Below are 288,358 nucleotides of genomic sequence, written 5' to 3'. Positions count from 1 at the left end.
GCAATAAATACCCCCTTTTCCCTCTCTGTTTCATTTTCTGTCAATGGCCTTTTTAAGGTCATGAAGGAAGTTGGTCTGAGAACAAGGCTGATGCCCTCAAGGAAGGCAGCTTGAGAGCCTCTCAGGGAAACGTAGCCAGAGTCTTGACTGCATGTTCTTAGAAGCCGCCCAACCTCTGAACACCCCACTATAGGAGCAAATAAAATTCTATATTGTTCAAGCCATTTAGCTGAAATTATCTTAGCTGATCTAGGGGTATAGACTCTTAGCACAGAAGTCTTCTCCTATGGCTCAGACAGTAAAGAATCTGCCTGAAATGCCGGAGACCTGGGTTCGATACCTGGGTAAGGAGGGTCCGCTGGAGAAGGGAATGGATACCCACTCCAGTATTCTTGCCTGGAGAATTTCATGTACAGAGGAGCCTGGCAGGCTACAGCCCATGGGACAGCAAAGAGTTGAACATGGCTGAGTGACTAATACTTAGAATGCTCCCAGGGGAAGAGAACACAGGAATCTGAGGCTCTAGCCTGGAGTCTGGGGCTACTGCGTACTAATAATGGGCCTGGGAGCAAGATGGGTCAAACTTCCATGTTTGATTCCCATGTTAAAGGAAGGTGATCATCTTTGCAACAATGTCACAAGGTCACGTGTGGGTCAGATAAGTCAGAGCTTTAAACATACAGTGTCAAATGTTATTACCACCCTTTGGCAGTTCAACTCTATCATTCCATCATAATGAAAATCACAGTGGCTAATTTCACTGAGAGGTGATAAAGTGTCAGTCCCTGTGCTAATTGCCTTAATGACTGAGCTCATTTAATCCTATTGCAACCCTATAAAGTGTGTTATTATGTACCCATTTAACAGATGAAGGAAAAGTATTAGAAAAATTAATACTTTTTTCAATATTATTCATCTGATATGTGGGGTACCTTCCTAGTATTTGAGGATAATGATACTTGCTAAGAATGTGTCAAAAACTATGACCAACCATGACAGCGTATTAAAAAGCAAAGACATTACTTTGCCAACAAATGTCTGTCTAGTCAAAGCTATGATTTTTCCAGTAGTCATGTATGGATGTGAGAGTTGGACCTTAAAGAAAGCTGAGTGCTGAAGAACTGATGCTTTTGAACTGTGGTATTGGAGAAGACTCTTGAGAGTTCCTTGGACTGCAAGGAGATCCAAGCAATCAATCCTAAAGGAAACCAGTCCTGAATATTCGTTGGAAGGACAGATGCTGAAGCTGAAACCCCAATACTTTGGCTACCTAATGTGAAGAACTGACTCATTTGAAAAGACCCTGATGCTGGGAAGGATTGAAGGCAGGAGGAGAAGGGGACGACAGAAGATGAGATGGTTGGATGACATCACTGACTCACTGGATATGAGTTTGAGCAAGCTCTGGGAGTTAGTGATAGACAGGGAAGCCTGGCATGCTGCAGTCCATGGGTTCACAAAGAGTCGGACATGACTGAGCGACTGAACTGAAGCATGTGTTGAAGAAATTGTCAATTGCACAAAAATTGCTACCAATTCTCCATTCTGTATTAATCTTGCTCCCATTTTCTGTGTTTTGCCATTGATGCTGTCACATCTAGCTTCCTGCACCGGTCCTCAATTTCTGTGCTCAGTCACTAAATTGTGTTCGACTCTTCATGATCCCATGGACTATGGCCCACCAGGCTCCTCTGTGTATGGGATTTCCTAGGCAAGAATACTGGAGTGGGTTGCCATTTCCCACTTCCCAACTCCTTAAGTTAATACAAATTTCCCTTTCATGATAACTACTCTACTTATTTACCTCACTTGTAAAATGAATAGTTTCGTGCTGATGGTGTTTTCATCACCCCTCTGTGTGTGTGTGTGTGTGTGTTGGAGTATTAATGGAAATAATGGGTCCTTCCAATATTTTGAGACTGTTAAAATAAGTGCACCTATCAAGGTGTCTGAAATAGTGGTTTACTGATCACAAATTGTATCTATAAGTGGTCAAATATCGTGCTTGAAATCTTGAAGGTGGGTATAGATTCCGTGTAATAAGGGCAGGGGCTTCCTTACTGTCAAGACCAGCGGTTTGCAAGTGAGGACAGTTTTGCACCTGTCACTCCCTCAGGACACTGTCGGCCACGTATGGAGACATTTTGAGCATCAAAACCAGAAGGTGATGATATGCTATTGACATCTAGTGGGTAGATACCAGGGATGCTTTCAAACATCCTCCAGTGGCACATGACAGCCCCCACAACAGAGAATCATCTAGCCACATTTGGCAATCGTGTTGAGGTGGCCCGACCCTGGTCTAGACTTCCCCAAGGTCCAACGCTAACCTCTTCTTTCCATTCCATTCCTGTTGGGTTAGGAGTCTGGCAACTCATCCTGTTCTGAGAATCTGTATGAAAGGAATACTCACAATTTGATATCCACATTCAGGCTCAGCAAAATCCTAGAGCCTGGTCAAGGAGCCTTCTACTGGAGTATCCACAAGATTTTTGCACAAAACTGATGATGAAAGGATCTTGCCCCAGAGTTGAGGTCAGCACCTTTTAAACAAAGAGGGATGATTTTCGGGCTTTCAGTTCCTACAGCCCCCCTTCACCCTGCCCTGGGCACTGAGCTTCCTACGATGCTTGACTGTCTCTTCATAGGCTCCTTCCCCTCCTCCTTGTGCCCTCAGGCTCACTTCTATTGACACGTTCCAAGGTCCTGACCTCAGCATCTTTGCTCCTCTATTGCCAACCCAGGTTCCCATCATCAAATCTCTTTACAGCAAAGTATATGATCACTTTCCTTTCCTTCTGATTTATACACATCATGATAATACACATGATTTCCCATTTCACTCAGGACCTTCCCTTTTCATTCATAGGAGTTGAAGTTAGAACTTTAAAAAGAACAGGCTATAAGAATGTCTTCTTTTAATCTTATGCTGAGGTTGAAATTTTTCTTACAGCCTGTAAATTCCTCTAAATAGCAATGAGGGAGTCAGGACACACAACAAAGAAAGAAAGAAAAAAAATGAAAACGATGAAAATGTCGAGATCTTATTTCACTGCATTCGAGATTTCATAACGTTTTTCTGCTCCCCGCACTTTGGAATTATGAAGGAGCTAGTGGTGTAGAAGATAGTTTTATGGGTTTAGCCAGATGTTATGGACATCTGGTGACTAGATGTTTGTTTTTGAAGCATTTCTGAATGTTATGCTCAGAGGATGAGAACTGGGAGTTGAACGGTGGCTGCCTTGACCAGTTTAATCAACAATATTTGCTTTGAGAGCAGAGATTAAGGAGAACAGAGATTAGGGGCAGAAGTAAGGAGAAGTGGTTCAGGCTAGGCAGAAGCAAATTTTTGCTCCCTGTGCTTCCATTTGTTAATTTGAAGGTGAGACTGCCTGATACAATAGCCATAGCTATAATTCACAGAGTGTTTAGTGTGAGACAGGCACTATGCTAGCCCCTTTGCTTATGTTTTCTTATTTACATTTAGCTCTCATAATGTTCATCTGTGATTCTCCATAAGGATGTCTTGTAACGCTTCTAGAATTCACATTATTCTTTTTCTCCATTATTTGGATCCGTGCCATTCTTTAGACTTAAACATGTGGTTCTCACATTTAGGAATTTTACTACTAGCAATCCTAATATTTTTTGTTTGTTTGTTTCCCATGTGGTGTTGATGGGTTGTCTTAAGTTGTCCGTGTTCATTGGTCCAATTTGCTTAGGTGTGAAAGTCTTCATGGGAAATGAAATTCTCCACCCCAAAGTCAAACATTGGACTTCTGTTTCATAAATTCTAGGGTGCAACTAGTGAGTCAATTGATATCTTTGAGGAAAGCTAGATTTTTCTGGAGGAGTAGCTCTTGAACTTGAGCTTTTTGGAGGAATATCTCTTGGACTTGAGTTTTTTGGAGGACTATCTCTGGGACTTGAGTCTTCTTTCTATCAGAGAGAGGCTGAGGAAATAGAAGATTGCATTTGGTGCTAAAATTCATATTTCAGAAAAGGAAAGGCTGCTATAAGGATACACTTGGTGAGTGGATTTGAAGGCTAATAGAGAAGACTGTGAACAGAATTCTACCTCTACCCAAACACCATGACTGACAACTGTGACTGTCATCCCAATGAATTAAGTTGTCTCCTGATGGGAGATTTTCTAGAGTTGGACCAAGGTTGTCAGTGGCCTTAACGAGAAGGTTCTAAGGTAAGTATTTAAAAAAAAAAAAAAAGGGGGTAAAGACAGACAACATATGCTGAATGGAACAAATGATCCAAAGAGTCTTTCAAGGAAAAGAGCAGGGTGTTGAGATCAAGAATTCAGGAGGTGGGCAGAAACGATCTTGATGTGGGAGCCAGAGGCTAGTAGTCTAGTTAGAGTCCAGAAGAAGCTGGGAGATGCAGACCCAGTTAACCCTTGGTGAGGGGTCCAGAGCTGGCCTCCCAGACCCCACACCCCAGTCCCAACTATAGCAGTGGAACAACCCTGGAAGGGTTCAGAACAGCATCTGCCATGGTCAGTGGTAAAGGTCTGGGGAACTGGTGATACAAATGAGCAAGCCTGTACCCTGACCTAGAGGCTTCAAGAACACCTGTCCATTATTTGAAGACTAGAGACGCCTCCAGCTTAGAGGACTCACAAGGGATTTGCCTGTTGCCTTGGAGTGAGCAGGCTCGGTGTGCTCAGATGAGGCCATGGCATCTGTTTCACTGAGTTGGTGGAAGGATTTCATTTATCAGGAAAGTCCTCAGCTTCAGAGAGTGAGGAGGGACACAGAGTGGGGTGAGTAGGAATAAGTCATGCACTGGAAGGCAGAATGTGTTATAGAAGTGTCTCCAAAGGTGGTATCCTCATACCTCCTCTAATTTTAGGAGAGGAGACAGATTTTAAACAGGCAAAACTAGTGTAGAGAGTTTTCAAAAAGCTTATAAAGCAACTCTGAAGACCATAGAGCCCCCAAATAGTTCACATCTTACTTCATTTTTTCTACAACTTTTGCTTTCAGGATGGAGCAGTCAATGATATCAAGATGGGGCTGGGAACCAGGACTCTTCTCTGTCACATTCTGTTAGTTAAGTGCAAAAATAATTGCAACTTTACATTATTGAACTTGGTCATTTGATATTTGAATACATTATTAAATAAAGGTGGTTATGTTATATATCTTTTTAATGAACATTTCTCACTTTATGTTTTTTTTTCCTAAGGACATTACTTTCATTAGTTTTAATACCTTAAAATAAAACATATTTTTATTTTAGACTATAGAAATGATATTAGACAAAAAGCAAATTCAAGTGATTTTTTAATCCAAACTCAAAATGGGGTGTAAAGCCACAGAGACAACTAGCAACACCAGCAACATATTTGGCCCAGGAGTTGCTAATGAACGTACAGTGCAGTGGTGATTTAAGTTTTGCAAAGGAAACAAGAGCCTTGAAGTTGAGGAGCGAAGTGGCCGGCCACTGGAAGTTGACAACAACCAACTGAGAGCCGTCATCGGAACTGATCCTCTTACAACTAGTGAGAAGTTGCTGAACAACTCAATGTCAATCATTCCATGGTCATTCAGCATTTGAAGCAAATTGGAAAGGTGAAAAAGCTCGCTGAGTGGGTGTCTCTTGAGCTGACCAGAAATTTTAAAAAATTGTTTAGGAGTGTCATCTTCTCTTATTCTACAAAACAGTGAACCATTTCTCTATCAGATTGTGATGTGCAATGAAAAATGGACTGCATATGACAACCAGCAATGATTAGCTCAGTGGTTGGACCAAGAAGAAGTTGCAAAGCACTTCCCAAAGCCAAACTTGCACCAAAAAAGGGGTCATGGTCACTGTTTGGTGGTCTGCTGCCCATCTGATCCACTATAGCTTTCTGAATCTTGGCAAAACCATTACATCTGAGAAGTATGTTCAGAAAATCAGTGACATGTACCAAAAACTGCAACACCTGTAACCGGCATTGGTCAACAGAAAGGGCCCGATTCTTCCCCATGACAATGCTCGACTGCATGTCACACAACTAATGCTTTAGAAGTTGAACAAATTGCGCTACGAGGTTCTGCCTCATCTGCCGTATTCACTAACCCCTTGCCAATTGACTAACTCATCTTTAAGCATTTCAGCAACTTTTTGCAGGGAAGACACTTCCACAACCAGTAGGAGGCAGAAAATGCTTTCCAAGGGTTCATTGAACACCAAAGCACGGATTTTTACTGTACAGGAATAAAGCAACTTATTTCTTGTTGGCAAAAATATGTTGATTGTCATAGTTATAATGATTTAAAATTCATGGTCCGAAACTGCAATTACTTTTGTACCAACCTAAATGCAAAGAAGAAAGCTTTTTAAAAATTTGGAAATCTTCAAAATAGAAAGAATAGTTTGTGAATGGATCATCTCAATAAACAAAAAGAAAGTTTACCTTCTATGATATCAAATTTCATGTACAGTTTAAGTATCTTTACCATACAGGACCAACCAAATACTTTTAACTCTATAAAGTTTCCATTATTTCATTTTGCCAGAGAAATCTTCCAGCAAATAATTTGCTCAGCTTGGAAAAATTTTAACTAGCCCTTTCTATATTGATCAAGTTCAGGGACAATGTATTTCATGTATCGGCACTCCATAAAATTTAGTCTTAGAAATGTGGATTATATTTTTAATATTTATTAAAATTTTTCCTTTGTGGGCTGACTTATTTTAGGTCCACAGGCATGCACTTTTATTGCATTTATTGTAGGCTTAATTCATGTGATCAGGCAACTCTAGCATCTTTCTGTTCATGAAGATCATTTAAGATGAAAGGCATTAAAATAAGGTAGACTCTGGATAGCAAAGCATCTGTTTAATACAACCCTTCTTTATATTACTTATTTCTGGTGCTGGGCATCAAAGAAAAAAAATGAAAAGTCGGCAATGTTCTCTTAAAAATACGTCAAGGCCCCAACTCTTTAACAACACAGGAAATGTCAAATATTATATGGATATAAATAACTCAGTAAAACAGGGTTACAAGAACATCTGGCTTTGCACAGTTCCACGCACTCGGCTGGCGCAGAGATATTTCAGTAATACTATCCAGTCGCTGGATTGTGTGAGACTGTGGGGCACAGAAGGGAATTTGAGTGTCGAGTGAAAAATGTGCTTGTAAAAGGGTCTGAATTGTTATCTGTCTAATCCATCCTAATCTGTTCAGTCATTTGTTCCGGGGGCTCCAAAGAGGGAATACTGACCCCCTCTGGAAGCTACCCTCTTAGATGGACACTCCCAGAGGCCAGTGTGCGGGGTGGAGGGTGGAAGGTTAATGATCCTTAAGACACACACTGCTCCGTTGATAACTGGAGAGATCATTTTTAAAAGGGACATCTCAATTTTCAGGGGAAATTGCAGCTTTACTTCAGCTCTAACATTGGGAAATCGTCGGCAGGGAAGGATGGGGACACATGTTTCCTTTGTTGGGGTCAGTTTTGCCTCTGACCCCATAGGGCTCTGCTCCGTGTGTTCCCCACTCTCTCTACTGCTTCTTGGGACCCAGTGAAGGCTTCCCTGGGGTCGGATGGGCTGGGGGAAAGGCAGCTTGTCCAGTCTAAATCCTTGGGGATTCACTTCACTATGCGCACTTGAAAAAGAAAGCGAAATCCTCACCTCAAATACACAGAAAGCCTTCACACGAGGCACTTAAGGTATATGGTTGACCTCTCAGTTACGATGTTCAGCATTATAAAGAATAAGAAAGGGCAATACCATCCACCTCACTGGAGGGCAAAGACAAATACAAATGACCGGTACGTCTTAGATTTTTTCGGGCTTGTTCCCAAATAGCTTTCACTTGTTTATTCTGCAAATATTGAGTAACTACCATGCACCAAGTTCTGTGGTAGGTAAAAAACTCAAAATCCTTCTTTTGCCTTCAAGGAGCTTGCATTCTTAAGGGGGAGGCAACACTTGAACGCTAACAGTTTCAATCAGATCCAACCCAATCCAGTCCAATCCAGTTCATTCCGGTCCAATACAGTGTATTCTAAAATAAAGTAAACCGTTGAAAGAAATTAATTACCAGGTGAAGAACTTGCTTAAATAATTCCTACCAAACTTTTGAAAATCTAGTTATACTGATATCTTTCTACATTTCCAAGAGTCTTTTAGGAAATGAGTCCTTCATCTGTTAAAGTCAAGTCTGTTCTGGAGAAGCACAGGTGATTTAACTGAGCGGCAGTACTGACCAATACTGGGACAAGAAGCATAGGGAAAGCTGATTTCCAGCTGAAGAAATTGTCCTGAGGTGGAGTATGGTTGGTAAGTGTGCCAGACAATCTGGCTTGTTCAGTAGTTTCTGGAGCCCCCAAATGTGTGTATGCTCAGTCGTGTCCAATTCTTTGCAGCCCCACGGACTGTAGCCCGCCAGGCTCCTCTGTCCATGAGATTCTCCGGTGCCACGAGCTTCCCAGGTGGTGACAATGGCTTAAAAAAAATCCGCCTGACAATGCAGGAGGCAGAAGAGATGTGGAGACCCCAAAGTGCTAACCTTATGGCATATTTTTTGTTCTTTCTCAAATGTGTGTGTGTGTTAGTCGCTTAGTCATGTCTGACTCTTTGTGACCCCATAGACTGTAGCCCACCAGGCTCCTCTGTCCATGGGATTCTCCAGGCAAGAATACTGGAGTGGGTTGCCATTTCCTTCTCTACCTTTCTCAAATAACTTTATTCTTTTCACCAATTAATTGGTTAATTCAACCAATGTGTTTCTATGGAGCATCTTCTAGGAGTGAAGGTCTGTGAGAGATGCTAATTCGTTGCTTTCAATGAGCTCAGTCGGGTGGAAGATCCGTGTAAATGGATATGAGCAACCTCATCCGCCTTGGGGAAAGAAACTTCTGGTTAGAAGGTAAAACCGCAAGGAGGATGGGTTGGAAATCATTGAATGGGTCAGAATAATTCTCACACTAAATATTCAGAGGTTAAATTGAATTTTTCATTCCATATTATCCTGATTGGCTGTATAACTTGTTTGCATTAACTGGATAATTTCCCAGAAACCTTTTACTGTGTTCTCTATAGACTTGACTTGAAAGGGAATGGTCAGTCACCTGAATTACAGGCTTTGCATAGACTGGGAGTTTGGTTCTTTAGAATGTCGAGAGGGTGCCCCCTTAGGTTTATTTGTTGGCGGGGTCCCAGCCTCCACACACCAGCCAGCCCTAGATGAGCCCTGCTGAGCATCACTTGCCAACTTGCCCTCCTGCTGTTTTCATGCAAGAAGAAACTGCCTCCATACACCACTGAGATTGTGACAGGGGCCAGTACATTTCAGGAAATTCAAGTTGACAGAAACTCCTGCCTTCTGCTCTTGCCCAAGTGGCGTGGTGTAGCAAGACGCCAGCTTAGAGCCATGGGCTGCCACCGAAGGTTCTTGACCCTCTCTGCAGAGATGGAAATGCCTGGGGGGCTGAAAGCTTTGGCAGAGTTGAGATAAACACTCAGGTTACGGCATTTTTCATCTGTTTAACCAGATCTCATTATGTTGTCAAACAAGACCGTGGAGCTTGCAAGAAACAGCGACAGTATTCTTGTTGAGAGTTGGGACGAGATGTAAGAATTTATTTTTTTCCATGGAGGTTAATTTCCCTAATACTGGGATGCAGGCAAAGTTTTCACTGGGATGGAGGTGGGGGTGGTGGTGGAGAGGGTAAAGTAGAGTCTTTGAAGAAAGTCTGTTGGCACTTCATAGAGCCCCCCACCTTGCTTGGTGGAGAAATGAAGATTTTAGTGATCGTCTTGCTTGAATCCTCTGCAGAGGACTTTCTCAAGGCTCCCTACAGAACCTTCCCCTAATCACATACTCCCCTACTGTGGCTTCCCTCACACACCCCTTCTGTTGTTTCCAGGAAAATGCCACTTTATTTGTATTTAAAGTAACTTCTCTGTCTTTTCCAGGTGGAGTTAACTTACTCCAACTAATAAAAATAAATGAAAAAAAAAAAAAACCCAACAAAACAATTGCTTAGTCCTGATGGTGCTCAAAAGCTAGGTAAATTACCGTGCCACGTAGACATTTGTCTGGTTTGTATAGGAGTCATATGATCCATGTGAAACTCCTTATCCATAGTCCTATAAATGGACTCACTGAAACAGAACATCTGCATTTTAGAAAATCCAGAGCAAACGTCCGGTAAGTGAATCCTTTCATTCACCACTGACTTCTAGCATGATGCTCTCTATATTTGTGCCATGTATTTCACATACTAAGCTCATTTTTGTTTTAATCATAAAACTCTATGATATAGCTTAACCTTTCAAAGTTAATTCTCCCTTTATTTAGAAAGTATATGAGTCGCTGGTTTGTGAAGGTGATCTTTTGATGTTCCTCTCCCACATTTGCATGACTATTTTAAAACTTCTCCGATGGAGAATGGATACATGTGTATGTAAGGCTGAGTCCCTTTGCTGTCCACCTGAAACTCTCAACATTGCTGATCAGTTATATTCCAATATAAAATAAAAAGCTAAAAATAAAAACTAAAAAAAAAAAACCATAAAAAATCTTTGTATACTTAAAATGGACAAGTTTTGGTGGTGTGGTGGATTTAGTCACGAAGTCATGTCCGACTCTATTGCAGCCCCATGGACTGTAACCCGCCAGGTTCCTCTGTCTATGGGAATTCCCAGGCAAGAATACTGGAGTGGGTTGCTGTTGCCTTCTCCAGGGGATCTTCCCAACGCAGGGATTGAATCAGCATCTCCGGTATTAGCAGGTGGATTCTTTACCACTGAGCCACCAGGGAAGCCTTGGGCAAATTTTAGAATATGGACATTATGACTCAATTAAGCTGTTTTCCAAAACCTGAAAAATTGCAGTTTCAGTTATATATTTCTTACTAATAAATGAAAGCAATATGTGTTCAAGGAATTTAACCTTTTGGTTTTCAGATTCATTCAACAGTTAATGAGGAAAGTGGGTCCAGAAACATTCAATAAGTGTACTTGTCCAAAGAATAAAACATTTCCCACTTTGTAGTTTCGGGAAAAAACGAAACTTCTCGACTCCCCTACACCTCTAGTGCTCTCGCTTCACCTCCTGCCCTATGGAGGTGGTTCTGCTTCACTGGGAAACAGGAAACCATCAAATGGGAATCCCTTTAACTTCCTGCCACCAGATCTGCATCTTATATCTGCCTCCGTATTTCCCTTCTTCCTTCCTATGGCAGTGGTCTCTTAGGTAGATGTTTTACAAAGCAGGAAACATACAGCATGACCAGAAGAGCTGTCTAAAATCTTGTACCCAGCAAAGAGCAACAACAGAATTTGAACTCAGGTCTCCAGACGCTTTGGTCTTACTGCCCTTTGTTTTTTTCTTTTTTCATTTTTAATAGACTTTATTCTTTTAGAGCAGTTTTAGGTTTCCAACAAAGTTGAGAGGTAGTTATAATTTTCCATAGAACACATTCCCTGCTCCCACAAATGCATAGCCTTTCTTAAGAGCAACATCACTCACCAGAATGGTACAATTTTTTTTAAACCAAGGATGAATCTACATTGACACATCATAATTACTGAAAGTCTGTAGTTTATCTAGGGCTTCCCTGGTGGCTCAGTGGTAAAGAAGCTGCCTGCCCACGCAGAAGACACAGGTTCAATTCCTGGGTTGGGAAGATCCTCTGGAGAAGAGAATGGCAACCCACTCCAATATTCTTGCCTGGAAAATACCGTGGACAGAGGAGACTGGCGGGCTACCATCCATGGGTTTCCAAAGAAGCGGACACAGCTTAGCGACTGAACAACAGCAACAGATAGTTTACCTAAAGGTTCATTCTGGATATTGTATGTTCAGTGCTTTTAGACAAATGTATAATGACATGTATTCATCATTATAGCACCACGGAGAGTATTTTCTCTGCCCCAACATTCCTCTGAGCTCTGTCTGTCCACATCACCACTGCCTCGCCCTGCTATCTGCCTGCTGTCTGGCCACTGCTGATCCCCCTCAGTTTCGCCTTTTCCAGATGTCATACCATTGGAATCATACGGTATGTAGCCTTCTCGGATTGGCTTCTTTCACTTAGAAATAGGTATTTAAGCTTCGTCATGGCTTGACAGCTCAATTTTTTTTAGTACTAAATGATATTCCATTCATATTCTGGATGGACCACCATGTATTTTTATTTGTTTATTTTTATATGTATATCTATGGCTGATTCATGTTTGATATATGGCAGAAACCATCACAATATTGTAAAGTAAGTATGCTCCAATTAACAATAAAATAAAATTAAAAAATAAAAATCATTTGTTTTAAAAAAGAACATACAAAAGAAGATAGCAAGTGAAAGCCCATTGATGAGCATATAGTTCTTTTATTTCAATACTCTCCATAAATACTCGGCCAATCTTAATTTCTCTTTCCCTGTATGTTACATGGTATCTTACCTGTATATTTGTAGGGTGTTTTCCTGTTATCCTTATGTTTACAATAAATTTCTGTATCAAAGGGTCATAAGATATACTTGCATTTTTGAAGCAGTAGAATAATTTTTCTCCTGTAATATGGAGATTAAATTGATACTATTTACTTTTTTCATATATTACAAAAATGGAGATTTCAGCCTAAAGCTGGAATGAATAGAAACATTTGAATAGTGGAAAAGACCTGAGTTAATGGCAGGTTTCTGTAGCACTTTATGTCCACAGAGCCTTTTTGCTTGTATATTGCCAAGGATACTATTTTGAGTATTCAAGATGGTTGGGAATGAAAAACTTAGTTTACAAGCTTTTTGTAGCAGCTCGGACTCTGTTTAACATGAGGGGTTCCTGTCAAGATCTCCAGCACATTGCGACTTGCTCATCTTCCTGTCTCCTGTTCTGGAATAGTTGATACAGAGCAAATTTTTGCTGAATTGGAAGATCCTAAAAGTTACAAGCAACAGCGCTGTGGAACTCCGTGAGCATCAGTTCTGGAGCCAGACAGTCTTGGGTCCCAAGCCTGCCTGCGTAATTACCTGGGTGATTTTGGGCAAGAATTCCATCATTTCATGCCTTATTTTTCCCTCAAGGAGAATACTCGTATGCCTCAGAAGGTTACTGTAAAGATTAAATGAGTTAAAACAGTCAAGTGCACCAACCAGCTGGCCTTGAGAAGTATTTGGTGTTATCATTACACAGGGCCAATATTTGACTCAGATATTAATTGAATATCTGTCCTGTGACAGGTTGACCAAGGGCAGATGTATCTCTGTCATGTGCCAGGCGATGTTCTCAGCTGTGGACAAAAGTATAAATAGGATCCAGTTTCTACCTTATTTATACAGTAAAGGGTTCAACCAAGTAAGCAGGTGATTGATTATGTGTGCATGGGTGCTCAGTAGCTCAGTTGTGTCCGACTCTTTGCAACCCCACGGGCTGTAGTCTGCCAGGCTCCTCTGTCCATGGAATTTCCCAGGGAGTGGGTTGCTGTTTCCTACTCCAGAAGATCTTCCTGACCCAGGGATTGAACCTGTGTATCTTGTGTCTCCTACACTGGCAGGCGAATTCTTTACCACTGAGCCACCTGGGAAGCCCAATCAGGTGATTACAACAGTGATTTTACATATATATCTATATCATATATATGATACATATATATATAGAGAGATATAATATATATGATACATATATGTGATATATATATATGTTATTTTATATATAAAATAACAATAGTAGTTATTTTATAACTTGGTCCTGGGAGCTTTGGGAGCACATAGCAAGGGGTCCCTTCCCCAGTCTTGGCAAGGATTTCCTGAAAAAGTGGAGTGGAAGCTAACCAAGACCGTTCACACCTATGGAAGGAAGTGAGGACTCAAGATCCATTCAGCTCATCGCTGCCTTGGATTTCCTGGACTCTTAGTGATTTAAGGACAAAGCTATTAGCAGATGTGCTTATTCATTTAAATAATCGTCTCAGCGTCCTTCCCTGGGCAACAGCAGTGACTGCTACAAGGCCTCAGCCTCTGGGGGCTATACGTGGCATTTCAGGGATTATTTGGTCTCCTGTTTATCTTACCCTGTGCCAAACTGGGCACCATGTCTGGGTCCACAGCGTGTTGGTTTATCTTCTGACACACTTCTTCCTCTTCTGGACACTTCCCCATAAGTTTCCTGTTTCCATCAGAATTGACGTATCCTTAGAGACAGTGGGCTCATGGACGAAGCACATGCCCCAGAAGAGTCAAACTGCCCTGAGCACTCTACAGAGCAGCTCTTTTTTCTTCCTTTTCTTTCCCTTGGTTCCTTCCTTCTTTCCACTTATCTCTCCACTCCATTCCCCACTTGCCCCAAATCCTCTGACTTCCTCTGTTGATTCCAAAGGAGGATTTCAGACACCTTGTGATCCAGGGCCTCTATTAGGGGCAGGGAGCCTCTTGAGTCTACTTCAGCTTTGGACAAAACAACTATCTTGGTGCAAGCAGATGAACAGAATAAAATCTGCAGGTCATTGAAAACCTCCAAAATCTCCCTTCTGCTTTACAAAGCTAGCAGAGCATTAATTGCCCTAGCAGAGCATTAATTACCCTTACTCACTGAGGTTAAGGCAATAAAGCCTGTTGAGATTTCAGGTACTAACTAAAAGAAGATAAATATTGGTCACTGATCCCACAGTACGAATTAGTCCTCAGTTACCCTGCCCTAGTCCTGAAGGCATAAAACCCCAAACACAGGATTTTGTTTGTTTTTGTTTTAATTTTTATCTTATATTGGAGCATGGTTGATGAACAAGCCTGTGTTAGTTTCAAGTGGACAGCAACGTGATTCAGCTACACATATGTAGGTATCCATTCTTTTTCAAATTCTTTCCCCATTAACATGATTGCAGAATATCGAGCAAAGTTCTCTGTGCTCTACAGTAGGTCCTTGTTGGCTGTCTATTTCAAATATAGTACTGTGTGTATGTCTATCCCAAGTTCCCAATGCATCCCTCACCCCCACCCTTCCCCCATAAATTCATTCTCTAAGCTTGTGAGTCTGTGTCTACCCAAACATGTGGTTTTTATAGGAACTAAAAAATCTGGAGAATGGGGGCTCTTACCTGAAGGACAGAGGTTTTGCCACAGCAGAGGCCCTGTTGGCATGGGCTTTGAGAATCTGGACATAAGGGTGCCCAGTTTTCCCCTTCCTTCTTCCTTCCTTCCCTTTCTCTCTCCCCTCATCCACCTAGTCAATGAACACCTATCTGTGAATGCCCCTTGCAGGCAGGTGATGCTCTGATTGCCTTCAGGGAATGTGAGGATAGACAGCTGAGTGCAGCAGGATGACAGAGGAAACAAATGATGAGCCTGCCCAATAAAAAGTGTTACGAGAGCTAGAGGCACTCCGTACCTGTTCTCATGGGATCAGAGACATTTTCTTGGGGCATTTAAGCAGGAACTTGAAGATGAAATAAAAATTTTCCACCTGGACTTGGTGGGGGAAGGGCTGGAAGTCCGTTGGACAGCAAGGAGATCAAATCAATCCATCTTAATGGAAATCAATCCTGAACATTCACTGGAAGGACTGATGCTAAAGCTGAAGCGCCAATATTTTGGCAACATAATGCAAAGAACTGACTCACTGGAAAAGACCTTGATGCTAGGAAAGATTCAAGGTGGGAGGAGAAGGGGCTGACAGAGGATGAGATGGTTGGATGGATCACCGACTCAATGGACATGAGTTTGAGTAAACTCCAGGAGTTGGTGATGGACAGGGAAGCCTGGTGTGCTGCAGTCCATGGGGTCACGGAAAAGTCAGACATGACTGGGCAACTGAACTGTTGCAAACAGACAGCTCATTGAAAAAGTTCCTGATGCTGGGAAAGACTGAGGGCAGAAGGAGGAGAGGGCATCAGAGGATGAGATGGCTGGACTGCATCACCGATGCAATGAACATGAACTTGGGTAAACTCCAGGAGATGGTGAGGAAGAGGGAGGCCCATGCTGCAGTCCATGGACTCACGAAAGAGTCGGACATGACTGGGTGACTAAATAACAACAACTCTGGATGAAGCAGATCGAGAGCCTGAGGTGGCCTGGGAGGAGCGCAGCCCCCTGAGTCTGGGGATGGGGATATGGGCGGAGTTGGGGGAAAGTGGGAGACAGGGTGACTGTGGGAGGTGGGGGGGGATGAGGCTTGAGAAGGGCTTTGTGGACTTCTCTACGCTCAGGCGCTGAGGGAGCTGGTTAAAGCAGAAAGCACTGGGTGACCGCTTAGCACGCATCTCCATTGTGTGGAAATGCACTCAATGGTCCTCATAAATGGTCCTTTTCTAATAAATCCGTGTTTCACAAAGGAAGACCGAGTGCTCTGAGCGAGGAGAGCGCTGGAGACGGAGGAGGCCAGTCTGCTGGGAGCTGTGGGTTTTCCTTGGAGCCAGTTTTTGAGGGAATAGGAAGCAGAGAGGACCTCTCCCTCCAGCCCAAGGCTGCGTCAACACAGTCATCAAACACAGTGAAAATATGACCAATGGGGAACTCATCATCAACGCGCTAATTAAAACCAAAATCCATTTGATTTTTCTTAGATTTTCCTGTTTGGCTTTGCACAGTGAAGTATAATTTGCTGGAGTCTCCCTTCTCTCCAGGAGTCTGGTACCAATCTTGGCTGCCTTGAGATTCATCTGTTTGTAGGAGAGAAGCAAGGGGAGAGGAGAGATTCAAGGCACAGGAGCTTCTCTGGTGGCTCAGTGGTAAAGAATCTGCCTGCAAATACAGGTGATGCAGGTTCGATTCCTGGTCTGGAAAGATTCCACATGTTGTTTTGTGAAGCAACTAAGCTCATGCCCCACAGCTACTGAGCCTATGTTCTAGAGCTACTGAAGCCCACAGGCCCTGAGCCTCAACTAGAGAAAAGGCCCTTGCAGCAATGAAGACCCAGCACAATCTAAATAAATAAATAAAATTATTTTTTAAAAGATTCAAGGCACAGAGGACAGACAGTGGACAGAGGTGCTTGTGCGGGCGGCCGGCCTTATCTACTCCACTTCTCTTGAGACACCGGAGACTTTTTAGGAGAGGACCCCGTGAATTTTGTGGGTCTCCTACAAGTAAAGCCCTGTGGAGCCTGGAGGTAGGGGGAATAATCCAGTGGGAGGGATGGGAGACGCAAACGTGTGTCTGATTAGCACCTCCCATTTGTTGCTTTTGGTCCCCAGGAGTGAGACTCCTAGCTGCCTGTGGGTCTCCGGAGTCAGGAGGAACCTGAGGCCAGAGTGGGGGGCTCCCTTCTTTTCCTCCAGGACAGAGTCTATAGTAAGAGATAGAACAACAGCAAATGGGAGGATATTGCCTGAGGGACAGAGGCAGCCTTGCAGACCTTGTGTTTACCTGAGGCAGGACCTAATTCTGGCTCGAATCCTAGGTCAGTTTTATCTCCAAAATCATTGTGGACCAAAGCTTAGGTATTTGAGGTCAGCTGTGGGCAGCCATGCTGCTCATCCCTACGACACAGTCATGACTGGCAGGGCCCTCCCCGCCGCTCGGCCAGTTTGCTTTCTCTCTCGGACACGTGGGGCCCTGCTGCGGCTCGTGCCTCCTTCTGTCCCCTCCCTGACCCTTGCCAGTGTGGCCTCAGGAACCCTCAGTCCAACTTTTCATCATCCTCTACCACTTTTAAAGGGCATTTAAAAAATACAGGTAGAACTTTTCAATCCAAAGTCGTGGTCTCCTAACTCAGCTGAACTCAGAGCTTTCCATCAACTCTGTCACCGGTTTGGGGTCATCTGTCTTCATGACCTTCTCCGCCTGCTTCTCCCCACTCTCTTCAGGCTCCCTTTAAATATTCCACTCCCTGATTTTCATGGCTGTCCTTCCCATTTCACAGAAAGGAAAAGAGAGAGAGAACGGAACAGCAATATACTTCCCCCCCACGCCACTGGCTGCTTACACACGTCTCTGCAACTTTCCATATGGCGTTGCCTCCTTCCGCTCAGCTCCAAGCAGAAGGGATTAGACTGCTGCAGTGCGGGGCTTGTCCATCCAATACCTCTTAGACCCCTGTCCATCTGACTCTTTCTGTGTTTTCCAGGAATCACAGCTTTCTCTTCCTATGTCTTAGCATCTCTCTCTGTGTTGCTTATCCCCCTTGGCTTATAAAGGTGCCAAACTCCTCCCCACCTTTCACTGCCTCTTTCAAGGACACGCCCCTCCCCACGGCCATCCAAGTTCTCTTGCTCTTTGTGCCCACTGTCCCTGGAGCAGTTTTCCCTGGCGTCTCCATCCCCTCTCCTGACCTATACTTCAGATCCACTCCAAACCCTGTCTTGTCCAAGGGATGTCAGCTCATCCAGGAGCACCAAAGGGAAACTTATTTTACAGATGAGAGCTGAGGCTCAAGACAGTCACCAACTAATAAATGGCAAAGCTAGAATTCAGAGGTAGGTTTTATTTATTCTAACATCTGTGCTTTCTCCTGATGCGATGCTGATGGGAGGAGCCGACTGTCAGTACCTAGATGCTTCTCTGGATGTATTCTAAAAAGCAGATGGTGTTGCAGGTAGGTGGAAGGGAATTTTAGAAGTCAGATGCAAGGAAACTAGTCAAAACAGCTTTCTAGTTATGGCGAATCCTACTTATCCCCCTCCAATGCTCAACCTCCTCTCTCAAGCACACAGTCACACACCTACAAAGACCCACATGTGGCATGGTTAGCAGAACACGTCATAAACACCCAGTGATTATTTGCCAAGTGAATGAAAGCCCAGGCAGGAAAAGAGGCAAATGTCCTAGATATTTGATCCTCGAGTGTGAGTCGGGAGGAAGCCCTGTGCTGTCTCATTGCTCCTTTGGCCTGGAAGGAGGCCATTCTCCAGATCGCTCCAGCAATGCCTGAGACCCCTGGTGCACTGGGCAAGGAGGCCGTGTCTCTGAGCGGCAGCACACCTGTGTGCAGGCGGAGGTGGGTCTGGCCTCCTCTGCAGTCATACAGCCACTTCCTACCGGGAAAGGGGGATACAGAAGTGTTTACTTCACGGGGTTGCTGGGGGATTTCAGCAAGCTTTTGCAGCATGGCATCTAGGACACGGGGACTGTGAGAGCTTAGATGCTGCTGGAGTTTAGTGATGAGGATGCTGAAGGTGGTGAAGAAGATGTCTTACCCCTGCTGTCAACTTAGTGTACCCGGCGAGCCGTGCTTGAGCACCTAATGCATACTGAGAACCGTGCCGGGTGGGGCGAGTGTGGGGATGAACTAGACCCTGGATGGGAGGAGACTCGGGGCTCACTGTGACAATCCCTGGACTCTGGGCCTTGAGTGGGCGGCCTTCTTAACAAGCGAACACTTCTGGTCTGGCAAGAGCCTTTGAGGAGGGACTCCTCCGGGATCTCAGGGCCCCCATTTCCTGCTCCTTCTCAGAAAGAGGGCTGTCTTTTGAGCCTGAGTGCCCTGGGGCAGCCAGGGTTATGAGAAAGCCATGGGGTGGGGACCTGGACAGGATCATGTTACCTGCCTGGAAGCCCCTGCTTGGTAACAGGAGCTCCTGAGAGCCGGAGAGGCTCCAGGCTTTGAGGAACCCCCTGGGCTTGGCGAGGTGCAGCACTCTATGAGTTTTAGGTAAATGGTGCTCTTTGTAAATGAATGGTGCTGGGGCAGTCTCTCTATTCGGTCCTTTTTGCCAAATGGACTTTGTCCTTCTTCTCCCTTCCCAGGATGGTGAGACAGAAGGGAGTGCCCAGAGCCCAGGGCATCAAAAACAAGCAGCCTCTCTGAGTATCTGCTGAGTGAGCCACCTGAGGCCAGGGTCTGCTTGAGTTGGGATCGAAGCTTCTTATTCCTGCTCAGCTATTCCATTTGGGTCTCATAGGGACCACTCTTCATGGGCATTAAAAAAGAAAAAACTACAGAGATGCTAAAGGTCTGGGCCTTTGGGGACACAAGTCATTTCTTTTCTGGCTCAACTGTCACCTCTTCTTTCACAAAGGTCACTCGGTGTTGCTGGGTGGATGTGATTTTTCTTTCTTAAAAACAGTGCATGTTTTAGAGGTTAATTTAATAGTGTTTTTCTTTCTTAATTTTTTTTTTGTCCCTTTCCCTCTATTTAGTTGCAAGTCCCCTCCTAGTTGGATTCTGGTTGTCCCAGAATCGCATGGTGGGAGGGGCTTTTCTTTGGTGATTATGTGCTTTAGATCAGGAGTTGACTGGGGCTCCTTGGCTAGCTCCTTCGTCATCAGTGCAGCATGCTGTGCCCAGGAACGAGGTGATAAATGGCTTTTAAACAGAAACTCAGGCTAAGAGAAGATGTTGCTGACTCCTTGGGAGGTCACTGCCCTGTCACTTTGTCCCCGTGTCATTCCAGCCCCAGGCCAGGCAGGCCTCCAAGCAGAGGCTCAGGTTTCTGTTATAAATCTGCAGCATCTTCTAAAAAACCAAAGAGGCTAGGACAAATTGTAAACCCTCGGCGTGAGTTCCCACCACATCCTTCTCATCCTGCCTTTTCCATCGTGTGTTCCCTCCTCCCCCATGCTGAGTCCCTCCTCCCAGTTCTCCAAGGCTCTCCTTTGACCAACCGCTCTTCTCCCTGGTGTATTTAGCTGATGGTCCTTCCCAGGAGCTCAAGTGGTTCCTCTTCTGATAAGGTTCTGTGTGTGCCTCCAACAGCGTGGTCACTGGCCTGCTGGCCAGGACCCTCCACGTCCACCACAGCATTGTCACGCATGCCAGCTCTTGCCTGCCACAGGCCCTGAGCATCTCAGGGAAAGGGTCCTCTCGTCCACCCACCCGTGGGGGTGGGAGTGCCCAGAGTGGGAGCCTGGCTGAGCTTGCTGGATGATGCGTGGTCCACGGTGGACACAGAAAGGGCATCGCGGTGCCTGACGCACCAGGGACCAGAGGGGCTGCCCGGCCGCTAGTTTGGGCCTCACCGGTTTTTCAGCATCTGCTGTGAGACCTCAGCCTCTCCTGCGTTGCACCACCGGCGTTTGAGCAGAAGGGGTCTCTCCAGGCGCAGAACACAGGTTCCCTGCGCTAGAGCCTGGGAAGCTGCTGAGAGGAGCCTTGTATAGCGAGGAGCAAGAACCAGGCTTCCTGGACAATCCTGGCTTCACTACTATACAGAGAGGAACTCTGTGCCTCTCCTGTCTCCAAAGAAAGGCTCCTAAATTTGGCCTCCAGCTGGAAAGCGTGCTTGCAAGACTCTTCCCCATGGAAGACAGCCTCTCATCTCCCTCCGAGCCCTAAACTCAAATGTCCTTTTTGTGAAAATAAAGTACACAGGGAAGGAGTTTCTCTCTTTATTTTTTCCTACATTTTAATTATTTTAATTTAAATAGTTTATTTTAATATTTATTAAATAAATTAATTACTTAAATTATTTTAATTTATTTTATGGTGGCATTTATCATGTACTGTAATCCCCAAATGGGGTAAGGTAAAACATAAATTAGACTACATGATTTATTTTAATTGAAGAAATACTTGACTTGCAATGTTAATTTCTGCAGCACTTTCTGCAGCAAAGTGATTCAATTATATATACATATATATAAATATGCACATTCTTTTTTAAAATATTCTTTTCCATTATGGTTTATCATAGGATACTGAATATAGTTCCCTGTGCTATGCAGTAGGACCTTGTTGTTTATCCATCTTATATATAATAGCTTACCTCTATTAAGAAGTTTCTCTTTATAACAACATTTATATGTGTGTGTAACATGTATCATTGGGAATTTCTTCCTGAACTGAATTATTCTCCTATTGTCACAAGCTAATATCAACAGTTAGAATACTAAGAATTTATAGTAAGAGTTAATTATATTTTTTTGAATCATAACATAATTTATCTGGATATGATATGCCAATTGACCAAACACCGTCTACCTGTTTATTTTCTGGTTAATTTGACACATCATTCTCATACTCTATTTTCCCACACTAAGAAACCATCTCACATCTGTCAGAATGGCTGGTATCAAAAAAACAAAAAGACAAAAAGTGCTGGTGAGATGTGGAGAAATTGGCAGCCTTGTGTACTGTTGGGGGGAATGCAAAATGGTACAGCTACTATGGAAAACAGTATGGAAGTACCTCAAAAATTAAAAATAGAACTAACATATGATCTAATACTACTACTTCTGGACATTTGTCCAAAAGAATTGAAATCAGGATCTTGAAGAAATATCTGCAGTCCCACGTTCATTGCAGCACTTGTCACAGTATGCAAGATATGCAAACCCCTAAAAATCCACTGGGCTTCCCTAGTGGCTCAGCAGGTAAAGAATTCACCTGCAATGTGGGAGACCTGGGTTTAATCCCTGGGTTGGGAAGATCCCCTGAAGAAGGGAATGGCTAGTATTCTGGCCCACACCAGTATTCTGGCCTGGAGAATTCCATGGACTTATAGGGGTCGATGGGGTTGCAAAGAGTCGGACACGACTGAGTGAGTTTCACTTTCACTTTAAAGGTCCATTGACAGCTAAGTGGATAAGGACAATGTGGTATGTCTGTGTATACAATAGAATACTATTCAGCCTGAAAAAGATGCCATTTGACACCATGGATGAACATGGAGGACAGTGTGCTATGTAAAATAAACTGGTCACGCAGGAGTTGGAAATAAAAATCGTAATTGTTCAGTCATGTCTGACACTTTGTGACCCCATGGACCGTAGTCTGCCAGATGCTTCTGTCCGTGGGATTTCCCAGGAAAGAATACTGGTGTGGGTTGCCATTTCTTCTCCAGGGAGTCTTTCCGACCCAGGGATCGAACTCGTGTCTCCTGCATTGGCAGGTGGATTATTTACCACAGAGTCCCCAGGGAAGCCCAAGCATCTTCTTATTTACCCTTTTTTACCAGTTCTCTGCATGACTGGTAGTTGTTACTGCTGAGTATTAACTCATTTTGGGTTCTGCCTCCCACTTAAGAGTGGCAAGGGGAGCATGGTCCAGCTAACGAGACTGTAGCCCGAGTTCTTCCCCTGATGCCACAGCCTGTTGAGGCGAGGGTGGTAGAGGGCTTTGACTCTGTTACAGGATGGACCCGTGTGCCCAGGGGGTCAGGATGCCAGTGATCCCCTGCACCACCCTCTCTCCAGGCCTGCGTCCTTATCACGTCGTGAGGACTCCCAACCAGCCTTCCTGTTAAAAACGGTCCAAGAACCCTGAGCAAGGGCAGAGCTGAGGGGAGAACCCATGGGTCTTGGCTTTCATGTCTGTAGACGTGATGCATTGTGTCACTCTCTAGAGTCGACAGAAACAGCTTAGATGTCACTGAACCTGTGGCATTCTTTTTTCTTTTTTTTAAAGAAGTCAGGATTTATTAACTATCTTAATGAGCTAATGAAACTATGAGACCTTATAATAACCTCTGCCAGTTATATTGACAGGTGTTTACAAGGTGAAATATTATGATACCTGTAATAGGAAAGATGAAAATTGTCATTTTATATATCTGGAAGAACAGTCACCTCTGATGTGCCTATTTGGGTTTCAGGATGATGCTGGCCTCTGTTCTTCTAAGACTTGGGCTTGTAAGAATCCAGATATGAACCCTCCTAGGTGAGTAACCATCTCCTTAATGCCATCCATCTCTTCTTCTTTTCTTTTTTTTTTTTTTTAAATTTGGAAAATTTTATATAACCTTTATTTTTTAAATTAATTAATTTATTTTAACTGGAGGATAATTTCTTTACAATATTGTGGTGGTTTTTGCCTTACATCAACGTGAATTACCTAAGGGTGAACCCGAGGCATTCTTAAGGACCACTCATCACTTCTTTTCATTGATCAGGAGATACCCTGAGAGGTGACATAATTTTGTCCTGTAGATTCTATGAGAATTCTCCAGATGAAGAAATTGAGTTGACTAAATATAGGAACCTAATAGGAACCTGTTATATAGTGGAAAATTCTGAGAGATGGGAATACCAGACCACCTGACCTGCCTCTTGAGAAACCTGTATGCAGGTCAGGAAGCAACAGTTAGAACTGGACATGGAACAACAGACTGGTTCCAAATAGGAAAAGGAGTACATCAAGGCTGTATATTGTCACCCTGCTTATTTAACTTATATGCAGAGTACATCATGAGAAACACTGGGCTGGAAGAAGCACAAGCTGGAATCAAGATTGCCGGGAGAAATATCAATAACCTCAGATATGCAGATGACACCATCCTTATGGTAGAGAGTGAAGAGGAACTAAAAAGCCTCTTGATGAAAATGAAAGAGGAGAGTGGAAAAGTTGGCTTAAAGCTTAACATTCAGAAAACTAAGATCATGGCATCTGGTCCCATCACCTCATGGGAAATAGATGGGGAGACAGTGGAAACAGTGTCAGACTTCGTTTTTTGGGGCTCCAAAATCACTGCGGATGGTGACTGCAGCCATGAAATTATAAGACGCTTACTCCTTGGAAGGAAGGTTATGACCAACCTAGATAGCATATTAAAAAGCAGAAACATTACTTTGCCAACAAAGGTACGTCTGGTCAAGGCTATGGTTTTTCCAGTGGTCATGTATGGATGTGAGAGTTGGACTGTGAAGAAAGCTGAGTGCCGAAAAATTGATGCTTTTGAACTGTGGTGTTGGAGAAGACTCTTGAGAGTCCCTTGTACTGCAAGGAGATCCAACCAGTCCATCCTAAAGGAGATCAGTCCTGGGTGTTCATTGGAAGGACTGATGCTGAAGCTGAAACTCCGGTACTTTGGCCACCTCATGCAAAGAGTTGACACATTGGAAAAAACCCTGATGCTGGGAGGGATTGGGGGCAGGAGGAGAAGGGGACAACAGAGGATGAGATGGCTGGATGGCATCACCGACTCGATGGGCATGAGTTTGAGTAAACTCTGGGAGTTGGTGATGGACAGCGAGGCCTGGCATGCTGCGATTCATGGGGTCGCAAAGAGTCGGACACGACTGAGTGACTGAACTGAACTGACTGAATAATTATTAAACCTCTCTCCTGTTTATTGAGCATTTACCCTGTGCCAGGCACAGCATGCAGCAGTTGTCATTTCTTTTCCCAGTGTTCCAAGGGCCCTGCCTGGAAGTTTGCAGGGCCGTGGAATGAGTCTAGGCTCCCAACCACACCACCCAGCTTCCAACCTGGTTCTGCCAATTACCAACTGTGAAGGTTTCTAACTCACTCTGGGCCTCAGTTTTCTCATTGGTATGAAGTGGATAATAAAAGCGCAGAAATCAAAGGGTTTGGGGGAGTATGAAATGGGCTAACACATACCAAACACTTCCAGTCTGCTGCACAGTAAGCCATCCAAAAATGTTATTTGCATCCTTGTTATGCGGAAAGGAAAGTAGAGTCAGAGAGGTGAAGCAACTGATCTTTGCTGGAATTTCATCCAAGCCTGTTTTATGCAAAGCCCAGCTCTTTCTGACCTGATACCCAGCTGGGTGACCGCAGAGCTGAGGAGGAAAGAAGCGACTTGGGAAGGAGCGTCTTTACTGATTCCACCTTCCTGCAGAGACCCTGTCTTTCCAGGCTGGTTCCTGCAGCTTCCTCACTCTTGCTGCACTCCCTCCTATTGGCCTTCAGAGGGCACCATTGAGCTGTATTCACCCAGTTTAGGCCAAGGGACCTCAGAAATTACACAGGAGGAAAGGAAGAGGAAACTCAGGCTGAAATCCCAACTGCTAAGACTTTTGTCTTTGTGACAAGCAGCGCTTACAAAAACAAAATTGCCCCCTTGCAGGAAGAAGGGGACTTTTCAGAAGTGAAGGTTATTACAACGTGTGGTGTTTTCTTTGCTCCAGTACTTTAAAAAGGATAAAGCTACCTTAATACACAGACACACACACACACACACACCCCTCTGGAAACAGTGTCAGATTCGGCAGCCTTAACCTTGTCAAGGACGGAGTCTTAGCCTGGCTGACCATGGAGAGAAAAGACAAATGTTTGTCTCTGGTTAATGCTAACAGGAATCTAACCCGTCAGAGAGCATGGGAGTCCTGCAAATAATTGAGAGCAATTTACCCTTTGCTTATTTGCCAAACCTGAAGTGCTGAACTGGGTGGCTTCCCTGGAAGCTTTCAACAAGAAAGGCCAAGTGTCCGGATGCTCCAAGAACCAACTGTGCTCACCTGGGGCATTAACATGCCCACCCTCCCGCTCCCTGGACTGATCCCTGATGCTGGCCCCTGCCAGCAGCCTCCTGGAGACTTGTCACAGTCCCCATGATTACCCTTTTATCCCATAAATGGTGCATGCTCGTGTGGTCAATATTTCTCTCTCCTCCCAGGCATAGGCTGAGTGTGGAAGAGCTCCTGGCTCCAGAGAAAATAGTTCCAATTGCACTGCTCCTGGACGTGATTGACAAGCATTTTCTGCCCAGCTCTGAATGGAGGCACCTTCAAATGCATTACACCAGGGGTCCCCAACCTCCAGGCCCCAGACTGGTACCTCCTGTCAGATCAGCAGCAGCATTAGATTAGAAATAAAGTGCACAGTGAATGTGGTGCTCTTGAATCATCCCTAAACCATCACTGCTCCCCCCCATCCCCAGCCACCATCCACGGAAAAACTGTTTTCCACAAACAGTCCCTGGTGCCTAAAAGGTTTGGGACCTCTACATTAGGCCATTTTGTCTCTGCCAACAATCTCTGTGACCATCTCTGTACCCTGTAAGTAATCTCTGTACCCTGTTAAATGGTACAGAGGGATAAGGTGGCCAGAATGCCACTCAGCTACAAGGGTTTTGGGAGGTTCTAGGTCCTCTGATATAAGTCCAGGAGTCTTTAATGGCCAGATCTTAGCTGAGGATGGATCACTCAGCTTCACTGACTCTCTCTCCTCTCTTCTTGCAGGGTTTTCCAGGGTCGTGGTGCTAAGATCTCTTCCCTCGTGGTCTCCCCCTGCCGCATCCCCCAACTCATGCCTCCTCTCACCCTCCAAAGTTCACCTTTATCCAAAGGTCCTCCCTTTGGGCAGAGCCATTGGGGCCCACCTGGCAGAGTCTATGGTGCACACAGAGGCCTCTGCAGGTCCCCCCGGGACCCTGATTCTGGCCTCGGCCTTCCTGACTTCGTGTTCACGTCCATCTCATGCAGCCCTAGCATGACTTCCGCTCTGTAAAATGCAAACGCCTCCATAAGGGATGAATGGCTTCATCCCTAACATCTTTGTGTGATTCTGGTTTATAGCTCCTTTGCTGACAAAAATTAGGATTGGGAAGTGGAAGGAGGAGGAGCAGGGACCAAGGCACAGAAGGGAGTAGAGCCTGATCCTGAGGATGGGTCCCCAGCCGACCTCGGTGATTTGAGCTGTGCTCCAATCCAGGCCATCTACATTGTTTCAAAACACGCCCCCCTCCCCTCACCTACCCAAGTCAGCAGAGAAGGGTAGAGACAGACCTGAATATTAGTGGTTCGCCCCCTAAGCCCTTTGAAGGCATCGGTGAAGCCTGACAGTACATTCTGTTTTCCGCCGTGCAGCGTGGGTGACTATGAAACACTCCTCGGGGACACAGAAAATCAGATTTGACTCTCGAAACCACTTAATTCTGTTCCTGGAAGGGTCAGTTGTAAAACTGGAGCTTTCCTTCCAGAGGAATTTAGAGTAAAAAAAGAAATTAGAGACACAGTTAATCTTTTACAGGCTTCTGTGGGTTTTTTTTTTCCTCTTTCATTTGTTTATGAAATGTTTCTGCTCCTCACCTTTGGGAAGAAATTTCACGCCCCCTCTGAATTTGCCATTACTTGAAGCACTGGGCTAAACCTTGTCCTCAATTCAGCTCAAGAAAACCCTTGGAGGAGCTCTCCAAGTCCATCTTTTGGACTTCAATCCTGGAGGATCTTCAAAGGTCTGTACCTCACTGCTCCATCAGTAACCCCAACCCAGAAAGAGCACCCTCTGGAGACCGTTGAGGTATGATCCTCTGGGAACCATCTGAGCAACGTCCAGGTCACTGGGCAACCCCAAACACGCATAGCCAGGCTCCACGTGGCTGGTGTCTTTTCCCCCCAGGCAGGAGGCAGCTGGACTCTAACTTCCTACTAGCAGCTTATAGTCGGTGATCAGGAGCACAGACATGCCCTGTCCTCACCCAGGCCCTTTCCTCCCTTAGTGTTCGGCCAGGGTGGTCCTGAAAGGCTCCCTGCTGCCACAGCCTGTGTGCGGTGTGGCCCCTGAGGTCATGGGGTGCAGGCCCTGGGGAGGAGGAAGGAAGGCAGCAGCCCCTGATGATATCGGGCAGCCTCCCCATGGTCCTGCGCTCTCTCTGTCCCTCTTTCTTTCCCACTCTTCCCACCTGGTGACTTTTGTCGTGAATCTCCTTCCTCATAGATGATAGAGTCCCTGATCCCCACTCTCCCAATATTTCTGGAAGGTTGGAGGAAGACAGGCAGACTCCCCATGGGCGTCATTCTTTGCAGGACACCAGCGAAGACTGCTCCTCAAATGAGCGAGAAGAGAGCCATTGTCTTTTTGATCTCTGCAATGAGCCTGGCCAGGCTCAGAGATTCCATGGGGTCCCAGGCACCTGCAGCCCCCAGAACGTCTTACTGTGGGGGACGGCAGCGCCAGTTTGGGTAGGGAGGGGGGCTTGGCAAACCCAAAGACCTCCTCCCTGCATTTATTCTGTCACATCTGCTGAATTCGAGCCTTGGAACCGACCCCACCCACTTCCCAACAATCCGCGGCATCTAATTGCTCCTTCCTTTTCATTTTATTTAGTAACTGGGTTCAGCCCAGGAAACCCTGGCTTCCAATCTTTGAGTGTTTTGACTCAGGGACCGTAAACTGTCTGATTTCTTGGACAAACACAATCTTGAGGAATTTTTTCTCTTTACACAATGGCCTGGCTGTGTGAATGTCATGGTTCCCCATTCAGGCCTTGGTAGGTTTTTATTTTTTTTCCCTTCCTACAGACGTCAATCTACTTAAAATAAATATTCCCTTTGGTTTTGGGGGCCCTTTCCTTTGGATTACTCACGTTTATCTCTGGGATTAGAAAGCAGCTGGGAAGCAGAGATAGGAGGGCAGGAGAAACTGGCCACACCAAGAAACCCAAGTCATATTGGAGATTTTTAGCCAGTCTGGAGCTCACCTTTGGCTTTGTGGATTATACTTATTGACTGTATGGGGCCATCAGCCTGTGTGGTTTCCTTTTAGGAAAGGCTGCTAACTCCCTCTGCCCCTACTTCCCCTCCCCTGAGATTCCTCCCTCACCTGCACATCCCCCCCCACCGAACCGAGTAGGAAGCAAATCTGGTCCTGTTTGCCCCATTGATGTTGTTTAATCGCTAAGTCTTTCCAACTCTGCAACTCACAGGCTATAGCCCTCCAGGCTCCCTTTGTCCAAGGCATTTTCAGACAAGAATACTGGAGTGAATTGCCACTGTCTCCCCCATTTTCCCCCCGGAAGTCTCTGAAGACTTGAATTAAAGTCCCATTGCTCAGGCAAGGTGGGCCCATCACAGTGTGGCCATGACGATGCTCTTCTGTTTCTTGTGGCTTTCCCTCCATAGACCACGATACAGGCCACCCGAGACCAGGGATCCTGCCTTGGTGTTTGGCATGTGTGATCCCTCCTGCCTGAAATACATTTTCTTTTTCCTGTTGGATTCCTCCTCATCCATAAAGACCTACTTCAGTTTTCACTGTGTGACAGCCTTGTAGCCTTGCTTGTGGCTACCAATTTTCACCTTGCCCAAGGCTGCTGGCTGACTACTGTTCTTATTATTTCAACCCAGATACCCTGGTCAGTGCTCTTTTCTTCTTCCCTTTCTCCCTCTTTGTCTTCCTCTTCATGTCTTCCCTTTCTTGGTAGCTTATAAAATTATCTTTGAAATCTCCACCGGGACCCCTATGGTACCTGGCATTCTACCAAAAAAGAAAAAAAAAGAAAGAAAGAAAGAAAGAAAGATTGCCTTGCTGACTTTTGCATTATCAAATATCTTCCATGCCTTGACACCGACCCGGCACCTTCTGTTTGCTATCTCACTGAAATATCACACCCACCCGGGGAGCTAGATCTTATTTTCTTGTTTTCACACGAGATTGACTGAGGTTTAGTGAGTTTAATTCCTTTTCAAGGTCACACTGTTAGCAAAGGTGGAGTTCAGACTCAGGTCTCTCTGAGCCCAAAGTCTGAGTATTTTTCTGCTGCCCTTTGGCACCAGCACAGGGACTCCAGGCCTGAGAGGACCTGGGCCCCAGGTTGGGTCTCACGTGAGCCCTTGACATTCCAGTCCTGAGAATGACATGGAAGTGTTAGCGTCCAGTGCTCAGGATGGTTGCTAAGTGCCAAACAGTTTCATCAGAAAATGATCACCATGGTTCAGCATCAGAAGACAGTAAGATCCAGAGGACTTTTACCCCCTTCCCACTCTCAGTTCCTATCGCAGCCCAAATGTATCATACTTTCTGCTCAAAGAAGCTCATTCCTGGGGAAAGGGGTGCAGTGAGCCTGGATTGCTGGTAAAAAATCAGGCTTTTGTGTCTTTAGATGTTGATCAGGCAGGAGTGCCTTCATAGATTGTGGTTGTTGATATCCAGTTAGAACTGGACATTGAACAACAGACTGGCTCCAAATTGGGAAAGGAGTACATCAAGGCTGTATATTGTCACCCATGCTTATTTAACTTATATGCAGAGTACATCATGCGAAATGTTGGACTGCATGAAGCACAAGCTGGAATCAAGATTCCCAGGAGAAATATCAATAACCTCAGATATGCAGATGACACCACCTTTATGGCAGAAAGCAAAGAAGAGCTAAAAAGCATCTTGATGAAAGTGAAAGAGGAGAGTGAAAAAGTTGGCTTAAAACTCAACATTCAGAAAACTTAAGATCATGGCATCTGGTCCCATCATTTCATGGCAAACAGATGGAGAAACAATGGAAACAGTGACAGACTTTATTTTGGGGGGCTCCAAAATCACTGAAGATGGTGACTGCAGCCATGAAATTAAAAGACGCTTGCTCCTTGGAAGAAAAGCTATGACCAACATAGACAGCATATTAAAAAACAGAGACATTGCTTTGCCAACAAAGGTCTGTCTAGCCAAAGCTATGGTTTTTCCAGTACTCATGTATGGATATGAGAGTTGGACCATAAAGAAAGCTGAGCACCGAAGAATTGATGCTTTTGAACCGTGGTGTTGGAGAAGGCTCTTGAGAGTCCCTTGAACTGCAAGGAGATCCAGCCAGTCCATCCTAAAGGAAATCAACCCTGAATATTCATTGGAAGGACTGATGCTGAAGCTGAGACTCCAATACTTTGGCCACCTGATGTGAAGAAGACTCATTGGAAAAAACACTGATGATGGGAAAGATTGAAGGTGGGAGGATAAGGGGACGACAGAAGATGAGATGATTGGATGGCATCCCCAACTCAATGGACATGAGTTTGAGTAAGCTCTGGGAGTTGGTGATTGATAAGGAAGTCTGGCATGCTGCAGGCCATGGGGTCGCAAAGAGTCGGACACAACTGAGTGACTGAACTGAAGTGAACTGATGTTCAGGTACTCTGTGGAGACCAGGTAATGCTGAGTGAAGGGTGGAAACACTTATGTAAATGGAGTGTTGCAGGAAGGGGATTGGAAGTTGGTGGGGGAGAGGAACACACAGCCTCAGTTGCTGTAAGCTAGGGTCAGGCTGGCCTTTGGTATAGAGCTGTTGAGTGACGGATTTGAAGGTGGGTGCATTCTTGGAAGGATTCAGCATGATTCCCGCCTGCCTGGCTCCTATTCTTTACTCCTCTCCCTTCTTTCAGGGCTAGAATTCACTAGGATCAGCCTGTGTCTGCTTATTAGAGCACCTACTGTATACAAGGCACTAGGAGGTACACAGTTGTAAGCTGCAGGCCCCATTCTTAAGCTTAGGCTGGGGAGGGATAAGGTAGCGCTAGTGGTAAAGAAGCTGCCTACCATTGTAGGAGACACAAGAGACGCAGGTTCGATCCCTGGGCCGGGAAGATCCCCTCGAGAAGGGAATGACTACCCACTCCAGTATTCTTGCCTGGAGAATCCCATGGACAGAGGAGCCTGGTGGGCTACAGTCCATGGGGTTGCAAAGAGTCAGACACAGCTGAAGTGACTTATCACGCACGCACACGGACTTACTCCTTTAACCGCTATTGAGCGAACGCCTTACTATCTTCAGGGATGAGGTGGGGGGCAGACCCACACGGCATCACTTCGGGTGGTGACAGTGGCTGGTGTGTGCGAGGAGTGTGGAGGGCAGGGAGCGTGTGTGGAGCTCACACCGTTCTCCAAGGAGCCACTGGGAAGCCTCACGGAGTGGGGCATCCCTGACCCACAGCCAGGTCCGAGCTGACCACCAGTGCAGCCCCTGAGCATGGCGCTTCCCTCTGCTATGGCAGAAGGACCTGGGGTCTGCCAGTTGATTCTGCAAATGGACCATTCAGACAGCAAATTGAAACTGGCTCTTTTCCGGGAAATCCAGTAGATCTGTCGTCCTGCGGATCTGATGGTGCGCTTTAGCCCCAAGGCCCCTGCTCAGGTATCCTTATCCTCCCTTAGATCTTTTCCTGTGATTAGTGAGACAGCAGCTCCCAGCGTGACTGCATGTCTCTGACCTGTCACCCTCTTACAGCACTGCTTCCTTTGTTCCCCAGCTGTCAGCCGGGAGTTCAAGGGAGGCCCAAGGCCTGACCCTGTCTTGGCCTCCTCCCATCTCAAAGAGAGCCCATGGCCACCTGGCTTTAGAAACCTCTTGTCTGGGGCTAACGGCATCTCACCAACAGTATCAGCTCCAGTGATACTGACGTTGGTGGTTAACAGTGGTGTCAAAGTTGCCTGATGCCCAGATCACAGCCCTGAGTGTCTATCTACCTCGGTTCTTCAAAAACAGGAAGTCACCCCAGGCTGGTGTAAGTCAGCCCCAAACCCAGAAGCTTAGATCTCATTAGCGCTCAGAAAGTTGCTGTAAAACTTGGCAAGTTTGATGTGTTTTTACCTCTTCCAGATGCCTGGGTGTTTCTTCCTGTCCTCACTCTCAGCTTCCGAGTCAGACCCTAGCTTCTTGGTGGAGACCTGGAGGAAGAGACAGTGGCAGGGAGGCTGAGCGCCCCCAGGGGTTTAAAGACTTCTCGCTCTGCCCACAGATGGAGGATAAGGTCTCAGATCCTAGAACCTAGGGGTGCTTGTGTGTTATTTGGTCCAAACAGCAGGCTTAGAACCAAAGTGATACATCCACGTATTTCACCATCAGGAGTAAAAATACCCTAAAAATACCAGTCGTGCTTCTTAGGAGGAATGCTTTTCACTTTGTCCTAAGCTGCTATTTTGGGGGTAGATCAAGATACAGATACGGTGACTCAGGCTGCTGCTGATCAGGGCAGGAAGAAAAGAACAAGACCAGGGGGTCACGCCTGTAGTCTGTGTTCACGTCAGGACAAGAGCATCCTGCGTCAGACACGCAGGCTGAGCCTGGATCATCTCCCCCAGATCAGGTGACAGGGTGCAGCCCACACTTTTAACCAGCATAAGCCTTCTCCCCCTGGTCTGCTGCAGGCACACATGCCCTCTGCCTTCCTTCTCTTCTAACCTCCGTCCACTCTGGTCTCTCCGCCTCTTCTGAATCAGAAGTCCTTTTTGTGGAAATGAGTGGCCTAGAGGTCTGAGAGAAGGAACATATTGCAAATAAATGTGTTACCTTGCTGGTTGTCGCTGAGATGTGGCTGCCACCTCCCTTGCATTTGATGATCAGCTGCAGAAGGCTTCCCAGGTGGCTCAGCAGTAAAGAATCTGCCTGCCAAAGTAGGAGATGTGGGTTCGATCCCTGGGTTGGGAAAATCTCTTGGAGAAAGAATGGCAACCCACTCTGGTATTCTTGCCTGGAGAGTTCCATGGGCAGCAGACTCTGCAGGCTACAATCTACAAGGTGGCGAAGAGCTGGACACAACTGAGCGACTAAGGAGCAGCAAAAATGTCATAACCTGGAAAGGGCTTCACAGGTGAAGCTGGTTTCTGGGGAGAGAAGGGGGGATTTGAAACCAAGATCCAAGAAATAAATCCAAGAAAGGGATGTTGTGGGAAGGATTCATGCTGGATAATCTCTGAGGACCGCTTCCTGCTGGGGGAGAAGACTTGCTTCCCCCAGCTCTGTCTGCCCCTCATGTGCCCCAGGGCCATCCCCAGGCTCCCCGTGTGCCATCTTGGAAACAAGCATGCAGCAAGGACTCCAGGCTCCTCCAGGCTCTGCTGTGCTTTGGGGCCCAGAGGAGAGTGACTGAATGGGAGAGAAGTTGAAAAACTTTACGGATTTGTCTGGGGACATTTTCGAAGTCATGTTTTAAGAGACAGATCACATCCGATGCAACACGAACCCATGGCCAAGCCGTGAGATGCATATGTTCTCAGGCTCTGGAACCCTATGGGAAATTTTCTATAGGCCCCCACAGCCTGGGAAACTGGCCTGGAGGTTTTATAGAGTGACTAATATCCTACAGGGATCCTCCGAGTCCTAGGACTCACACTGAGGTCAGTAAATCAGCCCCTCTTAGAGCAAAACCCCTGGGACCGTCCGTGTCCATCTGGAAGAAACTAGTCACAGAAGAACGGATTCTGGACTTAAAATTCTCTTTCCCACCTCTCACCCAGCCATGTGTTTACACATCATTTTATATCTTCTGTTGGGCAATCCCAAAGCATCTAAAAGGCAAACAGAGATTCTCAAGCTGCAGGCAAAGGTACAAAAATACTGGATGAAGGAAAGGGAGTGGTGCTGAAGAAAAAGAGAGAGAGAGAAACAGAGATAAACAACACAGAAAAAAGTGAAATGGCCAGGCAGAGGCTGAGTTTCCTCTCAGCATTATAATGCTGTAATATTATAACGAATGGTCCAGTCAATCCTAAAGGAAATCAACTCTGAATGGTCATTGGAAGGACTGATGCTGAAGCTGAAACTTCAATATTTTGGCCACCTGATGTGAACAGCTGACTCATTGGAAAAGACCCTGATACTGGGAAAGATTGAAGGTGGGAGGAGAGCGGGAAGCAGAGGATGAGGCGTTAGATAGCATCACCTTGAGTTTGAGCAAACTCCGGGAGATGGTGAAGGACAGAGGATCCTGGCATGCTGCAGGCCTTGGGGTCGCATAGAGGAGGACACGACTTAGCAACAGAACAATAATTCTGTCACATTTGACACTACCTGGTACCATTGTAGATGTTTAAGTTGTAGGATTGAGTGAAACATTGTCACAGCAACATGATTTATTTCTCCCCCATTTGGGGATATTGACCAGCAGGGGATATGATGTGTTTACTTGTTTAGCTGGTTGTCACTAACCTGGGGGCTCATCCCCACTCCCAGACAAACATGGCCATCTGCTCCGTTATTGTCCAGAGGTGAAGGGTCTCCCACTCCCTCATCACCATGAGATGCTGACACCCTGACTTCACACTGCCAGCCTGAGTCCCCGGCAAGTGGACACCTTTGTGACTCAGTGTGATTCTTCTGTCTCAGCACAGGTAAAGCTTGAAGATGGGAGAAGTCCGGGGAGGCAGAGGGGAGACAGAGGCCTGAAAATGCCTGAGATTTGGTTGACACAACAGGGCTTCCCTGGTGGCACTAGTGGTAAAGAAGCCACCTGCCAATGCAGGAGACGTAAGAGATGGGGTTCCATCCGTGTGTTGGGAAGATCTCCTGGCGGAGGGCATGGTAACCCAGTCCATGGAGTCATAAAGAGTCAGACAGTACTGAAGTGACTTAGCACAGACACACGGTGATTCTAAGTCCTAATTTGCTGCTTTATGGTTCTGTTAACTCTTTGAGTTGGAGTTTCTCCCTGTGAATAATGTCAGAGCATCTCTGAGGATCTCGTATGTTGCATGTGCATGCTTAGTTGCTCAATTGTGTCCAACTTCTTGTGACCCCATGGACTGTAGCCCACCAGGCTCCTCTGTCTAGGAGATTCTCCAGGCAAGAATACTGGAGTGGGTAGCTATTTCCTTCTCCACGGGATCTTCCTGACTCAGGGCTCAAACCTGGGTCTCCTGCATTGTCGGCAGATTCTTTTACCAGTAAGCCACCTGGGAAGCCACATGTTTGCATAAGGAAATCAATCAATAACAGCTCTTCTTAGAATCTAGTATAATTGTCTCCTTCACCCAGATGAAACTAGAATCCACACTGGCGATTTGCACAGGGGGTAGATTCTGTAAATACTTGTTCATTAACATTGACAAACTATTCAGGACCCTAAAATCCACATGTCCAGACTCCAATCCAAGGCTCTTTAGAATCAGTGTCACCTTGTCCCTCTCTAAACAAGGCTTTTTCTCTGCTTTCAATCCCACAGACAACAGCAACTCCTGAAAGGTCCTTTTCTCTGGAACTGACTGACTTGGAGAATGCGATCTGGACCTGGTGAGTTTAGCTCAAGTTTATTCTGGGGATACTGCTTCTTGGACAGACTAAGAGGCTGAACTGGGGGCTCCAACCAGAAGAGGAACTGGCAGATTACACTCTCGCCCCTACTGGTCTGGCTAGAGGTTGATAAGCGATCTTCAGAGAAGTGGGGGGAGCTGTCTGTCCCTGCTTCCTTGCAAAACCATGACTCAGGAATACGGTTCACATCCTCAGGATGGCAGAGGAGCTAAAAATAAACCGTGACCAAAAAGACCCCGGCAAGGGGCCGGGGTGGGGACGGGAGAGGGCGGGGTGGCAGCGGAGATGGGGGAAGGAGGGAAAGAGGAGAAGCGGGGAGGAGGAGGGGAGAGGAGACCACACAGGGAGCGGGAGGGGTGGAGTCAGAGCCTGGACTCAGAGCAGGGACGGGGGAGGAAGAGTCCTGGAGAGACTTGTCTACTGCGCGGACGTGAGATGTAGCTTTGAAATGGTGACACAGGCTGGACGCTTGGCTGAGGGTCATCTCTGCTCTCTTTCTCCCTAAATGGCAATGTCCCACGCTCAGCATTGGACTCCATCTCCCTCAGTGACCTCCTAAACGTCTTCAGTCACCAGTCCTGTGCTGGGAACCCCAAGTCTTCATCTCTGACTCTAATTTCAACCAAGTCTGAGCAGTCTGTTCAACTACCCCCAGCAGTGGGTCCCAACACTCCTCTGAGGGCTCCTTGGGCTCTGAGGTGTGGGGAGGGCGGGGTGTGGAGGGGCTAATGACTGGGGGCCCGCCTAGTTCAGTCCAGCACATCTCCCTTTGATCTATAGGGTTGGCCAAAAAATTCCTCTGGGTTTGTTCAGAAGACGTTAAAGGAAAAACAGAGTGAACTTTTGGGCCAAACTCATATTTTATGTATTAAGTTTCCTCCTAAGATTTTTTTTTGCCCACTTAAAAAAATAAAATAAAAATTTGCCAACCTTTGACTTTGAGTTGAAACTGTCTTTGCTGAAATTTAAAATATCCCTAGTTAAAGTGCCCCACCCTTATCTGCTCCCCACTACCCCTCCTCCTTTCCTTCAGTGTTTCAGCCGTCCTCCCAGTGTGCAGACCCAGATCGAAGAGCATGGGAGGAGCATGGTTCCTGCCGACACCAGATCCCGCCTGCATGCATGTGGCCTCCTCAGCCGCTCAGCCGCTCAGCTGTGTCCGACTCTGCGATGCCGTGGACTGTGACCCACCAGGCTCTTCTGTCTGTGGGGGATTTCCCAGGCAAGAATACTGGAGTGGGTTGCCATTCCTTCTCCAGAGGATCTTCCCGACCCAGAGAGCAAACCCATGCCTCCTGCATCTCCTGCATTGGTAAGCAGGTTCTTTACCAATGAGCCACCTGGGAAGCCCATGGATCCTGCCTGTTGCCGTGGAAATGCTTCTGGGCACTTTCTTGCCCACCTGCTGTGGTCCAGGACCCTTGCCCCTTGCCCCCTAACCCTCCCCCCCCCACACACACATACCTATTAGGAGCTAGATGGCTGTGGCATCTAACTAGCCTCTCTCGCCTCTCCTGCTCTGATTATGTCACTGTCTGACAAAACCTCTTTCACCTACACTTATGCTGGTCCCCACCTTTTGAAACCCCCAGTGCTCCCGTGGCCCCTCATGGAAATCTTCTGACCTGAAGTCCAAAGGCCGTGGGTGGGTGCCCCAGTGGTTTGACCCATCACTCTATCTGTTCCTCCCCTTTTGCGATATAGACCTCCTTCATTTCTCCCCCCAACCCAGGAATGTCCCCCATTCTTTAGAACTTGCCCAGTTTTGCCCATCTTTTGCTTTTAAAGTCTAACATTCTCCATGTCCTTCTCCAAGATGCCACTATTTATTTCAGCCTAAGGATTTTTGCAAATCCTTGCAGTCTCTCTGGTCTGCCTCGTATAGCTTAGTATTTGTTTACACACAGCTTATCCCCAAGCCTGGCCCAGGCCCTAATGCCACACAAGCAGCTCCCAGCCCCTAACTGGGAGGCCCTCCAGCCTCTGGCTCTGTGGAGCTGACCCTCTCTCCTGCCCCCACGCCTCACCAAGGCACAGTGGGCCACTTAGGCCCACTAGACTTGTTTCTGAGCCACAGCCTCCCTGGGTGGGGTGGGAGGTGGTGGCAGTCAGGCCTCGGCTTGACATAACTGCAACATCTATTGCTGCTTTGGATTAGTTCCAGCATCCTCCACCTTGATGTCACTAGCAGGAGTATCATCATGGCCCCAGCCTTTTTTTTTTTTTTTTTCCACTTTTTTGGCTGCACTGGGTCTTTATTGCTGTGCTGGGCTTTCTCTAGTTGTGGTTCCCAGGCTTCTCGTTGTGGTGGCTTCTCTTGTTGTGGCTCCCGGGCTATAAAGTGCGGGCTCAGTAGTTGTAGCGCACAGGTTTAGTTGCTCTGCAGCATGTGGGATCTTCTTGGACCAGGGATCGAACCCCAGACTCCCTGCCTGCATTGGCAGGCAGATTCTTTAGCACTGCACCACCAGGGAAGTCGTTCAGCCTTTCTATTTTCCTTCCTCAGTGGAGCCCCCTGGGCACGTTCTTATTCACTGCACTGGAACCACTCCAGCCTCTTCATCTCTTGGAGGACCAGGCTGCCTCTGCTCCACCTCCCTTCCTGCTGTACTGGGCTGGGTCACTCCTACTCACCCTCCATATCCCTGGGGGACGCTAGAAGTCACTTCGTGGGGAGCACTTACCCTACTGGGTCAGATCCCACTGATACTTGCTCTCAGAGCATCCTGTGCTTTTCTTTCACAGCACTTTGCACATGTGCAACCATGAGCTTAGTTCCTTGTTTACACACTTTCCCCCAGTGGCCCTATGCACCATTTGGATGAGGTCCTAGCTGGTATTATTTTCTGCTTTGTCCCTAGCGCTGAGAACATACAGTGTCAGGCCCAGGGCAGAAGCTCTTGATTGAAATCTACACAAGATGTGCTGTGGACGTGACTTGGAAGTCAGAGGCCAATTGGTCCAAGACCCAAGGGTATGGCCTTCCAAACACACTGTGAGCTTGTTTGCCTTTTGCCTTGTGTTGAGCCAAGAGTCAGCTTGGAGGTGATGTTCTTGCCCTCTTGTGTTTTTCTCTCAGTCTTTGTAACAGAAAGTCTGGTTTTGGCTCAAATTTTCCACTCTTCTAAATACCTATGGCAATGTTCCCCTCCCCATCTCCCGATCTCCCCCAGTCCTGGCACAGGCTGGAAGCTGGCAGATGAACGGACACAGAAGACAAAGTTTCTGCCAGCCCTCCCCTCAAATCTCTGGGCCAGTTCCCTTCCTGTCTTCTGGATCTGCAGGAGACTCCTCACACCAAGTACTGGGAGAGGCAGAGCTGGAAATCAGGAAGGGGTGAGAAGCAGTCGTCTGAACAGGAGCACAGTCCTGGGAAAGACAGCTCGGGGTCAAGGTTGGTGTCAAGGTTGGTGTCTGAGATGTAGCTGCAGAGCATCAGAGCAGCATCCTGTTGGGCAAAACAGCTCCATTGTGTGTTCATTTACCCATCCATCCATCCCTCCATGCATCCTTCCAACTCGTGTTTACTGAGTGCCCACCGTCCCTTATGTTCTCACGGAGCTCACAGTCTATTGGGGATGTCAGAGCCCCGAACAAGTCACCAGATCATGAGTTACAGATCGATCTTAGGGCCTGAAAGAAACAACAGGGTTCAGGGTGGGGAAATGTGTGGCCTCTGCTTTGAACTTTGAAGGTCAGTATGAGATACGTCTAAGGTGACCAGGTTCATCTTGCTTCCCTTCTTCCACCCCACCCAAGGATCATTCTGTCTTTCAACAACTTTTCTTTCTTTTCTCATCTCTGATCTACTCTCATATATTTACATCCCAATTTTCTGCCACGTTTTCTCTCTGCTAGTCCTTGGTCTTTTTATGTCTTTGGTTCCTATTTATCAAGAAGCTTGAATACCTTGAAGCTTTCCTTTTCTTTATCATTTGGCTTACTCCAGTGAAAGCCCTGGAGTCCCACGTTCAGGGTCATCCCCACAAGCCACTAGGTCTCACACACTTGGAAAGTTGGACGTGAGCTTAAAGGTAAATGTACCCAGTCCTTTGATCTTCATCTTTATCCCCCTCCCCCAGCCTTTCCGTCTCTCTGTCTTTCCTCTTTCTCCACCACTCCATTCCTTTGCTCTTTCTCACCTCGTGGTGTTTCTGTCCTGTCTGTCTTGCGGGATGACAAGTGGTCACAAGATATGAAGGAGAGCCTTTCTGCTTGAGCAATTTGGTTTTTTTCCAGGCACGTGGAGAGACCTTGTTTCAATTATCGCCTTTTTGATATGGGTCAAGTTGATTTGCCACAGTTCTGTGCCTCTCACTTCATCATTGCCGGTTTTTGTCCTGTTGTCTTTGTTCTGTGAAACTCGTGGGAGAAGGAACTGGGTAATTTATTTTTCTTATGCTGGAGAAGAGAGGACGCAGAGATGGGAGGATCCAGGAACATCTGGACTGTGCTTTTTGGTAAGTAGTACCTAGCTTTGTTAAATCCTCTCTCCCTTTCTTTCTTGATGCAAAATACTTGAAAAGTAGAAAAATGACATGTAATATCTGAGTGGTCCTTTCCCCCTGAATATCAAGGGATCTGGCTAAGGTAGCCAGCCTGGGGGTACCATGGAAATAGCAGGAACCACAGTGTGGCCATTAATTAGCTGGGCAACCTTGGGAAAGTTACCTCATCCTTCTGAGCCCCATTTTCTCCTTGGTCAAATGAAAACAGACTAGTAATGACTTCCTAGGTTGTGTGTGAGGATGGACTCTCTGAAGGTATCTAGAACACCCATCCAGGTGCCAGACGTGCTCCCCTCATTCCAGTTATCAAGCATATACATAACCCATCACATTTGATTCTGCAAATTGTACAGAGCCTGGGCCATGCGTTTGGGGGTGCAGCGAAGAAGGAGCCAGGACTGGGGGGACCAGGTTGCAGACACGGTCCCTTCCTCTGCCTAAGGGGCTGGCTCTGAGCTGGGGGGTCAGGGCCCCTCTCCCCAGGAGCTGTCATAGCTCAGGAACTGGCCCCTGTGCCAGCATCTGGATCTTCTTAGATTTAGGTCTGGACTCCTTCTGCTTGTCTTGCAGAATCACTTCGCAGCAGCGAGCAGGCAGGGCTTTGACTTTCTTCTCTGTGGTCCAGCCCGCCGACTTCCTACCCATGAACAGCCTGGAGTGGGGCAGGAAAATTACTCCCGGGGCTGTGTGTTCCCTCTGCGCCTTCCTGACCTCAGGTGCTGCCTACCTGATGCTAACGCAGGGCTTCCTCTAGTTTTCCTTCCTTCTTCCTCCCCTTAGCTGAGAAGTGCTTAGGCATTGCATGGAAGTTTCAAAATTGTTTGAAAGAGTGAGTGTGGAGGGCTGTCTCCACTCTCCATCCCTTTGCTATTGAGATGCTCCTGCCAGCCACCCCCTTCCCTCAGGCTTCTTTTGACTTCTTTGCAATCCTTCTCTTACATTTGTGAACTCGTGAGTACACGGGCAAAAGCTGGTTGCAGTTTTGGAAACTGACCTTCCCATTAGTGGTGCCCTGGAGATAGCACCCATTTTTGTTCTGTGCTGGGGGTCTTCTGTGCTGCAGATCTCAGGTGAGGATGGGGAGGGTACCCCCAGGAACAGGCAACTATTTGGGGGAAGAGGTTTGGAGGCTTTCAGGTGACTCTGGAAAAAGAATGCCTTCATTTTTGTTTTCCGCTTGAAATGGCAACCCACTCCAGTATTCTTGCCTGGAAAATCGCACATACAGAGAAAACTGGCGAGCTACCATCCATGTGGCCACAGAGAGTTGGACATGACTGAGCATGCACGCACATACCCTAAGTGCCATGGGACACCGTCCTTCCCTCCCTTCCTCCTTGCTGTGCTTTCTTCCCTGGACTGCGGGGACGCTCTTCCTCTGGGCCTCTTGTCTCACTGGCCTGCATTCAGCCCCTTCTGAGCTTCCTCTTGATGTTGGAGGATCCCCAGCTCTCCTTTTAACCCTCTTCTCCTTGGTTGAACCCAACCAGGCTCACACTTTTGGGAGCATCTAGAGCCGGCAACCTCACACTGATAGTCCCTCTGACTCCAGACACACGTGGACCTCCCAACATGAACATCTCAGGATTCCTGTGGCCTCAACTGGGTGCTGGGTCTTCCAACTCAGCTTCTCCTGGCTTCCAGGTCTGAGGCTGAGATCCTCGGAGTCTTGCTTAACACTTCTGTTTCTCCCGACCCACATTCAGCTGTTGGTCAGCAAGTCCTGCTGCCTCTGCTCTTAAGCTCTATCTGGGGCCCCCACTGCTCTGAGTCCCCTGCTTGGCCACCCCTGGGCTGAGCACCTCCTGCCTAGAGTCTCCTCCCACCTCCCTATTCAGGCCCCGATGTTGGCATTATAGAAGCTGGATTGAACAGACCTGGGTGCCCATCCTCCCTCACCTTCCTCCAGTCTTCGCCCAAATGTCCCCTCCACGATACAGCTGCCCTGACCTTTCTATGGAAACTGGCGTCACTCCCTTCCCCCGGCTTCCAGCTCACTCATCTCTATCACCTGCTCTATTTTGTTCCCAGGGTGCTTAGGTCATTATTATATTTTTAAGAAAATTTTACTTTATTTTTCTTTTCAATCAAATTGTCTTTTTTTTAAATTGAAGTATAGTTGATTTAAAATGTTAACATTTGCTTTACAGCAAAGGGATTTGGTTATACATCCATATATATTCTTTTTAAAATATTCTTCTCCATTAGAAGTTATCCTAGGATAATGACTGTAGTTCTCTGTGCTGTACCATAGGACCTTGCTATTCATCCATTCTATATAAAAAGCTTATCTCTGCTAACCCCAGCCTCCCACTCCACCCGTCCCCCAGTGCCGCCTTGGCAACCCCCGGTCTGTCCTCTGTGTCTGTGAGTCTGTCCTCTATGTCTGTGAGTCTGTTCCTGACTCAGGTTCATGCATGTCATATTTTAGATTTCACCTCTAAGTGATAGTCTGTGGAATTTGTCTTTCTCTGTCTGACTTACTTCACCAGTGTGATCCTTTCTAGTTGCATCCAGGCTGCTGCCAAGGGCCTTCCCCACCTCTCTCCTTCCCCACGTGGGGCGGCACCTTTGTCTCCTAGCCCCTAGAACTTAGCGAGGCATCCCGGGAGCTCTGCCGTGGGTGGATCTCTGCTGTTTGGGAGGCTGGCCCCCTCTCACCTGCAGATCTGACCTGAACCCCACTCCCCGAGGCAGCGCCCCTGACCGGCCCTGCCTCCCCACCCCGCCCTCCGCGCCGTCCGCCCAGCCTCTCCTTCAGGCCCTTTGTCACAACTTGAGGTTCACACTCGCCTGGCTGCTCCCGTGTTTGCTGTCCGTCTCCCCAGCTGTGACCCCGTTCCGGCGTGTCGGCTTTGTTCTCTGCGGTGCTCACAGCCCTGGCAGAGGCCTGCGGAGAGTGGACTCTTGATCCGTTACGGGTGAATACTGTGAATACACATTCTGTGTATATCTTACTTGATATAAGGCTCAGAGAGGCTGTGCATTTGGCCCACAGATAGAGAACCAGGTGGCGGAGCCAAGCCTGAACGTGGGTCTGCCTGACGTGTGTGTGTGTATGTCTGTATGTCTGTGTGTGTGTCTGTGTATATTTGTGTCTGCGTGTCTGTGAGTGTGTGCGTGTATGTCTATGAGTGTCTATGTCTCTCTGTGTGTGTCTGTATGTGTGTCGCTGTATGTCTGTGTGCGTGTCCATGTATTTGTCTGTCTATGTGTGTATGTCTATGAGTGTGTGCCTGTGTATCTCTGTCCGTGTGTGTGTGTGTCTATGTCTCTCTGTGTGTGTCTGTATGTGTGTCTGTGTATGTCTGTGTGTGTGTCCGTGTATATTTGTCTGTGTCTGTGTGTGTCTATGTGTTTGTGTGTCTATGTGTTTGTATATCTATGAGTGCGTGTCTGTGTGTCTCAGCGTGTTTCTACGTCTCTGTGTGTGTGTCTGTGTATGTCTGTGTGTGTTTGTGTATATTTGTCTGTGTCTGTGAGTGTCTGTGTGCGTGTATGTCTATGAGTGTGTCTGTGTATCTCTATGTGTGTCTATATGTGTGTCTGTGTATGTCTGTGTGTGCATGTCCGTGTATATTTGTCTGTCTGTGTGTGTCTGTGTGCGTGTATGTCTATGAGTGTGTGGATGTGTATCTCGGTCCGTGTGTGTGTCTGTCTGTGTGTCTCAGTGTGTGTCTATGTCTCTGTGTGTGTGTGTGTCCGTGTATAATTGTCTGTGTCTGTGTGTGTCTGCGTGCGTGTATGTCTATGAGTGTGTCTGTGTATCTCTGTGTGTGTGTTTGTATGTGTGTGTATGTCTGTATGTCTCAGCATGTGTCTATGTCTCTCTGTGCGTGTCTGTATGTGTATATGTGTATGTCTGTGTGTGTGTGTCCGTGTATATTTGTCTGTGTCTGTGTGTATCTGCGTGCGTGTGTGTCTCTGAGTGTGTGCCTGTCTATCTTGGTCCGTGTGTGTGTGTCTGTGTGTCTCAGTGTGTGTCTGTGTCTCTGTGTGTGTATCTGCGTGCGTGTGTGTCTCTGAGTGTGTGCCTGTGTATCTCGGTCCGTGTGTGTGTGTGTGTCTGTGTGTCTCAGTGTGTGTCTATGTCTCTGTGTGTGTGTGTGTGCGTGCATGTATGTCTCTGAGTGTGTGCCTGTGTATCTCGGTCCGTGTGTGTCTGTGTGTCTGTGTGTCTCAGTGTGTGTCTATGTCTCTGTGTGTGTGTGTGTGCATGCGTGTGTGTCTCTGAGTGTGTGCCTGTGTATCTCGGTCCGTGTGTGTGTCTGTGTGTCTCAGTGTGTGTCTATGTCTGTGTGTGTGTGTGTGCGTGCATGTATGTCTCTGAGTGTGTGCCTGTGTATCTCGGTCCGTGTGTGTGTGTGTGTCTGTGTGTCTCAGTGTGTGTCTATGTCTCTGTGTGTGTGTGTGCGTGCACGTACATGAGTGTCTGTGTGTGTGTGTGTGCGTGCATGTATGTCTCTGAGTGTGTGCCTGTGTATCTCGGTCCGTGTGTGTGTGTGTCTGTGTGTCTCAGCGTGTGTCTATGTCTGTGTGTGTGTGTGTGCGTGCATGTATGTCTCTGAGTGTGTGCCTGTGTATCTCGGTCCGTGTGTGTGTGTGTGTCTGTGTGTCTCAGTGTGTCTCAGTCTCTGTGTGTGTGTGTGTGTGCATGTGTGTCTCTGAGTGTGTGCCTGTGTATCTCGGTCCGTGTGTGTGTGTGTCTGTGTGTCTCAGTGTGTGTCTATGTCTCTGTGTGTGTGTGTGTGTCTCTGAGTGTGTGCCTGTGTATCTCGGTCCGTGTGTGTGTGTGTCTGTGTGTCTCAGTGTGTGTCTATGTCTCTGTGTGTGTGTGTGCGTGTGTGTGTGTCTCTGAGTGTGTGCCTGTCTATCTTGGTCCGTGTGTGTGTGTGTCTGTGTGTCTCAGTGTGTGTCTATGTCTGTGTGTGTGTGTGTGCGTGTGTGTCTCTGAGTGTGTGCCTGTGTATCTCGGTCCGTGTGTGTGTGTGTCTGTGTGTCTCAGCGTGTGTCTATGTCTCTGTGTGTGTGTGTGCGCGTGCGTGTGTGTCTCTGAGTGTGTGCCTGTGTATCTCGGTCCGTGTGTGTGTGTGTCTGTGTGTCTCAGTGTGTGTCTATGTCTCTGTGTGTGTGTGTGCGTGTGTGTGTGTCTCTGAGTGTGTGCCTGTCTATCTTGGTCCGTGTGTGTGTGTGTCTGTGTGTCTCAGTGTGTGTCTATGTCTGTGTGTGTGTGTGTGCGTGTGTGTCTCTGAGTGTGTGCCTGTGTATCTCGGTCCGTGTGTGTGTGTGTGTCTGTGTGTCTGTGTGTCTCAGTCTCTGTGTGTGTGTGTGTGCGTGCATGTGTGTCTCTGAGTGTGTGCCTGTGTATCTTGGTCCGTGTGTGTGTGTGTCTGTGTGTCTCAGCGTGTGTCTATGTCTCTGTGTGTGTGTGTGTGTGCGTGTGTGTCTCTGAGTGTGTGCCTGTGTATCTCGGTCCGTGTGTGTGTGTGTCTGTGTGTCTCAGTGTGTCTATGTCTCTGTGTGTGTGTGCGTGCATGTATGTCTCTGAGTGTGTGCCTGTGTATCTCGGTCCGTGTGTGTGTGTGTGTCTGTGTGTCTCAGCGTGTGTCTATGTCTCTGTGTGTGTGTGTGTGTGCGTGTGTGTCTCTGAGTGTGTGCCTGTGTATCTCGGTCCGTGTGTGTGTCTGTCTGTGTGTCTCAGCGTGTGTCTATGTCTCTGTGTGTGTGTGTGTGTGCGTGTGTGTCTCTGAGTGTGTGCCTGTGTATCTCGGTCCGTGTGTGTGTGTGTCTGTGTGTCTCAGCGTGTGTCTATGTCTCTGTGTGTGTGTGTGTGTGCGTGTGTGTCTCTGAGTGTGTGCCTGTGTATCTCGGTCCGTGTGTGTGTTTGTCTGTGTGTCTCAGCGTGTGTCTATGTCTCTGTGTGTGTGTGTGTGTGCGTGTGTGTCTCTGAGTGTGTGCCTGTGTATCTCGGTCCGTGTGTGTGTGTGTGTCTGTGTGTCTCAGTGTGTGTCTATGTCTGTGTGTGTGTGTGTGTGCGCGTGTGTGTCTCTGAGTGTGTGCCTGTGTATCTCGGTCCGTGTGTGTGTGTGTGTCTGTGTGTCTCAGTGTGTGTCTATGTCTGTGTGTGTGTGTGTGTGCGCGTGTGTGTCTCTGAGTGTGTGCCTGTGTATCTCGGTCCGTGTGTGTGTGTGTCTGTGTGTCTCAGTGTGTGTCTATGTCTGTGTGTGTGTGCGTGCGTGTGTGTCTCTGAGTGTGTGCCTGTGTATCTCGGTTCGTGTGTGTGTGCGTGTGTCTGTGTGTCTCAGTGTGTGTCTATGTCTCTGTGTGTGTGTGTGTGCATGCGTGTGTGTCTCTGAGTGTGTGCCTGTGTATCTTGGTCCGTGTGTGTGTGTGTGTGTCTCTGAGTGTGTGCCTGTGTATCTCGGTCCGTGTGTGTGTGTGTGTGTCTCTGAGTGTGTGCCTGTGTATCTCGGTCCGTGTGTGTGTGTGTGTGTCTCTGAGTGTGTGCCTGTGTATCTCGGTCCGTGTGTGTGTGTGTGTCTGTGTGTCTCAGTGTGTGTCTATGTCTGTGTGTGTGTGTGTGTGCGCGTGTGTGTCTCTGAGTGTGTGCCTGTGTATCTCGGTCCGTGTGTGTGTGTCTGTGTGTCTCAGTGTGTGTCTATGTCTCTGTGTGTGTGTGTGTGTGCGTGCACGTACACGAGTGTCTGTGTGTGTGTCCCCAGTGCCACACCGCGCGAGCAGCTGCATCCCGTGCGGTGGTCCGTCCACAGCTGGCTTCTCCACTGACCCCAGCACAGCAAATGCTGGCGGGAGAGACTCCCGCCCTCCTCCTTAGGGTTCTTTCTCAAGAAGCCTACTCTGGAGGCCCGGGTGCCCGGCCCCGTGAGGCGCCATGACGACCTGGGCCCTCTCAGCTCCACCAAGCCCGGGGCCTCCCAGGGACGGAGGACCAGAAGAGCCGCGTCCGTGGACGCAGAGCACGGGGCCAGCCCGAGGGCTGGGGGCCTGCGGGGCACGGGCGGTCACCCGAGCCCCCTCCCACCGCAGCGTCCTTCTGTCCAGACCCCGCAGCCGAGCCGCAGCAGCTGCCCCCGCCCCGTGGGCGAGCCCTCGGGGGCACAGCTGAGGGCGCCCAACGGCCCCGAGCCTCCCGCCGCAGCAGGTGTCAGGCCCGCAGCTGCGTCCCACACGGACCCGCGGCTCTTCTCTGCAGGAAGGGCGGGGTGAGGAGGATGCCCTGCAGGCGCGCGGAGGGCCGGGCTGCCCTCGCTGGCCAAGGCAGGGTGTCCTGACCCGTGACCCCGAGAGCCTGGGGGGCGTGCCCCGCCCCGGGGCCCACGACCTGGCCCCCATAAAGACTTGGGGGATCAAGTCTTAATCGATGTCATTTTTATGAAACTCTTCTCAGAATGCTGATTGCAACTGACATCTACTGAGAGGGGGAGAGAGAAGGCAGGAAGGCGGGTGGGAGAGAGGAAGTAGGAGAGGGGAAACAAACAGAAAGAAGGAAAGAAAGAAGACAGGAAGAAAAGGATCTCGGCATCGCTTTGGCTCTGCTCTGTGCTCAGGGCAAGCCCACAAACCATGAGGAGGGCACACAGCTCCAGCTCCTGGTTTTGCTTCCAAGACCCCAGACCCAGCACCCACCAGCTGTGCCCACAGACAAGACAGGCCAGCTTTCCTGGTCTTCCGAGCCAGTCAGAAGATGGTGAATGTAGCACGTGGAATCCAGGGTCCACTCAAACCTGCTAGGGCTGTTCTGGGAGAAAGGGGAGATGGCACACAGACCCACAGGGAGCTGGATCCTGAAGGCGGGGGCGGCCACAGCCCAACACCCCCAATGCCACCCCCATCAGCCTGGCACACCGGGCTCCGCCCAGGCCCACCATCCACACCTGTGCCTGCAGCTGGGTCCCCGGGCCATCTCCGCCCCGAGCTGTCTTACAGTGACACGGTATCGCCTGTTTAAGACAGTATTACTCTTGAAGCCAGAAGCATGCGCTAAGGGAGGTCAGCGGACACCTCACAGGTGAATCCTCTGTGCTCTGGAACCTCACGGTCACATGTCCTCTCACCTGTTGTCCCGACTGCTCCTCGACACCAGGAGGCTGACTTGAAACTTTTTTGCCTGATCCTCGACTCAGCCACAGAGCCTGCAGGCCCATCCTAGAGAGAAGAGTTTTCTCCCCTCCATCGCCCCCTCTCCCCCACCCACTTCCACCTTCTCTTCCCCAGGGAGCCGGATCCAGCTCTCTGTGTCCCCAGCCCCAACTGGATCTTGTACAGGAACTCCGACGTCCCAGCACCCAGGACAAGCCGGCAATGTCGGCTCAGCGGCCCTCCGGGGCTGAGCTGCACTTGAGCCTGACCTCCCAACTGCTGGACCGGGCCAGTCTGGTCCTAGGCGGCTTCCCAGACCACATCACCGCAGGCCTTCTCCTTTTCCTCCTCCTCCATCTGCTGCAGTTGCCAGTCCCAGAAACTTTCATGTCAATTCTTGTTCATGTTAGGGTGGCCCACACCTCAGAGAGGAGAAATGTCTTGCCCGGGACCCTGGGCTAGTTGGAGCATCGTCTGGACAGTACCTACTGTGTCTTTAGACCTTCTGTCTGTGAGCTTCCCCCAGTTTTCCCCTGGACCAGCAGACCCCCACATCTGTGCAACACGAACTGGTGGGCACCCCGCAACTACTGAGAACCCAGAGCCAAGTCCAACCCCACAGTCAGACGCCACCCTTGGCTCCCCAAGTGGCTGTTCCTGCCAACCCAGCACCAAACGTTTGCCATCTCTGCTCCTGCAGGTGGCAATTTGCATGGCGGGGTGTACCCTCTCCCATGAGGTTTTGCCTATCTGAGTTTCTTTTCTGCTCTTGGGAGGTGAACAGCTTCTTTAAAAAGAAAGAAAAAACAAGACCCCAGTAACTCTGCTAGGTCGCCGGCCTTAAGGTGTTTCAAAGCCTCCGTGGCTATTTCTGGCTCCATTGTCCTCGGGTCTGAGAGGAAGGCCTCATGGCAGTTCTCTGCTTTCAAGGCAGAAACAGGACATTGTTTCTCCCAGCTTTGATTTAATGGCCAAAAACAGTTATAGGAAACTGTTCAGCAGATGTTTTATGAAACTCAGAAAAAATTGGGTCTTTGAGAGGGTTTATTTTTAGACTAATGCTTCCTACCCCCTAATGGGGGTTTGGTGCTCACAAAAGGAACAGAAAACGGGAGAGAGAGAGAGAGGTGGAGAGAGCTTTGAACGTTTAGACCATCACATTTTATTTTTTCTGCCATTTTCACTATGAATTAAATGTACGTGGGAATCCATGGAGGACAGGATACAGAGGAGGTTCCAGGGAGGAGTTGTGCATTTTGCAGTTTCCTTTCTAAAATGAAAGCTTACTGAGTGCAAGGAAAATCTCTATTTTTCATCTTTCCCCACCTGCTTGATGCTACATAGAGATGTTTTTTTCCTTGCTGCTTTGTTTTCTTGTCTCTCTTTGCCTGAAGTAATCTTTCCTTCTCTCATCCCATCCCTGCTTCCTTTTCTCTTCTGTTTCTTTTACCTATTTCAGTCTAAGGCATCATTTATACTCAGGTCAGGAGCTTCTTCCTTCAGGAAGTCTTCCCTGAACTCTCCAGGGTGGATTACTGGACCTTCTCTGAGATACACAGACCATATTTCAAACACTGCATGTACTGCCTTGCTTTACAATTTATTTATGTATCTGGCTCCTTTCTCAGGCTGTCAGCTCGATGAAGTTGGGGACTCTGTTTTAATTATCCTTGTGTCCTCAGCATTTAGCACTGTTTAGTTCAACAACAGTCACAGAATAAATGTTTCCTGAGAGAAGGGACTGATGAAGAATAAAGGGATTGAGCAAGTTAGGGAGTTTCATCCAGTTGGAAAGGTTTTCTTTAAACTACCGAAGCAGAAATGAAGTTTGCTTGGGTTTTTTTTTTTTTTTTTTTTGGTCTTTGCTATTCAAATCAAACCAAAATCTGTTACTACTATAACGTAATCAAGTAATTATTATACTTTGAGGTGGTTATTACGATTTCCAGGAAACAGGCTTTGGGACAATAAACAAAAGAGCTGACGTGAGAGCACTCAGCTTCAGATATTTAATTAAAGCCTTTTGTTTTCTCCACTCTATGGAGAGAGTCATATTTAAGACAGCCTTGGATGCCTGGGTCCAGGTAGGATCTCTTGAAAGGGTACAGAAAAGGGAGGTGGGGAAACTAAAGCAGACTTTTCCTCCTGCTTTTCTGGGGCCACTTCCAGCTGGAACAGGAGGACAAGTAGAGCCCCAGATGAGGAACAAATGACCTTTTACGTTCTCACTTGTCCCGAGGCCTCTGGCCAGTGTTTCAAAGTCAGGTGAACAAAACAAAGGCTAACGGCTTCTAACTTTCTGGAACTCAGCCCGGGGAAAATGAGGTTCTCCCTTGATTTAACCCCATCAATCATTATGGTCTCCCTCATTTCTGAAGACCTTATCGAGCACTTCCCAGCTTTTCGCTGGTGGAGGTGGAGGTAGGATCTGCTATCTGGAAAAAGCATCATCATTGCCTGTGAGTGGGCCAAAGGCCACATCAGTGAGCTCTGGGCAAGAGTGTTCGAGTTTCCTGGAAGCCGGGCTTGGGCAGAGCTCCTTGTCATGTTCCAGGGCCCTGGGTGAATATTTCCATATCCTTTTATTTCCTTAGACCTTTTTTTTTTTTTTGAATGCTAACTATGCTGTAGTTAGTTACTATGCTAAGTGCCCTAGAAAATGATGTCATTTATCTTTAAGACTTTTAAAAAATCACATGTTTTTTTCCTCATTACTAAGGAACATTACTTTCTTACATCTTCAGTAATCTTAAGAACTGAATTCTATTCTTACCCCCATTTTCCAGATGAGAAAACCTGAGTGGATAGAGAGCTTGAAGAAACTTGCCCAGAGTCACCCAGGGGATGAATGAAATGCTGGAACTCGAGGTCAGGTTGGGCTGACACCATCGAGTTCAGTGTCCCAGTGGGTTCTGACTGAGGCCCTGGTGGGTTCTGACTGAGGCCCCGGTGGGTTCTGACTGAGGCCCCGGCAAGCTCTCTGGTGGAACCTTCTTGCCTTTTCAGTCTTCGCACACTCCCTCAGACAGTCTCTCTATTTCTAACTCTCCCCAGAGTTCTCTGCCTTCTTCTAGGACAACTTATGGCATTTCTTTACTCTGACTTTTAAATTCTGCAGGCAAAGACAGAGACCCTTCCTGATAAAGAAAATAGCCTCAAAGCGAAAAACATGCGGAAAAATATGAAATGCCGGCGGCTTTGAGAGGCTCTTTTCTAGAAAGAGAACAAGACTGTATTAGACAGACCTAGCAAAATCTTTTCCAGCGGCGGTAGCTTCCCCCAAGGTGTTGCCAACCTAATTGATTCACCTCCTACTTAAATCAGCTCCAGTCCAGCAGTTGGTATAGAGCTCAGGGAACACTTGTGGAGCTCTTCTGTACCAGCTGGGCCAGGCTAGGTGACGTGGTGGCGGCAAGTGCCAAACCTCAGCGCCTCAAGCTCCCCTTGCTACGCGGGCTGCCTGAGCACGGCAGGTTGGCAGGGCCTTGTGCCATGGCATCTGAGTCACTCAGGGCCGCGGGTCACTCGGCGGCTGTCACCCGACACATGCCCAAGAGAATAGGAGAATGGCTGAGACTCCACGGGTGCTCCAAGTTTCTGCCAGGAGAGCTCCAATTTCACCACTGGAAACAAGTCCTAAGGCCACTCCCAACGTCCAGGGCGCAGGGAAGTGAGGTTCTACCACATGCTACACTGAGGAGGAAAAGCCAGCTTTATTTGGTGAATAAACTGGAGGTGCTGCTGACAAGTGTAGCACAGATAGCTAACGGGAAGCGGCTGTCTGACGCAGGGAGCTCAGTCCGGAGCTCTGTGATGACCGAGAAGCAGAGTGGTGGGGAGGATGGGAGGTCCAAGAGGGAGGGTGTGTATGCATACGTATGGCTGGTTCCCTTCGTTTACCGCAGAAACTAACACAGCACTGTCAAGCAACTTCCAAAAAAAAAAAACAATTGGACATGCTTAATTTCAGGAACTGACTGAACTGAATTTCAGGTTAGGTATTGAACAAATTCCCAGTCCTGCCTTCAGAAGCTTTATATGGAGTTGAGAAACTAGGACTTACCATACATCAAATAGTTAAAGGACATTATGAGTTGGTGTATTAATAAAATAATATATCCTGCCAAACTACAAGGTTGGGGGGAATAGTAGGGTTTTAGATACAGTGTTTCAGACCCCTAGGAAAAAAATAAGAATAAAAATTCTCCTGATCTATTAAATGTATTATCACATTTTATATTATAAAATATTTTCTATTTTATTTTTATCCACTATGTCTATTATTTATTGAATTTATCTACTATAATTTATTAAGTTATATCATAATTCATCTATTTAATTATATTATAATCTATTAAAAATGCCCTAGATAATAAGATGTTCAAATAAAAAAAGTAATTATACAAAATTTGAAAATGAAAGCATCCTCCAAGAAGATTAGATTTAGCATCCCTAATTCTTCTCTCCTCTAACTCCATACAAGCCTCCAGTAGCCATTTAGATCATCTTCTCACTCATCCCCTGATAAATGTCAAGCTCTAAGAACAGATCTGACTTTATCTTTCATTTTCAGTTCTTACAAAACATCTGGAGCCCAGTTGTTGTTCGGTTGAGTAAATCCTGCTGAGCCCATGGTGTCACAGGTTTCTTATAAGGAAGAGTTGAGGACCACCCACAGAGAGTCATGGGCATCGTCAGCTGGGCTGCAAGGAGTCTTTCTTAGGAGAAGTGTCTCTGCATTTCTGTCCTTTGTCCAGCAGACCAGCTCTCTCACATCAGCCCCACAGCACACCTTCTGTTCCTTGGGCATCTTCTTACCTCCACCTCTCACCTAGCTACTCCAGGAAGAAAACATCTTCCTTTTCTATTGCTTCTGCAATAGCGATTATTCAGAACAAACCTTCTTCCTCTGCTCATCAGAGTCAGCATGGCCAGAGGTCTTTAAAATGCTGAGATTTTAAAGCTGAGAGGGCTCTGGAGGGACCCACCAGCCCACCACTGTTGTTTTCTTTGCAGAAACTGAGGTTGAGTGAGCTTAAAAGACCCTCTCAAGCCTTCCCAGCATTCACTGGGAAATCTAGGCTCGAATCCAGATCTTTTGAACCACATTTCACTGCTTTTCATACTCTATGTTTATAGACGCATATTTCTGTTTGGACTTTTGATTAACTTTACATTGATACCTGAGACGTTGTATTTCCCCCTTTATATCAAGATAATGTTTAAAGCAATGCAGAAATGGCTAAAGGAAATGAAAAAAACATTGTTTACATGCAAGGAAAAGAATAATCCTGTGCCCAACATAAACACGAGAATCTCACAGAAACCTCTTCACCAGCTCGAATGACACCAGTGCTACAGGGAGTGAATCTTGAAGTCCACCAGAGGAAGTGGACCATTGCATCAGGATGGCGTCAGTGGGCAGGCACTGATTCTCCTTAAAGGTTCTCGTAGTTTTGTAGAGAACCAACGAGATCTGGAACCAGATTTGACTCAAATGCCAACTGTAGGGACTTCCCTGGTGGTTAACATTTGATCTTCCAATGCAGAGGGTGCCTGTTCGTTCCTTGGTCGGGAAGTTAAAATCCCATGTGCCTCACAGTCAAGAAACCAAAACATAAAACAGAAGCAAGATTGTAACAAATTCAATGAAACCATTAAAATGGTCCACACCAAAAAAAAAAAAAAAAAAAAAATCCCAACTGTATCTTATTTTTGAGCTTCAGTTTTTTTATCTGTAAAATAGGTTAATAATCCCACCTTGGAGTAGGAAATGGCAACCTGCTCCAGTATTCTTGTCTCGACAATCCCACGGACGGTCAGCCTTGCAAGCTACAGTCCATGGGGTCGCAAAGAGTTGGACACGATCCTGCCTAGCTTAATTTAAATGATTGTGCTTTCCATCCAACAAGACGGTAAGAATGAAGTGAACACAAAAATTGAGTTAAACTCTGATTCACAAAATTAGTGTCCAGAGGATTATTTCTTCTCTTGAGTTTGAGGCAGGGATGGAAAGAAAGTGATTTATCAAGGTCACTGATCATGGCCATGCTTCTAGCTCACCCATCATTTAGGGTTTTGATAGAAAAGAGGCTAAAAAAGAGAGAGTAGAGCAATGAAAGTCACGGTGAGTGTCAGATGAGGACCAAGACTGGGGGAAAGGAAGACAGGTACCTCTCAGAAGTGAGGGCCGAGTTAAAATTACCTGATGGATAACAACAATGATACTACCTCTCACTTCTCTTCTCTGAAAGCACCGCTTCTCCAAAAATAAACCAGAAGCAGAAAGGCAGTACCATATTGTGGTCAATAATACGGGCTTAAGAGTCAGACTAACTTGAATTTGAATTCACATTTGCTTTGATGTGACTTTAAGCAAATTATTGAACCTCTTGGAGCCTCATAGTTTTACTTTCAGCAAAATGAGAATAATAATACCCCTTCCCTGAAGGACTGTTAAAAGAGATAATACAGGTCAAATGTTTAGCTCAGGGGCCTTCCCTGTTACAGCAATGGCTAAGACTCTGTGTTCCAAATGCAGGGAGCCGGGGTTCCATCCCCGGTCAGGGAACTAGATCCCACAGGCTGCAACTAAGAGTTTGTTTGCTGAAACTAAGACCTGATACAGCCAAAAAGTAAATAAGTATTTTTTAAAATGCTTAGCTTAGGACAGAACAAGTAGGAAGTATGCAGAGTGTTAGCAGTTACTAATATCAACCAGGTAGTTATTAGGAGGAGAAATTCTTTTTTAATTTGGGCTCTTACTCACCTAGACACTCCCCAGATGAACGAACCCAGAATCTTTGTGTCCTTTTCCCCTTCCTCTCCTCTCGGATAAATGTGTGCTCCTTTTCATCTAGTCTTAATTGAGTTGAGTATTTTAAGTTTTGGTAACAATCAAAGGCAAATGAGACAAGGGACTTGCCCATAAGCAGTTCTGTGAATTAGGACTAATTTAGGAACTTCACTAGCTGATACAATTTTCTTTATTTCTGACCAGGCACCCATCTGACGGGATGTGAAAGTAGGAATACGCAATACTCCCAAGATCCTACGAGGATGGTCAGAGATGCAACTTCAGGTCCCTGACAGCCAATGAGGTTAAGAGCCTTGCTCGAGAGTGCAGGCTTGGCTTCTATAGAGCCTCCTCTGCATTGTTATAACTGGTGTCATAATTAGCTGAGGTGAGGTCTTGTTTCCTGTTTTTTTGAAGCCACGTTTGCTGTAACCTCGGATAAATACCCTCCTAAGCAGTCATTAGACCAGGAAGCATTTTTTAGGGCCTATATCCTGTTCTGGCAGAGAGATGGGATCAGATGAGCTAATGGGTCTTTCCATGACTAAATGCTGTGACAACTGCCATGTTAGCAGTGGCGGGAGCAACAAAACAGAGAGCTGTCCAGTGTGAGAAAGGTTGAGTTTTTTAATTTCCATCAGCATAGGAAAATAAGGAATCAAGGCCACCAGGTTTATTGTTAGTGTGGAAATAAAAGTTAGAATGGAAGCTCTTGGACCCCATCTGTTATAGGATGTGTCGTTGACTCACAACCAGAAGAGATAAGTAGCAACAAATAATAGTAATAATAGCAACAATAATAGTAATATAAAAATAATCCCCTTGAGATTATATTTCAGGTCTTCAGGGAAAACATGTAGTCCATACCTCCCCTGTTTTGGTGGTGGGGCTTCAGAGAAGTAGAAGATTTGAATGGTGCTGAGGCCATTCATTCATTGAGTATTTGTAAAAAAAAAAAAAAAAAGGATGCACTCATAGTGATGGGAGCTGATATGAGGTCTAGTCCCCCAACTCTGTGTGGGGAAGATGGGGCTCAAGTCTCTCCCTTCTAGCGAACATCCTCCCCAAACTTTAGCTTCCAGCCAAGTGGTTGGAATTTCTATTGTCAAGCATTTGTCTGCTGGTCGGATAATGACATCTACTGGTAACGTGGCCTTGGGAAAAGACCAGAAAACAAGTCGGCCAAGACACAGAGTGAATCCTGTCTGGGCAAGTCTGCTATGATCTGAATCAAATCTGAGCTTTGATGTCATTATTTATTAAATGGAGAAAATACGGTCTTGCCTTTGAAATTTACCTGGAGGACAAATGAATTAAAAGTGTAAGCACTTTGATAGTTTCAGGTGAATAGTGAAGGGACTCAGCTATACATAGACATGTATCCATTCTCCCCCAAGCCCCGCTCCCATCCAGGCTGCCACATAACATTGAGCAGAATTCCACATGCTATACAATAGATTTTTGTTGGAGTCCCTTCACTGTCCACCTGAAACTATCACATTTTTAATTGGCTATACTCTGGTACAAAATATTTTTGGTGTTAAAAATTAAAAAAAAAATAAATCAAGTCATAAAAAAGGTGTAAGCCTTTTGAAACTGGAAAAGAATCAGTGATTCTCCTCCCTCTCTTCCAACCCCGAGGTCTTGTTTCTTTTGTTTGTCTGAATTGTGGAATGTTCCAGGTGGCTGCTTCAGCTCCATTTGGCTGCAGGGTGACTGGGGATGGCTGGTTTGACCTCAGAGACAGTATCCAGCCTGCGGATGTGGGTGACACATGATGAGCCAGAAAACTGCTCCTGTTGGCTGCCTTCCTCCGTTCCCAGGTCCCTCCAGGGACCATTTTCTCACCTCCTTCCCAATTTGGGAGGAATGCATAGACACTGCATAGAGGTTGCTCCTTTCATAAGCCTTACCAAAGGGGATCCAGCCGTGGGGTCACCTTCTCTTACTCTTTCTGGTCTGATGGGAGGAGAATGGGTGTCAGGCACATTTAAAAGCCATTTTCTGTAAAATCAGTGCTGCAAGTCAATGAGAAGCCTGCACTCAGCATTCCAGGCAGGGTTTGCCAAGGAACAAAGATCTGATTCATACTAACTCTTTTGACTGCCTTATTTGTAATTTCCCCCTTAATATTATAAATGCAGTCGACTGGGAATGTAGGCTTCTGAGATGAGGACTGGCAGAAATCATTTTTGTTTTCTATTTTCTGTATATTTCTTGTCCACCCGCAGCCCAGCCCAGCCCAACATACCCCGGTGGAATGGCCATCACTCCAGCGAGGGGAACCGGAGAGTCTTTTGTTTAGAAGAGTGGGGGAGGTCCTAAAGGGCACCTATACTGTCTTTTAGAGCCCAGGGCACTAGAATGAGTCCTTAAGAAAGGAGAGTCTTTAACAAAGTCTTTAAGAAAGACTACCGAGAGTCTCAGTATAAAAATAATATATTCATGTGATACTGAAAAGTCCAACTTAACAAAATATTGTGAAATACAATGTGAAAGTCCATAGACTCATCCTACAGCCAGTTACACTCCATAGAGGTAACAACTGTTCATATTTTCACTTTTTTGCTAGCTAATTCCATATTATATGGAATACTCTTCTACTGCTATTTCTTGGCTTAATCACTTTAAAAATACTAGTTGACCATCAATATAAAACAAAATATGTCACTCAGTTACACTACACCCAACCCCATCAGTTTCCCAATACTTAAATGTTTAAGATTTTTATTTTCTTTCAGTTATCACTATAACTGAATAATACACCTCAATTTTTAATACCTTGATTCATCATCTTCAGACAACGTCTATGACCTTATGCCATATGAAGGAAGGAAATTAGCACTCCTATGTTTCTTTCTACCTTTTTACAATTTTAAACAATTCATTTATTCACTCACTGATCATTTACTTGTCTAGTAAATGTTTGTTGAACCTTTGGTATGTGCCAGGCATTCTTCTAGGGGGTAGAACAATGAACAAAACTTGCAAAGTATCTTCTCTTTTGATGAGAGTGGAGGCAAAGAAGAAAGAAATAAAAAGTAGATACACAGTACCTTAGATAGACATTACTATGGAAAAAAATGAAAGCAGATGAAGGTAGATAGAAAGTACTGAGTTGGAATGGATGGTTTTATTTTATAGAAGAGTCAAGCAAGAACTCCACTGAAGAGCCAATATCTTCATGTGATATGTGTGAAGCAAGGGAGGGAACTTCATGGAACTGCAGCCAAAAGAGCAAGGGCAAATGCCCTGCAGTAGACATTCCTTGCTCTCTAATCCCTTTCTATCTTAGCCAAGAAAGGCATTTGGGGGATTCATAAACATATCTTAAAGTTTGTACTCATGTTTTGTTGCATTGAAGGTTGTCAGAGGATTTGCAACTAACTTTCTAGGCTCTAAAGTAAATGAAAAGCCTATGCATGTTTTCAACCAAATGAAGGTATACTGAGACGCTCCTAAGGGCCAGGCACTAAGGGAGATGCTGGAGATACAAAGATAAATGAGCCCTAAGTGTAAACAACCAACCAATATATAAGGGGCTTCCCTGGTGGCTCAGATGATAAAGAACCTGCCTGCAATGTGAGAGACCAGGGTTCAGTCCCTGTGAAGATCCTCTGGAGAAGGGAATGGCTACCCACTCCAGTATTTTTGCCAGGGAAATCCCATGGACAGAGGAGCCTGGTGGCTGTGACAATGTCACAGTCCATGAGGTCACAAAGAGTCCAACATGACTGAGTGATAACACAAGGCAGCACATACTTATTGGATTTATGGACAAGGTAAATGGCAATGTGAATACCTGATCCTGTAGTGATGTTACTGGTGAAAGGGTAGATCTGTCAGGGGAGATCCAGAGAGGAGAGGAGATGAAGACCGAAGATTTTGCTAAGGGGAAGGCAGAGGAGAGCATTCTGAATGGCAGCAACCATATGTGATACCCAACAACAAATACAGCATTCCCATCAAGAATTTTTATTCAATTCAATTTAATTTCTATAGATCTAAGAGGAACACAAGCTAATTACTTTTATTTTTCCCAGAAAAAGAAAGCCTAAGAAAAGGAGTTATAAGGTAGCAGGACCAGAAGAGGACTCTAAGCAAATGGTCACTACACATGGCTTTCTTCTGATTTTTAAAATACAGTGTGTGTGGCCTTGGATTGGAGGAGACATGTGAGACAGAAAAACCGGAGTTGGATTAAACATCAGAAGTTTGTGGTCTAACATTGGTAGGGTAGCTGTTGTTGCTGGTCTTGTTCAGTTGTCAGTCATGTCTGACTCTTTGCCACCCCATGGACTACAGCACGCCAGGCTTCCCTGTCCTTCACCATCTCCCGGAGCTTGCTCAAACCCATGTCCATAGTCGGTGATGCCATCCAACCATCTCATCCTCTGTCGCCCCCTTCTCCTCCTGCCTTCAATCTTTCCCAACATCAGAGTCTCTTCCAACAAGTTGGATCTTCACATCTACTTGACTTAGAAACAATCAATTGTGTAGCATATCCAAATGTTTGAATGTTGTTCCTCTGCTGTGTGAAAGTTCATCTTCCTATAAATTCTATCAACAGGGCCTGGTTTGATGCATTTGAAATGAACTATTTCCTCTTTTACATGACAGTCCTTTATATATTTAAAAATAGCACTAGAGCTCATCAAAAATAGAGGAATTACAGATTCTTAGAGCTGGATGGAACCCTGGTTGTCATCTAATCCTGTGGAAGAAACGTCTCTACAGCTTCCCTGCTGGCTGGCCCTCCAAATCCAAAGCTTTTCCAGGCTCTCATTTCTCATTTGAATGGCTCCACATCTTTAAAAGCTCTCCAAGCACTCAAAAGCACTCCATCATTTTGATCTGAAATATGCTTCCCTGTAATATTTATCTACTGATCCAAGTTTTGTGACACTTGTCTATTATGAGGCAATTTCAATTCCCACAATGAAATATTATGACAGTCTGCTGCAGGGAGACAAGGCAGGATTCATCGGAGCTATCATAAACAAAATCTCCAGTCCCTTTCATATGCAAAGCATTTCACTTTCAAAGCATTTTCTCTATTACCTCATTTTATTTTTCAACATCTCAATGAGAAAAGACCTGCTAGGAGCATAGGCAACAGCAAGGAGAGATCTCTGGTTCCATGAAGATTATTGATACATTTAGTATCAAGGAGGAAGATGGGAGAGGAATCAAAAAGGAAACATCTCAGAGGGTGCTCAGTGATCTGATGCCACCACGCTTTGTAATCCTGCTTGCTGCTATGCAGGAATACCAGTGCCTCCTGAGATATCCAATGCACCAGGGCTATTCCTTGCTCTGCTCCTATTTCATACCAGAATCTCAAGTCTCTGGGATCAATGGCATTCAAGATAAAAGCAAAACATCAGAAGCTCTGTCATATCTTCTCTAGATGTGCTGCAAAGGCTCTCTGATGAGATGCTTGGCTCTTCTTGAGATACCCAAATTGACAGGCTCCAGAAAACAGGCAGAGATAAAACTCAAGTCTGTATTCCATCTCTTGATCTTTGTAGGTCTTGGGCCAGCTCCAAGAGCAGCTTGGCTAGACCCGAAGGGTAGGGAAGTGAAGAGGGATGTCCTTTCTTTCAGGCCACGGGCATGAGAAACACCTTAAGAACTCAGTAGTGCAGGATCGTATGTGCAACTCAGGAAACCTGGCACAACTGTGAACTACTGTTATCAGACCTCAGGGATTCCTTTGAATTCCAAATTACTGGTGAATCAGGTCCCCCATCCATCTTCATCGTCTGGAGTGGAAAATGCTGTCTCTTCCTTGCTTCCTTTGGAAGTGAAATACAGAATCTTTACTGGCCTCTTTAAAAGAGGAAGATATTTATGTTTCTGTTTCTGGTCCAAAGAAAATGAATGTGTCTTTAACATATTCTCATAGTCTCTCTCCGGCTGGAGTCTTCAAGAAACAGAGTCTTCAAGTTCTGGGAGTCAGTTTCTACCCCAGGGGTTCAGAGCTCAGATGATCTCCCAGTATACACATGGAAGTACCTGCCTTAAGCTTGGGGCTCAAAACAGACCTTGTACTTCACAGCAGGAGACTGGTGCTGAGTTTGCAGAAGCAAGGAAGAGGCCAGTCACCCATCTTCTGGTGAGCAGATCAAAGGCATCACATTTCATTGTTTCAGGGGAAAGGAAATGGAAAAATAAAGAGAAAGCAAATCACAGAATGAAGGGAAAGGGGAAACCCCTCTCATATGGAGTGTCCATAATAGGCAATGAGGAGCAGTTAAACAGTCCATTTTATGACTTATGTATCAGAAGTCCTCTTCTGGGACTTTCTAGAAATTTATATAATCTTATCTCATGGATAATAAAACCAATGCCTAGAGAACTTTCCTCCAAACACACAGCTACTTAGTGGAACTAGGAATTGAATCCATGTCTTATGATTCTTTTCATTGCTTAAAGAGTCAGTATAAAATGAAGGCTCAATCTTATACTAAATTTCTAGATGTTATTAGGAATACATGTGAGCATACCACATAAAATACTGTAAGGACAGCCATTTAATGGCATGAAAAGTAGGTTTAGGATTTATAATTAAGAAAAAATAAGCTAAAATACCGTATGTAATATTTATTATTTTTTATTTTGTGTAAAATAAAAAATAAAAATGCCTATCTACATAGAAAGACTAGAAAGAAGTTATCCATGGAAATGTTATTACTGACTATCTCTGGATGGGGGGATTATTATAGATAAATTTAATCTGTTTTTATTTTTTCCATATTTCTCAATTTTTAAACAACAAACATGGATTACTTTTGGATTAAAAAGGATAATAAGTACTTGGAAAAAGAGATGGAAGAAAGAATTCTTCTTGGAGTCAAGGTTAAAGTCCTTGAATGTGAATCTTGGAGCATGATTTAAGAGTAAGAGTATAATTTCAATATAAATTCTTTTAGCTTCTTTGGATTTTGCAAGACTAGAGAGCTGACCTCTACAGTCTGGACAAGCACCAGCCTTTCTGTACCTCTGACCCATCACAGGACTTTGCCCTACTTTAAGTTAGAAGTAAAATGCCTTTTTCGCTTTTATTTATTTTTTGTTTCTTTTGGACCTCTTTGGAAGTATCTGTTATCTGAACACCCAGAATTTCTAAAAACTCACTTTTGAAATGCCACAAAAACAAGATAAAGAGTGGTGGACTATATCCTGCTATACTCCGGCCAAGGATGAACTGTGAAGCACGTTGCAAGAAATAGCGCTAACTGGGAGTTCAATTTCATTAGATAATGAGTCTGATTCTCTCTGGTCACAATCTTCTCTCTCCCTGGGAGCAAGGTCAGCATCTTTGCTATTCCACCCTCTGGATGGTGCAAAGGCTGAGTTTAAGCTTTTGTGATTTCCTTCATTGCCTCTTTGAAAAAACAAATGGTGCTGTAAGTAACTCATTTGTGTGCTTATTGGGGATTTAGAATACTGGATTGTCAACCAACATGTTTCTTTCCATTCTTCATGCTGGCCCCATTCCAAATTTGAATTGCGATCCCATTTCTACACACCTCTATGCTGTGAGGAGTTTTCTGTGGCCAATAGCCATGGATAAGAATGAGTAAGATATTTCAGGAATTTTTCAGACCTGTAACTCTTAGAAAACAAACTAGGAGTGAAAAAAAAAAAAATCCAAACTCTAGATTCTCAGTCCAGCAATCACAAGTCAATTGCTTCCATTTTGCTTATCCTTAAGGAAAAATAAGATGAAAGATGCATTGTGGCAACTACTCAAGTGGTAAGGGAAAAACACACCAGCTGTAGACTGAATTACCCAGATAACAGACAAAAAGAAATCTGGTGCAAAGTGGTGACTCATTCTCTCTGTTTACACAGCCTGAATCTTCTGGTTAATTGTCAGTTTTTCACTTTGTGCTATGTAAATGATAAATTATTCTTCTGACATGCTTATTTTTGTGTTGATTGAAAAAAAAAAGTTCATGTTGGAACAGTGGTGTGATGTGTACTCTAAAGAGAGAGTTGGGTGCCAGAATTTGATATCATGTTATGTGACAACAGTAGGAGCAATGGGAGAAAGATTTAAGGTCAAAGAACCGAATTAAGAAACTATGAGTTAATCAGATAATATAAAGCCAACATTTAAATGTCCATCTATCCATCTGTTCATCCATCCATCCATCCGGTCATTCATTCATCCACTTGTTACTCCTTCTGTTCATCCACTCATTCATCCACCCATCTATCCACTCATTCATCACCCCCATCAGATACTCATACAGTCTTCAGTTTTCTGGAACAATGATAACAGTTACAGGGACAATGGTGAATGAGGTTGATCCATTTCTTGCCCCTATGATTATACAATTAAAAAAAAAAGGAGATGGACATTACACAAATAATTGCAGCATAATTTATGCTACAATATAGAAAGTCATGTACTGTTAAAACTAATGAGATGACATAGTCCAGTGAGAGAAGAGACAGGGGTGTTCAGATAAAGTCTCTTTGCAGAGGTAGAATTCAGGTCGAAACCAGATGTAGATGAATGTCTGGGACATCTGGGTCTTCCTATCTTGTCTCTTTGGTCCCTAAGTTCAGGGACCATCTTGGCTATGTTGAGGAAGAGAGGGAAGTATCCAGGGTAAAGATGTCAGCAGCAACCCTGGCATTTGATTGAAATTATATTCCAAAAAAGCTCAAAAACAAACGAGTCTACTGCTAATCATTCATGAGCACCTGGCCAAAATAAAGAGTACATTACCCACTGATGATGTTGCTTTCCATAAATCTCTCAATGACTTTATGGCTGTGGCTGACTGTGGTTATTGGATTTTTGGTCCTAAGTATGTTTTGAAATAGCAAAATTCATGATGATCTTTTGTGGTATCTGGATCACTTTTTCCCCTTCCTGGCTTACCGGGGACTGAGCTATCAACTGAATCCCCAGGCACTTGATGTGAAAATGAGAGAATTAATCCATGAACAGTTCAATTAATCTGAATTTTGCTCCTTCAGTCCTGGTCCCTCTAGCTGAAAAAACACAGACTTCAACTCACCCAAGATACTTCATACACAACTGACAATGGTTCCTACAGACAGGCTAATCATTTAGCTTTGAAGCTGTGTGGTAAATTTACCTATTAACATTCTCTTAACCAAGACGTTGATCTCTCTGATTCTGTCTGCTTATCTAAAAAGGCAATGAAGCTGCAAAATCCCTAAAGACTCTTCCCAGCTCATGATCTTATAGTTTCTAGAATAGTAGATCATGATGGTCTGGTTCAAGGAAGTGTATCTTGTTTGAGCAATTGATACTGGGTTAGGTTGCTTCCATGTCTTGATAACTGTAAATAATGCTGCTATGAATGGGTTCATGTATCTTTTCAAATTAGCGTGTTAGTGTTATTATGGGATTATATGAAATCATGTGTGTGAAACTTTTGAAAATTGTAAAATACTATAGAATTCAAAGAATCCTTCAATTAAAAAAGAAAGAAAGAAAGAAAGAAATTGATTTGCCTTCTAAATCAAGACTAGAAAATGTGATTGGAAGCTTCAAAGGATAGCCTTGCTATCCTTTGGGAGGTAAGTCTGATTCCAAGACTGGCCTCCATCTGTAATCAGTGCAGTTTCAAAGGGACATTAACGCACTCAGTGTTACTTGGTGTGACTCGCCAAGCTGCAGCTGCTGCTGCTACAAACTCAGGAGGACTCCTCCTCTCTCAGCAGGCATCTTGTTGCACTACTGGTGGCTGCATCAGTCTCTTTCTTCCCAATCGGCAGGCAGCACTTGCAGCCAGGAGGGACGATCAGGCCCTGGGCTCTCCTCTTAGGGTTCATGGAGTGTAGGGAGGATGGTGCTGGGCTGGGAAATGGTAGCCGCGGGTCTAGCTCTGGCCATGCTGCTGATATTGATGGGTAATATTTGTTGAGTACCATAAAGAAGGCTGAGCACCAAAGAATTGTTTCTTGTGAATTGTGGTGCTGGAGAAGACTCTTGAGAGACCCTTGGACAGCAAGGAGATCAAACCAGTCAATTCTAAGGGAAAGCAACCCTGAAAAGTCACTGAAAGGACTGAAGCTGAAGCTCCAATATTTTGGCCCTTGATGCAAAGAGCTGACTCACTGGAAAAGACCCCGATGCTGGGAAATATTGAAGGCAGGAGGAGAAGGGGATGATAGAGGATGAGATGGTTAAATAACATCACTGACTCAGTGGAGATGAGTTTGAGTAAACTCAAGGAGATAGCGAAGGACGGGGAATCCTGGTGTGCTGCAGTTGATGGGATCACAAAGAGTCGGACTGAACAATAACACCACAATGCAACATTTTAAAGCAATTATCCTCCAATTAAAAATAAATAAACATGTAAAAAATATTGAGTACAGGGCTTCCCTGGTGGCTCAGTAATGAAGAATCCATTTGCCAATGCTGGAGACACAGGTTCAAACCCTGGTCCCAAAAGAACCCACATGCCACTACGGAGCAACTGAGCCTGTGTACCCACTGAAGCCTGTGCTCTAGCGCCCAAAGTCACAACTACTGAGCCCACAGCAACTCCTGAAGCTTGCATGCCCCGGAGCCTGAGTTCCACTACAAGAGACAGCACCACAATGAGAATCCCGGGCACTGCCACCAGAGAGTAGCCCCTGCTCTCTGCAACCAGAGAAAAGTCCATGCAGCAGCAAGACCCAGCACAGCAATAAAGAAACAAATACAATTATTTAATAAAATATTTATTGAGTACAAACAATACTGAGCACTCATTACCCTGAGATGCACACATCATTGTCCTCACTTTCCATATGAGGAAAACAAAGATCAGAAATTTTTCATGAAATGCCCAGGGTAACACAGAAGGAAGCAGGGCTGGGATTCAACCTCAGAGTCTTCAAGAAATGGGAATACCAGACCATCTCACTTGCCTCCTGAAAAATCTGTATGTAGGTCAAGAAGCAACAGTTAGAACCGGACAGGCAACAACAGACTGATTCCAAATTGGGAAAGGAGTACGTCAAGGCTGTATATTGTCACCCTGCTTATTTAACTTATATGCAGAGTACATCCTGAGCAATGCTGGGCTTGAGGAAGCACAAGCTGGAATCAAGATTGCCCGGAGAAATATCAATCACCTTAGATGTGCAGATGGCACCACCCTTATGGCATAAAGCGAAGAACTAAAGAGCCTCTTGATGAAAGTGAAAGAGGAGAGTGAAAATGTTGGCTTAAAACTCAACATTCAGAAAACTAAGATCATGGCATCCGGTCCCATCACTTCATGGCAAATAGATGGGGAAACAATGGAAACAGTGAGAGACTTTATTTTTGGGGGCTCCAAAATCACTGAAGATGGTGACTGCAACCATGAAATTAAAAGATGCTTGCTTCTTGGAAGAAAAGCTATGACCAACATAGACAGCATATTAAAAAGCAGAGACATTAGTTTGTCCACAGAGGTCTGTCTAGTCAAAGCTGCAGTTTTTTCAGTAGTCATGTATGGATGGGAGAGTTGTACTATAAAGAAAACTGAACACCAAAGAATTGATGCTTTTGAACTGTGGTGTTGGAGAAGACACTTGAGAGTCCGTTGGATTGCAAGGAGATCCAAAGAGCCAACCAGTCCATCCTAAAAGAGATCAGTCCTGAATATTCATTGGAAGGACTAATGCTGAAGCTGAAACTCCAATACTTTGGCCACCCGATGGGAAGAACTGACTCATTGGAAAAGATCCTGATGCTGGGAAAGATTGAAAACAGGAGGAGAAGGGGGTAACAGAGGATGAGATGGTTGGATGGCATCACCAACTCAATGCACATGAGTTTGAGTAAACTCAGGGAGCTGGTGACGGACAGGGAAGTCTGGTATGCTGTAGTCCATGCGGTCGCAAAGAGTCAGACACAACTGAGCGACTGAACTGAACTGAACTGAACCTGAGTCTGTGCTATTCAGTCTGTGCTCTCCTGTCATCTTAGGCCAATAAAGTCACATATTTAAAAATTAAATGCCCTTCTTTCCTTCACCTGAATGGAAGAGGACATTGTATAAGAATCAGAAAACACAGACATATAACATGAATAAAATTTTTCAAAAAAAGTCTCCCATGCCACCAGAAAAGACTACTTAATACTTAGGTGATCTGTGCATTTAGATCTCAAAAAAAAAAAAAAACAAAAAAAAAACAGATGTCGTCTTGCACATACTATATTTTGACCTGTGAAGCCGTAACTCTGTACACTCATCCAGTCCACATGAACGTGCATTATGTTGAGAGAGTATGCTGAAGAGGCCCTTTACATGATGTGATAATGGTTGTCCTCCCAGAATCACATTCTAGTTTAGGAGATAAGCAGGAGGACCTAAGAGGGAGAGATAAGCGCATCCATAGCACCTTGTGACAACATATGAGCAAGATGATGCCTTTGTGGAAAAGAGGAGGAAGAGAAGCCTGGGGCGTCCAGGAGACACAGAGGAAAAAGCACTCGAGTTGGAACTGATGAAATACGATGAAGGGTCAGGACTCGCTGAAATGAATGCGGTCACTCAGATGGGGCCAACACAGAAAGCTGACCCTAGTAAATACACTGCCAAGTGCTTGACAGCAGGCTGAGGGAAGATACCTATAATAAAATCCTACGGAAAAGATGTCGGAAACAGTTCTAGAGGGCTGCACATCACACTGTGCACAGTAGTTAACTTTCGAGTTTGGGTGGAAGGGGGCAGGACTTTTAGGTGAATTTCAGGTTCTAATTCATCCTCTCCTGTAATGTGTGAACAAGTTAGGGCCACATACCAATTTTGTGATTAAAAGCAGACTTTAAAATGACCTGGTAGGAGTTCAATTGGCAGAGGGAAAAAGTAAAGGTATTTTGAGGGAGAAGGGAATGGGGGCCGAGTGACAAAATTACAGAGCAAGGAATAGAGTCAAAGAAGGAGGTGGTTAGAGATGGGTTTTCAGCGGGCTCTAGGGTATGCTGCAACCACCCATGCTGGCTCTTTGTGAATTCAGAATCTAAAGGAGGCTTGGTGGGTCCAAAGGGACCAGAAGAGAAGCATGTTCAACAGCTTTAAGCCACTTTGCAGGGTGTCCCTCTGGGGCTCCTCTCCCACCCCTAAAATGTCAAGTACTTTGTCGAGAGCTAGGCAAGAACAGAAGGCTGGTTCAAGCCCTAACAGAGCGGCCCGCCCTAATGTTACTCTGCCAAGAGCTCCAGCCTCTCCGCAGGCGCCCGGCCCACAGAAGGCTCTGCACCTGGGCGCCAGATGTGCGCGCAAACGTCCGTACTGGGCCGCTGCTGATCTGTCTGGCGCGAGACAAAGGCTTGGCGTCTGATCCTGGAAAGGAGATCGCTTCATTACAGAGAGCAGGATAAGGAGTCCCAGAGCTGGGGTGCCAACAGACAAGGGTTCTCTGCTCTTCGCGTCCCTTTCATCTTAGAGTCTGCGGCCTCCTCCGTCTTTGGTTGTACAGGTCTCTGGGTTTGACGCCGCCTCCGTTTTCGTAATTCATTTAGATACCGCTTCCCTGCGTATACGGAGCCTTCAGAAGCAGAAGTTTTTGCAAGAGAGCTGGAAGGAAAGAAGAGATAACATGTGAAGGCAATAAAGGGCGATTTCATTTTGTTTCTCATTAAACTGAACCCCGTTGATCAGTTCGGAACTTACTCCTTTTGATGCGCTGATAGTGATATAAAGAATCACGTACATGGCAAGCTGGGGGCTCTGTGTGTAGGGTGAGCTGTTTTCCTGCTGTGAACCCAGACCCTCTTCTTTTGAGAGTCACTTACCTTTGCCCTGTACCATCCCTGTGGCGGGGAACACCTTTTCTCTGTGGAGGCCTTCTTAACCCTAATGCTATGCATTTTTCCTTCAGGATAGTATATATGTTAATATATTTTTCTTTGGTTAAATATGAATAATTTAAAATGTACCACTTTAAGTGTACAGTTTGGCAGCCTGAAGTAACGATCCTCGTCTTCCAGATCCAGATTCATCATCCTGATCTGAAACTCGGTCTCCGTTAAACTCTTAACTCCCCAGTCCCCCTTTCCCTCAGACTCTGGTAACCTCTATTCTACTTTTTGCCTTTATGAATTTGATTATTTTAGATATCTCTTATAAGTGGAATCATACCATGTTTCTGCTTTTGTGTCTGTCTTATTTCATTTAGTATGCTAGCCTCAAGGTTCATCCATGTTCTGCAGGTTGAAGAATTTTATTCCTTTTCAAGGCTAAATAATATTCCATTGTTTGGGTAGATCACATTTTGTTTATCCATTCATCTGTCAAAGGACATTTGGGTTGCTTCTACGTTTTGGCTATTCTGAATAATCCTGCTATGCATATCAGTGTACAAATATCTGTTTGAGTCCCTGCTTTCAATTCTTTTGAGTATATACCTAGAGTTAGAATTCTAGATCCGATGGCAATTCTGTGTTTCATTTCATAAGGAACCACGATACTGTTTTCCATAGTGGCTGCACTATTTTACATTCTCATCAGCAATGAACAAACCTTTCAATTTCTCTACTTTGTCACCAACACTTGTCATTTATTTTATTGTTTTTTTTTTCTGATACAGGTGTGAAATATATCAAATTTCACATCCTTATAGGTGTGAAATGGTATCTCATTGTGGTTCTGATTTGCATTTCCTTAGTGATTAGTGATGTTAACTATCTCTTCAAGTGTTTATTGGCCATTTGTATATCTTTGGAAAAATACCTATTCAAGTCTTCTGCTCACTTTATAATGGAGTTATTTCTTGCTGTCATTGTGTTACAAGTGTGCCTTATATATTCTGTAACCCAAATTGTAAGGGACTCGAAATTTTTTTCTCTTTCTGTGGGTTGCCTTTTCACTTTGTTAATGGTGTTCTTTTATGTACCAATACCAACGTTTTTCATTTTGATGAAGTCCAACTTGTCTATTGTTTCTTTTTTTTTTGTCTGTGCTTTTGGTGTGATTCTAATAAATCATTACCAAACCCAATGTCATGACGTTTCCGTCTGTGTTTCCCTTTAACAGTTTTATAGTTTTAGCTTTTATTAGGTCTTTGATCGACTTTGAGTTAATTTTTACATAGGGGGTAAGGTAAGGGTCTCCCTTCACTCTTTTGCATGCGTATATTCATCCGATGCTATAGCATCAGTTTATAACACTTATTTGGTAACACTTGTTGCTCTCCTAGGTGTTCTTCAGGCCATCTTCAGCAGGTGTGTGTCTTATTTTCCGCTCTTTAGATTTTTAGCTTATGCTCTTGGCCACCCTGATACACAGGGGCAGAGGATGGCCCTAAGGTTCTGAAGGTCTATGTGAACTCCATGTAGACAATGCCAGACTCCAGAGCTCTTCAAAAATTACACTGTACACCCATGTAAGGCAAGAATTCAGTTCTTCTCTACATTATTTTCTCTTTTAAAACTCTCTTGCAATTATAGTGGATACTATTATAATTGGTTGTGACTGGTTCAGTTGGCCATGGGCTTTTGATACGGGTCAGTGTGCTGGAGCTGACAGAGCTTGAGGGCGCAGGCTGAAGCTTCTGCAGCTCTCTTCACAGATGCTCTCCTAGCATGTGTTACACTTGATTGAGATGATCAATTTATGTGATCGTCTTCCCACTCCAGTGTGAACCTGACATTTTCCCCCATGCCTATCACAGTGCCTAGCACAGATATTTATTAAAACTGAACCAGTACCACTATCTCCTTTTTCCTCTAAGCCACTGAATGTACAAAGGCAAAAGATAAGCAGTAAAATCTTGTTTTCATGACAATACCATCTTCATTGCACTGCTGCCTTTGTACAACAAAGGATAAAGATGATGTTGCCCTAGGAAGAACATTTACTAGAATTTCATAGTTTTTCAAACTTGAACATTTGTGTCTTCCTTAGAAAGGGTAAGGAGTCAACCATGGCACATTTTAACTCTCATCCATTCCTCAAAGTAAATGGAAATTTTTAGGATAAAAGCCTTAAACTATGCAGTCAAATACTGACTTTTCAAAAAAAATATCTCTATTGAAATAATCCTATTCAGAGGAATGATGTTACACTGTAATATTTTTCTGAATCTGTATGTTTTCACCTAGAACCAGAGTTTCTCACTGTTTAGATTTTCTCTAAATGAGGAATATATCAATATTTCTGCCCTTTTATTCCTGAACCATGGACTAGGAGTCAGAGTCACTGCAACTAATCTATTTTAGAGATCATCTAAAACCAGACTTACGTAGAGAGGGTAACTTAACTTAGTTTCAGAATTCCCAATTCTCAATATGGTCTGCTCGCTTCCATAGAGTTATTTTCATTTCCTTAGGAAACTTCGAATTTCACATCAGGTTACTAGAGATAAAGCCTGGTTCCTAGAGATAAGCTCAGCTGGTGATGGGGTGGTAGACAGTCAGCTCTCTGCCAGTCTGCCCTGACCCTTACAACTCTCTCCTGACCCCTGGTCTAGGTTAAATGGGGTCTCCATTGAGAAAGTCAAGAAATGTGAGTCATGAATATTCACATGTTCAGTAGAGACTAAATCTAAAGCTAGAGCAAACGCTGAAAGTTATCCCATTGAAGGAGTTCTCTTTAGCTCTCATCTCTCCAGGCTACTCTCCATGGCTGAATTACATTTAATTGAAGGGCAATTCCAATGATATGAGTTAAGGTGTGATCTGGTGTTATCTCAATAAGTAATATGATTTGCTTTTCCTTCTAGACTGCAGAGCCTATCCTAGTGGCTGCCTTTGTGGAGTCAGGGGCCCGTGGAACACTGCCTTTTTTCCAGCTTTTCTGGGCTTGACCACACCCCCCAATTTAAGGAGGCCGCTCTATTAGGAACATTATGGTGCCTGCATCCTCTTTAGCCTCCGAGCAGAGGATTCCCGCAGGTAGTTGGGAACAGACCGTAGACTTTGAGGGAGCTCACTCTGGACCCATTCTTCACCCAGTCTCTCCGGCAAAGTAGTAAGTGAGTGGGGAGTGAGTTTCTGGCTAAAACTTTGCGGTCCATTTTCCTTTTTTTTTTCCTTTTTGTTCATTTGGTGGAATTAACTGGTAAATTGATGGGGACTTTCAGGATACAAGCGGCTTTCTCTTTCTCTTTTCACATTTTTCTATATTTTTCATTCAACTGCTTAAGAACCATTTTCAAAAATACTTCCTAACCTTGTTAGAATAGTCTGAAATCAAGACTGTCTCCCCTTTTCTCCTGTTTCATAAAAGCAAAATCACACACATTTTAGACACTCGCCGATTACTTGTCAGAAACTGAATTTTCTTCACATTTTGGAGTGCTTCCAGAGAAATAAATCTGTCGTGAAATGTAGACATTTCTTTCCTTTTTTCTCTTTCACTCCTAGCGAGCCATTGTTTTACTTCTGAAATTTTTGAAAAATTTTCTTTTAAGCTCAGCAGCTTCATGAATTGCGTATATTGTGAGAAAACCATTACAGGTTTGAGTCTTGCAAATCAGGCTAGGCTTTTCAGTGTTTTTTACCTGTTTTGTGACTCAGTTTTCCAAGGGACTGTACTTCTTTTGGACTATACCTGAGGCAGGAGGAGTTTGAAAGTCAAGGTGGGTATTTCGTGGAGCCTGAATCCCTGGGCACCTCTGCACACAAGCAGGGGGTGTGGTGTGGACGGCCACCCGCTTCCACTGGTGATTTCTATATCTGGCAATCTCATTTTGTTTGGGGCTTTTCATCTATTATGAAAACATCTCTGTCACCCCCTTTTAAAGTTGCGTTTCATGTGGGTGAACTGTTCAAAAGATGCTGGGTTACCGAGATCAAGGCATTTGATTGCAGGTTTTCCTAATCACCTTTTCGGGTAAGATTTTTTTTTTTTTTAAATCACAAGGCCATTTTCCCTCCTACTTCATACCATTCCTGTGCAACTGAAAAGAGAGATATTTGTTAAACAACGGGAAATCCAGGTTCTGAAATGGCAACTCAGGCAGCTCCATTTGATTTGTAAAATGCCTGGCACTCTGACTCTTTCGACAGCTGTTAAGTCTGGATGGCAACACCTTCTTTTTATCTAAAGAGAAACCTCTTTGCTTCTGCAGGCGTGGGCCGGGCAGGGGCGGGGGCTCTGGAGATTCTTCCTTACCTGTTGTTTCTGAGTGGAGGGGAGAGCTAATGAGTTAATGTCTGCAAAGTGCTTTGAAGATGAAAAGGCCTTTTCATGTGTTCAGCATCGTCGTTATTAATATTAATATTTGAAGAAGCATGCTGCTGCTAATTGTAAATCAACAACTCCCATCCTTGCCAACTCAGGAGTGAAAAAACAAACAGCGAAGGCAGCCAGGCCGTCTCTTCCGTCCTGGTTCCGCCGCTGAGGATGTGGGAAGCCTGATTCCAGAGAGAGCTGCTTATACGGAGGCGCTGCTTATTAGAGGTGCAGGCAGGTCCCGGAACACAGCCTGGGGGAGGGTGGGGAGCAGGGTGTAACCCTTCAACATGGGGTCACCTGTGACCTTGGAGGACGGGTTGAAAGCATGGATCTGGACCAACTGCCTGCCTCAGATGATAATGGAGTTCAAAGGTGATGAACTGGCACTAGTGCGGGCTTTGGTCTGTTAGAGATTGGCTTTGGAACTGAGAACAAGTAATTTGATGTAACTGCGCTTTCTTTTCTTCCTCTCTAAAATGGGAATACTGGGAAAAAAAAAGTGACTAATGATTTGTGCTCTACCTACTTCATGAGAATAAAAGTAAACAGCCTAGAACTTTGAAGAATGAAAAGAGTGCCAGTAAGGTTGAGGGAGAGTCTGAAGTAATCTTGTAACAAATTGGGTGTGTGGGTGCCAGGTACCCAGGGAGGGTGAGTCAGAGGGCAGACAAATGCTCCGGAAACACATCATTGGCTCTGCCAGATCCCTCAGTGATGGCATCACAGTGTTGCTTGATTTCTTACTGATAATTCAAGCTCTGCTGTATCTCCTGGTTTTATTGATTGGTGAACAGATCTGTTTCTTAACAGCAATTCACCTTCTCTAATTACCCACTCAAAACTCCCATTTCTGTATTAAACAGCAGAAGGGAGCTGGGACATCCTTTCCCTCCTCCTCTCCCTCCTTCTCTCCCCATCCCCACCTTCCTCCTCTCACTCTTTCTCTCTCCCCTTCTTTTTGGAAATGAAAGCATATTTAGCATTTGAGCCCCGTAAGTGTGGTGGATAGCTATTTAGTGACATTTGCGCGGAATCTTCATTCCTGGGCCAATCCAGATATGAAGACCACTCATTTATATGCCCTTGCATCTCCTTTGTCCCCACTCTACTGCAAATGCAGCTGTAGGGAACTCAACCTTTCAATCCTGATGATTCTCTAGGTGTAATACCTGTCTTCTCCACTTCACCAGAGGAAGGATAATCACCCTCGAAGTTTCCTGAGCACTTGGCAAGTCCTAGGGCCCTTGTGCTCTGCACGGGCTGGGCTGCTACTTCAACCTACAATGAAGTCCGTGATGGGCACTCTTGTTATTCCCATTTAGCAGATGAGGACTCTGAGGCTGGTACTCAGAATGATTTGGTTGGTGGTGAGACCTGATTAGAACCAAAGGTATATATATGTATACTGATTCACTTTGCTCTATAGTAGAAATGAACACTACATTGTTAAGCAGCTATACTCCAATAAAAAAATTTTTTTTAAAAAAGGACTAAAACCATATGGGTGCAGAGCTGTGTCTAGAGTCATGTCTCATAGGAACCTAGTAACTTTGAGGCACTTATACAAATTCAGGCTAAATTTCTCTGCTTAGCCCAATGGTTGATTTATCTGGGAGAATACCATGGCTTATGCTTCTTTTCCAAAGGAGAATCTATGAATGAATGATTCATTGTTAGGAAGACACTGACTCTGAAGAAATGCTACAAGGTCTAGTTGACAAGATCAGTAAATCTCTTGATCCCTCTTGGGACAAATTTTGATGGAATTTCTTGGGACAAATTTTGATGGAACTTCAAAGAGTTGCAAAACATAGCGCAAAGAATTTCGATAAGATTTAAGTCCTCTTTTAAGTCCAATGTGCATAAAATAAGACTTCCCTGGTGGTCCAGTGGCTAAGACTCAGAGTTCCCAACGCCTGGGTTCTATCCCTGGTCAGGAAACTAGATCCCACACGCTGCAACCCAGTGCAGTCAAATAAATAAATAAATATTTCTAAAATGTGCAAAATATAGTGCCCTTTGGAGCTCCTAGTGATCCTGAAGTCAAAAGGATTCCTCTGGGTGGGGGAAGAGCAGTGACACCAGTTTCTTGGCATTTGAGGTGAAGTAACTCAAACCCTGGCTTCTTAGGAAAGGCAGGAAGCCCTGTCAGATGCTGCCCTCACCCTCACCTGGCACAAGGCTTGAGACGGAGGCACAGCTCCTGGGCTGCGCCTTCTCCCTGGCTGGGCTTGCAAAGCAACTAAGATAACAACCAACCTCTGCTCAGCTTGTGGTCCAGACTCTTCTTGCCTGTGCCTCAGTGGGCTCTGCCTTCCAAACACCTTGTTGTAACCACTCCTGAATTTAACTGAGGGAGTCCGGACACTGCCTCGTTGCTCAAAATGAGCATTGCAGGGGATCTTGTCAGAAATGCAGACCGTCTGGCTCTACCTTGAAACCTGATTCTCAGGTGATTCCTAGGTGATTGCTATGTAAATCGGTTTGGAAAGCACGGTTTAAAAGCAAAAGCAAAAACAAAAGCAAAAATGTTGTAAAAAACAGGACAAACAAAAACTTGCAGTGTTTTCCACAGCAGCTTACAACTTGATTATATTTATATCTCATTGCCAAAGTGTAAGGCCACATAAGATTCACATTTCTATCAGAGGAAACTGGATATTTCCCCCGTGTGCTACGCAATCTTTCAGCCTGTTTGTTCCCCAAGGTAAGAAAACTGCTTACTTCTTGGTTTTATGCATAACAATGGTACAAGCAGACCGCCATTCAACAGAAATTGTGGCGCTCTTCTCTTGTGAAATTCTTGGCTAAGGCTACTCAACCTGTGATTATGGGAGGGAATCTTATTTTGATTATTTAAATGCAAATCTTTTTAGAAACAGATAAGGTATATTGGCCATCTGGGTTCTGCTGCTAATATCTGAATAAATAACCTCTGCAGTAAAAACCACAATTACTATTAATTAGTCAATGCTTACTAGTGCCAGGCACTGTGATAAAGTAGCAATAATAATAATAGCCACTATTTATTGACCATTTTATCATGTGTAAAATAATATGCAGGGGTTTCATTTTATATAACCCTCCTCAATAAACCTGAAAGGGCTGGTATTATTTTTTCCATTTTGCAGTTGAGGAAATAAAGACTTTGTGAGATGAAGAAATGTGTCTTCACACTCAGTAAGGGCTTCCCAGGGGGCGCTAGTGGTAAAGAATCCGCCTACCAATGCGAGAGGCGTGGTTCCATCCCTGGGTGGGAAAGATCCCCTGGAGGAGGGCATGGCAACCCACTCCAGTTTTCTTGCCTGGAGAATCCCATGGACAGAGAAGCCTGGTGCGCTACAGTCCAAAGGGTTGCAAAGAATCAGACCCAACTGAATCGACTTAGCACACAGGCACACACACACTCAATAAGGAGGTCCCAGTCAACCATAATCTATCTATCTTTATCACTCTGCTAAACACTTAACCTCTCTGGGTTCAGTTCATTCAAATAAAAAATGGACAGATTTGATGAGATTTTTTTCCAACCCTAAAATTCATTGACTTTACCAAATCCCTCTTTATATAAGCATGCCAGGAAGCTGTTTAGCAGTATGCTGAGAAATTTGAAACTTACAATTTGGGCAATAGAACAAATAAAATCCCACCGTGAAAAATGACCATCAGACATAGTCCAAGAAGTTGCTTGCTGAATTTGAGAGATTGAAGGCAGCTGGTGTGCTTCGTTCAGTGTTAAAGGGCATTATTAAAACTCTCCGGACTCCATTCATTCATTTTTCTCTCAATAGCTATGTCTATATTTACGGCATCTCTCAGTTTTGTTGAGAGCTTCTTAAGAGCCAGAGCCATATCTAAATTCTAGATTATATCTGACATAACTCCACGTGCTGTGGGTTGAAAAGTAGTTCTTTAAACTTCTAGGCTCCTTGGGGATTTTTTTGGCAGTCACCATGGGGTTAGAGTTGACATTTTAGCTTGAAGCGCTCTCTGGGTTCAACGTGGCCAAGAATCTCATATACCATGACCTCTGCTATAGCTGTCCTTGACGCCAAGATGCTTCACATCATTCCTCCAGCTTACTCATTTTTGTTTCTAGTTTCTTAGAGAAAAAAATCTAATTTTTTAGTACTATAACTTTATATTTCCCCCAGCACACTTTTTTTTAAAATTAAAGTATAATTTGCTAACAGTAAAAATCATCCTTTTTAGTGTATAGTTCTACAAATTTTGGCTAATGTATAAATCAAGTATTTATAATGTATAAATCAATGTATTACAATCAAGATATAAAACAGTTCCATCATTCAAAAAAAATTCCTTATGCTTCTTTATAGTCAAATCCTCTTCTCACCTCCAGGCCATGTTCTTTGACCCTATGGTTTTTCTTTTTCAAGAATATCATATAAATGGAATCACATAGTAGGTAATTTTCTTTCATTTAGCATACTTTATTTTAGATTCACTCATGCTGCTGAGTGTATCACTAGTTCTTTCCTTTACATTGCTATGTAATATTCCACTACATGATATACCAGTTGTAACTTTAATTTTGATAATATATTATTGTTAAGTTTACTACTACTACTATTGCTGTTTAAATCTATATCTATACTAAAAAAGTCCAAGCTTTTAGTTTGGTAATCTTCCCTAGAAGGTCTTTCAATTCCATCTCCCACTTCCCTATAATCCATTCGACTACTGGGTTATTCTTTGTTCTCTAATCTACTGTTTTCTTATTTCTGAGTCTTTGTGCATACTTCTAGCTACCCATTTTTCAAGGCCCATTTCAATGCCAATTCCTCTTGAAGTTTTCCTTCAGCATCCTTCCAGAAGTCATCTCTTCATCTTTTATGTTCCCATAATATATCACTTACACCAGCATTTCTCAAACTTTAATGTTCTTATGGATCATTTTGGAATGGAACCTGAACTCTGTAGTTCCCCTAGCTCCCAAGTGCTTGTCCATGCTACTGGTCTGAGAGGAACCACCATACTGTTGAGTAGCAAGGTCTTATAATTGGCTCATTGTCTCTTATAATTGTCTCATCAACTAGAAAAATAACTATATAAAAGAGAAAAGTGATTTATTCTCAGCCTGGGAATTGCCATAGCATCTAATACAGAGCTATGCAGCTGGTCAATCCTAGCTAACTAGATCAAATCCCATTTTCTTTTTTTTGCCATATTTGAGATTCATCTTATTCATTCAAAGTTGAGGACTAATCTAAAAATGTTTGTTATTTGTGTAATTTTGGAGGCATGCATGTAAATTTGATGAGCTTCGGCATATTCAGGTTGGTGTGGCCACAGAAATGCAGGCATGTAAATTTGGAGACAAAAAGAAACAGCTGTCACTCATAACTTTCTCTTGCATATAATTAACGTCAATAGTATGGAAATATAATTTGGTCCTGATAATATTTCACACATTTATTCTTTCCCACATTTACTATAATAGCTTTCTTGCTCTTATAATATAGATTTTCCATGTAATTGCTTTGTAGTTGTTGTTTAGTTATTAAGTTGTGTCCAACTCTTTGTGACCCCATGGACTGCAGCACACCAGGCTTCCCTGTCCTTCACCATCTCTCTGAGTTTGCTCAGACTCATGTCCATTCAGTCGGTGATGCCATCCAACCATCTCATCCTCTGTTGTCTCCTTCTCCTCCTGCCTTTAATCTTTCCCAGCATAAGGGTCTTTTCCAGTGAGCCAGCTCTTCGCATCAAGGGCCAAAATATTGGAGCTTCGGATTCAGTATCAGTCTTTCCAATGTAATTGCTTAGATTCTACCTAAAAAGTAAAAGCTATGAAGAAGACTATTTCACTGTTAATATCTGGCCTGTAATTATCCTTGAGTCTACCTTTATCTGATTCTGTCAGCCAAATCCTCATTTTGCCACAGGGTTCTGAATGATGCAAATCCCAATTTTTTATTTAGTTGTTTATTGAGTGCCTACTGCACGCATGGCACTGGAGTGTGTCTGAAGAACAACCATGGTTATTTTCTGAATTTCAGGATTTGATAGAGGATGAGGAATGCCATTTGAGGACAAGGCTGTAGCCACTTTTATTGTCAGACAGCTGATTGAATGTTACCTTTAGTTTTTCAGAGGATGTTCCCATACTAGAAAGAGCAGAGCCTTAGTTTCCGGAAAGTTTTGGAGACTTAAGACTGGCATTGTGCTCGTAAAATTCCTAGACATAGAAGAGCGGGCAGGGTTTAATATACTCCCTCGAGGTTTACGAGAGATGCCCCCTTCTGCCTCTGCCGACAGCACCATCCCAGCAGAGTAATGGAGAGATATTTGTTTCCAGGAGGAGGAAACATAAAATGATCTACAAGGCACTATTAGCTCCTGATTATCCCAGCTCAGCAAACGAAAACCATCTTATATTCCCTGTTCCTTTCGGGAGATGTTAGTGAGTGACTTTTGTAATATTATAATAACAGGAGTCCATTTTTAGTATTCTAAGAAAGATTGGTTGAGCTGTGTCAGTTCATACAGAATCTGAGAGCGTTATGGTTAATTAGAAGATGACACTTGTTCAGAGAAATAGGAGATGGATATAAGTCATTTTCAAGCCTGTGTTCAAGTAAGAGTTGGGGGACTCATTAGCAGTGAAGCTGGGGAGAAACAAGACTGACATGTTCATTAATCTGTGAGTTGATGCTTCATGAACTTAGTGAAAGGGTCGGTGAATTGACTTTGAGATGCAGAAGCCAGTAACCCATGGATCAGAACATGGTCTTTATGGGCTGGTTTTGGCTCTTGAAATAAGATGGAAGATTTATTACCATCGGTTGGAATACTCAGTCAAGAAAATCAGGTTCCTAAAGAATTAGGAGTGACAGAAAGAATCCATCTTCAATTCTTACCAATTTCTTTTCTGCTTATGGTGACCACAGTTTCTTTGGGGGACTGAGGCTTGTTCAGCTATCTAAATCTGCTTACAGTTGAGTTCTTGGAGAATTAGACGTGGTAACTTTTGTTACACTGGCAGATCAAGGAAGAGAGCGTCTTAAATGGTTTGAAAACTACAAATGGACTTCTCATGAGAATTAGAAAGAAAATAATGGGAGACAATACACTCATCAGTGGGCTATGTCCATTAGTTCAGAGAAGAATATGATCCTGCTTGCAGTTAATATTAAAGAAATCTAACCTCATAGTTGCATAGGGACACATCATCATAGGTGATGTCCCTTTTTTCCTTTGTCTCAGAGATATCTTTGCTGTCTTGGGTATACTCAGGCACTGTGAGACAGAACTCCTGCATATGTTAACTATATTCACATACAGGTCTTTTCTTCCTTCAGTTGGCAAGCATATTGTACATCTGTTAATACAATGTGTCAGCTAAAAAGACACAGTCCCTACCCTCTAGCAACTTATGATGCAGGATCAGAAACAGAGATGCAGGAAGTACTCTGAACTGTTAGGTACATTGTGAGAGTGAATCCCAAACCTGAGGATCGAGAACATCCATCTAATTGACAAGAAGATTTAGAGACTGCTCCCTAGAAGAGGTAACACTCAGTCTGAGTCTTTAAAAAACAGATTTATACTCAGAGAGAAGATATTCAAACTCTTTCTGTTGTAAATGAAAGATGTTGCTTCGGGGACGTGGGTGATAGTGTTGCCTCTAGTTTGGCATGTATGTGGATGATCATTTTCTCAGTCATATCCCAACTCTTAGCAACGCCATGGACTGTATCCCTCCAGTCTCCTCTGTCTATGGGATTTCCCAGGCAAGAATACTGTAGTGGGTTACCATTTCCTTCTCCAGAGGATCTTCCTGACCCAGGGATCGAACCCACGTCTCCTGGGCCTCTTGGACTTCAGGAGAATTCTTTACCTACTGAGCCACCTGGGAAGCCCTTAGTTTGGCAAAGGTGCTATTGTTTAGGGAAAGTATCTTTTGAATGACTAATCCTATTGGAAGCCAAATTCTTTTTCCCCTGCATTCCAGGGTATGCTTGGAATATGGGAACTCTAAATTGTTGATATTAAAAGAAACATTTATTGCAAATCTATTTAAATTATGCACAATTTGCAAAAGAAAAAAAAGGAAAAACCTGCATCATCTATATTTTCTGTGACAGCTTTCTTATACTTCTGTATGTCTCATGTGTAGTCTTCTTACCCTGGGTATGTTATAGCCATAATTCTTGACCTAGAATACTAACACAAAGACCAGAGGGCAAGGTCAAATTTAAATCACAGTAGATTTGTTGGTAGCACTTTAATTTTGGCTTTTAAAAAGCATATTAAAAAACAGAAACATCACTTTGCCGACAAAGGTCCGTATAGTCAAAGCTATGGTTTTTCCAGTAATCATGTATGGATGTGAGATTTAGACCATAAAGAAAGCTGAGGCCAAAGAATTGATGCTTTCAAATTGTGGTACTGGAAAGACTCTTGAGACTCACTTGGACTGCAAGGAGATCAAACCAGTTAATCCTAAAGGCAGTTAACCCTGAATACTTATTGGAAGGACTAATGCTAAAGTTGAAGCTCTAATACTTTGTCCATCTGATGTGAAGAGCTGACTCATTAGAAAAGACCCTGATGCTGGGAAAGACTGAGGTCAGGAGGAGAATGAGGCGGCAGAGGATGAGATAGTTAGATAGCATCACTGACTCAATGGACATGAATTTGAGCAACCTCTGGAGACAGTGATGCACAGGGTAGCCTGGTGTGCTGCAGTCCATGGGGTAGGAGATAGCGGAGGACAGGGCAGACTGGTGTGCTGTGGTCCATGGGGTTTCAAAGACAACAGCAACAACAAAATAATAATCCCAATGAAAGCCATAAGTGACATCACAGTTATCACCTAGAAGCAGAGCAGAGCAGGGGGCAGAGTTGAGGGCAACTGGTTTCAGCCTCCACTGAGCCTGGTCTCCCCGGGGTCCTCTGCTCTTCTGCTGCCTTGGCCTGAAACACCCCTCTGAGTCCCCCGCCTCCCTTCCTTCTGTGTATCACTCAGCCTGTGCCTAGAGTGACCCAAATGGAAGCCAGTGTCAGCCTGTGCTCAGGACTTGTGGAGGGTGGGACTCCAGAGGCCATCACATGCTTTAGGAAGAACCAAGGGTCCCCAGAGTCCCAGAGCATTTTATTGGACGCAAGATGCCCACATAAACCAAACTGCTGCGTTTCTTCCCTCTGCATGGCGTGCCCATTTTCATCCTGAAAGTCCAGGGTGGTGAGGATGGACAGGCGAGGTGGCTGGTGGGCTGGTGGTGGGCGAGGGCAGTGGGGTGGTGAGCAACGGAGCTGCAGTGGGCCTGGAGGCTGGGGTGGACCAAAGCTGGGAGCCAACTGTCTCCTGAGCACAAAGTCGCTGCAGACGCTTTTGCTTGGCTGCTTAGGCACTGTGGCTCCCATTCAAGGAAGTGAGCTCAGCTCTTCTCTGCCCTCTGTCACCAAGAATTCAAACCATTTCTGCATTCACACAAGCCCATGTTTGCCTCTAGGCTGGGGAATAAAGCTGAATTCACACAGTTGTTTTGTGTTTAGGCAGAAACGTTTATAATGCCAAGACAAAAACGTTGGTCCAGCCGATATCCAAATAGCTGTCATGTAGGAGGGAATTCTCCTTGGCCAACATGTCAATTTTTTTTTTTTTTTTTTTTTTTGCCCCCACACAGTCCTTGTGCTTTTTCTGAAAGGATTTACGTCTACAGCAGCTGGTCTCTGTCACCATCTACAAGTGGATACAGGGAGGGTTCTTTTTTTCTTTCTCCAAAAAATAATGAAGCGGTCATCCATTTCTGTCCCAGAGTTATTTCCTGAGATGAGAGCCCTCCAGAGCCCTGGCAACTCCCTCTTTCCAGCTTCCTCTGTGGGCAAAGGGCTTCTCCCCAAGGGAGTGTCAGTCACAGAGAATGAAGCTTCATGAATTCAGCCCAGCTCAGGCTGGACCCTGTGTGGGGCCACGGGGTTACTCACTCTCTCTCTCCATCGGAAAGAGAAAACACATTTCCATTAAACCTTTTTCCTAGCTACGTGGATGGCTGGTAGGAGGAAGAATGTTGCTTTTGATGCCTTTGAGTTAGGCTTCAGGACAAGGCGGCTGATCCCCAAAGCATTTCTTTTACAAATGTCTAAGTCTAGCAAGAATTCAGAAGGGCAAAGACTTGCCCCTGTTTGTGGAGTCCAGGGACCAACCATAAGGCCACGTACACTGTGCAGTCTTCCATGGCTTCCTATTCCCCAGGCTTTGGCAGAACTGTTTTCGATATTTTAGGTAAACTCCTCGTCATCTTGTATTCTAGTTCTCCATGAGTCTGTCTTCTCCACTGCCTGTAGATGGAGATCCAGCCTTCTCAGCTTTATCCCAAGTCGGATAGAAGGCCCATGAGGGAGGGGTCTTTGTTTACCTGTGTGTCTTGAGCATCCAAAACAGTGCCTGGTGCCCAGGAGGCACAGAGTAGCTATTTACTGAATGATTAACAAGTTCCTGGCAGAGGAAGCCTTGATGTGCCTGTTGAATAAATAATTGAGGTCTGTGATGACTCAGGGGACACCGGGGGCTTTCTGGAGGAAATTGAGGGCTAGATGGCTTACACAAAGCAGCACTCTCCACACCTGGACATTCTCCTAAGGTTTAGGTTACCCTGCGGGGCCCTGGAGGGATGGGACAACTTTTCCCTAAGGAATCAGATCTTGGTTAAGCCATTAGCAGTATGACACAATCTGTGTTGTCAACTTTTAAATCTCATCTATGAGTAGATATAAAACTTTGAAGTGAGGGTGGTTGATGACTTATTAGGACTTTAAAATTTGATTTTGAGACGAAGAGCAGGAGCACCTCTGTACCCTGTATGGGCTGTGTCCACGCTGACCAGGCCCTTTCCCCAGTGCAGAATCTGATATTTGCTAGCTGCTCACTGTTTTTAGAAGCAGACACTGAATATGGGACCACAGCTCCAGCTCCAGGTGGGAACAGTGTTCCTTGGACTAGAGTAATTCAATCTTTTCCAATTTTTCAGCTCTACCACCTGGGAGTTCCTCCTGGGAGCCGTTTTTTTGCAATCAAGTCCCTGAAAAAACTAAAAAACAACATCTTGATGAACATAATTGTTGGTGTTTAGTTGCTACGTCGTGTCTGACTATGCAATCCCATGGACTGCAGCCCACGAGGCTCTTCTGTCCATGGGATTTCCCAGGCAAAAATACTGGAGTGGGTTGCCATTTCCTTCTCCAGGGATCAAACCCATGCTTCCTGCATTTGCAGGCAGATTCTTTACCACTGAGCCACTAGGGAAGCCCGATGAACATAGTTACCCTTAGCTATTTTACATTTGTAAAATTAATATTATTTTGATTGCATCCTACTTTTGGGGAGAAAAGACATCATTTAAAGATGATATTTTAGTTAAACACAATAAGCACAGTTCTGGGATAAGTTATGTCTTCAGAAGATTTTTAACTTTTTTCTCAACTGTGTAAAAGTAGTTGCTGTGTGATGGTAAACCTTAGTCAGTACAACTTTGTAGTGTAGAACTTTATCTATGTTATCTAAATACACGTCATATGAAAGAAGATGTATATGTTCATTTGCTGTCAAGCTGTATCCAGATGGTGAACAGAGTTGCAAATTGAGCATAAGACCTACATTATTCTTGATATTTCTTGAAAGGAGGTCAGTGGCTTTAATTGTACTCAAGAATAAAGGAAAAGGACAGACAAATATAAAGTGGAAAGGAGCTAAGTTGAAACACAAATGTCACTCCCCGACAATAGGAATTTGGCCTCTGAAAGACATACCCAGGAATTTAACCTTCGAAATCATTCAAGAAAGACATTTTTTTAAATGTGTAATATTGAACTCATGAAAGTGTATGGACTAGTGTACTTTAGAGAGTGTTTGGATCAACAGAAATGTTTGCTATATAAATGATTTTCCTGATGACTGACAGCTAGCTGCAAAATCCCTTTAGCCAGAACACTCCTCAAGTGTGATGGTCATTCAGACTTTGAATGGAGATAATGGCTCTCAACAAGAGTTATTTAATAATAGCCCTTCTCCTTTGTGAAATGGGTAACATGCATTCCCTTTTGGGGCTTCTCTCTGTTTATCTGTCTCGGGGTCCTGGTTGTCATGCCTTCTCAGTAAAGGTTTTCCACCCCGCCTCTCTCCTACCCTTTCTCTATTTGGTCCTTCACCAGTTTATAAATGCCACACTGCATGTGGAGGGCCAGGCTGGGGTCGGGGGTGGAGGGAGTGAGATACAGGGATGGGAATGTGACTTTAAAAGACCTATTCCTGCCCAGAAGCCCTCTAAAGGGTCTTTTTGTAGTCTCTTGAGTGCTTACTGTCTGCAGCAGGCACCACCATTCAGGCTATCTTGCAGTCAGGAGCTGGCCTTACTCCCTGTTGGTCGCTTTGTTTTTCTATAATTATCTTTTGAAATATTTATTTATTTATTTGGCTTCATCCTGTCTTAGTTGCAGCTCTCGGGCTCAGTAGCGGTGGTGCCTTGGCTTAGCTGCCCCGAAGCATGTGGGATCTTCGCTTCCTGACCAGGGAACGAACCAGCTTCCCCTACATTGGAAGGCGGATTCTTAGCCCCTGGACCACCAGGGAAACACCCCCTCTTTGTTTTTCTACATTTTCATTTCTTTCTCTGTAACACAAACAAGTGACCTCGATGCTTCTAAGGAGATCTGATCCAAGGCCTTCTTTGGTTTCTCATCCATTGGTGTTCTTCGCCCAGTAGCTCAGTGAATGATTTTTCCCACGCAGGTGCTGGCGGCATGATGAGCTACTTTGTGGATTCTGCAGTGAGTGGCCCTGCCACCTACTCAGCGGCTCGACCTGCAGTGCTGGTAAGTAGGGCTCCTCCCCGGCCTTTCCCTGGCCCATCCTCCCCTCCCTGGGTCTCCTGCTCTCTGATCTCTCTTAGACAGAAGCAGCCAGAACCCAACTCCAAGCTGGAATCAGCTTTTGGAGGGACTACATTGCCAGATTATCTGTCTTTTCATCACCATATAAAATGAAAGATCCAAGACTGATGAATTTGCTGAGGAAGATTTTTTAGCATGCTTGTGTTGCAGAGAATACGACTCAAACTTAAATAATGGTTAAAGCCAGGTGATTTTTCACAGCTCAGCTCATTTGCTGAAGATTTTTCACACGTTGATGTACCTTAGACTACTCTTAGCATAAATTAGCTTGTTTTGGTCCTCATACATAAAAACTAAAATATACAAGTTTTTCTAGTCACAGAATTTGAAACTGGAAATAAAGTGTGACAAGTTGATAGGAAAAATTCCTGAGTCCTTAGAAAAAGAGGGGTAAGAGGAATTTTAAAATTTCTTTTTAAATAAAGTTTTTTTGCTCTTAGGGAAGAAGGCTTTTACCCAAGTTATATGCTGATCTGTAGAAATATTTAGCTAAATTCCTTATAAATTTGATGTGTGAGAGATCCCCAAATGCTGTCATTCATCAATTCCACTGTTAAGTGAACTTTTAATAGCAGCTGATGAATCATTAACTGTTAATTCTAAATTCTGTGTGTATTTTTATGGAGGTGGCCATCATTTATTACTTACTCTGGAAATGGACAGATAAGTTTAGCGTTAAACCTTCCAAATACATTTATCGGTCTAAATAGACCCCAATTGACCAGAGTGCTTTTCTGTCTCCTCTGCAGAGTTTTCAACCCTGGTACCCCTCAGTTTGCCGTGACTTCTCACTATAATTGTCAAAAGATCTGATGTGTTTTAATCTATAATATCAAAAAAATAATTACTTCAAAAGCTATTCCACATTCAAGAAACGATGAACACATCTTTCCTCCCTGACTGTTCTGTGACACATATTTCTTCTTTTTTAAGTGGCTTCTGTTTCCATATAAACACCATTCACTATATTTAAAAAATTAGAATCAGGGAAAAGTTTAGAGTACAATTTACATCAGAAATATATTTAAAACACACACACACAAGTTCAGACCAAAAATCCCTCCATTCTGCTTAGTAGAAATTGCCCAGGGACTTGTTAAGGTCCACATGGCTGGAGACTTGGCCAGAGAAGAGACTGCTTCTGCTTCTCACGAAGAAGCTATCATCTAAGGTCAGCACAGATGACACCAAATCTTTCTTAAAGATGATATTGTAAAGATTTGTTAAATAAGGATACTGTGATTCCACGGCACACCGTGTCATTGACTTGGAAAAGTGGATTTAAAAGCAGCTTGCCTTAATTCTCTTTGCCAATATTGTAATCCAATTAAATAAGATTAATAACTTATTTTGCAATGCCATGCAAATCTGTGTTTATTTTGTTTTAGGCACTGAGATAAATTGCAGGACAAGTACATAAGTTGCAGGTATAACATTAGGTTATCCTAGACAGGGCATCTGGAAATTGTATGAGATTGAAAAAAACTAAAGAACAACTCTAAGTGTGTATTTTCAAGTAAAGACCCCACCCTTAACTGAATACACTTGGTATTTTTAATGCATTTTGAATTGTTTCCACTGGTTTCAAAACAAAGAACTCATTTATCCCCACCCCCAATAGCCATATCTGAAAAACATTATCAACTCTTGGGATCCTTTTCAATACGATATTTCATATTTGCTCGGGTAAAAGCAGAAAGTTACGTAAGCGAACTGCTATGTTATTGTTACAGGACTTTCGCTCACAACTTCTCTCTGGGGCTCAGCTTCTCCACCACTGGAGCTAGTTGGGCAAATCTCTCAGAACCACTGAGCAACCAGGAAAGTCCTCTGCCTTCTTCGTCTATGTCTTCTTTATTTAAAAAACTAGATAAATAAAGCTGAAGGATCCAAGCTCAAGTTCAGTGAACTAGTTCTGACAGATAACCTTCAACTTCAGGCTGGGCTATAATGACAGTGAAAGAATTTGTAAATCACCTATAGAATATAAGCTCCGGGCATTAGCAGGAGAAAAACTAGCAAACCTCATACTTTCAATCCCAATCTGAGATCTCCTGGAGGGGTGAGCCCAGCTTCATGAACTTTCCCAGACAAGAACGTGAACGTCCCAGGCACCTGAGTCTTCTCAGTTCTGTTGGAGTCTTGTCGTCTAGAGCTCAACCAGTTGTACTTAATCCAATCAACCAAGTCCTCCTTCCTGGCACCCTGGTCTCTGCATTAGTTAGCCTGGGCCACCAGGAAGAGAAGCTATCCCAGAATGGGAAGTTTGAGGGCAAAAGGAAAACTAGTGGATTTTTTAAATCTAGGGGTGATTTTGTTGGTGATATTTTTGATGGTCAGAACTTGGGGAGTGGGGGTTATTGCTGGCATCCAGAGGAGAGCAGTCTGGGTTGCAACCAAGCATTCTGCACTACACGGTACAACTCCCCATGACAAAGAATTGTCCAGCCTCAACCGTCAGTAGCGCCAAGGTTGAGAAGCTGTGCTCTAGAATGGACACAAGATCGGGTTTGAAGGAGGGGTAGTACTATGTGTTGTTGTTTAGTTGCCAAGTTGTGTCTGACCAGGGACTGTAGCTTCCAGGCTCCTCTGTCCTTGGAATTCTCCAAACAAGAATACTGGAGTGGATTGCCATTTCCTTCTCCAGGGTATCTTTCTGACCCAGGGATTGAACCCGCATCTCCTGCATTGGTAGGAAGACTTTACCACTGAACCACCTGGGAAGCCTGGTACTGAGTGTAACTCCTTGTGTTTGAAAGGGAACTCTTAAAAAAGAAAAAAAAAGTGAGACTATATTCATGTTATGAGGGTTTCTGCTAAACAGACTGCTTTAGTTGTCCAAGAAACAATCTAAACCAAGACAACAAGTATTTTCTAGACTCTTAAAGACCACTCAGTCTCAGAGTCCTTGACTGAGAATTGGAGCTGGCATTAGTATGATTTGATTATTTGCTCTACCAGGAGAAGGCTTAAAATAATCACAGCAACAGTTGCAAAAATTCATCCCATCCCTCGGGTAAAAGCCATTGTATGCAGAACTCACGTAATCTGTCTCGAGCCCCTTTGTCCAAAGCAGGACACAATTTCTCCCCTTTGGAAGGTCAGGCTCCTGGGAGACCTTCATGAAAGAAGTGATGTCACAGCAGGGGAGGCAGGGAAACAACACTTCTGGAAGCTGTCTGGCCATTGTGTGGGAGTGGGGTGACGTTTGCAGGTACTTATATGGGCTGTGTGTCAGGGACCCTTTCATCCAGCGGGAGGAAGCACTCCTTCCTGTTATGCTGGCTCGAGAGCTTGCTGCCTTGCGCCTGGAAGTCCCTCGCACCCCTGGTCCTCCTGCGTCATCCTCCCCTTCACACTGCTGAGCCTTGAGAGCGGGACAGGGCAGTAATGGGTGGGGCAGGCTGCCCCTGGTTTGGACCACGTGTATCCCTGTCCTTGACTCCCTCACCAGCGTGTGGAGGAGGTCCTTGGGTCACTCAAGCTTAGAAAGCACCTTGAACTGTTCAGAGGGAAGGAACACACACACCTCCCCTTGGAGCGCAGGCCTTTGGGCATGCAGTAAGTTCCCTTACACAGTAAGTCCCCTACAGACGAATGAGTTCCGTTCTGAGAGCGAGTTTGTAAGTCCAGTTTGTGTATAAGTCCAACAAAGTTAGTCCAGTACCCAACTAACAACCCACTCTGTAATGCTGTGTTGTAACAGATTTATAATACTTTTCATACAAATAATACATAAAACATAAACACAAACAAAAACAGCAGTACCATACAAGAGCTGGCATCCAAGGGCTGGCATCCGGTGCACAGGCAGGAAGAATTACTGCCTGGAGGATGGAGAGGAGGGGGGAATTGCAATAGGAGACAGGGGGCAAGCTGTAATGTCACTCACGCCTGACGATGATGGAATGCAGGCTTGTGTCTTTGAAAGTTCGCAACTTGAAGGTTCCTATGTAGGGGACTTACTCTATAGCAATATGCCAGGCAAGGGAGACTGTTCAGAGTGTCAGGCCACATGCAAGGCCCTGAGCCTTCTGGCTTGGGCCAAACAGCTGTGGAACATATCCTGGCCCCACACTGGGTTGACCAAGTTAACCAAGTTCCTTCAGGTTATTCCATAGTAGCTTATGAAAAAACCCAAAGGAACTTTTTGGCCAATCCAATAGCATGCAAAGCACTTAGGCTTTGGAGTCAGAAAGACCTGAGTTAAATTCTGGTCTGTTACTTCCCACCCACATGACCTTGGGCAAATTACTACCTTTGAACCTCAGTATTCTGGTCTGTAAAACAGGCACAGGGTATAACTTACCATGTCAGGTCATCGTGACACCAGCCAGAAATATGACCTCAGTTAATTCCCTTTCCCTGTGTTTACCATCTCTTCTCTGTTTTTCTCTGGACTTTTCGATTGTGTGAGATGGACACAGGGAGGTGAAGGTGATTCCACTGATTTTGTCCTTACAAGGGTGCGGCCAGAACAAGATGGGACTTTGGGTTGAGTGGAGCCATTCTTATTTCTCTTATTGAGAAACCTCCCTGCTTCCTCTCTACCCTGGACCAGAAATAGCTCCCCTGCCACCAGATCAAAGTTCTCGTGTAATGGGCTGGTGGTTTACAGCCCCATTGTGTAAACAGACTTGGTTCTCTTATCTCGAGTAATTGCAGTTTAATTGGGCTTCCTTGGGAAGCAATTCTCTTCTTAGCCTTTGCTGTTCGCACTCTTCACCTCCACCCCACATGCCTTAGGATGTGTTCACAGGCATGTCTGTGTTGTCCCTGCGATTCTGGAAGTTGGGAAGGGCTGGTTTTTGTTTCTATGAAGCTTAGCATACATACCCTTTCCTTCTTTTGGGGGATCCTGGAAAGCAATGGATAAGGTATCCCTGATTAGAGAAATGCTGCTGCTGCTGCTAAGTCACTTTAGTCGTGTCCAACTCTGTGCGACCACCCCATAGACAGCCCACCAGGTTCCTCTGCCCACGGGATTCTCCGGGCAAGAATACTGGAGTGGGTTGCCATTTCCTTTTCCAATGCATGCTTGCCTGCTAAGTTGCTTCAGGCGTGTCTGACTCTGTGTGACCCCATGGACAGCAGCCCACCAGGCTCCTCTGTCCATGGGATTCTCCAGGCAAGAATACTGGAGTGGGTTGCCTTTTCCTTTTCCTGGATAAGAAATGAGAAGACAGAAAAAGAAATTTAGAATATAAATGGAAACCAGAAAAGCTTTTTTTTTTTTTTCTCGCTGCTTGGGGTGATGTTGGCTTTACCTCTGGGGAGTTTGTTGGAACATGATGTTTAAGAAATAACCTATAACCATAACTCTTAGTGATACTCAGAAGAAGTGAAGGAAAAAAGAGATTTTTTTCCAGCATCTTAGAAAGTGGGGATTTTCTAAGATATGGGGTTCAGTCAGCACAAGCTAGAGAATTTCAGAGCCAGACCATAACCTTGAGACTATCTCCCAGCATCAGGAAATTCAGGTCCTAAGAGAGTAAATGAAGTTGCCGAAGTTTACAGGCTGGTAAAGGATGGAGTGTGTGGTCTGGCTCTTCCGGCTCCTGGCTTGGGACACTCCTTATCACTAAGTGCATCTTGATCACATTTTTTAAGGATCTTTTTTTTAATGTGGAACATTTTAAAAGTCTTTATTGAACTTGTAACAATATTGCTTCTGCTTTGTGTTTTGGGTTTTTGGCCATGAGGCATGTGGGATCTTAGCCTCCTGACCGGGGATCAAACTTGCACCGCTGCATTGAAAGGTGAAGTCTTAACCACTGGGCAACCAGGGAAGTCCCTATTATTTTAAAAATAAAATTTTAAAAAATGTAATTTATTTTTGGCCTGGCTACACGGCACTCGGGATCTTAGTTCCCCGACCAGAAATTGAGCTCAGACTCCCTGCAGTGGAAGTAGAACCTTAACCACTGGGCCACCAGGGAATTCCTGGGAAGTCCCCATCTTGACCATTTTTAAGGAATGTGGGGATGGATAGGAATTTATGCTAACTCATGCATCTGTATGATTGAAGATTGAAGGCGGGAGGAGACGGGGACGACAGAGGTTGAGATGGTTGGATGGCATCACCAACTTGATGGACATGAGTTTGAGTAAGCTCTGGGAGTTGGTGATGGACAGGGAGGCCTGGTGTGCTGCAGTCCATGGGGTCGGACGTGACTGAGCTGGAGCTGAACTGATGCATCCGTATGCTTTATTCATGATGAATTTATCCTCCTTGGTTTAGGGAAAAAAGACAGAACTCCACTTTGTAGACCGCTGAGCAAATTGAAATTCCTGTCCAGGTTTTTCTCCATGGGAGGTTCACTCCATCTCTCAGGAGGCTCTGAGTGAGGCCCACCCTTCACCTCCAAGCTCTGGACTGGATGCCTGAGGCTGGCACCCCATGGAGTCACTGGGAGTCTCAAGGCTTCCCGTTAATGAGTAGAAGTTGATGGATAACACAGGATCTCACCGGATACCTCTCAGCAAGAGAATGTCTTGAGTGGAGGGGACTGTGGTCTCAGACTGGTGTGAGGAGCTGCCCCCTTGGTCACCGTCCCCTCCCCTGACTTGATCTGCAGCCCCAGGGCGGGGGGCATCTCAGGGCGGTCAGCTGTGGTCCAGGTGGCCCGTTTGGAGGCTGAGCATAGCTTCCCCTGGAGAACGGAATCTGACAGTCCCATCTCTGCTCTCTGCTTCAGATTCATTTCTCTCTCAGGAATCTGCAGTGGTCCGACCTGCCCTTTTGCCAAGACCCAAGCCCATCGCTCTTATTGTTTTAAAAACAATTTCCTGGCCTTGAATCTAAAATTAAATCGCCCTTTGAGAGTTTCCTATTTTGTCTGTTCCTGCCTCTCCTGTGGCTCCCCCAACCTGGCCCCCCTCCCCTCTGGTGGGAGAGCTGAAAGTGGGGGGCATTTCCGTGCTGCCTCCTTCCCTTCTCCAGGGAGCAGGTCCCACGTGTCCCCCTGAAGCAGAGGACCCCCAGTGTTCTTCTGAGGGCCAGATATAGTTTGCCCCAAACTCCTCCCCCGGGGCAGCTGAAAGCACTTCTCTGTGAGTAAAAAGAGGTGCTGGCTGGTCTGACATCCTCTGAAGATGAGGAGTCTCAGACGCAATGAGATGTCTGTGGAGTTGGTCAGGCTGGCCTCAGGGGGCAACTGCCTACAGCAAAGTGAAAGGGTTTAGGATGAGAAATTCCCCACTTACCGCACAAATTTGCACCTAGTATGTGAGAGCCCCCGGACAGCTCAGCAGCTAGGCACTTCCTAACCTCATTTTTCTCTACTGAAAAAGCAGGGGATGTGGGGGCAAAGTGATGTGTGAGCATATTCCAGGGAAGAATGAAGACAAACGACGTGAAGGCATTAATGCATTTGAAGGGGACGTGGCCTGGCATGAATCTAAATGATGACGAATTCTGGTGCTCTAGGCTTTCCCACCCTGGCGTCGTTATTTATCAAATGAAGGTTGTCCGTCACAAGGTCAGGAGAAAGAATGTGGACAGATCAGCAAAAATGAGACTTGTATTTGCAAAGGAACTTGGCGATCATTGGGGCCAGTGTCCTCAGGAAACAGAGGCTTAAGGAGGTTAAGAAACAGGCTGGAGACAGTCTTGTTTAGGGGCAGTCTTTGTTCAGTCACTAAGCGGTGTCTGACTCTTTGCGATCCCATGGGCGCAGCACTCCAGGCTTCCTGTCCTTCACCATCTCCAGAGTTTGCTCAAACTCATGTCCATTGAGTCGGTAATGCCATCCAGTCATCTCATCCTCTGTTGTCCCCTTCTCCTGCCTTCAATCTTTCCCAGCATCAGGGTCTTTTCCAGTGAGTCAGCTCTTCACATCAGGTGGCCAAGGTACAGGAGCTTCAGCTTTGGCTTCTGTCCTTCCAGTGAATATTCAGGATTGATCTCCTTTAGGATTGACTGGCTTGATCTCCTTGCAGACCAAGGGACTCTCAGGAGTCTTCTCCAGCATCACAGTTTGAAAGCATCAGTTCTTCAGCACTGAGCCTTCTTTATGGTCCAACTCTCACATCAATACATGACTACTGGAAAAACCATAGCTTTGATTATATGGACCAGAAAGTGAAAATCAAAATTGCTCAGTAGTGTCCAACTCTTTACAACCCCATCGACTATACAGTCCATGGAATTCTCCAGGCCAGAATACTGGAGTGGATAGCCGTTCCCTTCTCCAGGGGATCTTCCCAACTCAGGGATTGAACCCAGGTCTCCTGCATTGCAGGTAGATTCTTTAAGGTTGAGCCACAAGGGAAGCCCAGAGCAGGACTCAAACCAGGTTTCCTGATTTCCAGTCTCTCATCTTCTTACTGGAGTGTATGAACATCAATTCCAGGCCTAGAATGATACAGATTTACTCCTGTGGATTGTAGACTCCCTTACCCATCCATTCAGTGTTAAGTCAGCTTTGCCTCTGGGAAAACACTTTTTTTTGAAGCTGCAGCATCTAGAAGTATTTATCTGTCTGTCTTGTATGCTTATGGTATGGTACTAAGGCTAAACCCCAGGATTGTGTAGTTGGTTAAAGAAAATACAGATTTACTTTGACAGAATTTTTTTAACACACACACACACACACACCAGAAGGATCAGGAAGGGTTTGAGGAGCAAACACTTGGACAATTAAGGCTGCTTGGCTCAAGACAGAAACGAACTCCTATAGGCGCACAGCCTCCATCTGTTTTTGATTTAGTGTTGAAAATCTACTTCCCTTTCCCCTCTTTTCTAATTGTGGGGATCTTTGGGGGCAGAGGGGAGGAAGACTCTGAGCAGAAGCAATGCTGTGAGGTTTGGCAGGGCTGGGAGGTGGGTGAAGAGGGAGGGAACTGGGTGGATGGGGAGGAGAGACAGGTCCCTGATAGAAGCATAGGGCAGGTTGGGGGAGGGGGGAGGGATGGTGAGAGTGGTGTAATACAGTAGATGAAGCCTTGACTTCAGAAGTGGGTGGTGGTCACTATGGTGGTGGCGTCAGGGGTGGTTTATCTTGGAGCAGGAACAAGTGTGTGTCCATCATCCTAGTAGATTCCAGACTTCAGAACTTCATGGTATTTCTTTCCAGGATCAGAAAAGTGAAGCACTTAGATTGCAGGCTCCTATCCTCTGAAGCCTCCACAAGGATTCCTGGGGTTGGGGGAGGGTGCTCATCACGGATTGCCACAGAGCCGGGCAGGAGCACATGGCCAGCACAAGGCTGCCTGGATACCACCCTCTTCTTAGTGTCCGCTTGCTGAAGCTCTGCCCTTTGCACTGAACACTTTGGTGTTTTTCCTCCTGTGTCTTCAACTAACCCCCCTTTTTTTTTTAGTTGGGGGCTAATTACTTTACAATATTGTAGTGGTTTTTGCCATACATTGACATGAATCAGCCATGAATTCACAGGTGTTCCCCCTCCTGATCCCCCCTCCCACCTCCCTCCCCATCCCATCCCTCTGGGTCTTCCCAGTGCCAGCCCTGAGCACTGGTCTCATGCACCCAACCTGGGCTGGTGATCTGTTTCACCATAGATAATATACAAGTTTCAATGCTGTTCTCTCAGAACATCCCACCCTCACCTTCTCCCACAGAGTCCCAAAGTCTGTTCTGTACATCTGTGTCTCTTTTTCTGTTTTGCATATAGGGTTATCGTTACCATCTTTTTAAATTCCATATATATGCGTTAATATACTGTATTGTTCTTCATCTTTCTGGCTTACTTCACTCTGTATAATGGGCTCCAGTTTCATCCATCTCATTAGAACTGATTCAAATGAATTCTTTTTAATGAGTGAATAATATTCCATTGTGTATATGTACCATTGATTTCTTATCCATTCGTCTGCTTAGGGGCATCTAGGTTGCTTCCATGTCCTGGCTATTATAATCAGTGCTGCGATGAACACTGGGGTGCACGTGTCTCTTTCAGATCTGGTTTCCTCGGTGTGTATGCCCAGGAGTGGGATTGCTGGGTCATATGGCAGTTCTATTTCCGGTTTTTTAAAGAATCTCCACACTGTTCTCCATAGCAGCTGTACTAGTTTGCATTCCCACCAACAGTGTAAGAGGGTTCCCTTTTCTCCACACCCTCTCCAGCATTCATTGCTTGTAGACTTTTGGATAGCAGCCATCCTGACTGGCGTGCAATGGTACCTCATTGTGGTTTTGATTTGCATTTCTCTGATAATGAGTGATGTTGAGCATCTTTTTATGTGTTTGTTAGCCATCTGTATGTCTTCTTTGGAGAAATGTCTGTTTAGTTCTTTGGTCCATTTTTTGATTGGGTCATTTTGACCCTTCTTTGTTATTTCCCCTTCATTTCTCTTCCCAATGGCTGGCAACTCTATAGATCCGTTTTTTTTCCAAAATTGAAGTATAATTGAATTACAATATTATGCTAATTTCAAGTGAACATAGTGATTTGATATTTTTATACGTTACTCATGAAAAGATCACCACAATAAGTCTAGTAACCATCCCCATATAAAGATATTACAATATTGTGGACTGTGTTCCCTTGGCTGTACTTTACATTCTCATGACTTATTATCTGATAATTGCTCTAAGTCCCCTTCTCTTATTTCACTCATCTCTCCCCGCCCCTCTGGTGACCACCAGTTTGTTTTCTGCATCTGTGAGTCCCTTTCTGTTCTGTTACTGTTTATTTGTCGTGTATTATTTCCTTTTTTTAGATCCCACACATAAGTAGAATCACACAGTATTTGTATTTCTCTGTCTGATTTGTTGCAATAAGCAAATATCCTTTGGGTCCATTCCTGTTGTTGCAAATGGCAAGATTCCATTCTTTTTCTATGACTGAATAATATTCCAGTGTATGTATATGTGTGTGTGTATAATTCTTATCCATTCATCCATCAGTGTACAGTTAAGTTGCTTTCATATCTTGGTTATTGTAAATAATGTGGTAGTAAACATTGGGATGTACATATCTTTTCAAATTAGTGTTTTAGTTTTCTTTGGATAACTACACAGAAATAGAACTGCTGGACGGTGTGGCAGAGCCATTTCTGACCCTTTCTCTTTTTATTTTAACTCCCATTTTCCCTGACTCTACACTTTAACTAGATCCTTGATGTTTATAGATCCACCTTTATCCTTTCCTGTCTTCTGTCATGCAGCCACCAAGGGAACCTGCCCCTAGTCGCTCTGCCGTCTCTCCATCTGAGCACAACCAAGAGTGAAATTTTCTTCCAACCTCTTACCTATGTACTTAAATTCACCATTTTCACTATTATAGAAGCAAGCAATCTAAGCATTTTTTTGGCTCGTTGCCCCCCACCGCTTTCCTTCATCTCCTCTGAGTCATAAAATCATGTTGACTCTTTCTTCAAAACATATCTTATATTTCTTGTTTCCTCTTCACCTCTATACTCCTGACCCTAGTTCAACTCTTCAGAACTGGACTGTTGGGGGTAGAGATCAGTGATAGAGCATTTGACTGTATAACTGGCTTACCACTCAGTTCATATGGGGCCAAAGCCTAAGGGCTGCCCCCAGACTCAGTACTCAAGCTAAACAAATCTGAATGTAATCTTTCCCCTTTTTTTGATGGATGGGACTATGTTCCTGTCTCATTATTTGTTTGGCCTGAGGTTTCCAGCCGTGGAATCAGCAGGCAGTTGGGTAGAGCCAGGTCTTGGTGTTGAGCTGTGGACCTCTGAGATAGCTCTCTCTGATTAATATTCCCTGAATGTAATATTTCTGACCATCAAAATTAATGCAAAAATTATTATAAGAAATAAAAAACTTAAATACAGTTAGGATCAGTAATACTGATTTTTTCCCTTGTACCGAGGTAGGGCACAGCTGCTGCCTTGCCAGCCTCCTCGCCTGCTCCTGCTTTCTCCATCCTACTTAGCCCTATCAAATGTGTCCTTCTAGAACATCTTGACTCACCACGCCACTACCTTTAATACAACCTCGAATTCCTTTCTCTTGCAGCCAGATTCTGGTCTGGTTTTCATGACCCTCAACTCTGTCCCTCCAGCTTTCATTCTTACCAACTGCCCTCCATTGCAGGTGTTATCATTGCCTGGTGGGCTACAGTCTATGGGGTCTTAGAGTCAGACATGACTGAAGCGACTTTAGCACATAGGCATGCACGCATACAGCACTGTCCCTCCAGCTTTCATTCTTACTAACTGCCCTCCACTGCAGGTGTTCTCATTGCCAAGAGCATGCTTTCCCCTCATACTTGTCACCTCCAGGTCTTTCTCTTTCTCCGTCACCATTCTGAGTCTTTTTTATTCTTCCTTACATAGGTGTAGGTGTTCCTTGGCACTTTTAGGAGTGTCATCTTTTGTTCTCTAGACCCTTCGCCAAATGTTCTAGGCTGAATCTTACTTGATCTTTCAGTCATTACCTTAATCTGCTTCCTCCAGGAAGTCTTACCTGCTGCCACTCTCCTCGCTCATACACATCGGTGCTTCACCCTGTCACATCCCCTCGCTGTAATTTCCTGTTTACTGGTTTGTGCACTTCAGAGGGTAAAGTTCATGTCTTGCTCATACTTTATTCTAAGCATCTAACATAATACTTGGCATAGACCGGTGGTGTGATGCAGATTTGTTTCATGACCGTCCATTGTCATAATCCATTTAGTACTTTGTCATGGGACAGCGGCCTCCCTTCCCGAGCCATCCAGGCCACAGAAGATTCACTGTGTGCAGTCTGAAATCAAGTAGGTCTCAACTAGGACTCTTTCTTTAAAAAAATGTCTATTTATTTATTTATTTGGCTGTGCTGGGTCTTAGTTCTGGCATATAGTATCTTCGGGTTTTGTTGCAGTATGTGGGATCTAGTTCCCTGACCAGGGATTGAATCCGGACCCCCTGCAGAGGGAGCACAGAGTCTTAGCACTGGATCAGCAGGGAATTCTATTTCCATTATTTTACTAACTGTGTGGCCTTGGATGTTTACTTGCTCTCTGAGAAACCTCAGTTTCTTCTTCCATGAAATGGAGATAAAAAAGTGAATCTTGCACAGCTATAAGGATTAAATGTGAAGATTAAATGTGACCATCTCTTCACCATGTTTAGCTAACCGATCAGCATGGATCAGTGTGGGACCTACATTAGTTCCTTTCAGTAATCACTTGTGGGATGAATGACTGAGGACCCATCAGATGGGTTCTCTAAACTATGACAGGGTCGGGAGGGTGGCTGGCATCTCCTGAACTCACCTCCATTCACCAGCAGCCAGGAGGAAGATGTTGACTTGAATTTGTTTTGGGTGGTGCCCTTTTTCAAGCATGGAGGTGGGGCTTTGCTGTCCAGATTTCTGACCTGTTAATAACCTGCTTCTTCCTCCTCAACTGAGAAGGTTTCATAATGAATTGGAACTGGCTCTGTTGTCCTCTTGAGTAAAAATGTCATTCTCATACTCTATGAAATAGGCAGTAAGTCAGTTGGTGAAATATCAAACAAAAAGGCAGGTGTCTAGGTAACAAGTGTCATGATGCTCCCAAGGGCCTCTGTGAGCAAAGATGTTTGTGGTTCATGGTAGGTTTGATGCATTATCTCCTTCTCATTCTTAAAAAATAGGGTCCCCTGGCACCACTGAGGACAGTTAAGGAGGAAATATATCTTAAAAATAGACTTTCCTGTATAAAATAATAAATGAACCCTCCCTGACAACAAGGAACCTGGTGTGGGGGCAGGAGGCACTCCACTAAAAATAAAGCCAATCACGAAACTCAAAGAGATGCTGTACGTTGTTTATCAAAGCTGCAGGCTGACTCACCGTACAGCCACGTGGTGATGGCCCAGGTCTAGAACCCAATATCGTCTTGCTTATCCATAACTTGCCACCTACTCCTGCCCTCTATCTTCCCTCTACAGGGCTATGTGCTTTTTCTTTTCTATGTGCTTCCTCTACAGGAAAATGTGCTCATCATTTTCCTTCAATGCCTCTTTGCAAACCATGCTTCACCTTCTGGGGTCTTTCCTTAGCAGAGAAAACCTCAACTTTGACACTTGAGTTCAAGTTCTCCTCTTGTTCTCACCACTTTAGCAGGGCCTGGACCAAACCACCCACCACCTGTCTACAAAGATCCTACGGGTACCACCCACTGCCTTCTTACAAGGACTTCCTGGTTTAGGCAAACCATCTAAAGAGGACAGGCCCAGGTCACTTAGAGTCCTCCTCTATACCACTTAATGACAAAATTTCCCCACCCAGGCCCTGTTTCTAAAACTCTGATACTTGAAACTGCATTTGGAGAAAAACTCTAGAGAAATATGAAAAAATGGGGATGGATTTCGAGAACACACAGCTCATTTAGAAAATGTGCTTCAAGTCGATTCTCTTGTAAAGAATTGTTGAAGACCTGCTTATCCTTGGGGTTCAAAAGAAAACCTTAATGTAGTTGCTGCAAGAGCTTGCAATGTTAAAATACGATGTCAGCAAAATGGTTTTGCTGTCTGGAAGCTCAACTGAAGTGTTCTTGCTGATGATTTTCTTCAATCTTGGTCCCAAACTCAAATGGCAGAACTGCCACTGCTCTGTTTATATTCACAGGGCTCTCACAAGAGCTGCCTGGTAACAGAAGCCAAGGACATAAGCCTTTGATATGCAGTAATTTGGAGCTTCTCAGGTGGTGCTAGTGGTAAAGAAGTGAAGTGAAGTGAAGTCTCTCAGTCGTGTCTGACTCTTTGCAACCCTGTGGACTATAGCCTACCAAGCTCCTCCGTCCATGGGATTCTCCAGGCACGAATACTGGAGTTGGTTGCCATTTTCTTCTCCAGGGGATCTTCCCGACCCAGGGAAAGAAGCTGCCTACAAATCCAGTATTCTAGCCTGGAGAATCTCCATGAACAGAGGATCCTGGTGAGCTACAGTCCATGGGGTGGCAAAGAGTTGGACACGACTGAATGACTAAGCACATAGCATACAAATGCAGGAGATGTAAGACACATGGGTTTGATCCCTGGGTCAGGAAGATCCCCTGGAGGAGGGCATGGCAACTCACTCTAGTATTCTTGCCTAAAGAATCCCATGGACCAAGGAGCCTGGCGGGCTATAGTCCAGAGGGTCACAAAGAGTCGCACACGACTGAAGCAACTTAGCACCCACACATACAGCAAGTCATGGTGACCCTGTTCAGTCCCAGGGTCTTATTCCATTCTCAGTACCTTTAACCCACTGGGAAGAAGAACAGCCCTGGAGTAAACTTTATCCAGTATTATTTTCTTACACGTATTATTTCATTCACTCCTCCTACCTTATGAGGAAGGTATTATTTTTCCCATCTGTTAGTTGAGTAAACTGAGGTTTAGATAGAAGAACAGGCCTAGGTCCCTGTTAGTAAGTGATGGAGCCAGGATTTGAATCCATGTATCCCTGCCTTCAAAGAACAGGGCCTTAAGCACTGCAAACCATGGTCTCCCACATACTGTATTTGTCCTTCTTAGAGAGTACTGGGTAGAGAGTATATTTTATGGATTTTACAAAAACTAAGAAGAGAATTGAATAAGTGCCCAAGTGGGAAAAATGAAAATTCTAATATAGCTATCGATATCATTAAAACTTAGGCACGGAACTTCCCTGGTGGTCCTTTTCTGGTGGTCTAGTGCTTAAGGATCTGCCTTCCAGGACAGGGGATGCAGGGTCAAGTCGCTGGTCAGGGAACCACGATCCCACATGCTATGGGGCAGCTAAGTCCACATGCTAGCCAGAGAAGCCTGTGCACTAAAATCCCATGGGCCTCAGCTAAGACCTGACACAGCCAAAGAAATAGACATTTAAAAAAGACAGAAACTTATGCACACTGATTAACTTAAAAAGAGCAATTTTATTAGGTAAATACATTTTTTGCTTTTTTTCCTTGGCATTTGTCACCTATGGGTTCTATGATACTGGAATGTCTTCTAAGAATATCTTTCATGGTGTTTTTATAGACTAAAGTAACATTAAAAAAAATAAAAGACAAAAGCCAGGATTATATAAAGATGACCAAGATTCTGCCTTGCCATTAACCATGGATCCTTGTTTGAAAATTTAAAAAATTCTTCAAATGGTTGAGGAAATGTATGAAAATAAATGCATACATAGTCCAAGTCAGAAATCATTCCCATTCCTAAGTCTTTTCTTATTTTTTTTGGATGGGGGAGGGTAGTGATCAGTATTTGGTTCTACATAGTGTATTGCACGGGGAACTGTACTCAATGCTCTGTGGTGACCTGAACGAAAAGGAAATTCAAAAAGGAAGGGAATATATGTATACATATGGCAGATTCATTTTGGTGTACAGTAGAAGCGAATATAACATTGTAAAGCAGCTATACCCCAATAAAAATTAGTTTAAAAAATAGTCTTTTCTTATCTATGAATAATTCTTACTTATGGGTGATAGTTACTGTTCCATTAGGGAATCTTAATATATTTCCTTTTGTTTCCTGGCCACAGAGGCAGGGACCCCTCAACTCTTATGAAGACCCCCGAATGGCCTGTGGTTTCCAGTCGGCCTATCCTCCAGCAAGAGCTTGTTACCCGTTCTGGGAAGAGACAGCTACTCAGGAAGTACCCACTGGCCTTGAACACTGTGGCTCAGGTAGGAACATAGATGGAGGCTGAGACCGAGGGTAGAGCTGAGGGACCGAAGCAACTGGATGTGGGCTGCATCCTTTATCAATTGCCATCACAGCGGCCCTGGCTTCGGTGGGTCCTGGATGTTCTTGTTCTATGGGAAGTCCCGGAACTTGTCAGTCATTTTGAATGACTTTATCCTCCGGTGACAGAAAGACTAGACTCTAGGAAAGGGCCCACGGGGTGTTTCTTTACGTCTTCATTTTGTATATAGTTCTCTCCACGGTGCCTGTCCGGAGTTTTATTCCCTAAAACCTGGCTGTTAACAAAGGACTTAGAAGGTTTTTAATTATGACGTGTGAGCCCGATGGACAGAGGGTGTGTGAACCAGTCAGCCTTTGCTGCTGTTGTTGCTGTTCTAATTTTTATTGGAGTACGGTTGTCTTAGTGTTGTGTTAGTTTCTGCGTGTGTGAGCACGCGTCCTAAGCTGTGTCCAACTCTTTGTGACCTATGGTATGGACTCTATCCCACCAGGCTCCCCTCTCCACGGGATTCTTCAGGCAGGAATACTTGAGTGGTTACCATGCCCTCCTCCAGGGGATATCCCCAGCCCAGGAATCCAACTACATTGGCAGGTGGATTCTTTACCACTCGTGCCACGTGGGAAGCCCTATCATACAGCAAAGTGAATCAGCCATATGGATACACATATCCCCTCTTTATTTGAATTTCCCATTTAGGTTACCACAAAGCACTGAGTGGAGTTCCCTGAGTTACAGAGTAGGTTCTCGTTAGTTACTTATTTCATGAAGTGAAGTGAAAGTGAAAGTTGCTCAGTCGTGTCTGACTCTTTATGACTCCACGGAATTCTATACAGTCCATGGAATTCTGCCAGCCAGAGTACTGGAGTAGGTTCCCTTCTCCGGAGGATCTTCCTAACCCGGGGATTGAACCCAGGTCTCCCGCATTGCAGGCGGATTCTTTACCAGCTGAGCCACCAGGGAAGCCCAAGAATGCTGGAGTGGGTAGCTCATCCCGTCTCCAGCAGATCTTCCCAACCCAGGAATCGAACCAGGATCTCCTGCATCGCAGGCGTTCTTCACCACCTGAGGGACCTGTTTCATACATAGTATCAACAGTATATATATGTGGGGCCCAACCACCCAATGTATCCCACCCTCCTTTCTCGCCTTGGTGTCCATACGTTTGTCCTCTATAGTCAATCTTCTTACAGGACGTAATTTCTTTCATTTGTCTTCTCTTTCTATCATCCTCTTCCGCTCTGCCCTGCTCCGCGTTTGGCTTCTTTCTTCTCATCTGCTGCCTCTCTCCTCAACTCTTCCTCACAGGAGCTCCTCTCAGAATTCCTTTCACTCCGGACTTGCTGCTCACAGTGCTGCCCTCTGGTGAACAGGAACCACTCTCCCAAGGAGCAGACAAGTTCAAAGTCCATACCCCCGTTCTATTGTGCCAGAGTCATTGTGTTTCTCACAAATTCCACTGGTCCTTGCTAACTGGCTAACTTTCTTTGTTTTTTTTTGGTTTATTTGTGATACAACATGTAAAACCTTAATTTAGGGATCTTGAAATGATTGATTCTGACAGTAAGTTCAATTTTTCAAGAGGTCAGGTTATGATAACATATCCAGATACCAAAAAGCCACATTTGTTTTCTCCCAGGACGAATTCTTAGCATAAGAAATTTCATGACGCTTACATGTTGTGTGTGCGTGTTTAATGCTCAGTCGTGTCCAACTCGTTGTGACCCTTTGGACTGTAGCCCGCCAGGTGCCTCTGTCCATGGGATTTTTCGGGCAAGAATACTGGAGTGGGTTTTGTGACTTCCTCCTCCAGGGGATCTTCCTAACCCAGGGATAGAACCTACGTCTCCTGTGTCTCCCATATTGCAGGCAGATTCTTCATCCTCTGTTTTGATGAAGTGCCTAGGTGAAAAGCCACTGGAAACTAACTTAAATGCAACTTTTTTTTTGGTTCCATATCTCTTTACCTGAGAACACTATACGGCAAGGTATTTTTATAATAGTGGAGAAATAAAGAAAATATTTGTTTTGTTGCCTATGCTGTATCTTTACCCGAAATACACCGACAGACACAGAGTGAGATGTGGCAGCACTGGATGGGGGCTGAGAAGGCTGGGAGTTGGTTTGCAGTTGCCAGGTTCTCTTCCTGGGCAGAATGAAGTTGACCTTGTGTTCCCTGTCTTGACTCAATAGCCCTTGATCTTGGAGGTGTTCTTTGGCACTACCTTGGATCTCAGACAGGATAGCATTTGTGTCATCACTTTCTGCTTGACTCAGTTCCCCCCAAGGATAAACACAGAGGTCTCGGCTATTGACCCATTTCATGAGGCGGCACAGAGGATTTTATAGTTGTTCACAGGTTAGACTTAAGGACTTAAAGTTTTAAGAGATGAGAAAAGTGATCCTTTAAACAGCTAAACCATAAAAAAAAAAAAAAAAAGATTTTGTTTGTGTAAGCAAAAGATCAAAATGGTTTTGTCTATATTTGTATAATTCTTCAATCCTATTCATGCCACTAGGCTTTGAAGTCTTACATCTCCCTATGCAACAGAGATTAAAGCTGCCTTGCCTTAACGCTTTCAGCTCTGGATGGTGCTTCTGCGTGCTACCAATTTACAGTTTATTACATTTACTTAATACATCTTCTTAATAGTTGAGGTCATTTCCACACTCACTTGTAGCTTCAAATCAGAATACCTCATTTTCATCAGAAAAAGGCATGGTCCATCTCTTTCTTAGCTAAGAAGTACATAAATAAGTGAAGATGATTTTTCATTCTCCTCCTTGTCAAGTTTCCCAAAGGTAAGAGTTTTTACTTCAGGGCCAATGAGAGAATGTCTGTGAAGATCTTTAAGAACCTCAGGAAGAAGCTTCTTTATTTTTAAAAATTTTTTATATGGTATTGAGGTTTAGCCAATTAAACAATGCTTTGATATTTCAGGTGAACAGTGAAGGGGCTCAGCCATACATATACATGTATTCATTCTCCCCCAAACTTCCTTCCTATTCAGGCTGCCACATATTATTGAGCAGACTTATCTGTGCTATACTGTAGGTCTTTGTTGGCTATCCATTTTAAACACAACAGTGTGTACATGTCCATCTTAAACTCCTTAACTTATCCCTTCCCCCCACTCTTCCCCCCTGACAACCGTAAATTCCTTCTCTAAGTCTGTGAGTCTCTTTTGTAAGTTCATTTGTATCATTTCTTTTTAAATTCCACATATCAGGGATGCCATATGATACTTCTCCTTCTCTGTCTGATTTCACTCAGCATGACAATCTCTAGGTCCCCCCATGTTGCTGCAAATGACATTAATTCATTCTTTTTAATGGCTAAGGGTCACTGGAAAAAACCCCGATGGAGGAGAAGAGAGCGACGGAGTATGAAATGGTTGAATGGCATCATCGACTCAATGGATATGAGTTTGAACAAACTCTGGGAGATAGTGAAGGACAGGGAAGCCTGGTGTGCTGCAGACCAGGGGTCACAAAGACACAAAGAATTAGACATGACTGAGCGACTGAACAACAAATAGCGAGTAATACTCCGTTGTATATATGCACCACATCTTCTTTATCCATTCCTCTGTCGATGGATATTTATGTTACTTAGGGGGAAGCTGTTTTTAAAATGCTACGACTGATAGTCGTGCAAGAGAGTTTACTTTCCACAGTCTACCTCTTTAAGAAGGAAGCAGGAGTCACCTAGATTAGTGGCTCTTGGATAGGATGGGAAGATGAGGGCATTTAATAACCAGTCCTAAAATGACCTGGATTGTCATCAGCTGCAGCTCAGAAACTCTAGCCAGCTTCTATGAGGCAATGGTGGTTTGGTGGCGAACGTGATATCTGTAGTTCCCTGTATCCTAGGCTTCTTCTGATGGAAATATCTGGCAAAACCCCTGAGACTTCCCAGCCCCTCCTTTGCCTTCTGAGTTGTCCAGATGAAGGAAGGGGTTGCAGTGATTATTTCTGGGCTGTGGTCCAGCCCTCCTCAGTGATGGGTGTCCTTTGGAAGGAGATCTTGGGTTATAGGGAAGGGAGATGAAGACATGGACCAGTCGATGATTTCTCCAGCTGCAGCGCATTTCCTTGGAGATGTGTTGACTAAGAAAAAAAGAGAGAGAAAAATACGCTCCATTTTTTTTTTTTCATCTTCTTTTATCCTATTTATAACTTCAGTTTCCTTCCCGTCCTCCTGGCCACTCCCCAGCCCTGCTTCCATCTCACATTTGTGCTCTGAGAAGGGACGTAGGCTCTTCTGTCAGGACTACGCATCTGTCAGTGCCTGGGTTGCCGGCAGGAGGGGCCATCAAGGACCGATGAGGGTCCTTCCTCTGAATGTTGTTCCTGTTCCCAAAGGGACTGAGGCCGAGAGGGAGGGGAAGAGTGGAGGGAGGGAGGAGGGGGAGAGAATAAAGCTGAGAGAAAATGTGAGTAGGGGAGAGGTTATCAGGTGATGGGAACAGAATGCTCAGCAATCCAGACTAGTCACGAATTAGTTGGACAGAATAGCTGGTGAAAGGGGAAGAAAGAAGAGGTGTGTGGAAATAGAAAAGAAAAGTGGGTGTTAGTAGAAAGACAGAGGAACTCTAGGACAAGAGACCGAAAGATGAATGGGAAGGGAAAAGAAGGGGAGGGGCAGATACCATGAAAGAGAAAAAGAGATGAATCTGAGGACATTAACTCTACAGCTAAAAAGGGAAGCCACATTTGCATGCAATTGCCTATGCAGCTGTACATCTCTTCATGACAATCTTGTAGTCATCATTTTCTTTCATTTCTACCTCCTCCTCCCGCTTGCCTTTTCCCCCTCCTTCCCATCAGCCTGAAGCCATTAGCGACAGCCAATGGGGACAGAGAGTGGGGTTCTGCATGAATGAATGGGCTCTTTCTATCTTAGCCTCTCCTCATCCCTCTGTCGGGGAGCCTGGTGAATCAATGGAGCCCCTTACACGAGACACGGCTGAAATGTCTGTTGCTGTTTATAGTCTGACTGGAGTGGAGCCCACTGGCTCTGCCTTCACTCTGTTCCCTTCTTCTGTGTTGTCCCCCCATCTCAGTCCTTTCTCTCAATCATCGTAGCAAGAAGCATTTTTGTAAATGTCAGTCTCTTGTTCCCCGTCTCTGAGAACTCACTAACACTTCACTGCCTCTTACTGTCATGACCAGCTCCCATCCATGGCCCTGCGGAAGGGATGGAGTAGAAATGGCAAACTATTTTTAGACACAGACAGTGAGCTCAGAGTGGTGCCCAGACCCAGCTGGAGTCATGCAATGCCTGTTTTCCACTGGGAACCAGAAAAGTGACATCAGAGACCCATCTGAGCACCCAGGCCACACGACCGCGGTCCCTCCCATCTGCTGATAGCTGTCCATGTTTGACTTGAACCTCATAGCTCTGATGACCGTGAATGATAATCATGTGTACCAGAAACTATGACACACTTTCAGAGTGACATATTATCAAAGCATTTTTCATTTCAGGGATGGGTCTGTCTTGAATCAGCTAAGCTTACACAGGTGCTCTTTGACCAAAGTTCATTTTTGCAAAATAGTTGTTATGAGTTGGAAAGCATCTGCAGGTTCAGAATACAGTAAACCCAGCTTACCCTCATGGGAACGGACCTATGGCCTCATTACCATGGTCTTCGATTTGATAAGAGACAATGCTTTTTTTTTTCTTTTTGGATCATGCAATTTGGAATGTTTTTGGTCCTGGGTCACAGTAAAAACCTCATCTACCCACAGTCTTATTTCTCATTCTTCAGGAGAGAGGTGAAGTCTATGGTGAAGACTCCAACCTCTAGAATGGATGGCTTGGATCTGCCCATCAGCCCTTCCTAACTGTGTTGCCTTAGGCGACTTACTTTGTATTTCCATCTCCTCATCTAAACCAGTGTTTTCAAAGTGTTTCAGAGTCACTGGAGGGCTTGTTAAAATGCAGGTTGTGGGGGTTCTATCTCCAGGGTTTCTGATTCAGTGGGTCTAGGGTAAGCCTCAAAATTTGCATTTCTCCCAAAGTCTCAGTGGTGTTGCTGTTGCTGGTCTGAAGACTACACTTTGGGAACCACCAAGTTAATATGTGACAAGTGCAAAGCAATGCCGTCACTAAGCAAGCACGATATGAATGTTTGCCACTGTAACTCTTTGTCCTGAAGTGCCCAGGCATCCAGAAATGTCTGGGTATCTTTGAGTCAAAGTGACCCAGTGATGGGATGAACATTTTTATGGCCAGTGCATGCCCTGGAAACTGAGAAGAGACAGAAAGGGGAAGACTCATGTCTTGTCTCTTAGCAACTTTTATCCAAATGTGCATATGAGACTACATTTATGTGACATAAAGAAATGGTCCCTAGATGAAATATAACATTTATAAGATAAAGGTTAACCATTAAGTGTGTGACTTTGAATCTTGCCACAGTATGTAAAATTTCTAAAATACATTTACAAGCAAAAGGGTTGAACAAAAGAGTGTCTTCCCCAAATAAACTTAGGAAGTTCAAGTGGGAGACCGTACTGAAAGTCTGAGTTCACGGTCTCTCCCGAGCCAGACGGCCAGGCGGCTGGGAGAGATCAAACCTGGACCAGTGTTTGGAAAGGGCTATCGACAACCAGGTGGGAAGTTTCAGCAGGAAAAACAGATGCCTCTGACTTGGCTTTTAAGTGTTGAGAACATCGAGGGAATGCCAGAGAGACTTGTTAAATGGAGATTCACCTTGCTCTGAAATGTTTATTCTGCTAGCAGTCTTGTTCTTTCAGCTGATTATCTCAGATGGCCCTGTGATTTAAAAAAATGGTATTTTAAACTCTATCTGCTGCCCATATCTGTTCTTCCCTCATTCGGGGTATGTTTTCTTTTTTGAAAGGACCTGTTCTAGGTTCTTTGTTCTTCAAAAACAGTTCTGATCCTGTGTGTGTGGGTGTGCAGGCATGCATTTGTCTGGGATGTAGTAATATGGACCACTCCTCTCAGGGAAAATTTTGACCTCAGAATCCAACCTGGTAGTTGTGTCTGGAAGAGGGAAGCCGTAAGCCTGTCTCAAGTTTTAGCCTTTCACGGAAGGGGCTATAGTTGGGGCCAAGCTGCTGGACAAACTGCTTCCAGGGGATAGCGCTGCCAGAAGCTTGAAGCAGGAAACCCTCTCCCCACCTGCATCTCATCTCTGAGAGGACCAAAAACGGCTAGGAAGAGAGGCTTGGGGAAAGAGCAGCAGGTCTGCCTCCAGCTAGGAGAGCATTAGGAAGAGCATCCATGTGCAAAAACTAGCCTACACCCTGGTTCTATCATTTCGTTCTTCTGATCATGAGATCTTTACCAATGCCTGAACCTCTTCTCCATAACTGAAAGGTTACTGGATTGAATGGATTGAATTTGCTCCTATTTGCCAGTGTTACATTGTCCCATCCATCCTATTCACCCCCAACCCCACCACCTTGGTAGCTTTTCCAGTTTGTGCTGTTTCATACGCAGATTACCATCACTTCCAGTTAAAGTTTTTGAGTATAAACTGAAAGGTATTGAGTGTTAGCAAAGGGTTAGGGCAACCGTCCCCAACCTTTGTGGCACTAGGGACCAGTTTCATGAAGACAAATTTTCCTTGGACTGGGGGCTGGGGGATGGTTTCAGGATGATTGAAGTGCATTACACTTTTTTGTGCGCACTTTATTTCTATTATTACTACATCAGCTCCACCTCAGATCTTCAGGTATTAAATCCCAGTTTGGGACCCCTGGGTGACGGGGCTTGGTGAAAAGAGCAAGAATACACCTGGAATCTTGTTCTCTAACCTTTAATAGGCCCGATCATTACACTCATTTCAGAGTCTTGTGCTATTATGTGGAGTGCTATATTTCTACTTCAAGAGGTGTTATAGGATGTGATCAACAGATGCTACCTTTTCCTTACACCACCATCTAAGTGTGAATTTAAGTGACCTAAAGTCCTGAGTCTTGCCCGACCCTTAAGTCCTGAGTCTTGCCCACATTCATCCAGCCCCAGGCTGATTTTCTGACACCTGCCAATTTTTCCTTCCCATGTGTCCCCGTTTATAGAGAAATGAGAAGGGAGCCTGGTGAAAACCAGAAAGAGAAGCTACGGGTTAGAGAGTCCAGCAGCCCAGGGCAGGAAGGACTGTAAAGACCTTCCTAAATGTAAAACACCCCTGCAGTTCCTCTGAAGGGAAAGAAACCGAGTGGGACAAACCTGGTCCGGGGTTAGTGAATTACAACGGGGATGCGTGCGCTCTTTGGCAGTCCTCCAGGGCCTCCTCTCAAAAATCCTAGGAAGTAACTGCATTGCACTGGGAGTCCCAGGGGGCTGGGGAGAAAAAAGTTCTCTTAACTTTTTCAAACCACAAATATTTGGTCCGAGTTGGGAAAAGGTCCCTGAGGCACGGAGTTCTTATTGGATTCAAGCTGTCTGACCCCTCTTCGGGAACTCGGTGGGGGGAGCAGGGGCTGGGGACCCTGGTGGAGGCCGCCTGGCGTCAGCCCTCCCCTCCTCACCCCGCCGCCCCCGGTGAATGAAGTGCTGGTGGTGAGGGTGCGGGGGCTGCTGGTCGGCGGGGGAGGGATGCGCGGAGGCAGCCTGTTGTTCTCAGCGTCTGGCCGCCTGGAGACTTACTCTCTCCAGATGTTCGCTGTGTTTATAGCTGCTGAAGCAAGAGACCCAGCTCCTTCATTAATAAGTTTCTTTCCTGCGCTGTGGCCAGGGGTCTCAGCTCAAGGCTGCAGCTGGGGGAGGCGCGCTGGGGGGCAGGGACGAGGGGAGGCGCCCCTCCCCAGCGCCCCCGCCTCCGCGTCCCTCAACCCCCCCACCCCGCCTTCCTCCTCTGCAATCCTCCCAAAATACACGAGCACACAAAAAGAAAAACACCAGCAGATTTTTTATTTCAGAGAGTAAACACTTGGGCCGTGGGGGTCTGGAGGTTATGGGAAAAGAGGAAACCATCGGGCTAATCAGGCCGGCACACACTTCCCCTGCTGAAATAAAACAGAAATCATTGCTCCGCAGGCCGGCGGGTTAACCCCGGCGCTGCCAGCGAGGCGGGCGCACGCAGAATCCGCCCGAAGGGCGAGGCACGGCGTCCGGGACACGCTGCAAGACGCGGCTCCGGGAGAGGAGAGGGACGCGCGGCTTCGGCCACTCCATTCGGTCGGGGGAAGTACGACTGCCCCGAACCCGGCTTGAGAAAGAAAGAAACCGTTGGAACAGAAGAGATTGTGGGCATAGATTCAGTTTTGCAAGAGGCTGGAGGGAGTTCTAGATGGGTCGAGAGAAGATAGCGGGATGGGCAAGGGGCGTGGAGTTTGTGCGCACTGATTCGGTTGGGAAATGAACAAGGGAGTTGAGGCTGGCCTGGGCCCAGGTTCTAGCCCCGCCGCCTACCAGCTGTGCGACCCTGGCTGCCTCACTGACCCGTTCTGAGCCTCAGTGACCTCATATGTGATAGAATAATGCCTACCTCCCCGAATTATGGTGAGGAACAGACAACCGCATCGACGGTGGACGTGGTGTGCACCAGAGCGGGGCTGTCGGTTCATGAGTTCATAGATGACTTCAGACTGACCAAGGCCTTCCTCCCTCCCGCTTTCCTTCCGTTCTTCCTTCCTTCCTCCCTCTCTCCCTCCCCTCCCTCCTCCTCCTATTAAATGCCTTCAGCTTCCATCTTCACTCACTTGCCCCCTAGGCTGGCTGTCTGGAGATCGTAAATATCTCATGGGCCAGAGGTCATAGGTCAAACATGAGACCTAATTGCACTCTGAGAGAAATTACCTTCCCACTGATGTAGAGGGCAACCTTTGGCTCTCTCTCAGGCTGCCTGTGTAACAGGCCCATCCTCTCTGGTTCGGTCTCTGCCCCGCTTACAGTGGCCCAGTGAGCTGACCGGTCCCTCCACCCCATCACTGAGAATGAGTGGTGGATGCCTTCCCCACTGGGTTCCCCAACAGCCCCAGTTAAGAGTCATTCCCCGCATTTTTGACTCTTTTGGACTTTCTTGCAGATCTTTAGGATTTGTGTTCATCCTTGAAAGGTGACATTAAAAAAACAAAATTCAAAACTCCCAATGCCTGTGCCTCCTCAGACTTGCTAAACTGAACCTTGAGAAACAGAGGCAGTGATTTTCAGTATCTACAGAACCAGGGTTCTAGTTGCCTTTGCAGTTGTCGCGTGATTTCTTACCTGCTTCATACATGCTTTTTAAAAAAAATCAATCCTGACAACTTCTGCTGAGTCTTAGGCTTACAGAGTCTCATAGAGCAAGGGTGCTTCATGCAGATGTCTCAGAAACATGTCCCTCTGAAGTTGTGTGCAAGGGTGTTTTTAAGGGTTTGTAGCTTTCCTTGGATTCTCAAAGTGGTCTGACCTGGTCCCCCAGGAGGTTAAGAATTACCAGGGGAAAAGGTACCTTTGTAGCCCTAGCAGCACTTACCCTGTTATACTTGGCGAGTGTGCCAAGCACACTTTATTGAACTCACTTGAATTCCCTGCTAAAACTTCCTTCCTATCAACCCCTTCTGACCATTCTGGTCAGACCCAAGAGACTGTCTTTAAATCTGGAAATGGTTTCTATCCTATAGTCTTGGAAACATTGAGCATGGATGCTATGACTGAATTCCAGCCACTTCTCTCCTGTTTCCTTTTAAACACTCCCCTTTTACTGCATGCTCCTTAGAGTGATCTCTCCAAGTACCCACGAAGGGTGTGGATCTGTGGTCTCCACTGGAAGCTGCAGGTGAGATGGGGCAGAGCCCTTAGGATGACTCCGTAGGGGTGTCACACTGTGATCTGTTTCTCAAGGACTGGCCAGTGCATGGGAGATTTTCCCAGCATCGCTGTCTCATGCAGTGAGGGAAAATGAGCTGGAGGAACAGGGCTTCTGAAAGGGGGTGGAAATCCTGAGCCAACACCCCCTCCCACAAGATACAGAAACTAGGATGGCACATAGAGGTCCTTCACTCCTCATTCACTGCCTCCGATCCTGGTTGCCCTTTGCCATCTTCACCCTAATTTGTTCTTTGCCTGTTGATGGAACCACTGGCTGTTACATCCACTGCCACAAACTAACTTAGCCAAGTGGAGACCACTTTCGGGGTCTCAAATTGCCCCACCCTGGTAACCAACTTGGAGCAGCTGAGACAGCTCAGCGTTTCCTTGTTGGTCAGCCCAGATGGACATTTTTCACCAAGCAGGACCAACAGACAGCCTGCACCCCGCTGATAGACTGAACATTGGGTTTTATAATGAAAGTGGCTGAACTGCCTGTATCCTGTTCCTGGTCTGTTGAGACAAGACTGGAAATAATAGAAAAGTTGTTGTGAAATAGACATCTCATCAGTATTATGTACTTTGAACAATTAAAGTACCTGAACAGCAAAATCAACCTACCATGATGCAAAGTTTGGTTGACATTTAGTGATATTTTTGTGTTGTTTTGTTTTCAACATGGTCCAGATCCCTCAGACTTTTCAATGAGATATCTATGCTTATCTCTCTTCCTTGTTGCTTTTCTGCTGATCAATTAAAAAATTTAGAATGAAGAGTAAAAATAGTTCCTGTCTCATTCTGCTTCAATTTTAAATAATCTTATTGGAAGAAGTCCAACAATGACAAACCTAGACAGTATATTAAAAAGCAGAGACATTACTTTGCCTACAAAGGTCGGTATAGTCAAAGCTATGGTTTGTCCAGTAGTTATGTATGATCCATGTGAAAATTGGGCCATAAAGAAGGCCAAAGAATTGATGCTTTTGAACTGTGGTGTTGGAAGAAGACTCTTGAGAGTCCCTTGGACTGCAAGGAGATCAAACCAGTCAATCCTAAAGAAAATGAATCCTGAGTATTCTTTGAAAGGACTGATACTGAAGCTGAAGCTCCTATACTTTGGCCACCTGTTGTGAAGAGCCGATTCATTAGAAAAGACCCTCATGCTGGGAAAGATTGAAGGCAGGAGGAGAAGGGGATGACAGAGGTTAAGATGGTTGGATGGCATCACCGACTTGATGGGCATGAGTTTGAGCAAGCTCCGGGAGATGGTGAAGGACAGGAAAGCCTGGTGTGCTGCAGTCCATGGGCTCTCAAAGAGTCGGACACGACTGAGGGACTGAACAACAGCAGGAAGTCCGGGAAAAGACCTGCCTTCTTTCTAGACCAATTTGAGAGGTAGAATAATGGCCATTCATTAAATACTTTCTGTCTGCTAAAGATCACACATGTGATACTCCTAGGAAGGAAATATTATTCCCATTTTACAGATGAGATGAATGAGGCTCAGAGAGATCAAGTCACTTCCCTCAATAAATCTAGCTATACTATTGGGAGGTGGGGAGAGGGTCAGTTAAACTGAGATCTTCCCCCAAAGCCCATGCTCTTAACCATAATACAAACTTTGCTGCCTGATATTTTTTTTAATTACAGATATTTATCTATTTATGTCTGTGCTGGGTTTTCGTTGCTGTGTGGGCTTTCTCTAGGGGCAGTGAGCGAAGGCTCCTCTCTAGTTGTGATGGGCAGGTGTCTCCTTGTGGTGGCTTCTCTTGTTGTGGAGCATTGCATCTAGGTGCTCAGGCTTCAGTAGTTGTGGCTCATGAGCATAGTTGCTCCGCAGCATGTGGGATCTTCCCAGACCAGGGATCAAACCCGAGTCTCCTGGATTGGCTTCCCTGCTGGCTCAGGTGGTAAAGAATCTCCCTGCAATATGGGAGACCCAGGTTTGATCCCTGGGTTGGGAAGATCCCCTGGAGAAGAAAATGGCAACCCACTCCAGTATTCTTGCCTGGAGGATCTCATGGACAGAGGAGCCTGGCGGGATACAGTCCATGGGGTCCGAAAAGAGCCGGACATGACCGAGCGAACCCTCACTCCTGGATTGGCAGGTGGATTATGGAAGGTGGATTCTTAACCACTAGACACACCAGGCAAGTCCCCAAACATTTCTTCATTGTCACCTCAGTCCTGGTGGCTGATGTCCACCCTGTAGAATGAGATAATACATGCATTCATAGTTTCCCCACAAACTGGAAACTCCTAAAAACCTTGCCGGAGGAAACGGGTGTCTGCGGTCTATATTTTGGACCCTTCTCTCTGGTTTCTTTTGGTCCAGCAGTGGTTCCTCGAGGGCACGGAAGGGCAAGGCCATTCCTAAAGCTGCGGTGGAGGATGGTGTCTTTCGCGGGCATTCGCTTAGGGTCTGTCACCAAAGTTTGGCCTCCCTGTGCCCCCATCCCGCTTCCTCACCAACCCGAGTCGCTGAACCTGACTCCACCCTGAGAAGTTCCTGAAAGGTTTATCCCCTGAAGCTCTCCACAGTGTGGGCAGCACGTGCTGAAGTTTACACAGACTCTCCCGGCCGCTGAATAGAGGGACTAATTGTGGGGAGGCTGCTTTTCAGCACACAGGATGGGCTGTTCTCTATGGGTTTTACTATCAAAAGGCTTTTAAAAGTGCAGCGGAGCCATTGTTGAATATTTCACAATGAATTAAATACCATTTCTCTCCTCACAGCTGTTCTATGTGAGCGAGTGGAGAGTGCTTTTTTTTTTCCTGGCAGAAGACGTCTGCTGTATAAACCTCAGCACTGGGGTAATGAGATTATTTGTGTGCGGATTCTTTAGGAAAAGCATTTCTTTATTTTAAACTCAACGTGATGTGGGACTGCTGCTGAGGAGCCGAGAGGGAGAGCCTGGGAGAAGAATGGGATTGAAATGTCTCCAAGCAGGACTGGGAAAGGCAGGGGTGAGGGGCCCTGGGACCAGACCTCCAGCCTCCGTACATTCATCCACATTTCCCCAGGGCCACCTCATCTCCCAGCCCTACTTGCTGGGCTCTGGAGGAGGGAAATTCCGTCTAGTTTTTTTAGTAACAATTAATCACTTTTCCATCTGCCCTTTCAAAATTCCTTCCTGATCTCACAAGTTTTTAGTGGCATTGAAGGAACTTTGTTTTGCCTTCTACCTATTTTTGTATCAAGGAGGATTTAGAAACTTTTAAGTTGTAAAAGACACAAAGAAAGCAGCTTTCTTGTAACATTGACAGCGGTTTCCACAATTAGGACATATTTGACCTTACTGTTGCTAGAACATAAAGTGCCAGAACATAAAGTGCTCCATGGGGTATCCACTCATCTCCCCTTGCTTTAATAACATTTGCTCACCAATGGCCTCTTCATTGCCTTCCATAGACATCAGGCTTCAGGTAAGCAGTGAATTGCAACTAAGTATAAAATTGATTAAGATTAAATACTAGCATAGCCTTAACTCTTCTTAAAGTATCACTGAGGAGTTACCAGCTGTTCTTTAGATCTACTGAAGATCAAGTAAAAAACAGGACAAAAATGGGAAAAGGAGGGATTTAGATTAGCCATGGTGAAATTTAACTCTAAAATCCATTATTAAAGGACTTTTCGATTTGCTTCTCCCTTCAAATACATTTCAGGATATTTCAGAAGCAGTCTAAGTAAATTTCTTTTTTTATTATTAAACTTCTGCTTCTATCACAGAAGACAAAAATTTTAAGCCTTTTAAGAGAATTTCAAGGAAATGTTTAAGGACTCTATCCAAAGGGAAAGAGCAGATTGAACAGTAAAAGAAATCTATTGACTTTAAGACTAATCTTTTGCTTCTGCTTCAGCTGGTGAAGTAAAAATTGGACTCAGGCTAGATGAGCTAGCATGACAACCCACTCCAGTGTTCTTACCTGGAGAATTCCATGGACTGAGGAGCCTCGTGGGCTACAGTCCACGGGGTTGCAAAGAGTCGGACACAATTGAGAGAGTAACGACTATGACCAGGTGTGCTGACTTGAGAACCCCGTAAGATTTGGGGGCAGAGGACAGAAAGTTTGAAATGTGATTCTGAAGTTCTCCCATGTTGATCACTTACTCTCTTCATTTCTCCAGTTTCCCAGCACCTATGACAGAATGGGCAGATGAAAGTTAATCATCCTTTCCTCCCTGTAACAGATGGAAAGACCTGCTGGAAAGGCAAGAGAGAACCTATGCTGTTTTAGTTGCTTTGAGAAGCCGGCTCTTTTGTGTACTCTGCTACGTGTACATATACCAGGCTTTGTTTACTTTTGTGTAATAATCACTATAAAAATAATACATGTCTTTAAAGAAAATGTGTCAATTGAGGAGTGGGTGGAAGGGAGGTTCAACAGGGAAGGGATACATACATACATACGTACATATATATCTATCTGTATCCTGATTCTTTGTTGTATAGCAGAAACCAACAAAATATTGTAAAGTGGTTATACTCCAATAAAAAAAGAAAAAGAAAGAAAAGGTGTAAATTAAAGAATAGGAAGAATGGTGGGGTTGCAGGAGAAAGCAGTTTAGTCTCATCACTAATGGTTAACATGTTGAAGTCCCTTCTGTATATGTTTCTGTGAAGACCTCCCCTGGATATCACAGGGACATCTCAGTACCCCTGAGCGCATCACTTGCTCCTCTCCCTCTGTGGGAAACCTATCTTTACCCTCTACTCCACTGTCCCCAGGCTGGAAAGCAGAGAGTTTCTTATTCACTCCCTGCTTTGTGCCTTAACCCCTATGTTGGTCAAGGGTCTTTTTGTTTGCAAGTGGCAGAAACCTGGCTCAACTGGCTTAATTTTAGCAGGGAATTCATTGAGTCATAGAACTGAGAAGTCCAGTAGTAGAGTCAGCCTGTGGAACTCTAAGAAATTAAGTCATCTTGTCAATTCATCCCCTTTCTCCTCCTCCCTCTCCTCCTCCTGACCCCCTTTTTCCTCTCTCTCCTCCCCCTCTCCCTCCCCGGGGATCCTGTACTGGCAGAAGAGGAGGAACCTCTCGAGAGATGACCATTTTATCCCTCAGATTTAGCTTAGTCACAGGTCTGTCCACTTTATTTTCTAAACATCTCCTCTATTTATCCCATCTTCTGATTACTGTCAATGCCTTCAGGCCCTAGAGTTGAGTCCCTGTATTGTAGAGACCATCATAAGTACACTGCAGACCCTAATTTGTCTTCTTTTTTCGTGATGGGACCGGATGCCATGATCTTCGTTTTTTGCATGTTGAGTTTTAAGCCAGCTTTTTCACTCTCCTCTTTCACTTTCATCAAGAGGCTCTTTAGTTCTTCATTTTCTGCCATTAGAGGTGTATCATCTGCATATCTGAGGTTGCTGATATTTCTTCTGGCAATCTTGATTCCAGCTTGTGCTTCATCCAGCCTGGCATTTGGCATCATGTACTGTGCATAAAGTTAAATAAGCAGGGTGACAATATATTGTCTTGACATACTCCTTTCCTAATTTGGAACCAGTCTGTTGTTGCCTGTCTGCTCTAACTGTTGCTTCTTGACCTGCATACAGGCTTCTCAGGAGGCTGGCAAGGTGGTCTGCTATTCCCATCTCTTTAAAAATTGCACTGGTTTAGGGTCTCAGTTTACCTTGGTTATGCATGCTCAACCATGTCCTACTTGTTGCAACCCCCTGGAGTGCAGCCCACCATGCTCCTCTGTCCCTGGGATTTCCCAGGCAAGAATGCTGGAGGGGGTTGCCATTTCTTCCTCCAGGGGATCTTCCCGACCCAGGGATCAAACCTGTGTCTCCTGCATCTTCTGCATTGGCAGGCAGATTCTTTACCACTGTGCCACCTGGGAAGTCGTACCTTGGTTAGAGCTCTTTTGTTCTGTCCTTCATCTATCAGCACGTACATATTGAGCTCTTATTCTGCACAGAGTATTGGGGCCACAAAATAGAGTGACGTCCTTTTTCTCAGGAAGCATCAGCAGAGCCTTGGTGGGGAGCTAAGGAGGACATGACTACACCTGGACAATTGGGTGAGCCCTGGAGAGTAGGGATGATAAAGACAATGTTTCTGCTTTAGACCCGGTAAGGAGTGTTAAACACAGCAGGGCTCCCCATGTCCTCTTTCAAAACTGTTTGGAAAGGCAGGTGGGCAGGGGGACTTGGCCTTGAGTTTCATTCATTTGTCCAAACTTGGTCAGCAGAACGGGACAGGGAGCTTGATTTGAAAAGAGGTTGCGTTACTGATGTTTAGAACAGTGGCCGCTCCTGCTCTGCTTTATGTATCCTGGTTCCTCGTTCATCTTTCCTCCTTTCCACTCTGCTGATGTTCACCTCTCTGGCCCGAATCTGCCCGCCTCAGGGTGAGTTTACACACCACCCGGGCTTCCAACCTGCGTGAGACGTCCCATCCCTGGGGTCTGCGGCTCCTCACTTCATTAGCGTTGCCAGTGTTTATAAAGCCAGGAGATAATATTTTTAGGTTCCATTCGGAGTTTCCCGGGCAGCCTCTCTTTAAGCCACTTAGAAAGTTTAGAAAAGAAGGTCACAGAAATGTTAGATGTTTTTCCACTGAACTTTGGTTAAGCAAACGGTCTTGGGATGATGTTCACAGACTCTTCTGGGCAACCGTGAAGACTGAAAATTCTTTTTCTCTTTTGTTTGTCTTGCTTCACCTCTGGAAAAGCAGTGTTTTTTTTTTCTTTTTTTTTAATTGAAATAAGCTTTATTGAGATATAATTCATATATGGTACAATTCACCCATTTAGAGTGTACAATTTAAAGAGTTTTAAAGATATTTACAGTATCGTGCAACCATTGCCATGATTTAATTCTAGAACATTTTTGTCCCTCCTAAAAGGAATGTCATCCTCATTAACAGTCAAACCTAGTCTTCTTCCCTCTCCCCCTCCCCAGCCCCATGCCCTAGTAGCCACTAGCCTAATTTTGCCTTTATACATTTGCCCTTTCTGGACTTCTCTTATAAATGGAGTCATACAATATGGGGGTTTTTGTGACTGATTCTTTCACTATTTTCAAGGTTCATTCATGTTGTAGCATGTATCGGTAACTCATCCTTTTTAAATCGCAGAATACTGTTCTGTTACATGGATATGCCCCAACTTCTGTGCCCATCATTTGATGGACATTTGTTTGCACTTTGTATCTGTTAGAAATAATCCTGCTATGAGCATTCATGTGTACTTTTTTGTGTGAACATGTTTTCATTTTTCTTGGGTTTATGCCTAGAAGTGGAATTGCTGGTCATATGGTAACTTGATGTTTAACTATTTGTGGAACTGACAGACCGATTTCCAAACTGGCTGCACCATTTGACATTTCTGCCAGCAATGTACAAGTGTTCCAATCACTACATATCCTCACCTAGACTGGTTAGTGTCTGTCTTTTTGATAGATCTCATAGAGGTTATGAAGTAGTGTCTCACTGTGGTTTTAGTTTGTGCTTCCTTAATGATTAGGAACATTTGTTCATATGCTTATTGACCATTTGTATATCTTCTTTGCAGAAACATCTATTTGAATATTTACCCATTTAGTTATTTCACCCATTTCAGTTCCATACATGTGTGTGTTCAGTTCCTCAGTCATGTCTGACTCTTTGTGACCCTGTGGACTGTAGCCCACCAGGCTCCTCTGTCCATGGAGTTCTCCAGGCAAGAATACTGGAGTGGGTTGCCATTCCCTTCTCCAGGGGATCTTCCAGATCCAGGAATGGAACCGCCATCTCTTGCATCTCCTGCTTTGGCAGGCAGATTCTTTACCACTGTCCCACATATGTGTGTGTGTGTGTGTGTGTGTGAGATTTGGAACTAAATATTTTCTCTGCTAATATGAGTTGCTGTTTTAGGTTCTTGATGTTATATTATGCAGCACAAAAGTTTTTAGTTATGATTAGCCCAATTTCTTTCTTTTGTTTGTTTTGTTTTTCATTGTTGTTTGTGCTTTTGGTGTCATATGTAAGAAATCATTGCCTAATGCAATGTTGTGGAGATTTATGCATTCTTGTAAGAATCTTATAACTTTAGCTCTTAGGTTCAAATTGAGGATCATTTTGAATTAATTTTTGTGTATAGTGTGAATAAGGGATCTGATTTTTTTCTTTTGCATATTTATATCTTATTGTCCCAGCACTATTTGTTAAAGAGACTTTTCTTTCTTTGTCTTGGCCCTTTTATAAATAGATATTTTTAAATACATAGGCCACTTATGTTTATGAGCTGTCTTCTTAATCTATGGCATAAATAATAACTTGTATTAAGTGGTCATTCAACATTATTCACTGCAGTAAATGAGTATTTTTTGATTTCTAGTGAACTTAGTGGGTTGCAGATATCTGAGTTCTAGTTTGGAATGCAATTTTTTTAATCTGAAAAATATCCCCAAATTGCCATTTATTATTTATTTTGAGCCAGATACTGTTGAATATTTTACATATATTATCTTATTTAAATATGACAAGAATATCCTGTGTTATTATTAGCTCCATTTCATAGACGAGGAAGCTGAGCTTTATGTAGTTGAAGTAGCTTGCCAAGAGGTACACCTTTTGTAAGTTACAGACTTCAGCTCAGCTCAGCCTGATTTTGTAGCTTAGTGTTAAACACTGTGCTGGGACTTGGGCAAGCTATGTGGAATATTAATAACTAGGAATAAAAACAGAAAGCAACCACTATGTGTGCAATTTGTGAAGAATGCAAAATCTGAAAGTCTAGTTATGTTAAATGATGCTCAATCTTCACATCTCTAGGAACATAATACCTTCCCCCGACCTTCTCTATTGCAATTAAACCAAGACAAATCAAGTATTTAATTTTGAAGTTACTTCAGTGTATTTTAACTCCAAGAAGAAAAAAAAAATTCAGCAGACTCTTTAAGGAAAAAGTCATCATGATTTTATGCACTACTTGTATCAATCTCAACTTAATGCAAGTGTGTTTGCCAAGAAATCCATATTTCTTTTTTCATCCTTTTGGTTTTTATATTTGATAAGTTTTAAAAAAAAAAGTCACTAACAGTTGTCTGGAAAACACCCCAAGCTCACAGAGTTGATCACATGAAAGACTTTTAATAAAATTAGTATGTTCAGTTTGGGTGTCTTGAAGGAATAACCATTGTGAACCCAAGTGAAGTAAAAATGCCAGTTATAATGTTGAAGGTGTCAACACACAGAAGACCTGAAATCACCCCCCATGTCCTCTTCCCTATCCCTCTTCTCTTTCTTCCTTCTTTCCAGTGCTCACTTGCCTTTGGTGGAGAATTTGGGGTCTGTGACTTTACAACAATGGAGCGTTTCCCAGAAGGCATTCTTTGTATGTTTCTAATGCCATGTTCTACTTGTCATGAAGTCTCTACTGGAACGTGTTATTATAAAATCTCAATAAACATATATAACTGGGGGGAGAAGTATCAGAAAGATGAGTTTTGTGACCAGCTGCTCTTATTGCTGCTCCGTCCGCACATTTTCCTGCAGCAGCTGCAAGGAGACGCGAGGTGTCCGAGCAGAAGTCCTCCTCTTCATCTCCGTCTCTCTCACCCCTGCGTTCCCATGGGAAGGGATCTGACGCCTCCCTCCCCTTCCCCTTCATCCCTAATCCAGACCTGACTCCTCTGGTTTACGCAGAGCTCCGGCAGACGCATCACTTGGGGCCCTACTGTGTCCTCCTCCCGAGGCGGCTTCGCTTGGTTCTCTTTCGAGTAGAGATAGGTAGGACCACGGGTCACAAAGAGTTGGACACAACTGAGCGACTATCACTTTCACTTTCATGGGTAGGGATTAATGCCTGAATCATCTTCTCTCTGCTGCCCTATGCCTTCCCTCCTTCACCCCATACTTTCTTGGTGGGAAAATGATGACTCGCTTTGTGATGTGTAAGTGATAAAGGTCAAACAAGAAATTAGAGAAATGATAACACAAGACTTGGCAGGAGAAAACCACATTTGAAAGTCTCCGAGTGATAGAGGAGAGTAACTTGGGACCCAGGAATCATCTAAAAGAGTTGCATGAATGTGCACCTTCAGTATTTTGCATGCTGACTTGGGTCAGAGTCATGCAAACTTGGAAAGTCTTTATACCCTGGACAAATGCTCTCTGCTGAGAGCCTGAATGCCTCCCTCCTCTTGGACACCTCTCAGAGGTGCTAGGAGGTGCGGATGGAAGTGACTTTCCAGGCTACAGAAGGTAATGAAAGAAAGTGAAAGTTAGTCATTTAGTCGTGTCTGACAGAAGGTAATACTTCGCTGTTATTTCTGTCAGAGGAGAGAAGCCATGCCAACTCAATTTTGGTTCTGAGATTTGGCACATAAAGGACTTAAAATGACCCAAACTCTGTGAATAGTGTGAAAGGGGTGTCTCCTAATTGCTTAGAATCATAAGGCAGCTTACCCTGAAGTCATTGCTTAAATAACCTGCTAACTGAAATATAGTGATACGAACTATCAACACAACAGCTCCCTACAGTCCCTTCCAAGATCTTCCTGCTCCTAATAAGAGGTTTCTTGTGTGTCTTGCTTTGTCTATATTATGCTTTCTAATATTGCTCCAAACCATAATTGGATTTAGAAAGGGGCTATTGGTATCACACATAATGTATGCTATTTGCTAAGACTTTAATCATATTGTGTTTACCCCACTGTACTTAATTCTTGTACCCACTGTCTTCATGACAGTAGTCATCATAATACATATTTCTTAGTAGTCATTCACAATACCTATTTCTTATCTTTATGTTCCTATTCTTTGATTCAAGTGTATTGATTATATTCCTCTGATAGTTCTACTTGATGAATGCTATGGGATTCACATTAGTGGTAAAGAATCTGTCAGCCAATGCAAGAGATGTGGGTTCCATCCCTGGGTTAGGGCTATCCCCTGGAAGAGGAAATGGCAACCCCACTCCAGTATTCTTGCCTGGAAAATACCATGGACAGCAGAGCCTCGTGGGCTATAGTCCATGGGGTCACAAAGAGTCAGACACGTGTGAGCTACTGAGCACATACACATACATACATGTGGTATTCACACCTACCTTCATTTCTTCTCTTTCTACCATGTTTTCTATTTATTTTTGTGGTTAACTGTTTATTCCTGCCATGTAGTTTATATAATCTGTCCTTGATAAAATAACAGTGAGCTTGACGCTAACTGGCTGCTTTGTAGTCATACCAAATGATACTTTGAGGAAAAAGATCACAATGAAAATGCAGGTTGATTTGTCTTTGTTTATTATCCTGCTTTATCCATATCTTCGAGGTTGTGTATGAGTCTTCCTTAAGGCGAGATCTGAGAATGAAGTCACACTGTGGTAAAGGAGAGTAATAAAGAGCCATTGCTAGCCAGAATCTAATTTTATAGCTTTCAATCCATTATGATCATTATAAAGTGGGCATTCCATTTAGCAAGTAGGAGGCTTGCCAGAACAAAGTGACTACCAAAGGAATGGCAGTGTGTTCTCCCTGGGTCTCAGGTTGGAGGTTCTATGCTTTTTTGTTGATGTGATTACTTACTGTTGTAGGATTGTGGACTCTTTCTCTATGTCTTTGTTCCTTGCTTTCTCTCTCTCTATAGAAGGCACCCTCAAATATTAGAAAAACACAGCTTTCTAGAAGTTGAGATCGTGATGGTAAAGTGACAAGGGAAGAACTGACCCCAGATGTCATTGTGCATGGAAGTGAATTTATACGAGAACCATCAGGGAGTGACTTTTGCTATAAGGCTTTATGTTTTAAGGATGGGAATCATTCAGTGACTTTGGCTGTTTTTAAATGTTTGTGGATTTGGCAGAGTTCAAAATCTGTTTTGCCAAGTGCTTTGTTTTTCCTGCTAATTTTGAGGTCCATGAGTATTTCATGGGAAACTTAAACTGCATATGGGATTGCTTTATAATTTAGTCATCCATTCATCTGTATAGGACATTCGAGAAGACTGGTGAGTCTTCTTAAAAATACTTAGAAGGAAAGGTTGGTATGGTCTGATGATTAAATGAGCTACAGTCCTCAAAGGCTGGAGCTGATTTCAAAAGTTAATCTCTATAACTATTAAACAGACTTAGAAAAGGGCTGGTCTCCTTTCATTTTATTATTAAACATTTTTGTATCTGAAAAGTGTGTATGTGTGTAATTAGACTAGACAGTTTCAAACGGAGAGAACCATGTCATAAGATAATAATGCTCTTTTCCAAGCGTGCAGGGCTGTCTATGGTGAAGCTGGAAGTGGGCCTGATTTTACCATTACCATCTCAGATCACTTTTAATACCAAGTGGCTGTTTTATTCATTCCTTCATTTATTCGTCATTTCATTCATTTATTTAACTATTCTTTCAACAGTTATTAAGCAGCATTTACTATATCACGAGGTCCAAGTCACCGTGTTTTAAGCTTTGTGGAAATTAAAATTTGAATAGAATATGACTCCTGCCCTAGAAGGGTGGAGATTATATTTATTTATTTGTTTTGTTTATTTGGCTGAATCTGGTCTTAGCTGCGTCATCTTTCATTGCAACACATGGGCTTTCTAGTTTTGGCATGCATGCAGGCTTAGTTGCTACTTCAGTTTGTGGGATCCTAGTTCCCCAACTAGGGCTGGTACCCTTGTCCCCCACACTATCAGGCAGGTTTTTAACCACTAGACCACCAGGAAAGTCCTTGGGCTGAGGTTATTTTAAAACCAGGTAGCAAGCACTCAATCAGAAGCCTGTAACGCTGACTTGAAGGCAGTTTGTTAGGAGGTGCAAAGGAGGAAGTGCCTGGTTTTATCCCAGAGGCCCAGGAAACCTTCAGGGGGTGGGGGTGGGGTGTTGGTGATGTTTGCTGCTGTTTCCTGGTGGATGAATGGGAAGGGTGGAGCAGGGCTTTCCAGAAAGGTCTGAGAGGCACGTAAAACGGTGAAGCACTGGGGCACGTTTAAGGGATACCAGCAAGTCCAGGACTGTCAGAGAGCAGGGTTGAAAAATGGGCAGGGGCTAATGCGAGCCATTTGGGCAATGCTTCGATTTTATCTGCTTAGCACTAAAGAGTCTTGGAAGGAATTTGTTATTTCTACATCATGTTTTTTAAAAAATGGGTTGAAATGTTTTCTTGTATCTCTGTTTTACTCTACAGTGTCCTTTAAATTTTTTTTTTAATTGAAGGACAGTTGCCTTACAGTATTGTGTTGGCCTCTGTCATACATCAACATTCCTCTACAGTGTCTTTCTGAGAAATCTGTGCTTCTGTTTCATGCAGGTCTGAGCTGGAGGGCCGCTTGTACAGTCCTGGCTGTGTCTTATCCAGTCTCCTCGACTTCTATGAAAAGTCCTTCAGGAACATTACACTGCTGGGATAGCAGTTGCAGGCTGTGATAATGGTGGATTTCCACCAAAGAGTCTGTATTGTGACAGAAATGTTGCTTCCCCAAATTACTTTTTTTTTCTTCTTGGCTGCGGAGCACATGAGATCTTAGTTCCCTGACCAGGGATTGAACCTATGCTCCCTGCAGTAGAAGTGGAAGTGTGGAGTCTTAACCACTGGACCGCCGGGGAAGTCCCTTATTTTTAAAATAATATAAAATTTGTCTCTTCCTTTAAGTTGGAGAACTTACATCTGAGCTCTGGGTGAGCTTGTCGCCTGAACAATCCCGACAATAGTGACGAGGTGGCTTTTTCAAAGCCCAGCGATCGGTGTTGGGGGAAAGTCAGAGAAGTGGAACATTAGCTGTCTATCTCTAGGCGCTTTGCAGACGTTCCGGGCAGAGGAAAGCTAATCAGGAGACCTGCATGGGGAGAGAGGCGTGTTATTTAATTAGCTTTACAATGGGCTGACTTGAAGGCACGTGGTGGTTTTAATAGAGGCAGATAGATGTCCTTTTCTGCAGGCCTAATTGTTGGGGAAAAGCAGGGTCTTTGTTCAGGCACAGCATGAGGGCTCTGATCTCTTGGAGCCCAGGGCTGCCCTGCTTATAATTTTAGACAGAGTCATTCAGGGCTGCCCTGTAGAGAAAAGAAGAACAAGAACAGTATTGTGTGTGCAGGATCCATGCCCAAACCTCCCCAAAGTCACTAACAAAAAAAAGAGAGAGTAAGTGAGAGGACCAGCCTTGTGCATTTTAAGAGTATTTCTTCATCATTTCTTTGCTCTGGTTGTTGGAAAGGGCAGAGCTACACTTTAATCAACTTGGAGCTGAGGTGGGATGACTTAACACTCTCAGAAATCCAATTAAGTCCACTTTCCCAATGATATGGCGTTCATCTTGCCAAATGGAGCAGGCAACTCGCGAGGAGACTGTGTGTGTTCTGCGCTGCCAGCCTTTGCCGGCCAGATGCCAGGCACGGGCGGTGCGAGAATACAAATTATGGAGCGGATGCCCCTAAATAGCAGAATCTGTGCTGTTGACTGGCGGCGTGAGGGGCAAGGTGGGATGTCTTTCCTTAGGTTCAGCTGGTCAGCACAAGTGGTGACACAGCAAATAGAACACTTCATCTGAATTCCAGGAGGCAAGTCGGAGCTGGGGGAGGGGGTTGCTTCTCGGGTCCGGAATTATGTAACTAAATATGCATGAATACAGTGCAGTTGGGCTTCCCTGATAGCTCAGTGGTAAAGAATTTGTCTGCCAATGCGGGCAACGAAGGTTAGATCCCTGAGTTAGGAAGATCCCCTGGAGTAGGAGATTGCAACCCACTCCATTGGGAAATCCTGTTGTCCATGGGCAATCCCATGGACAGAGGAGCCTGGTGGGCTAGAGTCCATGGGGTTGCAAAGAGTTGCTCAGGACTGAACAATTGAGCATGCAAACATAGCATAGTCAGAGATAGTTAGAAATCCAGGTTTATAGTGCAAGTTGTTAGGAAACTTCTGGCTGTCAGAAAGATGGGATAACACAAGAAAAGACTTCTGAGAAGTGAATGCAGTGGTATACCTGGCAGTAGTTTGGGGAGAACTCAAGCAGCAAGGCACAGGGCATGACCTGAAGAATGTTTGTAAGATTCTGCTAACTTGGTGACCAGCCCAAAAGCCAAATAGTGAGGCCATTTGCTTGGGATCTTATTTTGCTCAGTTTGTATGAAATCACTGAATGGGTATCAAACATACAACCCAGAGCGGGGAGAACCCAGGATTGCAAGGAATCCTAGAAGGTGTTTATTCCTCTCTGCATGGCTAGTGTGTAATGTAGCTGTGACCATACATTTAGAACTTCCAGGATCATATTTCACATCTATGTAATGGGAATCAACCCCCTTTCATCCAAAGGGGTTGGTGTCTGGATCCGTGTGATTTACATACTCAGACTTAATACTATGTCATGACTTTAATTCCTGGAGAAGAAAATGGCAACCCACTCCAGTACTCTTGCCTGGAAAATCCCATGGATGGAGGAGCCTGGTAGGCTACAGTCCATGGGGTCGCAAAGAGTTGGATACGACTAAGCAACTTCACTTTCACTTTTCATGACTTTAATGGGACCACTATGTCCCCATCTCTTGGCTTAACTTCCATGAAAATTTTATGGTCACTAAATCCAAAGTCAATATCTTGATTATTTAAAATGAATAATAGCAGCAAAATGTTGTTGGGTGCTTATTCTGTGGTAGACACAGTGCAAATGACTTAGCACAAATTCATTCCATCCTCAGATTAACTCTGTCAACGGGCACTATGATCACCTCCATTTTACAGGTGAAGAAACTGAGGCTTTCTCAGGCCAAGGGACTGATAGGTGTAGAAAGGCCAAGCTGACTCAAACTCTTGTCCACCTGAAGCCAAGCTTGTGCCCTTAACCACTCTACCCCATGCCTCCTCAGTTCTTGTAGAGATTAAGTGCATTCCTTATAGTTAGAAAACCAAAGTCTGATAGCTAATTTGGCAAAAAACTACAGGTCATTGTATGGGATATATATATATACATATACATATACACATATATATTTTTTTTTAATGAGGACCACTTTTTTTCTGAAGTCTTTATTGAATTTGTTATAGCATTGCTTCTGTTTTATGTTTTATGCTTTGGTTTTTTGGGTGCGAGGCCAGGTGGGTTGTTTGGAATTATCCCTTACCTCCACACCTCAGTTCCATCACATTCGGTTAAAAAAAAAAAACAAAACAAAAAACGCTCCTGGAGAGAAAATGTTTGCTCACTAAAACGGGAGTGTATGTGGATGCTAGGTCTTTCCTGGGTCTGGGTTGGTGGTTGCCAGCCATCTGGTCTCTTTCAAGACTGTGGAATTCCCTGAAAGAAAAGTCCATAATCTTTTTGATTTTTCAAAATTCTGAACATTATTTAGAATTTTTAATTCCTGGAAAGGGACCTCTCCTGGGAACCTGCCACAAGAGAACCGCCCGCCGGTTGCGCTTTCCTCCCACGTCCCCTGCCAGCTCCCCAACCAGCTGCACGCCCTCCTCCCTGCCCCCTCCTCCCCCCCAGCGGGTCCCTGGTGGCGCTTGCTTCCACCCAAAGCCTTTGTGTGATGAAGTCTTTCAAGATGGTTTCCCCGTTTGGGGAAAACACATGTTTCTGATCAGTCTGATGAAATACACTTCCATTAAGGAATAACTTCTCTGTTTTCTACTTTCTTCCTTCTCCACCTTACCTATCATCTTAGAGCCCCCAACACTTGAAAGTACTTCTCGGGCCGACTGATTAAATGGCGCCTTCTTGCACATCACATACACCGGGTTAGCCTCTCCCGTCTCCATCAAGGCAAAGGGAGAAAGGTTTTCATTGTACGCGAGCCAATCCAGATAGATGAGATGTGAGCCGAATCTCTTCCACCTCATGCGTCATCACCAGGACCATCCGCTCCCTTCCGACTCCTTCGCTCTGGGTGATGCAATGAGCTGAGTGAGCCCAGCTGGCTCTTTGTAAGTTAAAGAAGGCTTCGTCTCTTTGGCCCGGAAAAGCAGAATTAAATGGGAGCTGTCATCCCGGAGAAGAGTTGATATATCCCTTCTTGAGGTGGTTTTTCAACTGTCAACCCTCTATCAGTGGCATATTTGGTGCTCAGTACATTGTAAATATGAATAATGACACTGGACACCCTAGATTTGTTTTTATGGATATATGGTCCTGTGTATTCATGAGACTCAGCTTCTGCGCCCGTGTTCTGGGGACAGCACACATGCAAAAAGAGACTTGAAACAGCAAGGGACTTGAATAAGTGCTCTGTGTTCCACTTTCTCTGTTACTAGGTTCGGCATCAGCTAAGGGAGGACTTGTATAAATTCATTATAACCCAGTGATGTGGTGAAGTGGAGGACGCTGAAGTGAAGGGAGGAGTAGATGCCTGAGTGAGATATTTGTGGGTGATGGCTTCAAAGAATGTTATATTTCCTGACTAGTAAGATGTTCTCCATGTAACACACTTCATTTTTTTTCTGGGGCCAATTCTGTGTAATTAGCCTGGAAGAAGTGATGTAAAATGATGTGTGTTCCTGATTCTCATGGCAGCTAAAAGGCAGTGGTGGACCCCAACCAAACCCATTTTTTCCTTGATTTCTATGGTTGAAAATCAGCCTGCTTTTCCCTGACAGCATAGTCAAGACCCATCAGGAGACATAACTAATTTAGTGCAAGGAGGTGTCCTCTGCCATGGTGCAGCCAGCCAGAGAGGTCAGGCATTCTCTGTGTCTTTTTGCCACCTGCTAGATGGTAACAACTCAGTCGACTTTCCCTATCTTGTCCTTCCCCATCTCCTCCCAACACATCCCCTATCTCACCAGAGGGGATGCCTATAGTATGGTCAAGCAATTTTTAAAAAATGCATTGTTTCTGGGAACCTGACAAATTATAAATTTGAGAAGGTGAAGGGGATGACACTGGACTCCCTATGAAGTGTCTAGCTCTTCTTCCTCACAAAGATGGAGAAAATTGGGTTCATCTCATGTATTCTCTTATCTGAGTCATGGATACAGGGACTCTGAATCTTACCTTCATGATAATCAGTGAAATAAAAGATGCAACTTAAGTTCAGGAATTTCTGAAGACTGCTTCTGACAATATGAACAGTATGCTGTGTATAAGTTCAGACCAACGACAAAATGATTGGCTTGCATTTGTGGTTAAGCCAAACACCATTTATTTTTTCACAAACAACTATATCCATGAATACTCTTATGAAAAATAAAATGAATATGGTGACCTTAGCAATATTTTCCTTTAAGGACATCAGAGGCAGGTGATGAGAACAGGAGAGTTAAACTTGATTAAAGACCTTTTCAGTTAAAAAGAGTCACCTATTTACCTCTTTATCTTAAACGTTGGGTAACTTTGAGTCTCACATTAGGCTGAAAAAAGAAGACTGATATTTGAGCTCAGAGATCTGTATTTGAAATTTTAGGAAGTTATTTGTTTGTTAATTAAGTAATCGGTGACATTTATTGAGCTTCTACTGTCTTGAGCTGAGCTGTCTGGAGGTGATGACAAACTAATCGCTGTCTTAAGGGAGTGTGGGAGGCAGATGTACATATTTAAATATTCCTTTGGGGTGTCCTGGGCACAAGAGGGCACCTCCTGGGGGTGGGGTGGAAAATTCTTTGTATAAAGAAAGTGCCCATGTCTGAGAAAGGCTGAGAAATGCCCTCCATGTTTGGTGTAGGTTTTCCTCTTGACCTTCCATTGCATCTTCTGTGCAACCTCCTCCTTTCTGCTCTGAATCCTCTTCCAGCTTGAGGACCACCATTGATTTGTTTGATTGTTATTCCTTGACTATTGGCCATGCAGGTCAATGAAATTGACTCAGGCAAGGTACCAGATACAAGACCAGGCCTCAGTTTCATTTTGGAAACTTGGAGACTTAAGTCCCAGAACGACAAGGACATAGATATTCTGTGACAGTACCTTCTTGTGTTCCCTCGCGCCCATCCTCCCACTGTTGTCAGAAAGGTGCCCTCTCCTACTTCCTCAGGTAGCATCTCCCCTTTTCCTCTAGTTAGTCTTCTACTGCCACCTGCTTCCTCTGCCTAACTTGCAGCATTGAAAACAGAATGAAGACATTCTCCACCCACCTCCTCTCCTTCATCTCTAGGGTGGTAAAGGTTAGTCCTTTGGGGCAATTGACTTGGCATTTCCAAATGAAAGGGGGAGAAGAAAAGGGAAGATGCCACAATAAAATTATCTTAATTTAAGATTCAGACGACAACTGCAGAGAATATCTGTTTTGAAGCCTGGTGTTGTCTTTGTAACCCAAGAGAAAAGCAGGGTGAGATCAGCTGGGGGGGCCCTTAGCCTGCCACCAGATGAAACCACCTGCAGTCTGGTTGCAGAGGGGGGGCTCAGGATCTTGTTCTCCTGGGGTTCTGAGCTCCCCACTAGGAGTCTTGGTCTCTGCTTCCGCCATGATATCAAAGAACACTGGCTCTTCCACCATTTTTGCCCACGCCATCATCCCTCTCCACCCTCCAGGGACCAATTTAGGACAGCTTACATTAGAAATCATACTTAGACTACATGAACCCAGCGGCTCCAGGGTAGCCGGCATTCCGCATGACCCAGGTCCGGATGGGGCCAAAATTCAGAGACAGGTGCTCAGTTCACCTCAAGGAAAGGAACTGTGGTGTGGAGGGAACCTCAGATCCTGTAGCCTTGATTGGCAGCTCCTCACCACCTTCTGTGTGAGCAGAAGTCTGAGCTGCTGCGAGAGAAGTACGTGCTGTCTGACTGGTGGATTTTCAAATGTCGCCTGGTCTGTGGATGAGGCCCATCCATCCCACATTGTTGGGGCTGCAGATGCAGCTGAATGGGTCGTAATTACAGCCTAAAGAAACGACAGACAGCGATGAGCCAGCCCAGACCCTTTCTCTCCTTAAGCCCATGCCAAGCTGTCTCCCGCAGAGAATGCTAGTGTGGTTACCCTGCAGCGTGTGTGCCCGGAGACAACACATCCAGGGCAGAGGAGACTGTTAGATTTCTAGAAATCGAGTCTGAGCATCTCTCTGTTCCTATGTATCCTGTATCCTGCTTCGTTTCTCAAGGGTGTCTGGGAACAGACCTAACCGAATGACAGTGAGTGACTTCCCCTGCAGTGTGGTATCTAGGAGATGCCAAGTTGTGAGCAAGCTGTGAGCAGGGGGTCCCTTTCTAGAAATGACAGTCCTTTCTGAACTGTTTGGCCTTGGGCAGAATGACTTATTCGCTCAGAGTCATTTTTTCCTCTGGAGATAGTAGGGCTGAACTTGACTATCTCTAAGAGAGTCCATCTAACATGTGATGGAGCCAGACCTAAGGTTTTGTCTCCAAAGAGGCACCGCAAACGTGATATTCCTTCTGAACCTGACATACAGCTTTGCGTGACTTTTAAATACGAGTCTGCAGCTTCCTCTCCGACCAGGTAGTGCCGGAGTATCTAAAGTGAGGTCCAAGCTGGGCAGGTTCTGAGGGAGTGGGTTGGAGCGATTTTTTAAAATTAGATATGATCGTTCTCCTAATCTGTCCATAAGACAGTTCAGGTAAATAGAGAGTCCACCTTACTCTGCAAAGGGGTTCGCCATGGAGAAGATTTTTTTTGTGATTTCTCCTATGTCCTACCATCTACATGCGTGTATGCTCAGTAGTTCAGTCATGTCTGACTCTTTACGACCCTGTGGACTGTAGCCCACCAGGCTCCTCTGGGATGTCTCAGGCAAAAATACTGGAGCTGGTTGCCATTCCTACTCCAGGGGTTCATACCTACCCAGGAATCGAACACACATCTCCTGCATTAGCAGGCGGATTCTTTACCACTGCCTGACCTGGGAAGCCCATCCTACTGTCTACTGGCTCTTAAAAGCAGTAACAATGATTAAACTTTATTTGAGCTCTTTTTCCTGACCGTGCTAAATTCTTTCCTGCATTATCTCACGTAATCCTCCAAGCAACCTTACTTTCAACAGGGAAGGACTGAAGTTTGGGATTGTTTAAAGGACTTCTGTGGAGTAATTCAGCTGGTGAGTGGGTCAAGCTGGAATTTCAATCTGAGTCTTATTCCAGAGCCTGCACTACTCAGCCTCCTCTTGGTTTTATCCTGGAGAACTTTCCCAGGGCAAACAGGCCCCAAGTCCTCCCCTCTCCGCAGCCCGCCCTCTTCTCCCGGCTTCCCCCCTTACTTATCGCTCAATTGTTTATTGTACCTTCTAAACAATAGTTAATGAGTCTGTATTACACGGTCAGGGGAGAGCCAGGGGTGATTTTTATTCCCTGAAACAGGGATGAGGTTGTGACACAAAAAGGTTAAGTGGCTTGGGTGAGGTCACAGAGCCAGCCTGCAGTCAGCGACAGCCCAGCTTGAGTCCCCCACTTGGGTTCCTGAACTGACCCTAAGGCCTTTGGGCATCCGAGTTTAATTAAGAGAGTTCTTTTCATTTTCTCCAGTTTTCCATTTTATGGCAGCTTGATAACGGTGGATATGGAAGCCCCAGGCATCTTTCTCCCTGCAGGGTGCTTTTCAGTGACTCAACTTAACACAGAGAAACCACTTGCTTTAGAGTTAAGCTTTTAGAAGCCTGTTTCTGTGTGCAACAGGGTGACTGTTGCCTTTTTTTCTCAGAGAAAAACAACCACAAACGCAAAGCGGGAAGGTTGTTAATTGAAAACTTTTTTTTTTCAATCTTACATTTAAACCAGCAAATCATCTGTGAGTCATAAACTTGCTCTGGATTAGCCGTTAGCGGTCTGAATGTTTTTACACCTACCTTTAATAAAGCATATTTTAGCTCACAACTCTGAGATTCTTTAGTTTTTGGTCAAGATGCGAGAAAGAGACAATATATTCCACTACACTTCTGGAGAGGGACAGTCTTCAGGATCTTCCAGGATTGTCTAAAATTAGGTGTATTTTTATATTTCTTTTTTGTTGATATTGGAGTACAGTGGAGGGAGGGAGGAGGGTAAAAGAGAAAGTTTATGTGTTTTACATACTCCATGTTTTTGAGGGAGTTCTTAAAAAAAGTGACTGTTTTCTTGGTGTCATTAATGTCTGATTCCACACCCCTGCCCCTTGACGCCTGATGTCTGTTCTGAACCCTTCTGACATGATGCCTCTAGTTTGAGGAATTTCAGCGCTTGCTGGGTGTAATTCCCTAAGTCTTGGGAATGTTTGAAGATACAATTCTGTTTTCTGTCAGGTGTAGGAAGAACAGACTGCTGCATTACAAGCAAAAACAAAGTCATTCCTGGTTGATTTCTCCTGAATGCCTTAAAAAGCAGATAGGGTCTTGAAACAACCTGCCCAAGGGGCTGGAAGGCAAAACTCAGCTGACCTTGTTTTTATTAATGGGAAAACTGAGGCACTAATGAACCGGAGTGGACAGGAGTCCTGGGGAATAGAGCTTGTGATCAGCCAAGCCAAAGGTCAGACCTAGAGGCAAAGTGGTTCACATTGTTTAGCTCATTTTCCAAAAGCCCTAAGTATCAAACTCACTTACCCTTTGTATTGAGAAGCTTTGGTGGCAAAGTAAAAGTCCCTAGTGACCAGGGAGGTGATAGTTCACTACTTATTTACTTGTGTGTGTGCTCGGTCTTTTTGTGTGTGTGTGTGTCCTACTCTCTGTGACCCCGTGGAATGTAACCCTCCATGTTCCTCTGTCCATGGGATTATCCTGGCAAGAATACTGGAGTGGGTTGCCATTTCCTCCCCCAGGAGATCTTCCCTACCCAGGGATTGAACCCATGTCTCCTGCAGCTCCTGCATTGGCAGATGAATTCTTTACCACCTGAACCACCTGGGAAGCCTGACATTTCACAATTCAATGAATATTTATTGAATGTCTACAATGTGTCAGGCACCATGCGAGGCACTGTTTTTTAGGATATAGTAAGATACAAAGTGTAGGGCATGGCAACCCACTCCAGTATCCGCACCTGGAGAATTTCCATGGACAGAGGAGCCTGGCAGGCTACAGTACATGAGGTCGCAAAGAGTCAGACACAGTTGAGTGACTAAACACAGCACACAAGATAAAAATACCATCTAAAGTCCACAGGAACATTTAGGAAAATATCTGCTTGTGTCCTACAGAGAATAAAGATTTCATTTATCAAAATTATCAGATTAACCAAGTGGGATCATAGCAGGCCTGACTGGGTTACTCAAATCCCAAATATGTAAAAAATACTTTAACTCTGCCCATATTAAGTGCTCCTTGTCCTTAGGGAAGTTTCATCCAGTTGGGAGGTTGGATGTGTAACTTCTGCTAATGTCAATATTCACAACTAGTCTCCTGCAGGATAACTTTCCTGGAAGGAAGTCGGTGGCGGCCCCTGGCTATCTCCCAAGCCCCATTCCCTGATTTGCACAGTCAAACTTTTCAAGCTTCTGTGCTTCAGGACTAGGTTATAAAGGATGACTGACAAGTTGAGTTGTCATCATTGAGGAACTGAAGGAATAAACTTCCCCCACTGCTGGAGTGGACAATGTTTTTGGATCTATCATGGCAGGCTCTTTGAGTGTCTAATTTGCAGGGATGGGGGTGGTTAGCAGTGTTTAGGCTAGCCTGGAAAGAAAGCTGAGAAAAGGACTGAGGGAGAGAGGCAGGACTTGCTCTGAGAAAGCAGCATTTGAAATAGAATACTCACACCTGGATTAAAAAAAATGCCAGCATTTTCTTAACATAACATTGATAAAACAAAATTCCCCAAAGCAACTCCTGATTTGCACAGTTCTTTTTGCTGATGTATTCACAGTGGGTAAGGCAGGATTGGTTCAAGATCTCTTTCTTGGCTGCTCATTTGAATGTGCAAATGCACAATTCATTCATGCGCTGTTTCCCCAAGCTTTTCCCAGGATCTGATGGGTCTGTTCTTGTCATCTGGGGCCCAGTGCTGTTTTCTCATACCTTTGGGAAACACAGCTGGATGTCAACAATCCTTCGTCTATCAGACTTAGCCCCGTACAAATACTTCACTCTGCAGAGTCACTGGAAGACGAGCATAATCTGAAGTTTGAACCAGGAGCCCGAGATTTGAAATTTATCTTCTCTTCCTGGCTCCTTTCTTCCCTGGTTGTGGAAAACCTGTAAATTACTATACTTCAAGAGGACAAAACTGGAGTTAGATGAGGTAAGCAGGTGTGTTAAGACTTATCAGAGGCTGAGGTTACAGTTATAACCATGTGGTGGGAGTTAACATATGCTTAGAAATCAGGAAACAGGATTAAAAATAGCTTTCTCGGAGGTTGTTCGGAGAGATTTATGTTTAATCTTTTAGTTCATCAAAGATAGGTCAATGCCTGGCTCCCGATATATGTACTTGTGTCTAGGTGCGCTATATAGGTACGTGTGTCTATGTCTACTGCTTGATTTGTTAATTAGGACCAACTCTCTCCGTTTATAACCAATGCGCCAGTGGCAAACTATTAATTATGCAGGGGTTATGTTAGGGTATCCTAAGTGTCTGGGCTTCCCAAATGGAAAAGGGGGGGCTGAAACTGTGATTCTGTCATGGCTGTGAAAGATGTACTCCAGAAATTTCAAACCACAGAGCTGTGCATCATGTTTTAGACGGTGGCAATAGGAGGATTGTCAGTTTTACCCAGTAGAGGAGTTTGTGAAAGGAAAAGACAAAACTTTGGCCAATGGTGACATAATTAGAGGAACAGAACCACTGCTGTAGGGAAACTGGAAGTTCAAGGAAGCCCAGGACTGGATTCCAGTTTGGGGGCCCAGTTCTTGACTTTCCTAGTACTATACAAGTCGTTGGGCCTTTGTTTTGGGGTCTCCAAGAGGCAGCTTTGGGCTCCATCCCTACCAGTGGCAGGTAGATTCTTAACAAGGGCAGCTCACTTCTTAATTGATTTCTTAACGATGACGCGGGTGGGCCCTGGAAAAATCGAAGGCTCCTCCAGCAATACAGCCCCGATCCCTGAGTCACTAAGCGGCGGGAGGCCAGTATTCCCAGAGCCCTTTAAGGACACTGGCTCGGAGCCCCTTGCTCGCACGCACGCCCCTCCAGCCGCTGCCTCACGTCCTGTGTGTCAGTCTTTGTGAATGAATGATGGACACGCACTTGGAAAACTATGCCGCTCCCGGGAGGGGGCGGGAGCCGGTGACCAAGTCCTCAAGAATGCGTGGAGAATCAGATGGACTTTCCCAAACGGCCGGGGTGGCCCCGGCACCAGCCAGCCCGTCCGCTCCGGGCTCTTTCTCCCAGGTAGGGGGCTTCGCGGCCCGCCGACTCTGCGCGCGGCTCCGAGGCGATCCGGCCGCAGGGCGCCGAGAGCCGAGGGCGCGGCGGGTGCGGAGGGCCCCGAGCTCCGCCCCGCTTCCTTTCGGTTTGGGCCGCCGCCGGCGATTGGTCAAGGGTCCCGGGCCCCGCCCCCCCGGCCGCGCCCGCCAGTCGTCGCCCCGCCCCTAGGCCCCCCCGACCGCCCCCCGGCAGAGATCCTGGGGGTGGGGGCCGAGCGCGCAGATCCGCGGCCGGGGCTGGGCGCCGCGAGCTACGCCCCAAAGAGGAGGGGAGAGCGCGCGGGCGAGGGAGGGAGTCGGCTCTGGAGAGCTAGGGCGAGGGCGAGGGCGAGCGCAGGCGGCTGCCCGCGGAGAGGAGGGAGCCGGGCGCGGACGAGGAGGGAGCCGGCGGGGCGCAGGCGAGGCGGGGACCCGGCGCGCGCGCACTTTCCCGCAAAGTGCCAACTACCCGGGAGAGAGTTCTGGGCGCTCACCTTCTGGGCGCGGGGCAAAGTCAGCGGAAATTTGAGATTTTAAAGAAGAAGGTCCGATTCCCCCCGTCCCCTTTCCCCTGTTACTCATCCCTATTAAAAAGAAAAACAAGAATAACAGCAAACTCGCTCTAGCCCCGTCTGTCCCCCCTCCCCACTCCTGGCACCATGAAGGCGGCCGTCGATCTCAAACCGACTCTCACCATCATCAAGACGGAAAAAGTGGATCTGGAGCTTTTCCCCTCCCCGGGTGAGTGGTGACTGCCGAGGCCCCCCATCCCAGCCCTCGGCCTCTGGCCTGGCTCCCCTCCACCTCTCCCCCTGTGATCTCTTCCAGGCAAGTGGTGCGTTTCTGCCCCAGCTTCTAAGCAGGCGATGCTGGTGGCAGCTGGAAAGAGGTAGACAGGAGGAAGAGCTGGACTGTTGGTGGCCCGAGACCCTTGTTTGGGGGGTGGTGGTGGTATTTATTTTCACAGCTGTGTTTTTGTGAGTAGTGGGGAAAAGCTTTTAGAATGTCCAGCACCCCCACTCCTGTTTTCTTATTTTTCCAAGTGAGTGGGAACCCTCTGGCCTTATTCCTTAATGTTAGTGAGGGTGGACACTGCCGCCTAGGACATCATTCCCTGACCCTGCCGACATCGCCCAGAGTTGGAGCTAGATGGAGGGCCCTGGGGAGTTAAAGCCCAAAGGGTGTCCAACTGTCTGGCCTTCAAGCACATTTTCAAATGTCCTGCCTTCCTGAGCTCACCTGTCACATGTGCCTTTGCTGTCTAGTGACTCTTTTGGGGGTTGAGGGTACGGAGATGGAAGCAGAGCTGAATTGATCATCTTACCTCTGGGAAACATCACCATTCTGTTTATGCAGGTTACTTCATCCATCTTTCTAATCTGCCGTAAATTTATCCCTTGCTACCTAAGATCTGTGAGAAGAGGGAAAACCTCCCAAAACCAAACGTGACTTTGGGTCTTTGGTTGGTGTGTTATCCAGCTCTTGGATTTGCAGAAGAAAGGTATAGGAAAGAATTTCAGTTTGTCTTAGACACAGTTTTTGGTACTAAGCAGTTTAATGAACTCTGGCACTCTGGAATTTCTGGAATAAATGCAGTTTGAAAAGAAAAGATGCTTTCTTTTAGGATAGGAACTGCCAGCTGTCCTTAAGAGTGTCATGATTTTGGAGGTAGAGGTATATAGAAAGATGTAGAGGGGCAAGCTGATGCTTTTGGGAAATAATTAATCGCAGTAACAGGCAGCTCTGTTGTATCTGATGATCAATAAATAAGTTCAGCGGCTGCTCCTGTTGGTTGCCTCCACCGTAATTAGTTGCATATTTTAACCCTTTCTTAATCTCTTTAAACTTTCAACACAAGCCAAGCTGACTTTTGTCATTTGAAGAGCTTTCAGAGACCTTAATGAAGACACAGCAGTGAGTAGTGACTTCTCTTAGACCCCCTAACACTCAAGCCCAGGGTTTCTGGGTTGCTCCCTGGAAGGTACAGAAAGACTAAGACTTGTCAGAGAGATGCTGAGATGAACTAGAACCTCGGAGACATTTCAGGCACAGAGAGCTATAGTTTAGAAATGATGCTGGTGTGATGGTGGCCTTGGGGGCAGGGGGGGGGAGGCGGTGTTAAAGAAGCCAGAATAAATTCTCTTAGTCCCAATTGATGCTAACCATTTATAGAGGAAGTGAAAGGAGAGTTCCCAGCAAAGATAGATCTCAACTAATGCCTCCTTTTCTTAAGTATGGCTTGTTTATATGTGTGTTTATGGGGAAGAGACAGATTTGGTCGTCTGGGAAATAGCGTGTGGATCTGTCAGTTCAGAAACCTACAGTGGATTTGGTGTGCTGGGAAGGAAAACGGGCCCCCTAGCAACACATGTTTTAGATCACAGTAAACAGCGGAAGCATTTTGGGGGAGTGTTTTAGTAAATATTAGAGGTTTTAAGTAGATGATGCTGTTCTGTTGGTTATTATAAAAATAAATCCTGAGCAAGTAACTATTCTTAGCTTTCCCATCTGTAAGATGGGGACAGTGAGGCCTAATGCTGCAGTCATCACCATTATAATAAGCAAATTTACAGTGTCCTTCTTTTGCAGAATGGTTTACATGCCTCTGATCCGATTTTGTCAACAGCCTTCAGTACAACAAAATTTCAGCTGATCAAAAAAATTGGGAAGCCTTCCGCCATTCATTGTAACGAGATTTGATTTCTGGTGCTATCTTGGGAAAACTAAATAGAGAATCTTGAAAATACAGAGGGAATATAATATCTAAATTTGAGTTCGTTTTCTTTTCTGGAGGGTTAGTAGCATATATGTGACTATTATACCCATACCTCAGAAAGGGAAATAGAGGCACAGAGAAGGTAAGTTACTTACCTAAGAATGTCTGGTGAGCCAGCAGCTCAAGTAAAATGTATCCCCGTATCTACCTTCTCAGTGTACAGTTGCCTGCAAGTTGCCTCTGTAAAGCTTGGCAGAGAAACTTCAGTTGATACTTGAACTTGCCGGTGCTGGGGGTGCAGGAAGCATTGGCTGGGCTGCCGGCTTTTGTTGATGGGAAAAGACACTCACTGGCAAAGTGGGGATTTGCTTTGCCTGTAAGACCATACAGGATATTTTAAAAGTTTAACTTCTCATAACATGGCTTTGTGTCTGCAGCTGTGACTTAAATGTTTGTCAGAATGACTCTTTGGCTTGTTTAGTTTATTACGTGTGGAGACAACTATTTGGGGGAACTTAACTTGTTTCATTAATTATACCAGCTATCTTCCTCCTCCCCACCCCACTCAATGTATGAGAGCTGGAGAGAGGCAGGACTGCCCTAGCAGGAGCCCAGGGTTATTTGCCAGTTTCAGTGGCTAGGGTCTGATGAAGTACTGGATTGAGGCCTCATAGGAGTTTTGATAGCTTTTAAGGCCAAATGAACATATACTTGGAAATAACATTGACGTTGAACTTCCCTTCTAAGTGTAAAGTTGCATATATCACTTTGATTGTAATACATGATTGCCGGGTTCTAGGAGCTTAAATGGGTTAAAACAAACATGACCACAGAGTGTCCGTCCGTGGATTTCCCTCCTGGTGTGGAGTTTGCTGAGAAGGGGTGGAGGCTGGGTGCCAAAGCAAATACATCCCAGCCGCTTAATTTTTTCTCTCCTTCCCCACTTCACCTTTTTGGTGAGATGAGCAGTAATGCTCAGAGAAGAGCAGGAATTCTGATTCTGAATGTTTGATATTTTACAAGATTGAAAGCATCAGCCACCTTCCTACCCTAGAAAAGGTTGTCCATCCCTCTGAGCTGTATCGCCTTAGGAGACAAGAAGAAGCTCCGTCTTCTCCCAGCGCCTTCGGTCAGTCTCTGTAACTTCAGCTATGCAGACAAAAAGCGCAGAACTGCCGCGCTCTTAGGATCACTCTTTCACTGTGTTTCCAGACCCCCACGGACCATTCTCCTTTCAGAGCAGGGTCTCTGGAGCCAGCCTGTCTGATTTTGAATCTCAGTTGTACCACTTACTAGTTTTGTGACTTTGAACAAATCTCTCCGTGTTCCAGCTCCTGCATCTGTCAAATGAGTATGATCACCGTTCTATCTCATAGGGTTGATAGTTACTGTTACTGTATGCATATCCTAAAACAGTGCTGACCTGTAATCACAGCACAAAATGACCTTGGTGACTGTAGAACTGGGTGGGGGGTGGGTAGCTTGAAGTGTTTTATAGGGGCTACAGCCGTCTTACGCACCTCCCCTAATCTCTTACTTGAGAGGGAAAAAGAGTGAAGTTAAAGAGAACCTTTTCACCTGCCTCCCTGAGATCTCACAGTCTATTCTGTGCCCCCAACAGCAAACTCAGTGAACCAGGTGATGCTTAGAGGGTTAGGGTATCTCTGGGGCTTGGTTGTCATTACAGGCTCAGGGACTCAGTCAGTTACTGTGGGTGATGGAGGTTGTCAGTGCTGCCTGGGAGTGGAGGCCAGGGCACGTTTGCAGGGTTGATGGAAATGCACAGATTTTCAGTTATGCAGGGTTGAGAAAAGCATCATGTCCAGTTATTATAAAGTATCTCACATCTTATTTATTTATTTGGTTGGCAGAGCTTGCATTCCTGGCATTTTTGGTTGGTTTGTATTGCTGTTTTTTTTTTTTTGTCTCTGTAACTTTTTTTTTCTTTCTTAAAGAGACCAGACCACCCTGTAGGGAGATCACCTCCTCCTAGGAGACAGACCAGCCCGAGATCTACCCTACCAGAGCTTGGCTTGCTCTGGGCTCCCTCAGACTCTGTGCAGAACCAAGAGCTGGTTAGCGTAAGTCAGTATTTTTCAGGAAAGTCAGGCCCCCTATTGCAAAGAGCACAGCTAACTCTGCGACGGCGACAGCGACAGTGTAATTACAGTCATAGCTGGTTTGCAGACTGAATCACCCAGGGCTGTGGTGGCATTCCCTGAGTTCACAATGAAGGTAGATTCCTGTCATTCCCAAGTTGCAGGGGTATTTCTGAAACAGGTATTGAACCTGTGTTTTGAACCAGGCTCTTTCCCACGTCATACCCTGACTCCGGAGTAGGGGATGTATTATTATATCCCTTGTTTAGATGCGGAGGAGGATATTCCAAGATATGCATAATTTCCTCAAGGCTCAAAGTTAGAAATTTACAAGTCGATGAGCCTTGTGGAGCATTTTATACCTTACGTAAAACACCATGTTATTCACAGAAAGCCAGGGAATTAAAAGAGGCTGCTCTGGGGAGGCGGGGTCGGTGCTTTGGGGGTTCAGGGGGGCAACGGTCCCGTCACTCTGCACGACTCCTCTGAGTTAGGGGCAAGGGCCTGTCTGTCCCTTGAACTCCCTCCAAGGCCAGCAATCTAGGTGCATTGCTTTAAGAAGATGCGTAAAGATTCCAGTAATGCTTGCCTGAGATCACCAAGCAGAGAACCAGGCTTCTTGTTTTTCCAGTGCCTTCCAGACGGAGTTCCTTTTCTCACAGGTGAGGACGGGGTTGTGTTTACTTCCAAGGTTGCATCCTTCCCGGAGCGTCCCCATTTGGCCTGTTTTACCTCTTTCATCACAGACGCAGCTCTGCCTGGATCTCACTCACAAACAGGGTGACGAGAGACATAGATCAGTAACTAGCTTGTTTCCTTAGTACAGATGTAATTTAATTTTTCTTCTTGTAAGGAGGCCAGAGGTACCTGCGTTTGTTGTCTGTACAGCAAATACATTTTACTTTTTTTTCTGCCTGAAGTGTCGAGTTTTCACGCCCATGTCGTGGGTCAGGGCGTGTTGTTTTTGTTGTCGTTCAGTGGCTAAGTTGTGTCTGACTCTTTGCAGCCCCCGGGATTGCAGCACACCGGGCTTCCCTGTCCTCCACCGTCTCCCAGAGTTTGCTCAAACTCCTGTCCATCGGGTGGATGATGCTATGTAGCCATCTCATTCTCTGCCACCCCCTCCCCTTTTGCCTTTAATCTTGGGTGTATTCTGGTACCAGGAGGGAAGTTGAGCCACAGGATGCTATGTGAGACCTGCTCACCCTGCTTGGCCTACAGCTCAGAGGGAAGCCAGCAGATGACCTGGCAGCTTGTCCATGAGTGAGGTCTCGGTTCCTCTATCACTGCCTTATGGGGAGCATTTTCTCCATACAATACCCCTGGGCCCCCACAGTTATCATAGAGAGCAGTTTGTCCCCATGTTTTTATCTGGCTGCTATAGAATGAAACATTGATCCCCCTGCTCAGACGGAATCTCTGATGGAATTTATCACCCTATTCACAGCATTCTGGGCATGCCTGGTGGCTCAGCGGTAAAGAATCCGCCTGCCAATGCGGGAGAAGCAGGTTCAATCCCTGATCCGGGAAGATGCCCTGGAGAAGGAAATGGCAACCCCCTCTAGTATTCTTGCCTGGAGAATCCCATGGACAGAAGAGCCTGGTGAGCTCTTCTCAGTTCACGGGGTTCCCAAGAGTCAGACATGACTTAGCGACTAAAACAACTCTCAGCATTCTTGGTTTTTTTGCTTACAGCTGTTAAGCTCTTCTTAACTCAGGGTTTGGAATGTCAAGACAGTCCCTCAGTCTATCATGCTTCTTTGTCATATATCTGCAGCTCCATTTTGCTGGAGTTGGGTTGAAGAGGTCTTTTTCCAGAACATTAGTACATGTTTTTCAAGTTGCAGAAACAGGCTATTTCTACTTGGCCGCTTCTCTGAAGCCCTATGCCTATCTGTGTTACTGTTTTCTTTTTAATTGTGTAGTTTATAGTCTCCATGCAGATACAGAAAGAAATTGGCCTGTAGGGTAGGTTACAGCAGATCCAATTTCATTGGCAGGGAGCCATGCTTACAGAAACACTCAAAATATTGCTGTTTGAGCCATAAGTGTTTATTGATTATTTGGCCAGGTTCTTCTTGGTTCCCAAGTTCTTTCCAGTTTCTGCCGCTTGGGACCAGGCTTGTCACTGGGCACTGGAAAGGTGGCTTCTCACTGCCCATCAGCTGGTCTCCATTGTCCTTTTTCTGTAGCGTTTCATTCTGTCTCTGAGAACTGTAAGATACTGGCCCAGACGGTGCTTCAAGACCAGTGCTGCATGGAAAGGTGTAGGCTATTGGGCTTCAGATCTTGATGGTGTGTGCTTAAAATTTACCATCCAAACTGAGACACTCTTGAGAGTATAAGGGTGCTCTTGATGATTATACCAGAATGAGAGGTAAACATAGAGTAGGACTCTCCCCGGAAACCGGGTGAATACACATAGACACTGATTTTGGACAATAGTATTTTTATGATATCTGCTCTAAGTTGCTAATTTTAGGGTTTTAGGCCATCCAGAGTAAGCTAAAAGGACAAGATTCAGAATTCAAGTTCTGTGTGGTTTCCCCCAACCGTGAGTTATATTTTTAAATGTGTTTTTGACACATAATAGAATATTTCTCAGCGCCTGGGAAACAACTAAAAAATCAACCTCAAACAAGTTCGCTCTAAGCATTTGAAACCTCTTGGTAGCTTTGGGGAGCTATGCTGAGCTGTTGATTTCTGCTTTGCAAGGTTCTGCGGAGAAACTGTAAGGTCTAAGCATGTAGGGTGTGTGTGTGTGAAAATGAACTTCTGAGTAGGGGGAAATATTGGCTTTTCCCCCTACTCACTTCATTTACACATGTGAAGATGATGGCTTTTTTTGTGTAATGTTCATCCAAGATGAGAAGTTTTACATTGGGATCAAAAGGGGCAAAAAAAAAAAAAATTGGGTTTTTTTTTGGGTACCATTAACAGGGGTAAAAACAAAGGGTGAAAATATAACCCCTTCATTTTTTAAGATGGGAGGAAGGGAATTGGTGCATTTTTCTGTAGTATCTCTTTTCTCTAAAAAAAAGAAGAGAAAGAAGAGAGGTGAGGGAGAAAAGAGTAAGAAATTATGAAAGGAGTAATGAAAGAATGAAAGGAAATAGCCAAAAAAAAAATTTTAGTGATATTTTATAGACTTTTGGGAAAACTCCCATGTGGATCAAACATGGTGCTTGGGTAGGAATTCCAATCCAAGTGGCTGGGTGGGTAGTCTTGGATCTGCTGTTTCCACTCTGTCTGTGTCATCTTTTCTGAGTACTTTACATCCTGCACAGGTCAGGGCAACCCAGATGGAATAGTCCCTCCAGGTGCTTTCATGGCCAATAGTGAAGGAGGACCATTACTTGAGCTTGTAGAAGTACATGGGGGTCAATGATTGTTTATATTTTCTGTCTGTTGGGTGCTTTCTTCCAACACTTCTAGGCTAGAATAATTTCCTGGGTCAGCTTCAGGGAGAACATGGGTATTTCTAAAGCATTTGAAAGAGGTGCTAAAAACATGGAGAGGATTATTTTAAATAGAGTAGCATGGGGAGAATGCTGTAAGTTTGGAGAGAAAGAAAGGCTTACATAAATATGAAGAAAAATACCTTGATTGTAGAAAGAGAAGAGAGACACAATTGTCAGGCCTGGAGCCGCGTGAGAGCCTTTTGCATCTCAGGATGAATTTTGCCTTTGAAAATAGGGAGATTTTAAGAAAAGAGCAGTGTTATTAAAAAGGCTTATGAGAGAGCTGTTGTCTTTTTTTGGGGGGGGGGGAGGGTAGCATTAGTTTACCTCCCACTCATACTGTTAGTGGCTAAAACCTCTATATCAGTTTATCAGAATAAGCGTTAAACCTCAGAGAAGATGACAAAATCAATCAGGTACATATTTTCAAGGTACAAATGGAAAATAAGAATCTAGGTCAGGCCAAGGGTTCCTAACCCTGGTGAGTGTTTGTAGATACATGGTTTTAGAAGTGTGTATTTAGAAACTCCTACTATGTGCTGGTATTATACATGCTCTCAGTTAAAGATATTTTTGTGCAGTTACAGTTTTGTACTCAGATAATCACTATGATTATTCATGAGAGTGTGCGATTGAGTCTGATGTTCTAATACCTTTCAGAAAATCCACCACAGGGAATTTTCTGTGGGAAAGTTTCCATGTGTTGACTTCATGCTTCTAGTATTAATTTTTCTTTCTCCTATCTATTTGAGGTTCCCTGCCTAGGGGTTTTTCTTGTTTTTGGTTTTATACATTGTGCGTTGGTTATCTTATTTCATTAAAATGCTAATTAAATGCCTGGAATGCAATGAGGATTTATGAATGATAAAGGGAAACCTCTCAGCCTCCTAGGATTACATTTTGTGTTCTAACTAAGTCACATTTCCACTCTGGGGGACTCATCATTGCCTGGAGAGCCCGGAAGCCTGGATTCTAGCCATGGTTTTGCAACCATTTGTCTATGTGGCCTTGAGCAAGTAATTTCCTTTCTCTGGACCTCAGACTCTCCATTGGTGAAATAAAACCCACTGGAGAAGACGACCTGTTAGGTTTCTGTTAACACAGATAGTTTATGACTCTAAATAACATTTGAAATAACTCAGGCTGTGAGAGAGCTTGAAATGTCATTCAAGAGGTGAGCAAAAACGGAGATATTTTCCTCTGGAACTCCAGATTCTGTTAATCGCAGTTCTGTCCTTGAGATGATTTTGAGTACATCTGCGAAGATTACCGTTCACCGAGAGAGGCACTGGGGGTTGTCCCAGGCCTTGCTTACAGCTGGAGAAACGCATATCTCTGGGGTGATGCTGGACCAGGCATCACACCTCCCTCTTGGTCCCCATCCATGAAACAGCTTCCTATTTCCATCAGCCTTTGCTACCGCTGTAGCGGGAAGCAGCTCCAGTCTGGCCGGGGTGGGGTGGGGGTGGGGTCTGCTCCCAGGGGAGGTGATATAGTCTGGGGGTCCATGGTCCCTGCTGCCTCCTGGGAGCTGAGCCAGAGTTGCTTTATCTCAGCTGCCCTTCTCAGGGCACTACTCTGGGCGTAAACAGTCCCCTCCTGCAGGAGGAACGCCTTCTGCTCAAAGCCACCCTGGTGAGGCCCCAGTCTCCTGTTTGTACCCAGGGAGGGGCCCGGTACCCCCTGTTGGGGGTCTGGCCTTCCTACAGGGCTGACTGCCTGGGGATCCCAGCTGCTCTGGTTTCCCCAGGTCCAGGAAGCTGTGAGTATCGTAGGCCGCTGGCCTTTCAATGGCAGTGGAGGCATGGAGGCGCCTGTGTACAGCTGTTATCTGCAAATCAAGTTCTTGATGTTACAGATGCATTTTGGGTCCAACCCAGGTGCCCTTTTCTTTGGGGAGCAGGGGCCTAGATCAGCGTGCAAGTTTGGGGGAAAAACTGATCAGAGGGCGGAGCTGATCTATGTGTACTTGTGTAGGCATCTCTCATCTCGTTTTTATCTATTTCTTTTTTTCTTTTCTGTTAGTTGTTTGTTGCCAGCTTACTCATGTGCCAAGAATCTCATTCTTTTATGTCATCTCTAATAGCTGAGTATTATTCCTGTCTCCCAGATGAAGCATCTGTGAGGCTAAACGATGTGCCCACAGCCACACAGCGGGTGAGTGGAGTTTAGATTTAAGCCCAGCTGGAGTTCATGCCAAAGCTCACCCTTCTCAAAAATATTTGGGTGTTTGTTTACTTTGGGGAGATACTAAGGTCTGTTTGTGCATATTGCTTACTATTTCACTTCTTTCTTGGTCCTGATCCCATAGCATTTTGCAGTTTGACACGTGACTTCCACCTCTTAGAGGTTCAAGTCATCCCTGGAGTTACCATTGTGTTGCAAGTGGGGAAACTGATGCCCACTTGTGATGGTAGGTTTCTTTCCCAAGGTGACTTGGTGAGTAAGGGGCACAGTTAGAACCAGAAGCTGGGGTTCTCCAAACCCCTTGACTTTCCCATTTGGCCACACGCATTTTAAATCTTTTCTTGAATTGATGAGGACATGGTATAATAACATTCACATTACTGCTACGGCTGCTAAAGATTAGCTTGAGAAAGAAATGTTAACAGAACATTCTCTGCTCTTTTGCTAGAGAAATTTCACTGCATATTTTCTATATGCTTAGTGGGTCGCCTGTCCACAGTCGGCTAATTACTGAGCTTTGAATAGGTGGCACAGATTACTATGACATGGGATCTGGAAAGTTTGCCCAGCTTTTCATGATGCAAACACTGGACAAACTTTAAGTAGGATGGTAGATTAGTTAGTTCTTTCTCAAGAAGTTTAAAAAAAAAAAAAGGTGAGTTACCCCACAGACTTCTAGACAAACATGAAGTTCTCCTCTAGGGGCAGGCTGAACCTTGGACTTTGAGAAATATAGTTTATTATTTTTTTTAACCTAAGGAGTTTGGGAAAGAATTCCTGTTCAACCTCTGTTTTGCTAGGTTGAAACATATGCACAATTGCTTTGGTCTTCTAAGGCTCAGTTTAAAACAAATGATGTCCATTTTAATGACGAGCAGGAATTTCAGGTAGCCAGAGGATCACTTCAAGATAAAAAATAACACTTCACCTCTCCTACTGTGTGCTATGGGAAAGAACTCTGCCAAAGAGACGTACAAGATTTACATTTTCGATTTTCTTCCCTGTTAGTTTCCACTTGGGACAGGGTCATTTGTTCTGGCGCTAGGCATATATACACTTGGAGTTGACTGAAGTTATATTAGATTGTCCCCTTAAAATAGTGTTGTTCCTTAGCAATAAAAATAAATGATCTCCCCTTCCTTGTTTTGGTCATTCTGGAAGCCAGAGCATTCCAAGACCAGATATTACGCAGGGGAAATAGCTCCTTGGCATGTTGCTGTTTCCTTGGGAGTGAGTTTAATCCTAAATGGCCAGCAGCGTCCTGGCCAGGGATGGGGCAGGGCCTGGATTCTCAGGGAAGAGGAGTGGGTGATGGGTATAGAGCCTGGCATGCCTGATTGTAGCAAAAATGGAAACAATAGGGTTATTTGGCATTTTTGAACTTGGGTGCTAACTTCAGTCTTATCAGGAAGATTTAGTCTTGCAAAGCAAATGTTGGTGTGATTGCCAAGGGTGTCACCTCTTCCAAAATGGGGTGCAGGCCTCCACTTCTGAGTCATTTTGGTTAGACTTACGGAATCCTCGGTCATCCCTTTTCCTGGTTGAGCATTTTCTGTGCTGACAGCCAGACAGGTGTGCCCAGATAGGGGCTTATCCCCTTTTACCTTTTACTGCCTGGCCTGAGAGTCAGGACACCTGATTTGCTCTGAGCTGCCGGCTTGAGCCTCCTGTCTGTGTTAGCTATCAGCTCCGCATTCCCTGGAAGAAGCAGGGCGTTCCTGGGGAGCGAGCTGCCTTTGCTTGGAGAGATTGGGAGCATTAATGAGCTCACCTTTACAGACTCTGGAGGCATGGGTGATGCGAGGGACATTATTAAATCACTAGAAGAGTTGATACAGTGTGGCCATGCTGAATACCTAGGAACTCTCTGAGGGTGAATCATGTGTGTGTGTACAGGAAATGCATCCTTGATTTCACATCAGATCACGAGGTCAATCTTACACCTGCCTTGCCTCCTAATGGGAACCAAACGTGCTGCCAGATGCTTGTTTTTGGTCTCTGTTTGTATCTGCGCCTCAGTTTGGGGGCATGAGAGAAGTGAAACTAACAGTTCTGCCGTACCTACTATGTGCCAGGCACTTGCAAAATGTTTGCACAAAACTACATTCTTTGAATAACCCTAAGAAGTTGGTATTTTATTTTTTAAAAATTTTTCTTAAAAATTGTTTTTATTGAAGTATGGTTGATGTACAATATTATGTAAGTTATGGGTGCACAGCATAGTGATTTGTAATTTTTCAAGGTCAGAAGTCATTGGTAATGATTATAAAAGGTGGGCTATATGCCCTGTGTGCAAGATCTCCTCGTCCCTTGTTTTATACATAAGAGTTTGTACCAAGACTGGTGGTTTAACCTCCCTTATGAAGGTAAGAAATGGAGCTCCAGAAAGGCTGTCATAATTTCCCCAGGCCCATAGAACTTTCAAGTCATACATTTAAACTTAGATCTTCCTAATTACAAAGTTCTACCAACTTAGAATCTGTTTGGAGAGAAAATTTCCTAACATTCTCATCAGAGGCTTTGATTCTTGACGCATCCTTCTCAGCCGGGTGCTCTTTTGGGCTTCTCATTAAGCTCAGGCTAAGGAAGAAAACATCCAATCTATCTATAAATATAGACCCCTGGGCTGTGAAATAGAGAGGAAGCCAGAAACAAAGTGCCCATCGCTTCCATATGCATTTTCAAAAAGTGGACAAATGAAACATGGGTACCTAAATTTACTGAACTTGTATAAGGAGAGATGGGGCATCGGCCTCCATTTTCCAGATTGGGAAACCAAGGAATAAAGATAGCCTCCCCCCACCGACCCTGTGCTTGAGAATCCTCTAGGGTAACGGATATTCAGGGGCACACGTCTAACTCTTGAGTGCACCTGATGCAACAGCAATGTTTGTAGAAAAATAAACACACGCACGGAACGAATCAGTGTCTACATGATGGATCTAGCGTTCACCTCTGGTTCAGTTGGAGATTTTTTTAAAAAATAAAGTATCTCTTTATTTCTGGATTTCTGAAGGCCTCTCTTAGGGGAACCTTGTGGCTTTTCCATGCCCTCACCTGTGATGGATGGGCTGATAGGAGAATTGTGAAAAGTCCAGGTTAGCTGCAGTGTCTCATCCAGCTGCGGCGCTGGATGAACAAAATAGCAGTTTCATGTTTTAGATGAGATGGGGTCCTGGCAACTTGTTTCTGGCTTCATAGGGTCGGGTCAAGCCTGCGTTGCTCACAGACATTGACAGCAGACAGCAAGGGGAGAACCAGGGTGAGTCCAGTGTCCCGGGTCCCCAGCCACCTGCTTTGTAAGAAAAGACTACCAGTGTTTTTATGGGCAAACTGGTTTCAAGGAATTAGTGTTAGAATTTCCAAAAGATGGTGCACGATATACAAGAGACCCTTCCCACACAAACAACCCCACGAATCTATTTGAGAATCTTCTCCAAATTCCTGTTCTAATGGAGTCTACATACAATCCGCCCTTTTAGTCATGGGTGTTTGGTTCTTATATTCATCAGATGGTCGGTTTATGCCAAAGGTTTGTTAGCATCATCTTAAGATACAGATGCATTCTCTTCCCATTTGGTAGAGGAGACCTGATCGTTGCAGGGGAGGGACCTATCGATGGGTGGCTCCACCAAAAGTCGTCTTCATCCGTGAATCCCACAGCCCCTCACTCATGACGTTGGTTGTGATGTGGTCTGTCCCTGCAGCCCCTGGAAAGAGCAGGGTTTGGAGGTGAGACAGCCCAGTGCTTGAATTTTCCAGCCCTGTGCTTGAATTTTCTGCTTGCTAATGTGCCCTGAGGGAAAGTATTTCGCCTCCCGGAGCCTTTTATTATAAACCTTACGAAGGAGGTCATCCTAAGGAGCTTTCAGGGCTCCTGTACAGGCTTGAGAGAATCCCTGTAGGACACCTGTCGGCTGACGCAGGGTCTCGGGGACGGTGTTGATATCCTCTGCCTCTCAGGCTGCTGGGTCCGCACAGATGTTCTTTGCTGACAGTGCTGTCGCTGCTTCGGTGGTTGTCAGGACTGTGGTTACTGTGAGCCTGGTTACAGAAAATTTTCCACTCGACACCCCCATAACCGAGGGGGCCAGAGCAGTCCCTGTGGCTGCTGGCAGTATTTTCTTTCTCTCACGCAGACTTAACCAACCTTGAGCCAGGCCTCAGGTCCCACGGGTCCAGCTCTCAGGCAGCATGTTCAGACCCTGGCCCGGTCAGTAGGGCCGGTTCTTGGAATTGTCCTTATCAGGATGTTGAATTATTTTAATGGTCCTCCTCCTCTTTCTTGGGAGTGGCCTCAGTATGTGAGGTTTGGGAGGAAACCTCTACAAACCTGTCCATGTAGGCGGCCCAGAGTAGAGCTGCCTCCTCCAGGCTGCCCTCCAGGGGTGAGCCTGCCGCTGGGAAGGGCCAGGTCAGTGAATCCACTTGGCAGCCTCTTAAAGCTAATAAGCATCAGATCAGAAAAAAGCCCACCGGCTGTGCTTTCTTCACCACACCCCATGTCCTGACTGTCCCCCAGCAAATGCCCAGCAGACCTCACCCCTCTGCCAGCACTAGCCGACTTTTCCACTTAAGTGCTTTGCCCCTGAAGATGCCTTCAGTACCCTGCACCTCCCGTTGCCAATTGTCATGGTTGATTTACAGCCAGAATCTGGCAGCTGGAAGAGGGATCCTGTGTCTTTAAACAGCTGGGCTGCAGTGTGTTTAAATGTGCTTGCTAAGCCAGTGACTAATTCAGTATATTATAAAGCAGCAAGGAGCAGTCTGCCAGGGCAGGGCTGGATCCAACTGGAGTGGTGTGTAAGACTCGGAGAATTATTTCTTGAATTCCGCCACCGCACCAGTCTCTGGAGCAGACTGGACTTCTCATCTGTCTGTCCCCTGCACCAGAGTCGGAGCTTGCTTTCCCGAGATTCCCATGCTGCTCCTGCCTCCCCTCCTGGCTCCCTCCCTCCAGTCCTTGGGTCAGTTTATTTACTCATCCGAGGGTGGAGCCAAGGGTGGGGCAGAGCGGGTGCGCAATCTGAGTCAGGGTCCGGGGAACCAATCAGAATTGCTCTGGGGCATTCCTGGGGCCCAAACTCAAGATCCCTCCTGGAAAAAGAATTTTCCAAAAGGTCCCTTTTGGTCCCAAGTGTTGTGACTGCATCTTTCTTGGTTTGGGAGCCTGGTCCCGTGTTTGTTTGCCTGAAGCCTTTTCTGTCTACCCTTCCTTTTCTCACCCCCCCTACCCTTCCCGGGGTTGGGAGAAAAACCTCCAGAAAGAGTCAGGTCTGATGGAGACTTCCTCCTTCTGAAAACGTACAAATGCTCCTGTCACCTTCATTGAGCACGCAGGCAGCCTCTTCTGGAGACAGCTTGGGGTGGGGAGAATTGGGGAGATCTCTGCTTGTCTCCTGGAGTCTGTGACCTCCCTCTTGGTCCTCGTGTAAATGCTCCCAGGAGTTGTAGACCCCAGGCGTCCGCCTCCCGAGTGTCTCGCCTGTCTGCCGTCTCCTGAGGCTTTCCTGGGGCTGAGGTCACATCTATGTCTTGTCCCTCTCATGGATGCCATCCCCCTGACCTTGGCGTTGCCCTTGACACCTCGGGCCCCCTCTCCTTCCTCACCGCCTACACTCCGGACGTCAGCACCCCTGCCCCAGTGCTTCTGGAACCCAGCCTGTTGCTCGGCCTCTGTCATCCCCACAGCTCGTCCTGAGTAGTAAGTGTGGAGTGCTGTCCGTGTGCTTCTGTGGGTTTGGTTTATCCCACTAAAGGAAAGCTCATGGGGCAGGGTCCCCGTCTCCCCATCATTGACTTATTCCTACCACTTGGCTCCTAGCAGGCGGATTGTTAGCTCTTTGAAAAAAAAAAATACTGTCTTTTAAATTGAGATATAATTTGCTTAATATAAAATTCTCCATGTGCAAGTATACAGTTCAGGGGGGTTTAGTCCATTCACAGTTGTGCAGCCATCACTGATCACTGACTCTGGTACATTTCCATCATCTCAATGAAGCCTCACGCCCATCAGCTGTCAGTGACTCTTTTAGAATAAAGGTGTGCTGGTCAGGCCATCCAGCAGGGCCCAGGGGGACGTGGACCGTGTCTCCTGTTGAGAGCCCCTGCTGTTCTTCCCTGATGCTGTGAGCGAGCACGCAGCCACACGCCTTGGAGAGCTGGGGGCTCGCTGGCCGTGGCTCCGCCGGGCAGGGAACTGGTGTCTGTCTGGGCAGATAGTGAGCCCTTTCCCTAGCAGCAGGGCTGTTCCGTCGTCTGACTTGGGGCTGTGGTGGCTGCAGTTTGCTAATGGCTTCCTGATGTGGCCGAGCCACTTGCCAGGAGCGGATGAAGGCTGCGCATCCCTCATCCCACGCCCATCTCTGTCTTTCCCACCTGAGGCCTCGGATGGAGAGCGGCTTCTGCTCCCTCCCCTTTGCATTGATCCGGGCTCCTCTGCTCTCCACCCATTGGCCTATTGGTCCCATCGATCTGGAGATGGAGGTCTGCCTGGCGACTTTTCAACCTCTTGAGTTTGCCCCCGAGAGAGGCCTCAGAGGTTGTCTGCTCCAGGCCAGGAGACGTGGGCAAGACTCCAGGGCCACTGAGGGGCTGTCAGAATGCCCCGGGCTGGGTGTTTGGGACCTCATTCTAAAAGGAGAGAAAAAAAAATGTGGAGGTTACAAGAGACCACAGCACAACCCTTAGCTGTCTGCACTCTGAGTGCATTTGTCGTTAGAAAGCGGCCTACTTGTATCGCTCCGGATCCTGGCCTTTTTGAGTTAGACATGTGGCCTTGTTAATTAGATGCATCAGGTTCAACATTCAGACTTAACGCCCCTGATTTTATGCTCTGCCTTTTCAGTGGGGATTGGTTGTAGCGTCTCAACGCTATCACCATGCCTTCCTTCCTGTGCCACCGGGGCTGGAATGGACCCAGTGGTGATCTCTTCATTCAGTGCTTTTTAGAGGGAGGTCCCTGGATCACTGAAGTTAACTGCCACCATCACTCTTTCTGGATTGATAGGAACAGGACCTCAAATTTTAGAACCGTTGTGCATAGAGGTTTGGTGTAGCTGAAGCTGGGTGTTGGTGATTCTTGCTTTGTGATGCCGGGCGTTCAGTTAACATCCCTGCTAGAAGGGAGATCTTCTTCAGGGGATTCTGACCATTGTGGTTGAAAACATAGCGTGGAGGAGGAGCCGATCCCATCATGGGCCGGTTATATCCCAAGTCACGTCTATTAGACCTTTGTGTGGCTTGTTCCCTCTGTGGTCAGTGTGAACCTGGGAAGGAGCAAAGTTTCTTGAGAATGATGTTCAGGGCTTGTTAGCAGCAAAGAGGAGAGAGGCTGTCTCCCTCCCAGTCCACTGTGAAAAGGGAACAGAGTGGTACAGAGGATGGAGAATACTGGCCAGGGAGCCAGGAGGTCTAGAGTTAGTAACCACGTGACCATGTCACCTTCCTGAGCTTCGTTTGCCCATCCCTAATAGTCAGGGGTTGAACCGGGTGATGTCGGATGCCCCCTCTAACCCAGCGTGTTCTGGGAACTGGGTCTTAATGGGTCTCGTGATCAATGTCTGTGCTCACTCGCCCCTGATACCTATGACAGCTTCCTTTCATTCACCTTATAATTACGTTGAGTTCCCTGGAAGGGGGAACATCCCTCCAAGGGCTTGTTAAAGCTTTATAGCGAATTCTGTGAATTCCTCTTGCCCCTTTTTGTTCCTGGATGAGCTGTGAGCATCAGGTAACCACAGGGAGGGCAACAGAGGAAACAGAGGCGAGGAAAAGTGTGAACCCGCCAGTAGGGTGCGCGGGGTGCCCGTTCCTGCCCGAGGCTGTGGAGAAGGCCAAAGCAGAATAGATCTCAGGGCTGAAATTCTAGATCAGGAATAAACAGACCTGGGAGCAGCCTGAGATGCTGGGTTTAGCAGGGAACCTGGTGGTTTAGGGAGAGGACCCAGATTGCTTGAAGCTCTCTCTTAGGGCCCTAAGTATCTTCTTAGCAGCTCAGGAAACCTGAGCCAGGACGCTGAGATTAGTCCCTAAACCCCTTAAAGCAACAAGATTTCTGATTCCTCATTAGGGACGAATATTTAGATTTCCTGAGCTGACTGGGGCCATTATTTCATGAGTGGTTGAACATCATAAAGCCTGATGCTGTGAATTCTAGATGCTCCACGCTAGGCTTTCACATTGGTTTGGGGTGCATTTAGCTGGTGTGCATTTTGGTGACTTTAGCAGGCGTCTTGGAAGACTATGATAGGTCCAAAGAAGAGCTGTCTCACACGCCTGCCAGATACACTATGGGTGGGAAGTTCTGCCTCTTCTCTGATATCAGTCTCTTTGGGGTGGGAACAGGCGCTTCTCTGCCTTCTTCCTGTTCCTGCCACGTGGCTCCCACGTGGTTCTCTTCAATGACACTGGGATGATTCAGCAGGGTCCTTGGAGGAGAAGGAGTTTCCCTTGTGGTTCAGCTGGTAAAGAATCTGCCTGCAATGCAGGAGACCTGGGGTTTGATCCCTGGTTTGGGACAATCCCGGGAGAAGGGAAAGGCTACTCACTCCCATATTCTGACCTGAAGAATTCGCATGGACTGGATAGTCCGTGGCAGTTCATGGGGTTGCAAAGAGTCAGGCACAATTGAGCGACTTTAACACTTTGGAGAAGGGGATGATAACTTAGCCTGTTGGGAACAGGGATCGGAGAGGAATCAAGGAAGCACTGTTTGAATGAGGTTCTGGACCAGGTTCAGTGACCCCAGCACCCTCTTCATCCTTCACTGTTTAGTGCGTTTTAGGGGGTCAGATTTCACCTGGGTTTCAGTCTCCACCATCTGCTTAGGACAGAAATGTTTGCGTGTCATGGCCTTGTAGGTGGTGTTGGTATTTCAAGTTCATGAAACCACTCTACAGATGGTCTGACATGAATGTCTGGACCCCTGCACTTTTTAAAAAAAGTATCAGTTCTTTTATTTTGGGCTTCCAAAGTCAAAATGAAGATTAGAACTAATACTCAGTTTATCACAGATGTTTACTATGCTCAACGCAATAATGCGCCTGATACTTCTGAAGTCAACAGAGTGAGTGTGGGCCAGGGAAGGAACCCAGTGCATCACTTCTGACCTTTCTGTGGTTACAGTGGCCCCAGCCCTGAGCACACTGGCCCTAGCCCTGAGCCCTACTTGCCTGCTCTGTGCTTAAGCTTTTATTTTATTTAAAGCAGTCTTTTTTTTTTTTAGCTGGGCCGGGTCTTAGTAGTGGCATGTGGGAGCTGGTTCCCTGACCAGGGATCGAACCCAGGCCCCCTGCCTTGGGAGCACGGAACCTTAACCACTGGACCACCAGGGGAGCCCCTGTGCTTAAACTTTTAAATGATAAGACGTTTGAGTGCCCACCTCCAGCTCCTTCCCCTAGTGTGACCTTGTTGTTGTCCTGTAGTCGCTAAGTCATGTTCAACTCTCTTGCGACCCCGTGGACCATAGCCCATGGAGCCAGGGCCCTCTGTCCATGGGATTTCCCAGGCAAGAATACTGGAGTGGGTTGCCATTCCCTTCTCCAGGGGATCTTCTGGACCCAGGGATTGAACCTGTGTCTCCTTCAGTGGGAGGTGGGTTCTTTACCTCTGAGCCACCAAGGAAGCCCCACGGTGACATTACTTGGGATATTCTCAAAGAAACACCCTGAGTTATTTAAATGAAAGTAAAACGATCTTATTCAGCTTTCTTTCTACCTGTTGGTTTTTCAGGAGCAAGGAGGTTGGTGGTAAGAACTTGGAAGCATGAGTTGGGGAAGTTTTTCCTTGGGTGGGTGCGCATCTAGATGAATCCATGGCAAGATGAATTCTTGCCTTTGGGACGTTCCATCTTTGCATATAGGATTCCGACGGCTGTAGGGCTGGACTGGATCCAACGGAGCAGTTACCGATTCTGTGGGTTACAGGAGGGCTGCCCACAGGACGCACTCCTGGGTCTCCATGCCTCCCCCTCGGCCCAGACTCAGATGGTTTTCTTCAGCCTGGTGTCTGTCACAGGCTTATACCACCATGGCTGGTCCTTGTTAGGAAGCCTTCTTGAAGGATTAAGACTATAAGTAACACAGATGGGAAGGATTGAAATTGTCACTCCAAAGTTCTGTCAGAGCTGAAGATGGCATTTCTAGAAAAGAGAGAAACTGTTCAAAGAGGATGAAGCAAAGGGCAGTCTGAGGCCTTTATTGAGACATGTGGTACACATATCCATGAAGATCAGCTCTCAACTTCTTTATGCTCCAGAGAATCGAGGAGGGAGCTTTCCCCTGGAGAATCTCTCAGGAGGACTCCAGCCAGATGTAATGAACAGGCCTATCGGGGTTGTCGTCTCAGAAACGGTAGAGCTGACTGCCCAGTGGTTAGGCTTCCCGGGGCATCCTCCCCACTTCCCTTCCTTGCTCTGGGCTGGGCTGAGCAGCAGTTGCAGTCTGGACCCACCCCTTCTCCGCCTGTCTGTGTTTTTAGCAGTAGGCAGGCACACTTTTTCACTTGGCTAAAGAGAGCCTTTAGGCTAAGAAGGAACTACTCTGTGAGCAAAAAAAAAAAAGAAAAAAACACAACAAAAACGGAGCCTATTTCTAAGCAGGCAGCATTCTCGGTGACCTCATCTTCCTCCCAGCCCAGATCCAGTTGGAGCTGCGCACACAGGGCAGAAATCCAGTTCCTCCTGTCTGGGACTCACAGTGGCAGATAAAAATAGACCAAGACTTTGTCTGCAGCCATTGTTCTCTAAGTGCCCATTGTTTCTGGAAGCAGAGTGGCTGGAGCTCTAGAGTCTTAGGCTCTGCTCTCTCTCCCTCTTTCCCTCCCTCTCCTGTCTCTTCCCCCACCCCCTTCCTCCCATTTTCCATCTTTCTTTCATTGTGCAGTTGTCTTTGAGTCCCAGCTTCTGCATTTCTTCAGCCTCCTTTGCACTTGTCTGGAGCTCCCCAATGGGTAGATAAACAGACTCCACTAAAGTTTTTGTCCAGCTCTTGCTGTTATATATTTGTGGCCAGAATGAGTACCTGTGGATCCAATGACAGTAAAGGCAAGAGGTTGTGTAGTTGGTTGAGCAGCTAGACCCAGAGAGTGTTGATCAGCATGTCAGTATCAAACTGGCGTTATCTCTGGTGTTATGCTATGGGTCACAGAACTTGGGTTGTTGACTTTTCAGCGTTTATATTGGGGGCTCAGATGAGAGAAGGATGCAGAAAGTCTGCTTAATAAATTTCAAATTGGGCAACTCTGATAGGATGAGGACAGATTCATGGTCTAAAAAAGAGCTCTTTGTGTGGAAATGTGGATCTGAACAAGGTGAAGTTTAGTATGGATAAATGTAATCTCTGCCTGAGGTTAATAAGTCTTAGTCAACAGGTGCAGGACTTCTCAGGTGACGCTAGTGGCAGAGAACCTGCCTGCTAGTGCAGGAGGCTAAAAAGATGTGGGTTGGACCCCTGGGTCGGAAAGATTCCCCTGGAGAAGGAAATGGGGTCACAAAGAGTTGGACACAACTGAAGCGACTTAACATACTCGCACACAACAGGTGCGGAACTGGCTCAACCTCAGGACCTTTGGAGGAGGTCTCGCAGGGCACTTTGAGCGGTTTTTGCAGTGTGGCCTTTAGAATGATTGAGGTTGGTCTGCACCAACAGAATTGCAGGAGTAGGCTGGTCATCTCCATGTTCTCATTTGTCTCCTGAGAAGTCTGGCTCCCCCCGGAATGTTTGAGGTGCTCTGTAGGGACATGGTCATACAGGAAGGCTTCTGGTGGGGGGATGGCAAAACCAGGACAGCACCAGTGGATGAAGGAGCCACGGAATTTTAATAGCTGGGTGGAATTGATGACACAGGGGTGAGTAAAAGTACTGAAAAGCTGATAGATGAAGAAAGTGTAAAATTCTGTGTCATTTCAACCATCCATGCTCAGGCCAATGGGTGGACATAAGAAGGCAGATTTTAAACTCAGTGTGTACATGTGTTTTAAAATAATTATTGCAGTCCTAAAGTGAAATGCAATGACTCAAAAAGTACAGAATGGCTGATTGTTGTGAGGACCACTCTGGGCCTTTCTAGGGAGTACGGCCATCCTGCCCCAGGTCCTGCCTTTCTCTGCTTGTCGTTACTCATTGCAGATAAGCTTTTGTGGGAGGGAAGCTTGGGGGGTGATGGACACAGAGCATATTGCCTCAGTGCCTGTGGTTGGCATTTTGAGAATGGTTGGCATTTTGAGACCATTTGTCTCTGCACTGGGAAAATGGACTTAGATATTCTTATTTTTTCATTGTGGTTTCACTGGGTTGAAAACAGACAGTTGCACTGTGTGAATGTCTAGAAGTATGCTTTTCCCTTCTCTGTCCAGATTTATTTATTAAAAGAAAAACACATCTGCATAAAAAAGCCTTAGAACACAGGAAGAATGTCCACTTTGTTTTTCTTTCTGCAGCACCGAGACATGTGGGGTTTTAGCTTCCTCCGAGAGGTTTTTGAAGACTGGCTTTCATCTCCAACAAGGCTTTTTTTTTCCCATTGGAAAAAAGCAGCCCTTTTTTGGGGGGGGGGGTTGAAAATGTATTTATATAATGTATAAATAAATAAGAAAGACAAGAGAGAATTTCCTTTAGAAATTTATGGAAAAAATCCTGCTTTTTGAACATCATTAATTGGGAGTAAGTCTCTGACTGGTCCCAGCCCAGTTCCACTCAGCCATCTGTCCCTTTATTCTGGTTCAAAATATTTCAGTATTGCCTTCTGCTTTTCCCTCTCTTTCCCTCTGTTCCCTTCTCCGCCATCCATCCTTGCCCATCTTCACGGCCCGCTCTTGTTTCCCCTCTCCTCTCCCAGCTCCTCCCTGCCTGCCCCCTGCCCCCAAGCCCTCCCGCCTTGCTCCCAAGCCCTTCTTCTGCTTTGCCCGGGTAGCTCTCGGTGACCGGAGCCCTCACTGGAATAAGCCTGTCTCTGTGCTTGTTTCCTGCGTGGGAGGGAGAGGCCGGCCTTGAGAAAACAGTTCAAAAGTGCAGAAAAACTCTACCTCTTCCAGCCTAAATAAATGGGCCCCACTCCATTTGTTTGTCCAGATTTTTCCTTTGCCCACGGAGAAAACTGCCCGTCTTCCACCTTGACCAGCCCAGTCTTCCGATGATGCTGACAGCCCCTCCGTGCCTGTCTTGCCCCCAGACCACGTATGGAGACGTCTCGGGCCTCTGGCTTGGGGTTCTGGGTGGGATGGGTCTCGGAGACTCAAGCTCTGGTGTTGCAGCTGCTGTCGGCCGAGTGGCCCAGGAATTGAGGCACTTCCTTTGTCCAGAAAGAACTTCCTCTGTAATGAGAATGATGGAGAAAATGAAAGGAGATGTTCTTGTGTCCATCATGTCTGCCTCCCCTGCTTTTAACTCTATTAATAGGTGGAAAGTACCCAGCTTTTGTGTCTGAACATGGGAGTCTGAGTGCTGGCGAGGTCACTCGAGTGACCTGGTCACCTTGGTTCAGTCACTTAAGGACCCTTTGTGAGTCTCCACCCTCTCACCTGTGTAATGCAGAGAATACTGAATGCTTGATTGTTTTCAGGCTCATAGTTGCATAGGGGAGAATACATTTTCCAAAATGTAAACCTCTTCTCAGATACCAGCGAAAATGATGGGTGGGGATCAGGTGATGTGGAAACGAATTGGGCAGCCTGATGAGCGATCCCCACAGAGTGGAGTATCAGAGTCGTGTGTAAACTGAAAGAGCGGAAGCTGGGACAATAGCGAGATGCAGGGTGTCAAATATTTTCCATAGTCTTCTTGAGTGGGGTTATCCTTTGCCACATTGTTGCCGAAGCCTTCTGACCTTGTCATGAGTATTTTATTTAGTTGAAGGCAGGGCAGGAGTTTGCCCTGGCCCAGAAGGCTAAGATAGGGAAGAACTAGTGGGGTGCACTGTGTCAAAGTGAAGCGAAAGTGTTAGTCACGCAGTCATGTCTGACTCTCTGCGACCCCATGGACTGTAGCCTGCCAACCTCCTCTGTCCGTGGAATTCTCCAGGAAAGAATACTTGGGGTTATGGTTCCCTTCTCCAAGGGATCTTCTTGACCCAGGGATGAAACCCAGGTCTTCTGCTTTGCAGGCAGATTCTTTACCCTCTGAGCCACCAGGGAAGCCCTGCGTTGCACCAGTTTGGTTGTCTGTAATCTTTGGAGCTCAAGGAGCCCAAAGAGTGCTTTCCTTCTGATATGGAGACCCCGCCTCTGTGTTTTCTGTGACAAATGGAGTTACTCTGTTCTGAGACATTTAGGACTTATAAAATGCCTGGTGTGGAGTCAGGTGTAACTGTCTATATAGAAAATGACTTGAAACCTGTGATCTGCTCTGTAAATGGCTTTGAATGATTGTTTAGGAAATGTATTCTTTAAAGTAGAGTTCCCTGGTGGCTCAGATGGTAAAGAATCTGGCTGCAATGCAGGAGGCCTGGGTTAGGCAGCCTTCCTTCTATGCAGGAATCTTAATCTCAATAATGAAAACATTCTTTTAAATTGTGAGCATGTTGTTCATTTATGGGCACGTGCACGACTTGGGTAAAATGCAGACTGGGTTCTGGCAAATGACAAACATGGAAAAAAGTTTTGAGCACAAGATTTGTTTTGTTTTGTGCGATACTGACTCTGAGCTGGCATTCTTAGGAAGTTTTTAAAACCAAAAGATGTCTTAGGTCTTCTGGCTCCTGGAGCCCTGAGGTGTGGTCATGGCAAAATACATAGATGATGATTGCTACAAAAAATATTTCCCCCTAGCAGATTGGAGGATACAGAATAGGTAAGGAGTTTTTTGAGATAAAGATTTGGGGGGTGTCAATTTCCATGTATATCTCAGAATCTGATTTTTGCATTTGTTTTCTCAGTTGCCTGGTTGTACGTGGGGAAATCACCAGATTCCTTCTCCTAGCTGTCTCTCTAAGCTTTGGGAAATAAAGTTGTGTGTGTGTATACTTAGTTGCTCAGTCATGTCTGACTCTTTGCAACCCCATAGACTGTAGCTGCCAGACTCCGTTGTCCATGGGGATTCTCCAGGCAAGAATACTGGAGTGGGTTGCCATGCCCTCCTCAGGGGATCTTCCTGACCCAGAGATCGAACCCAGGTCTCCCGCATTACAGGCGAATTCTTTACCATCTGAACCGTATATGTATATATATGTGTTTTTTCTATTTCACAAGACCATTTCTATTTTACCATATGTGTGTGTGTGTGTGTGTGTGTGTGTGTGTGTGTGTGTATATTATGTCTTTCTATTTCACAAGACCCTTTTCAGTTCAATATAAATCACCAATAATTTACTGAGCACTTCCTGGGCTTTGCACACCCAATGGCTCAGTAGTAAAGAATCCATCTGCCAATGCAGGAGACGCAGGTGTGATTCCTGGGTTCAGACGATCCCCTGGAGAAGGAAATGGCAACCCACTCCAGTATATTTGCTTGGAGAAGTCCATGGACAGAAAAACCTGGTGGGCTACAGCCCATGGAGTCACAAAGAGTGGGAGAGGACCGAGCAACTAAACAACAGCCACAGCTGTGGCATTTTCCCACATTTAATTTACTCCTTGCTGCCAAGCAGGTAGAGAGAGAATCCTAGCTAGTAAAGGATGCTCTTGAGCTCTCGGTGATCCCTGAGGCCTGTCCCAGGCCCCCTCTCTCGCCAGGACTGCTGGAGAAAGCCCCGAATCAGGAGCTGTTCCGGCAGGGCACGCTCATTCAAGTATTTCTCCTTTCAGGCCCTGCGCCCAGTGTTTGGGGTGGGCGATCTGAACTGTGCTAAGGAAAGAAAGAGCAAGAAAACGTAGCTGCGGGACCCAGGGGATGGTTCAGCTTTCTGGCCCAGCTCCTGGAGCGGAAGTACCTCTCTGGGTTTCCCTGAGCACCTGGGATTGATTTGGGGTTTGCTTCGACATGGAAACATTTGCTCAGGTGGAGGACGGAGAAGGGGAGTGGGGGAGTGGTGGTGGGGGGGGGGGTGGGGAATAAATCCAGCGATTAAAAATAGCTTGTGTGTGTCAGGTGCCTGAACGAACTGGGGAACACGCCCGCAGTCCCTTTTGTCTGGCAGGTCTGAGCTCCGCGCTGCCGAATTACAACCGCTTTCATTTGTCTTTCCTGCTCTCCTGCCATGTAATGGTCAAGGGCTCATTGGAACCATGTGTGAGTCTGGTGAGTCACCAGATCCTCAGGACTTCAGCGGTAATCATGTGTTAAAACTCCTTTTGGGGGATGGGGAGGGTGGGGGTGTGTGAGGGGAGAAGGGAGGGACTGAAGTCACTTCCTACAGATGTTCTGATGCTCGTCTGTCTCTGCAGCCCTGGTTCTCAGGCCGGGCTTCCCCGGTGCAGTCTGAAGGCTGCTTTGCCTCTCAGAGGACCAGCCCTTCTGTCCTAGGATAGCATCTCTCCGAGAAAAGGCATCGACCTTTGGGGTTGGCGCACTGCACCCTAACAGTGTGCAGTATTCCCCGAGGCGGCAGGACTGGCTCTCACTTTTGTTCAGTCAGGTCATTGGAGGATGAATTGGGAATTTTCTGTGCAACTGCCTTCTCTTTCCTTCCTTCCTTTTTTTTTTTTTTTTTTTAAAAACTAGTTGGTGACTTCAAGGGTGTTGGTAAAAGCCCAGTTGGTTTTTTTCTAACTGATAAGGAGAATCTGTTTTGGGGACAGGGTGTCCCATTGTTTGGGACGATGATGGACTGCCTGGTCAGGATCGTCAGCCCATCCCGAGGACACTGAGCTCTTGCTTTTTGCTGGAGCCAGGAATCCTGCCTGTCCCTCATTGCTTTGTCACTTCATTAGGCTTGTGAAAGTGGGGCCGAGGGACAGAGGAGGAACATGGTTCCCTTCTTTGCATTAATCTCAGCCAGCAGCTTTGTGGATTCTACTGACTCCCTCAGCAGGAAGTCCTGGCTTGCCAAATTTCTAGTGCCTGTAACAGTTAGGAGTGTAGGACAAAGGGGACCCTTCCTTCCTAGCTCCAACCCATCCTTCCATCAATGAGAGAGTTTGAGCAAGATTCCTTGTTCAAATCTTCTGAGATATTAACATCTTGATAGGGTAAGTTTTCTTAGGGGCCAGTAAGGATTTTCCAGGGACAAGTAACTCCAGAGATAGTCATTAGCCATGGCTGTTTTGCTGTCTCTGTTTTGCTGACCTGAAGGACTAAAGGCGCCTCCTCTGTTGTTCCAGGCAGTCTGACATCTGCCCTTTGGGTGCTGGCCAGAATCCTCAGCCTTTTCTGCCCACTCCTAGTCATTCCTAGTAAGTTCGTGAGGACATTAGCAGTCAGGAAGGATTATCTCTGCAGTCTTCTACTTGGAGGACATGGGGGTGGAAAGCGTGATAGCTGACCACTGAGCTTTGCAGTCATCCCTCTTTGATCCAGCTCTGTCACTCTCCGGATCGTGGTCGGGGTGCTTTTTAAAAGAAGCCTTGTGGTTCTAGTGGGCCAGTGATGAAATGTAGACCTGGATTTAAGCACAGTAATCTGAAGCCGTCTTGTCTTTTTCTGTGAGCTTATCTGTTTCTTGTAAGCTTTCATAGTATGATCCTCTTTTATCTCAGAAATATCCTCATGACAATAAAATATTTGTGGGTGAAATGGCGTGTTGCCTAGGATTAGCCTTACAGTTCTCCTGTGTGTGTGTGTGTGTGTGTGTGTGTGTGTGTGTAGGGGAAATGAAGTAAAAACTGATAGTGTTGATGGATTTTAAATAGGGATTTATTACACTATTCTCTCTGCCTTGGTCTATGTTTAAAAATAAACCATAGGGGCTTCCCTAATGGCTCATTGATAAAGAATTCGCCTGCCATGACGGCCGGAGACATGGGTTCTATCCCTGGTCGGGGAAGATCCCACATGCCTTGGAGCAACTAAAGCCCGTGAACCACAACTTCTGAGCCCACGTGCCCTAGAGCCCATGCTTCACAACAAGAGAAGCCTCCGCAATGAGAAGCCTGTGCCCCGAAGCTGGAGAGTAGCCCCTGCTTGTCACAGCTAGAGAAAAGTCTGTGCAGCAATGAAGACCCAGCACAGCCAAAAATAAAAAAAAATTAAAAAAAAAAATTAAACCCCATGAGGGGTAGACACTGCATATCCACAGACCTCTTTTGAGCAGTGCATTGGTTGAGTGACTTTACCCAGTGTGATTATACTAGTGGCAAAACTGAGAACCCATAGATTTTGACCAACAAGCCAAGGCAAGCCCGGGGCATGTCCTACCATGTCTGTTCTCCCTGTCTTAAGACTCTTCTCTTTCCATTTCTGATAGTTGTCCTTTTTTCTTCTCCAGTTGAATGAGGTTTCTTCTTGATCCTTTCGCTTTAAGAAACCTATTTCAACCAGACGTTATGTAACTAATTAACCTTACATTATGCGCACAGTTGCACATTAGGATGACTGAGGGGTGAGTGCAGACAGGGAGGGGGGGCCAGGTTGTCGTCTATCATGTGTCACTTTGTATGAAATGAAAAAAGCCTCGCAACCCTTAGTTCCAAGAAAGGACAGGATTACAGCCATTTCTGTAAATAGCTTTTAATTATGTCTTTATGGGGTGAGCCTTATGAAATCTTGGATTTCTTTCATCTGGGAATGGTTTTATTTAATTTTCTAACTTTTATTGGTGTATAGTTGACTTACACTGTTGTGTTGGTTTTTGCTCTAGAGCAGAATGAATCAGTTATACATATAGCTACATCCACTCTTCTTTAGATTCTTTTCCCATATAGGTCATTACAGAGTCTTGGTAGAGTTCCCTGTGCTATACAGTAGGTCCTTATTAGTAAGCTGCTTTATATATAGTGGTGTGTATATGTCAATCCCAGTCTCCTAAGTTACCCCCCTCCCCAGAGTTTTGTTTTTTAATTGCTTGTGCCTCAGCTTGCAGGCTGTTAGTCCCTGATCAAGGATTGAACCTAGGTCCTTGGTGGTGAAAGCAGAGTTTCTAACCACTGCCTCAATGTATCGGATTTTCAAATTGAGGAATGAAAGTCCCATTTTCTTTGTCTTAGCTGCAGAAATTTTTCTCTTGGATTTCTGATTTCTCTTGGATTTCTGGAGCAACTAAAGCCCATGAGCCACAACTACTAAGCCCCCGGTCATTCCACTTTCCAGCAGCAGCAGAACAGAGTGAAAAGACTGTAGATGTGAGTAGAAAGATGAGAGTTTAAGCCAAGTTCTTGATCTCTTGCAGTCTTGGTTTCCTCGTCTGTGAAGTGGAGATCCTGTAATACTTTCCCAGCCCTGCTCCTCCCCACCCCACCCCCACCCCATGCCACTTCATGTTACGGGGATATTGGGGAATAGTCTGAGCGAAAGGTCTTGGTGGACTGTAGTAGTTTTCAGACGTTAAGACGTATCGTTCATTCTCGGTGTTTCTCTCCTGCTGCTATTGATGGGGACAGTACCCGCCTCCCATGGGTGGTGTAGTCATGGTAATCCACCAGGCTCTGGCCAGTTCAGTGGCTGCATATGACTGGAACATGCACCTTGGATTTCTAATCATCACCTAACCCTCGGGTCCCAGATGTTCCCGTCTTCCTGCCATTTATGTGAGGAGGGGGAGAGGAGGAACCTCTCAGGTCAGCAAGGCCATTTGTCTTGAACTTCTGGAATCAACGCCACTTCAAGCTTAGATTCTGGGTACCACTGTTGATACGAGCCATTCAGTTTCAAACAACTTTAAAGAATGATAATGAAAAGTCAAGTGAGTTGGGTTCTTGACATTGAGCAGGCCTTAACTTTGAGTTCCTTTTGAGTGAATTGAAACCCTTGTTTTGCATTTGACTTAAAACATCCTTGAGATGTGTAAGCTTTTGTTTAGGACGAGGTCACAGTGAACGACAAGCAGATGTTTCTCTGTGTTGAAAAAGGCCACAACTCGTTGTGTCCCTCCTGATTCACTGAAAGCTGTCCATTTCTACTCCAATACTCTGCAGTCTTGATTGGACAGAGTTTGGGACTATTATTTACTCTCTGTCTTCTGTACATCTCTCCTCTCAGAAACATGGGTGATTCTTATAAATATTAACTCAGATTTGGGGTCCTAGGGAATATTCGCTGGGTCAGAAAGAAGACTGAACACTGAAGAACTTATGTTTTCAAACTGTGGGGCTGAAGACTCTTGACAGTCCCTTGGACAGCAGGGAGATCAAACCAGTCAATCCTAAAGGAAATCAGTCCTGAATATTCATTGGAAGGACAGAAGCTGAAGCTCCAGTACTTTGGCCACCTAATGGGAAGAGCCGGCGCATTGGCAAAGACCTTCATGCTGAGAAAGATTCAGGGCAGGAGGAGAAGGAGATGACAGATATGAGATGGTTGGATGGCATCATCGCCTCAATGGACATAAGTTTGAACAAATTCCAGGAGATTATGTAGGACAGGGAAGCCTGGTGTGTTTGCAGTCCATGGACTCACAGAGTCGGATACAACTTAGTGACTGAATAACATCAGAAATCTAATATACTTGTAACATGGTTGTTTCATAAGTTATATTTAGAGTCTCCACCGTATCATCTTACTATATATTTCCAGGTCAGGCATTTAACATTTTGAGACAAATGTGTTATTGCAATTTAAGATTTTGCCATTGGAGAAGGAGATGGCAACCCACTCCAGTATTCTTGCCTGGAGAATTCCATGGACAGAAAAGCCTGGCAGGCTGTAGTCCATGGGGTTGCAAAGAGTTGGACAAAACTAAGCAACTAACACACATTGCAGTTATTGGGGCTTCCTTGGTGACTTAGTGGTAAAGAATCCACCTGCCAGTTCAGGGGACAGGAGTTTGATCCCTGTGTCAGGAAGATCCCCTGGAGAAGGACATGGTCAGCCCACTCCAGTATTCTTGCCTGGGAAATCCCACGGACAGAGGAGCCTGGTGGCCTGCAGGCCATGAGGTTGCAAATAGTCAAACACGACTTCGTGACTAAACAACAACCACCACAATTACAATTATCAGCACAGAGGCAATTTTAGTACTTGTCCATAAAATACATTTAGTTAACTTCTGTGGAGCCTTGATTACTTTCTGGGTGCTGTTGCTAATATTAGAAATATTTTTGGTACCTAATGCAAATGTATTTTAATAGGTAATGTGACAAAGTATGGTAGGCATAACAAAGGTGCCTGCTTGGGCTAAGCCACGTCACCTTCTCCACCTGTGTAATGATTTCCTTATTGTTGTTGGTGATTGACATTGACATTGGTCATTGACAGAACTGGCACGGACATAAATGAGCAACATAGAGGACTTTTTTGCATTCATATTCTACATGATAAGAGTTTAATATTTTATATTAATATCCACTTTTGAATGTGATTGTTCATCATCATTTAAATGGAACTCCTGTGCTACTGAAAAATTCAATCCTGCCTGTTTGTCCACTCCCTTATAGAGGAGTTTAGGGGTTTTTTTTTTAACTCCAAATTCTACACTTTTAACAAGATAGATGAAGCTCTGACATTCCTGTCTGAGTCCTTTGGGTCCAAGGACAGTGATAATACCTTCCTCCGAGCTAATCAAGTGCAGGTGTCCCTAATGTGTGGGGTTGACTTTCCCCAGCTGGGCTGTGAGCACCTTTTCAAGAGATCTGGCACTTTGAATCCCCACCTAGGGGCGCAGCCCATGAGCACCCTGCAGCTGCAGCTGATGGCGTGTAGATTAGGCTTTTGAAGATGGCATCGAGGTGGGCAGGCATAAGTAAGTCCAATTGCTTCCCTTGGAGAGAATTAAGCCAGAACCCAGAAGTGCCAGCTCCCAGACAGGAAGCTGAAACCTGCGTGGGGTGTTGTCAGCCTAGAGGCGTGCACATCATCCTGGCATCTGACTGCCCAGGCTTTCCTGTTTAGAAGTTGCCTGGGACCTTCTCACCAGTCTCATCCTTCAGTTCCAGTTCACAGAATCATCACTGCCCATCCATTTGGCCTGGCTCTCATCTTCCACATATGCTCTCCTGGCCAGTTTCCGCCATGCATAGAGTCCTTTTCATCGAGTTATAAATCCAGTGGCAGGAACACACACACACAACAGAACCCACACAGTTCAAGTTCATGGATTCATGCTGGGTGGGGGCAAAGGGAAGGAGAGTTGATTCGTATTCGGAAGACACTGAATTCATCCAGCCTCTGTTGATTGACTCCTGTGGTTCGGTCAGAAGCCATACTCTTGGTTAAATAAAGAGTCCTTTTCTCTGAATCAAACTGACTTCCACTCTGAGGGGAGACTTCCTGGACCTGTCCCATAGCTGTTCTGGGGCGAGGAGAGTGGGGACGGGCGGGGGGAGCACTAATGTCTTTCTTAGTGACTCATTTGATGATTACTCCATTGTTCAAAGGACTGGATGTTATGTAATCAACATTTTATCCCCTCCCCCCACTTTTCCCCCTGTAACAATCTGGGATTTTCCATCATTTTGTCAGTCTTCCTGAAGGCATGTTGATTTTTCCACTAGGTTTTTTTGGGCATGACCCAAAGCAACCCAAACTCTCTACTCCCTGGAACTTCAGATCCCCCTCGGTGCAGGGCCTGGGAGAACCACGGCTGTGAACCCTCCTGTCCTTCCAGGGCAAGAGGGCTGACACTGGGCGGTTTCCTGACAGCCTGGCTCAGAGCAAGCTATGGGAAAGTGCTGCCTGCCCTTTTTTCTCGCCTCGTAATTTCCATTCATCTTGACATTCAGAAGCAGTAGACTTGCTTCTTTTTTCAGAGGTCATCAGTTGTCATTTTTTTGTCCCTCCTTTATGTTTCCATGTTATCCAGCCAATAACACATTGTGTTTATCCAGGGAACTTTTTGGAATTCCCAGGTGGCGCTGGTGGTAAAGAACTTGCCTGCCAATACAGGTAGACCTAAGAGTCGCAGGTTTGATCCCTGGGTGGGGAAGATCCCCTGGAGGAGGACATGGCAACCTGCTCCAGTATTCTTGCCTGGAGAATCCCATGGACAGAGGAACCTGGTGGGCTACAGTCCATGGGGTCACAAAGACACAACTGAAGTGACTTAGCCCACTGGGAACTTTTTAACCAGCCAGAGATGGCTGGTGGAGGAACTTCTCAGTGGCCCTGCCTGGAACTCAGCCATTTTATTTCGTTTCACATGAAACATGGAAGATTCAGCGAGAGTAGGAGGACTTATGTAAATGACTGCAGTGAAGTGCATTGATGTCTAAAGGTCACAGGACAGCTCGTAGGAATTCTTGTCATTTCTTTTTCGCTTTTTGTTGGAAAATGTGCCTGAGCTGGATTTGGAGGACTTTTAACTTGAACCATAGCTACATGTCTTGGCTTTGAACATGGTCTGCAAGTACAAGAGGGATTGGATACAGCAGAGATGAAGGTACATGTGACAGTAGCAAAGGACCCATTTGTGATTCTACAGATGTTGACACCTCACTCTTCTTCACCACCTACATAAGTCAGGTTTGTAGTTATTATCCCCTCTATGCACTTCACATCTGCCCACTTCAGTTTTTCTGTAGAGCCACCTTCCTAGGCAAAGCCACCATCATCCCTCAGCACAGCTGATGCAAGAGGTTTTTAACAAGACTTCCTTCACCCATTCGGAAATACCTCCCAAACCATATGGGGCAGCTAAAAAGGAGTTTTTTTCCCTCATTTTTAAAAATTGTGGTAAAAATGAATGTAACATAGAACCTACCAACTCAACCATTTTTAAGTTACAGTTTGTGCATGCATGCTAAGTCACTTCATTTGTGTCTGATTCTTTGAGACCCCATGGACTGTAGCTCGACAGGCTCCTCTGACCATGGCATTCTCCAGGCGAGAATGCTAGAGTGGGTTGCCATGCCCTCTTCCAGGGGATCTTCCGATCCAGGGATCAAACCCATGTCTCTTATGTCTCTTGCATTGGCAGGTGAGTTCTTTACCACTAGCACCATCTGGGAAACCCAGATTACACTTTAGTGGGATTAAATACATCCGTGTTGCCATCACCACCATCCACCTCCAGAACTGTTTTCATCCACAGAACTGAAACTCTGTTCCCAAGACACAGTTCCCCACTGCTTCCAGCCCATTCCCTCCTCCTTCCAGGCCCTGGCAGCTACCAGTCTACTTGCTGACTCTATAAATTTGTACCTCAAATAATCTGTTCTTTCGTGACCGACTTATGTCATTTACCATAATGGGAAGTCTCATCCATGTTGAAGTGTGTGTTAGAATTTGCTTTCTTTCTAAGGCAGAATGATATTGCATAGTATGTATAGACCATTGGTGCATTTTGCTTGTCCTTTCATCTGTTGATGGACAGTTGACTGCCTCTACATTTTAGTGCTTGTGAATAATGCTGCTATGAAGATAAATGTACAAACATCTCTTCAAGACTCTGCTGTCAACTTTTCTAAGTATATGGTGGTGGTTTAGTCACTAAGTCGTATCTGACTCCTGCAACCCCATGGACTGTAGCCTGCCAGGCTCCTCTTTCCCTGGGATTCTGTAGGCAAAAATACTGGAGTGGGATCCCTTCTCCAGGGGATCTTCCTGACCCAGGAATCGAACCCGAATCTCCTGCATTGCAGACAGATTCTTTACCAACTGAGTTATGGGGGATATAGAGAATGCCTAAAACTCAACAAAAAAAGGCAAATAACCCTATTAAAAATGATTAAAATGCTTGAATAGACATTTCTCCAAAGAAGATACACAAATGGCCAGTAAGCAGATGGAAAGATGCTCAACATCACTAATCATTAAGGAAATGCACATCAGAACTACAGTGTGATACCGCTTCGTGTGTTTTAGGATGGCCGCTATAAAAAAATGCAGAAAATGGTGAGTTGGCAGGGAGGTGGAACTGTTGCACACTGCCTTGTTGTTTAGTCCCTCGGTCGTGTCTGACTTTCTGTGACCCCCTGGAATGTATCCTGCCAGGCTCCTCTGTGCATGGAATTCTCCAGGCAAGAATACTGGAATGGGTTGTCATTTCCTCCTCCAGGGAGTCTTCCAAACCCAGGGATTGAACCCATGACTCTTGTGTCTCCTGCATTGGCAGGTGGGTTCTTTACCATCAGACTACCTGGGAAGCCCGATGTGCACTGTGGTGGGGTAAAATCATGCAGCCACTGTGAGGAAAACAGGATGGAAGCTCCTTGAAAAATTAAAAATAGAATTACCGTAGGGACTTCCTTCGTGGTCCAGTGATAAAGACTCCATACTTCCAATGCATGAGGAGCAGGTTCAATCTCTGATTGGGAAACTAAGGTCCCACGTGCTGTGCAGTGAGGCCAAAAAAAAAAAAAAAAAAAACAACAACGAATTACTGCAAGGTGATCTTCTTCAGACAAAATATAATCATGTCATTCCTCTGCATACAACTCTCAGGGCCTTTCCGTCTTACTCAGGACACAATTATAAATTCCTGAACACCCTCCTTATTTACCTTTTCAACCTTCTGTCAAGCTGCTCTCCCCGTCACTGCTCCAGCTCCCTGACCTTTTCGATACTAAAGCAACTGAGGTTCTCCTCTTCCCTCGTCTCAGAACCTTCAGCTACGCTATTCCCTTCATCTAGAATCTCAGTCCTCTAATATCAGCGCTCATGAGGGTTACCTGGATTCTGTGTTGAAATGGATTTCCAGGCTCCGCCCCCTCAGAGGTTGTAATTCAGGAGGTCTATGTGGGGCTGAGTTCCCAGGTGATGTTGATACGGCTGGTCTGGGGACCACACGTTGAGAACCACTGGTCTGGAGTAATTTTCTTAAATTCCTGTATCCTGCCTCCTTCAGATCTCAGGTCAAACATCTGTCTTCTGAAGGAGTCTTTTGCTGATTCCTTCAGACCTACAGGGCACTCTATTATGGGTTAACACTTCATTTCCTACTCCTGTGAAGCCCTTGTTGATGTTGTATTTGAAGTTAAATTGTGCAAATAGATTTTTACTAACTGATTTCCCTGCTGGAACATGATACCCAGCTCCATCAGGGTGGGAATCATTTCTGTCTTGTTCAGTGTTCTTTCCCTAATCTCTTGCGTGTAGCAAGGGCTGAATAATTACTTATTGAATGAATGCTGTTATTTCCTTTTCAGAGGTAACAGCAAGTGTGCAGAAACATTAATATTCTCAGTGAATGTGAAGGATGAATAGAGGCTATGGGGAATTGGTAGAGCTATTCAGAAAGAATTAACATATTTTGTCAGAGATACAGATATTCAAGGCAAGAGTCAGGAATTTTTTTTTTTTTTTTACAGACCCTACCACACTATGGAAAGCCCCCCAAATTTTACCTGCCCTGGTGATGATGCTACTACAGTTATTTCTCAGCTTGCCTCTTTCAGCCCATTCATGCTCTATTATATTTTATGGGTGGTTAGTTACCTATTTAGTTTCATTTTTAAAATTGAGGTATAACTGACATGTATTTATTACTTTCAGGTGCATAGCATAATGATTTGATATTTGTATATATTGCAGAATGATCACCACCATCAGTCTAGCTTACGTCCACCAGCTTTTTCATTTTTGTTTGTATTCATATGATATTTTTTGTCTTGCAGATATGGAATGTGCAGATGTCCCGCTCTTAACTCCTAGCAGCAAAGAAATGATGTCTCAAGCCTTGAAAGCTACTTTCAGTGGTTTCTCTAAAGAGCAGCAACGTCTGGGAATTCCAAAAGGTAGGTTTTGTAGTTGGAAGGAGAGAGGATGGACCAGACTTTGAGATATGCTTGGTTTTCTCCCCTGTTGGTTGAGATAGACACTATTACTCACCACCCTCAGTCAGCAGCCACAGACTTGGACAGACGTCTGTTGGAACAAGTGTAGACACATGCTGAGCCTCCCTCATCTCCCAGGCTTGTCCCTGCCATCTTGGTCTTAGGGCAGTGGTGCCCAAACTTGTTTGAACGTTAGATAGGGGATCGTCAGAAAATTCCACAGCCCAGGCCAGATCCCAGACCAATTAAGTCACCATTGCTGGTCGCATCAGTAATTGTAAAGCTCAAGTGACTCTTTTGTACAGACAGGTTTGGAAGGCATGGTCTTGGTGTCATTCTGGGGTGCCATTAGATGAACTCCATGAACTCCAGTTCTGGGAATTTACTCTTTTCCATGTCCTTTAGTGAAATGTGTTTATACTTGGGTATTCTCCTCTGAGGGCATTCCAGGTGCGCTAGTGGTAGAGAACCTGCTTGCCAATGCAGGAGGTTTGATCCCTGGGTTGAGATCTCACGGAGGAGGGCATGGCAACCCACTCCAGTATTCTTGCCTTTGGAGAATCCCGTGGACAGAGAAGCCTAGCGGCCTGTGGTCCACAGGGTTGCAAAGAGTCAGACACAGCTGAAGCGACTTAGCATGCACGAATTCTCCTCTGAAACGGCTTATTTGGGAATGTAAAGGGAAGTGAATTGTAGTGGTCAGAAAGGAAAAATGACTGGGGAAGACTTAAGCCTTGACCAAGCGGCCTTTACCGAGCAACTAAGAGCAGAAGGGACATGTTTCTATTGAGTAAGAGAAACAGAGGCTGCCTTTGCACCCAGCCAGAGATACTTCTGCGGGAGCGGCTTCCACCCTGCCAGACACAGGCCTCAGGGAGATTGCATGAATGAATCTGTCTACCTTTCCACAAAGAATAATAATCTGCTTTGCCACAAACCTCCACTGACAGCAGAGCCCAGTCATAAAGCAGAATAAAGTGAGTTCTGACCGTCCACTTTTCCACCATCTCATAAAGTCATCTTCTAGATTGAAGGGGATAACAGTGAGAGGAGGTGTGCTGTAGGCACCATACCCTGCCATTACCTGAGCCCTTTCAGTGTCATGAGCTGGTGTAGTCATGTTAAACCAGGGCCACACGTGAAGGTTATATATCGTCTGTTCTACCTGGCTTCTCAATGCAGGGCCTGTCTTATGGATATATTTTACAGGTTATCTGGTATAATACAGGTACCTAATAACATTGTTGGGCTTCCCTGGTGGCTCAGTGGTAGAGAATCTGCCTGCAATGCAGGAGACCCGGGTTCAGTCCCTGGGTTAAGAAGATCCCCTGGAGAAGGAAATGGCTACCCACTCCAGTATTCTTGCCTGGGAAATCTCATGGACAGGAGTCTGGCAGGCTACAGTCCAGGGAGTTGCAAACAGTTGGACATGACTGAGTGACTAACACACACACACACACACACACACGATAATGTTGTTACTACTAAGTATCACTTGAGTGGTGCACTGTTACTAATTGCTATGATTACTATAGTTGGCCCTCCGCATCCAAGGGTTCCATATTGGTGGATTCAGACAACCACAGATCCGATTCTGTTGGAGGAATCTGGGGATGTGAGAACCCACAGACACAGAGGGCTGATTGCACCCCACCCTTTTGTATATATGAGGGAACATGCATCTCCCCAGATTTTGGTATCTGGGGGGGGGGTCCTGAAACCACTCATGTTGGCTATGCAAGGACAACTGTACTAACCGTTATTAACTAAGATAAGAATAATTAAGCATAATGGCCGCAAGTAAATTACATGAGTAAGTGGAGGGAGAGGTGAGTACAACGTCCAGAGCACACTTGACTCTGTCACTGTTGCTGTTGAAGGAGTCATTTGTTCACTTGTCCCAGGCTTTAATGAAGTCTGATGGAAATAAGGCAGTGAGAGAGGAGATTCCTGGAACCTGTCGGAAGGTTCCATGGGTGGAGAATACTCTTTGTTACTTTTTGGCCGATGGCAGTGATCAGCTAACTGGTGGGAGGGAGAAGATGGGGCTGACCTGGATGCGGGGAGTATCTTGTGGAAGATACTCCATCAGGTCTTCCTCATTCCGTGAATCTGAGAACATCCTCAGCGAAGGTCAGGTGCTTCCATGTAGCTTCTGAGGCTCGGGGAAGAGTTGAGACCCTGATCTGCTGGGACATCATCTGATCTCTTCCCGCAGACCCCCGGCAGTGGACAGAGACCCACGTTCGGGACTGGGTGATGTGGGCTGTCAATGAGTTCAGCCTGAAGGGTGTGGACTTCCAGAAGTTCTGTATGAATGGGGCAGCCCTCTGCGCGCTGGGAAAAGACTGCTTTCTCGAGCTGGCCCCGGACTTCGTTGGGGACATCTTATGGGAACACCTGGAGATCCTGCAGAAAGGTAAATGCATGAGGATGGGGTGGGGCGGGGGAGGTGGGACCTGCACGGGGCAGCTTCCGGAGTAGACTGGGGAGCGAGGAGCCACATCGAAGTCGTCCTCTGGGTGTCCAGTCACAGCACATGCGGTCTATGGAGACTTCCGTGTGGTGCCTGGTAGGGAGCAGGTGCTCCATAGACGTTAGTTTCTTTTTCTTCTATGTACTGGATGCTCCACTTTTTTTTTTAATGTTTGTTTATTTTTAATTGATTCTTGGTTTACAATATTGGTTTGATTTCTGTCACACATCAACATGAATTAACCATAGGTATACATATGTCCCCTCCCTCTTGAGTCTCCCTCCCACCTCCCATCCATTCCCACCCTTCTAGGTTATTCCAGAGCCCCAGTTTGAGTTCCCAGAGTCCATCAGCAAATTCCCATTGGCTGTCTATTTACATATGTTCGTGTATATGTGGATGCTGCACTTTTCATCTTTACCTCCTAAAGCTTCTCGGGTTGCAAAGTTCTAATCTCAGTCCTTATCTTAGACTCACATAACTGCTTGAACAAGCAGCGCCCACAACCAGCAGCAAAAGAGTATTTCTTTCCTTTCTTTTTTTTTTGGGGAATCGTGAAACACACTCCCTGGATCCACGGCCACATCCAAACTCAGTGTTTCCGAGCTTCTTAATAAGCAGTCTTCTCTGCCCACTAACGGGATTGGAATTGCAGTCGCGAGGTACACCTTTTCCATCTGAAGCAGAAGCCAGGGTTATGTCAGGACGCCGTGTTGCAACCTTGTAATGACATGGCCTCTCCTACCAGCCTCTTCCAACCTTTTTGGACCGAGTGACTCATGCACCACAGTCCGGGCTGAGTATAGAAACAGCAGCAGGCGGCAAACTTGGGTGTTTTTGCGCTTATTTTTCTGAATTTCTTCTTAAAATAAATTGCAGTTACCAGCAGTCAGCAGTGCCCTCCAGCTGACTGTAAGCCTAGAAGCCCGTTGCCCTCTCTGACCCAGGCCCACCCTTTCCCTGTGGTCTCCAGCTCAACCCCTGGCGCAGACGCGGGGGGCAGGGAGCAGAGCTCAGGCTTAGCACTTTTTATTCCATATAATACCTTCCTTTGTTTAAGGATATTTTCCATTCTGCAATGCCCAGGAGAGACCCAAATTAGACTCCTCTGGGCACAGAAGTGTTACTCTACCCGCCTACCCCCCCGCCCTTTCTCCTTAGCTGTAGCTGAAAAATAAATAAATAAGCAGAATTGAGAAGTAGGTGAATCTGGCCCAGGACTGCTGGGCGGCGGTACTGGCTTCCCTGAAGCCACGCCGTGATCTCGGTGTAACTGCACACAAACCACTCATAACGTGGTGACGTGAGCGCTTGTTTATAGAGGGAAAGGATGCGGCAGGCTCAGGGCAGGTCTGATGCAAGCATTGGCTTAGAAACATGGCAGTGGACGCTACCAGACCGTGTCACCCAAATATATGCTGCCAAAGCACCGCTTCCCTCTCGTTAGCACCCCAGGGCAGCCAGGTGTTCGGGTGTCTCAGCCGGCCTCTGATCAGTTACAGCTCATCTACACAGCCAAAGGGCTTGAAAATACGTTTTCCTTTTCTTAAGTTATGAAATTATGATAACGCATTTGCAGGAGACTTGGACAATATAGAACAAAGGTACATAGAGCTCCACTGTGTAATTATTTTTTAAGTAGATAAATTAAGATCTTTAGTTGGAGTTTCAATATCAAACTCTCAAAAATTAATAGGATGAATAGATAAAAAAGTTTGCACTGTGAACCAGTCCGTTTGGATTCTAAAAGCATCCCTGGGACACAGGAAGGGCATGTCCTCTTAGCGTGAGTCCTTGTCTGTACAATGAGGACCAGTCAGGTGGTTTCCTCAGCATCACTTGTTTCCTTACACCTGGGGCTTTTCAGTCAAACTTCCCTTCCTGTGTTCTTTGTGTAGTGATGTGGACTCATGGGGGAGCTTCTGGCTTTGCTGTTGTTCAGTCACCAAGGCATGTCTGACTCTTTGTGACCCCATGGACTGCAGCACGCCAGGTCTCCCTGCCCCTCGCCATCTCTCGGAGCCTGCCCAAGTTCATGTCCATTGAATCGGTGAAGCCATCCAGCGGTCTCATCCTCTGTTGTCTCCTTCTCCTCCTGCCTTCAGTCTTTCCCAACATCAGGGTCTTTTCCAGTGAATCAGCTATTTACCTTCCTGCAAAGGAATCATACCAGTGAATTTAGGAGAATGAGAGCGTAATGGAGTGAGTTTGAGAACATCTCACCCATTGTCAAGGGAGATGGAGGGCTGTGCTTCTGCAGATCCTCCAAGAGCTGAGTGTGATGTTTGTATTGAGGCTACAGCTTTTGTTCTGTGATTAAAGTAAAGCAACCCAGAGCTGAAAAAAACATAGCTGTTCTGGGTGGGGTGGCAGGCCAAAGGTACAGGGGATGTTTCAATCTGATAAGCTGCTGAAGCAGAGTTTAATCATTTTATCTCAGCTGGGAACTGTTTTTCTGTGCAGGCATGAACTTGTTTTCCCAGCAGTCTCTGCTCCCAACAAGCTATCAAATACCCGAGGAAAAACCCAAACCAGCCCCCTCTGTCTGCATCTGATTCTTACAGTGAAATGTAATCCGACTGTTCCATACAGTAGTCAGGCTCTGCCACCAGATTCCAGGGCCATTAGGGGATCCGCAGGATCACTTTCGTTCAGTGGAGAAGTTTCTTTGCTTGGTTACCTTCATCTGCATTCTACTTTCATTCCTACGGAGCTTGGCACCCGGACAGAACTTTGGTTATGTGGCTCTTCTGTCATATTTCACCAAGTAGAGTCACCTTCCTAGTGTCTTATCTGGGCCTGAACTTGAAATCTGAGGGCAACGGAAAAAACACCAAACACCAGGTATCTGTTGGAAGAAGTGGAGGCTCTGAAATCTACCTGCTTGAACTTCCCTGGTGCTTCAGTGGTTGGGACTCCACACTTCTGGTGCAGTGGGCTGGGGTTCAATCCCTGGTTAGGGAACTAAGATCCCCCGTGTGGCGCAGCATGGCCAAAAATAAATAAAATAACAATAAAAATAATAAGAAAATAATAAAAATCTTCCTGCCTAAAAAGATTGTCCTGTGTTTCTGAAAAACTTTGGACCTGATCTGTTTGAATATTGGTGACTGATTTTGGTAAATTCCCAAGGTGTGGGGAAGATCCCCTGGAGAAAGAAATAGCAATCTACTCCAGTATTCTTCCCTGGGAAATCCCATGGACAGAAGAGCTTGGCGGGCTGCAATCCATGGGGTTGCAAAGAGTCGGACACGACTGAGCGACTAAACAACAACAGCAATAAGATGTCTTCAAGCCTTGGAGGCTGGCGGCACACGCATGCATCAGAAAGAGGGTGGATGCCTTCCCAGCCCTTCGAGATTACTCATGGGCGTGCTTTCCAAGATATTAAATCCCCCTTTCCAGCTACTGAAATCATAAACTTAGCCATACTTTGGTGAGCTCATCTGTAGACAAGGCTCCAGTCAGGGGAGGCTCAGACACTAGCTCAGTTAGGGAACATGCAGATTTTCTCTCAGAGGGACTGAGATCACTGTGGTCCTCGCCTCCAGGGTCCTCTTCTGCTGAGCATTGCTCGCATGCTGACCTCTTTGTCCCCTTCCTTCCTGGTCTGTTGCAGAGGATGTGAAGCCATACCAAGTTAATGGAGTCAACCCTCCCTACCCAGAGTCCCGCTATACCTCGGATTACTTCATTAGTAAGTTCTTTTCAGCTCCTCTTCTCTCTTCCTGCTCACTGTGATGGAAATTTAGGAAAGGAATCCTGTCCTAGGCCATCTCAGGCTCCCGCCTGGCAATTTTACAAAAAATAATAGCTTCGGACATGTAGACTCTTGGGGACTTCGCTGGTGGCCCAATGGTTAAGACTTCATCACCATCCAATGCAGGGGGTGCAGGTTTGATCCCTGGTTGGGAAGCTAAGATGCCGTGTGCCTCGTGGCCAAAAACCAAAACATAAAGCAGAAGAAATATTGTAACAAATTCAATAAAGACTTGAAAAATGGTTGATAAAAACAAAAACCTTAGAAAACATGTAGACACTTGCTTATGTGCTTTGTTATTCCTGCAAAGCACAAGGTTTCAACCTGTTGCACGTTTTATTCACCTGCGAGCTCCTACACTGGGATCTCACTGATATCTTCAGTGTGACAGATAGTCACAGAGAGACTGCGATTTGCTTCCCTCCCGTGGTCCTGTTTGACCCTAGGCCATGTGGTGGCCAACAGAGGTTCAGGTCAGGGATTTTGATCTTGTTCTTTCCTTTTTGCTAGTACATAGAGAGCGTTCCCTTTGAAATCTTCCCTCCAGGGCATGCTCTGCAGCTTCGGGTTCTGTCTCTGAGCAGAAAGCCTTGTCCTCCTGGTGCCCAATCCCTCACCAGGTTGCAAGAATGGCCGGAGGAAGAGAATTAGTGTAGGGCTGGGCGTATCTGATGGTTTGGATTTCAAAGGGTGTCTTAAGTAGGTTTGTTTTCGCTTTATTGTATTACTTTATTATGATCTGTATACTCACAACAATGAATTTATTGTGAGCTAGAAAGGTTGGTTGTGTGCTGTCCTTGGATCTTCATCACAATGCCCTGGGGAAGATTGCCATCATCCCTATCTTAGAGATGAGAAAATTCAGTTAGAAAAGGGAATTGTCTGTCAAGGGCCATGGCCCTTAGGTAGTGGAGCAAGATTGAAAACCCAGGCCCTTTTTACTTCAAGTATTTATCTTTTATTCCCTAAGGCAGTCAACTTGGTCAACATCATGGGGCTGTTATAAATGGGAAGGCAACAGCCTGCTTTCGGTACTCACCTCTCATCTCTCCAATCGCACACTCTGTGTTTCCAGGCTACGGTATCGAGCACGCCCAGTGCGTCCCTCCCTCGGAGTTCTCCGAGCCCAGCTTCATCACAGAGTCCTACCAGACTCTCCATCCCATCAGCTCGGAGGAGCTCCTCTCCCTCAAATATGAGAACGACTACCCCTCGGTCATCCTCCGGGACCCTCTGCAGACGGAGACGTTGCAGACTGACTACTTTGCCATCAAACAGGAAGTGGTGACCCCAGACAACATGTGCATGGGGCGGGCCAGTCGTGGTAGGTCACATTTCTGCTCTACAAGTTTCTAAGAATTGCCTCACTTGGTGTATTTCCCAGGTCCCCCCCTTTTTTTTTGTTTCCTCCCTCACTGTTAGCCACGGGCATTCCTGAGTTTTTCCTTCTCCATCTTAAAATGTCTAGCTGTTAAGGAACTTTGTATCATGAAGTCTTAGCTGAGGCTTTCATGATGACAAAGACTGTGGGTCCATGGTGGAATTGAAATCCGGCGGGAAGACCAGTCACATTTCTTAGTTAGGTACAACATTTCACCAAATAATAACTTTAGGTGCATGTGTGCTTTATTTTCCTTGAGAGGATTTTGCTTAAGGAGGACACAGTCACATAAAAATGATTCTGAGAACCCTCCCGGAGAGAATTGATCTCCGCACCGTCCTGGTGTTCGAATATTCCCGAGTCGGTTTGCTATCTGATGACCTCTGCTTCTCAGCCTGTGCTTCCCAACCTCCTGTGACTTCTTTGGTTTGGGAAGATAGAAGATGGTTAACCAACAGCTTATTTGGAACCAGTCATCAGCAGTGTGGTCTAAGTGTGTATTTAGCTAGAGGACCAGGGAAAGAGGTGGCCAGAAGCTTCCAAAACTAGATACTCTCTCTTACTGCCGTGATTGTTATGACAAAGGTAACATATTCATTGACAGTGAACTACAGGGTTCTGAATAGAGCTGACTGACCTTATAAAGCCAAAAAAGGTTAAATACACTCAACTTTAAAGATGAGGACCTAAACACTCAGAGACACAACCTATCTAGTGACCTGTCCAGACTGTTTGCTCTGATAGGACAGTCTTGTATAAAGACTGACTTGTTCATTGGGGAAGAACTAGCTGATTTTTCTTTGTTGTTGTTGCTGATATTCTGGATGTTACCTTTTATCCAAAACGAAACAGAAATAAGACATGATTTCAGATATTATAGAACTCTTCCTAAAATCAGAGTAAATTAGGTTTCAGAGAAAAGGGAACAGAAGCCCAGAAATGTTAGGTGACACATTTTTATTATTATTATTATTATTGAGTTTAAGTATCCTGAAATTTTCTAATTCAAATATACAGAAGCTTACCCAGGTTCCTGCCAGTCCTTTGATTTACTTTTCTGCCAAATATTTGAAATGATGCTACAGATCACTCACAAGAGAACTGACTTGACTGTTCTGATGGATAAACTGGAAAGAGTTACAGACAGGAAGAGGAGCAGGAGAAAGTCTTTCCAAGTGGTGCTTGCGAGGCCTTTGGTCAGAGAAGTCAGGCCTGGCCTGCCCCGAAGTGATTTCTGCTCAGTGCTGACCCCGGTCCCTGTCCTGAGGCCAAGACCTCGCGGGCCTCACATTGTCAGCTCCTTCGAGTGTCCAGGCTTCCACTTCCTCCCAGCAGGCCTGCGGAGGGAAAGTCCCAGCAGAATCGGAGCCTGTAATCTGCCTCCTTAGGGCCACGGGCTGTTTGTGTTTCAGACAGAAGGGGATGGGTGGGACCAGCTTTACCTTCCCCTTTCTTCTTTATTTTTGGACGCAGGTCTATTTAAATACTTACACTCACATGTGTACCTTTTTTCTCAGGCGGGTCACAGCAACAGAACGCCTGTCTTTCTCATGGGGCTTTCTGTGAGTGTGCAGTGAGGCTGTGCATGCGCGCACATAAGTGTGTGTGTGTGTGTGTGTGTGTGTGTGTGTGTGTGTGTGTGTGTGTGTGTGTGTGTGCAGTGAGGCTGTGCATGCGCGCACATGTGTGTGTGTGTGGTGGAGGCCCAGCCTCCTGTCACTTTGGGCAGGACTGTTGCGGGTTGTTTTCCACTTGTGTCTGGCTTTGCTTTGTGTAATTGGCCTCTTCCCCCTCCTTCTCTTGGTTCCTGCGACCCCAGATGAATGATGGTGGGCCAGACGGTGAACTGCACAGAGAACAGGAAGGCTTGCTCTCTGGCCTCTTTCTCCTTTGCTCACACCGAGCGTCTCAGCACACAAACTTGGGGGCAGACCGTTTTGTTCACGGTTGCTTTTTTACGAGTGAGAAGTGGTGCACACAGGACGTATTCCAGCGGGGTGATTGACTTTGCCGTGGCAGGGTTGGGGTAGACTGAAGGCATCTCTGTTAGTTGAAGATGATGAACAATAATCGCAGTGTTCCCAGATTGCATTAGGGTAGACAGAGTGTTTCTATTCCACTTCCTTGGACTCAGAGAGCTGTCTTCTTTGTGCTGGTCTGTTGAGTGGGCTGCCACGGGGCTCCCCCACCTCTTGTTTTGGGTGCCCTGAGGTCTCTGTGGTGGGGTCAGGGAGGTTTGCAAGAGACATTTCTCAGGAAAGCTGGCCGATGGATGTCTTAGAAGACACGAGCTTCCCCGCCCCTGAACACAGTAGCCTAACTGAGCGACTCATCTAGTTGGAACCAACCCATCTGGGGAGAAAAAATACCCGTAAATGAAGGTTCCCAGCTCTAGGATTGTGAAAGAGAGCTGAAATGAAAGCAGCCTCCTGCTATAAACCGCAGTTCTCAACAGAGTTGCATTTGGCTCATGTTTGAGAGGCTGCCATGGGGTGGTTATAGCCTTGTTCAGTGTCCCTGCTTACTGGGGCTCCTTGGAGCCTCCGCTGTCCAGCGAGTGGAAATTCCAGCCTCCACACCCTCCAGATATAAAAATGACTGACGGAATCATCTCAGGGCCTTTTGAGTGTAAATGCAGGGGACTTGGTGGGGTGTTCCTCATGGAAATATAAACTCTTTCTTAGGCTTTTGGTATGTTTAAGATGGACAGCGGTAATGAGCAAACACCTTTTTATGGGAGGCCACAAAATTTCCTGTTCTGTTGAAAAGAGGCTGCTGCATTCTTGGTTGGGGTCTGTTTTCTTGAGACTTTTAATGTGAATTTCTGGAAGGGACAGTCCCTTCTTTTTAAAGTTTTTTTATTTACAATATTTTTTGGGAGTATAGTTGTTTTATAATGTTGTGTTAGTTTCAGATGTACAGCAAGGAGAATCAGTTTATATATACATATATATATATATATATATATATATATATATATACACATATATCCACTCTTATTCTTTTCCCATGTATTAACTAGATGATACTAGTGTATTAACTAGATGATAATAATAATAATAAAAAGTTGCAAATATGACAGTGAACTTGGCAGATGGGGCCGACAGCTCCGAGGCTTTCTGGGGATTGCCGTTCTTTGAATGAGTGGTTGGAAGAAGGAATGAGATGAAGCAGATAACTAACTATATTTTTGTTCCAAGCAGTGTTGGAAGGGATAAGAGGTTCAGGAAATTTACAAGAATAGATAATGCAAAAATTACATGTTTAACTTCTTTTATCTGGGGTTAAAAATCTTTTTTGGAAGCGATATATCTTCCTTCCTAATTACTGTATATTTAATTTTGGTTTGGACACCAAAATTAAATATTTGAATTTCATTGTCTTAACGAATTTCCTCTGTTGTGAAGGGGAGGATACACCAGAAACTTACTAGTATTACTTTGTATATATACCAGCTTTCTTCTGGGATTTAAACGTCAGAGTAGGCCAGCCAGCCTTGACTCACAGGTATTTCCGCATGCACATTTGTCACATCCTTTGGCCTCTTGACTTTGCTGGACTCAATCAGCCATTTAATCTCCCATGATTTAATTGAGGTTGCCTGGAAAGTATCTGGAAATAAAACATAAAAAATATTCCTGTGAGCCTTTTCAGCAGTTAGCTGCTTTAGTTTTTGTCCCCCCCGTTTTCAACCTCCTTTTAAATGGCATTTTTTGCCAATGGAAATTTCTCTAGGAGCTATTATGCAATCATAGCAGCTGTTTATAACCTGGTTTGGGAAATTAATGAACTTGCATGATCTTGTGGTCAGTTAAGAATGCCTTAAGCAACTCACTGAGTAAAGGATTTCTGCCATTGCTACGGACCTTAACTCTTTAATCAACTTCTTTGTTTTTTTTAATTGCCTTCGTTTCCCTAATAAAGCACACATTTCAAGTACAGATAGTGCTTGGTAAAGAATATGGATTTCTATTTAGAAGAATGATAATGTTTTCTTTTTTAACCTCCTGGAAAAAAAAGATCTCATGACTTCTTTTTCTATTTGAGAAGGCATAGAGGCAGTATGATGTACATTTCAAGAGTGTTTGGAAAAAAGGCTAAAAAGTAGTGTTTTAGTTCCAAGGTCAAGGAAGGTCAATCGTCCTAGTGTAGTGGAATTTTTTTTTTCTTGTGACCAAAATATTTTGCCAAATGGAGCCTTTTGAAAATCTCCCTGGCTTGAGTTAGGGTAGAGGGTGAGTTGAGCCTGATGCAGCTCAGATTTCTTCATCCACTCATTGGATCTAACTCATCGGCCAGAAACCTCGTCATAACAGACGTGTTTCTCAGCCTGTAGGTTTCTGGTTCTGGAATTCTCGTCGTTCCAAACACTGCTGTCTCCCCCTGGCAGAGATGAGTAGCAACACCTGGCTCCGAGTCTCGGTCCTAGGGGCTCTGGAGCAAGACCGGACCATGCAGGGGGCTCCTGTTGCCCGGAGCAAACACGCGCACCTCCATCCCCGCCAGCCGCTCCCTCTCTGTATCCCTCCTGCGCATCCTCACCGAGAGGGTTTCACAGTGTCTCTTCCCATCCCTCCTCCCCGCCCTCCTCCCTCCTCCTCCTCCTCCTCCTCCTCCTCCTCCAGGTAAGCTCGGGGGCCAGGACTCCTTCGAGAGCATAGAGAGCTACGACAGCTGCGACCGCCTCACCCAGTCCTGGAGCAGCCAGTCGTCTTTCAACAGCCTGCAGCGCGTCCCCTCCTACGACAGCTTCGACTCCGAGGACTATCCAGCCGCCCTGCCCAACCACAAGCCCAAGGGCACCTTCAAGGACTATGTGCGTGACCGCGCTGACCTCAATAAGGACAAGCCCGTCATTCCTGCTGCGGCCCTGGCCGGCTACACAGGTAGGATGCCTGGCTTCCTCCCGCCCGCTGGGGTGGGCTCCCTGGACACTTCTGTGCTGTCCCCAGCCCCTAAGGTCACCCCCTTTCTTTCTGGGGGAGACGTAGACTCTGAGAGGTTGGGTCAGCCTCTCAGGCCCCTCTGCAAATAGCCATTGGGTTTTGGAAGCAAACCGTATCATTCTATTTCAAGGGAGTCTTTCCAAGAGAGCGGTAGGGAAACTGATATTTTGGATCTGTAACTAGGGGAAGGGAAATCTGTCGATCCGGTGCTTCTGGAAATTCTGCCTTCTGGCCTAGCATCAAGGGGCTTCTCCTCGCCTGCTCTTGGAGGTCTCTCTGAACACAGAGCCAGCAGCAGCATTGCTCAAAGCCATCAATGAATGGGTCTTCTCCCTGGACTCATCGGCAGTAGAATCCTCATTGTCAGACAGGAGTACAAATGGGAAAAGTGCTCTCAGTCACCCTACACTCTGGCTAGATCCTGGACTCTAGAGGAAACTTTTCTTCTCACTGAGCTTTATTATTGACTTTTTCCCCCAGGAGGGAAAGTTGTAGTCATGGTGAACAAAAGAAAGATCGTAGAGAAAGGAAGGTGTATGTTGAGAGCTTGGGCTTTGATTGAGAATCTGATTATAGAGCAAAATGATTCATTGTCCAAGCGAGGTGGGGCGCAGAAGCTGTGTAACCTTGGGAAGGTTTGAGGAGTGTATCTGAGAACTGTCCAAGGAGTAGGAATGTCTTAATGATCAGACGTTTTCTGGAAGATTGTGCCTGTTCAGTCGCTTCAGTCCAGCACTTTGTGACCCCAAGGACTGTAGCCCACCTGGCTCCTCTGTCCATGGGATTCTCTGGGCAAGAATACTGGAGTGGGTTGCTATGCCCTCCACCAGGGGAGCTTCCTGACCCAGGGCTCGAACCCCTGTCTCCTGCAACTCCTGCATTGCAGGCAAATTCTTTACTGCAGAGTCACTGGGGAAGCCTGTAAGATTGTAGTATTTTCTAAAAATCAGAAATTGTGTTGTGAGTGGAGCTTGTTTTAAGCTTCGAGTGCACAGTGGTGGTCTTGGCCTCTCTTGCAATTTATCTACCCTGGACGGGTCACCATGTGGGGACCCTTTGTGTAGATGAAGACAGACACCTCAACCTGCATTTCTAGAGAGTTGTCTATCTGATCTTAAGACTGAACTCCATCCCTGTTTTTGTGTGAGGAAAACTCAAGGAAAACCTGCTGACCTTTGAGAACAACTCACATGCTTGGAAAAGTTCCTCCTCCTTCATGGATCAGGGATGTTGCATCCCTCCAGCTCCTCATGCAGTTCAGTGCATGCATAGGTGCTCAGGAGTTATGTTTGGATTTCAAAGTAGTGACCAGGACTATTTACAGAGTCATGGGCCAGAAAGGGGCTTAAAAGTCACCTACTTTTTTTTTTTCTACAATATTCCCCAAGTCCTTGCTTGAGCATCACGAGTAGATGGGAAATCACTGTTCTGCAAGGGGGCCAGCCCCTTCCTTGCTGGGCAGCAGACAGTAGAAAGTTTGTCCCTTTCTGTTAATGATATCTGGAATAAAGAAAGTATGTCAAGTGTTTTTCAGGATGTACGAGAGTGCTGTGTGTGCTCAGTCGTGTCCGACTCTTTCCGACCCCATGGACTTGTAGCCTGCCAGGCTCCTCTGCCCATGGGATTTTCCAGCCAAGAATACTGGAGTGGGCCACCATTTCCTTCTCCAGGGGATCTTCCCGACCCAGGGATCAAACTTGCATCTTTTGCATCTCCTGCATTGGCAGGCGGGTTCTTTACCCCTGCGACACCTGGAAAACCGCTTATAGTAACCCTTAGGTATTTTGAGAACTGGGCTCCAGTTGGGTACACTGATGGAGGAAGAGAGAAAGTTTGCTTAGTTAGGAGGGGGAGAGGCAGAGGTAGCTGTGAAGTGAATTTGGGCAATGGAGGTAGCAGGCATCTCTTGAGTGGCTGTGTTTGCCTCTCTTCTTGTGATACAAGTGCTGTCATTTGTCCAAGTGTAAAGGCTACCACCTCTCCTCCCCCTGCCACCCTGACTTCCAGGACCAAATACTCAATGTAGCTTCTCCTTATTAAAGTTCTTGCCTTATTCCCTCTGACATAATCTCTACCATAACCACTGTCAGCAGGCATGATCATAATTCTTCTCCTGTAACAGTTTTCATCATTTTGTTTTTGCTTGGTGTACAGTTCTGAAAATTTTGCTAGTTAAGCTGGTTTTGTGGATAATGACATTAAATATACTGACTTCCTAAGTTCTAAAGTTTGGGTTATGGCCAAAGAAAGCCTTATGATTTAAGTCAACCTACATGGAATAAGATTCTGGTAAGGAATTGTGGCTACTCTACAGAAAGTTTAGAAGTTTCTAGAAATGGTGAAAGCCTGATCTCCACCTCAAATAGAAACTCTTCTGAAAAGGGCACGTGTGTAAGTTATTGGAGTCTCTTCTCTGATGGGAGAAGCCTGCAGAGCTCATAGTCTGCAAGAGTGGTTTGAAGAGTTTTGGCTAAGATGATCTTGACAAGAATTATCTGAGAGTTGGAAATCTCTCCAAATGTCATAGATTCAAGGAGAGAAGGAAAAGGATGACGTGGAATGTTAAAACCTAGGAGTACGAATTTGTACCTGAAGACAGCCATCAGGAGAGCCAACACCAAAATGCCACCTGTGAGCCTTCTCACAGGTGGGCATTTCTCATCCACAGCCAAACAGATCAGAGCATCAGAAGCTCTTTTCAGGACAAATACAGGAATGTCCTGGAAGTCTGAGTTATGTTTGATGTTATCCCTTATTTGGGCTTCCCAGATGGCTCGGTGGAAAAGAATTCACCTGCCAATGAGGAGATGTGGGTTCGATCCCTGGATCAGAAAGATCCCCTGGAGAAGGAAATGGCAACTCACTCCAGTAATTTTTGCCTGGAGAATCCCATGGACAGAGGAGCCTGGCGAGCTACAGTCCATGGGGTTGCAGAGGAGTTGGACATTACTGAGCACGCATGCACTTCTTTGGGTGGATTGTGTTAATGATTGCTTCTTCCTTCCATCGTTCCTTCCATCCTTTTCTTCCTCGCTCTCATTTCCTCTCTCTGTCTCTGTCTCTAAGGGAATAAAATATTCATTGAATGGAACAAAGGAGAGGATGATTATCAGTTAATGATCTCAAAAACTCATTTGAACTAAAATACAATTTTTCAAGTATCTTACCTTTCAGCTTTTTCTTCTTTATAACTGGGGATTTTACTTTTCAAGCCATCTCAGATGGAGGTGCAAACAATAGCCCAGAAAACAGAAGTCCTCCATGCCTCCCCCAGCCCTAGCACACTGTGTGATTTTAGGCAAATTTACCTTGTACCCTCTTCTACTTTTAGCGAAGTGGAAGTGTCCCACCCTCTCTTGGTAGGAGATCTGTGAGCATGTAATTGAACTAACTCAGTTAATGAGACAAATGAGCGCCAGACAAGTTGCTAGACGCAGGAGAGAAAGCTCAATCGTAACAAATCAATTATTTCAGCAGATGTTTCTGAGCACATGTTGAGTACAGATAAGTGCTTGTAGGCCTGGAAGGTTCACTATCTTGACGAATTCAAGATATTGTCATTGTCCTTAGACTTGAACTGGATTTTCTTATTGCTGTGGTTTGATGAAGGTCAGGATTTGTTTGGCCTGTGGTGTTAGTCACTCAGTCATATCCAACTCCCTGCCACCCCATGGTTGGCATTTGGGGATTGGTTCAAATTTGGGTGGCTTTCTCCCCCCACCCCCAACCCCTTTCCCCCCCTGCTCCGCCCCATGTTCACTGTCTGGTAAATATCTCCTGTCCACAGTGAAAATTATATCTTGCTCCTCTTTGTGACCCCTTATCATCTCAGATGCATCCTAGGGAATGGGCCAGGGAACAGAATGTGCTTCCCTAGGCCCCTCTACCACCTGGGAAGTGTGCAGTGACTGGAGTTCTTATAAATGGGTCTCTGAGTCTATGCAGACATGCCAGGATGACCTGAAGTTCGGGAAAGAACTTTGGAGAGTGGAAATCATGGTACAAGTATTGGCAAAACTCTTTATTGCTCATAAACATCACACCTATTTTCTATCTCAAGTTCTACACTTTTTTTTTTTTTAATCTGTTTCCTTTAAATTTGCTTATCTCCAGGGTATATGTGGCCACACAGTAGGAGTACGTATATACCTTTTATGTCACTGTTATTTGACCTGAACTAAAGGATGTCTGTATAGATTCCCTGAACTGGGATGTGAATCCATTTTCCTGCCTCTGGGACCCCAGTTCTCTGTCCATTTCACCCTCAAAGGAATACGTTTGACTTCTGCTGCTGTCTTAGTTACCGCACTGTAAGTGTGGAAATCAGTTAGAAACTGAATTTTCACATTCTCTTGCACAGTTACATTCTTCCTCCCAAGATAAGAAAATTGCATCAACCTTCATTGGGCTCCCATGGCAACTTGTTAAATTAGGTCAAGATGTGGGGGCAGATAACACGGCTTGAAAGCCTGCCTGTTAGCTGAGTTAAGAATACATCAAATGCAACACTGGCTTCCGCCAGAATGCACCTTACCTTTTGGGACTGCTTATGGTTATCGAACTGATACAATCAGAAAGCTCCATTTTCTTTTGTTTGAAGATACATTATGAGCCCTATCTGATACAAAGCCATCAGAGAAGTGGCCCAGTGCTTTCTGGGTGTTTGATGGACCTAAACAAAATGCTTTCTAGATCCTTGACAAACATAGGCATCCCTGATTTTTCTTCTCCGTTTTAGTAGGTGTAGAATAATATGCTGGATTTTCAGAGTATTGATCCCTTCCCTTCTCTGTCCCTCCAGGCTCCTTTTATCAATGACAAAACTGAGGCACACAAAAAATGAGTTATTCCAGGCCTTCTGCAGGAAGGTAGCTCTTGAACTGAATCTTAAGTGCCGGATGTCTCACCTGAGTATGAAATCTTTCTCTCTCTTAAAGAATGAGAACACTCATTGGTTATCTCAGTTACTCCCAAGAGACTAGATTAAGGGCCTTGTCCCTTACTTGTCACTCATTAACACTCTGCAGGGGAGGGGGCGTGGCATGCAGGAGCGGGTGGAGCTTTGGTCTCTAAACCACCTTCCTAGAACTTCACTCCAGATGGCCAGACTTCAGTTGCTGCAGATAAGGAATTCTTTCCTGTCACTCCCGCAGTTGGTATGGAGCAGTCCTGCTGGTAATAGTTGTGTTGTCAGTGTGTAGGTGTGGCCCCAGCTTTGTGTTGCAATTATTCTATGAAGTGCTCAGGATCTCTTCTTTATCACAGAGCCTGGGCAGAGGCTAGGCTCCAAGCCATTCATTACCTGTAATGAAATTATGATTTACTATGCTGTGCAGACTTATGAATAGCTGATCCTTCAGCCCCTGAAAGACTACATTTGAGACCATCAGGAATTCAACTTGCAAGGATTTTTGAGTGAGACATTGCACAAAGCGGTACCAGCCTTGTAGAAACGGAAGCTCTAGACAATCCCCCGTTGCTTTTAGCTCGAGATAAACCTTCTTCTCATTTTGTAGATAAATTAGAGCCCGTCTACCCTCACACAATAACAGAGTCCCAAGGGCCACACCCAAAACCTGGGCGTTCTGACTGGTCATTGAGTTGTAGGGTTCAAAACATAAAGCTACTGCTAAGACATGTTTTTGAGAATAATGTTCCTGCAAAAGGGAGGGCTTCCAAGCCCTTTAATTCAGAATGAAACCTGAGTTTGGGCGGCTTTACCTGAAATCGTGGTTTTCTGAAAGAAAGCTGGATTGCAGAATCATCTCCGTGTCCTCAGGTACAACCCCCAGGGGAAGCTTCTCCTGTGAGCCTCAGTCACTGATGAGGAAAGGAGAGAGGGTCCCCAGAGCAGAAGAGGACTGTGGTGTGAACTTGTGCAGGAGATTCTAATTCTAGCCTACGTGCCCATGGAGATGTTATTAGGTACAACTTGAAGCTTTATCTTTGGGGGTGGAGGGATTATTCCCTAAGCCAGGTTCTGGAATATAATCTCACCATGTCAGTACTGTGGCAGTAAGGTTTTGAGTTGACTACAGTCTTTCCTGACATAAGCGTTCACCCCTGGTGCCCTTTTAGTGCAGTCCTGCCATTTACAAGGGTCCTGAGGTTCTCAGCCCAGGCCAAGCTGGCCTTGGCCTCAGGCTCCAGGCTTACACTGTCTCAGGGTAGAGCATCCGTGGGTAGCGCCTGGATGGCTGGGAGGAGAAGAGTTTGCCAGTGAGAGAGGCAGAAACAGCATCTGCCCTTTCTTCCTCAGAGGCCCCTGTGAGTAGCGGGTTGTAGGAAGCCAGACAAACCCCCTCAGCCTACGTGGAGCCTAGCTACCAGCCAGCATCTCAGAAGCTGGGGAATTCTGACTCTGCGCCGTGTTTGGTTGGGTCTTCAGGGCGCTCATGGAATGTGAGTGGGCTTTCACTGGGGTAGCGAGTTGACATGTTGCTCAGTTATGAGACTGCTGGGGAAGTACGTTGGAGCTGGGGCGCGGGGGTCCCCGGCAGCCCCGAGCTGGAGGGATCAGAAGCCCCTTGCTGTTGTTGCCTGCGTGGAGGTACCACTGCCTCTGCCTCCTGACTGGTTTGCGTGGGGACAGTTGCTCCTAGTCATCTGCCACCCATGGAGAAAATCACACAGTGGGAGGACTCGGTCTTGCTGTTCGATTTTTCCCTTCTAAACGGCTTTGAAGGTGTGGACAGGTAGGTTCCCTGTTTCTGTCAGTCGCCTTTGAAGACGGCTGAGCCACCCCGGGGTCTGGACACAGCCCCGGTAGCTCCAGGAAGCTGCCTTTGGGGCAGAGAGACCCCTTTATACTGCACAAAGCAGATAGTAGACCCTGGTGTTTAAACCACCTGAAGTCTGTGGGTGCCTGGATTTGGAGTCAGGAAACTCACAAGAGGACTCATCTTTTTAGGGAACACAGCACCCCCCTCTGCCAACCGCCTGCTTTCTGGGCATCTCCGGGTCTCCCATTTTCTGGGTGGCTGTTTCTTTAACAAACTCTTAACTCCATGCGGTGGAACTGGGTGGTGACCCTGCTGGAATGCCACTGTCTCCTCTTGGAAGCTCCACCTTTGTGTCTTTGAAGCCGATGTTTCCCCTGAGCAGAATCCAGCTCATGTGTTGCTGAGGCAACCACGCAGGTCCTGTTGGTCGTGAGCAGCTGGCCTGGAAACTCCCTCGGCCTCAGCTGCTAAGGGCTCTGCCAGTGGGTCCCTTGATTGCGCCCCTTGGCATCTCCTGGTTTCCCGGTTGCCTTCCCAGCTCGGGGTGATGTCGGACCAGTGGGTCCTCAGCATAGAGACTCATTCCATTCAGCAGAAGCGTGGAGACTCCATCCATTCAACAGACGCTACAGTCCACCCTTGAACTCACAGGGGTGAGGGGTGCCGACCCCTGTGTAGTCAGAAATCCGAGTATAATCCCCAAACTTATCTACTAGTCTACTGTTGACCTGCTAGCACAAACAGTCCACTTACACACATTTTGTGTGTTTTATGTACACCTACATGTATTTTATGCATTCCTGATCTCCCTTTTTTTTCTTTTAATGTTTTCATATTTCTAGGCTATGTGGTTTGTCTGAGTTGTTTTTTTTTTCTTTTTTCAAATTGCTGCAAATCTACAAAAAATATTTTTTAATATGTTTTTATTAAAAAGAAATCCTTGTATAGGTGGATCTGTGAAGCTCAAACCTGTGTTGTTCAAGGGCCTCTGTGTATCCCTCCCTTTCCTCTTCCCCCTAAAGTGACTTTTTTGTGAGATGGGGTGGTTATCATCACCCTGTCTGCTTCTCTTATGCCTTCAGGTTTAGGGTCAGCTTAAGCACATGAGAGGTGAGAGGCTGTTTGACCTTGGGCTACGTGGCAGAGGCTTCATTGTGTCAGGGTGGAGAATGGGGACCCTGGAGCCAGGCAGCCAAAATGTGTCCTGGTTTTGCCACTGGCCAGCTGCGTGACTGTGGGCAAGCTGACCTCACTGTGCCTTAGTATTCTCATCTGGAAAATGGTCACAATAGCAGTTTCTGTCTCTTCGGATTGTGGTGGGAATTGCATGAATAGCTTATGGAAGGCACTCAGCACAGTGCTAGGTCCATAGGAAACCCTCTTTAGGTGCTAATCGTTACTGCTGTTTCATATTATTCTCCAGACCTTTTGTTTTTCCAGGACAGTTCTACATGCCTTAGGGTCAGAGGGTGACAGGTTTAACTTAAAGAATTCCAGTCATTCCTGGCAGTATCTTGAGGGGCACAGCTGATACTTACTTAATTTCAGTTTAGGTCACTTTGTAAAGTCTCCCTGGTAGTTCAGTGGTGTGAAATACCTGCCAGCCAACACAGGAAATGCAGGTTCGATCCCTGGGTTGGGAAGATCCTCTGGAGGAGGAAATGGCAACCCACTCCAGTATTCTTGTCTGGAGAATTGCATGGACAGAGGAACATGGCGGGCTCCAGTCCATGGGGTCGCAAAGAGGCAGGTGGAACCCAGCATGCACGCACCACCACCACCTGTCACTTCAGCTTTTCAGCTCAACCCACATGTATGCTGAGCGCTTACTGTGTGCTGGACTTTCATATGCGTTCATATTTTTAAAAACTGTCACCAGCAACCACATGGAGAAAAATTTGTTATCCTCACTTTATGAAGGAAGGAATTAAGGGTTCCCAGGGAGGGAAGAGGTCTAGCCCGGAGTCACACAGCAGACAACAAAGAAGAGGCCTTTCACAATTTTTCACAGCGTCAGACAATTGGGAGGAAAATATCCAACATTAGTAGCATCTTAGTTTGGGTCTGCTGAGCAGCAGTTGTCGAGACATGATTGGACTTGTAAGAAATGTCCGGGGGAGGTGGGGGGCATCTGAAGTACAGAGTGGCAGAGAGCAAGAGAAGGTAGAGGGCTTTCAAAGAGAAGGCGGGGACCTTTCAGGCCTGGTGGCAGGCAGGAAGGAAGGAGACTTGTGAGAGGAACCTCCAATGGCACAGCAGTTCCAAGGAAGGGGGGGTGTCCAGGCTCCTGGGAATTTCAGTCAAAGTTGCCCAGTGGGGGAGCTCCCTGCCTGGCAGGAGTGGCCTCATGTGACCTCCATGCCTAGTCCCTGGCTGCAGCAGCTCCAGAAAGCGTGATCTTTTGGGGACCTGGTGGATGGAGTCACAGATGCTCCCTGTGGCCAGAGGGTGGAGCCTCACGTGGCTGTGGCCCCATCAGCCCTGATTGACGAGTGCGGCGTCGGGCGGGTCGTAGAGCAGGATGCTGGACCACGATCCCGATGCTGTTGGTGGCCCGTGACTGGCTTCTGGATTCAGTGCCTGCTGTTGACATTGCCTTACCCAACTGTATGGTTTGCTCTGTGACTCACCTCTCCTTGAGCGATAATGAGAGTGAAAGTTGTCCTAAGGTGGGTGAATGTGAAAGTTTGAACTTGGTGTGGAGGCTGGGACCTGCTCTGCCAGAGAGGTGCTCTCAGGGCTGGGCTCTGAGGGGGTGTTTGGTGACCTTCAGAGCCAGGATGGGTGCAATTTCTCGTGAGGGCGCCTCCAGGCTGCGATCTCGGTCCTTCTTTAAAGGCGTGGGCAGTCCCTTTTCAGCTTCTCCCATTACAGTGGAACGAAAGTGTTTCTTCTGCTGCCTCCTTGCTGCTCTTAATACTCTCTTCTGTTATTCCACCCAGACTGGCTATCACACTTAACATCTGAGGGGTGCTCAGAAGTTATTTATTGGATAAAGGCTTGAAAAGTTGTGTGCTCCAATGATGGTTTAAGAGATAGTTCACCACCCCAAGAATTTGAATACGTTAACTAGTCATTTCTCTCATCTTTGGTACAAGGGGGAAACTTTACTCCTAGGATAAAATAAAGCTCAGAGATTGCATGGAAAATCTACTAGGAAAGGTCCAGGCTTCAGAACTCTCAAGTCTTATTTTCTAGTCCTAATCAGTGAAGCCATCTTCCTTCTTATGACCTAGATGCTTAAGAAGGCATTTTCCTTTTTTTTTTAAATTGCCTGTAGGATATATATATATATTTTTTTTTTTTCATCTTTTAAAAAAAGTTTTGTTTTTCTCATTTTTACAATGTTGTATTGGCTTCTGCCATATAGCAATGTGAATCAGCCGTGATTATACATACATCCTTTGGATATTTATATTAGCTTGCTAAAGCATCTTTTATTTCTGAACACAGTTTGCACGGTTACTGTTCAGTCGCCCACTCAGGTCTGACTCTTTGCAGCCCCGTGGACTGCAGCAGGACTGGCTTCCCTGTCCTTCACCATTTCCTGGAGTTTGCTTAAGCTCATGTCCATTGAGTTGGTGATGCCATCCAACCATCTCATCCTCTGTCACCCCCTTCTCTTCCTGCCCTCAGTCTTTCCCAGCATCAGGGTCTTTTCCAGTGAGTCTGTTCTTCTCATCAGGTGGCCAAAGTATTGGCGCTTCAGCATCAGTTTGCACTCTATACCCTCAAATCCAGACTTCACTCATTGTTGGTGACTTCTTAAAACAATCAGTTACCTAGAAGACATTGGGAGGAAAAGCTCTGAAGAAACCCACTTCCTGGCTTGCGCTTTGCCAGCTCGCTGTCCAGGAGTGTGTCTGAGTGGCAGGGTGAATGTGATTAGACAGAATTCTTGAGTTTGGAGAGAAGGTGCCTGCCTTTGAGGACAGGCTGCCCCTTTAAGAGAGGAACCGTCTCTTCTCCCTGCAGCCACCCCCACACGTGTGTCCTTGAACATTTGCAGGTGTGAGGAGCGCAAGCAGAAACAAGGGCCTTTCCTTTAGACACTCAAGTGTGTAACTGTCTTTAGTACAAGGCCCAGGCAGACCCAGGTGAATCTCCGTTAAGTCTGCCCCAAGCAGGGGAGTCTGGCTGAGCTAAGGCCAGCCAACTAGGCTCCCTGCCAGGACGGTCTTGGACATTGATCTCTGGACAAGACTTTATGCTCTTCCTTCGATTAATACTGATGGGATCTGTCTCTTGGGCCAAGCTACAGACTTTTGTGGGGAATGCTGGACTCAGTGTAGCTCAGCCCGACATAATTATTAGGTGGAGTGGGCTTGCTGTGGAGTATAAGTGATTAGGGAAAAAAAAAGTACATTGGGGGAAAGAGGATCTAAGTCTGTCTGTGGCCAAGATTTCCCCAAACCGTAAATGTCGGCTGTACTTTCACTTGCAAAGCAGTTTGCATCTGCTCTTTCTGTGCCTGCCTACTTTGAATTAGAGCAGGAACTTCAGAGTTATCCCTCACTTGAAAAAACTTTAACTGTCTTCTCAGCTACAGTGTTTAAAACATTTTACGTTTATATATGTTAATCATTTTGCTTTCCCTTCTAACTTTCTCCTCTTTCAAAGCTGCTGTATAAAAGGCCAATTGAATTCTTGGAAGAATAATTGAATTTTATTTAGTGCTTTTGCTATTTTGTTTTTCTATTCCATCCTGTTTTTCTTTTGAAAAGTCTGCTTTTAAAAATATTTTTTTCTGTTGTCGAATTCTTCTGTTTAATTCTACTGTTATGTTTTATATTCCCAAACTGTTCTACACTGTGGTCAGCTCTTTATATATATGTCTATAAAGCAGGAAGGAGCTATGATAACTATTTGCATTTTAGAGATGGATAAACTAAAGCCTAGAGGTTAAATGAGCTGTATGAGATTGCTCAATGAATCAGGGAAGAAGTGGGGTCAAGGCTCTAGACACTGGACTCCTTATGTTGGGCATTTCCTACCATCATGTATATATTTTCACTTTTTAGGATACTATCTGCTGTCATCTCAGTCAGTATGCCCAATGTCCGACATATGTCTTTGTCTCAGTTTTTTGAAACGCTTCCTCCTTTCTTTTGGTCTGCTGTTTCAGAGACGTGGACTTGACATTAAAGGCTGGTTTTGTCTTTTTAATTGTTTCCATTGCTAGATACTGGCTGTTCCAGCATCCATAAATGCAAGGGCATGAACCTGTTGTCTTTCATGATATTCACGAGAGATGGTTTTCAAGCACGTGTTAGAATATTGTTTGTGGTTATGAGTTGAGTTATAGGAACTTAGATCCTGGATTGCTGTCCTTGAGTTACTAGTCACTGATAGAGAACAAGTGTATAGAACATAATGGTTTAGAGTGATTTGTTGAACCAAGGCATCTCAGGCAGTTACAGAATGGATTGTGTGTAGATTGTGGTGGGGATGAGGTGAGATTGGGTTGAGTTGGGAGAAAAGGAGGGACATAACTCAGAAGAAATGGGGAAAGGCTCTTACAGGCATAAAACCAAGCCAAAGTACCATGCAGTCTCTGCTCTTCCTTCTTTTGAAAATCTTCCTGGTGCCCTGGGTACCGACGCCTTCATCCTTAGGCAGAGGACAGTGCAACTTCATGTTGAGTTTGGCCTAGAGGTCAAGACACTGTCAGGATGTTTTCTGTTCAGTTTCTCATTAAATGTCACGTCATAAGAACTGAAAGGAAAAAGAGGGACTTTGGGATCATTTGTGAATGATAGTTTAGAATGGGGTTGACAAGAAGTGGGTGACATTTAGATTCTGGGGTCACCCGCCCACCCCTAGAGGTGGGCACTCCTGCAGTTGTTGCTGTTCATTCAGTCGTGTCCAGTTCTCTGCGACCTCATGGTCTACAGCACGCCAGGCTCCCCTGTCCTTTACTATCTCCTGGAGTTTGCTCAAACTCATGTCCATTGAGTCAGTGATGCCATCCTGCAGTAGTTTGTAAGAAAGATAAACTTGTGAACAGATGGGTCATTTCTGGATTCGAGTGTTCTGTTTTTGCCACCATCGTTTGGCTGTGGGCAGAGACACCTGGGTGAGAGGGAGGGGCCGTACGGTCCCGTTCTCTGTTTTAGGACCACCTGTCAGATGTGTGCTAGCGGGGCCAAGTGAAGCCTGCTGCAAGGGTGACCAACCATGAGAGTTTCATAGGTTAAAATAAATGCGGTGTCCTGCCCACACTGAGGTGTTTGATTTGACTTGGAGAGTCGAGCTACAGAGATTAGATTCTCAAAGTAGCAGATGAATCCCCAAAGGACCAGAGGTGTGGTCGTTTTTATTTTGGGGTGCATGTTGATGAAATGTAGCCTGGGAGTCCCCCATATTGTTTGGCCCCAAATATAGTTTAATAGAGAGAAGCAGTTTGGGTCACCTTTTCAAAACCCTGATACCTTTCCGCGCAGGAGGATTGTTTGAGTAAGGCAGTTCAGTAAATGTTTACAGAGCTCACCTGTCCAAGACCGGGTCCCAGGCCGGGCACTGACTGTGCCTGTAACGGTCAATCAGATGCAACCCAGGCTCCCAGGGAGCTGACAGCTGGATCACTGAACAGCAAGCAGGTTTTTTGATAGCTGGTATTTGTTGGTGAGGCACCATCCCAGGCTTTGGGTTACAGCAGTAGAAACACATGGGCCCAGCCCCTGGAGCATGTGTTCTAGTGATGAGAGAGATGCAGGGAGAGCCAGCCGTCGGGGCTGGCCCTGCTGACGGCAGAGCATGATGGGAGGCTGCCCGAGACGAGATGCCAGCTGCTCGGGGCCTGACTCTTGCATGGTAGCCTTGCGCTGGGCACAGGTGACGGAGCGAGAACGTGCAGCTGAGCTGGAAAAGCTGAAGTCCCGCTCTGACCGCGGTTCACGAGCAGTGAGATCATCGCCATGGCTGGCAACCCCCACACCTAGAAAATGAGAAGAAAGATACCCACAGGTGGCCACATGGAGCAGGATTATGACCCAGAGCACCTTCATCGGGAACACCTTGCTAACATCCTAGCCTGTGCCTTTCCTTGTACCCAAGTAGCTCACATCTTAACCTCAGAGTAACAAATGGAAAAAAAAAGCAGGACTTTTAAATAACCACCCCTCATCTAGATAGATGGGGACCTTCTAGTCCCTAGACAAAGAGGAGGGGTGTAATCAACTCAATGAGTAGAAATTCACTTCAAGTGTTGCCTTAAAAAAAAGAGAGAGATTATAGCCTTGACTTTGACATGCTTTAAGGGTCCCCTGGAGGGAGGCATCCTCCTGCGACTCGCTTTGCCATCCTGGGGTCCCTCCAGGTACCCACCTGATGTCATCTGTCCGGAGGCCGTGTCCCCGTTTTCAGATTGGGGCTGTCAGTGTTGTACTGAGAATTTTCCTCTTCCCCAGAAGCCGAGAAGAACAAAGCAGTCAGAGGAAATTCCCCATGCAGCCGTGGATGGGGGAGTCCCCCCCCACCTCCCCGCCCCGCCTGCGAGAGAGGCTCCCTTCGAACAGGGACCCTCTGTTGTTATCGTTCAGAGCTTCGACTTGAGAAGCATAGTTTCCCGATGATGCCACTGGATTCCTGACGTGTGACACCCCGGGGCGGCCTGCTGAAGGCCGCCGTTGACTGCCCCGGGCCCCTGGACAGGGACGGCATTGTGAGTCACACTCGGTGTGTGAGCTCCCCTGCCCATGACTGGCACTATTATTAGTACCATTCTCCGCTCCTGGGACAAAGGTCACTGGGATCAGAGTCCGGTTGGGTGGGTGGAGGGGGCTGGGCCCAGGGCCGAGAGGAGGTGTGAGTGGAATGGAGGCGAGGAGAAGGCTTTTCCCCATGAAGATGCGTCGGGGGGAAGGAGGCAGGGATGGAGCCCGGGCCCCGCAGATTTGGGCAGACCGACGCCAAGCGATGCAGAAACAGCCCCTGCGAGAGCTCAGATTGAGCGGGCCAACCTCAGCCAGCATGTGGGCAAGTCTGGGGCTTGAGAACTTCCCTTGGGCCTGGACTTGGGTGCTGCCGTCAGGTCAGAGTCACCAGTGACCCCAGAGTCAGCTCTGGGAGTGGGCCACCCTGAGAGGTCCTGATCTTCCCTCCCAGACCCAAGGGGAGGATGGATACATTGTCATGGAAACAGGCTCCAGCGTGGGACTCTCCACTGGTCCAGCCTGGGAACCAGCCACCCCGATGCCCATATTCCGGACTGTCTGGTGGGGAAAACAAGCCCATGTCTGTCCTATCTCTGATGCCCGCACAACCTAAAAGAGGGTTGGGGTGTCACATGAAATGTACAAGAGAAGAATTTCTGGGAGGCATCATGGATCCCTTTTATTCAGGGTCACAATACGGGCTTTCTGAAAGGTTAGCAGCAGCTTCCAGAATGCCGCGGTGGGAGCACCGTGCATGCCATTGGCAGGGGTAGGCTGGCGGGATCTCTCCTCAAGAGTAAGGGAAGGAAACTCGTGCTGACATCACTGCTGCTATGACTTTGCTCTTGTGCAGCCCTGCAGACCCGTCCCTCCCTGCCTCCCCATCCTGCGCCCTGTCGTTTCTCTTGGCATCTGGTTTTCCTATTTACCCTCCCTCTTCCCTTCAGTAAATAGGAAAAAAAAAAGGCGCCACACCTAGGACTTGGTCTCCCAGTTCCCGAATTTCAGTTTTGTGTTCCTTATGAACAAAAGACAACTCACATGGAGGGGAAAAAAACACCCACGTGCAAGGACTCACCCCACCCCGGCCACATCCAGAGACCCCAGGGATCAGATGTATTCGGACAACGGGGCGCGGCTCTGAAGTAGCAGCAGGAGCAGCGGGAGTAGTTCTGTCTGACATCCCTTCCTTGTGAGCTGGTCCCTGTGATGCTAATCCAAGCCCTGTCCCCACTCCACGGCTGCACATCTGAAGGGTGGGGGCCAGAGGTGGCTCTTGGATCCCCCTCCCCGGGAATCCAGATGTGCGTGCTTCTCCCTGCCACTGACCACAACTTCCCGGGGAAAAGAATTCCCATAATTCTTCCTTTTTACTCAACCTGGTATAATTAGACCCCTTATCCCTAAAGGGATTTTAAGACAAGTGGTATGAAAGAGGGCTTCCCCCATAGACTCAGCAGTGAAAAATCTGCCTGCCAATGCAGGAGATGCAGGAGACTCAGGTTCGAGCCCTGGGCTGGGAAGAGTCCCTGGAGAAGGAAATGGCAGCCCACTCCAGTATTCTCATCTGAAAAATCCCATGGACAGGGGAGCCTTCATGGGGTCTCAAAGAGGTGGACATGACTGAGCACGCGCACGCACACACATGCACACACAGACACACACAATATGAGAGAGGTTTGAAGACAACTAGTGGGGGTGAGAAGTAGTGAAATTACATGCCTGATGGTGACCATGAGGGGTTCAGATGGAGCTGGAAGTGTCCCCTGTGTAGGGGACACCAAGGTCCCCAGTGGTCAGACTGACAGGGGAGCCACTGGCCATCCAGTGTCCTGGACTGCTTGCTGTGAGCCCTGGGGAGGAGATGTTTTTCACATGCAAGGTCCTTTTACCCCCTGGACCATTGCAGCCAGCGGGCAGGTTAGATGCCAGCTCTGGGTTGGACTTCCCTGGGGGCTTTGGAGTGTTGAGATGGAGATTTACGGGATCAGGCTGCCTGGGTTCTAGTCATACCACTTCTGACCTGCACAACCTTGGACAAGACACACAGTGGGTCAGTTTTCTCTGCGGTACGGTGGGAGAAACAAATGTGATAACAGTAGTATCTGCTCATGGAGTTATTGTGACGGATAAATATTGGGTTGGTCAAAAAGATCATTCGGATTTTTCCATATGACGTTATGGAAAAACCCGAATGAACATTTTGGCGAACCCAATAAGATGCTCTAAAACATGACATATTACTGTGGTACATAGTAGGTGTACAATAAATCCTAGCTCTTGTTCCTGTTTTCCATTACCAGGTGTCTGAAAGCAGACCTCTCTCCACCATGTCTGTGGTCTGTGGTCTTGACCCAAGAGAGGACCATGAATTCCCTGGCTTATTTTCATAATTTTGGGGTAGTTGATTTTTCCTTTCATGTCTCATTTCAGTGATTCAGTGGATATCTATTCTACACTTCTTCAGGATACCTATTATGCCACAAGGGCTATTGTAACTAATTCTATAGCAATTCTTAATAGAAATCTGTTTTCCTCCTGCCCATCCGGATGGCTTCTCAATGGATTCCTCATAGGAAGTCACGACAGGACATTCTTCCTGGCAGAGGGTTGTAGCCGGTGACTACTTGGCTGCCAAGGAAACTACAAATGTGTCTGAGCTGTCTAGAAAATGTGTTTTTTTTTTTTCATTGGGGTAGAAACAGAGAAGGGGGTAAGGCTTTACCAGTGTCATTCCTGGGACTGTTTATTCAAATGTTAATATACTTTGCAGGCATTGGCTGAATTATTTAATTCTAGAATATGTGTAAGGTATTTCTTGCAAGATGGTTTTAAAGTACGCAGGGTTCATTCATGGAAGGGTGAGCTCCTTGCTGAGCTTGGGCTGGGTTGAGGAGGGACCGCAGGGATGCTGTTGTTATAGCCATGGCTTCCTTGGGGTGTCCCACCAGTGATGATACGCACCAGCCGCTGTTTGTTCATAGGTGTCCATCATGATTACCCTGGGACCTGGAGTCAAGGTCCAGGGATTGGCCCACTGTTTTCTAACTGTGCCTAGACCAACGTCACATCATTTTTTTCTGAGCACCTTACTCTGCACTGATAGAATGGAGGCAGTCAGCCCAGTCTCCCATGCCTATAAGGAGACTGGGGAGTTGGTTTTAGGAATAAGCAAAATGGTGAATGTGAAAATGTCTTGTAGGTGTTTCCGAGATATGACAAGAGATCGCCCTGCTAGATCATGAAGGGCATTTCTTCGTTAGATCGAGAGGCAACGCAAGCTTGTTTCCTACTGCATCTCACTTTACTTAGGATCAGACACATTTGAAACTCAGGTTAAGGATTAGAGCCTAACAAACTCAAGTTTTCTTATGTGAGTCAGAGAATGCCAGGCTTTGTCTACACGGACTGGGTCTCTCCAACTGCACTATGTCCAGATTGCTTCTGAGATGGTGTTAATGAGGCCTATACGTCTACACAGTGTAGATGTGTAACAAGCAGTGTGGACTGTTGAGCCCGTATCTTTCTCTGTAGCTACACCCATAAATCAGATAGGAATCTCTAGCATCATTTTCATTTCTGAATAGAAAACTATCCTAGAAGGAAATCTATGTAGCATAAACTCTTTTAGTGTAAGATAAACTGGCAATCAGAGTATGTCAGGCCTTCCAGAACTAATGTTGGCAGTGTTGATGACTAAGACGAGAATTGTGTGTGTGTGTGTGTGTGTGTGTGTGTGTGAGAGAGAGAGAGAGAGAGAGAGAGAGAGAGAGAATTAGAGTCTACTGAACCATGGTGAATCTCTGAGACAGTGCTAACCTGACCTTTGAGGATTTCATAGCTGGCAAGTTAATTTCCTTCCTTTCTTAGTTTGGATGCTTGCCTGTAGGCATCTTGGGGATTGTGGTAGAGAGGAATATTATGACCAAGAGAAATCTAATTTCTCTTCCCTTGTTAGATCACCCTGATTCTTCTCGAAAACCAGGGACCAAAGGGTCCTTACTGTAGGCTTTGCTTTGGGGCTTTGCCTTCTGCTTGGAGCTGGCAAATACATTCCTCGGTTCATACCTGGAGTACTTTATAAGGCAAAAATAATGACTTTGTTTTTGAAGGCCAAACAGACCATGTTGCCTTAGAATATCTCAAAGGAGAGATCCAGGATTTTCTTTCTAGAGTTTGCTTAGCCATAAAAAATGGACTGACTTTTAAATCGATCTAAATAAGGCAATTGATACTCCATCCTAAAGGCGGTTTTGGTGGGAATTCTTCACCTTTTCGATCTGTTCCACAAGCTCCTGCAACTCCTGTGCTCTGGGTTGCCCTCGTTTTCCCCTGGCTGATGGGCTGGGAGGGGGGCGCCCTGTAATGGGATTCGCTGCTGAGCGTGTGGCGCGTCTGGTGTAGTGATTCACCATGGCTTGTGTCCCCAGGCAGCGGACCGATCCAGCTGTGGCAGTTTCTTCTGGAATTACTCACGGATAAGTCCTGTCAATCTTTCATCAGCTGGACAGGAGATGGCTGGGAATTCAAGCTTTCTGACCCAGATGAGGTAAGGAGGGAGTGACTTCAGAGTGTTGTGTCCAGGGAGGGTGAGAGAGAGCTCTGGGGATGGGTTGTATGGGGCTTGATGGTGTTTCCTAGGGTTCGAATCCCAGCTCTGCCACTTGCTACTTGGGGGACCTCCTCTGAGCCTTAGTTGGATCATTTGGAAAACAAAGAAAAGATCTGTGTTGCCCTTTCATTTTTTGGCTTAGCGGATAGGTTGTGCCTACAGTGCCTGTCACATGTTAGGCCTTTTGTAAACACAAGTTGGGCTTTCCTGGTGGCCCAGTGGTAAAGTACCCACCTGCCAGTGCACGATACTCGGGTTCAGTCCCTGGGCTGGGAAGATCCCCTGGAGAAGGAAATGGCAACCCACTCCAGTATTCTTGCCTAGAAAATGCTATGGACAGAAGAATCTGGTGGGCTGCAGTCCATGGGGTCACAAAAGGAGTTGAACCCGACTTAGCGACTAAACGACAAAAACACAAGTTGTCTTCTCTTACTCTGTTCCCTTCTTGGTCTCGTGGCTCTGTGAATATGGAAGGCGTCTTACAGTTTGAGAAGCCTTCAAAGTTTGGTGCGATTCACTCATTATTTCGTTTTTTTCCTTCAACAAACAGTGACGGAGGGAGGAATACACTGAGTTTGAGATGAACATATACACATTGCAGGCAGATTCTTTATCAACTGAGCTATCAGGGAGATAGCTAAGTTGGTAAAGAATCTGCCTGAAATGCAGGAGACCCTGGTTCGATCCCTGGGTCGGGAAGATCCACTGGAGAAGGGATGGGCTACCTACTCCAGTATCCTTGGGCTTCCCTTGTGGCTCAACTGGTAAAGAATCTGCCGGTAATGCCGGAGACCCTGGTTCGATCCCTGGGTTGCGAAGATCCCCTGGAGAAGGGAAAAGATACCCACTCCAGTGTGCTGGCCTGGAGAATTCCATGGATGTGTATAGTCCATGGGGTCGCAAAGAGTTGGCAACCAGCAAGGACCTACTGTATAGCACAGGGAACTCTAGTCAGTATTCTGTGATAATCTCTAAGGGAAAAAGATCTGAAGATATATGTATGTAGAGGTGAATCACCTCGCTATACTATAACCTGAAACTAACACAACATTGTAAATCAATTATACATCAATAAGAAAACAGAAACAAAAAAACAAATAGTGAGTGGTTGCTCTATGACACGCCCAAATTCGGAGGGTGCAGAGCAATATAAAAGAGAGAGACAGGCCCTCTGTTCAGGCTGAAGTGAGAAGCCCTGCGCCTCAAAAAAAAAAAAGATGCTTCCTGTTGTTGAAAGACAGGTGTGACTGTAACTCAGTCCTTCGTCCCTCACATCAGATCCCATGCTTTAAAGCAGAGACGTTCTATTAATAATATGGGGTAAGAGGAGACTCTATAGCGTCTTCTATGAAAAAAGACTCTTTTTTAAATATCAAATGCTTTAACTCCCATTCCATAGCAGTTCAGGGTCACTGTGCTTTCATCAACTTAAAGAATCCACTTCACTGCCAACCTGGGCTAGCCCTCCAAACTTGGAATTCAGAAAAGTAACTTCTTTGTCGATGAATCTCTAGCCATCTTTTGAACATCACGGGTCATCACCAATGAGTGCAGGCATGTTAACATGTATCTTTGGCTTATTCTGGAAGTCTTCACCTCCTCTTCTTTTTTAAAAATTAAATTTCAGGTGGCCAGGAGATGGGGAAAAAGGAAAAACAAGCCTAAGATGAATTATGAGAAACTGAGCCGTGGCCTTCGCTACTATTATGACAAAAACATCATCCACAAGACAGCGGGTAAACGCTACGTGTACCGTTTTGTGTGTGACCTGCAAAGCCTGCTGGGGTACACGCCGGAGGAGCTCCATGCCATGCTGGATGTCAAGCCTGACGCCGACGAGTGATGGGCGCCGAGGGCCCGGGGAAACCCTGCTGAGACATTTCAGAGAACAACCATATCGGTCGGACTCTTTAATTTTTTAATTGTTATTCTATTTTTAATTTTCCAGAACTCATTTTTTTTTACATTCAGGGGTGGGAGCTAAGTGAGCTGCAGCTATAATCCATTGTGTGCCGTTGGAGGAGAGCCAGGACTGGTGGGGTGGGTGGGACAAGAAATTCTGGAGCGGATTTTCAGGAGACAAGGGCCTTCTTAGAAGCTTGAAGAATCTGGCTTAAGGGAGGAAGAGAGTAACACGTCCAGCCATTTATATATAAAAAAAAAAATCATCCATGAAAAAAAATATGTCTTGAGTTATGGACCTATTAGCAAAAGAAATTGATGCACCAGGAGTCTTGAAACTAATGAAAGGCAATTAATTTCCTTTTGTCTTTAGGTCTGGGAGGGCAAAAAAGAGGGAGGTAGGATAAAGCCTTTTGTTTGGGGGTGCACTAAAAAATCACGGACTATTGACCTTTTTGTTCTACTTTTGAAACAAAGATGGACTTCAGTGGGGAGGGGCTGAAACTGTTTTTGTGTTAAAATTTATTCTATTAAATTTTGTGCCAGTATTTTTTTTTTTCCTTAAAAATCGTCTTAAGCTCTAAGGTGGTCTCAGTATCGCGATAATCATGCAATTTTGTTTTTATTTGCCGACTGAGGATTCTGACACAGTGAAAGGAAACTGTTTATATAGACCCCACTGGAAAGACAAAGCGCCGTCACTGAGATTTGGGGATCCCAAAGTTCATGTGACTGATGTGTGAAGGAAAAAAATGATGCTGATTTGGGTACAAGGGAACTGTGCATATGAGTTTCTCCTTTAATTTTTAAAAATTATGATCACACCTCTCTACTTATTTGTCATGAGTGTATTCTCAGAGTTTGGACTTAACATTGAGCTAAGAAGCATTAAGTCTTTGAACTGAATGTATTTTGCAGCCCTGCTTTGGATGATAGTAAATGTAGGAGCACTGTAGTAGTCTTATAAAAGAGGGAGTGAATGGAGAAGATTGGCCTGGTTCTCTACTGGTTTTTTAGACTTGTAACATACATGACTTGGAATAAAATCTGTATGCACGGGCATTACCCCTCAGGTCTTAGGAAATAAGTCCTGAATGCATGTCCTTCCCAACTAACACTCTGTACTTTGTCCTTTGTGTCTTATTTTTCCAGCATCCCACATTTATCACTTTTCCCCACTCTGTCGTTCAGTAGAAGGAAATGTACAGCTTTCTGATGGGTGAGTGGAAGAGTAGCCGCAGACAGGTCATGAGTTGGAGAGTGTCTGATAAAGCCATTTAGATGTCCTGGGTTTTAGAAGCCATGGCAACTGAGGGAGCCTAGGAATAAAATGTGGCTCGGCTGTCTTTGGGAAAAGTGCAAGGCTTTCATTTGAAGGGTTTAAGACAGCTGAGTTGGGTGTCAGGTGAGACTGGGTGGGCAGGCAAAGGTGCACAGAGCAGATGCTATAAGGGCCCTGTGCTTGGATCTGTTATCCTGGCGCAGGCTAAGGGAATGTTGGTAATCGCAAAGGAAGGAAGCTTGAAGGCATAGGAACTATAAGGAAAGGAGCTTGGGGTGTAGCAATAAGGTGGTCCATGAGATTCAAATCTACTTTTACTTCTCCCAGAGTTGAACTACAAACATCATCAACCGAGGCCATTGTAAAGGGTCATCCGAAAATGGAGTTTGGGAGAGGGGACCAACATCTGACTACTAAGGAAAAGTGCCTAATACAATTAGAATCCCCTCTTCCTCAGCTCGACAGGTGTGGGATTGAAAAGGAGGGTGACAGAGGGATGGCTTTCAGCAAGGGAGGGCAAGAAACCTTCAGGACGGGCTTCTCGGGCTTGGCCCTTGTTGGGCTCCAGCTGAGAAACTGGAAGTCTACTAACTACCTTCTAGCTTCAAGAAAGTGGATCGTTTTCTCCCAGGTCTTCTTGCAGACCCCGGATTATCAGGAACTTAACTCTGTGATTCACGCGCTTCCTCATACCGAGAAATCGGAGCATCCGCTTGGAAAGCAGAGGCAGCATTTCGCCCAGCTGTGTATTGTGATCTTCTTCCGGACGCAGGTGCCTTAATGAAGCTCTCGACATATTTTAGGAGCCGCTCAGGGAGTGTTAGGCGGAACTGTTTGGACTACATTGTTTTCTCTTAGATTATGTGATCTTTGTTAGGCACTGGCAAAGATGTGTGTGTGCGTGCCTATGTGTGTCTCTGTGTATGTTTGCAGACGTGCAGAACTGCAGCTGAGAGAATGCTGGGGCTTTCTCATGATGTCTTTCCACATTTCAGTGATGGGCGAGAGTAGAACCAAGGCCAGACTTCGGTCCTTGCTTCTTTGCCACCAGGCATATCACTTTCTCAGCTCAACAGCCCTTCCTTTTTAAATCGATGCTGAGACCCCCTCCCTGTGTATGTCTGACTCCTGCCATAATTCCCTAGCAGAGAAGACGTAAACAAGTGCCTCCTCGTGCTCCTCAGCCGCTTGTTTGCTAAGATGCACCCCCCTCCCCCATCCTGCTCTCTCTCCGTCCACCATTTTCAGTATTTGTAGATAGCATGTTAGTTCAAACAGCTTTGTCAATCTGGCCAGATGCTTTTTTTTCTTTTTTCCTCCTTCTGTCCAGAGACCATCCCAGGAAGAGTGGTGGGTGGTTTATACACTGGAAATGGAGCAGAATTGTTGGATTTCTGCTTTAAAAAAATAAAAACACATGCTAACTTCAGAGGAAGGATGGGCAGATCTGGTTTAGTTGGGTGAAACTCTGTTTTCCTGGAGATGCATCTGTTAACCCATGTTGGTTTGGGCTGTAGGGTTCAGAGTCACTTTGGTTCCCTTTCACTTTCAGGGGACGGACTTCCCTACACAGAGCCCTGGTTTTGTGGCTATGGAGATTGGAGGTAACATTCAGAGATCAGATATGCTTTTCCTCACTTTGGAGCTGAACACTCTGGGTTTTAGAGCATTAACCTGCCTAATCTTCATGGTGAAAACGACACCTTCTCTATCCTAGTCATGCTGTGCATGCTGCTTTCTCTGTTGGGGTCTATATAAATGGGTTGAACTCTTATCTACATTCCAAAGAAGTTTCGAGGAACCATAAATATATGTATACATATACATATATAAAATATATATATTAAAATGAAATTTATCTCTATCAGGAATACTGCCTCAGTTATTGAACTTTTTTTTAGAATACTTTTTTTTTTAAGCTGAGAAGTATAGGGGTGAAAAAGATGTTATATTGTGTTTGACTATTTTCCAACTTGTATTTTCATATAATTTATATTTTTTAAGAGCTGAAAATTTAAAAGCAAGATGAAAAAAAAAAGGAAAAGCAGGTGCTTTTTAAAAAATCAGAACTGAGGTAGCTTAGAGATGTAGCGATGTAAGTGTCTATGTGTTTTTTTTTAAATGCAAAAAAAAATTTCTTATGGGGGAGTTTTTTGTTCGTTTATTTTAGTAGCTGATGCTGGCACATCATTTTGCTGGAGAATTTTTTATATACTGTAGCCTGATTTCATATTGTATTTTAAACTGTGTGAGATTAAAAGCAAAGAAATTCATTCATAACGATGTGGGTTTGGCTCCATTCTTTTCTGTCTGGTTCATGTGTGAAAGCAGGACAAATTAGCCAATCAGAGACAAGCACAGGAAGGAATGCAACTTCATCTGATCTCACTAGCTCTGCACCATTTCAGATAAAGATTTCCTAATAAAGTGAGAACTAACATAGGAATATGGGGAAGTGTCATCTGACATCCCAGTTACTGAAGATGGAGTCATCCTTTGTGGAATGTCCCCGCCTCATTCATACCACATTTTGATCATGTCTGAGGACTGAGAGGCACAAGAAGAAACATTTTAATGACTCAACGGATAAGCATTTGATTTCAGCTAGGTAAAGTTCCTGATATTAACACAGGATGTTGAGCATCTTTGGTCCATGCTCGGGAACCGCAGTCTTCTCCCTCCTTCTTACACTCATTATGTCCTGTGCCGATTCAGACCCATCACATCCATCTTGGCCCCAACTCTTTCGGGGGGGCTGAAAATAGGGAATGGTCACATCCAGGCCCTCAGCAGTCATAAATACAATCGTATTTATAGGTGCTTTGGGGAGAAGGGATAGGAACACATGTTGCATGGTGCCTTTCCTCTTGTTGTTAGAACTGTAGAAGGTGGATGTTTTTAATTAACACCAGCATTCACAACATGAATCCCGACTCACAGCTGGGAAGAGAATTTTTGCTGAATTGGTCACAAAGAGAGCTCTGTTTTTGGAAAATTGGTTTCTTCCAGCCTGGAGCTTGAGGTTTCCTGAGTGCACATTAAACACTGACTGTGTGGTCCAGTGGTCAGGGAGCCCGACTGGCCCAGAGGAGGGCTCCAGGTCTACCTCCCAGTTAAGCCATCACCACTCATGGGGGGACCGTGGTGAGATGGCTGAAGACCCTTATATTTTTTAGTCTTCTTCTGCCAACCTGGGCAAAACCACAACTCCAGAGCCAACCTGAGGCCACATCTGAGCTCTTCTCCCCCTGAATCCACAGAATATAGAAACCAGGGCTTCGTCTCAGTCAGGGATCTGGTCAGACAGCTTTCCATCACTGTCAAGATGCTGTTATTCTTACAGAATATGTTATTTCATGCTGGCTAGGTTAAAAGATACCAGATACACTTGACTGAATCAGCTTAGACCTCTGTTGCTCAAACTAAGAGCTAGCGTTTGGCTGGGGAATTCTCAGACAGCTAGGCTTTGGTCATCTCGATGATCCTGCTGAGACCACCATATAGAAACTGGGGTGATGGAGGAGGGACAGTATCTTCTAAAACTCCCTCCAGACTTGGGGTAACTGAGTCTGGATAGAACAGAAGGTGGTGCAGGGGAAAAAGGAATCCTTCAGAAACACCCGGTATTTTCACTCCTCACACCCTTCCCACTGTAGACATTGTATATTTATTTCACTGTCACGTTGATTTTAGAAATGGCCATATGATTAACTTTGACCTGTGAGTTGTTAGAAGAAATAATGCAGGCAAAGACTTGAATTATGCTTGCCTGATAGCAGTGTGCTCTCTTGCACCTCTGCCCATGCAATGAGAAGATTGCGCCTCAATTTCCCCCCTGCTCCAGTGAGAATCAGAGGAGCACTGTCCATCTAACCCACCGTCCAGAGTTTGGAATCAAACTCAGCCTGGTTCAGCCTAGATCATTTCATCCCAAGCTGGCTGGGAGGCATATAGTGAGTTTAAATGATTCTTTTAAACTTTCCCATTGTTAGAGTGGATATTTTACAGCAAGAGCTGCCTGTAACAGTGTTAAACATGGCAGTCTCTGGGTTGCAATGCTTATTCATTTCTTACTTTCCTTTCACATTCTTTACAAATGTATTGTTCACTTTTTTAATAAAGGTAATTTAAAAATAAACCATATATGAAAAAAATTTTTTAATGAAGCTGATGGTCAAACATCTACAGGTTTTGACAGACTTTGGGCTGTTGTAGGATAGAGTAATTGCCCAAGGCTAGTCTAGCTCCACACTGCTATGACCTTGGAGCAACCTACAGCACCCATGCCAAAAATAAATGAATACCTGGTGACCAAAACTGAGCAAAAGAGCTTACCCATATAGTGAAGTGTAACTATTTTAACCTAAAGAAGTAAGAGGATTGTGAGTGAAATGAGCCAGGCAGTGGAGACTACAGAGCACACACAGGTTGTCTGTGGGCTGGGTCTATAGCATAGAGATGATCAATATGTCCTTGACAGTGTAGGACTCGCTTCTGCAGCTCAAGTGTCTGGCATTAAGACCATGGAGTTGTCTCGGAATCCTGCAGAGCAAACCCCCCTTGAACTGGCTGAGTGGAGGCTGCCCCTCCAAGATGCAAATGAATCTCCTGTCTTGTCTCCAGTGGCTCAGCCCCACATAACATTCCTGCCTCGTCCCTGTAGAATTTGAGTTTGCCAGCCCTGTGACCATCTCTCCACCTCCCGTGTGTTCTTGAAACTTAACGTTATTCTGGAAATCTCCCATGAAAGAGAGCACAAGAGGTCATCGAGTTCATCAGAACCAGCTGCTTCTGAGCCCTTGTTGTTTCTGTGAAGCCGTGTTGCCACCCAGGAACTCTGAAAGGTCCCTTTTGAGGCTGCTGCTGGTGGCTCACCCTCCCTGGGAACCACAACCCTGGTTACTAAGAGAGATGCTTCATACCCCCAAAGGGGACAAGGACAGTCTTCTTTCAGTAAGGAAGCTTTTTCCAGTCCCACACCCTTTCCAAGCCTCGCTTCTCCCCAGTGCTTCTCCGGGCAGTGGTTTGTGGTGAAAATGCCAGTTGTACAGAAACCTTTCTGTAGCTCAGAGGCAGGGCTTCTTGACCCTCCAAGGACTGGCCTGTGCCCTTTACTGGGTTTACTGCTCAGCATACCGCAGATTGTCTTCTGGTCCTTGAGATTCCTCCCAGTTAGGAGAATCCTGCCCAAAGAACAATGAGTAACAGAAGAGAAAAGGTCTTTTTAAGGCCCCTCTTGCAATGAGGCAGGGGTTTAAGAAAGTCTGATAAAAGCAGCTGTTGATTGACCAGTGAAAATGTTAAAAGGCTTGAAATGGAAGGGAAAATAAAACATTTCTTGGGAATTGAGAACTCCAAATTAGCAGAGGAGGGGGACTCTGGCCTCTCTGCCTCTTGGTCAGTGCAATTTCCTGCTTTACTGAATGTCCCAGATCCTTTTTTTTTCTTTTTTTCCATTTTCCTGGAAAATATTTCTATCCTGGGAAAGCCAGTTTCATTTGATTGCCTGGTATACCTCAATGTGCAGACACTCAAAGTGATGACAGTGATGACCGTCAGCCTGGAGCAGCCCTGGGGGCTCAGCAGTGGCCAACTCTCACCACCTGCTGGGCAATCCCCAAAACCTAGTCCTGCATCTATCTCATCTCTCCTGCCATCCGGGTTCTAGTGGGCTCTCAGCTGTAGCATCTTTGAGAGCTGTGATGTCAGGTCAGCTTGGGTCCCTCCATGTGACAGCGCGTGGAGAAACAAGGAGTTGTCAGCAGCCACTTATGGGACCCACAGCGGTCAAGAGACAGTCACCTTCTCTCTGCCCTTTCCTCATTGTCAGCCCAAGACATGCCCCGGCAGGAGCAGGCTGCCTTTAACTTTTCCACAGGCAAACCTTGAAATTCAATCATGACTCTTAACGCCCTTTCCTCCCAGCTCCAGTCCCCTTCCTCTCCTCCATTTGGCTCTCATCCATCTTCCGAGTAACACATCCTGGTTTAAAGTTGGTGCCTTTAAATCTGGTGCCTCAGATGGTGAAGAATCTCCCTGCAGTGCTGGAGACCCGGGTTCAATCCCTGGGTTGGAAAGATCTCTTGGAGGAGGGCATGACAACCCACTCCAGCGTTCTTACCTGGAGAGTCCTCATGGACAGAGGAGCCTGGTGGGCAAAGAGTAGGACACAACTGAGTGACTAAGTGCACACACACACACACACACACACACACACACACAGTTTCTATTAGTTCTAATGCATTCCAACAGTCTGCTCAGTGCTGATTTTCAGGTTGGGTTCTGGGGTGGCAGAAGGCTTTTAGCTCCTGGTTTTCAGAAACTAAAAACACAGGATCTTGTAGATCACAGATGGGATTACAGGATGTTCTAGCTGGAAGGTACCCTTCACAATGACACTACCACCCAATTTATTCAGGTAACAGACGTTCACTGAACCACTGCTATGTCGTTCTCGGTGGGCTCGGTATTAGGGAAACCAGAAGGGAAATACAGATGCAATTTTCCCTTTGCTCTGCTTTTAGTGAATGACTGGTTCTAGACAAGTAACAGGGAGAATTCCTATCCAGTGGAATAATGGGGTGCTTTGATATCAGGAGAAACACTGAACCTGGAAGAATTTATATCCTAAAGGGGAGTTGCTGCTAGTTAGGTGGAGAGGGAAAGACATTCATGCCTAGAGATGAGAAAGTGTATGGACCAATAGAGTCTGGAAGTGGTTCTGGGACCCCCGAGCACAGGATGAGAGAAGTCTCGGTGACGGGTGAGGATGGGAGAACAGAGAGGAGACGGCTCAGGGCCTTGTGGGCCAGGTGGGAGTAAGGTGGGGCCCCGAGGATCTTCCCAAGGCTAAGTCACTTGACCCGATCTGTGCTCAGAAAGATTATTCGGGCTGTGGAGCAAGAATGGATCAGAGGGGACAAGGGTGGGGTCAGAGAGACCAGCCGGAAAACAGTTTCATTTGTTTGGGAGAGAAGCCTTCCAGAGAGTCAGCCATGAATGGATCAGCAAGGTGCTTAGGAGATGAAATTCCCAGGGCCGGGTGGTTGGTTGGTGTGGATGGGGGCGGCGGAGTAGGGCCATCGTGGGAGCTCTGGGGTTTGGGTGGTGCCCAAGGATGACTATTACAGTCCTTGTGCTCAGTCACCATGTCCCCAGGGCACGGATGTTAGGTCTTCAGACCTAACCTTAGAAATAAAGTCCGATCTTCTCATCATATAGATGACTTGTGTGAGGTCACATAGCTAACTGGTGACAGAGGTGACAGGTTTTAGCTCTGCTGATTCTTAGGCCATACCTATGTATTCAGTGAAGGTTGAGGGCTTGTCCCTCCAACACAGGTGAGAAATAGTCCATCTCTTCCCTCCCTAACTCCTTTCCTTCTCTCGTTCCTACCCTCCCTTCCAGCTGAGAACAAGAGCTATCCAGCTTTCAGACAAATATGACAGGTCTCCCTATGTGACTGATGTAGACTGTCTCCTCTCATCATGGCAGTCTCCATGGAGCCCTGGACACCAGCCTCCACCCCAGGCTGTAATTGAAGCAGAAGAGGAGGTGTTAGTTCCTCTGCTCCAGCAGCCCCTCTCTGGCCTCCCCCCTCTACCCAACCATCCACCTCCCCCCTTGCCCCAGCACCTCCCGGAGCTGTCTCAGCCCCACTTGCTGAGCATTATTCCCAGGACCCTGTTTGGGGCAGAGGAAAGAGCTGGTATCTTTTGATCAGCTCTGTGACAACTTCCCTTCCCCAGCCAGCACTTCTTGCCATCTTTAAATCTTGATCTCACACACCTCTCCTCTGAGATTGACAGCCTCCTGCTTTTTTTTTTTTTTTTAAATCTATTATCCCAGTTCTTTGTGACTCTTCCTCTTTTTCTCACCTGTTCCCTTTATTCTCCATCTGAATTTCCTCTTTCTGTCTCTCTTATCTTATATATCTGGAGGAGAAATGTCATAGGCTGGAGACGAAAGGCAGTGTGACATTTAAGAGCATGGACTCTGGAACACATGTAAATCCATGGCTGATTCATGTCAATGTATGGCAAAACCCACTACAATATTGTAAGGTAATTAGCCTCCAACTAATAAAAATAAAGGAAAAAAAAAGAATAATGGAAAACAAAAACAAAAAAATAAAAAGGTTGAAGCAAAAAAAAAAAAGAGTATGGACTCTGATGCCACTTTGGGGCTGTGTGACTTTGGGCAAGTTAATTAACTTCTCTGTGTCTCAATTTCTTCATCCTTGAAATAAGGATGAATAACCTCTCTGTATCTCGCTTTCTTCATCCATGAAATAGCCTCACAGGATTGATGTACTGTTTGCTGTTTAATATATCTTGAAACTTGATACATAGTAAGTGATATGTAACGGTGTTTTGTTTGTTTAGTTGCTAAGTCCTGTCCAGCTCTTTTGTGACCCCATGGACTGTAGCCCGCCAGGCTCCTCTGTCCATGGAATTCTCCAGGCAAGAATACTGGAGTGGGTTGCCATCTCCTTCTCCAGGGATTGAACCCGAGTGTCCTGCTTGGCAGGCAGATTATTTACCACTGAGCCACGAGAGCTAGTAATAAATGAGAAGCTACAGTTCAAGAAAGCTTTTCTCTCCCTCCTGGGAAATCCATTTTCCCCCCTGGATTCGTGGGACAAGAGAAGTCTTGGGTGTTCAGGGTAAAGGCTCTGCAGGGCCTGTCTGCAGAGCCTGGAGTGTCTGCTCCGCTCTCCCAGGCCTTGGGAGGGAAGGTTCTGGTGCCAAGGCCCCCTGCCTGGCACGGCCAGCTCGCTGCCGCAGCTGCAGGTGGGCAGAGCGCTGGCTCCGGGCTTGGAAAGGCGGGCGCTGTTCCGGCCAGCTCCAGGACTCAGCGTTTTCCACTACTCCTCGCTCTGTTTGTTTTCCTCTCTGGGCTCCCCCCGCCGAGTAGGGGCTCCTGAATGACGTCCAACAGCAACGCCGGCCCGCTCTGAGCCCTCCCGCTGGCAGCGGAGGGCCCCGGGCTGGCAGCCCCTGCACAGGGCTCTCTTGCTCACAAAGTGCCATTGTACAGGCCGGTCTGTGGGAGACAAATGGAAGGGGTTTCAAAATCAACGGTCAGGTTATTTTTATCTGTGGAAGGGCTGAAATGCCTTTGTTTTCCATCTCGGAAAATGAACCTTAAAGGATCTCTGAGCTGCAGAGAGCGTCTCCATTTGTCCCAGGAGTCAAGTTCACCAGGGAGGCTTCTGAAAGGATGCAGTTTAAACCCCAGGCTGCCAGGGCCCACGTGGCCGTCCCAGGATGGGTTCTTCCAGGTTTGGTCCCGAATCTATGTCTGGTATGAACTTTAAGCCCAGAAGCTTTGCTCCTACCGGTGACTGAGCACTGACTCTGCTCCTCAAAGAGTGGGTACCTTCTTGTTCCCCCACCACCCGCGCCCCCCCAGTTCTTCATGGGCTGCTTCTCTCCTTCAGGCCCTCAGCCTTCAGCAGGGCCCAACTCAGGACTATCCTGTCCACTTCTCAAGCAGGAGTCTCACGGGGGCATGTGCACACTCTGGGGATCACACAGAATAAGACATGGACTACGGGAGGACTGTGACTCCCATTTATTTTCACTCCAAAAATAGGAGACACATTTTTATTTATTACCATGGAATACCCTTATCCATCTCAGTGCTTTTGGTCAGCCTTCTTCAGCTCCTGTGCATGTACTCAAAGCACTATAAGGGGACTTCCCTGGTGATCCAGTGGTTAAGAATCCACCTGGCAACTCAGGGGACTGAAGTTCAATCCCTGGTCACAGAACTAAGATCCCGCATGCCATGGAGCAACTAAGCCTGCACACACAATTGGAGGGTTGATGCCCTGCAACAAAAGATCCCACATGAGGCAACAAAGATCCCTTCAGGCAGAACCTGAGACTCGATGCAACCAAATAAACAAGTATTTTTTAAAAAGCACTGTCGGCCAAGCATGGATCATGCAACACAGAAGGGGGTCTACACCACTACTGTTCTTTCTCTTTTTGCTTCCAGAAAATTACGATGTTTTAAGGTTTACATGTACGCAATGAGCAGATTTACAACCCAGAATATCTAATTTTAACCAAACAGCCCTCACAAAAGAGACAAGCAGCTTAAAATGTTTCCTGCAATGAAACTGGATTATAGATGATAGGAACAGTTCAGGCACACGAAGACAAAAAAAAAAAAGCGGGATTATGTCTTTAACTCCTGTAACAAATTATTTGTCAGCCATATGCCGAGGTTAAGACAATAATTTAATTATATTTGGCAAAAATTTTTTCCAAATTATCAACACTATATTAAATATAGATGTAAATCCATTGTCGTTAATAAACAGGGTCTGGGAACTAATATTATTATCAATCAATACTAATAGACATTAGCTAGTGCATCTAATCCATAAATAAATATGCATATATTGGAAGTGTTGCTCGAAGAATCTTTGCCGATGGGGGTAGAGGGTCAGAAAAGTTTTGAGATGATGGCTGTAAAGGAGTATTTTCTGTGAGCTGGCAATTTTTCTGCTTATGATGGAGAAAGCTCATTTGCAATCAGTGAAAATCAAGGTTTAAATTTCTGACTCCACGACTCAATAAACTACTCAGTATCTTTGAGTCTCAGTTTCCACAAAATCACAATAATGCCAGTCCTTTTGCAGGTCCATTTTGAGGATCAATATAATAATTTATATTAATTACACAAGTTTGAGTGCATGTATCTCTCAGTCATGTCCGGCTCTTTTTGGACCCCCTGGACTGTAGCCCAACAGGCTCCTCTGTCCATGGGATTTCCCAGGCAAGAATACTGGTGTGGGTAGCCATTCCCTTCTCCCGGGGATCTTCCCGACCCAAGGATCAAACCCAGGTCTCATGTCTCCTGCATTGGCAGGTGAATTCTTTACCACTAGAACCACCTGGGAAGCCCGCTGCCTCTCCCTCAGAAGTACTTAACACACAGGAAACGCTCAGAGATGCTTCTCCTTTTCTTGGTCTTTCCCTTGCTTCTGCTAGAGCTGGGGAAGATCAGAGAGTTCATAATGGAATGGAGTTCACTCTCCAAAATCCCACTCTGACCCTCAGGGAACATTTCCTTGTGACTGAGAAAGTGAGCCTGATCCTGCGGTTTTCAATACATGACTGGTTGTTCTTGGCTGTTAAGAGGAGAGAAGATGTGAGTGTGTCTGTGTTTAAAAACCAGCCTGGGGAGGCCCTTCCTGGTGGCTTCCTAACAAGTGTGCAATAAATGGTGCTCTGTTGGTTTTAGTTGAGTTCCCAGCAGACCATTTTTCTACATCAGAAAGTAGAGCTCAACCGTGCTGCAATTGGCAGTAATTAGCTCCCCATGATGCAGCTCAGCCACAGATCTCAGATGTGAGTGAGCCATGGAGATGGGGAAGCCCCCACCCAGCCTGGGCCCCTGGCCTTTGGCAGAGGATCAGGCACCACCCGGCTGTGTAACAGAAGCGGCAGGGTGTGGGGGTAGGCTGGGGAGTGAGGCTCAGTCCTTCTGGTTCATCTCTCCAGCTCCCATTTTGCACATGAGGATGCAAGATAAAGGCTGGTGGAGCCATCAAACAGTGAGAGCCTCCATCTTCCTTTCCACCCTTAAGTGTTTCTCAGACTAGGATTTGGATGAGCACATAAAAGCCAAATGCCAGCTTTGAGAGAACATTGACCGACATGGACACATGGGCGCCCCTTAACCCTCAGACCCCCACCATTTTCAAAGAGCTTCAGGCTCAAGTCTGAGTCCCAGCTCTTCCATCCCATTGCAACTGAACCTAGGAGAACTTTACAAGGAGTCAGAGACTCCATTTCAAAGTCTCAGAGAATGATCTGTGAGTGTTTGATTCACAGTCCTAAAGTGGGTGATGCAAGAAAGAGCAAATGAGGTGGTTCAAGGCCAGCGTTCCAAGTGTGATGTAGATATTGGAAGAGATTCACTTCACACAGAAACAGCCTCCAGCCAAAGGTGGAGGGAGCTGGTGTGACCTGAGTGGTTGACACAGAAGCTGTTCCGGTCCACTGCTCTGTGGGTGACCTCAGCGTTGAGCTCTCCCACCATCCATTCCAGACAGGTGACCAACCTGTGAGTCAGGCTTGCCTGGGCAGAAGGCAGCTGATACAGAGAACACCTCTTCCTGTAACCTGACAGCCACGACCCTTGGCCTCTAGGTGGGGGCTACTTCATCTGGGGACAAAGCTGCCTTTGTCCTCCTAAGCTGCCCATAGGTTGGAAGGAAGAGCTCCTTCCTTCCCTCTCCTTCTGCCTGCCACCCAGGGTCTGGAGCTCATGGATTTTCCCTGAGCCACCCACTTTTTTTTCTTTCTCAGGCCAGACTTTCTTCAGTTTCAGATGAACTGTGCTTGATTTGTAACTCTGCCTTCATGAAAAATTTGCTTTGTCTTTTCAAGAGGAAACTCCTAGAGTCTACTGTGTCAACTCCCAAGCCTGCAGTCAGTGATAAACTTCTAGGACTTTTCTATCCTTCTCAGTACTCTTTACTTTCTGAATTTCAAAAACTCCATCTCAGCAGCTTAATTCTTTAAAGTCCAAAACAAGGACTTCAGAAGTAGGCAGCCTTAAGGTCAAGTTGCGGGACATTTGACACATGACAACCTTTCTGCAGCACCGTTTCTTCTTTTGCAAACTGGATAATACCAACTTAAAGAACCTGCCTGCCAATGCAGGAGATGTAAGAAACTTGGGTTTGATTCCTGGGTCAGGAAGATTCCTTGGAGGAGGGCATGGCAACCTACTCCCGTATTCTTGCCTGGAGTATCCCATGGATAGAGAAGCCTGTTGAGCTGCAGTCCATGGGGTCACAAAGAGTCAGACATGATTGAAGCAACTTAGCACACAATAGAGTTATTATATCAATCAAATTGAATAATGTAACAAAGTGACTTTTAAGAGACCTGATAAATAGCAAACGCTCAAGAAGCATTAGCTTCCTTTCCTTCTTCATTCATTCTGTAAGGTAGAGAATTCCCCCAAAATACTTTCATTCTTTTTTAATGTTAATTTTACATTTTCTTTTCTTTTCTTTTTTTAAAATTTTACATTTTCTAAAAAGGTAGTATATTTGTTGAAAATTTAGATAACTGAAAAATACTCAGAAGATAACTTAAAGACACCTCATAGTCTCCACTATTGAAATTTTGGTGTATATTCTCTCAGAATTTCTACATATGCACATACATTTGATACTAAACATGTTTTTTTATTCACGAAAAATTTATATACAGTGACAGGCACAGATCTTAATTGTCCCTTTGACAAATTTGTATAAGCAACACATCCAGAAAGTTCCCATCTCTATACCCTGTAGGTGTTCACTATTCTAGTTTCTATTACCATAAGTTAGTTTTGCCAGTTCTTGAACTTCATAATTCATGGGGCATTGGGTGGAGTACTGAGAAAGGTTTTGCATCAGTCCTGGAACAAAATTAGCCCTTGACTAAATACTGTTGTACTTCTGCCTAATAAAGCTGAAAAGTAAGACTCAAAAGGGTCAAACTATTTCCAAGTCACTTAGCTCAAGAATATTTTTAGGAATACAAAAATACCCAGAAAATCCATAATGTCTGGCATCCAGTAAAAAATTACCAGGCATTCAAAAACACAAGAAAATATGACCCCAAATGAGGAAAAAAATCAGTTGAATATTTCCCAGGAATGACACAGATATTAGAATTAGCCCACAAATATATTAAAAGAGAGTAATGATTTCACATGTTCAAAGAGCTATGAGAACATGATACATAGAGATATGAAACATATTTTAAAAATGACCCAAGTCAAGCTTCTTGAGATGAAGATGATAACGTTTGAGATGAAAGATACACTGGATTGTATTAATGACACACTTAAGACTGCAGAAGAAAAAAAATGATGAACTTAAAGTCATAGCAATAGATACTATGTCAAACTAAGCATATAGAAAAGAAAGACTGAAAAGAAAATGAGCAGACTGTTAGTGAGTTATGGGACAAATCTAAGTGTCTGCATAAACATGTAACCAGAGTCTCCAAATGGCCAGGAAGTATGATTAAAAAATACATTTTTTTTTAAAGGGGATTAATGACTGAAACTGTTCCAAATTTGATTAAAACTATCAATGCACAGCTGTAAGACACAGAAGCCCAACAAACTCTAAGCACATGAAAATTGAAAAAAAAAATACAGCAAAGCACATCAGGATCAAATTGTTTACAACCTTATGAAAGAAACCTTAAAATTAATTAGAAAAGAAAGGCACTTTACAAAAAAAGGACAAAAGCAAGATTAATAGCATATTTCTCATCAAAAACAATGTAAGCAATAACATAGTATATAACATCTTTAATGTACCAAAAGAAAAAAGAATCAATCTAGAATTCTATACTTAGTGAACACATCTTTAAAAAGCAAAGGCAAAGCAAAAACTTTTTCAGATATAAAATACTGAAGAATTTTCATTACCAACAGAACTGTACTATAAGAAATTGTAAAGAATATTCCTCAAGCAGAAGGAAAACAATACCAGGTGGAAATCTGGATCTCATGATGGAGTTAAGAACCTAGAAATGGTAACTATGTGGAGAAATGGAAAATATGTTTTTGTCTTATTATTTAAATTCCTTTGAAAGAAAATTTATTGTTTAAAGCAAGTAATAGAGCAGTGTAATGTGAAGCTTATTACACGTGTAGAAATAAACTGTGATAACAGTAGTTAAAATTCAGGAGGCAGATAATAGAAGTATATTGTTGTAAAAGTCTTTTAATATATGTAAAGTTGTATAATATTACTTGAATGCTGATTTCAATAAGTCAAAGGCATAGTTTATGAACCTAAATCAACCATTAAAATAATACAACAAAAGAGATAAAATGGAAAAATGAAAAGGTAAGCTATTGATTCAAAAGAGAGCATAAAGAAAGGGGAAGAGAACAAAAGATGGATGGAATAAATTAAAAAGTCAGTTGGTAAATTTTATTTTATTTTATTTATTTATTTTAATTTTTATTTTATTTTTATTTATTTATTTTTTTCCAGTGGGTTTTGTCATACATTGATATGAATCAGCCATAGAGTTACACGTATTCCCCATCCCGATCCCCCCTCCCACCTCCCTCTCCACCCGACTCCTCTGGGTCTTCCCAGTGCACCAGGCCCGAGCACTTGACTCATGCTTCCCACCTGGGCTGGTGATCTGTTTCACCATAGATAATATACATGCTGTTCTTTTGAAACATCCCACCCTCACCTTCTCCCACAGAGTTCAAAAGTCTGTTCTGTACTTCTGTGTCTCTTTTTCTGTTTTGCATATAGGGTTATCGTTACCATCTTTCTAAATTCTGTATATATGTGTTAGTATGCTGTAATGTTCTTTATCTTTCTGGCTTACTTCACTCTGTATAATGGGCTCCAGTTTCGTCCATCTCATTAGAACTGATTCAAATGAATTCTTTTTAAATCACCATATAAAATAGAAATAGTTTAATTATCCCAATTAAAAGATAGTGCTATTATGGTGATAAAGAGAAAGACCCAGCTGTATGAATATACATCATACACCCAGCTATGAAGTGAAGTGAAGTGAAAGTCGTTCAGTCGTGTCTGACTCTTTGCAACCCTGTGGACTATACAGTACATGGAATTCTCCAGGCCAGAATACTGTAGTGGGGAGCCTATCCCTTCTTCAGGGATCTTCCCAACCCAGGAATCGAACTGGGGTCTCCTTCATTGTGGGTGGATTCTTTACCAGCTGAGCTACCAGGGAAGGCCATACCCAGCTACAAGAATATATATCAAACAAATAGGTGAAATTAAAATGGAAAATTATATACAATGTTAATTAGTTAATGTTAGTCAAGATTAAGTCAGAATGGCTATATTAATATCAGAAAATGTAGATTTTAGAACAAAAAAATACTACCAGTCATAGAGAGGATCATTTAATAATGATAAAGTGATCAATTCACCAAGCGATAAAGTGGTCAATTCACCAATATAACAATCTTAAATGTTTATGAAACAGATAATTGAGCTTCATTACACATAAGACAAAAAGTGATAAGGTGAGAGGAGAAAAACAAATCCACACTTATTATAAAGTCAGAGATTTTAATAATTGATAGAAAATGTAGACAGAAAGTATCTGGAAGATTTGCACAACACTGTTAATCAAATTAACTTAATTGACAATTTTAGAATACTATACTAATACTATACTGCCACTTTAGAAAGTGGCAGAATACACTTTCAAAGATCAATGAAACATTTACCAAGGTAGACAATGTATTATAATAAAACAAATCCTAATAAACCTAGAAGAGTCAAGTCATAGAAAATCAGTTCTATAACCACATGGAATTAAATTGTAAATTAATATCAGGAAAATAGCTGGAAACCTCTAAGTAGTCCAAGCTAATATTCATAAATAACTCATAGGTTATAGATAAATCCAAAGAGAAAATTTAAAGTGTGTTAAACTGAATAAAGGGGCTTCCTCAGTGGCTCAGATGGTAAAGAATCTGCTTGCAATGCGGGAGACCCAAATTCCATCTCTGGGTCAAGAAGATTCTCTGGAGGAGGGCATGGCAATCCACTCCAGTATTCTTGGCTGTAGAATCCTATGGACAGAGGAGTCTGGCAGGCTACAGTCCATAGAGTTGCACAGTCAGATGCAACTGAAGTGACTTAGCACGCACACAAACTGAATGAAAATGAAAACCCAACACTAAAATAAGTGGTTTCAGGCACTACATAAGAGAACATCTATAGCCTCAAATGCCTTACAGTAGAAAAGAAAAAAGGTCTAAATCAATGAACTCTAATTCTGCCTTAATGAACTAGAAAAGAAAAGCAAATAAAAGTAAAGAAAGTCAGAGAGATGCAAGACGATAAGTCAAAATCAACAAATTAGAAAAGCAATAAAGAAAATCCATGAAATAAAGAGATGGTTCTTTGAAATGATTCTTAAACTCAATAACCTTTTAGCTAGACTGATCAGGAAAAAAAGAGAGAAGATCACAAATTACTAATATCAGGATTGAGAGAGGTGGCCCAGTATGAGTCACGCGCTTATCCCCTAACATTAGCTCCAAAGATGGTTAAGTCACCCTCTAGCTGGGACCTCCACTGGGGTGAGTGGGTCCAGTGAGCAGTGTCTGGGCAGGCAGCTCAGAGTTTCCACTCTACTGGGTCAAAGTTTATGTATGTGACTATTTTAATTCCTTCAAACAACTGACATTCCCATAAAGAGTACATATGAGCAACACTCTCTAAATCAAATTAACAGAATGGAATAACACCATTTGCAACAATGTAGATGGACTTAGGTAAGAGAAGTAAGTCAGAGAAAGACAAGCATCACATATCAGTTACATGTGGAATCTGATTGAAAAATGATACAAATGAACTTATGTACAAAACAGAAACAGACTCAGAGATTTCAAAAACAAATTTATGACTACCAATGAGGAAGAAGGGGGGTATAAATTAAGAGCTTGGGATTAACAAACATGCATTACCATATATAAAATAGATAACCAAAGAAGGATGCACTGTATGGCACAGGGAGCTCTACTCAATACTCTTTAGTAACCTATATGGGTGAAGATCTGATAAAAATGAATATATGTATAACGCAGCACTTAACTGCACACCTGAAACTAACACAACGTGGTAAGCCAACTATACTTCAATAAAATGAAATTTTAAAATACAGGCCACAAAAATAAATAAATGAACCACTCATTTGTCTGTTCCACAACATCCAAGTTTTGCAAATATAACATTCAACTTCAGTTCAGTTCAGTCGCTCCGTCGTGTCCAACTCTTTGCGACCCCATGAATTACAGCATGCCAGACCTCCCTGTCCATCACCAACTCCCGGAGTCTACCCAAACTCATGTCCATTGATTTGGTGATGCCATTCAGCCATCTCATCCTCTGTCGTCCCCTTCTCCTCCTGCCCCCAACCCCTCCCAGCATCAGGGTCTTTTCCAATGAGTCAACTCTTTGCATGAGGTGGCCAAAATATTGGAGTTTCAGCTTCAACATCTGTCCTTCCAATGAACACCCAGGACTGATCTCATTTAGGATGGACTGGTTGGATCTACTTGCAGTCCAAGCGACACTCAAGAGTCTTCTCCAACACCACAGTTCAAAAGCATCAATTCTTTGGTGCTCAGCTTTCTTCACCATCCAACTCTCACATCCATACATGACTACTGGAAAAACCATAACCTTGACTAGACGGGCCTTTGCTGGCAGAGTAATGTCTCTGCTTTTAAATATGCTATCCAGGTTGATCATAACTTTCTTCCAAGGAGTAAGTGTCTTTTAATTTTATGACTGCAGTCATCATCTGCAGTGATTTTGGAGCCCCCCAAAATGAAGTCTCTCACTGTTTCCATTGTTTCCCCATCTATTTCCCATGAAGTGATGGGACCAGGTGCCATGATCTTAGTTTTCTGAATGTTGAGCTTTAAGCCAACTTTTTCACTCTTCTCGTTCACTTTCATCAAGAGGCTTTTTAGTTCCTCTTCACTTTCTGCCATAAGGGTGGTGTCATCTGCATATCTGAGGTTATTGATATTTCTCTAGGTAAATAAAATATTGGAGAGGGAGAATCTAATGTTGTGTCTTTTCCCGAACATGGAGCATGTCTCCTGTGTCTTCAACTCAATCCTTTACCAGAGTTTCCTTTTCTTCTGCCCCTAATTTTGGGGAGGCCTTAAGGATCTAGACTTAGCATCCTGGGAGTGCCCCCTCTTAGGGAGTTCACAGACTTTCATGATTTCATTTCGTACTTTTGTAATAACAATCTTCAACATCTACTACCTCTTCCTAACTGTTCTTCTAAGTCATAATATTTGTGGCCAGAAACTGAGACATCAACCTCGACTTGTTTTCCCTCTTTTGCTATATCCAATCTTTTGCCAAGTTTTTGGCCATCTATGTTGGCATCTTTCTTTCTGATCTGCCCACTATTTATCTCTGTTATTCAGACCACATGAAGGCAATGAATGGCAGATTCTCAGCCCCCAAGTTTAGATTTTACAGTCTAAGGCCCATAGGAAGATGGACTATATATTTCAGTCCCAATTCCAAAGTCTCTGAGTGGATCACGTTCCTATTTCTGAACAGTTACATATAGCCAGAGGTCAGAGTCACACAGCAGAAATATGAGAGGTTATCAGCCCTATGGGTGGGGGGTGTTGTTCCCAGAAAACAGAGTCTGGGAGGAAAACTCTATAGCTGGCCTTCACATGAGTCCTTGAAATTTTATGGAAAGAACTTTAAGTGTTATCTGAAGTCAGAATTTGGCATATATTCCATACATTGTCAGTGAAGTTAGGTTCGGTTATGGGCTTCTTTAATATTAAGCTGGAAATATTTACATAATTATTTTCATGAAAAAAAAAAAGTCCTGAATGTGCAAAGAAAGGAAACATCATTCCATCTTCTTGGTGTTCATTTAAGTAGAAAACTCACAGCACCAGCCATCAGCAGCCTTTTCAGACCCTCATTTCTCATTATCCAGATGTGTGGCATGGAATTTCCCTGATGCCAAGGTCGGTGGCCTTCAATTCCTTGCTGCTCCATGCCATTGGGGTGACATCAGCATTCTGGGCTTTCCCAGACGTGAGCCCAGAGACGCTTAGTTCCCTTAAAACATGTTGTTTTTGGATTCCAGAGCAAGCCAACAGGTCTAGAGGAGACTTCCCTATGGCTTAAAATGTTGTCCCTTAGTGCGCTAACGGCTGGGGCTTCCCAGGTGGCGCAGTGGTAAAGAATCTGCCGGCCACTGCAGGAGATGAGGGTTCGCTCCCTGGGTCAGGAAGATCCCTGGAGGAGGAAATGGCAACCCACTCTAGTATTCTCACCTGGAAAAATTCCATAGACAGAGAGGAGTCTGATGTGCTACAGTTCACGGAGCTGCGAAGAGTGGGACATGGCTGAGCATACACACTGTACCAGTGACTAAAGTTCAACTCAAAGAAAAACAATAAACTCAAGGAGAGAGTCACTCTTTTGGCTATTAGGTATTTGGGTATTTCTATTAAGTATTCCAAAGCGAAGGACTGCCTCATCTCCTTCCTATCTTATCTCCCATATTCTGTGCTGTTTATGAAGGATATTTTTGCATCTAGGGATTTGCTGTACCATCTCATGCCTCTGGGTTTATGCAACTGTTGCCTTTAACTTCTCTGTGTAGTTGGAGTCTACTTGTTCCCCAAAGTCCAGCTCAAATATTTCCTCTTTTATCAAAAATTAATTCAGTAATCAATTTGGCTCTGCTGGGTCTTCCTGGTGCTTCATGGGCTTTCTCTAGTTGAGGAGCATGTTCACAAGCTAGAGCTCTAGAGCTCACATACTCAGTAGTTGCAGCACGTGGATTCAGTTGCCCTGCAGCCCTTGGGATCTTAGTTCCCCTATCAGGGGTAGAACCCAAGTCCCCTGCATCAGAAGGCGGATTCTTACCCACTGGGCCACCAGGGAATTCCCTCCTCTATTTTGAAGTCTCCTACCCCAATTTTCCCTTCTCCATTTCTGCTGTTAAAGCTATTCTTTCATAAGTAAACCTATGATACTTCGGCTCCTCTCTCTTCAAGGACTTTTAACAAATAGGTTGAACACCTATGTGGTGCTAAGCATGAGTGTTTGACTTGTACAGGTTGAAGGTATAGGATGAAAAGGCATATTTATTGACTACAAGTATATTTAATCTCATGGAGAGCCAAAAAAGAAAATAAAACACCATATAAAATGATGGAGAGTTATAATGTGTGCATGAGGAAAGGAAAAGGCCATTTTCTTCTCTGCTCCTGGTGTTTCCTTTAAGGTGGAAGGAGCTCCATTAGCCTAACACTCTGAGCCTTTCTCTGAGCCTTACAAGCTCTGTGCTAAGGAGTGATATATTTGATTGGTAAATTTTGAAAGAAGAATTTTAATCCTGTTCATAAGGGATTCAAATTATCTTCTCTTACCCCATCCCACAAATCTTCCAGTGCAGAAGTCTGACCCTGTCCATCTGAGTGTGTGTCAGAGGGTAAGTTAGCTAAATTCTGAGTCTTTAGGAAGACTTTTGTCCACTTATCTGTCCATAGGTACAAGCTCCTCATTATTAAGTCAGCTTTATCAGTAATAAGGGTGATATTTTGGTATTCTGTACCATCTACTTTTTGGGGGGCGGTTTAAAAAAATTTTTCAGAGACTTCCCTGGTGGTCCAGTGGCTAAGACGCTTCACTCCCAATGCACGGGGCCTGGGTTCAATCCCTGGTCAGGGAACTAGATCCCACAAGTCACAGCTAAGACCCAGCACAGCCAAATAAATAAAAATAAATAAATACTTTTTAAAAGTCTCTTTCAGACCTCATGTGCAGCATGTGTTCTTCTGGGAATGAGCTATTTTACCTAGTATGATGTCTTCCAGATCCATCCACATTGTCACAAATAGTAAATTTCCTTCTTTTTTAAGGCTGAGTAATATTCCATCATATATATACACTCTATTTTTTAATCTATTTGTCTGTCGATGAACATCTGGGTTGTTTCCACATTTTGGTTGTTGTAAACAATGCTACAATGAACATGAGGTTGTGGTTGCCTCTTTGAGACACTGATTTCAATTCTTTTGAATATATACCTAAAAATGGGATTGTTAGATCATATGGTAGTTCTGTTTTTAAGTTCTGAGGAAACTCCCTACAGTTTTGCACAAAGGTTGCATATTATAGAGTCCCACCATCAGTGTACCAGGGTTCCAACTCCTTCACATCCTCGCCAACACTTGTTATCTTTTGGGTTTTGTCTGTGTTCTGTCTAGTCTACTCATTTATTTTGGCTAAAGTTAGGAAGAAATGACCCAACAAGGTAGACACCCATGTGGCAGGTCTCCAGGGTGAGCCTTGACAGATGGGAGGAGTTGGTGGGGTACGGAGGGAGGGAGGTCAAAGCGGGCAATAGAAGAGTCTGCTCTCAAGGACTAAGCCCTTCTAATCTCACGAAAAGAGGGGGTCGAGGGGGAGAGTTCCCAGCCAGTGAAGGCTCCAGACATCTGTTTCTCATCTTTTTATCCAGTTATGATTTTCTCCCTCTTCCTCCCTCTGACTCTTGGGGTTGGCTGCAGCCGGAAAGCCCGTGCGGAGGTAAGGTTCTCGGTAAATCACCGAGAAGGCTCCAGGGCTTTGGGGCTCATTTTTCACTGGAAAAAGCCCAATCCAGGGCAGGGTGGTGAGGACTGGTAAAGAAAACTGGCCTGGGATGTCTCCGTGTCCTGCTGCTCCTCTGCACAGCAAGTGGGGAGTGAGGGGCAGTGGGTGGTGTTCATGTGCGAGCATGCATCCAGGGATGGCTCAGTCCCTTGCTTGCCACTTTCAGCCGGCAAAACCTCTAATTGGCTGAAGCTTGGCAGTCTTGTCCACACTCCCTGGCCCTGTGCAGCTAAGGACAAGGGTGTCCTTCCATGAGAAAGTCTCTGCAGAGCCTGCTCTGAGCCCAAGCTCCTGCTCTTCACTTGCCGCCCACAGACTTCACAGGGAAGTGAACGGGGGCAGGGAGATCACGCCCAGATGATGAGGGAATTGTGGCCAAGTGGGAACAGAGCAAGGCAAAGGAGACTGTGAGCCCGTAAAAATTAAGCAATAGGAAATGCCAGCTTCTGGGATCTCTTAAGGGCTGGAATCTCTTAGTCTCTCTAGAACAGTGTTGCCTTTAACATTTAAGCTGCTGTCTACAATTAAGCTATTTTGCATCCATATTCAATGAGAGCCAGATTAGGACATAAGTCTCCACAGGCTAAGAAAGTCACAGATGAACATATGAGGACAATCAGGTTCTGGTCTGAGCTCTCTCAGAGACACGGAAACTTCGCGTAGGTCATTTAGCTTCCAGGCCTTTGTTTCATGAGCTTTGAGAATTCAGGTGATGTTGCATTAGAAATAATTCGATTTTGCTTTGAGATTCTCAAGAGATGGCGTTAATAATAATTCTCTATTATGAGCTCCATCATTCACGGGGTAGGTTTTCCCTGGGACTTCAGGACTTCTGAAGGCCTTGGAATCATCTGGAATGGGCCTTTGTGGTATAATATTTGTTTCAATATTTTTTTAAAAAGATTTTTTTGTCATGGATCATTTTTAAAGTCTTTATTGAATTTGCTACAATATCACTTCTGTTTGATGTCTTAGTTTTTTTGGCCAAAGGGCCTATGGGATCTTAGCTCTCCAACCAGGGATCGAACCTTCACCCCCTGCTTTGGATGGTGAAATCTTAATCACTGGACCACCAGAGAAGTCCCTTCATTCAGTATTATCTGTGGTCTCTTCCACTTGCCAGCCCATCAGAGTCCTAGAGCTAGTGGTCCTCTGTCTAGGGTTCTTCCCTTGAGTGACTCAGCCCACTTAAACAGCCTAATTTGAGACTTGCATGCATGAAAAAGGATATCTGTAACATATTCAAGTGTGAGAAAAAGCCTGGAAAATGTAGTTTCCAGAAAATGTGGCTGGTTTATGAGAATAACAGATAAGATGATTTAAAAATTGAGACCATTCCTGACAACCTAGGACAAAAGGTTCCCATTGCACAAATACCTTTCTAATTTATTTTTTAGGACTCCGAGAAGAACCTCTGGCTTTCCTCAGTGTTTACCACATACCTTCATTTAACTCTTAGAATATTTTTTTTCAACGTTTCTACTGAGAAGGAGAGGTAGAGAAGGAGAATTCTGGTAGAATTCATACTAAGAGGTACATGACTAATATCACAGCCTGAGAGCAGTAGGGAGAGAATTTGTCTGAACTGAACTGAACAGATAACCCCACTCCCTACTATAAACAACAGTGCAAAATCCCATTCGAGAGGCCTTCCTGCTTCTGTTTATAGCAACATCTGGGAATTTCCCCACAGTTTGTTTAGCTAAAGCTTTGCTCCTGGGACAACTCACAATACCTGTACCTAGCTTCAGCTTTTCTTAGAATGAATTCTTTCCCAAGGACTCCACAGAGCTAGTAAAATGAAAGTTTTTTAAAGATGACCTCAACTATGAATTGGACAGAAATGCACAAGCATGTTTGAATTCAGCAGAGAATGCGGCATGTTAGTTGAGTTCTTACTATGTACCAGGCACTGTGCCAGTCACTCGGCCTAACCTATATTATCTGTCACAACAATGCTAAGAGGAAATTACTCTTATTACTCCATTTTGCATATGAGGAAACTGAGACTCAGGGAGAGATGTTAAACCACCTGCCCAAATTCACACAACTGATGTGTGTGCTCAGAGGCGCCTGACTCTCTGTGACTCCATGGACTGTGGTCTGCCAGGCTCCTCTGTCCATAGGATTTCCCAGGCAAGAATACTGGAGCAGGTTGTCATTTCCTACCCCAGGGGATCTTAGAGACCCAGGGATCGAACGTGTGTCTCTTGCACCTCCTGCATTGGCAGGCAGATTCTTTACTACCGCGCCACCTGGAAAGCCCTTCATACAACTGATAGGTTCTGATTATTTGTACCTAGGCTGTTGACTGCAGAGTCTATATTTGCCCTTATTGTGTTTGCTGATTCTCTGGGAACTGGGAGCCTGGGATTAAATCAACAGGTATCCCAGCACATGCTTAGAGCATCACTTAACATCCCTTAGCTGATCTAACTAGTCAACACAACTTATACTTGGAGTGCTAAGAGGACAGGTCTCCAGGACTGGGATGTGAAGTACCTCTCTTCTCACATCTTCCTGGGAATCACTACTGGCAATGTCTGTGGTTCTAGTACTCATGTTAATTCCATTTCGGTGTCTGGATGTGAGTGAGAAGGGAAAAGGGTGGACATGGTTATTGGTACCCCCTGGAAATGTGGGGAAGAGTATCAGCATTCCTGGAAATGTCAGACTGCAACATTCTTTGAGCAAATCCAAAGCAAAGGTGAGAAGCAGACAGGTGACTCCATCTCTACCACTTTTCCCTAGCAGTTTGATGTGATGGAGCGAAGGAAAAGGCTCCCATTGATGGAAAATGGTGACGGATGTGCCAGGTCTGGACTGACCAAGGGGAATGTGCTGAGATCAGCCACCTCAGCCAGAGGCACTTGGATCCTCCCACACTTTGGACAAGGAGTCTGTGGTCTGCACAGAAGCTATGGCCACTAGGCCTCCCCTCTTCCTTTGGCCCTGATGCTCCACACTTTGATGGTGAAGCCCCTGTTGACATTTTGGAGAGAGGATAAGGAAGTGAGTGGGTGGGTGGGTTGCAAGCCCTCTTCCCGCTGCTGTGACCTTTACACAAGCTCTCTGCATTCTCTGCTTTGAGCCCATAGGAGGCTCTCTCCACGTGTGATTTGCATCTCTTTCAACTGCCTTCACTAGAACATGGGTGGGAGGCAGGATCTGGGGCCTGGAGGGAATCCGCCCTCAGACAATGGGCGATGGGAGGCTTGTCTACCAAGAAGACAACACAGCTGGAGCTTCAGAGATGGCCTGAGGGTCTTCCCCCTGCCTGGTTTGAGACACGATGTTATCTGAAGGCTGGTCATTCAGTGGTTCAAAGAACTTCTCTCTTGGAGTTCAGAGCCCTAGGTTTTGAGTCTAATAAGTGGCCAAGTCTTCTCAAAGCCCATCTATAAGCAAGAGCAGTGCTGACTGTGTCATAGGTTAGCTGACACTCAAATGAGGCCTGAGTGCCAACAGGTCCTGACCATCCATTAAGACTATTACTGAGTGAGGGATGACCGCTGTGACTACCCAAATAAGGGGTGTGTTATTAGTTAAAGATATGTGTTCCTTCTGTTATCAGTTCATAATATAAACAGTATTTATCTAACAGACACTGTATTAAATATTTTTATTCATTTTAGTAAAATGCATATTTATTTTGGGCCTATTAGATGCCAGCCCTCTTTTTCTCCATAAAAACACCAAATGGCAGATGATGCCAGCGCTGTGGGAGGGCCCAGAGGCCCCAGGGACCCTGGAATGAGAGGCTGTGGTGGCTTCCGTGGAGGCTTCAGGGTCTGGAGGCCAGAGTGGAGACTAGGGAAGAGGCCACGGAACTTGCAGAAGCAAGAGGTGCCAGGCATTGTTCTAAGAACTGGAAATTCAGTTGAAAATGAGATCCTAGCTCTCCCGGGGTTTGTGTTCTCCTAGCAGAGACAGACGGTAAACAATCATATGAAGGTAATGACCGTTTTGGACATTAGTGAGCACTATGAAGTGAATAATATAGGAAAAGGGACAGGGAGTCTCTGAGGACACATACAGCAGTTTTATATGGATGGCTGCCTTCCGCAGAACTGATGGATGCGCTGGATCTGAGAAAGGTGAGGATGGAGCCAGCCATATGAGTTGGGGTTTCTTGTGGGGGGTGGTTTTTCCTGAGAGAGAAGAGCCATGTATAAAGGTCTTGATGTTAGTTCAAGTTCATGTGCCTGATGCATAGTAAAGCCAAACAAATGGAAGTGTCGGGGTTTGGAGACAAAGGTTTATTGTAATGCCGTGCACAGTAAGATGAGGTAGCTCATGCCTTAAAAAGCCTAGAGCTCCGGGAAGGGTTTTGGGAAAGCATTTTTGAAAGCCAGGTGAAGGAGGGGAGTCACAGGGTCTGTGATCAGATTGTGCATAATTCTGATCGGCTGGTGGTGAAGGAACAGGGTGGTATCACAGGGGTGAACATTAGCAGTTCTTAGGCTCCTGGAGGCCTGGGGCTATGTGCTCAAGGTCGTCAGGTAGTTAATAGCTTCCAAGGCGGGGAGGCGGCTTACATCGCAAAACAATTCAAGAAATGTCCATCAAATATTATTATCTAGATACTTCAGAGAGGAGGTAAAGCAGAGGGTATGTGGGAAGGCTCCCTAAGGTCCTGCTTGGTTACACTGAGGCAGAAGTGAATGTAAGAACCAGAAAGAGGGATGAGTGGTTGGAGGTGGTCTGGGCATGGGTCTGGGGCAGGAGATGAGCTTCGTGAAGCCTCCAGTGGTTGTGGCTTTGAGGACCACCACGAGGATCCTTTTGGAAACCCGTAGAGGCTTTGGAAGCAAAGCATTGCTATCTGATGCATCTTTTCACAAGAGAGAGCGCTGGCTGCTGGTTGATAAGCATCAGAATGAGGCAAGAGAGGAATTAAGAGATCTGTTAGGAGGAAACTATTATCTCAACTGATTATCGTAACAACTTGGTGACAGATGATGGGTTATCATCTTAATTGGGAAACTGAGGCTTTTGGGGACATTGAGTGGCTTTTGTCAGGTCCTACACTGGTGAGTGGAGGGTCAGGAAAGGAGCCTGGGCAGCTTCATCAACCTTCGGGAGACTGCTTTTCTTCCCCAAAGGCTTCGTCAGCTGCTCTGAGTGATGTTGTTCATTGTGACTGACCAGTGAATGCAGAGAGAAGAGGGGATGTGGAGAACGGTCCAGCTGGGGCGGGACTGAGCTGGTGGTGGAAGAGCCCAGGCAGCTGTTCCTCGCATTTCGGGCTGGATGGTCAGCCTGGTCACAGCTTGGGGCTGCCCCCACGCTCCCAGGTGGGGGCAGGGGAGAGTTCTCATCCCATCACAGGACCTCCTTTCCCATCACAGCTGGGCCCGGGCTTCTGTCTGTGTTTGCACCGAGCGCTCCGCCGAGGCCTGTGGTCACGGGACCGCTGCCCTCTGCGATCTGCCTCGGGGTTCGAGCCACGGGGTGAGGATCGGCCAGTTCTGTTTTGCCATAACAGCTGCCTCCATGGCAACAGCCTGTGATGTCCCTGGAAAAGCGATCTGTGGGACTGCCGAGCAGGATGGAGGGAGGCGAGGGGGCTGGAAGGAGGTGCAGGGGAGGTGGAGGGCAGTTTGCACGCCAGGGCTCAAAGGTGTTACACACATGTCCCTCCCGTGGGCTCTGTCATGTCCTGTCTCCTGGGTCAGGCTTAGCAGATCCAGATGTTCTTTGGAGAGCTCAGGCATATTTGGCCCCATCATAAATGTCTCTTCCTTTTTCAGCCAATATGAGAAATACTTGTACTAGCCTCATTCTCTGAGTCCCAGGACACCTCAGGACCGGAGGGGGTTAATGGGAACAACCACTCCTCAGGGACTGTCCCTGTCCTCTGTTTCCACCCCTTGGTCGGCTGGCCCAGGAGGACTCACTGTCCAAGGGACCTCATAAGACATCCAAGCTGTCATCTGAGCAGTCTTTTCTTAGAAACAGGAAACGGTCCTCAGCCAAGTACAGATGAACTGAAGCACCCAGAAACCTGAGGACTGCTCCAGACTCAGAGGCCTGGAGGCAGACAGGGAGGGGTGAGCTCCTGGCCGCTCTCTGCTTCATTCTCTCATGAATGGAATGGATCTCAGCTGTGTCTCAGTCATTCTCCCTTGCACTCAGCCCCTTCTGTCTGCAAGTGCTGGGAACACATTCATTGAAATAGTTTTAGCAAAATCTTTTTCACCCCTGAAAAGAAATGCATGAATCAATACAATATCTGATGGATCCAGAGATTATCATGCTAAGTGAAATAGGTAAGCCAGACAGAGAAAGGCAAGTATCATAGGATATCACTTATAAGTGGAATCTAAATATATATAAAATAGAAAATAAACTTGTTACTAAAGGGGAAAGCTGGGGAGGGTAAAAATCGAGAGTTTAGGATTAACATATACGCATGCATGCATGCTCAGTCATGTTCAACTGTTTGAGGCCCCATGGACTGTAGCCCACCAGGTTCCTCTTCCATGGAATTTCCCAGGCAAGAATACTGGAGTGGATTGCCATTCTCTTCTTCAGGGGATCTTCCCAACCAAGGGTTGAACCCTTGTCTCTTGCATTAGCATGTAGAGTCTTCACCAGTACACTGCTTGGGAAGCCCCTAACATATACATACTGGTATATACAAAACAGATAACCAAGAAGGACCTATAATAAGACTTTTAGTATCTACAATATCATGATGGTAACATTGGGATGAAATGAGGCATGGATGGACAGAGCCTCATAGTGTCCAGCCCAGGGCCTTTGCACACACTTTCAGTTCAGTCTCTCAGTTGTGTCCAACTCTTTGTGACCCCATGGACAGCAGCATGCCAGGCCTCCAGGTCGATCACCAACTCCCGGAGTCCACCCAAACCCATGTCCATTGAGTCGGTGATGCCATCCAACCATCTCATCCTCTGTTGTCCCCTTCTCCTGCCCTCAATCTTTCCCAGCATCAAAGTCTTTTCAAATGAGTCAGTTCTTTGCATCAGGTGGCCAATGTATTAGATTTTCAGCTCCAACATCAGTCCTTCCAGTGAAGACCCAGGACTGATCTCCTTTAGGATGGACTGATTGGATCTCCTTGCAGTCCAAGGGATTCTCAAGAGTCTTCTTCAACACCAGTTCTACATATACATATATCCTCTCCCTTTTGTACTTCTTCCTATTTAGGTCACTACGGTGCGTTAAGTAGAGCTCCCTGTGCTATACATTATGTTCTCATTAGTTATCTGTTATATACAAAGCATCAATGGTGTGTATGTGACAATCCCAATCTCCCAATTCCTCCCACTCCCCTCAATTTCTTTTAAGTGTACCAGGAGGTTGGTTGGTCTTCCCACCGGTGGAGATCAGCAAGTATCTTCCAACCAGCCTGGGTCCACTCCCCTCTCACTGTTTTTTCTTTCAAGCCCAGAGCCATCAAGCCTCTCTTGTGCAGAGTGAGCTGCTTCTCTGTGAGGGTCACCTTCCCTGGGTGTCCGAAGTCTTCTATCGATGGTTCCTGGAATCAACAAGGTGATGAGTCTGAGTGAGCGCCTCACAGAAACTTCAGAACTTTGTGTGTTTTGGGAGCTGTGGGTGTGGAGTATGGGAGGGTATTTTTGCTGTGCTTTTTGCCTAAAATCAGGCCTGGAACCAGCACCGATGACTGCGCTTTATGAGGAGCAACAGCCCAGGCTGTGAGGAGATCTAGGCCCTGGTCCAAACCTTGCCTTGGTTCCATGCTTCTCTGCCCATCCCCGCCCCCACCGACACGCCGGGCACGGCCCTTCGGGAGGGCGCCTCCCTCTGCCAAAGCGCTCGGGCTTTCCGACGGGCCCGCCAGCCAGCCCAGGGAGTGGTTCCTGTGGTTCGGTCCCCACAGCTCATTTTCCATTAGGGTCACCAGGCAACCACCAGAAAGCGACTGCTCCTGACGCAAGCCCTGCTCTGCCCAGCGACGAGCGCTGTGTCTGTTACTGAGCCTGGGCTGGCGCCAGGGCTGTGGGTGTGCCATAGGCGTGCTGCTGGCCGGGTTGGCCTGGACGGTTCCAGCCCTGCTCTCTGCAGAGCTGGGGGCTGGGAGCGTGGGCCAGGGCAGTGAGGGCGTGGCGGGCGGGGGGGATCAGGTAGGGACACTAAGGCTTAAAGTGAGACGTGGGTCCTGCGTGACGCCTTCTCCTTCACCCCATTCTGCTTCGGATGTTTTTCTTTTCAGGTGCGCCCCCCTCCCACCCCAGGAAATGAACTGATGGGCTACTTGAAAAAACGATGCATCACGTTTTTACATGGTGATGGACAGTGTTCAAGAGGGATATATTCCCACAGTTGAAACTGATCATCCCATACACTGTTTGAAGTAAGTTATTCCTGTCTCCATTTTAGAGATGGGGAGACTGAGGCTCAGGGAGAAATTTACTAGCCAAGGGTCACTTTGGTGAATACAGTATTGACTGAGACCAATCTTAGGACTTTTGATCACATTAAGCTGAGTTGTTCATATGTTCTTTCCCAATGACTCTGCTGTCGCTTGAAATACAAGTTCGTTAATCCAGTCATTTACTTACTTGTTCATTTGACAAATGCTACAGAGTGCTACCTATATGACAGGTATCCATAAAGCAGTGAATAAAACATGCAACTACCCTGTCCTCGTGGCATCTAAATTCTGAGCGGAGACAGACAGAAAAAATACATGTGAGATGTTGACTGGGGTAGGAAGACTGGAGAGAAGTAAGTCAGAAAGAGAAAAACAACTATAGTATATTAATGCATATACATGGAATCTAGAAAAATGGTACAGATGAGCCTATTTGCAGGGGAGGAGTAGAGAAGCAGATGTAGAGGACAGACTCGTGGACACAAGCGGGAAAGGAGAGGGTGGGACGAATCGAGAGTAGCATTGGCATCACCCACTCAATGGACATGAGTTTGCGCAAACTCCAGTAGGTGGTGAAGGACAGGGAAGCCTGGTGTGCTGCAGTCCACGGGGTCACAAAGAGTCAGGCACAACTGAGAAGCAACAACACCGTGTGTAAAATAGCTAGTGGAGAGCTGCTACATAAGCTTCCGTGCTCAGCCTTGTGCTTGAGATGACCTAGAGGGTGAGATGTGTGGGAATGGGAGGCACAAGAGGAAGGGGATATGCGTATACTTACAGCTGATTCACGTTGCTCTACAGCAGAAACTAACACAACATTGAAAAGCAATTATACTCCAATTAAAAAATAAATTAAAAAAAGAGAAGACTGGAGGAAGTGATGCAGGGTTGGGGGCTGGAAAGACCCAGGTCTGCCTGTCTTGAAGAAGGAGTAGGGCCCCTGTCTATACAGATTGATAAGAGAAAGCCTTTCAGTAAGTTCCCATTGGAGCATATTCTGTAAGAAGTGAGGAAGTGAGCCCTCCCACCTGGTAGTTCCTGGGTGTGCACTGGATGACATCACGTCTTAGGGTCTGCACCCCAGCTCTCCTCAAGGTTGATACTGTTACCCCAGTGAGAGATGAGAAACACTCTGACCAGCTTGCCCAAGCCCCACCTCTCTGAGCAGGGAAGACAGGGTGCAGACCAAGGTCTGTCATCAAAGTTCTGCTTTTAACCACCCCCAATATCAGGCCAAGAGGCATCTTATCAGGTGTGGAGGTTTGGGGGCAGGGTTCTCTGTCCTTAGAGGCCTTAAGAAACATTTGGTGTTTGCCAATCTCGCCTAGCAGATTTCAACAAGACAAGGCAGGCATAATAAAAGCAGTGGCCTGTTTTTTATTATTTGACTTCCTTTTTATTTCCTGTTTATATGTCACATCAGGCAAAGGACCAGAGCCCAGAGATTACAATCTACATCCAGCATGCTGTAGCCAGAGAGACTGGAATAATGATGATAACATTTCTGCAAACGTCACCACCATATGCCAGGCTCTGTGCTAAGTACTTTTTATCTAGTATCTCACCAAACTTTCACAAATAGCCTATAATACAGGTTCTACCTTTATCTTCATTCTACAGTTGATGAGCTTGGGTTGTGTAACCCAGCCAAGGTTACAAGACTAAGAGAAGGGTCAGACTCAGATTCAACTTACCTCATACCATAAACTGAGCTCTGAAGTCCTGAGGAATGGGTGAGGGAAATATGTGGCAAGAGCTGATGGAAGGAGGCTTAAGGGCAATAGGCAGAGAAGACTGTGAGTCTACTTTGTTGGGCTTCGTGTTTATTTAATATACCCAAGTGGAGTAAATTGGCATCAGGTCTAAGTGAAAGATTTTGTGTCTAGACCTGTACTATAGAATTATGACAAAAAATTTATGAACTCACTAAGAACATGGGGGAGATTCTTGACATACTTAGCATTTGATTTTTAAATTTCCTTTTCTTCTCATTATTAAAATATAGGCCTGGAACTTCCCTGGAAGTGCAGTGGTTAAGACTGCGCTTCCACTGCAGGAGGCAAGGGTTTGATCCTTGGTTGGGGAACTAAGATACCGCATGTAATGCAGGGTGGCCAAAGAAGAAAATTAAGATGGGGAGTGATAGAAAAACATAAATCTTAAAATATTGGCTTATGGATAATAAATGAGGGCATGCAGAAAAGAGTGAAATGAAATAAAAGCATCTCTATTCTGACCACTCCAAGAAAATCACCATTACCATTCTGCTATCTCAGCATCCTGGCTTCTTTCTAGGCCTCCTTAAAATATGTAACTTCGCTGAAAAATTCTTTACATGTAATGATGCAGGATCACCTCCTTCTGTGAATGGAACTCTGCCTGGGACCCCAACTCCAAACACAGAACAGCTGGGGTTCAGCCTCCCCTCTTCCCATCACCTATGAGTTCCTCAGGAGTCTACTTAAAGCCAGTTTCCTGGCTGGGCACTGAGGTCTCTGGAAGAATTTCTGCTGACCCTGAGCCCTGGCACAGCCAAAGGGCATATGCCCCTGCTACTGAGCTATACGTTTCCCTGACAGGTACTCCTCTTTGTCCTCTCTAGACGGAGGACACTCGCCAGCAGACAGCAAGATTCACAGCCGTCTGGCTTCTCTTTCTCCTCCCCCACAGGAGCTGAAGCCAGATGACAGCGCCTGAGACAGACCGGAGGAGAGGCAGCTGGAGGATGGATGGCAAGCCTAGCAGAGGCGGATAGTATCTGGTCCCCACTCGGCCTTTGGTTTAATCGTAATCACATGAGCTAAGTCAGGGCTGCAGAGCAGAGCTGTGACTAGGGGCCAGTCTCCTTTGGGAGACTGATGGGGATAAAGCGATTACTATGTGAGACCCTGTGCTGTTGCCAACAACGTCATCCTGGTAACAATGATGGTAGCAGCAACTGAAGTCTACTGGGTGCTCATCATTTGCTGGGCATGGTGCTCAGTGCCCTGGGAGGAGGACCTCATTAGTTCTCAAAACACACTGTGCAGGTAGTTGTAACTGCTGCCCTCCTCATGGAAATGAAGATGCTGAGTCTCAGAGAGTAAGTAAGATGCCCAAGGTCACCCTGCTTGTTGGTGGTGGAGCTGTACTTTGAGACAAGAACGTTTTACTCTGAATCCTGAACCTCTCCCTTGAGGTTCAAATTCATTCATTCACAGACACGCATACTAATTCGAGTTACTGTCCTCTCTCACCTGCACAACAGGCAGTAATAACTTCCTAAGTCTTTCCTTTCTCTGATAGACAGGTTCAAGCTTGGTTGTACCTTGGTTTCACCTATGAAAATTTCACCACTACAGGTGCCTAATCTCAGAGAGGCTCATTTAACTTATCTGAGATATGGTCCAGGCAGAAGCCAGGTATATAAAGTATATGTCGTTGTTTAGTCACTCAAGCATGTCAGACTCTTTTGTGAGCCCATGGACTGTAGCCCACCAGTTCTGTTCATGGGATTTCCCAGGCAAGAATACTAGAGTTTGTAGCTGTTCCCTTCTCCAGGGATCTTCCCACCTGCATCTCCTGCACTGAAGGTGGGTTCTTTAATGTTGAGCCACTACACACACACACACACACACACACACACACACACACACACACACACAATAAATTCTGATCATGCCCCTCTTCTGCTTTAAACATTTTCCTGGATTTCCTGGAATGTTCTAGGCTGCCTCAAGGTCTTTACATGCTGACCACAATTCTCTTCCCTGTTTGTCTGATTGACTTCTACTTACTTCTTTAGGTCTTAACATGATGCAGCTGGTTACAAACATAGTCACAATTCTCCACCCCTCCTCCATGTGCACTTTTTGCCATGGAACTTCCCGTCGAGGGGCAGAGTCTCTTTGCCCACCTCTGGAATCCTAGCTAACCTGTGACTTGCCTCCATCAGTAGGATGCTGCAGAAGGGAGGAACCTGAGCCTCAGCAGTCTTGCAGGCATCTGCTTGCTCTCTCAGAATCCCACTGTCACCGTGTGAACAAGCCTGGTCTAGTCTGCATGCAGATCCTAGCTGAGGCCATCTTAGATCAGCTAACCTGGAAGGGAACCACAAACTCAGCTAGAGGCCCAGTTGAGATCAGAACCTGGCCCAGATCAACAGAACCTTTCAACTGATCCACAGACTTGTGAGCAATAATAAATGGTGGTGCTTTAAGCCACTAAGTTTTAAGTTGCTTTGTTATGCAGCAATAGATAGCCTATACACTTCAATATTACTTCCTATTTCTTGTCTAGCCCAGATCTGCTTCTCCCATTTGTCCACACTCATAGCATCTTCTAGTAACTGCAGCATTTATGATAATTGTATCAGAGTTAAAAATTATGCAATTAATAATTTCTTTTTCTTTGACTAGAGTTTAAGGTCCATGAAGTCAGAGACCATATTTGATTTGTCCCCTGAAGTAATCTTATCATCTAGTCCTGTTTTGTATATAGTAAATGCTAAGTAAGTATTTGTTATAAAAATGTAAAATGAATGAATATATCCACTCAACATTTATAGTGCCCTCTACATATTGGGTACTATGCAAAATTTTAAAGATGCAAGAATGAAAGTCTTTGCTTTTATGGTTCCTGGTTTAAAGGCTGGGACATGAATATGTAAAAACATTGTAGCCCGAATCAATAAGTATAACTGAGGATGTTTAAATGTTGTTGAGAGAAGGGTAAAGTACATCTAGAGAAATGAATACATATAGAGAGAAAAGGAGCAATGGGTCAAATACACCTAGAGAAAAAATAGTTTCTGGAAAATGCTGTATGAAAATATTTGAGATGATGGTTCTCTATCTGATGAGTGTGTAGCAACAGATATTCAGATGCTATAGGCGGTGCTACCCTTAGCGATGTGACTTTTCAGAATGATTAAAAAACTTCTTAATTTTTCATACAAGGAAAAAAAGGCTGTCTTTCCTTGATTTACATAGTAGTTGCACTTATAGAAAAGGCAAACTGCACAAAAGTACGTTTTAAAATTGTAATAAAATTAGGTCCTCTGTATTTATATGTAAATGGAATAAAGTATTAGACTCAGATAATTATAAAAAGGTTTTCACCCACATGAATGTCTGAAGGGACATCTGTAAAACCAACCGTGTGGAATGTGGGGTCACTTTTCCTGGCCTGAGAATGTCCTCTGTATGTATTGGAGGGTACCTAGCTCCCCTAGCCCTTTCTCACTAAATGGCAGTATTGTCTCCTTCCAATAGTGTGACGACACAAAATTCATTTTCAATTTCTAAGGCTGTTTTTTTTTTTTTTTTCCTTTCCCCAGTGTGTATCCACAGCTGCACTGAACTACCGGTATAAAAAAAATTGCTTTGACTAATTCACATTCATGTTTTATGAAACAGTGTTATTTGAAAGGCCTATGCTTTCTACACAAGTGTTCTAACACTTTCAAATTACTTTGGTATAATTGTAAAAGAGGATTCAACAGATTTCTTGAAGAAGAAAGAATTTGAATATACCATTTCTATCTCTGGAAGCAACTGCTCTTAGTATCTGTGCCATTCTCAAGAAGGATGTGGTCAGGAAGCCCAGCAAGCCCACATTTCCACAGTAGTGGGAACAGCCCAGCTAAAAACTCATTTCATGGTTCTCAGTCAATATCAGCATAAAACCTGTGAAATTTCCTGGAGACTTTATTCTGAATAGAGCTAGTCCTCATCCATTTTTAGTGATGGGAGTAGTTTGGATTAGTGAAGAATCCTAGCTGTTAGACATCTGTGCAACATTTAACAAATAATTTTCAAGGGTACTTAGATCAGTTCAGTTCAGTCGCTCAGTCGTGTCCGACTCTTTGCGACCCCATGAACCACAGCACACCAGGCCTCCCTGTCCGTCACCAACTCCCAGAGTCCACCCAAACCCATGTCCATTGTGTCAGTGATGCCATCCAACCACCTCATCCTCTGTCGTCCCCTTCTCCTCCTGCCCTCAAGAGTACTCAATCAAAGAACAAATATTTGAACACCTCCATTAGGTGAAAGGGACTTTCCAGGTGGCGCAGTGGTAAAGAACCCACCTGCCAAGGCAGGAGATGCAGGAGACATAGGTTTGATCCCTGGGCAGGGAATATCTTTTGGAGAAGGAAATGGCAATCCACTCCGGTATTCTTCCCTGCAAAATCCCATGGACAGAGGAGCCTGGTGGGCTGCAGTCCATGGGTGGCAAAGAATTGGACACAACTAAGCGACTGAGGACAAACATTAGGGGAGATCACTGTGCTGGCTACTTGGACAAGGCAAAGTGTTAGTCACTTAGTTGTGTCCGACTCTTTGCAACTCATGGACTGTTCCCCTAAATGTTTCTGATCTTTAAGGAACCAAAAGTCTAAATTTGCAGCTAGGATATAACTGTGAAAAATTTATTGACAACATTAATGGCAAATGTTGAGTGAGCCAGACAGGCACTAAAGGCTTTTGGAGTTCAAAGGCAAAGAGGTCATTGATAACCAGAGTCATCAAGGAAATTTTCACGGAGGCTAGGGAAGACCAAAAAGGGCATTACTGGTGGAAGCAGTGGCTCGGGGAGACAAAAGGAGACAGCAACATGAATGTCATCTTCTAGAAACTGTGAATAGACGAATCTGGCCAGAGTGATTCTAGACGGTAGCCAGTAGTGATATTACCACAGCAACTTATGGTCAGATAGCTAATCATCTCTCATACCAGAGCAAGATCTCAGTCTTGGTGCTCTAAGGCAAAAGGGGTCATTGAACATTTTGATCAAGAGAGTGAAAGGATCAAAGGTTATTTAGGTAAAGGGAGAAACCTTTTGGTTTTTTACCCTTAAAAAAAATAAACCTTTTTAGTTTATACCTGGTGGTTCAGATGGTAAAGAATTCACCTGCAATGTAGGAGGCCTGGGTTCAATCCCTGGATCAGGAAGATCTCCTGGAGAAGGAAATGGCAACCCACTCCAGTATTCTTGCCTGGGAAATTCCATGGAGAGAAAAGCCTGGTAGGCTACAATCCATGGGGTCACAAAAGAGTTGGACACAACTGGGGGACTAGCTCTTTCACTTTCACTTGTATCTTATTGCGGATAAATCTCTAGTACAGAAATACTCGTGGTCTCTGAGCCCCCTAATACCAACATCAAGGAAAGAAGAATTCTTTTTCTTCTTTTTTTCTTTTGCTGCACTACCTGGCATGCGGGATCTTCATTCAGGGATCAAGCCCATGCCCTCTGCAATGGAAGTGCAGAGTCTTGACCATGGGCCTGCTAAGGAAGTCTGAAGAATTATCTTTCTGATTGAGGATTTGGGAGATACACCTGGACGTGTATTATTTAGCCCCTTCCTTACTCCTCTCCGGAGATATCCCTGAAGAGTGTATATCTTTGCTACTTACGCTCTGACTTCTGCAGGAATAGGTCCCCATGGAGAGGTCTGTGTCCAGACGTGCTTGTGATTGGGTTAGTCACTGTCTAATTCAGAATGAAGTATTAGCATGTTCACTTGGCTGCAAACCCCATCTGCATTCTCCATAATAGATTATATCTATAAAAAAAAGTCTGACGTTTTTATCCTTACCTGTCTAACTCCCGTGTTTCTCTCTTAATTAATTCCAACTTGGGTGAAAGAATGCTGGTGCTTATTAGCTTCTGTCACGTCGGAGATAAAAACATCCATTTAGGCAGAGGTGGAGGAAAAGCCTCACCAACACAAAGGCCCTAAAGGAGATTCACCAAAGAAAACTTATGCTTGAAATACTTTAGACTTAAAAATCAGGTTGGCACTGGAATAGTTAAGATCCCTGAGTGGAGAAATCTCAGGATACTGGAGATCAGGTGTTGACAAACTACAGCTCACTGGGTTAGATCAGGTCCAACAGCCGTTTTTGTAAACAAACTTTTATTGGAACGCAATTGTTGTCATTCAGTGTGAAGTCATGTCCTCCTCTGTGATTCCATGGACTGCAGCAAGCCAGACACCTCTGTCCTTCACTATCTCCTGGGGAGTTTGCTCAACACTAGCAGACATATCACAACGGAGCATCATTTCCGCTTTGGCCCAGCCACTTCATTCTTTCTGGAGCTATTAGTAATTGCCCTCTGCTCTTCCCCAGTAGCAAATTGGACACCTTCTGATCTGGGGGGCTTATCTTCCAGTGTCATATCTTTTTGCCTTTTCATACTGCTCATGGGGTTCTCCAGGCAAAAATACTGGGGTGATTTGCCATTCCCTCCTCCAGTGGACCACGTTTTGTCAGAACTCTCCACTATGACCCATCCGTCTTGGGTGGCCCTACACAGCATGACTCATAGCTTCATTGAGTTACGCAAGCCCTTTCCCCAAGACAAGGCTGTGATCCATGAAGGGGTGGAACACACTATTTATTTACATATAATCTATGCTTCAGTATTTAGATATATTCATCACTTTATTTATTTAGATATATTAATCAGAACTGGGTAGTTGCAACCAAGACCATATGGCCTGCAAAGCCTCAAATTATTTCTGAGTTCTGAGTGGTCACTGGGGACCAGTTACCATTTACACATGTTTTTATTTTCGTTTACGAGAGTGCAGTTTACTAAATTTAAAGTTGGAGGTAGATTATAAAGGAAAAGGAATGACCTTCCTTATTATTTCCATCAAAATATAAACATTCAGAGATAAATCACCTGCCAAATAAATAGCCATCACTAAACATCCCTCATCAATTTATTCTGTTCATGAAATTAATTCTAGGGCTGCCGGATTTTGGACAGCAGTCTATTTTCTTGAATTCATCTGTTTTTGAAGTAGAAAAATTCCTCAGTCCCAAGATACAGTGTGACAATTGACTCAGCATTATCAGCTTTAAGCTCTGAAGCTTGTCTTTAAGGATTTCTACCCCTTGAAATAGCAATAGTTAAAAGCACTTGGTAGAGTCATTTGCTTGAAGTTCTAAGATTGTTCTTTGTTGAAACACACACACAAAAAGCTGTGAGCTTTTAGATAAGCATCTGAGGAAAGCAGAAAATATGCGTATGTGAAATTAACAATAGTTTGTGTCTTTAATTTATTACAGCCATCAATAATAGCCAAATGGAGAAGTGCAAAATTCTCTACTGGGGGACAATACATAACCATTTCATGAGGGTTCGACAAATGTTTCTCCTGGGGATAAGAATATGTTATATGGAGTGAAGGCATTAATAAATCTCCAGGTATTTCCAATTCATAAAGTGTATAGTTTCCCTGGTGGTTCAGATGGTAAAGAATCTGCCTGCAATGCAGGAGACCTGGGTTCAATCTTCAGGTCAGGAAGATCCCCTGGAGAAGGAAATGACAACCCACTACAGTATCTTGCCTGGAGAATCTCATGGACAGCAGAGCCTGGGGGACTATTGTCCATGGGATCCCAAAGAATTGGACACCACTGAGTAATTAACATTAAATTTAAACAATCTCAGAAGCTTTTATATTAACGACATTTTACCTACATAAAATTATCCTTTGACTTAACAACTCTTCCCCTATAGCTTGGGAAATATCACTGAACTAATTAAGAAGTACAGATCATACCAAGTGTATCTAATCATTTATAGTATTTGTAGTTATAGAAGGTGAAAGGACAAATCTGTGACTGGCCAGCCCTTTCTGGGAAATCTCAAAAATAATTTTGTGTGTACAATAAATTGTAATTTCTCTCTTTTGCTCAAATTTGGGATATACTCTTTAAATTCGAACAAGTTCTAAAAGTAGATTCTGTATGTACATTATGCTAGGATCACAAGTACCCGAGAATCAAGTGTGAAAATGTGTACCTGAGAAATGGCTGGGCTAAGGTGCCCAGAGAATCGGCCAGATGTTATTCTGAATATCCCTGTGAGGGTGTTTCTGGATGAGATTAACATTTAAATTGGTGGATTTTGAGGAAAGCAGATTGCACTCCACCATGGGAGGTGGGCTGTACCTAATCAGCTGCAGGCTTGAATAGAACAAAAGCCTGACCTCTTCTCAACAAGAGGGAATTCTGCCAATAGGTGGGACTGAACTGCAGCATCAGCTCTTCTCTGGGTGTTGGCACTGCTGGCCTATCCTCATGTTCTTCTTGATAAACCACAATGCATTCCATCAATATGCAAACACAGTTGTATTCTCATGCCATTGTCTCTGCTGGTGCAGTATTTTTTTTTTTTTTTTTAAATATTATTTTATTAGTTGGAGGCCAATCACTTTACAACATTTCAGTGGGTTTTGTCATACATTGACATGAATCAGCCATATAGTGCTGGTGCAGTATTAACCATGCATATTTACTGCAACTTGTAACTAAATTAACTAACTTCTAGTTTCATAGGAGAAAAACTGGGAGGGAAGTGACTGATAATTATTTGTCCATTCTCAAGCAGTTAAGCAGAATTGCAAGGATAGGATATACATGGTACAACTGCTTGCAGTCACACACACCCATTTTAGAACTTTTTTAAAAGTGGTTTTTATTTTATTTTATTGATTACTTTTGGCTGCACTGGGTCTTCATTGCTGCACGTGGGATTTCTCTAGTAGTGGCTCTCAGACTTCTCTTTGTGGTGACTTCTCTCATCACAGAAAACAGACTATAGGCGTGCGGGCTTCAGTAGTTGCGGCACATGGACTTAACTGCCCCACCATATGTGGAATCTTCTCAGACCAGAGTTGGAACCTGTGTCCCCTGCATCGGCAGGTAGATTCTTAACCACCGGACCTCCAGGGAAGTCCTACAACTTTTTACAGTGGCAAAAGGAACATATTCATTAATATGACCCAAAGGTACAGTCATTCCATAACTTACAAAAATAGGAAACAAAAATACATAGATTACGATACATATTATCATCAATGTTTTAGTATTGTATTTTATTTTGAAGCTACTTAGGGGAACAGAGATTAATAATTAATTTAATAACAGGTCTAGTTAAAGTTAACTAAAGTTAACAAAGTTAAAGTTAACTAAGTTAAAGTTAACTTAGCTCAGTTTATTTTTAAACTGAAACATTAAAGAACATATTAAAACTTTATTGAATTATATTTTAATTTAGTTGAACATCAAATTTTATAAAAATAAATTATATGCTTATATTATATATCTAACACTAATAAAACCAGGATTTGAAAATATGGCTATTTTCAAACAAAATGACCAAACCAGCATGGATTCACTCTAATTATGTAAGCTTAGATTTTTACATAAAAAATACTTCTGGGCTAGCTGTTTCTATGAAAATAACTTTTTATTCCTTTAATATATATATGTAAAATATTAGGTGTTTAGTTTCTTTATTTTCTAGGAAAATATTCTTAATTCTTGGAGAATATTAGATATATATAAGCATTTATTCTCTCTAAACTTAAGCTCTTTTAATTAAAATACATTATGATCTAATTTCTTAGTAGATTTTAGAGGTAGAAAAATATTTTACATTCACACACTGAGAAGTAAATACTTCCCTCCCTTACACACAGATATGCCCTGGCTTCCGTTTTACAGCTTTAGCCATGGGTCAAAGTAAACACAAAAACTCACCACCCTAGATCTGAAAGATTAGTTCTCTTTCTCAGAGGACATATAATTTTTATGTGAACTCAAAAGTAGGCAGAAAGACACACAAAAATTAGCAAACCACATTCTCTGCTCTTCTCACCTTAGAATAGGTGTCCATCATCCAAGGGAAATCACCAAATGGTCAGATGATAAAATTAGATGCCCAATCTTGCTACCATCTGTAGGGAATAACTCATCAGCTATGCACAATACAGACCCCAAACCAAACCTGACTAAATATAGAAACAAAAAAACACAAAATCTGAGGGTAAAAGATCAGAAAAAGAGTCAGGACAGGTTAAGTTCCCATGCCCCTTGAGAATCACTCCAAGAGCCAAGAAAAGACAGTTTAATTCATGAAATGAACTTTAATTCATTTCTGGATTTAATTCATGAAATGAATATTTAGACAATTCTGTTTAATTAGCTCTGTAGGCATCTCATTGGAGCCACCACAACTGTTAAAGAATAATTTTCAGAAAGTTAAAAACAATGTCTTCTCAGTGGTGAAGAATCTGCCTGCCAATGCAGGAGATGCAGAAGATTTGGGTTCAGTCCCTGGGTCAGGAAGATCCCCTGGAGGAGGAAATGGCAACCCATCCCAGTATTCTTGCCTGGGAAATCCCATGGACAGAGGAACCTGGTGGGTTACAGTTCATGAGACTGCAAAGAGTCAGACATGACTGAACGACTGAGCACACACATACAGGATGTTCTGAACAATATTAAATAACAAAGTTTCAAAAAAAAGTTAAAAACATGAATCCCATTCACATATATAAAGACTACCTCTCCAACATTATTTGTAATTTTTCATCCCCGATATTATTTGTAATTTTTCATCCCCGAGAGAACCAGTAAGATGGTAGTGCTGTTTTAGAGAGGACAGCTTCAAGGAACTGGATATTTTATAAACATTAAAAAAAAAAAAAAAAAAAGAATGTTAGAATAAGCTTTCTAGGATGGGGCCCAAATCAGTTAATGGCCAGCAGGACAAAAAACTGTAATCTTTCAGATTTTCTTCTTTACTAGACAGAAATGTGCTAGTTAACCTGAAACTTTATAGCATCTGGGCTCTAATAAAATTGCAATAGAAAAGTCAGACATACACAAATTTCCCCAAGGGAATGAAAGTGTCTTTGGGCAGACCTATTCAAGAACAATTGAAAGAAAATGCTACTCTTCCTTTTGATTTTTTCCAGGTTTTGGGCAATTTTATTAATATTTGATTACTCCATTCTGTTTGTGTGACTCAAAAGCATTTTGATTTTTCAAAGGATTCCAGTTGCTTTTGAGTTTCCTAGGCAGGCCGGATTGCTAGAGATCAAGTCTTTGAGACATAGTTATTTCAAATTCTCTTCTAGCATTTGGGTTTACAATGATTCCATTATTTTTGTTTTGTTTTGTTTTTCTCTTTATGTCCTCCCAAATAATGGCATATTCTTTTAATAATAAAATCTCTCCTTCCTTTTTCTTCATTTCCTAAACAATCTAATATTCTTCTGTGGGAGAAGTTGTTAGCTTGGGACTCCAACGTCTAAAGCTTCTTTCTAAAAATACCTGATTGACTAAGTTATGCCATTTACTCTGGAGTAACTCTTGCACTTCTGGATAAGCTATTTCTTTAACATTTTTCTCTTTTGGCTTTAAAAGAGCTTCAAAGCAACATGGAAAGATGAACAAAATTATGGGTACTTGATCTAAGACTAATTATTCCTGGTTTGAAAAGTTAAAGCTTAGCATATCATATCATAATGTTCTGTAGCCCAAGTGGAAAGCTTGGGCTTTTTAAAAATTTATTTTTTTGTATTTATTTATGTGCCATTGAAGTATAGTTGGTTTATAATATCAAAAATGTTGATACTCAAATACCTGCTCCATATCATACTAGAAACTGGAAAACAAATATAAATAAGATTCAGAGGGTTTCAACTCTCTTAGAATTTTGATGGAAGACACTGAACAAATGCTTGCCCATATCACAGATGCCAAAATGCAAGAAAACCCAGGACTTTCTCTTGAACATGAGAGTCCAAATCAAGTTGGCTTAAGGAAAAAAAAGAATTCTTTTTGCTTACATGATTAAACAGTTGAAGTCTTTAGGCCTATCAGGCAGTAGGGTTTCCAAAGTCATCCAATGTGGTTTCTCAGCTCTGCTCCTATGGTGTGCATACCATGCACTGTTTACACAAGGCTCCTGTAGATACAGAGGGTCTAGATCTTACATCTCAACTTCAAGGCCGGTGGAAAACGGTGAGGATATTTATAGAAACATTCTCAGAAAATAGTCTGGTTGGGTAATTAACCCATTTCCATGGCAACCACTTAGGCTTTGGCCTTGGCCTGTGCTCCTTGGAGCCCCATCAGAATGAGATGTGGGGTATGACAAAACCCACTGAAATGTTGTGAAGTAATTGGCCTCCAACTAATAAAAAAACAGAATAAGATGTGGGGTCTACGAGTGAAGGAGAGCCTAGGCCCCCAGTAGGATGGAATAGGCTTATTACTAGAAGGTTGAATGGACGCAGGGACACAAAAGCCAAAGGTGTTCACCATGAATTAGTCTGGAGACAACAGAGAAGGCTTCTCTTCAGAAGACATGGTATCTTTGTGATCTGAAGGTGGTATGGTTGCCAGTCATAGTTTACAGAAGGTAAAGCGCATTCCAGGTTGAGGGAACAGTGTGTGAAAGATTAGCAGGGAAGGAAATTATATATTTCAGGCCACATGGTCAAGAAAATGATTAAAGGGAGGGGGAGGCAGACAGGAGAGTAGGTTGGAAATGTAATAGGTATCAGATTATTTCAGGTCTTGTAGGTCATAGCAGAGCCTTTATTCTTTTGGTTTTAAACTAGCCATTTGGATCAAGGGATGGTAGACAAAGGGAAAAAGAAAGAAAGAGGGAAAAAGAAAGAAAGATGGAAAAAGAAAAAAGAGAAAGGAAGGAAGGAAGAAGGGAGATGAGGGAGGAAGGAAAGAAGGAATAAAGGAAATTTACCTGGATTACTTTATATTCCTTGGACAACTTTCCATTACAAACTCAAAGGTCTGTCCATTTTTTACAATGTCCTTGAATGTAGATGTATTTAATACTTCTTAAAATAAGTGGTTCCTTAGGTGGGCATTAGAAATCACTGTGCTCACCAGAGATGTTTGATAAAAAGATGCTTAGTGGGAACGGGCTGTGATTTAACGTACTGGAAAACAAGACTATCACCATTCGTGCTGGTTCGGACTCACTCTTCTTCAAATAACTTTTTATCTTTCAATGGTTGAACCCAGGTCAGTTCTAAGCAATAGTCATGTATTAATACTAAGAACAGGAGAATGTGTGTGCAGTGTCTCAGCTCAGCTGTAATTTCACCAAACATGGGGTGTGGGGGCTGAATCATAGGGTCAGGCTGCCCGGCTGCATTCTCCTCGGCCATCAAGATTCCTTGGAAGACAGAAATGTTTTAGCAAACAGAAGGCAATAGAAATACCAGCCTGCGAATTCTCTTCATTTTGCTGTCAAGTTTTGTTTTGTTTTTAAGCTGCTCTATTATTTATTTATTTACTCTTGACTGTTTTGGGTCTTTGTTGCTGCGTGGGCTTTTTCTCTAGCTGCGGTGTGCGAACTTCTCACTATGGTGGCTTTTTTTGTTGTGGAGTGTGGGCTCTAGGTGCATGGGCTTCAGTAGTTGTGGCACATGGGCTCTAGAGCACAGGCTCAATAGTTGTGGCCCATGGGCTTAGTTGCTCTGAGGCATGTGGGATCTTCCTGGATCAGGGATCAAACCCATGTGTCTTGCTATGACTGCTGGGTTCTTAACCACTGAGCCACCAGGGACATATCAAGAACTTTTGCAGCTGACATTGTAAAGAGAAAGTTAATGACTGAAAAATATTTGTATCCCAACAACATCGAGATGAAATAAAAGACTCCTTTCTAAGGGAAACTGAAGAATAAGAAGGAAGTGTTACAGGGAGAGGCTGGAAGGAGTTTAAATCACAGAGAGGATCATCTACTGAATCAGGATTAGCAATGGTGACTTCACAATATTTTCCTAAGCTTTTATTTACTGGAGCAATGGCAGAAAAAATTAGGGGTAATGCTCTAACTGGCAGAATCTGTCATCTCCCAGAAAAATATGTATTTATGTGAGATGATGGATATTAACTGAACTTACTGTGATCATTTTACAATAAATACATGTAACAAGTCATTGTATTGTGCATTTTGTACTAATAGAATCTCTCTCTCTCTCAAAGTCGCTTAGTCATGTTGACTTTTTGTGACCCCATGAACGGTAGCCTGCTAGCCTCCTCTGTCCATGGGATTTCCCAGGCAAATTTACTAGAGTAGGTTGCCATTACCTTTTCTAGGGGATCTTCCTGACCCAGAGATCAAACCGGAGTCTCCAGCATTGCAGGCAGATTCTTTACTCTCTGAGCCACCGGGGAAGCCTACTAATAGAATGCTATATATCAGTTATATCTCAGTAAAACTGGAGAAAAAAGCTAGGAAAAGTAAAAAAAAAAATGTCTTGTGTATGCCAACTGTGTACAGCTGCTGATTCAGAAATATAGGAAGTTTTGGACTAAGAAGAAAAAGGAAAGAATGTGTATTAATGGATAGATATGTTTCTCAGGAGTAGAAAGATGTTGACTGGAGCCCCAGCTTCCTAAGAATCAAAAATGTAGAAAACATAAGTTGGAAATCTTAAAGATGTAACAAGACCTAGATAAGAGCTACCTTAGTGCTGATCCACGTGGAGAGAAATATACAGAAGATCCTTGCCCTTCTGTGTGCTAAAGCCTCCAGTTCGGAATGTTTCTGGTGAGGAAGTTTTGGAAAGTTTGAGACTTTAGGGTTGTGTGCAGAAGAGCCTCGGTGTGAGAACAGGTATGTCTAAACCTGTTACTATACAGTAAGTGTCTTTGCTTCTTGTGGTAAGGCTACGCCCTCTGCCAACTTGTGAGCTAAATAAAGAAACTATTCTGCCATCAGGCCTGTTGTTTCAAAGTTGGTGAGAAGAAGAGATAGAAAAACATTAGACTTGACTAAAAGGAAATCAGGCTGTGATGTTTTTGAATTTGGGTGAAATTCCAGAACTTTGATACTGAACTCCTTTGGGCCATTTCTATCAGATATATCAATCCTGGCTTGTATTCTAGTGTCAGAAGAGATTTGTAAGCCTTCTGTGGGCTAACAGAATTGAAAAATTGCTATGAGGTTGTTTGAACCAGTCTTTCAAGGATGAGTACTTCTTTTCATATTTCTTCTGGGGATTCCAAATGCCATGCCAGTGACCAGCAGCAGTCCTAAATTGTTTGGGGTCAGATGAAATCTGGCAGAGCAGGGATGGACTTTGGTTTTGCAAATTGATGATCGTACAACTTGAGGAAAGGCTTGCAGTTCCCTCTTAAAGAATAGCTTTCTTGGCATATGGGAACTGCAGAAGTTACAAAGATCTTAAAGCAAACTGCCTGGCAGGAGCAAACTCCTAGGAAAAACACAGTGAATTGCTGGAACTCTCCTTTCTATAAGCAAGAGTATCTACCAGATTTTATAAGCTAATTTACAGCCTTACCAATCTTCTACCTTTCTCAGCCTTGCTCCAAATTGGATATTTGGTCTTTGGTGCCTGGGTCCCTGGAAAAATAGTTTCCCACCATTCTTTTGGTTTTTATCTTCAGCAGAGACTGCAGGAGTCAGACAGAAAGAGGTCTGTCTGCAGTCAGCGTGTCAGTGAGAACTGTTTACATCTGCGTGAGAATATGGGAACGATGCTGTTCCTTTACGAGAGTGGTTGCTCAGAAACAGAATATGAGATGTGGGTGGAGGTTATGGGAGAGCCATGGGAGCAGGAAGGAAGGGTACCAGGGGTGGGTTCCTCTACTTGGAGAAAGGAGGGAAGGGCTGTTGCCGAGCTCAGCCTGTATATCAAAGGTAGTCTGCACAGGCCAAGCTTACCTCAGTTCTGTCTGTCCACCTTAGGCAATATTCCCTCTGGTCTCTTGTCTCCCCTCCCCTTCCCTTCTTTCTCCTCCCCCTCTTATTTAGCTGGTCATTCATTCTCAAGAATCTTCTCCTGTGACCTTTCACCTTTTTTCTTTTCCCCACCAGTGCCCAAGGCAAAGACAAAGTGTGTGTAGAGGCCATTTAATGAGCAGGAGAGTTGGGATGTGGAGTGGGGAGTCAATGGAATACCACCATGACGTGGAGACCACGAGGGGCTTGGTGGATACCAACTTTCCTTTCAGTTGTTTGCCATTATGCTCTTACATTTGTGTGATTGTTTATTGGGTAATTATGTTACTTTTCTTACCTTTGGAAGTACACACACTTCTCTCTTCAGAGAGAGAAAGAATTATTCATATCAAACAATAAGGTAAGGCATTCCAGGGGTGCATGTTTATGACATATCTGTTAACGCATCTCTATATACCTGGTGTCATGCGGGCAGTTCTGATCCACTATGTCTCTTTTCCTTTTGTCTGAAGTAGGTACCATTTCACACGCTTCTGGGCAAGTGCATGCTGGGAAATGCAATGCGTTGGCCAAGGATGCTTTGAAGACATAGGGAGTGAGTCTGACCTCCTCTCACAGAACTTCTGGATGCATAAGATGTAAAAATAGTTCAGACTTCCATAGGTCATAGTTTCCAAGCCTCTTCATTTTACAGAAAGAGAAACTGAGGACCAGAAGTGACTGATCCAGGACTCCTTTTTATGGTAGAACCAGGACTAGCATTTTAAATCCTGATTCCTTGTCCCACGACTCTTTTCAGTCAACAGCAATACACTTAGGGCCACTCACTCCCCCCTTCTAAACCCTGGAGCTGTGGGGGGACAGATGTGCCAGTTGTTTCCTTCAGTTCTCAGAGCCATCAGCTTCTTCATGGGGGATTTATCCGCAATTTCTTCTCCCTGTCTCCTGAGATTCCTGGGTCACAGCCCTGGCTAATCCCAAAGAGTCCCCTCCCAGGAGCATCCAGTGCATGTCAGCAGTTCCCATCTTCTCTGGAACAGAAGTGGCAGGACCTCAAGGACTTTCGCTTCTGAAGACTCAGCTCGATCTCCACCTGACTCAGCAGAGGTTTCTGGAATCTCCCCTCCGTGTGCCGACCAAGTCTCAGATGGGTACTAACCAGAAGCGGTCGGTTGCCTCTCTGTTCCTGTAGTGAGAAGTCCAGAAAAAGCTGACGACGAGCACTGAGAAAGAAAACATGCAATGCATAAACACAGCATTCTCTGCTCTATAAATAACCCTAATTAAAAGGAAAACACCCGCACAGACTCATCTTTTTTTTATTTTCTCTGCTGGACACCATGGGAGGTCCTTGCAGCAGAATCTCTGGTGCTTGCCAACAATAACTAGGCTCCAAGAAAGAGAAGCTTCTATACTTCCATTTTTCTGGCCAACTCGACTCTGAATCCTTTCTGAGGCTCAACACTGATCCATCTTTCTTTCCCCTATTGTCTTTTTAGGTGACTTTCAGAGCCCCCATGTCTGACTCTGTATTCTCTCCTAAAGTTCCAAGTTGATTTATGAGAGCAGTTCAGCAGGGCTTAATTCATTACCCGGTTAAAATAGTGCCAGGAGGGCTTCCCTAGGAGGGAGGAGTTGTGGTTATTCTAGGCTCATTTTTAAAAGGGACCAGATAACATTAGACATTGCACAGAGGTCTCTTTCTCTTAGAGGGTAGCGGGCGTGGGAGAGGTGCCTTAGCTATCTGAGCCACCCACTTTATTCTGGTAGCTTATAATCTAGTAAGAGGCATAAGAAATAAATGTCTGATCCCTTTATTTCCTTATACAGGAAGATCTTAAAAAAATCACACTTATATAATTCAAATACTTTAACTTGATGTCCAAAGTGGTCCTTTCCTTGGTTCCATCATCTTCTTACTCCCCTTCCTCATCTACACATGTTTCAATCACATAGATAATTTTAGATGCCCTGAAAAGTCCCTGAGTTCCTGATTCTAGTCACTTTCCATATGGAGTATATCACACCCTATGTGGACATCCAGCTTATCCTTCAGGATTCATTTCATCAACTTAAAAAAAAATTATTGGAGTTTTGTTGCTTTACAATGTTGTGTTGGTTTATGTTGTATAGCAAAGTGAATCAGCAATACATACACATATATCCTCTCTTTTTTGGATTTCCTTCTCATTTAGGTCACCACGGAGCTTTGAGAAGAGTTCCCTGTGCTATACAGTCAAGATCCATTTCAGATGCTTATTCTTTCTGATCCATTTTACCCACAAGTCATTTCAAAACTACTTCCACACACTCTTTGTCCCTTATTGATATGACAGGGCCTTTTATATTGGTTTGGCTGGCTGTATGAAGGGAATTGTACATCTGTTTCCTTCCCCAGCCTGCATGTTCCTCATAGCTAACTGATTTCTAACTCAGCAGCTGGCGGTGCCGAGATTAAGAAGTGCAAATTACATGCTCAATGCAAGTTTGTGGAATGGATTAATAAATCTACCTTGGTAGGCTGAAATGACCTTAGGCTGGGATGATACCATTGCATCCTTGTCACATGTAGCACAAGGTTTTGTTTGTTTATCCAGTAAATACTGGTTTCATTTTGTTTGTTGATTGAAAGAACAACTAGGAATTACAAAGGAGCCAAGTGCCCAAGTATAGAGTGTTTTTTAGGGTACTTGCTTAGGAAGCCGAGTTAGGCAGTAGAAACACTATGCTCCCTTGATAACGTGTTTCTGAGCCAACATCTAGTGGGGAGTGGGGAAGGTAGGAGGAGAGTATAAAGATGGAGAAGATCAGAGAGAATCAACAAAAAGAAATCAGCCCTTTGCATCCCCCAAAAAAGAGTTTGGAGAGATCAATGCCACACTCACAGCTCGCATGTCAGTTCTTCAGTGGATGGGAAAGTCAGTGAGAAGATACTGGTTTGGGGGTCAGAAGTTGTTTGTTTACTTTGAACATGCATTTTCTCATCTATAGAAGAATAATTTGTTTCAGGCCCACTGGATGGATCAAATGAAAGAATATACAAATATAAATCTGAACTGCTTCTCTTTTGACATTTGAAGCAGCTTCTGGCATTTCTCTCCTGAGAATTCTCCTCCACTGGATCTATTTTTCTTGTTTGTCCCTTTTCTCTGATTAAATTCACTAAAGATCTTTCAAAAACAGTGAGACATAGGAAAAGTGCACAAGGAGCCCTTGAAGTCATGGATTAGGAGATAACCAGCTATGGAAGAATCCTCCTCAGGATGAAGGGTGAAGCCACATCTGAGATCAGAGATATCTCGTTGCTGGCTCTGGAGAGTGGGGTTCATACATAAATTGTTTTCAGATTATTTTATCTCCATCACCATCAGGGTTATTTGTGATTCTGAGCACATTCTATGAACAGAGCCACCCTAAGCTCAGAGACCATCAATCCACCATTTGAATGAGCCAAAGCATCTATAAAGTGACAGTCAGTAGTATTTCTAAGGAACCAAATTCAGGGGCTAATAGAATACAGACTGGGGACAGTTGAACAAATTTATCTCCTGGATCAAGTGGCACAAACCCTGTGTCTTTGGATCAAGGGTCAAATAGCAGAGATTGAGACAGAAGAATCTCACATGGGTCATTTGCCTTCTCACTCCTCACTGCTGTCATCACGAACCACACCTTCCTGAAACATCTTGCATTCAACTGGGTTGTTAAAACTACCCATTTGGCTCCCCTAAAGTAGGAAAACTCTTAGGTCAGCCGCAATACCTCTGGGATGAACAGATCTTTCCAAGAACTAGCTAGATTTTAGAGTCTGAAAAGAGTTCCCTGTGACTTTCTTATCCTCCCATGAGGAATCTCCCCATCACAGGGAAACACTACTCTGCAATCAGTATTGGAAAAGATGACTTAAAGCATTGTTATTTTTATTTCTTTTTTCTTCTTTTTTGGCCATACCACGCAGCATGTGGGATCTTAGTCCCCCAACCAGGGACTGAAACTGCGCCCCCTGCATTAGAAGCATAGAGTCTTAACCACTGGATGGCCAGGGAAGTCCCAACATTGCTGTTTTAGATATTCATAAATTTTTTACCAAATAAGTTGGAGGGATTTTCAAGGAAAAAGATATTTCAGTTTTCTCTGAGTAAAATTTTGGGTCTGTGATTGGAAATCTTTGTAAGGACTGTATTTAAACCATTTTATTTTTATCTGACTTTATGCTACACGGAGTCTGTAAGATTAGGAAATTTTATCTAGTAACTTCTGTACAGAAGCTAAAGCAAAATTATTCAAAGAACAAATTAGTCTATGTAGTATCAACCCTTTTGGGTCTCAATTGCTAAACAAGTTTAGCAAACTAGGGCTCTTTTGTGAGAAAAGACCTTGAATTCCAGTTTAAATTGAATGAAAAGGAGGTAAAAATCACATCAAAACTCTCTCTAAATGCTTAAGAAGTGTAATATTGGGACTTCCCTGGCAGTCCAGAGGTCAAGACTCCACAATGCCAATACAGGGGGCATGGGTTCGATTCTTTGTCCAGGAACTAGGATCCCACAGGCTGCAAGGCCAAAAACAAATAAAAATAAGAGGTGTATTGTTGTTTTCTACTTTTGTTATAACATAGATTGCTTCTCAAATATTTGACCATCAGGCATCTCAGTAAATCAAACAGGAAATTTCCAGCAAACTAATAATTCCAATTTTATTGTTACATGGTTTGGTTATTTCCTTCGGAGTTAAATAGTGAATACAGGAAGAACGCACAGAGAAAGAAGCAACACAGACAAAATAAGAAAACAAATGAATCCTTTTATATAGGTGGAAAGATAAAAGAAAATGAATTTCCTTATGAAACAAGAGGGGAGAGCATGGGAGAAAGGATTCTTTACACTATGGAATTGTGTCCTCATTGGGCTAGAATCTGAGATACCCTCTTCCTCACCACTGATTAATGGAGGTTTCTTTCCAGTCCATGAAAGGTCCCTCCTCGATGCCTGGGACCCCTGGAGGTGGGGAGAGGTAAGAGCCTTACCGTTGCCTGGGCAGGACACAGTCAGGATGTGTGGTCCAGCCCATCAGACCGCCATGCAGAACCTTTCTGCCAGCTCACTGTCTGGGTGTGAACCACATAACTTAGAGCTCATCCTCTGAGTCAGACCATCAGATAAAATGTAGTGAGCTTCTATTGTGAATGACGGGAAAAGATGCAGAAACAAGGAAAGTGCTATTTATTGCCAAGTGCAGTCCTTATTTGACATCTGAAATGGAGATTGCCACGATTTATCACGTCGGGATCAGGATTTTCATAAAAGGATCCCAGAGAATGTCCCTGATAATCAGACCCTGTGGGAGAAGTTAATCTTTTTCTTTTTTTTCTTTCTTTCTCCCCCATCCCTCTTTTCTTCCTTCCCTTCTTCCCTCCTTCCTTCCTTCTCTCTCTCCCTCGCCTCTCTTTCTTTATTTCTCTCACTCTTTCTCTTTTTGATCATTAATTTTTACAAGAGAATTTAAGAATAATGTGTTAGGGCAGATATATCTTCTTCCTTCTCAAGGAACATTACTGGGCAGCCAGCAGTGAGAAGGCAGGTGATTATAGCAACCAGGTGGATGAGCTTTGGAGTCAAACAATCTGTATTTAAGTCCCATTTCTCCCTTAAAATTTGCCTAAACCTGGGCAAGCTATCAGTTTCAATGTCTCAGTTTTCTCATCTATAAATCAGGGTATTGGTAAAATCAGTCCCCACCTCAAAAGGTTGTTGTGAACATTAAATGAAATGATATTTGCTGGGCTCAAAGTGTGTTAACTTGCATTATCATAAAAGCTATGCCAAGTTACATCCACTCTTGCTCCATCATTTCCAGACACTTCAGCTGAGGTTTAGACTTGACATTTATAACTAGGATCTGCAACTTCTCACTCAGAAGAGGAGAATTCTGGCTCCAGGACATCATTGCGGTTCTCAGGCTTCCTGAAAATCTAGTGTAGACATCTTTTGAGGGGCCCCAATCTTGTTTTTTAGGCACATCTTATTGTGTGGGTTGCTCTCTGCTGGTTAGTAATGAAAACAGGACCTATTTCCAATGCAGATAAGTACCCTGGCATAATAACAGGGTTTAAAAAATTAGCTGAGTTTCATATGAGTCAGAAGTAAGATATGGTATCAAAAATGGCAATGTAAACTCATCATAATGATGGACATCTGGGAACTAGAACAAAGAAGTGCTGTGCTTGCTACATCCCATGCTGGTCAGAACTCCAAGCGAGTATCTTAATTATTTCTGAGCACCACACTTTAAAAGGACCATTGACAAACCAGAACCAGTTCAGAAATTTGGAACCAGGTAGCAAAGAGTCTTGGAACTCCATAAATATGGATAGTTGAGGGAAGTAGACAAAACCAGATGGAGGGTTTCTCTGGTGACTCAGTGGTAAAGAATCTGCCTCCCAATACAAGAGACATGGGTTTGATACCTGGCCTGGGACGATCCCCCATGCCGAGGAGCAAGTAAGCTGGTGCGCCACAACTATGGAGCCTGTGATTTAGAGTCAGGGAACTGCAACTACTGAAGGCCACGTGCCCTAGAGCCCTGCGCTCTGCAACAAGAGAAGCCACCACGATGAGAAGCCTGCCCACCGCAACTAGAGAGTAGGCCCTGCTCTCTGCAACTGGAGAAAGGCCCCGGCAGCAGTGGAGACCCAGCACAGTCAAAAACAAATACATAAAATTATACATAAAACACCAACCAAATGGAGACACTATCATTGTCTTTAAATATTTACAAGAGAAATAATTAAACATTTTTTATCCAAAAAAGAGGATCTCGAGGGTTATAAGTAGCCCAGTGGGAAAGAGGTTTAACCAATTTATGACTTAATGTAAGGAAAGCCAAGTCCATTGGGGTAGAGACTTTATTTTGGTTTGTTTGCTTGTTTGCAGCTTTTCTCTAGTGTCTAAAATAGAACTTGAACACGTAGTTGTCTCAATAAACATGTGTTGAGTGAATATGAATAATGGTTTTTAAAACAGTAAGAGTGCCTCAGAATGGGACTGGGCTTCTTTGTTCCTGGAATTATCCAGATACGATCTTTGGTGAGACATGATAGAAGACATTCAGGCATGAAATGCAGACTGGGCTAGGTGACCTTCATGGTCTGTATCAACCCTGAGATAGGGTTATTCTATAAGCCATCGAAAGGGCCAGTGCCCAGAGAATAAACATGAACTTCAGTGCCTTTCCAAAGGAGCCTCTCAGCAATTCATTTATCCCCCAATGTCCCCCCCTTCCAACTCCTGAGTTTTGGTTGTAATGAACTCATGGCTGGTGGAGGGACTCATTCATTAATGGCACAATGGTTACGACTCCTCTAATCTGACAAGGACACAGCTTTCAACTCTGACTTCCATCATCTTTCCCTTAAGAGTGTCGCTGAATGGAGTCTGGCAGTCATCAAAAACAGGCAAGTGTGCCCTGTTCTCTGAGAATCCAGGATCCGTGGGTTGCTCCTTCCTGGGCCCATCACCTCTCACCCCTATGGCCAGCGAAAGGCCTGCAGTCCTCCGTCTAGCTGCTCGGCCCCATACTGCCCACACACCCCACCTCTGCACATTTTTATTTTTTTATCAGAGCTGGAACTAAATTCCCCAAGCCCCTAACTGGTGTGTAGACTCCGAGTATAAACACAATCCCTGGCATTAATCAAGGGTAATAGAAACCAGAGATGAACTGTCACGTAGTTGGCTATCCTGTTGCTGAGTCAATGCAACCTTTTAAAAACACACTAAGAAATACACACGCCGGCTGGGAACAGAGCATGAAAGAAATTCCAAAGCATATTTTTCTTCCCCCATCCCCACCCCTTTGCTTTTCTTTTTTTAATTGCACAGGAATTCAGTAACCAGAAAAACATAAGAATTAAAAATAGAATCAGGACTTCTAAGGATCTGCACTAGAGGAGTATGTCGAGAAAAAGCTTTTTATTATTTATATGTCATTCTTGTAGCAAGAGGTTTAACTATTTCAACATGGAAAATATACATCTCCATCCTCAGTGAGTTGCTCCTCTTGGCAACACTGTTGTCGACCACATGTTGTAGAGGAGTCTTGAAGTTAGAAGAAAGATCTGAGTTTAAATTTTATACATCCTTTATTATTTCTGTAACTTTAGGTGAATTATTTACCTTCTTGCTAAGTTTTATCGAGCTCATCTGCAAAAATAGAATTGGAATATTCACCACACAGAATTTTAATGAGGATTTAAAGACATAACCATCTGCCTCGTCCAAACTCTGAAACAGAGCAGGCACTTGACAAATGTGGGTTGATTCTATATCTTATTTGGAAAACACGTCAGAAGCATGAAGCCTGCCTGACACAACCCAAGAACACAATAACTGTTCTTCACTCAAACCTCATGCATAAACATATCTGACAAAAAAAATTTAAGGGTTTTCTAGGGTATTTCACATAGACAAAATCATATTCACAATGATATGAAATCACTTTAGCCATTCTAACACTTCTTACTGTTAGGATCAACAGATGCCCAGCAAAGACTGGAAAAAATACAGCATCTGGTCCAGTTGGTTCACCATTGGTCATTTCTAAACCTATATGCAGGTTAGGAAGCAACAGTTAGAACTGGACATAGAACGACAGACTGGTTCCAAATAGGAAAAGGAGTGCGTCAAGGCTGTATATTGTCACTCTGTGAAAAAATTGTCTTAAAGCTCAACATTCAGAAAACTAAGATCATGGCATCTGGTCCCATCACTTCATGGGAAATAGATGGGGAAACAGTGGAAACAGTGTCAGACTTTATTTTTGGGGGCTCCAAAATCACTGCAGATAGTGACTGCAGCCATGAAATTAAAAGATGCTTACTCCTTGGAAGGAAAGTTATGACCAACCTGGGTAGCATATTTAAAAGCAAAGACATTACTTTGCCAACAAAAGTCCGTCGAGTCAAGGCTATGGTTTTCCCAGTAGTCATGTATGGATGTGAGAGTGGGATGGTGAAGAAAGCTGAGCGCTGAAAAATTGATGCTTTTGAACTGTGTTGTTGGAGAAGACTCTTGAGAATCCCTTGGACTGCAAGGAGATCTAACCAGTCCATCCTAAATGAGATCAGTCCTGGGGGTTCATTGGAAGGACTGATGCTGAAGCTGAAACTCCAATACTCTGGCCACCTCATGTGAAGAGTTGACTCATTGGAAAAGACCCTGATGCTGGGAAGGATTGGGGGCAGGAGAAGAAGGGGACGACAGAGGATGAGATGGCTGGATGGCATCACCGACTCAATGGACATGGGTTTGGGTAGACTCCGGGAGTTGGTGATGGACAGGGAGGCCTGGCGTGCTGCGATTCATGGGGTCACAAAGAGTTGGACACGACTGAGCGACTGAACTGAACTGAACTGAAAGAGAAGGTGCTTAGAAGATACATATATATATATATATATACACACACACACACACATATATATATTTATGATTAAATGACATTCACTCTGTATGGATTTGGACGTCCCTCAACTACAATCTGTTAAGCTATATTGCTAATTAGTACTTAAGCATTTTGTTCAATTTCTACCCAGCTCCTAAGTCTCATTATTTGCTAGACTATTATTTGCTACCTGGTGTAGCAGGATTGAAGCAATTATTCCCATTTCACAGATAATGTGAGTAAAGGAGAGATAATTTCCAGAAGCCACCCCATGTCTACTGTGGAGTTAATCTGAGGACGCAGACAGGTTTTGAGTTCTTTTAGAATAGAATGACTGGTAAAATGAAGCTAACTGTACCTCATAACCTCTGTTAAGCCCTGACCACAGGGCCATATGTGAAAGTGGCTCTCTAAATGTTGACTGTAAATGAGTAAACATACTCTATATGGCTAGGACGACTATTTTAAAATTCACTGTTCAAAGCAGAACACTTTTTAAAAATTGAGATACAGTTTATGTACAACAGTACATAAGTTACAGGTGTTTAACATAGTGATTCACAACTTTCCATGGCTATACTCCATTTATATTTATTAAAATATTGACTATATTCTCTGTATTGTATAATATATTATTGTAGTTTATTTATTTTATACATAATAGTTTGTACTTAATCCCCTATCTCTGTTGACCCCCTCCCTTCCTCTCCCCTCTGGTTTTAGTTTGTTATCTACCTCTGTGAGTCTGCTTTTTTGTTGTTACCTTCATTTGTTTTATTTTTTAGATTCCACATATAAGTGGTATCATTTGTCTTCCTCTGACTTATTTCACTTAGCACAACACCCTCCAAGCCCATTAATGTTACCACAAGTGGCAACATTTCACTTTTTTATGGCTAAGAAGTATGTCATTGTATGTGTGTGTGTGTGTGTGCATATACATATATGTATAGCACATCTATTTTATCTGTTCATCTGGTCTCCATTGTGGATAACTTGCCATAACTCCATAGTGGCAAGTTAACAGTACAAGTGAATACAATTTCAAATGTTCTTCATAATTTAAAGGTACATAAAAGATGAATATTGTTCCAAGAGATAAATAGCATCTACTCTAAAAATGTCCACTCTTTATGAGAAATCAATCTTATTTCCAGAACTGATATTCATCGGACATGCACTTGACAATGTGGAAGTTTTGATTGGTTGGGTTTCAATTCTAATTGCATGGAATCTGTGCTGATTGACTGGTGGCTATTGGACTATTACTGCTGAGTTTTTTCAAAGTGAGAGGTTTCTCCTCTTCTTGCATATATTGTTGAAGAAACATCTGACTAGAGGCAGTGTTGTTGAGATCTGATGCTGCATCATGAAGGCTGACCAAAAGGGGAAGCAAAGTGATAAACAGTAGTGGTCATTTGGCTCCTTTGGAGGGTGGGGGTAGGGATCAATATCATTGTCATGTTTCTCTATGAGCCTTGCTTTATTTGCTGAGCTGAACTTAAATATTCTGTAGCTACCTTTTTGTTATTTTTTGATTCATAACTCCCTTAGTTTATTTTTTTAAGTTTACAGTTCAGTATTTTTTCAATATATTCACCGAGTTGTGCAACCATCATCCCAATCAATTTTAAAGCATTTTTTTTTTTTTATGATTTCTCCACTGCAGAAACCTTGTATACATTGGCAATCACTTCCCATATACTCTCTCTCCTCAGGTTAGGCGGTTAGTAACTTAACTCTCTGTCATCACAAATTTGCCTATACTGAACTTTCATGTATACGGAATCTTATGTGGTCTTCTGGGACTAGTTTCTTTCACTTAGCATAATGTTTTCAAGTTTCATCAGTACTTCTTTTCTCTTCATATCTGCATAATGTTCCATTCTATGGATATATCACATTATATGCATCCATTCTTCAGTTGATGGAACATTTAGGTACTTTCTGGTCATTGTGAATCATGTTTCTATGAATATTCTTGTACAAGTTTTTGTGTGGACACATGTTTTTGTTTCTCTAGTTATATGCCTAGGACTAGAATTTCTGGGTAGTTTGTTAACTTCTAAGGACCTTTCAGAGTTTAGCTACACAATTTTACACTCCTGCCAGCAATGGACAAAGGATCCGTCTTCTCTACCTTCTCACCAGCACTTGACAGTATCTGTATTTTTGACTCTAGCCACGCTAGTAGTTGTGGAGCGGTATCTCATCGTGGTTTTGATTTGCATTTCTCTGATGGTCCCTGTAAAGAATATTATATAGTAAAGATAAACTGAGATACATTAAAATCTTTGAGGCTTATTTGAGAAAACATCCATTTGAATTGGGTAGTGCCGAACCAGGGGTAGTTAGCAGCACTCCACCAATAGGAAAGCCTTTACAGGGCAGATTGGAAGCAAAGCGAGGAGTCATCTGATTGGCTGCAGCTTAAATGGTTGCCTAATTTGGCTGTTTGTTATTGGTCATTCTTTAAATTTCATTTTTTTCAGATAGAAGTGCATTTATAGGAATTGGCTCAGGCTTAGGCTTTGGTTTGCAACCAAGGCATTGGAGTCTCCTCAGTCTAATTCCTAATGATACCCCTACAATCACTTGTCCTCACTGAAGTTAAGAATTATGGAAATTACGAGTATACCAAGAGCTTCCCAGGTGGCTCAGTGGTAAAGAATCTGCCTGCCATTGCAGGACTTGCAGGACATGGGATTCGATCTCTGGTTGGTAAGATCCCCTGGAGGGAGAAATGGCAACCCACTCTAGTATTCTTGCCTGGAAAATCCCAAGGACAGAGCAGCATTGTGGGCTACAGTTAACGGGGTCACAGAGAGTCAGACACAACTGAGCAACTGAGCATGCACGCACACACAAGTTTATCAAACAGTCCTAAGTGTGGGTTGGGTGAATAAGTGATAGTGAGAGATTTGTTTAGAGTTTAGCTTTAATCTGCAGAAGGAAATTTAATTAGCTGAATCCTTGACTGTACAAGAGGCTGGCAGTCTCTGTAGAGAAGGACTGGAGTGTAAGATATGCCCTTTAGACTGGAGCCTTTGCCTGCCAGCTGGCTGATGTCCATCAGTGATGAGCACATTAGCAGAAGGTGCCCAGTCCGGCACCTATGCACTTGCTCTGAAGGTTTGTTTGTCTAGCGGCTCTTCCCCAACACGAGAAGGAGAATCACATCTGCCTTGGACATGCATCCATCTTTCAGTTCCCAAAATGACATTTGCTTGCTCTGACCTTGGCAGTCTGTCTCTCTCAGCCTCTTAAAATATCACATGGGTTGTGTTAAAGCCCAGTGTGAGAAGAAAGAGTAAGCAAGAGAAAAAGCTGTCATTTTGCAAGACCCAAGACCCATCCTTTTAAAGTAACTAACACATCTGTGAAGACAAATGAGAGAACGATGGGTTCAGAGAGCGTGTTCTCATGGGCCCAATTACCTTAGGTAGTTCTCAGTTTTCGTGTGTGGAATTACATTTGAAGATCCTTTTTTCTGCGTGGAAATACCTCTGAAGATTTTTTTGAAGCATGCATGTCTCTTGATCTGATTCAGGGTGGAGCCTAAACAAAACTAAAAAAATAAATTCCATCATTACCTATGTTGTTGGAACTAAGCAGAAATATGAATAAACAAGGGTTGGCTCACAGGTAAAGAATCAGTCTGCAATGCAGGAGATGTGGGTTTGATCCCTGGGTTAGGAAGATCCCCTAAAGAAGGAAATAGCAACCCACTCCAGTATTCTTGCCTGAAGAATCCCCATGGACAGAGAAGTCTGGTGGGCTACACTCCATGGGGTCGCAGAGAGTCTGACATGGTTGAGTGACTGAGCCCAAGATCATTGTGTTATGGGTTAAAGCTGGAGAGGTTGATTAAGATTCACTCCAAAATAATTATTTGTTTATATCACTTATCTGCTCCTCTAAGAGAAAACTCTTGCTTTATTCCTATTTCTGTTTCCGTGAGGAGTGCAGCAAGAACCCTGGAGAGATGGATGAAGCTGAGTGGACTGAAGAGCTCCACAGGGCTGGAATCAAACTTAACTGAACAGTCCACGTGGAAGAAACATGGATTTTCACACAGCGTTTGGTTGACTTTGAGAGAGGATGTTGATTTCATTCTTTCAACTCCCTATTTCATCCATTTTATTACCATATATTTCCTAAAGAGAAGGCCTGGCCAGTATCAAAACAAAGCTCTCTACTCTGCTTTTAATTACCCTTTTCAAGGCTGCACTAGGCAACACAGATGCTGCCTGGTTTAACTTGAACTGCAAACAGAAATGTTTTGTCCACTTTCCTTGAAAGCGCTGGACGGAGTGTGTGAAGCTTAGAGTGATAAGGATTGAATTTTCAGGTTTATCTTTTAATAGGGACGATAAGATTCTAATGCCTCAGCGCTCCATGCTATCTGGATGCTGGTGGTGGGAACCATCACCAGAGGGATGTACCGGGCGGTGGGGGTGGGGGTGGGGGGCTGGGTTAACCTCAGAGAAACACAAACATGAGTGGGTGGAGTGCTCCCTTTCCATGAGAATCGCAGTCTGTCTCTTTCACAGCCTGGCCCAAATGATCAGGCTTTATGCCAGTAAGCAAAGCAATGGATTATTTTTTCCATTGGTCAGAGGAAGTTTTCTTTCTTTTTTTCTTTTTTGTGAATGGAGATAAAAAACGCTCATTGGAAAAGGGAACTATAGGAATTTCATTTTAGTAAAATGAAAGGCTGCTTAGGTTCCCAAGAAGCCCTGGAGGAAGGTGCAAAGCCCAAGGCAACAAAGGTCCTTGGAATCCTGCAGATGTGCATGTAAATCCTATTTCTGTTGCAGACCAGCTGTGCAGTCTTAATGTGGCTTTACCTTCATGAACTTCAGTTTTCTGGACTATCGCAAGGGGAAAATTCTAGGTAAATAAAGTGAAACGAGTGCAAGTAATATTTAGAAGACACTCAATATTTATTAGTTTCCTTTTTTTGCCTTTGAACTGAGACAAAAGATTACACAGGCTTCCCACCCATCTTCTGTGTATTTGGGAACAAAGTCATGAATACAAATATAGGAAGCCCAAGGGACGGCTCTGCATATACAACGTCTTATCCTGCCAGCTGATCTCATTCACTTCAACTCACCAAATATTTATGAAGTGTATGCTTGTGCTTAAAGCTGCTTGGGACTGTAGAGTTTACAGTTGAATGAGAGATGGTTACTGACTTCTGTCTTCCAGAAACTTCTCTCTTACACAACGACAAAGCTTTGTATGTCAAGCAGGTTAATATTACACGATGATGTGTGTACGTGCGTGTATTTAGGCACGCACACACACACACGTTGCACATAAACAGTTTTGGAAGGGAGATAATCCACAAGGGCTGAAGGAATGAAAGGGACTTCTTAATTTTCTTAGCTGGAATGGGAGGGGCTCTACAAGGAGCAAAAATATCACCCCATAACTATTCCTTCTGGACCAAAGTCAGGGGCCTCTGAATTTCACAACTACCCGGATAATTCCCCTCTTAATGCTATCCAGTATTTCTTTTAAATGCCAAGAACATTGGAGCCTCCATGCCTCCAGGCTTCAGCTATTTCTTCTGGCTGGAATTCTCTCTTCCAACTTTAGAAATCTGACTCATGCGTCCACTCCCAGCTCAAAGCTCCTCTCTCAAGCCTTCTCTCCTTTTGTAGCTCTATTACCTAATGTAGTCATGATACATATTTTAGGAGTGAATGAAATCAGTCTTATAAATGGCTCTGGAAGTTAATTTCTGCCAAAAATATTCCACTGGCCCCCAAACTGGCTTGAGACTTTTCATAACTTGCCAATAACCCCACTCTTGGTTCTTCTAGCCTCATTTTCTCCCTTGTTCCCCTTCTTATCAACTCACAGTGAAAGCTTTGATGGAAGCATGAAGTCTTCTCTGCTATTAGCTTCTCTTGAGTATCAACCCAACAAGCAGAAGAAAAAAGCAGAAGAGTATGTGTTGGTGACACACAGCCCTCTCTCAACAAGCCCATACGGATCAGCAGTACACAAATGGCAGTGAAAGTGTTAGTCGCTTAGTTGTGTCTGACTCTTTGCAACCCCATGGACTGTAACCCACTAGGCTCCTCTGTCCATGTATCCTCTAGGCCAGAATACTGAAGTGTGTAGCCATTACCTTCTTCAGGGGATCTTCCCGATGCAGGGACTGAACCCAGGTCTACCATGTTGCAGGCAGATTCTTTATCATCTGAGTCACCAAGGAAGCCCCAGACAAGTAAATTAAAGAAGGATGTGAAGATACATGCATATATATGGTTGAGTACCTTTATTGTCCATCTGAAACTATCACAACATTGTTAATCGACTATACTCCAATATAAAGTAAAAAGTTGGGGAAAAAAAAAAGGCTATGAAGAACAAAGTGTTAAAATATCTGGAGTCCCAATGTTGGTCTCTTTCAAGTGAGAATTCACTCATTTTGTACCAACAGGTTTATTATTATTATTGTTGCTTAATGGTTAAGTCATTGTGTCCAACTTTTTGTGACCCCATGGATATAGCCTGCCAGGTTCCTCTGTCCATGAGATTTCCCAGGCAAGAATACTGGAATACTGGAGTGGGTTGCCATTTCTTACTCCAGAGTATCTTCCTGACCCAGGAATCAAACCTGCATCTATTGCATTGCAGGTGGATTCTTTACTGCTGAACCACCAGAGAAGGCCCTTATAACAACAGGACGACAAACCAAATAACTGAAAATGGAAAAAAAGAAAAAAACTAAAACTATTCTGTCAAGTAATTAATCATGCCGCTTTTCTCTTGTGATGTGTGAACTGATTTAAAGGATTTTGGGAGTTGGTAGATACTGTGAAATGCATGCTTCCCTGGTGGCTCAGAAGTTAAAGCGTCTGCCTGCAACGTGGGAGACCCGGGTTCAATCCCTGGGTCAGGAAGATCCCTGGAGAAGGAAATGGCAACCCACTCCAGTATTCTTGCCTAAAGAATCCCATGGACGGAGGAGCCTGGTAGGCTACAGTTCACGGGGTTGCAAAGAGTCAGACACGACTGAGCGACTTCACTCACTTCTTCACTCAGATACTGTGAAATGCATGCTTAGTCAGTCGCTCAGTCATGTCTGACTCTTTGCAACCCCTTGGGCTGCAGTCCACCAGCTCCTCTTCCATGGAATTCTCCAGGCAAGAATATAGGAATGGGTTGCCATTCCCTTCTCCAAAGGATCTTCCTGACCCAGGGATCAAACCTGGGTCTCCTGTATTGCAGGCGAATTCTATACTAGCCACCAGGGAACTGTAGTAAACATTCTGTCTCTTCCTCTTCTCTATAATAGGAATGATCTCTAAAATATGGATAATGATAATATAACCAGAAGTGACTCATGGCCTGGCAAGGCTTTGGAGCTTGGCGATGAGTCCTTCAAAATATTCTCAAAATTCAAGTGAGTCCAACAGAACCACTGAAATTCAGCAGGGTGTTCTGGTATTTATAGAGAATTGTTCAGGAAACACACTTCTTTGGGGAGCCAAGAGTAGGGTTCAAATTCTTGCTCGGTTTTTGATAAAGCTGAGTTGTACTCAGGCCACCCACATCCCCTCCTTGCCCTGGATGACCCTGTTTATCCCTGAGAAGTGTAGGTGGGAGCAGGGTGGCTGCAGGCTTGTTTTCTGGCATTTCAATTTCTATCACGACTTACTTTCAGCCCTGTATTAATTTTTTTGCTTTTCTTTTCTCTTTTAAACTAGTAGCAACTCTAAAGTGCCTCTAAGGCAGGAGACAGCTGGTTTTTTACCACATTGCTGATTGAGTTCATCAACTTTTCTTTGCCTCCCCCCTCCCCACCAAATCCAATGGAAAGTTACTGGCAATGACATGAAGCATTTATTCTTTTTCCACCTCTTTTTTTTTTAATCGGGAAAAACATTGGAAAAACAGATTGCATGCCCAGGCTGTTGGCTCTTGACATTCCCTCTCTGTTCAGACCTATTATCACAGTAACAAAAACGGTTTAGATAACATAAACCTAACCAGAATTCCTGGAGAAGGAAATGGCAACCCACTCCAGTATTCTTGCCTGGAAAATCTCATGAACGGAGGAGCCTGGTAGGCTACAGTCCATGGGGTCGCAAAGAGTCGGACACGACTGAGCGACTTCACTAACCAGACTTCCCCCAAGACAAGAAGGAGGGGGGAACTCTCCCTTCCTCTTTGGGGCAGAAACTGGACTTTTCCAGGAATTCAGCTCTGCCTGAAATGGAGCAGGAGTGTGATCCATACTCTATATGGATCATTTCCAAAAGAAATGGACTTTTGGGGGATATATTAATACATTCAAGGGAAGGGGGGACTCAGCATCATTCCAGTGCAGGCTCTAGGACCTGTTTAGAAGACCTCTCTGCTCTGGCCCTGTCCCTGGTACTCACACTACCCCTCTGGGTTACACTTGGAATAGTCACGGCCCTGGGATTCCTTGCCAAAATAGCCTTTAGCCTGCTTAGAAGAGGTTTTTTTCTGGGTCTCTTGCTTGGCTGTGTTCTCTGGAAGATGGACGCCGTGTCTATCTTAAGCAAGCAATGCGTAGCCCTTTGTGGCGATGTAGATGGACGCTGAGCTTCCTTCCCAGAGGACAGAGAAAAGGGAGGGAAAAGAAGTGCATGGACCCGCGTATGCGTGCGTGCGTGCGTGCACGTGCTGTGCTGCGCATGGGCTCATGTGCTCCTTCTGTCCTCTTGTCTGTTTGTGACCGCCCAGACTGTAGCCCGCCAGGCTCCTGTGTCCTTGAGATTCTCCAGACAAGAAAACTGGAGTGGGTGGTCATTTCCTCCTCCAGGGGATCTTCCCAACCGAGGGATGGAACCCGCGGGATCCGGATGGGAGACGGGACTCCCAGTGATTAAAGGCGGCTTCTTTAACCACTGAGCCATCTGGGAATCCCTGCGTGAACCAGGGGTGGACTCTATTCACTTTTCCAGGTCCTGGTGCAGACGTTGGAGAAGGCTGAGAACTCAAGCTAATCCAGCTTTTGTAGGCTGTTATGAGGGTAAAATGTGATGGATAGAAGGATGGGCCGTCTGTTCGTTTGATACCTTACGTCTGCATATTTAAATTTATGGTGTGTTGCCCTACATTTACCTTATTGCTCAAGGTCCTCAAATGGTAAATGAGAGCCTGGGGGAGGTTATCACTCAGGCCCTTAATCTGCTGAGCTGATTAGAAGGAATAGGTTGAATATACTCTCTGGGTGAAACTCTCTCTGATTTCCTTTCAGGAATTAGGGACAGAGTTTTCTGTTGTGAAAAGAACCTGGAATTTGGAGCCAGATAGATGTTGATTCAACAAACACGTTTTAAGCACCTATTACGTGTCAACAAGAGGTAGACACCAGGATCGATAAAATGAAGCCAAAATTCTCAGAAAATTTATAGCAGGAAAATGGATGGTTGTGTGAAAAATTAGCAACAAGACGATCTGTTAAAGTCATTGTTAGCCATTATTTATTATTTTATTGCTGTTGGTTTTTTTTGTTTTTATTAAGGTGACATTGATTTATAATATTATGTGTTTCAAGTATACAGTATTACATTTCTACTGTGTAGCTTACAGAAGGCTCACCACCAAAAATTTAGTTTCCATCTGTCACTCTAAATTTGGGTTTTGCCCTCCTTCCAGCTCTCCTCTGGCTTCCCTGGTGGCTTGGATGGTAAAGAATCTACCTGCAATGCAGGAGACCTAGTTCCATCCCTGGGTCAGGAAAATACCTTGGAGAAGGGAATGGCTACCCTTCAATATTTTTGCCTGGGGATTCCATGGATAGAGGAGCCAAAAGGGCAACAGTCCAAGGGGTGGAAAGGAGTGTGGAAAGGAGACAGATAGACTGATCGACTAACACTTTCACTTTCCAGCCCTCCTCTCTGGTAACCAGAACTTTGTTCTCTATATCTATGTGTTTGTTCTTTGTATCTGTGTTTTTGTTTGGTTTGGTTCATTTATTTATTTTGTTTTCCTGTTTTTTTTGTTTATTAGGTTTTTATCTTCTATGTATGAGTGAAATCTTAAGATGGTTGTCTTTCTCCATCTGACTTATCTCACTTTGCATAGCACTCTCAAGTTCCATTCGTGTTGTGACAAATGGCAAGTTTTCACATTTTTTATGACTTGAGTAGTATTCTGTTTCCCACATCTTATTTATTTATTCATTCATTCATTGATGGGCACTTAGGTTGTTTCTATATCTTGACAAATGTAAAGAGTGCTGCAATGAACATAGGGATGCATATTTCTTTTCAGATTGTTGTTTTCTTCCTTAGACAAACATGCAGAAGTGAGATTGCAGGATCATGTGGTAGTTCTATTCTTAACTTTTTGAACAATCTCCATACTGTTTTCCACAGTGGTTGCACCAGTTTACATCCGTACTAATGATGTGTGAGGTTTCCATTTTCTCCACATCCTCTTTAACACTTGTTATTTCTTGTCTTTTTGATAATAGCCATCCTGACAGGTGTGAGTTGACCTGTCATTGTGGTTTTGATTTGAACTCCCCTCACAATTAGTGATGTTGAGCATCTTTTCATGTGTCTGTTGGCCATCTGCATGTCTTCTTTGGAAAAATATCTACTCAACTCCCCTGCCCATTTTGCACTAAGATTACTTGTCTTTTTGTTGTTGAGTTAGGGCTTCCCTGGTGGCTCAGATGGTAAAGAATCTACCTGCAATGCAGGAGACCCAAGTTCAGTCCCTGGGTTGGAAAGATCCTTGGAGAAGGGAATGTCTACCAACTCTAATATTCTTGCCTGGAGAATCCCATGGACAGAGGAGCTTGGCAGGCTACAGCCCATGGGGTTGCAAAAAGTCAGACACTATTGAATGACTGACACTTTCACTTTTGTTGAGTTATATGAATTCTTTATGTATTTTAGATATTAACCCCTTATCTGATACATTTCAGATATTAACCTCTTATCTGATATTAACCCTTTATCTGATAAAAATCTGCTCCGATTTGGTAGGTTGCCTTTTCGTTTTACTGATGGTTTCTTTTGGTATGGAGACATTTTTACGTTTGATTTAATTTCATTGCATTTGTTTATTTTTCCCTTATTGCTCTTGCTTGAGGAGACACACCCAGAAGGAAGCTGCTAAGACTGATGTCCAATACACACTGCTTGTGTTTTTTCTTTTTATCCTAGGGGTTTTATGGTTTCAGGCCTAACAATCCAGTTCTCTAATCCATTTTGAGTTCATTTTTGTGGATGTTACGTGAGATAGTAGTCTAGTTTCAATTTTTTTGTTTTTTGGGCTTAAGACTACTCAGTTTCCCAACACCATCTCCTGAAGTGACCATCCTGCCTCAGTTGTAAGTTCTTCGCTCCTTTGTCATAAATCAATTATCCATGTATGTGTGGGTTTATTTCTGGGCTCTCAATTCTGTTCCATTGGTCTATATATTTGTTTTTCTGCCAATACCATGCTGTTTTGGTTACTGTGTCTTTGTAATATAATTTGAAGCCAGGAATTATGATGCTTCCAGCTTTGTTATTTCTTCTCAGGATTACTTTTCTGTTTGGGGTCTTTTGTTGTTCCATGTACATTTTTGACTTTTTTTTTCTATTTCTGTGAAAAATTTCCTTGGGATTTTGATAGAGATTACATTGTATCTGCAGATTGCTTTAGGTAATATGGACATTTTGACAATGTTAATCTTTCCAGTTCATGAGTGTGGAATATTTTTCCATTTATTTGTGTCTTCTTCAATTTCTTTCAATAATTTCTTATAGTTTTCAGTGTACAGGTTCATCTGCCTCCTAGGTTAAACTTATTCCTCAGTATATTATTCTTTTTGTAGTGATTGTAAATGAAGTTTTATTTTCTTTTTAAGTTTCTCTTTCTGCTAGCACATTGTTAGTGTATAGAAATAAAGCAGATTTTTGTACATTGATTTTTACATCCTGTAACTTTAATAGTTTTTTTTTTTTTTTTTGGTATTTGTGGAGTCTTTAGGGTTTTCTATATTAAAATCATGTCATCTGCAAATTAGCCAGTATCCTTTAAACCAATAAGGGTGCAGATCTAAAAGTAGAAACAGGTCTTTGGAGGGAAAGTTGAGCAAGTTTTTGCAAAGGTGACATTTACCCTGGGTATTCAGGCTGGGATTAGCCAGTGTCAGCTAGGACAAAGGAGGAAACCATGACTGGAGGGAATGATTTGTGCAGAAGAATGGAGGCCTAGAAGGACCTTTGATCTAGACTTTAGAATTAATTTTTCCACCTATTTATGGGGTACATCATTTAAATTTCCTTTAGTTTCTTCTTCTGTGAAACAGGGATAGTAATACCATAGCATGACCATCATGTGAAATAGTGGATTTGAAACAATATTTAAAATTCTAAATAAAGCACTCATTAAATCTTAATGATTGCTGAAAGTGGGACTTCAGGCCTAAATTCCTCTAAATCCCAGATGGAGAGTACTTGGCGGATTTTGGCCTGAGAGTTGGGATGTCTCCTGAGGGTCCTGTTGGCATGCATCCTGAGAGTAATTGTAGTAATGTCTGGTCTTTCTTCCTCCTGCCCCCACAATATATTGTTAAGTTTTAAAAAGGCAGTTTATAAAGTACCATATGCTACAATCCGATTTTCTGAATATATCCATTTTTACAGTATCCTAAGTTTCCTAGGAACTGCAGACTCACTGCATATCCATGTACATGCCTGCCACTATTTCGGCTATGACAGGTCCTAGACTAAGGTGGGGCTCGCCCTTGCAGCTTTTCCTCCCCCCAGAACCTCACATCAGGAAAAGGTGGGCTCCTTCTCTCTGATGTTCAAAGCCATCACAACCCCTCTTTCTCTCTCACGTGGTACCCAATGTATCAGTTGGTATAAACTTGAAATAATCTTCTGAAAAGTAGATTGCAACAAAGATAACTATACGAGACAATAAATAAGAAATTAGAGGCTCAGTCTAGGAAGTCTAATGGCTTAAGAGGTCTAATAGGTACTCCGTGGGGGAAACAGGCAGAAAATGAGTTCATTACTTTAAAAAAAATTGACATTAAATGTTTCAAGGACTGATAGATCTGAGTGTCTACATTGAAAGGTTTTTCACAAGTACTCAGTGTGATTGAATGAAAATAGATCCACACCAAAGCTCAACACTAAGAAATTCAGAACTTAGAAATGAAGAAAAGATTCTGACACTTTCTGGAGAGAAAATGCATGTCCCCAACAGAAAGTCAGGATCTCTGGATTTTCTTATGGAAGGAACGTTGGGTCCACGGTGAGCTGGCTCAGGGTTGGTGTAGGAGGAAATCAGGAACGGAAGGGCTGCGTTCATTTTTTTTTTAAAAACTAAGCCAATGCTTTACTACACCTAGAAGTAAGACTGAGTTTCTGATCTGTGATCAAGCAGTTTAAATTATAGGACCTTCTAGATCTGTGGTCAGACCTCACCAATTCTCCTTTGCATAGCCCTCACACCCCTCAGATGCAGTTTTCTTTATTATTCTCAGGCAAGAGGCAGCAGTTTCGAATTCTTCTCTTGTCACTGGCATGGCTGATTAATAAATAACCTGAGGATAAAGACCGTGTCTTATAGTTTCAGAGTCCCTGTGATCCTGAACCAATAATGAGCACAGCATATATTTGTCAAATGAATGAGTTACTGGGAAGGAGGTTGCTCTTCCAGGCTCTTACAGGGTATCTTCCCCTCCCTGCTGATTCAGAAAGACAAAGTGTTTTGTGTGCTCTGGTCGGTTCTTCAAGCCCATGGCTCTCCAGCCTAATTCCCACGTGCTGGCCCAGTGAAGCCTCGTCAATGGCAGTGCATCTTCATTGGGGTCATCTCCTTCAGGGCTGACTCCCATGGCCCACAGGACACCGACAGCTTCTGTTTCACACGTGTTTTTACTTCTGGCTAAGCCTTCTGGGTCACTGCTTTGACACAGCGATCTCCCCTTTCACCTTGGTTCCCACAGGTCAAGACAGGGAGACCTCTTCTCTTCCCAGCCCCCAAGGCCTCTCTCTCATCTCTATCCACACTCTGCGGGTCCCTGTCAATTGTCCTGTGATCACAGAGGCTGAGGCTGTCCCTCTGCACCAGAACGTTTAGCTTTTACCAGGCTGGGCCCATTCTTGTAGCTCAATGAGAGCCTGTTTGATACTCACATGTGCTCATCCTGACCTTTGGGTCTTGGAGTGTCAGCATGCGCATGCAGCCAAGTAATCCAATCTGCTAGAAACATTAGGTCTTCAAGTAGTCATAACCCAGGGAGGTTTCTTGACACCAGCATTGTGTCTGCGGCATGTTTTCCAAAATTGTTACCCTAATCCTCCCACTTAATCATTTGGGTCATGGTTGAGGGTACATGCCTAGATATAGGGGTGAATTGTTTGAAATAAAAAGGGAGGGAGGCAGAGAGTCTTATTCCATCTCCTGGTCCTACTGTGCAGTTCATACTTCATCCCCAAAGGGCTTTCAAACAAACAAATAAATCACGTTCATTGCAAAAACTTACTGGTTGGAGGGATAAGGCAGCCCACCATAGTTACACGAGTGGTTATTAAGGAAACAGGTAGGAATAAAGGAGGTACTCTGTGATCTCAAGTAATTGATAATCCAGTTATGAAGACAGAACTAACCCATGTGAAACCATGGCTAACCGTGTTAAAGAGATTATTATTAAATGCTTACGTGGCACTTAGTAATTAGACGTGCTGGAGGCCATGGAGATTGGAGGAGATGGAGCTTGAGGCAGATCTGTAAGGATGCAGTGTGTGTTTATTAAAACTTCAGCATCCAGTATAGTGACTGGCAACTCATAGCTGATCAATGTACATTTTGTGTGAATTAATGCACCGGCAAGAGAAGAAAAACTGAAGTGGGGGATGATGTAAACATGGAGTTGAACGTGCTGTGTTTGGAACCCAATGACAAGGTGTCGAGTGAGTGGGAATCAGATTGCATAGCAAGGCTGAGGGGAGCAGAAAGTAAGCCCTTGCTAATTGGCAGGGAAAGTCCAGGCTGTCTGATGTCGCCGACCATGTTCATCAGGGCGGTACGTGCTACACTCAGATCACTTTTCACTTTCTCAGCCTGTTTTCCAGTGGGTTTCGGGAGAGTGTAGCAGATATCACAGAGATCAAAAACATGGAGCTGCAGATAAGGGGGTGGGGTGAGTGCAGGGGAGCACCAGGGGTCACTGAGATAGGCCTCTGTTGTGAGCAAAGCCAAACGATTCAGACCTTTCACACGCACAAAATCAAACCCAAACAAAGCTGTAAAACGGGAGGGAGGGGCCGTCGAAAGGGTGGCACCTGCTGAGCCAGAATGACAGGCTGTCCTTAAAACAGTGTTGCTCCTCTGGTAAGTGTAGAAATCTGTGGAAAATTCTGTCCTGTGTGTGAGGTTCAGAATAAATGCCAGAATATCCCTGTTGCCCTTTGAGACTATACATGTGTCTGTTTGTTTATACCATAAACATTTATTGAAGGTCTATTATGTATCTGGCCTGCGTATCTGTACCTTGGTGATTGTATTTGAGCTGTGGACTCTGTCCTTAACAGAGCTTATAGTTTACTGGGGAGAGGGATGACAAAGAGGTAAATGAAGAAACAAGCAGAAAGGTAGAAAAACTGATTTCTTAAGAATATTCATATAGGGTTATCGCTACCATCTATCTAAATTCCGTGTGTATGTGTTAGTATACTGTAATGTTCTTTATCTTTCTGGCTTACTTCACTCTGTATAATGGGCTCCAGTTTCATCCATCTCATTAGAACTGATTCAAATGAATTCTTTTTAACGGATGAATAATATTCCATGGTGTATATGTACCACAGCTTCCTTATCCATTCATCTGCTGATGGGCATCTGGGTTGCTTTCATGTCCTGGCTATTATAAACAGTGCTGCGATGAACATTGGGGTGCACGTGTCTCTTTCAGATCTGGATTCCTCAGTGTGTATTAGATAGATGGTAGCGATAACCCTATATGCAAAACAGAAAAAGAGACACAGAAGTACAGAACAGACTTTTGAACTCTGGGGGAGAACGTGAGGGTGGGATGTTTTGAAAGAACAGCATGTATATTATCTATGGTGAAACAGACCACCAGCCCAGGTGGGATGCATGAGTCAAGTGCTCGGGCCTGGTGCACTGGGAGGACCCTGAGGAGTCGGGTGGAGAGGGAGGTGGGAGGGGGGATCGGGATGGGGAATACGTGTAACTATATGGCTGATTCATGTCAATGTATGACAAAACCCACTGAAATGTTGTGAAGTGATTGGCCTCCAACTAATAAAATAATATTTAAAAAAAAAAAAGAATATTCAGATGGATAAAGGATGAGGAATTGGAGCTCAAAAATATGGCATAATTGATTCTCCTTCCAGAAATTGCCCTGTTCTGGCATAAGAAGTAAGTCTGAATTTAAAAATTAAAAAAAAACACACCCAAATCAGGGTGCACCAAAACTATGGCTAGAGCTGCTTTCAAGTAGATTGTTTGTCCTAAACTAAATGTGAGGACACATGGACCAGCACAAAGGTGCTAGTGGAGAGATTGGTAGGGGATGTTTGGCAGTAGGTGTGCTGAGGGAAAGACATCTTTGGTGAATGGATGGATACACATGGGTAAATAAGTGAGGGAGGCAGGGAAGCAGCGCTAACTAGTAAAATCTTCAGAGTCAGAAATATCTGAGCTCCTACTTTCCAGCTGTGTGAACTTGGAAACATTTAGCCTCTCTAAGCCTGTTTGCTCATCTGTAAAACAAAGTTATTACCTACCCCATGGACTGTAGCCCACCAGGCTCCTTTGTCCATTATTTTTCCCAGGTGAGAATAATAGAGTGGGTTGCCATTTCCTACCCCAGGGGATCTTCCCGACCCAGGGTTCAAACCTGTGTCTCTTGCATCTCCTGCATTGGTAAGTGGATTCTTTAGCACTGTGCCACCTGGGAAGCCTCTAAGTAGGGAAACCCTTTTGTTTAAATATAGAGGCCCAGGTCCATGGATTTGTCTCTTTTATTTCATCAGAGTATATGAAACTTAGGATAAAACACTTTAAAAGGTAGAGAACAGAAATAGAGTTTCAGGGATTCTTACAAACTTCTGGAAGACGGAAAGCATATGTCAGGGGAAGAACTGAAGAAGTCAGGGAAGAGAGCCACAGTGAATACACATATTTGTGAAAAATGCATGAGGATACAGTTGTTGGCCCCTTTGGATCACAAAGGATCTCAGGTATTGGGAATGTGGTGAGCAAGAGTGAAACACTGGCTGAACAGAGAAATGCACTTATAGTTTGTGTATAGAATAACTTCTTCTCTTTTCAGATGAATGTAGCCTACATAAGTCAGGTGCTTTCTTCTCGAGGAGAACCAATAAACAAATGTGGGGAGGGTTTCTTTCTGAAGAAAGTTAATGGACCTACTGCAGGAATTCTTAACTCAGCACTTTTGGCATTTAGGGCTGGAGAGTTCTCCTTTGCAGGGAGTTGTCCTGTGCATTAGTAGCATCTGTGGCCTTGACCACTGACGCCAGTGACATTTATTCCTCATCAGTTTTGACACTGAAACACATCTCCAGACACTGCCAAATGTCCCCTTCGGGGCAAATAATTCCTGATGAAAATGACTTCAATATCCTTTAACTTGGGAGACCCCCAGTGGAATGTCCAGTTTGTGCTTGATTACCTAATACAAATATCAGCAGTCTTCAAAACGTCCAATCAGGGTTGTTATTTTTTTAAAAGATGGTTCTTCATGTGGACCATTTTTAAGTGTTTATTGAATTTGTTACAATATTGCTTCTGTTTTTTAAGGTTTTTTTTTTTTTTTTTTTTTTTGGGCCCATGAGACGTGTGGGCTCTTAGCTCTTCAACCAGGGATGGAAACCACAGCCCCTGCATTGGAAGACACAGTCTTAACCAGTGGACTTCCATGGGAGTCCCAGAGTTATTTGTAAATGGCTTTTAAAAATTAAATAGGAAAACACAAATACTTGAGGACATGTAGCACAATACAAGAACAAGTGCTGTGATAAAAGAAATAAAGAATAACTCTTGTTACTTAAAACTATCATTTTATATAGCAAATTTAAAAAATATTGGAAAATAAAGTCTAAGAAATCTCCAAGAGTGTGTAATAAAATGCAGAGATAGAAAATACGAGGAAAAAGGTCAGAGATGTGGCAGATAAATCCAGGAAGTCAGCATCTGATTAACAAGTTTCCTGAAAGAGAGAACTGCATGCGTAAAGGGGAAATTATCAAAGAACTCATTTAACTATCCAGATCTAAAGGATGTATCTCAATTACAATGACATCTGAACATCTAGCACAATCAATGAAAAGATGGCAGTACTTAAACATATCAGTGTGAAATCACAGAACATGATTTCAAAAGGAGAGATTTTAAGAGGAGAGAGAGAAAATGAATGAATAATTTACCTCACAAAGAAACAGTATAGAAGATATTGGAGCAATAGCATTAATAGCAGTATGCATCTTAGGGAAAATGAGTTTTCAACCTAGAATTCTATACCCAACCAAACTAACACTAAATTGTTCTGATAAAATAAAGATAAATTTTCAATTTAAGGAAGAAAATTTATCACACGCGTTCAATTTTAGGAAGTTTCTTGAAGAAATGCTTCTACTGGATAAAATGTCTTTTAGTGCCAGATCAAATAAATCCAAATCAACTGGCTTATATAGAAAGACATGTATTATCTCAAATAACAAGAAATCTAGATGTGGATACTGACTCAACTGAACAGTTATAGAACTCAGGTCTTACTGCTTGGTATTTGAAAGACAAGTATTGGTAGAAAGGAAAATTTGCTTTATTCCAGTGACCAGCAACTGGGAGAGAAGATGGGCTCCTGTCCTAAGGCCAACTTCCCCCTGTTGATCAGTGGACAAGAGCTTTTAAAAGGGAGTTTGTACAGGTGGAGGGAGGAGACTGCATGCAGAATAGCACAGTTGGCTCTGACAGTCATCTGAAATTAGTCATGTGGTGGTCTGACCAGCAATCATCTTGACTGTTCTAAGTACAGCTAGCCTTCAGTTCTGGGGTTGGTTTTTTCCCATTTCCTTGAGGCCAGTTCTTAGAATCGTGGCAGCTAATGCCATGGCTACAGTCTAGTCATCATGTAGTTAACTTCTTCCAGATGATGGGGGTTTCAGTATCTGTAAAGAAACCCAGATGATATAGCTCAGCATATTATCTATAGCTCCTGAGAAGCAACTGAATGTCCTTGACCTTGCTTAATAACTGAACTATGATTATTTTTTCCTGCTTGACAGCTTTTATTTATGTATTTTCTCATTTCTCTGCCTAAATTTATTCTTCAACTAAAGTTTTTCTATGGGTAAAAGGCAGGCTGAGGACATGGGGTAGAAAGGGGTTCTGTCTTGGGAAGGGCCCAAAGTGTCCTTATCTGTTTCACAGTTATAACACCAAAGTTATAAGTTCTTCACGTTCTTCTATTCTGTCATGCTCAATTAGCTGCATAGTCCTCAGATAGCTCCTTTCTTGTTAGATGTTAACTTCTGCCTCCAGATATTACATATGGCTATGACAATGGATGCAGGACAGGAAGAAAGAGCATTCTATCCTGTGGTTTTTGGTTTTTTGTTTTTTAATTAAAGATGTCACTGGAAATCTCTCAGCAAGTTTTCCCTCATGTTGC

At 44.7% G+C, this 288,358-nt stretch overlaps 1 protein-coding gene across 2 annotated transcripts; it reads left to right on the top strand.

Moving 5' to 3' along the window:
• Positions 1-72,612: 72,612 nt before the first annotated feature.
• On the top strand, positions 72,613-213,415 carry ETS1 (ETS proto-oncogene 1, transcription factor). 2 transcript variants are annotated; one of them, XM_065937391.1, is made up of 10 exons: positions 72,613-72,660; positions 86,624-86,706; positions 103,202-103,346; positions 176,241-176,360; positions 178,618-178,818; positions 182,495-182,572; positions 183,711-183,959; positions 188,642-188,902; positions 207,770-207,888; positions 209,579-213,415. In XM_065937391.1, the coding sequence occupies exons 2-10, from the start codon at positions 86,635-86,637 to the stop codon at positions 209,792-209,794; spliced, it is 1,461 nt and encodes a 486-aa protein (XP_065793463.1). In that variant the 5' UTR covers positions 72,613-72,660; positions 86,624-86,634; the 3' UTR covers positions 209,795-213,415. The 2 variants fall into 2 exon arrangements, with proteins under 2 accessions (XP_065793463.1, XP_065793464.1); XM_065937392.1 differs by lacking the exons at positions 72,613-72,660; positions 86,624-86,706; positions 103,202-103,346 and adding an exon at positions 139,553-140,003.
• Positions 213,416-288,358: the final 74,943 nt, after the last annotated feature.

This window comes from Muntiacus reevesi, chromosome 5, assembly GCF_963930625.1.
Source record: "Muntiacus reevesi chromosome 5, mMunRee1.1, whole genome shotgun sequence".
Classification (NCBI taxonomy): Eukaryota; Metazoa; Chordata; class Mammalia; order Artiodactyla; family Cervidae; genus Muntiacus; species Muntiacus reevesi.
The sequence above is the reverse complement of the archived record's forward strand: the minus strand, read 5'-3'. Positions and strand labels throughout refer to the sequence as shown.

Coding starts and splice junctions, on each gene's coding strand:
- ETS1 (XM_065937391.1), top strand. CDS start 86,635: ATGATGAGCTACTTTGTGGATTCTGCAGTGAGTGGCCCTGCCACCTAC. Junction 183,960..188,641: donor CATGGGGCGGGCCAGTCGTG/GTAGGTCACATT, acceptor CTCCTCCTCCAG/GTAAGCTCGGGGGCCAGGAC. Junction 207,889..209,578: donor AGCTTTCTGACCCAGATGAG/GTAAGGAGGGAG, acceptor ATTAAATTTCAG/GTGGCCAGGAGATGGGGAAA.